Source organism: Mytilus edulis, chromosome 12 (genome assembly GCF_963676685.1).
Source record: "Mytilus edulis chromosome 12, xbMytEdul2.2, whole genome shotgun sequence".
In the NCBI taxonomy this organism is placed as follows: Eukaryota; Metazoa; Mollusca; class Bivalvia; order Mytilida; family Mytilidae; genus Mytilus; species Mytilus edulis.
Window position 1 is genome coordinate 40,065,414 of NC_092355.1, and position 288,358 is coordinate 40,353,771.

Sequence of the window (288,358 nt, forward strand, 5' to 3'; positions counted from 1 at the left end):
TGCGTTAAGGTTATTTATTTGATTTAAATATTGGGGGAAATCCCCTTTAGAAAGGCCCCATATCATGCTCACGGAGAAATATACAACACAATGAAATGTACATCTACCTATTAAAACCCGGCCACACTCGATGGTGAACGAAATCGTTTAAGTATGGACTAAAATATCAACCATAAGCATAAAACATAATGATTTATAGGTTTCAAACAAAACTTATTAACAAATGAAATATGTTTTTCCAATAATTGCAAATTAAACAAGGTTGAGTCGTTCCATGCATCGTTGTATGCATTGGAAACAAGAACAGGTTGAAGAGGTCGTATGAATAATTAAATATTATTTCGGCAAATTCTATTTAAATATTCATGAGGAAAAGTGATATCGGGTCAGTGACTGTATGTGACATAGAAATATACAGTCAACGCATTCTGACTGCTCAAATAAAACGAGTGCAGTATAAAAAAAAAATCTTGCTTCATTAGTCATATTTAAAAAAACTATTTCACTAATTTTGGAAAACTACATGAGTATATGTATAATGTGAATTGTAGCAATGAATAAACTAACCACTGATGTTTTGAATAATAAACCACATGTCCATTAACTAAACAAAACGAATTAATTGCAGGTAAGGACTATTTGCTGTAGACAAAATAATAGTATACCATGACCATGTAGGATTTTATAGTAAGATAAAACGGTTGTGTTTCGTTTTCGAATATACTATAATCCTTTCCTATATTCCTTGATTCATGCAGATTGTTGTCAGTTTGATTCATCCCTTATTCAGCTGTCATAACGAGTTGGTTGATTTTATTGAATATATTTGTCACACATTCTGTTCATACCTATGGTGTAGACGGTGCAATGAAAAGAAGAGTAAGATTTGTCTTGTTCATGTTTTAATGTCGATAGTTCACTCATTCGAAACATACGTACGATGTCAATGCTTCAATGTAACAAGATTGATAGATGTGGTTTGAGTGTCAATGAGACAACTCGTGCAAATCGCAATTAGTAAAAAGTAAACCATTAGAGGTAAATAATGTCAAAACACATGTGATTGGGTCAAAAATGCACCTTTAGACTTTTCTTTACAAACGTCAACAGTTGTGTCAATACCACTAATATGCTTCCAATTGAGGGACACAAAAGTTGTGTGTAAATAAAAAATGTTTCAGTTGTTAACAAGTGACTGAGCTTTGTGTAGAGGACCGTAGAATAAATGTGTAAAAACTATGGAGTTATTAAATATATTCAAAGTATTAAATTTTGAAAGAAATTATTGTGTTAAAAGGGATTTTTTATCACGACGAGCCGCATCACGAAAGGATTTTCTCGTATTCTTATTTACGAAACAATGAATCACAATTCGTACTACAAAAACTTATAACCACATTTGTGTAAATATCTACGCTTTGAAACGAGCCATCTTAAATATTCAAGTTTATGATATGGACTGAGCTACAGTAGAAAACGTAACCTTTAACGTCTATGGAAAAAAATAACTGCGCATATTGCCCCAGTTTTGCTTACTGAACATGCTAAATTCATAGTTTTCGTCCATTTATCTCTTTATTTATAACAAAACATTAAAGACGACGAAAAGTATTCATAGAACATAGAAAATGTGTTTCAAAGACAGAAGTTCCACTTGTTGTAAAATAGTCACATCCTGGAAATGTGTATTCCGTGGTATCATTCGTATTTTATATTGTGCATACTGGTTTATTCATTACAGATTACTAATTCCTATAATGCTGTCAGGGCCCATCGTACCTGGGAAATGTCTTCATATTCAATGTCTAGTGAAGGCGAATATCTAGCGCAAGGAGCGGCAACGTACTTCAACACCAATCGTGGTATATCACACGGAAACTATATGAATGAGTAAGCAATTTATTATGTGTAATTAGGTTAGAATATGGTTATATCTTAATGATCAAAACGTATGAATACAATTGTACGCAGTAAAATTCATGAAATTGCATTTATACTTTTCTTGATATGTGCATGCAATGGCAATGCAATTAATTTGGAGAAAATTAGCAGCAAGGTTATGCCAAAAAATGTAATCAAGCATCATTCAGTATATACTTAAACGCAAATTTAGAATAGCCCTCATTTTATAAAAAACAATACATTAAATAAAGAAGAAGAAGACGCGGATTGAGACAACTGGACACATGAAACCAAATGCCACAGAAGTTAAGAACTATAGAACTATAGGTCACCGTACGGCCGTTATAATATTAGAGAATTTTAAGTTTCAAACGAAACTTACGTACGTTAACGCAAATTACTTAGGCTTACAAGTATACGGACTTATAAGACATAATATAAATTGTGGTTGTCTCCCTTCGCCGGTTTCAGCACTTCAGTCGGATAGTTATTATATTGTTTTAATTCTAAAATAGCATTCATGTATTCAGGCACAGACTATTCGATTTCGGAGGAGGGTCTTCAGAATTAATAATGAAGATATTTCTGGCCCTGATTTTTCACTAACTGAAATTGATTTCACAGTTGGCGAGCACCTTGAGTTAAAAAAAGGTCTACATTTTACCCATTTGACAATTTTCAAAACAAATATTCCACATCAACCCCCCAACCCCAGCCCGAAAATAAAATGATCGATGACTTAAAGACAAATTAAACAAGTTTATGCGTTAAACATGTTAAACATAAGTTCATCTTTATACAATTATAAAATTGAGAAAGGAAATGGGGAATATACCAAAGAGACAACAACCCGACCATAGAAAAAAACAACAGCAGAAGGTCACCAACAGGTCTTCAATGTAGCGAGAAATTCCTGCACCCGGAGGCGTCCTTCAGCTGGCCCCTAAACAAATATATGCTAGTTCAGTGATAATGAACGCCATACTAATTTCCAAATTGTACACAGGAAACTAAAATTAAAAATAATACAAGACTAACAAAGGCCAGAGGCTCCTGACTTGGGACAGGCGCAAAAATGCGGCGGGGTTAAACATGTTTGTGAGATCTCAACCCTCCCCTATACCTCTAGCCAATGTAGAAAAGTAAACTCATAACAATACGCACATTAAAATTCAGTTCAAGAGATGTCCGAGTCTGATGTTAGAAGATGTAACAAAAGAAAATAAACAAAATGACAAAAATACATAAATAACAACAGACTACTAGCAGTTAACTGACATGCCAGCTCCAGACTTCAATTAAACTGACTGAAAGATTATGATTTCATCATATGAACATCAGGCACAATCCTTCCCGTTAGGGGTTTAGTATCATACCATCATAATATATATGAGAAGATCATAACCCGTGGCATGCCAACAACTGGTTTTTGAATAAATGTGTTTAGTTCCGATGCAAAGACCCTATAAGTGAATCAATATTACCGCCAAAATATGCAATCTTTAATGACCTGACAACAGTATAGTAACTATATCCCTTCTTAATAAGTCTATTCAAAGGTTTTGTTAGTTTTTGAGGTGAATACTGACACCTTTGTGCTTTATAAAGAATATTTCCATAAAAAATTGGATGTGAAATAACTATTGGCCTAGATAAGATTTGAAATAAACAGACATTAACGTCGAATTTATGGTAAAACAAATTTTGGAAGAGGATTTACAAAATCAAAAGGCACATTAAAAAAGATGGCCGCAAAACAAAATGATTGGAATAGAGAAAAACTCATGTTGGCAAGCTAGGACAAATGAGACTCAATCGAAATTTTGCCAAATAATTAGAAATACAACCAATTTACCCTTGCACCCCTCCACTAAAGATAAAAGGGTTCTTCCCTTATCAACACATGGACATTTCTTTAGCTGAACGCAGGTAAAAAAAAAAAACTTTTATTCGAGAACCCCTCTCTTTGAAATGTTTTGAACCGCCCCTGTTACTACTCTACCACTTTAGAACCACGGATTGCTATATATTCAAGTTTACTGTAGTCTGGGTTATCATGAAGCAGATAAAATCTGGTAAATACCCGAATTAAACAACATAATTCTCACTATAGAAAACGATAGAAATATATGTCGTATATTTACAAATAGATAAATCTTTCTAAAAGTTATTCTAAATACTTTAAATATTGATTCCTTGCTATTGATGTATTACTCTTGATTTGAAAATACTATCACATGTTTTCCTTTGATTGAAAAAAATTCAAATGCATTTGCCAGAAATCAATACAAAGGGTTATTTCAGAGATTGGTATACTATTTGTGTTTAATTCACAAGTTAAATGGTCAACGAGTGATAACAATGACCCTTTTTTTTAAATGTTACAGTGTGTTACGTCTAAGTACGTCAAAACCCTAAAATACTCTAATAAGCAAAACCCACACTGCATAACATAATGTCTTAAATCGTTATAAAGTATTACCATTTCGTGGGTATTCCAAACTGGACGCCTAAAATTATCTGTCGTTGTCAGTTTATTTTCGATTTATGTGTTTGACTGTCCCTCTGGTATCTTTCGTCCCTCTTCTTAAATAATGTATCGGTGTGACCCAACGGACACTGTGATCGGGCTCGTAACCCGTTATATTTATAAAGATAACTAAACAAACTGGTTAATAAAATCAAATAAGCAAACATATAACTTCTATATTCTAAGTTTAATCTAGTCTCATTTTTTTCGGGTGTCACTGATGAGGCTTGCATACAAAATTATAGGCTAGTTATCTTTCATATATGAAGCATATCATGCATTTTTGGTGCAACAGACTGATTTCTTCCTGGCAGGATTATAAATTTAACATGCGCAACACATTCCGAACAAATTATAAATCAAAGATCGCATGAATTCATCTTCAAATAAGGTTGAATTATTGACTAAAAATCCATGATTACATCATTTGTTGGTTTAGATAGATCATTTGCCAACGACAAATTCTTTTGACTAAGGTTAATTCATTGAAATAAGTCTTTTTTATATATACCTTTCCTAGGTGTTAAGTATATAACATAATTATAATGTTTGATTTTGAAAACAGGTGTTCGAATAGTGTTCTCTGTGCAAATGAAGCAGCTATGAGATATCATGTATACGCAAATGACAAGTAACTGTACGGTATACTGTCTTATATATTTACCAGTAACCATGCTGAACATCCCGTTGCCTGCATGTTTGTGTATGACGACACTAACAATAGGCGCACATCTTTTCAATGAAACAATAGTTATTCTTTAACACATCTTCTTTTTCCTTTTTGTATATTATGCATATTTTATATGTTAGTTTTTGTAATGAAATTTAGTCCTAATGAGTCAGTTTGATGTAAATATTGTCTAAATACTTAAATTGAGGCTATATATACCAGGGAACCGTTCAAACTCACAAGTCGAAAAGGGCAAAAAGACAAACAGACAATACACACAACACAACATAGAAAACTAAGGACTGCGCAACACATACCCTGTTAAAACTGAAGGTGATCGATATCAGTTGCACCACACTGGTAAGCAAATCCTACTCAAAGTGTCGCTCCCCTCCTGTTTTAATGTGGTATATCACATTCGGCATGTTCGGGAAAAGCTGGTAAACGCGGTTCTGTTCAGACAGTTATGATGCAATCATTTCAGTTGCGATCAGTTACCTTTTCAGACAAATCAGTATAATAGGTAAATACCAACCATTGAACAATCTGAAAATAGACCGACACATTTTAATTAAATGCCATTCAGGGATCTCCATGGATGAAAATTGAACCATGGAGGAACTTTCACCATTACAAACCTTGTCTACGCTGTACAGTGTAGCGCGATCGGAAGTATTTTATCCCTCCATACAAGGAATGGTGAAAATGCTAATTCATTGCTTATTTAAATTATATTTATTTGAATTTTCATTATAGAATTAGAAGTATCAATATTTTCATTTATTGCCGTTTTTAACCATTCAAATGCCAAGTCATCATGGCCCCCCCTTAGTCGAGAATGACCAAAAGCTGTCATGAAGGTCCCCATGCAGCTTTCTTTTATTTTTGGTAATTGTTATGGGGGTTAAAAATCATCTAATGTGGAGCTTATTTTTCGTGGACACTGTCAAATTCAGAGCCCATTACCGGTATGGCTGATTTGCAGCAACAACAAAACAATTCGTACGGGTTATGTAAAAGGTTAAAGAGATTTGTAAAGCAAACGTCGACAAATGAAAAGGTTTTTAATGACTATCTGGAAAAATTGATGCTCTGCAACATGCATCTTTCGAGTCTGAATAGAAACCGGAAACGCGGATGTATCAATTTGATTGTAATATACGAAATGAATTCGGAATTTAGATACGATATTTCTTTACAGGAAATATTTAAGTTTTTACTTTTAAACTTTTAAAGTAATTCTAAATTATCGTTCCAGCAGTACTCGATTTATTTACGATGAAATAATATTTACTGTTTTACGTCTTATTTTGTACTTCTTAAAAAAGGGGGATGCTGATTGCGTAAGTCAAAATAAAGCACGTGTTCGACTTGTTAAACTGTTTTCTTTGTAACTGGATAAATTTATTAATTTATTTATTTAATCTAAATGATCATAATCATTTGCTGAAACTTAGTTGATTACTTCGACAAATGGATCGTCTATCCTCAGATAGTATTCTCCTGTTTGGTTTGTTGATCTACCTGTACAAGCTCAGGTACAAGTAATTAGCGATCTTAATCCGGATATCCCTCAGGCGTTAGAACTGTATTGGATTATGACATAAAAAGCCTAAGGGTTATGCAATTACATGCATTTGATTATAATTGATAAAAAAAAATGGCGTCGGGCTACAAAAAACGATGAAGTTTTGAACGATGGCGGAAGACAATTTAACGATGGCGCAAGACAATTTAACGATGGCGCGAGTCATTTGACGATGGCGCAAGACATTTGAACGATGGCGGGGCTCCATCGTTAAACAGGCCATGGAGATCCCTGGCCATTGTCAAAACAGTGCTGGCTGTACCGCAGCGGATACAACTAAATACAAACCAAAAATAAAAAAAAACACCGGGTCTAACAGTTGTGCTCATTGGTGAAAAACAAACACAGCAGAAACAACGGGCCAAACATTTTTGCTCATGGGTGAGCTCGGGTGCTTATTAAAAAAACTTTAGTCAACACAACATTTTTTTGTTTTATATTCGTTATTAAGAGTTCTTTTTCTTGGTCAACGCATTTACCGGTTTTCAATTTCAAAAACAAAACACAGACAAATGGCTAACAACTTCAGATCGTAACAATGAGTCCTTTTTTTAGCAATTGAAAAAGGACAATATGTTGACTAAAACCTAAATATATCGAAATTGCATTACCTATATTTCAATTACACATAATATCAAAGCTGCCACAGATATATCAAGTATGTAGTCATAGAAGTGAGAGCTACGCTAGCTATAAAACAAGATTCAATCCACCATTTTCTGCATAAGAAAATGTCTGTAAAAAGCTTGTACCGAGTCAGGAAGAAGAAATTTATTATCCATTCGTTTGATGTGTTTGGTTTTTTTTTTTTTGAGTTTGTCATTTGCCAGTTTACCTTGAGTTCGGTATTTTTGTTATTTTCTTCGTTTTTAAGTATCAACTTAATTTTCTTTTTCTCTATTTGATTGTTGGTTAAACAAATGAAATAAAATCTGCTAAATGACCGAAATAGTCAGTCCATTACTAATAGGAGTTATTCCCCTTCATCCATGTTTGTAATTTGATAGTCTTGATTATAATTGATTGAGAGTTATTGGACAGTTAAAACGATAAGCAAGTCAATGTTTGCACATAATAGAAACCGTCTGACTTTATGTAGACTTAAGTATGAACTATTATCATTAAATAATACATGTATAATGCTTTTACCCAATAATTTTAAAATTTATATTGATGTACTGAACTTTGAATATAAAGTTGGGATTTTGACCTGTCAAACTTACACTCGTGTTATATTGATTCAGTTTTGTGATAAAAATACGGACTGGTGACCAGGCTCCATGGATCCACTAATTTATGACCACTTTGCATTAAATTGCAAACATTTAGTGTCATTGATAGAACAATAAGATAAAAACTTGGTCAAATAATACACCAAACGGAACAACGCTTTTATATGTGTTTATTATATATTAAGTTGTTAATGCATGTAGATTGTATGTGCAATACCAATTCTGTCAATCAGGCTTAATCAATCTTTCGTAATGATATCAATACCAAAGCCTATTGATAGTGAAGATTTGTATTACGTGAAAACATGTATGTTACACATATATCAACCAGAAATAGTGATAAAGTCCGAAGAACTCATTGTGTACATACACAATAATCGATTGTATCGACAGTTTAAATATAACTATTCTTGTAGTTGCTGCATGTACATGTATGCGTACTTAAGGAAAAACTAAACCCTGAAGTTTGTGTTATAAATTTAAATCATGGCGGTTTCAGTTACAGACCACGCGCCGATGCTTCGCTCCCTAAACTTCTTTCCTTTCTGCATGTTAAAGTTCCGATTATGATAAACTCAGGCATTACAACTTGAATCATTGTACACTAAACTCATATTTGGCGTTACAGTTTGAGGTATTCATTTCCCAATAAAGAATTACAATAACTGTTAGACTCGGAGTCCGAGTGTGAGTACGACTACTAATAATACAAACAGCTAGCGCTGTAGGGGATATCTTAAAATCAGGCGTTCGCTTATATATTTTACCGTGTTAAATGTTTGTGTTTTGATAGGACAAATTTCTAAAATCAATTGTGTTTTTTTACTGAAAAGCAAAAGAAGCTCTTTTTCGTGTAAGCTCATTAACAAATATATTTAGATTTAAAAAGAATTGCACAACATATATTTCTTACATGATCCAGTTATAAGATAATTTTGTGTCCCTTTCCGTCCGTGGCGATTAAATTTTGCGATTTGCAAATTTATTCGTAGTTGTATGGTAAGGAACGATATATGTTTTACATATTTGCAATTGCTTATATTCGCGTTATTATTCTACTCCCGAAAGTCGCGAAAATAAATCGCTCCTGAAAATTAGTTGGTTTACATTTTATATTGGTATCTGTGGAGAGTTTTCTCATTGTTAATCATACCACATTTTCTTTTTTTTTTATATATTTACAGTATGCAGTTCTGTATGTTGCAGCATATATGGCATTTGTATTGACTGAAGCATCGTCTGCAATCATATTGTCATTCGCAAGCCTATTATATTCAGTTTATGTAATTTTGATTCATCTACTTCTCATACAGGAGTTGAACGACGCATGATTATCGTCTAATTAAAAATGTTAAATTATGTCATTAGCAAAACACGACATACACCAGACGTCATATAACAATAAAGCCGGAACATAAAAAATAGGGAAATGTAGAAGGATCAACAGACTCATTATAGAATACCTAATTTCCGTTGAACTTGTTATTGGTGAATTGAAACGTAATAAAACCATTAGAACTCATTGAAACTTCCACTTCGTGGTTAAAGTTTGAGATAGTCATCGTTTGTTAATCGCCAAAAATAATCTTTCAATAGATATTGTAATGATAAGTACAATATTTACAATATTTTTTTTTAGAATTCGCCCCAGTCATTTAATTAAACTGTCTTACTTTGATTCGTACTGTGAATCTGGTCGGAGTAAAACCCTCATTGTAAGTCTCTAATAAAAGAAGTTTCAGATTTCCACTTAATTGTAAATTCTTGTTGTCCTGAATACACATTTAATATTTGCTATTTTTGAGATTGGTAACCAACAAATGATAATCATATAATTGTATTCTTGTTGCACCATTTAACAAATGTTCCGATATGATGCTCGAGATGAATGAAAATAAACACTGCAAGGGTTTTAAAGATATCTTAACACTTTTCTAATTAAGACAAATTAGGCCCAAATGTCATTGATTGACATGACACCGGTACTTTATATGTTCTTTCACTAAATATTCAAAATCTGGTGACTATATTGAACGCATCTATCCCATCGAACTAGAGATAAAGGATACTACAGATACAGTTTAGTCGGCCTCATATCTTACTAACATCTATAAATTGACAATGAGCGTCGGTTGAAAACAAAACTTTACGACAAAAGAGATGATTTCAGCTTTCTAATTGTGAACTTTTCATTTTAAGTAGCAACATTCCAGCAGCACCTGCATACGGGTATATATCTTCCAACTGATACGATATTCTCGTGCTTGCATTTCCTATCATTACTTCATGATATAGGGTTGCTGCTCACAAGGAAGCTATTTAACCAAGAGTTCCAAATGGTGAAGTTGAAAGCATCCCTTCATAAATTTTACGGACGCCATCACGAGTTAGTTGACCATTATGGAAAAACCCCTTCACTTATGATATCGGATAGGTTCCTTACGTCGTAACTACAATCCCTTTCCTTTCATGAATGTGACCTACCAAATTAGACTATTTACCGGATATGTTATCACTTATGCAACACGACGAGTGCAACATGTGGAGCAGTATCTCCTTACCCTTCCTGAGCACCTGAAGATCATTCCTAGTTTTTGGTGGGGTTCGTGTTGCTTATTCTTTAGTTTTCTATATTGTGTCATGTGTACTATTGTTTATCTGTTTGTTGTTTTTTTTTTCATTTTTAGCCATGGCGTTGTCAGTTTATTTTCGATTTATGAGTTTGACTGTCCCTTTGGTATCTTTCGTCCCCTTTTTTATAGTGAGAGTGGTATGATGAATCAGGTTTTATAGCAAAAAAAAAAGCAGTTGTTCTGACTGTGATTCAATTACGGTTCTCTAAACCTGTATTTATGTATTCTGCACAGCCAAAGAGGCCTCCTTCATCATGAGTAATGACGTTGTGCAAAAATAGTCCTTGCATAGTTTCACATACTTAGTTTTCTAATAAGTTCCAATTTAGATGCGTATTCTTAAATCTCGGACGAAACAAACAAGTAGTTTTCGAGGTGGCTATTTTTCATAAAAATACACACTAGTCATTTTTTTCAAGCAACATGCTTCGAAAAACTTGTGGAGGTGTATTTTATCGTTTCACCTACTTATGTAACAAAATCTTGTTGATACAGTAATTGTTGGAAACATGTGATAGTTTATTGATTATAAATTGTATAAATTTAAATTGTAACTAGAAAATAAACTAACTTTTGGAATGTTTAATCAAAGACCAAATGACCATTGAACAAAATGTAATTGTAGTTCTTACTAAATCCAGTCTTACTTTTAAATTCAAATGTAGGGACTTATTTACTTAAAGATGTAAGGTACATGTTCAATGCAAGACTGTTCCCAGCGTCGGCACTGTGGAATGTTTCATAGCATTTAGGACACACTGCTTCTGATAAAGACCCAGAGAATTCTGTCACCAGTGAAATTTCTGAGCATTCCGGACATTTGTATTTAGCTTCTTGTAAACCTATAAGATTTTTCATTATTTTGTCTGCAACTTCGGCCCCATGTTTTTTGAAATACTCAATTTCTCGTCCTGACAGGTCATTCAACGTCCAAAAAACATCAATGAATTTAAAGTCTAAGACAATAGAATTTTGTACTCTGAAGAAACCCATGTCTGCCCAGTTATCACCCCAAGAATTCATAAAGCGTAAGCATTCACTGTTGAAGCTTGTAAGAACAACTGCATGTCCAGTTAATTTTGGCCGAGGGTCTCTTTTGCTTAAATCAATTTCAGCTTTGGTCAGGATACTAGTTGGGTTTCTTTGATAAAACATGCTAAACTGGTTCCATTCGGGATCGGTAAGACAGAATGTTGCAACGACAGGACGTTTGGCAGCGATAGCTTTCATTGCATCTTTTGCATCTACAAGATTGCAATGCAAACGATATTCAGGAACAATTCCTTCAAGAACGTTTAGTGTATTAGCACCATCTTTTCCATGTAGTTCGATAATTTTTTCTCGCAGATCTTTAAAATCTGGGTACCCGCCATCCCGACCAAGAATGCGCTTCATAGACAGGTCAAGGACAACTGCTGATGCATTCGCATAACAGGTTCCACCAACTTGCAGTTGTGCTTTAAATCCGTATGTGCTTTGATTGATATAAGTATCAAGGGAGACAGACACTAACAGATCTGAAAGTGAATCTTGACAGCAAACCACGTTTCTTGCTAAACTGCATGCCTCCTGTATGTGGTCAGGATGGTTGATCTGTAAAAATAACTTCGTTTCGTTATTGCTTATATCAATATCCCATCCTCTTTTGATGAAAATTGTGCGTGGAAGTAACTGTGAAGGTATGGTTGAACTTAATTTGAATAAGAATTTTGCTCCTTCGTCCCATTCTTCTTTTTCAACACTGTATAACTTTCGTGGTTCAACATTAGAATATCCAGAGATAAAACAACCGACAACGATTACATTGAGATTCTTCAATCTTTCAGAAACCATATGAAGATCTCCGGAATCTGTAGGAAGCCCATCAGAAAGGATAAATAAAACCTTTGTATGTTCTGAAAACTCATCTTTTAAAAATATCGGCAATGTTATATTGAGTGCCTCGAACAAAGGTGTTCTACCATAAATGAAAGGACTGATGACTTTCATGATTTCATCGGTTTTCCTCTCAGCTGACATGTGTTCATTTCGGCAATCATGAACAATATCCGATACTGTCATAACTGAAAATACAGAGCCGACATTTTTCATCATTGTTTCATCAAAATATTCGGTAAAATGTCTACTTTGTACCACTTCTTTATATTGTACCTTTGCTTTTTCAAAAACCATTGAAATATTTTTCACTACTTTATCTATGTTAACCAATAATCTACTGGCAATTCTACAATTAAACATTTGAAAACTATTGACCAATGTTCCTATTATGTTTTCACCCCCCATGTCTCTGCATGCTGGTGGTAAACACTTTTGTATAAACACATTTAAGAATTCTTCGTCTGTTTTAAGTTTATCCAAAATGTAGACAGCCAGAGAATAACAGACAACGCTCTGTATCTCATATTTTGGTGCCCATATTCGTGTTGTTTGTGCACCATTCTTTTCAACAAGTGTGTAGAACTCTTCCAATACGTCGTCATAAGACGTTTCGCTGACCATATATTTATGTCTGCGATGAGACCTAGAGTACGGTTCACATTTTACGCGGTCGTGAACAAACATTTCGTTATACTTCCTCTCTACTAGAGGATATTCATGATATTTTTGTCTTCGTTTCATTCCAATGTCTAAAATCTTTTTCCATTGCTTATCCATGTTTACATTCTTTCCCCATTGCTTTTCCATGTATATAGTATTTTCCCGTTCTAATTCTTTGTCAAAATACTTTCCACATTGCATTCCCGTTTCTAGATTAATTTCTCGTAGCATATCTATTTCTGAAATCATTCCCCATTGCATTCCCATGTGAAATATCTTTCCATGTTCCATTTCTACTTCTAAAGTCGTATCACGTGCCATTTCGTTATCTACAGTCTTTTCACGTTCAATTTCTATGCCAAAAGTGTTTTTCCATTGCAGTGTCATGTTAACACACTTTTCCTGCTGGATTTTCTTGTTTAAAATCTCTGTCCATTGCGTTTCCATGTCCGACATTTTTCTCGGTTGCATTTCCATGTTTATAGTATACATGGTATTTTCCCATTCCTTTTTCATGTATTTCAACTTTTCCTCTTCCATTTCAATGTATATTCTCTTTCTGCTTTGCACATGTTGCACATGTTCCATTTTAAAATCTAAAACCTTTTCTAATTGCATTTCCATATATAAAATGATTTCCTCTTTTATTTCCATTGTTATACTCTTCAAACATTTTTCCCATTGCATTTCAATGTTTGGACACTTTTCCAGTTTCATTTTTCTGTAGAAATTCTGTTTTTTTGTCTCAAGACACTGTTCATATCTCTTTGTCAATGCATTGTAGTAACTGTTGTCCCGTTTCATTTCTTCCTCTAAAGTCTTCCCCCATATAAATAGATTCTTTTCCCGTTGCAATTCCATGTATAAACTCATTTCTCGTTGTATTTCCGTGTCTAAACTCTGTAAACTCTTGTCCTCTTTTATTTTTATGTATAAATTCATTTCCCGATCTTTTTCCATGTCTAACTTCTCTTTTCGTTGCATATCTATGTATACATTCTTTTCTCGGTGCATTTTATTGTATCTATGTTGTACTTCCTTAACTGTTGCGATGACGTCAAAAAAGGGTCTTCTTCCATTTGCTCCAACACCAACAGAGAAAATATAATTGTCATTCGAAACGTCATGTTTTATTAAATTGTCAATTACATCAAATATTGAACGCGCCCATTCACCACCTTTCTCGTTTATTTTACCACCTGCATTTATTTGCATTGAACCAGACACATCAAGAAGTACACCAGTTAAGGTTGCCATGCTGATTCGATCTACAAAACGTATAAGATTGGATTGCATGAATATAAACATATTTATGATAAACACATATAAATGTGAAACTACATACAGGCAATTATCAAGACATTCAAACTCAGAGATACATGTATATAGGTAGGAGTATAACGCAAGTTTATTATAAGTTGTATCTCTTAGAAGTTAGTAGCAGATACATATTGAAAATATGCAGCACATGCTTATATTTTGACCTTAAAAATTGGAGGTGCATATGAGCTTTCTAGTCATAAGATATATATTTTTTTTTGAAATTTCATAGTAAAAGTTGTAGAGTTTTGGTCGTAAAAAGAGTTCCTATGGAAAGTTGTATTGTCTATATTTACAGAAATTATATTTTGAAAACGTACAAGAGACTCAGTGTGATTTATAGTATAACATAGGATGAAAATGTCAAAATCAATTTCTAAAAACTACAAGAAGCGCAGATAACATCTGGCATATGTTTAACTATATGATAAGTTTAATTTCATTTAACAAACTGTCTGAAGTTTCAAGGGATTTGAAGCATTATCCCGAGAAAAGGACAGCGCAAAAGATCCATAATATTATTGAAACTCTCGAGCGGAGTTGTTAAATGGTATCACTGCAAGGGAATATTAGGTTATCAAAATGCATTTCTGTGATGTTACAAAAGTGATCTCCTGTTTTTAAACTATTCTACCAAGCGTTCAATACACAACAACAGCAAAATGTTGATGACACCCATATTTTATTTTGAAAATTTGAAAGAACATTTTCTAGAAGTCTATTAAAAAAGTTCAAGAAATATATATTAAAGAATACCCCGGCTACTTTAATTAAAATGTGAACTGTTTTCTATAATTTCTTATTTCGTATCAAATATACTTACTGCAAAATAAATGTTGCTTATCTATCAGGTTTGGCTCGACTAAACTTTAAAAAATCCAGGTGTAAAGGAGAACAATTTCACGCCTTTATAGTTCTTATCTACACACAAATCTCAAAATAACCTTTTAATCTCAACAATTGTAAACTTCCTTGATATCGAAGTGAAAATATGAAAAGAAATAGTTTATTGGCTAATCAAATAGATTTTTTATCAATTTCGATAGGGTAAGAGGGTACTGTATTAACATGTAAACACCACATTGTTGCTTTGGATATCTTATATAGCAATGTTTTATTCGAAAATAATTGCAAATAAATAGATATACAAAGATTGTCAAGGTGGATACGTGTACTCTCAAATTTACTATGAATTATTTAAAATGAGAAACAACATGTATATAAGATCTGACCACTTATATGCCACTTTGAATAAGACAAATAATGCAGTCAAAAAAGAAAGGAAAAACTCAATCTATTATTCATAATTTATTTGTTGCCTAAAAGTTTGCGATATGTATTTTGTATACTAAAATATTTACATTACGACTTCAAATTTATTCAATTCATTGAGGGAAAACTGCCAAATCAGTAGTCTACTTATTTATAATCTATGTTACTTATAGTTTTATTATGGATATATTGTCACAAAAACTAATGGCTTTAGATATTTTGCTTCAACGTTAATAATACAAAAAAGGTTATGTGAAAATACATTTTTGAGTAGAGAAGTTTCTTGTTTTTTTTTTATTTCTATTAGAAAGTTAAGTGTCAAATGGTACTGAGGTAAAAGGTAAGCGTAAACTGTGAAAAATATTGTTAAGCAAAGCAGTGCTGCATTCAAAATGTGGGGGCCTCGGTGGCCAAGTGGTCTCAAAAGTTTCCTCTGTAATCACTTGCCAATCAACACTGAGGTTGTGAATTTGAACCTTACTAGTGTGGGTGTACTCAACGCCTATTTTTATTGACAATAATTGTCAGTTTCCTATCAAAGGTCGTGTGATTTTCTTTGGGTCTCCGACGTCCTTCACCCATACAAACTGGTCGCAACGACACAGCCTTAAAGGGGTGCTATAAAGTTGTGTTAAAATACCGAAAATCAATATATAAACCATTAAGCCCCAGTCCCACTAGACCACGATCGCACCACGCTCACCGCGATCTAAAATAAATGTAGATCGTGGTGAGGTCGCGGTATGAGCGGCATGAAAATGTAAATTTTCGTTGCTTTCACGATGCTACTACGTCCTCTGTACGCTTCTACAAAGATCACACTACGATTATACCACGTTCTCACCGCGCTTATTCTGCGACCTCACTATGCTTATTAAAATCTTTCTACGCTTATCACTACGTCCATACCACGAGTTATCCGATTGCAATACGATCTTACTGCGATTATAACACGTTCGTACCACGTTTATACTACGTTCATAGCGCGATCTTACTACGTTCTCAGCAATAACGTCAACATCGTGTTCCATATCAATACAGTTCAATTCCTTCTATTTCTGATTAAATCGTAGATTTCTCGGAAACAATACTGTCATGCCACCAAAATCTACCAGAACACGTGGGCATGGTGGTAGGAGTTGATGTGGAGGCAGAGGGAGCAAAGTAACGAATCCTGACCAAGCAGAGATGTCGGACCGACCAATCAAACCTAAATTACAACCTATTGCTGGTCCATAAAGCTCAATGACGGTATTGTAGTGAACGATAGCAGAGATGACATAGATGTATCAATATATATAGGAAGATGTGGTATGAGTGCCAATGAGACAACTCTCCATCCAAGATACAATTTATAAAAGTAAACCATTATAGGCCAAGGTACGGCCTTCAACACGGAGCCTTGGCTCACACCAATCAGCACGCTATAAAGGACCCAAAATATTACTAGTGTTAAACCATTTAAACGGGAAAAACAACGGTCCAATCTATACAAAAAACGAGAAGCATGGTTGAGCCGCTAGAGCAAATGGATAATTAAATTCAACAAACAAAATCTAGAGAGCTTTTTTATATATTTTATGTGAAAATTACAATGAGAATGATGGTCGTAGTGTGGACGTAGTCAGGTCGAAAGAAGAGCGTGATGAGGACGGCAAGGGCGTGCTAGACTCATACTATGGTCGTGAACAGCGTGGTATAGTCGTACTGGAAGCGTAATTGGGTCGCAGTGAGAACGTGATGTTCGTAGTGAGGTCGTGATAACGTCGCTGTGCGATCGTAGCGCAGTCTCTCCGAATAGAATCACACTTTCGCTACGCTCTCGCTACGATTGTACAGCGACCTTTGCGATCTTACTACGATCTTAGTGCGCTCTCACTACGTTTCTTTTACGACCTGATTTCGCCACGTCCACGATTGTTTTGAACATGTTCAAAGTTGACAACGCTCTTCACGATCTTGAAGACCTCACAACGACCGTGATACAACCTTACTGCGATCTACACGACCGCACTACGATCATCAAAATTTGCATTTTTTTCACAGATCGTAGTGCGATCGTGGCCTAGTGGGACTGGGGTATTAACAATATGATGTGCAAAATGGCATCTACAATAAAAAAAAATACATTTTCAGTACGCCTCGTAAATTAAAAAATATAAGTAGATAACATAAGAGAATTTGTTCTTTAAATTATGGAGGGAATTTTTGAATCATTATACTAACATACATGTGTTAATTGCATCACAGACATTTAATATGGCCGAAATTTTGCATTTTATCTCATTGTTCATATATGTGCATATCAAATCTTTACATGACATCAATGACATATGTATATATTCATCCTTATTAATTGCTGTAATCACTGTATTTATATTCGTACCTCTTGTGTACATTATTTATTAGTTTGACAAGATAATTAAATATACAAATAAAGAAAAATAAGGATATTTCATTTACTACAAATTGGACCACTATACTTAAGAAATTAGTTGATTGCTTGCAGTGTTAGAAATATATGTTATATTGAGATATTTTCAGAGAAACTGCTTCAATTTTCAAGTTTTCATAAATATAAATATTTTAGATCGACGCAGTGTTAATTTAATAACTTCCAATGGTTCCTATCAAAAGTATTTCTCTGTCTAGTTCCATGCTCTATGCATTTACAGTTTACTTTTGGCATCAATGTACCATATAACTCTTTTCAACTTACTAGAAGCTTTATACCTGTTTCCTTATATTTGTATACTAAATAATACTATTATTTATAATTTTTTTTAAATATTTACTGTAATATAAACATTAAAGAAATGTAGTATGATTGCCAAAAAAGACACATACCCACTAGGGTTCAAATGAAGTAAATGCAAGCAATTCTTTTTTTTTTAAAGTATAATCCAATTTTTAAATAGAGACAAAAGATGTATAATATGGTGTCAATGTCAAATATAGGATAGAAGATAACGCGTTTCTATTGCATCACGTACATTTAAGTCTGACCGATTTATCACATTTTATCTAGTGATTATATCAAATGTAAACATGTCACTATCAAAGACGACTTGTACGTTTTGTATACTTCCTTGATAATATCTAATTTTAATTTACTAGGAACAATGTATTTATTAAATTTTAGTACTTCATTGGAATTTGAATGACGAGATTCATGAAATAAATAGATAAAAATCATGGTCATTTTTATTTATGTGCTCTAAATTAATAGACCTAAACTATTAATGAATAATAGTTAATGGATAAAATGAATTCATGCAGTAATCGATGGACATTCGTGCTTTTTATCTTAAAAGCTTTCATAAAATTTGTAATTTCGGAAATGACACATTGATAGTACAACATGTACAAAGGGCTAAAAGGATTTTACTCCTAATTCAATAATACAAAGTTTGTTTAATCTCGATGTAAGTGTTAACATAATACATATTGTATTTGAATAACCAAATATTATTAGGGACTTCGGTGACCGAGTGGTCTAAGAAGTGACTACTGTAATCACTAGCTAGTCAATACTAAGGTTGTGAGTTCGATCCCGCTCGTGGGGGTGCACTCGACTCAATCTTAGTTGACAAGAACTGTCAGTTTTCCTATCGAATGTTGGTGGTTTTCTCTGGGTACTCCGGCTTTTTTCGCCAAATCTGGCCGACAAAAAATAGCCCCATAGCGCTGCTTAAAAGTGGCGTTAAAACAAACAAAATTAAAAGAAATTAACACTAATTCGTGAATGAACTTACGAATTCACAGCTAATATAAGTCGATAAGATATTCACTGCACAATTACAATTTATTGTGAAAATTATGTTTTCTGTTCGATTTTAAATATCTGATTCAAAGTAATGTTAAAAACAACTTTGTCTTTTTAAATGATTACTATAAAATAAAACTATAAGATATAGTAAAATAGCTATATTCTGTATAATGTCAATTTCATCATACGCCACTTTCTCCAAAATCAGGGGTTCCTTAAGGGATGAAAATAAGTTAGACATTTTTGCTACGATTAAAAAGGCTATCAATGTATCAATTTAACTTGCAGTTTAAAAACAATATAAGGTCAATGTCATATAAATATAATCTTTTTTGTACTCGGCGCAACACTGCGGAAGGGCTCGGTGGAACATCTCTCTTTCCCAGTTTATCAGCCTCATACAAAAACGTTTATATTTTTCTTTCATCGACCTAATAGTGTATATGTATTTTGGAACCAGGTGCTTGAATTCAATTTGAAATGAATCATGTGTCTACAAAGGTTTTTTTTATAGTATTCCTTTGGGTTTTCCTTCGAAAAATTTAGAACATTTTTAGGACCTCGTTAACTTGTATAAAATATTTCTTTTGGTTTTTTTTAGATATCAATTGTCAAAACGCGGTTAAAATGGTGTACGGGGACGTAGCTCTGATTGTATTTTCAAGCACAATTCAAAACAATTGAGAATCTGACCTCTTACGTCGAATAGCGTCCTAGATTCAGTTTTTCTCTTCCTGCTAACAAAACAACTAGTAACATTTGCATCAATATAGTGACTCAATATATCTTTGATATTGTCTTCATCTAAAAGCTCTAAATCGGATAGGATAAACAACATTTTTGACAGTCTTAGTATTCTCGGTCTAGATAAATAACCTTAAAGACTCTTGCAGAATCTATACATATGAGTGATGTCATGAAATAACTATTTTACCATCCGAATAAAATATTTGTCTCTGCCATTCCTCAAAAATTAATTTACAAAAAATATTGTACTTGGAACAGTTGTAAAAGTTTAGGTAAAAAGAGAATAACTAAATATTATCTCGAAATATTTCTCCTCATCGGGAAATAATTGGTGGCCCAGAAGATAATTACGTACCTAATGTACTCATAGCCAGTAAATAATGGTATAGTTTTGTTATGTTTGTACTTCAAGTTGGTCTTTAAGTTAAATGTAGACTAATTTCTAAAACACTTTAACACGTATCAAACATGTGATATCTTATAAAATATTGACAATAGTTGTATTCCTTAGATATCTTAATTTGGGTATAATATTGAAAGGTTGTTTAAATTTTTAAACATTTATTTGCGTTAAGACATTTCTGACTGACACAATTTAGATGCATGATAGATTGTTTGTCTTTTAAGACAAAGATAAATACTTTATTTTTCAATGTCATATTAGATTTAATCTATGTGTTTATGATAACCGATTTTTTTTTTTTAAACGGACTAACTTGAAATTTTATCTCAGTAGAATTGTGTCATTGTTATAGGTTTAATGATCATACGATTAAATTGTTTTAATCAATCATTTACGCAACCGCCTTAGCCTTTTATATATAATAAGTAAATGTTTTCTATACAGCTTGCTTCTACTTAAATATTTAGAAGACATATTTCTCTCAATTTATTTTATGACCAGCCGAATTGAACATTGCTAAGTTATTAATTTCTTGATTTGACTGTAAGGTTTACATGCGTATACTAGGAGACGTAATACATATTACGTAAAGGAGTTTCAGCCTTTTATAGTTTTGTTTTTTCGTGAAAACACTTACTGTTTAAACAACTGTAAAAATAACAAACAGACTCATAGAATGTGTGGAATTACTTTTACTTTATGTCCTTTTGTAAAACTGATACCCTCCGGCTCGTGATAATAATTATCAACCATTATTTATACTATGTGGCGCAGTCTGTCAGTTTTGCAGTCAATTTGGATGTAAACTATATGTGATATTGAAACATGTCAAGGTATGACAATTGTCCTGATAGTAAAATGAGAATTTTGTGGATAACATCACAAAGACAAAAATATTTAATCGGTCCAGAATGAAACGTAAGATTCTAAGTTTAAAAAAAAAACACATCTAAACACACATACAGTACGGACAAAACATTAGAAATTTTAAGGTATTGCCCTGCAATTTGACACATTATCTGCTGTTTCCTTAATAAGGTTTTTTTCAACTTAACTTAGGTAGATAAAAAAGAATTGATATATTTTTTAGGGAAAAGATATTAATACTTGTATTCCTGCTGGTATAACTCCTATCAATGGACAGAAATATCATTAAACATCTGCTGATATAAAACCGTTTAAAAAATGAACTAGTACATAATTGTCAACTTTTATTTAGCAAACACTCAAAAGTACTTGCATAATTATGTGATTTCTGGATAATTGTCAAATATGAAACGGATATTTCAGGACAGTCAACCAACGCATGATGGCGTCCTTAAAATAAAGAAGGAATGGTCTAACTTCACTATTGTAACTCTTGGTATAGCTTCCTTTTGAGAAGAAACCTCTATAAAGAAAATTATGATAGAAAAACAAGCCTTAAAATATCGTTTCAACTAGGAGATATATACTCCGTATGAAGGTTCTGCCGGATTATTGCTACATAGAAATAAAAAGTTCACAATTGGGAAGCTAAAATTATCTTATATTTCGGAGAGTATTTACTTTAAATCGTCCCTTGTTGTTTATTTTTAGATGTAAGTAAAGATATGAGCTACACGTGACGGATCTGTAGATTCCTTCATCTCTAATGAGATAAATACGTTCAATATAGTCCCATATTTTGAATAATTTAGTGAGAGAACACCATCTGTATAGCTTACATCTTCTTTTCCTACGAAGTTTCTGTATAATTAAGTTTCAAATAAGTAACGGGACAGGTCTGCAAAAAGATGAGCACATTTAGTTCAAATGGGAATGAGTTTTTACAGAGTACGAGTTATCACTCTCTGAGCAGAGATACTTGTATCTTCGTTAGTCATTCTTTTTATGTAACAAAACATGACCAACCCTTTCCTTTGTATTTTTCTTTTTAATGGGGAATGCTTGTGTAAAATGTGAAAAAGTTAAATGTGTGTATACTATTGCCACATGAAAGAGCATAAGATTCAATTTACTTTTTTAATATACACGTCTTATTACACCCCCTTTAGAATGTGTAGTTTGGTTACAACTTTGAAGCCCGGCTTTTATTCCTGATCAAGTAGATTTTTTTAATTTTCTCAATTTGATATGGGGTTATCATCAATATCATCAGCAAAACAAGATTTGCAAAGATGTTGAATGGCTGACCTTCTGCAGTAGACCCTTGTATGAGTTTTATTTCATCATTCCTAAATGTTAAACAACATTTAGTGCTTTACCTTATACAAGTTGTAAACTAACCCTTTTACGTTGATATACAATTTTGACTGCAAAACTGTTATTCATGTTTTATTGTTTCATTTGTACGCAAAAATATCAGGTTGATGATTTGCTTGTTTCAAATTTTAATACGTTTAGAGAAAGATACCATTAAACACTTCTTAAATTGATACACCGATATAATTAAATACCTAGAGCAAAATACACCAAAAGGAGCAAAGCTTTTATATCCGATTATTAAACATTTAGTTGTTTCATGCAAATTATTTGTGCAATACCATTACAACATTTTTGCAGGTAAACTTCAATAATCGATCACAGTTACGGTTACAAACCCTTTATGAAACCCTTATCTGTATTACGTCAAATTCAGAGAAAAACCATATATGCAGATAAATGAGATATAAACTAAATTGATAATTATATAGGTTTTCAATATCACACCCAAATCATTCAGCCAGCAACACCGGCATAATCCCAGAAACTCTTTATGTACAGAAATGTTTTGAGTAATTGATTTTATTGAATGTGAAAAATTAAATTCTTGCTGCTATGCACATTAAAGCATTAAAGACAACAAAGAATGTGTGTAATAAATCATATAATTAAGGTTACAATCTAAATAGAATACATTCCTCTCAGCTCGCTTCGCTTACATAAATCTGACAAAACTCTTTTTTACTTACCGTTCTGCTTGTTCTGGTAATATTTTTTTTAATAATGCAATTACATTTCAGCCTTTGACCCGAGGATCCCGAGAGGTTTTTCAAACAAAAGTATAACAACATGGATAGAGCATTGTCAAATCATTGCTAGATAGCTTTAACATAAGAATCAGAATGTGTTGCTTTCCAACTTAACGGACACGTTTAGGTTATGTACTAATTGTCCATTTAGTCTAAAATGAACATGACACAATTGTCACATGTGAGTAAAGTAAGAAACAATCAATCAATCGTATAGATATGATATAGATAAACAACCTCAGGCTCCTTTATTCATGAAGTACTTGACCGATACCTGAATCCCCATTTCCCACTTATTAGTTGTAAAGTAAAATTTAGCAGGAAAGGCATGCTTATTGGTTTATAAGAAATAATAATATAGTAGTAAGATTTAACATGTTTAAGGTTTACAAGAAAGAATAACATGAATAATATAATAGTAAGTTTGGTTTAAATGTTAACAACCTATATAACATGTATAACTTATTTACGAAATTATATCAGTTATTCGACTTAGTTTAACCATATTTTATTGTTCAAAACAGACAAATGGATGAGACACAAGTTTTTCAACTAAGTAACGTCTTATCCAATATATTCATAAATATACACATGAATGAACACTACATAAATCTGACTTTACCCAATTATTATTTTAGCATGAAGATATAAAAATAAATTGCATATAAATTTTAAGAATCGGATCAATGGATATCAATTCGACTTAGTGCGTTCTATCAGTTTTAGGACAACTACATCAATGACATTATAATTTTTAAAAACTACTATTGAGTGTAAACAATTTAAGTTTTATCAAACAATATCAGGACATCATATTTAGACAATATGAAAACACTTCTTATCTTCAAACATTTGTCTTTGCGATCATAATACATGTACACGTTAATTACACTTGCTGGGAAGGAGGGGATACTGTTTTATATTTGTCAGTCCGTCTATCCGTTCGTTTGTCTCTCCTTTTGTCTTTTTATTCCATAAGAGTATGTTGAACGTTTCCAAGGAACAACAAATCAGACCTTCTTGAAATTTATTTGCAGTCTTTAATTGGAACTTGCTTATCAATGTGATGCAATGGCATGAGTACTAATTGTGCGCCGTTACAGGTTGCAATTCTGTAAATATAGACAATTTCCAAAAGGAACTCCTTTTTTTGCAGCTAACACGGTGACACTTTTACTATGAATTTTCGTGAAAAATAATATCCCAGAACGGAAAGTTTATATGCAGTACTATTTTATTTAGTGGTAAAAATATAGGACTGTGCGGCATATTTTCAACAAATATATGCCCTGAACGTCTAAGAGTTTAAACTGATACTAAAATTTTATACAACCCTAACCTTCTTTTTTGAACTTCCTAAGCATTCAAATTTAGGAGCTATCATGTTTTTCCATACTGGTTACATTCCCAAGTGATGAAGAGGCGTGGTTTGAGAAACAGCTGTATTTACGAAGTACAACCTACAGACCAACTTAATTTCGCGCCCATGTGTTCATTGATTTACACGAACCTTTTCAAAAACAAACATTTACATAATGTTTTAAGATTTTACAATTCTACTTGCAATTACTCCAATTCAGTGAAAAGTAAATAACAAAAATAACGACCTCCAAGACAAATTCAACACGGATACTTCCTTATACTCCAATGGCAAAATAAAAAGCTCAAATACATCAAACAAATGGAAAACAAGTTTCATATTCTAGATTTTGTTGTGTGAAAATTGTTGGTGTAATCTGGTTTGATGATAAATGTTTGCAACTTATATATCTCAGTGAATTTAAGATACAGTATAGAAGTATTGTTTTGCCTTGATATGCACATCGATCTAAGATTGCATATTAGAATATATTCAGAATTTCAATTGATAACCGTCATATACACTCTTCTCCGTCCAATGGCGTTTGTATATTGCAATTATGACGTTAATGTCGTGTTTTTTGTTCTACATTGCCATGACGATAACACTAAAGTTTTCCCACAAAAAAATTATTTAAATCAATACTACATAGATATAAAGGGTCATGATTGACTGACGCGAGTTGTCTCTTCTGCAAAGGAAAACATTTTTTTCGTTTCATAATGTTCCATACAAGAAAAGTTATCTTAACTTTAAATAAGTAATTATGTCGTACTTTCGACTGTGAGGTTTTTGAATTAGTAGTTTCACAGAATATGCTATCCATGTCGATTAAGTCTCGTGGTTTTTGCTATTCCCTACTTATGTATTTGTTATCTTCATTTTTTCGATATGAATTAATAGGACCTGAACCTAGTATAACTACTTTTACCTCTTATTAACTAACATCAACATTATTGCCCATCGACATTATATTCAACTACTTTACTAATTTGTTTCATTACAAAGGGTAATGGCATTGAAACTAAATCCTCTGTGTCATGTCAGACCGAACAACAACATTTTAACAAAATAAAAATTAATTTCATAAGACTTTTTGAATTTACATGAGGAGAGATAAACCGACAACGTCCTACTGCCTTGGTACTCTTCCTATTAATGAAAGTTGAGTGATTTTTCATATGATATTGGATCCTTTTGTCAATTAATCGTTTTTCACAATAACATAAATAAAGGCATTAATAGTATACCGCTGTTCAACAGTAATAAATCGATTTAACTGAAACAAATCCGAGGCACAAACATGAACCTTTATGACTCATTATGTTCATTGAAATGTCGTTTGTGTTTTTATTTATATTGAGCCTGTTGTCTCCTTTGAAAAGTTTCTCCAGTTGACATCACATGTGGATAACAATTTGACATATAATACTGTATTGACAATCCTTTTAACCTAAAATATCAAATATTCTTTTGATTAAACATGGTATGGTAATATTGAATGTACATGTTTTAGGCATATCCTTTACGAATAATTCATATGCATCGCATAATGTAATATCCTCATGATGGATAACACAAAAAGGTAATGTTTTCTGTATAACGTGAAATACATATCTAACAACGTTCATATTAATTGATTTTATCACATATCATCAATTTTGGGTTTTTGTATGTTAAGAAAAATCAATTGAACATTGTGTCCGATGGCGAGTTTAATTTTTCTCATGTTTTTTTTTAAACCGCTTTCGTTAACTGCAATAGTTTATATATTATGCGTGCTGTATCGTATTCTGGTAAGTCAATTTATGTTCATAGTTAGGTGTTTTAGATCACCACATTCTGTATTTTCCTATGTCAAAAGCCTGTTTATCATTTTTCGTTGTTTTTATATATTTTTTTTGGATAAATCATGACCTGGGTTGTTTCCTTTAAAATTACAATTATTTCATAGCATGATACTTAAAAGCCTATAACAAGTATATGGCTGCGTTTTTTCTTATTGTTGAAGGTTATATAATGTTCTAAAGATGATTATAAATGATTACATTTACGTCATTTAATCTCTTGATGTCGCATTGTCGATTATACCACTTATCATGTTGTTGGAAGTTTTAATGTACAACACTCTACGAAGCACTTCGTTATACTATTTAACTGATGAAGGTGTTGCAATAATTGTATATAGGAGTAAATGATCAGGTTGAACGGGTATAACTTACCAACGTTAACTTTTCAACTTCTCACAATTTCCACAGTATATGTGTGAATAGTCATCCTGTGCACAAATAGAAGAAAAAAAAGATCACAATGGATTAACAAACAGTTAGTTAAAGTTACAGTTAAAAATGATGTTTACCCATGCAAAGTACCCAATATGTTCATTTACCATGTTTACAGTTTCTGAATAAGGTTCTTACGTTTAAGTTGTAATTGGTTTACCTCTGATTGTCTCTTGGGTTTCATTTTTTAGGCACGTCGTTGTCAGTCTATTTTCTTCCCGCATTCAAAGTCGCCAATATTTTTCGTGTGCAGTGACATTAAGACCTCTCTTAAGTAAGAACTGCGGCCATCGCACAGCGCAAATCTGTTGATAAAACCGTGAGTAAAGAGTAAACAAACGAGCATTAGAATGAAAAATGAAAAGTAATAATTGAAGTTTAGAAAACAAATTTAATACATCAAATCATTCAATAACTGGTATTGCAAAGATGAATTAACCAACCAAATTGCATGAAAAACTCAAAAAATAAACATTGTTGTAGCAATTCACTTAATATATTCCACGATTCTGTGTTTATTGTAGCTATCTTGTCAACTTCGGCTTTAACTCGCAGGTGAATGAAATTTTATTTTTCGATCATTCGTAATCATTTTAAAAATGGTCTACAGAGGACTTATTTCAGTAAATATACATGCATTGGTATGATAATTTCCTTAACATCAAAATAACAAGAAACTTGTTCCATTACACAGTTTAAGCTAGACAACCTCAATATTCAAATTAGATGTTACTTTTGTTATCATATTTGTATTTACATATTCCGTTTTGTTTGTTCTGTATCATGTAATTGAACTCTAATGTATCTAAACATGTACTTATTAGTAAACACCTATGCATCATTTAAAACAAACATCACATATAGAAATTCTAAATACAATGACTGTGTACATTGTATAATAGAAATGCTGATAAAGGAGCATTGCCTTAAACACTTCTGTCAGATTTATTAAAAAGAAAACGGTGTCAATATTTTGAATGAAATACTTTGTACACATTTTGTTGCACATAGCGTTTACAAAAATATGATACCGATGAGAAGGGGGTAATATTTTTACTCAATTAAGGCTTGCAATCTTCGTGAGTACTGTTACACTATTCAAGGTATCCTTGATTGGCAGTATAATTTAGAATGCTTTGGCGAGATTAAAACATATTTAACATTACAAAACATTGTCACATGTAATCGATGATTAACTTTATTGATCATTGCATTTAATGTTTATCTGCCTCAGAACATGAAGAAACAGTCCGGGATGAAGAAATCAAAACGTGACAAACAAAACACTCACTCAGTATAACATATTTTGCAATTTAAAATGTACAAAAGTGCACTCATATACTATTCATTTGCTTCTTCTGTCATGTCCTATACTGCTATTTCAGGATACAATTTGTTTAAAATACTAGAGATGTATAACAAATTAAGTGGAGTTAAGTTCGTGAATTCATTCTTTTCTAAAGGTATAAATGGATAAGTCGAATTACTAGAAACACAGAAACAAAAGTCTCCCTACTTCGGTATATCATGATGATATCAATTTAAAAATATGATGGTAAGGTCATCAGATTATTTCGGTCATGTTTTGAAATTTGTCTAAATCACCTAATTCTTCTTCATACTGTAACTGAATTACAAAACGGCAGATGTAGCAAAGCAAAAAAACAGTCGATAATAAATTCAAAATTGCGCAGTGTGTCTGCTATAATTATAAAAACATGTACCATTTGAATTAAGTAGTAATTCTAGATATGAATTTAAGTATCACTGATCATCAGATTAATCTCGGAAATTTTGTGTTTTTGAGACATAACAAAATTTTTATGAATCAAACTGTGATTTTCAAAACAAAATGATTGAATACGAATGCCACATGTAGAGGAGGATCTGCAAATCCTTCGAAGCATCTGATATAACTCCCTGTTCCGTTTGGTCTTGTTGCTTAGTCTTTACTTAGAAATGTAGTGTTTTGTAAACTGCTGTTTGTCCTTTGATTGTTTATTATGGCATTATCAGTATGATTTTAGATATCTATTTTAAACTTTAAATTCTCTCAAATACACCGATGAATGATGTATTTACATAAATGTTTGTGGCATTATGGTTGCAGACAAAAATATAACGGAGAGTGGAGCTGACATTAAACACTTACATATTTGCAAGTTTTAGATTTGCTTACCAGATGTACATGTATTGTACACAAATCAATCAAGGAGGAATGAATAATAGATTTGTAGCTGCAAAATATATAGCACACTGTTTAGTATATCATTAATTTACCCATAAAACCATAATTATCTTCAATATATTCTTAAGGATTTTTTATTTTTTTCTGGCATCCATTTACATGTTTTTCGCCTCTTTTTAACATAAATTTCTCTTTACAATCTTAACATATATTTCTTTGATGCATGTATTGTTACGATATGGTACCGGTTTTTTTAAAATTAACTGCTATTGTTATTTACACTATAGGATGTTTAACATATTACCACATACATGTATATATGATTAAAATGTATTCTAAAAAGGAAGATACTGTATTTTTTTTTCGTATAAATGAGTTGTTTCGATGTGTACGCACTGTATCTCCGACGTATATTTTCGGAATTTTAAATATGAACATCAACACATTACGTAGTAAAAAATATATGTTCGACACAAAAGAAATGTTTGTCTATCGACTCGCTGTTTACTGAAATAAAACATGATGCATATGGTAACTTGAATATTGTAGTTTGATTAATTTGTGACAAACGTGTGTATTATCTGTATAAGCCAAATACAAATTCAGCATGACCTTTCTAATTTCAATGATACAAACACATGACATAAGGCATAACATGAAATATTGAAATAATCGACATAACCACATTGTATAAATATATACAAGATTGAAAACAAATAATGATGAACTATTATGCAAGCTGTTTTGCTGCTGTCTCATTAACGCTTTATGTGTTAAATACTTTCTGTGCAGGTACAAAATACAATCGGCTATCCTGAAAAAAACTAAATAAAAAGTGTTAGGCAAACATGACAAAACATGATAATACAGTTTCTGTTCTACGTCCAGTTTTGATTTCTTCTAAATAGTTTAAAACCATTCCTTACCAGCAATTTCATCAAGTCAACATTTTCAAAAGCATCACTTTGTTTATCGATGATCAAGTGTAAACATATAAGCAATTCTTTCTTTTTGATTCGTAAAATTATCATACAATTCATACGTTGCACAGAAATGAAACCGATCAATGTGTTGCAATTGATTGTTGTTCTATACTTTCTTATGTTATCTATATAATAATAATAATGATAACATTTTTTTTTAAAGATGGTGACTCAGTTAGCTATAACACTAATCATACCTGAGGCCCTCAAGAAATACAATAAAATACAGATGATACAACAAATCAACACTTTACAAAAAGTCACACAAAAAACGCATATAATAAACATAAATAAGAAACGGTTATGAAATACACAATTAAAAAAAATGTATATAATCATACATTGTGAACTGTAATAATATTGTTTCATACATTAAAATGGAATTCCAAGCGTTGTATTGAAACACAACAGCTCATATAAACATATGCAAAGGCAATTTAGCATATTTACATTAATCGCTGAAATAGGCAAAGCATTATACATGTGCTGCAAAGCATTTGAACATATAAGAAGAGATAGTTAATACTGCACCGAGTAACTAGCATAACATATTATATTAACAATCGTCTCATTTAGGTATTGACCAAACAATTACGCATTGAAATGTTTTAAATATAAATGCAAATATCAGTATATATAAAACACCGCATCTATATATCTATTATTATAAGATGAAATGTCTTCGCTTTTTTTTTAAATAACTAAAACTATACATCTTAGTAGATTATGATAAAATAATTGTGTAAATAGTTATCAAAGATACCAGGTTTATAATATGTTACGCCAGACGCGCGTTTCATCTTCATAAGAGTCGCCAGTGACGCTCAGACCAAAATAGTTAGAAGGACAAACAACTACAAAGTTGGAGAGCATCATAAAAGATATCATATTTCAATTTTGGTACGCCAGACACACTTTTATTAATACTCGTAGTGTTACCAGAATCTCAATAGGTGGACCATATTGAAATTATATTAAATAAATCTAAATATATAAATATCTCATTCTTTTTCATTTTAGTGATTGTTTTCAAGATTAAGGTCTTCACCTATTTATGTAGATATTCTTACCTTTGTGTTCGTAAATCAAAAGAGCATACACCTGTCCTGTTTCGCTATACACAACAGTTGGTGTTTCTTCCAAGGACTTATTTATTTTTGAAATTGTCCTACTGCTAATGTAGAATATGAAATCCCGATTAATAGCAATGTTCCAATTCGAAGCAGATGATATTATTGTTTTGACATCAGACCCATTGTACCATGCAGATTTCAAAACACTATGTCTTTCCGTCCAATATAGGCGCCTATCCGTTACATCTGGAAAATAGCCTGATAATAATCACTCGTGAAAAATGTAGTCAGTGACAATTCTAATTTCCGGCTTTTCAATGGAAAATGTCTGCATAACAGGTCATATTTTTTTGTATTTCTGTTTCTTAAATGTATTTATATGATTACACTTAAAGTAATCCCATTAATGTGTGGATTCGCCACCCATAACCTCAGAAAAAGAATTATATCACCGAAAGTCCACATATTTGCAATATAACGCAACAGAATCATTAAGAAAATTTAAAAATGTCAATAATTATTATAATTTTACGAGCCCAATATAACATAAAAGTACACACTTTACATAAGAGGCAACATTTGAATTTTGTCATTTTGAAAATGAACAGATAGTACAGGAAGTACACATGGCAATTTCATGGCCAATGCTGTAATAACTCAACAAAGAAAAACGTACTTTTCAAATAAAATTAAATGCTTCTTACGGTAATACTTCGGCTATCACAGTAGCTTTTCTTAACTCATATTTAATTTCAAGTTGTTTCATGTTTAAAATATGTGCTTTGTCGAGGCTATCTATATTTATATGTAAATGGTTTTTTTTTCTGTTTTCCGACATTTTGCCTTTTTCATTAGTATTTTTGCAGATGTGGTCCTTCGTTTGTTGAACGAGTCTTTTAAAGTGATTGTTGCCATTCCATGGTTTGCTGTTAACTTGTTGGACTTATTGATAGATGCATTAATGTTCTCTATGAGTTTTATATTGTTGTTGTTAATTTTGCATAAGTTGTATATTGGTACATGTGTGCACTTTGCATACTATGTGATGTTCCATTACCTAGATTGATAATACAAGATAATAGTGTTTGCTTGTATTCAAATTTGAGCTGTTAGTCTTGTTTGAATGCACATATTGTGCATCATTTGAATTTCAATTGCTGTAAATCGACAGTGTAATATCTGCTAAATTACTAACTGCCACACAAGATAATACATTGTCTGGAATCTTGTTTTATAACGAGCTACGACAAACATATCACACGACAGCTTTGATAGAATACTCCTCTGTCAATTTGATTGATTGTTGATTGCTTAACGTCTAATAGCAAATATTTTAAACATATCCAGGACTATCCTCTGTCAATTTAAAACGGTATTAAAATGAATGACTCTAGAAGAAGCTAAGTATTTTACCAACCTGATGTCAAATCAAAATAAATTAAATGATTCATGAATTATGTGTATTCTCATAGAACAAAGACAGCAATGTATTCATTTTTGAACTAGCCACAATATTTTTGAAAGGAGATGTGTAATTTAACTCTAGATATTTTTTACGTAAACGATAACGAAAATTAAAAAAGGATATTCTTCATTGATATATAACAGCATATGGAGACAGATTTTGATGAATCAATTTGAGTATCTTACTTTCATTTAAGAAGATATCAACGTATTACAAATAATAACCATTTGAAAAGTTTTCATTGATGTTTTGACGACTTTCAGTTTCCCACCCGTAAAAATCTTGTATTATTGCGTCATCGTTAAATGACGTCGTTTTATCATCCTATGTGAAATAAATCATTCATAAAAATCATACAACATCCTGAACATGGGAGTACGATAGGAACCGCCCAAACAAAATCGTGATGTAGCATTTCGGCTGATATATGAATATATTCGAATTTAGCCACGGGTATGTTCTCAAAGTACTCGAAAGACATCATATCAGATTCATACAATTTCCATCCCTGAAAGTTGATTTTGAGATAATGCAGTTTATTTTTTAACGATAATTTTGGTGTTCAAACTACAGTGCATACATATTTTTTGACAAGACATAAGTGGAATACACGACATGACATTTATGGCATTGTTATACTTTTAAAATTATGCAAATAAGACAAAAGTAAAAACAAGTTGCTTTCTTTAAAAAAAGAAAAGCAATACATAAACCTAAGACCACTGACTGCCGGGTCACTAAAAGATTGTTGCTGAATTTGTGTTTGCTTTTGAATTGAAATAACTGACTGTGAATAGAAGAAGCCAGATGAAAGTATATATTTACAGCTTCTTTTTGAATAGTTATTTTAAAGCTTGACTATTTTATATTTTACTTGGAAATATACATAATTTTTCCGATTATAACCATTTGGCAAATCATAATTTCTACTAACCGGATGACTTGTGCAAATTGCACAAACCTATCGCAATATAAATTTATGCACTCAGTTTGCTTTGTAAGCTGGAATTCTGGATGCATTTATTTTTATCTATCATACATGTATCTTTATATTTTGTTTCCTACATGATTGCCTTTATATTCTCAACTCGTATTTGAAGCTGTCTGGTAGACGTTGTATGCGGTGAAACCTGTGGCATGCAATTGATTGGGACCCATAAAACATCTCAAATTTTAAGGATTTCCTGATTTTACTTAAATCCATTCAAATATTTTACAGGAAAACTTAGTTTTGCCGAAGAATTTCTTTATTCAGAAGTTTATGAATACCTGAACACACTTTCAAAATAACCAATTTATATAAAAAGGTATGTAGATGTAAAAAGATACCAGAATTAAAATAATGTACACCAGACACGAGTTAAGTCTACAAAAAAAAGCATCAGAGACGCTTGAATGAAAAAAGTTAAAAGGCTAAATACATTACAAAGTTAGGAATCTATTCATTGGGTAGACAATCCTTAGCTTTTAGAAAAGGTCAAAGTTTATAATAGGACAGTGACTCAAAAAAGAAACAAAAGAGAAACAACTCGAAGTCAGAATACCGTGAGTAATGATGACCGTGCTTGAAAATCACATGTAAAGCTCATTCTGCCGTGTCCTGAATTTAGATAACAAAAACGAAAATAAGCTTTCACGAGTGTTATTGCATGCAAGTAGTATTTTAGCGCACGAAATAGTAAATAGAAAGCATCTCACTAATACTCGGGAAAAGAATACGCATTTGCGTCATCACATATCTTAATCTAATAGTTGTCAAACGGCCTACATTAAATATTTTGACTCCGGATTCATTCACATTTTATCCGGAATTTTTGAAAACGCAAACCGATAGTGTGCTTTGAAACGTGATCTATAATGTAAATGAATCAAGACGTATAGGATGTTGGTCAACACAATGAATACAATTTTCAAAACCGTACCATAGTACAAATATGTAGATGCTATAAGGTTAAACTATTAAACAAACAAACAAAAATTGAATTAAAACTTTATAATAAACTAACGTTCCTGTTAGTATTTTTTTTCAAATTCTTTTGAATATATATAATATCAATAAAGACAATATTAATCAAAACCAAAGAGAAAACAAAGACTCACAAAACATTTACATCAACAGTTATAAATAATAATTAAGAAACAACACGAACTCAACTAAAACCGGGAGTGAAATAAGGTGAAGGGTAAGCATTTCCTGCACCGTATACGGCACCCGTCGTGTTATTTCTTTGTTCAGTTCGGTTATTATGGGAGGGTATTATGACTAAGGAAGAATATCATATATGATTTCTGACACACTTTTGTCATAATGGCCAATCAGCTCATGATGGCGACCGGAAATATCTTGAGTGATGACCTTAATTTAATTGATTCATAGCCCTGTCTTAAACACGAACGTCAAGTATTTACGGATGGACATTTTATTTATCGAATGAATCTATTTTTAACTTCTAACATTTTACTTTGTGAATATATAACTATACAAAATATAAGCAAAGACTTCTAAATCCATACTAAAATAGTATAAAATAATCAACATTATGGTTGTTATTAAATTTTGTTGTGATTATTGTAAATTATTTTTACGGTTATTGTGAGCTGCAATGATTTAAAATCATGCTTTATGAATTGAAAACACACAAGTATTTTTATTCACGAACGTTTAAAAATTTAAGTATTTAATAAATTAATCTTACTTTCCGTTTTATGGATATATTACAAAAAATAAATAATAATTACTCATAAATACTAAAATGGTATGAAATAATTAACGTAGAAATATATTGATTATTGTTTATAAACATTTTTTTTGTAGGATGCAAGAATTTATTTAGATTTAAGTTTTATGTTTCCTTTACAAATGAATATTTAAAAATACCAGAGCAGACGATCTTTTCATATAAAATACTTATTTCTTAATTGCAACTCTGAAAATATTCTGATTTCAATCATTGTTAGTTTCTTCAGAAACATAGATACAGTATATATTTTATATATATATTTCTTTGATTCCGATTGAATTAAATAATTTTGATAATATTATCTTTCTGTTTTCCGATCTACTATTAATATTTTAACCAGAATGTTCTCTCCCGTAAGTCTATGATGAAATTCACAGTATCCCGTGGCCGGTTAAATTCAAAAATATTTAGTTTACATGTTATCTAAACAACAGAAAATATCACGTTATAATTGACCCAGATACACACAGTATACAGTGGTCGTTTTAAATTAAATATAATTGCGTCGTCAAGGGCCATCAAGGGACTATATCCAAGACGTAGATAACAACCTGTTAAGACCTGTATAAATGACCGAAAACTTTCGAGACGTTCCGAGAATTTTATTCTGACTTCCGGCCGAGAGATATCGAGTGGCCCATAGACACATCCAAAACTCGCCAATATATAAGAATATATAAAAAAAATATTTGCATTGCAGCTAGCCTGAGGCGTTCATCTTTTCTAAAGTAAAAATAATCTTTTGGTAGAGAATAGAGAAAATATTCCTCAACAGTCTAATTAGTTCCATGATGAATTGTTCATGATATATCGTTTGACAGATGTCTTTGATTTCAAGTATATCAACATGATTAAACAATCACATATTTGAATCGTTTATGATGAAAATAGATATTCGGGAAGGTATGCGATAAAACTGATCTGTATTTGTTTGGACCTTTCAAAATTGGTCTGAACCTATTATTCAGAATCTTCGTATAATTTCTGATTTTGTCAGTGTATATTTATTTATAAGGTCTCGGCACCTTCCGTCAAGATTGTGTTAGAAAAAGGACGAGATGTTGTTAGTAATTCCATGACTCATTAACGTTTTAAAAATCGGAATGTTAGCTGTTGTATAATGTATGCATTTTGAAAAGTATACTCTGAGGAGTTGTCTCTCTTTTTTTATTTTTTATTGATCTGTTTTGGTGTTCAAACTACAGTGCAAACATGCATTTTTTACAACAAATATTTCCAATCACGTTGTATAGCAAGTTTGATAGATAGAATGTCCACAAAAGTCATAACATTAACGGTACCAATTTTCCTGCACCAGATTCGCATTTTACAGATTAACATTCAGGTTATGATTTAGCGTCATGACACAAAAATTCGCCTTTATCATCTACAATAACATTGATGAATCGTATGTCTTTCATGTACCAAGATCGGTAAAACATACTCGTTCTGTCAACTTTGATAAATGGATTGAACCAAATAAATTCTTTTCTAACATGAAATGTATTTAACGGAATGAAAATACCCTTGACACGTTTCCAAGCAGATAACACTTCTATTCAAAAAATGAGGTGCTTTTAGGTTTCAAAAATCAAATTCACATCTGCTCATAAATAAATCTTCTCAATCAAAAAGGGAAAAGAAAGCTTTGAAAACATGTTTCTATTTGGAGTCATGTTCTGATATAAATCTTTTTATTCACAAAATTCGAAAGGATAACAGCCGTACTTCAAAATTTGGGACTTTCAATCCCCCTTCGCTATGAGACTTTTGAATTACTTTCAATTTAAACTTTTAGAGTACTACCATTTCATAAAAAAAATCTATTCATGTCACGTTGTATTTCAATTTCATAAGATTGTAGTACATGTGTTGATGAAATGACACAAATATGCTTTGATATTGCAAGTGATTTAAGAATTACTATGTTACCGATCAAAGAAAGGTTTCTGATTCTCCACATTTTAATTATTGATTCCATTTTTCCTTTGCGTGCATCTAAATTAGAACAAACCGTTTATTCAAAGGCATTAGAATTTAAACCTAAGGTTTTAAAACCATCTGTCCTTTTAATAGGAAGGGAACCTTCTTTGTTCAATTTATTCCTTCCAATCCATGTCGATTCGGTTTTAGAAAAATTGACGTTCAACCCTGAACACTTCTCAAAATCGTTAAAGGAATCTAATGAAATTTGCATCTTTCAAAAAGCAAGTGGTATCACCATCGAACTGTGAAGTTTTAATTTCAGTATTTCAAATTTGTATACCAGATATCTGGTTGTTCTTACGAGTACTTTACTTATTGCCAGCAGTTCAACAGCCATAATAAATTTTTGAAAAAGGAGACAAAGGATTCCTTTGTCAAACACCTCTCTCAATTTTGAATGCAATAGAACAAAATCCATTTTTTTGCGACAAGACTAGATATACTTGAGTAGAATGTAAACACCCATTTCCGGAACTTGCTACCAAAATTAACAAATGAATTTGAACAATTTTTCATATTAGCATATCAAACGCCTTTTCGAAATCGACTAGTATAATGTAAGACCTAGACAATTATTTAAAGTAGTAAACAATATCATATCAACAATGAGTCGTAGATTTTACCCAATGTATCTACCAGCCACATATCCCGTATGGTCCGAAACTATAAGTTTTGGAAGAAATAATTTCATTCTTTTCGCAATAACTTTGGCTAATAATTTGTTATCAAAATTTGACAGAGAAAAAGAGTGTTCTATCTTTATTTCTTTGAATAAGAGTCAGAATACCTCGTATTTTGGTCTATTAAGAGGGTTCCGGTCTCGAAGGAATATTCATAGCTTCCTCAAACATTTTTTTTATATCAATCCAGACAAAATTGTAAAAACTCAGCAGATAGCTTGTCTGTACCAGGGCTTTTATTATTTCTAAATGTTTTAAAACTTTCACGCACTCCGATTCTGAAATATCTGTAATGCATATATCCTGTTTCAGAGCTTAGAAATGAAATCTAAATATCAAAAATTGGAATACGCTGAATATTTATCAGGGTCTTCTTTTGATGAGTACAGATTTTCATAGAAATTTTCTATTCGTTTGGATTATATCTTGTGTCACAAGTAAAACGTCGTTTACAACTTATTTGTTTATACATTTATTTTTATAATGGCGTTTTTCTTATGAAAAGATTTTTTTTTATTTCTGTCATTGCCTTCACAGTGTACGGCGTGTGATCGTATAATAGCCTCATTGTAGGTTGTATTCTATTTGCTCTTTTTATGGTATCTCATTTCAAATTTTTTATTTCTAAATTCTGATCTTTATTATCAAATTCTGATGAAATATTTGTTGTCTATATCCACATAACTCTTGAGAGTTGTCTCATTGGCAATCATACCACATCTTCTTTTTTGTACATCAATACGCAATTGAAGCTGGTTTATTGCCGCTAAAGTGAAGAGAACTGAAACATTTAAAATTTAAGTCTATTCGTTTGTCATAGACTCTAATATTAGTTAAATTTGAGGCAGCGAATTCTATATCTTTTATTCCTTTAACTTGTTTAATCTCTAGATCGAAGGATATATTATACGTATTCAGAAAAGTTTCGATTGTTGATATATACAACATCATCATTATATCTGTGAAACTTAATGACCTAGTTTCTTTGATCTTCTTCCTTATTGCCATTGTTTGATGCTATTAAATAACATAAATGTAAAGAACAGCACACTGTCGAATTCAATTGAAATGCTGACAACCTGCTAAACAATTCTACCTTCTAATTCAAAAAATATGTTGTTAATGAGGAACTCCAGTATACGTATCACTTAATTTACATCTAAGCTCAAGTTGCTTTTTGGTTTCTTTTTAATCAAAACGTGGTGAATTGCCCTAATAATAATTCTTGAAGCATATGGTTCCCTTTTGATGAAATTCAATTTGGCGCAAATATAAAATTGCATCCTGCTATGCTGAGTTTATTTATGAACCGTGATAACATAAAGTCTGATTGAAGTGATAATTGAGTTTACCAGCGACGGTAGTTCAGAATAGTTATCAAACACCCATGCTTTTGCAAGTTAATATGTTTAACATATTACAGAAATAATTTGTAAACATTTCAAATAAAACCGCTTTGGTTCTTACATCGACTCGTCTGAATAAAAAAACTTCGTTTATATCAGCACAAATGATGTTAACAACATCTAGTTATTTTTCATAAGTAAACAAACAAACAATATATATTGTTTAGCACTAAACATTACAGAATTAAATATTGGTTGGATGGTGCTCTTCAATTTCGTTCTTTTGTAGCATGTTAAACTTTTTGATATGAGCATCACTAATTAATTTTATGTAGATGAAACGCACGTTTTGTCTATACAATTTTAATCCTGGAATCAATATGAGCTTATACCCCCCAAAAATGCTTAAATGTCAATGTCAAACTACTTTATATAACTAGTAAACATACCTATTTCTATTCCGTACACATAAGATGTACTGTTAATAATTACTTTATGTTCCTTTCCCTCAACTGTTATTCTGTATATATTCCCGTCACTTTCTTCTTGACCAAAGTATATCCATCTACCAATACATAAACTATGAAACTTTCGATCATTTAAAAGAATTTACGTTCATCAGAAACGCTCACTGTATTTATCTTTATCGGAAATTGTAAAAACACAACATTTGAAAAAACTAAAATACGTAATCTCTTATAAGCATATTTACGAAATTCTTTTAAATATCATGGGTGAAGTATTTCAATGCAGTATTTTCTTACGCTGTTTCCCTTTTTCTTTTCTGGATTTGTTTTTTCTCAATCGATTTATAACTTTTGAACATCGGTATTATACACTTTATTTAGATGTTATCATTATTTTACCAAAAATTGACACAGCAGTTTTTTGTGAAAAAAACGTGTGGTAGTCAATAAAAAGAATTTTCTAATTAGATTTTTACATTTTGGGACCAAAAACCAAAATATAAATACATGGTTAGATTCGACTTATTCAAGTACACCAATAATTTTAAGGATATTTTTTAAATGTACGTTTTAAGCTAAGTCTTTTAAAATGCTTCATACAGGAATTACGTTGAAACTGCGATGCATTGATGTATTTGTTGCATTGGCTTTAAAATTAATCAAGTATAACATGTTCGTTTTCCATTCGTGTTTTCTTTTGAAGAAAAAAAAGAGAATTTTAGCTATTATGTGTAACCATCCAGCCTTCAACAATGAGTGAACCCCATGCTGTATAATCATCTATAAAAGGTTAGTATATATTGAGTTGTCATTTTATTACGAAATACCATGGGTGTAATGCAAGTATTCTTATATAACTATATACCACATGAATATTACAATCAAATTTCTTAAAATATTTTAAAGAACTTAAAGTTACGACACCATTATATATATATGGAAAATTGTGTTATTTACGTTACAAACCTGTTATATATGTCTATTGTCAGGACAGATGGATTCAATTCATTAAAAATATTTATAATCTCGGATCCATCCGAATTACATCTCATTATCTTTCCATTATCAACCTCTGTCCAGTAAAGGTGGGAACTCAATGAGTCAAAGGCTACACCAATGATAAAACTGGTTGATACGACAACAGTTTCAAATATTATAGATTGGTTTCCTGGATATTGAAACCTAAAAAAGATAAAAGACTATAATACTTATTTCATCAGTTTACCTCTTCTTTGCGTCATTCAATGAATGATCATAGTATGTATATTGCTTCATAAATATTGGATGATGTTATCGGAAACATATGGCGGGTTTTTTTTTTAAATGTGTCGGTTTTTTAAAGCCCAGGATTTATTGTTAACAAGTTTATTTTCTTACCCTAGGCATAGATTACCTAAGCCGTATTTGGCACAACTTTTTGGAATTTTGGTTCCTCAAGGTTCTTCAACTGTATAATTGTTTAGCTTTATAACTATTTTGATCTGAGCGTCACTGATGAGTCTTATGCAGAAGTAACGCGCGTCTGGCGTATTAAATTCTAATCCCAGTGCCTTTGATAACTATTAGGATGGATGTGAGTCAAATATTACTCCCGTGTCAATCAAGAGGAAGCACCACAAATGCATCATTTTGTTATCTTGACTGGTATATATGAAACGGATAGTTTTTGTTATGTATTAATTAAATTGCATTCTATCGCAACGTGTTTCCAAACAATAAGAAATTATTGGCTTTCGTGTGTTTTACTTCAACGTACGATATTCGAATCATATGTCGAATAAGGCACAGAACAGAACAATTTCAGGTACAATTATTCAAAGACTTACCAAAAAGGTATCGATCATGTTTGAATATTTTCAGAATGTGATGTGCATATGTATTTCGGATAAATCACACATGCATAGATAAAGTAAACGATGATTTTGTATGATCTGATCGACAAACAGAACATTAGTTAAATTGAGATTTGTAGGATTATCATATTGATTCAAGACTAATCATAATTTATTCAGGTGTGTACGAATTTTAACATTTAATCAACATCCCTTACACGATTTCATTTATCTAGAGAGTTTACCCCAAACATTACAGCCGATTCCATCGCGTGTGTGGGTATAGATAATATATTTGTATAACTTGCTTTCTAGCTGAACAGTGAAGTCATTACTTGGTTAGGTAAACTGCCCTGCTGACATACCAATCTATCTGTCTGCTGGATAGGCTACTTCGACAGGAGGGTAGTATACCTTACCTAATAATGACTTTACGGTTGAGCTTTTAAGTAAGCTAACCAAATATATTACCTTTAACTACACAGTCTATGAATTGGCTGTAAATTAAATGTAATCTTTCATTTTATGACCGAGTGCTTTAAGTATATCATCTACAGTATCAATACCCTGAGGTTGTGTGTTCGAACCCCGCGTATGGCAGGTTCTACTGCAATCTAAATATACTTGGATTTTTTAATTCCATGACAAAGGGTGGTGGATCAGTCTAAGTAGCATCATTCACCAATAAACCACTTAATTTACTATGATATGAATACCACCCTAAAAGAAACACTTTGTAAGATGATTAATAAAATATTAGTACTTTGTGACATAACTTAAACCAAAAACATGTTGTTTAAACTAATCACGTGTTATTATAAAAAAAATGTATACTTAAAGATAGCCTTGGCAATTATTGTCATAGTATGGTCATAAATTCCGAGTTTGTTAGACTATGAACATAGCATGTTACATAAAACATGAAATAAATATGAGCATTTGATTGTACAAGAATTGCATATATAATTTATCCCATGTGACGGATGTGCAGCAAAAAGCTTCGAGAACATGAGAAAGACATAGTAAGAATGCGTAGTTTTAAATGATGATACTGAAAAAGAATAGAGCGAGTACCTATGGTGATGATAGAACACCAAACAATCTTCACAAACACATACATTCTGTGATTTCACAAATAACAAAGTATTAATTTAAACTGGAAATCAACATCAAGTTTAGAAAACCTCCATTTCTTTTTACCGCCTAATTTGATGATGTAGGTTCAATTATTTTTTTAATTTGATGTAACTATCTTTTTTTCTTTTTAGTTGATCTTTTCATATTCAACCTATTTATTATAATTTAAAGACCTATTGCGCATTATAACGTACCTTAAAAAATAAATGGCGAACACTTGATAGTATGACTAAACCTTTTAATCTTATGTAAACATGAAAAATTGGGAATGCATGCATGCATGGACGAGGACAACTAACGTTAACAGGTTAAGTCTAATTGAATAATTGAATAATTGAATAATTGAATAATTTCCAATGTCTATGTAAAGTTAGTTTAGCTCATGCATGCATGGACTCAGTATATTGTGTAAGTCCATGCAAGGACTACGTTAGCGTCAGTTGCCTTCGTCCATGCATGCATGGAATAAGCTTAAATCCCAAGTTTTCATCAAACCATCAAATTAAAAAAAAATCAACTAAAACTATGAAATTAACCAGTAAGAAGTATTCCAGGTTTTCTAAACTTGATGTTGATTTCCAGTTTAATACCTTGTTCAACATGGATGGTTTGGTTTTGATTACCTTGTAAATATTGTGTTTGTTGTTCACATGTTTGTGTGAGTTAGTGTGTGTTTTCGCGTGTTAAAAAAAGTGTCATGATATCATTTCATGTACAAACCTCAATATGTCCTTTTTCTGGTATCTTGGAACATACATATATTTTTCTTTATAATCGTAAGCCAATGATTCCACAGTCGCATTAATGTCAGCAAGTTTCTTTACTGTTCCTGTATGTAAATCTATCTCTTTCAAGGAACTAGACGTTGAGAATAGAAGCGTTTCGTTAATACCTAAAAGGAATATGACCGAGATTAAAACAATATGTTATAACACTTTAAAATACCATGTTTAATACTATTTTCAGTGGGAACAGAACAAATAATTTAATATCAAGTGATTGGCAACCTTGTTCACCGAGAAGTAATACATATGGTGAATATCAATATAGAGCAATCAATGAAAAACATATTGTGTTTTCATAAATGAGCAATCACCATATCAGGTCCTATTTTATTTTCAATAAGTGTAGCTTTCATTAATAATTGTTATACATGTTGGAGGTAAATAAAAAAGAAAATATTTCGGAAAATTTTATAAGCTTGACTGTAATGAATAATTATTTTGTTCATTTCTTGAGACGTGTTTATTTCTTTAAAACTAACTAAACGTACGTATGTCCCATTAAAGCTTCATAATGGACAACAATTCGTTTGCATTTTGTACGTGCATAAATTCTACCTGTTTTAAAATATTTTGCTTTAATATTTCGGTGTTTATCTGTTAAAGTAATAAAGGCATACTAAATTAAACACATGTAGTTCGCGACCCTCGATTTTAAGAATCAGTCACAATTTATTGAAACATGGGACCAGCACAAACAGAAGTGGGAACTTCTTTCAGAGAATAAGACCAGGATGTTGGTCTATCAAACTTTGCAAGGGTCCAGAACAACTCTATACAAGATCAATGAATGCAAACGAAAAATTGTTAACATATAAAAAGGTATTACAGAATGTACTATATCCAATGGTTTGAACAAAATATATTTGTACTTATTGGTAACAGTCATGATAGTAGTAAACCAAAGAAGTAGGTCCAGTAAGAACCCTTTTTGGCCCCAAAATATAGCAGTTTTACAAAATTGTTAAAATGTAAACTTTTAGTTATTTATTGGATAGTAGAATGGTTCTGCTACATAAATATGGACTGTTTTTGACAATACAATGCACATATATTGGGTACAAGCACCATTAAGTCATGCTAAATTACTGAAATCTTTACAATTCCAGCATTTTAGTTAAATTCTAGACGGTTTCCGTGTAAAACGAAAGTGGCCGCATTCGTGTTCATCCAAAATATTGACATGGAAGTTGTATTTGATGATAATACATAACATATATAAAGATTGAGGATGAACACGGATGCGGCCACTTTCGTTTTTGACAAAAACCATCTGAAAAGTGACATTTTTCGCATAATTATTTGGTAGATTTTTCATATTTGAGCTTGAATCGGATTGTTTTTAATGATTAAATAAGTTAAAATCTTTCACATAAATTAATTAAATCCTATGAAATAGACACTTAAGTGTTTAAAAAGTGGTCAAAATCTTTCGTCAGATGAAACTGAAATTTGAGGCCAAAATCGGTCCTTACCGGACCTACTCCTTTATAAAATAATTTTATTTGCAATCCATTATCAAATACTTATTACAGCATAAAAGGCCAAATGATAATGATAGTTACCCATATAATTTCAGAAATGTTCTAACATTACCCATTACAACTTTAATTCACTATTTGTAGAGGAAAACAAGCCACATGTAGAGCAGGATCTGCTTCCCCTTACAGAGCACCTGAGATAACCCCCAATTTGTGGTGGGTTCGTGCTACTTAGTCTTTTGTTATCTATGTTGTGTCATGTGTACTATTATTTGTCTGTTTGTCTTTTAGCCATGGCGTTGTCAGTTTATTTTCAATCTATGAGTTTGACTGTCCCTCTGGTATCTTTCGCCCCTCTTCTATAAAAATCGTCATTCCTCCTCAGAAATAACTTCTTATAATACAATCTGAATTTTTCTACTCGCAATATATACTGCATTTTACTTTCGCACCTTAAAATACCAGATTACAGAAAGAGCTGCCTACATAATACATAATTTTAAATTAAATCCAATATAACTGTAATATATGTAGTTATTTTTAGTACGGGAGAAGCAACTATAAAAAATGGGAGTTTCTCCTCTGTTGTAACTTCCTTAAACATAATATTTATTATTTTGCTAACCTTGTTTATATTTTATTTACTTATCACATCATAAAAGAAGACCATATTATAACAAATAGTTGCCCATATAATTTCAATGTTGTCCTTAAATTGCTCTAATGTATTGATTTATTCATTTACAGTATGAGATAATCAACTTTAGAAATAGAAATTTTCCCTCAATGGTAATATCTTTGAACAGTCTTTATTACTTTACTCAAATTATATATTGCATTTACTATTCAGACCATCAAATATCAGATTATAATAATCATTTGCCCGTTTAATTTTGTTCTTATATTACTCTAATATATAGATTTAATCATTATTGGAATGGGAGTATCAACTTTAAAAAGGTGAATTTCTCATCTGAAAGACCTTTTTATAAAAATATGGGACACCAACTTTTGTTTGTAACATAATGGAATGGGATATTACTTTTCTTTATTTGTGGAACCATGGGAATGCAAGTTTTTTATAGTGCATTTTAGCTTTGCATTGATTTCATACCTTGATAAATATTGACCGGTCCTTTACAGCAACATTTGTTATGGCATGCATTAAGACAACTTTTGAACGCATGTACAAGAAAATTAAGATTAATAATTTTAACATGATGTGAAACAACAGCTATATTGCAATGGAAAGGAGCAAAACCATATTTTATTAAACAGTTTATCAAATGACACAAAAATATTAGACCTACTTGATAAAAAAGTACAAAGCTGTCTTAATATGTTAATCACAAAGCAAAAACAAATTGGTTTTACTGTAAGTATCTTCTTGTTCATGTTGGTTTAATATCTCCAATTTAATAGCCTTAGGTCGATTTAGTCGTTATCATTTGTTAATGTATATCATAGAATAAAATTCAAAACAGTGTGGCTGTGGCCATTGATTGACACATTAAATTCATCCATTGACTGGGACAATAGGTGAACGTTTGTATGTAACGACCACTGCTCACTATGTACTTTTTAAAGACACTTAAACTATGGGGTCACCAAAGGTTCTCAACAACTTAATAAAGTAATTCGAAAAATTAATCAGAAATAACACGATGTTTGATTTATACCAATTATATAAATCAAAACATAAAGGTTATTCCGGATTTTTTCGAATTATTTTATAATTAAAGGCGTTAAGAAACCTTTGGTGACCCCACAGTTTAAATGTCTATCGTATGTACGTCGTTAACAGTGGTCGTTACAAACAAACGTTCACGTAAATTGTCCCAGTCAATGGATGAATTTAATGTGTCAATCAATGGCCACAGCCACACTGTTTTGAATTTCATTCTATGTGTCTCTCGTTGTTTTTATCCTAAAATCAAGCCCTTGGTTTTTTTTCAATTTTTAGTCACTTTTAAATTAAGAGTTTGCTATGTGGTATTGGTTTTGCTCATTGTTACAATCCGGAGGGCAATCTTAAATACATGAAGCTAACATCTTCGTCATTTAGTGACTGAAAGTTGTCTCATTAGCAATCATATCACATCTCATTTTTTTAAATTTTGCTTGATACTTACCACAAAAATTATATCATCAAAGTCATACTTACATAAGATACCGGACAAAGTTGTAACAATGGATAACATCCATATCCAGGTGTTATTTGTCTGCATTTTGTTGTCAAGAGATCGGAAACAATGCGAAGAACGTCAGCCTTTAAATGTATGAGCATTAAATATAAATCGTCATAAATATATTTTTTAAGATACTACATAAGGATGTTTTTCAAAATACATATCCGTAAATTTTTAAGAATTATATATATTTCAACACACTGTTTATATGACATCAAACACAAAAAATTAGTGAGAACTATTAGCAAATTATTTTGTTATCCAATTATTTTGTATCAGATCTTAGAATTCATATCTATTTTAAATTTAAATTTGCGTTTTAAAAGGAGCAGCTTATAATGATTATTATTTACTCAATTTACAAAAACAATATCTAATACTTTGTATATTATATTATTCTTGAAGAATTACTTACAACATTACTTGGTGGTCGATATCGATCCTCGCTCTAGACTACAAACAATAATTCTCGTTATTACTTATCTTTTGAAACACGGTGCGCGGTCAGGTTACAATTGGAGATACAGCATATCTATATATCAACTAAGGAATGAAGACAAAAATTCTCTATGACAAATATTGATATAAATTAATTTTTATGATAAACACACAGGCTTTATATCATATTAAGGAAATATTTTGTGTTTTATTATACACTATCTAAATATGCAGTTTTGATAAGTAAACAAAAACTATTAAGTACGGACAATATAATTTTATAAATTGTTGACTTAACTTCAGCATTTGATTTATGATTAAATCTTTAAGGTTCACATCATATGACGAATGAAAATTGTGTGTGCATTTGATAGAATTATTAGGATTTCAAATGTTTGGCTTTGAGCGTTCCTGATGAAGGTAAATCCAGAAAAGCGCTGCAGACGCAATAAAATATTAAACGTGTTGTTTCCATTTTTTTTTATAGAAGTCTAAATGAAATCTTTCCTTCTTTTGATATCTAAACAAATTATCATGTAAAGGAATGCGAGAAGTAGAGCACCCTTACCGAAAAATAAACCTTGTGGCAAACATTTGCAGCAATCTAGCAGGAAATTTGCCGCCATAATATTAACATGCAAATGAAGGTTGCGGCAAGCTTGCAACCAACATAATTATGCAAATTAGATATGTCGCAAACTTGCCGCAATTTTTTCCTGTAAAGTTGCTGCAAACTTGCAAGGGGACCCACATATATCAATGTCATGTGTGTGGACACATTAAGTTCACCTCTTTGATATTACACAACAAAACTTGATTTTAAAATACAGAACGTTATTCCCTATATATTAACAGTCATTGAAAGAATACTTGCAAACTTATCAGATTTAATAAAATACATACATGCATTTCATTTTCTCAAAAGATATCATACACCGGTATAAAAAATGATTAATCTCAAATGTGCGTTTAACATGTAATTATTGTGTTACAGAATTGAAATTAACTTTATTAAACAGTATACAATTGATTCGTTACAAAACTGTAACGTGTACATATAGGATAAGCGTGTCTATTTATATTTTAGAATGAGTCCGTTACCAGTTTGATACTGGATCTAAAATGTTCTTTTACAAAATATATAACATAAACTTTATTCATAAAGTGACATCAATGAACCAATACATATATATAACTGCTCTTAAAGTCTTTGCGGTCTATAATAAACTATCTATGACTATTCTGATTAAAATATATACACTGGTACAAATTTGTCCTGGGTCAGTAACAAACTTTTCCACCTGATACAACTATGTACTCTATAAGTTATCACACATGTCTATTACGTCACTCGTTTTCTTGGTACAATTATGTACATTAGAAGTTGGTCACACAGACTCACACTTGCCCTATACAGTACAACAATACGGTTCGGCTTTCAAACGTACAAGTCCGTATTTCTAACTGTCGCCAACCTGTTCTTTATTACACTTAGTAATATTATGTATTATATCTGACAATAGCAACGTACCGAAACTTGGTCTTATGTCTCCGTAGACTTATGACAACCGACCATGAGCTAGGAAGCTCTACTGTATATATACCCCGATGGTAGCCGTATCATTCTTGAAGAGGGTGTTCTACCAAAGTGTTTCGTTACTCGTTTGGCCTGACCCAAAGTTTTCCCGCGAAATATCTTACTCTTTTCTGTGTTTATCAAAGTATTATACAAATGTATAAAATAAGGTTTATGCTTATCTGCAACTAATGTAAACAATATAACCTTAGACACAAAATCATCACATAATCCGCCTCGAAAATACATGTCTAAAACTAGCTTTGCAACGAATAGAACATAGAAGTACTATATATACACATTTCAATTCAGTTTAATGTATATAATCTTATCTACAGTATAATCTGCCATCCATGCTGGTTTTTGCCTTGTATGGCGCCCTTCGGAACTACTTCCTTGTGTATCTTCATCAGGCAACGTTGAATCATGAAGAGCAGTGTCTTGAAAATAAGGTGTCTCTACTTGAGCATCTTTATCACTATTATTTTCAGAGTCCAAGAGACTAAAAATGCTATTATCTAATTCTCTCCTTAGTGTCAGTTTCATCTTTTTCTTAAGTCTGTCGACATGTATAACTTTTGGTTTTTCTCTATATTCACATTCAAATTAATATGTAAGGTCACCATATATTTCCAGAAACTAGTCAGTTTTGAAGACATCCCAGGTTTCTTTACTGGGAAATAAACGTATACCTCGTCAACTTCTCTGAAATTTAGGTATGAACATTTCAGGTCGTGATAGTGTTTCTGTCTTCACATTTGCCCTTTCATTTGACCTCTGACAAAACTTCTAACTTCTCGTTAATCTTCCAAGCCTACTTAAGTGCAGGTATGTCTGTCATGGATGTTGTCTGGAGTCTGGGGTTGATACTTCTCTACCTTACATAAGACTATTTGGCATTTGTCCAATCGTCTAGTGTTCTGATGCCCTATATGCCATCAAGACAAAAGGAATGTATGCATGCTAGTTTCTTTGGTTCTGTTCCACAAATGAACTTAACGTTGTTGCAAGAGTCTTATTGTCTTTTTGACACATTCCTCATTTCCATTATCAATTAATATTATTATTAAATCTTTCCACCATACCGTCAGATTTCGGATGATATGCATGCGGTGGTACGTGTTTTTCTAATGTTCAGAATAAGACACATCTCTTGAAACAACAAACTTTCAAATTTCAAATTGCCTGCCTTGATTTGAGTGATTCCAATGAGGAACACCAAATCTTACAATGACTTCGACTATAATCTTAGCCACAGTTTTAGCTTCTATATTCGGCATGGCAAAAAATTCCGTCCACTTTGTATAGTAGTCAGAAACTACTAATATATATAACGTTGAATCTCAAATGAACCAAGTGGCTCTATCCATCAAGATATCTGTCTGTCTGGGTTCTAAAAATATTAAGCAACCACTTTAATGATCCATGATCAGTTGTTACTGTGAAATTTCTGCCGTATAGGTATGGTTTGAAATGTTTAACAAAAAAAACACGGCAAGCTACCCCTTGTGTGCCACATAGTACTTTCGATCCGATTTTGAAAGAGTACGACTTGTGTAAACAACAACATATTCTAACCCTTCATCAGATTTCTGAGTCAGGACAGCTTCGATTGCCAAATTACTTGCATCAGTATCCAAAATATTTTTTTGTTAAAATCTGGATATGTAAGAACTGGTTTGTTGGTTTATTTGATTCATTCTGAAGTCCAAACAAACTCAGTTTCTTTCTCTGTTTTTTGTGTTATGGTTTTCCAATGTGGGCAAAGTTTTGAAATAATTTTCTAAAGTACCTACAAAGACCTTAAAAGGAACGAACTTGAGTTATATTTGTAGTAATGAGCCACTCTTTAACAACCTTAATCGTGTTGGGGTCAGTGAAAATTCCTTTATCAGAGACAATGTGTCCTAAGAAACGAACCTTGGTGTCTTCATTTATTTTACGGTTATGTTGTTTCCATAATTGTATCAATTCTTACTTGTCCTCTTACTTTGAGTATATCTCGTTTTATTATAAGCATAACCTTAATTTGAACCAAAAGTTTTTAATATTGCAACTTCAGTTGTAAGAGTACCTAAACTTTTCACCATTATTTGCATCCATAATGCAACGTCTTTCGTTGTCGAGTCACAATTGGCAATACTTTCTTCCTTTTCGAACTCATTCATAATTTGCTGTAAATAACCTCGTCCATCTCTTACTTTAATTTCGGCTGTATTGACGGTTGTATTCATTCGCGTAGCTACGTTTACGTCAAAACGCCCGGGTGTACACTTGAATTTGGTAGAAAAAATATATTTGCATCTAAATGAAATTAAAAGAATTGGTTCACAGTACATCAGCCTTTCTGAAATGGCTTGTAATTGCAAAAAAGAGTGACAAAAATTAGTATCATATTATACATTTTTTCATTTTTGTCTCGTAAAATCTTTACTCACTTTCCTTTTTCAAGCAATTCATTATGTGCTAAGATTCGATATGTGGTTTACATATTTGTCGAGTCATTGAAATATGTCACGAAAGCGAGACATTTCGATCCTAAATCTCGTCGGCGGTGCCACTATTAGAACTATGTATGTACATTTATGTTCAGTATGTGGTTAAAGTTTTTAAGATATCAATAACTTTGTCAAACCTTCGTAAACTTTTACGCTAGCTGTACAAACACTGTTTATGGTCATAATGACAAAATCCATGTTTTATGGATAAAGGGATTTTTTTTGAATTTACAGTTTATGGTTAGAATTTGTTACCTTTCAATTACTATGTTAAACCTTCGTCGAATTTAATGAAACTTTCTTGATTTTTTTTCATGGTTAATTTCTGAAGCAAAATTATTTTCGTTTATTTTTCGGTTTTATTCTGTGCTTTCTTTACGCAATTTAAATCAGACGATCTGGAATTTGTTAAACGTTTGTTTCGAGCGACATTGATGTGTGTTTTTTAGACGACACGCGCATCTAGCGCAAGGGCGAAGTTCAATCCTTGTATCTATGATGATTTAATTTACATGATAAATTTATAAACCTCCATATTTTTTCATGAAAGTTGTGCAGAAATTAATATTCCAGACCAAGATAAAATATCTAAGAAAATATTTCATTCGTTTAAATCCTGTAATAGACTGATAAATGAATATACTTTTCGCGGGGGAAAATCCCAAGGCCAGAACCAGGGTTCCATTAAGGGCATACGATACAGTTACAGGGGAGGTAATGACGTTGCAAATGTAAAATGTTATTTTCGCGACGTCAAACTAATCCACTACCAGCAGGTTCTTTGGCCTGGACCCGCTTGGGCCTTCAGGCCCCACAGCGAGGTTCGGGCGTACACGTAAAAATGACCTAGCTACACCACTGATTGTACGCCTCTAATTCAACGGCAAGTCTCACTGCATCATTTAAACGATTGTTTATAATATCACACTTTCTCGACAATGAGGACACTCTTGATCCCAGACCCGAACCATTTCTTGTTACAAAAATATCTTTTGGACGAACGCCTTGATCTTTTGGTGTTGACGAAAAAAAAACTATTTCTATATATTGCTCGTTTTTGTCAATTCGTCGATTTTATCATGTCATGTTTGTAATTTAATTTGCGTTTGAACTATGCATACACACTATAATAAATGTCAACACAATGTCATAAATATACAATGTAATAAATGCCAATCAACGTATTACCACGATCATCAATCCTTATGTAAATAATATACGCAACTAAACCGTGGGAAATTTGTCTGCTGCAAATATGCGGCAAACCTTTCAGTTCTATTAGGGTATAGTTCCTTTTATTCGTTTAAATTTTAGATGATAAACGCTTATTCCGGATTTGCTACTGTTTATTGATATTTTGTTTTATCGCATTCTAATTAAGACGAATTAAGACGAATTCTTTTCTTGCGCTGTATTTTTGTTTCGAAAATTTGGCATAGTTTTTACTTTTGTATATAATTATACAGTCTATTCGACTTAAAAGCTGACCCTGTTTGGTCGAACCTTTTCTGTGAAAGAGTTAACTCCCCGTTCTTGTTATGAGATCTCCTTCGCAACCGCAAAAGAAAGCGACTTTATTTATTTTATCTAAATTATTTTTATTTTGAACGAAGCTATCCGGAGTCTCCATTATGCATTTGATATAAGTTATATGCATTACTAAGTGGCAGACTGTTATTGATAGAGGCCTCACATCTTTTAATAAGAGGTCCTTGGTAAAAAAAATTAGGTCAAGGTCAGAGGTCAAGGTCATATTCTAAATTAAGATTTTGGCTTATTTTCACTTCTTTTCCAGAACCTTATAAGATATCGACAACACATTTTCACCAGTGTCTTTGATTTGAGGTTTTTGGTTAATGAACTTCAAATATAAATGTATATATCTTCCTTGGCAACCTCCCATTTTTCGCATTTTTCGAACAAAAATTAATTTGTAGTAACATAACACATTATTTGCGAAAATTATTTACGAAAGCAAGATAAAGGATTGACACTGTCTACCTTGTTTTTTTTCTCTGATTACTTTTTATTTAACCTGTTAATACTCGGCTATTAAACTCGTCGCACGTTTCTACAGAAAATCATGTTTTTCTCTGACAGTTTGTGACGTCTTCACACTAAATCTATTGGATATTGGATCTGTATTGATTGGTAATTTAGTCTTTTTAAAGTTAGATGCATGATTTGTTAATATTATTTGTTATTGTCTTTGAACTAGTTGTCAGTAACTGCAAGAACTCTCAGGTCTGTTCTTGTTTTCTTTTTTGTTGTTGACATGAACAAGTAGGTATACCCGTCAATAATAATGCCGGCCTGTAATTCAGTGGTTGTCGTTTCTTTTCTGTTACAATGTACATATTTTTTTCGTTTATTATTTTGTACATTAATTAGGTGGTTGGTTTTCTCGTTTAAATTGGTTTACATTAAATTTGTTATTTCGTGGCCTTTAATATCTAACGATGCAGTGTGGGATTTTCTTATTGCAGAAGAATGTACTGTGATCTATTGTTGTTAATTTTTATGTCAAAATTTTGGTATTAGGCTGCTTGTTAAAGATATATACATCAAGATCCAGAAAAGGGCAGTGTCCATTGTCAGTATTAGATTTATTTAAAGTAAATTCAACTTGATTATATCATTTTCCTTAGTGTATATACTGAAACCGTCATTGATTAGAGTCTATATATATCTTCTGATATATATGTTGATGTTGTTTCGATGGGTCTTTGTCATCTTCGCTAGCCAAAGGTTACGATCTTGGGAAGTGGATCGTTACTCTTGACTAGCAAAGATGGGTCTTTGTTGATTTTAGTCATAAAATGTTACGCAGTACAATAATACAGTAACAGGTCCACAAAAAGTGGTGCACAGTTAGTCCCCATTAGAATTCCGATAACTTGACAATATACGGAATTTCCTTAGCATTTTTGCTAGTAAAAAGTCAAGTGCAGTTATCGTATCAAAGCGGGTCCATTTGACATAGTTCTTTTGTTTGGTGTTACTAAAAAAAGGACTAAACATATTACTTGGATGGAGAGTTGTCTCATTGGCCCTCATACCACATCTTCCTACATCTATCTATATTCAAATTCTTCTTTTTTTAAACGTCCATTCAACTAAATGTGTGATTTCAATTTTTATTTATGAGACTATTGTCAGTACCAAGTGTACTAGAAAATACTAGTAGACAGTTTATAAATGTAACAATGGCTAGAATACGAAATAAATCTATATTTGTAAGATGTTTTGTCACAACTTCGGAAGCCATTACATAGTCAGAACTTTTATGGTATGTTCTGCTTATAAAGAAAAAGTTAAAAGTGTATGTGTGTTACAGATGTCTTTTTTTTCCGAAAATGTAGTCAGGTTGAATGTTTAAAATTCGTGCTTTTTTAAAACTCAAATAAAAAAAATGTAGGTAGAAAAATAAGGATGTTAGTGGCAGCCTTATCGGCCGGGACAAAAACAATTTCCGTGGCGGGATCTTTTAACATAATGATATGTTTGATACGATAAATGTGAGCTACTATATGGATGTTGTTAGGAGTAAAATGTTTTTTGAAATGTTTAATGATCTTTAATACGAATATCAACCGTAAGTTCATTACTGAATAAAAAAAAAGAATCTAAGATTTTTTTGTATTTTTTTTCTCATTTTATTCATTTTGTGCCGGAAGTTCAGAGTGAGTCGTGGATAATAACACTCGTTCCTATATTAATTCCTGACGGGGCGATATTTATAGGTCCTTTACTGACTGAGGAGTGATTTCAACTCTAGGTCAAGAAAGATGTTAAGGTCGCATGTTAAAACATTAGAACTGGGGACATATGTATTCGGGATCACTGCAACTTCATGACGTATGCATTGGCGGATCCAGGCGGGGGTGGGGGTCCGGGGGTTGGAACCCCCCTTTTTTGGACGATCAATGCATTTGGATGGGGACATGTGGTTGGAACCCCCTCGACCTTTTCTCCAGGTTTTAATGGCTGGATCCGCCCCTGCGTATGTGTATTGCCACTGTTAATAACATCTTAGACACCAGCTTTGCTCGAATTGGATGTTTAAATGAAGATTCAGTGGCAGATCATCCAGAACCCTAACCCGAACCCAGGCCACACAGTCCCCACACCCCTATATCCGCCTATGATATTACTACTAGAAAGTTGCAGGCTGATGTTGATGAAGTAGAAAATTGGGAACATGACTGTTGAGTGGCTTATTTGTTGCATACTTAAAGAAAAAGAAGCACTTCGTCATTATGGTAGATAGGGATACTTGGTTTTAATGTATAATACCTTGTTCTTAGAAGGAAAAGTGTTCATTTTCATTTCATATTTAAATGTAAAACCGAGATATATATAATTATAATGATATGCCATATGTCTCTGGAAAAACTGATGAACAATACGGAACAGATTTTTTTTTTTATATAGATAGATTAAAACTATGGCAAAAATAAACTCCCCTCCCATAAGTTAAACAAGATCGAGATTTGTTTATTACGATCTCCTTGGATAAACTAAAAATAAAAATAAATATTTAAAATTCCCGCGTAATGAAGTTAAATGTTTGGTTCCCTGTTCATTACAGAAAACCAGTTACTTACAAAGAAAAACATCGAGGTATTCCGAAAAGGTGTTTACATGTCGCCAACCAACGAACCCACACTGTTTTGAACAGCAGGCCACCATTATTTTGATAAACGATCCATTGCAACAGTTTAACTACATGTACATGGTTATCTGAATATATGCACTCAAGGAAGATGACAGAGATAAAGATGCATGTGTTTCTACCAGTTTTAATCGTTTTGGTGGCTACAACTTTAAGTGTTCAAGGAGATAACGCGAGTAAGACACATTTTTTCACAGGGATCGTATGACAAGTTATGTCATTTAACGAACGATGTGTGCTTTCTTCCCAAATAGACACATTTGGAAAACAGGTTCCAAGTGTTTCAAATGACTGAACAATTAAGTTCTGTAGTCGAATTGATTCTGGTTACTGAAAAGTTTTACAGTATCTATTTTATATTTGATTACATTGTAGATACAGTTAGAATACCTGTTACCTGTTACCTAGTATTTATCTTCCTCCTCTAGCAGGGGCTTCGCTTCTATAGCGTACTTCTTATTTGCACCCTTATTTGCATACTAACCCTTAGACACGGGGCAGTCATAAAATCAGTATACGTAATTATTATAATTTATAACAGTAACATATATATATATACAGCATCCGGACTAATCCATCACCATGTAAACGAAGTTAACTTTATACAATACACAGTCCAATCGTCCATAGCCGGTTCACTATTTATATCTCCATATCACATAGGCTAAACAATTCTACAAATATAACACCCCTGCCCTCACATTAGCGTTTACTGTTCAAACACTATCCTTGATATCTTAAAATCTTAAAACTTTCCACTGTTCATTTGGTAAGCAATTATTCCATATATAACACGAAAATAAATTACTTAAAATCTAAAATTACTTGATATCTTACAAGCCTTGGATACGAGTTTTCAGTTCAATCACTATCCATCTCTTAATATTGCAGAATAAGAATCACTATATAAATCCTGACACAATCCAGTAAAATGCGGATCAAATGCATTTATGTATATCGAAATGTTTTCTAATATGTATTATACTTTGGTTTTCCTTCATACTGCCTATACTGAGAATAAATTTACTCAGACATTTAAAGTAAACGTTTGTGATATAGTTTGTAACACAGACCTCTGGTTAATGTCTCTATACCGACCTGTTCCTTATAGCAGTTATAGGTAAAATTGTATGATGTACAGTCTATAATTAGATGTAAAATATTCTCTTGGTCATCACATAGTTCTTGTATTAGCAAAGATGGCTTATAACAATCCTCGAGAAAAGATTTAAACTCTTGAATAAAGCGATTTCTTATGCTTGACAGCTTTTCACATTTAAGTATAACGTGAGTCGTATCTTCTGGTTCAATGTTACATAATGGACAGTTTGCTGAGATACAGTTTTTTGAAAATCTAGACCTCTGATACTGAAGAATCATTATTCCAGTGGCAATTTTAACTTTAATAGCGGCCATATGTACGGAGTACAGGTCAGTCCCACTGCTTTTCCAAATATTATGCACAGTTCCTATGTTCATGATGTTTGAATCATCAAAATTAACATATTTTAAGGATGACTTTTCTTTAGCTTCCTTCTTTAAATTTTGTAAAAATTATTATTTATACAGTTATTCACATGTTTATTCCAACTTATTTTTGATGGTGGATTCTCAATGATATCATAAGGCGATGGCAATCCATAAATTACAGTCACATTGTGTAGTTTTGTAAACCAACTTCCAGATTTTTCATCTTTCATAGCCAATTGTCTAAAAGCAATTTCTCTTTCAACGGACTTATCATTTCTAATAATATTTCCAAATGTTTTCAGAATTTTCTGATGAATTTCTCCCTCTATAGGAATACGCCCTAATAATAATAAAGTTGCAGCTGTCAATGTGCGTTTAGGCATTTAAATGCAAAATTTGCTTTAATAATTGTCTAAAGAATAATTCCATCTTTTGTACATGTATATCTGTATTTGAGAGTGATATGACATCTAAACCATATAGAAGTATAGGTATAACATATATTTGTATCAAGTGTACAGAAACTTTTGGATTTACTCCATTCAAACCGTGTAACCCAGCACCCATGAGAGAGTATACAGTTTTTTTTTTGCAGTTAAGTAATACGCTTGTTCACAGCTTCTTTAACCTCAGCATTTTTAGTTATATTTCTATCTATTCCAAGATGAACTGCAGAATCGGAAAATGTTACTGATTTACCATTCAATGTCCAAGACTTTGGAAATTTATCGTTATATACTAAAATAGTAGATTTTTGCTCACTGAGTAGATATCTCAATTTGTTTGCATGATCTGCCTGTACATTTAGCATTGTTTGTAATTCATATGGATCTTTAGAGATTAAAGCAACATCGTCAGCTACTGTTGGGATACCGCAATGAATGGGTCCTATACATGCTCCTAATTGATTTCTTTCAAAAATTTGTAAAAGTGAATTTATGAAAATCTTATAGGCTGTCTGTGACCAGATACCGCCTTGTGGTACACCTTGTTGTTCCTCTTTTGAATTTGAAAGCAACCCTTTCCATTTAATTTTTGATTTAAGATTTTCGTACCACCTTTTAAAAAATAACCAATTGTCCCCCGATAAACCAAACTTGTGCATTTCTCTCATCAGTCCAAGATGCCAAACAATGTCAAAAGCTTTCTTTGCATCCATTATTAAAGCCACATAGAGTGGGAATTTTGTTTTAATTGCTTGGATTATAAGTTCAGTTAAAATTAAAGCAGCAATGGTAGGGATTTCTCCGGAGGTAAATCCTTTTTGTAGTTTATTTTGGTTTTATATAATAATAGTTACAGAGTTTTTATTTTGAGTTACATGAGCTTTCTCAACAACTTTTCCTACTGTACTTGTGATAGTTATTTTCCGATATGAGTTCGGATCAATTTTTGGTTTTCCACTTTTCAAAACAGGACAGGCTATCCCACCTTTCAATAAAGTTTGAATATGTAAATGTTTAAAAATAGCATTTCCAAAGAAGTTATTACAGTTATCATAATAGGTCCACCATATTTCAAATGTTCAGCTGCTATATTTTCTTCATCTTCATACATTTATGATCAACCTCTCAGGAACGAATATTATTTTAAAGAGGGTTACACAGTTAGATGTCAATACTTTGATAAATGAGAATATCCACTTTCATCATGTTCATGACTTTATAAACATGATAAATTTAAAGTCATAAGAAACCTCAAATTAAAAAAAAATAATTCATATGTTTTTTTATAACTCAATGGATGGTTTTCATTCTAAAACTTATGTACATATATTCTTTTTTCTGAGGAAAATTCTTTAATTTGTTCATATTTAGAAGAAGTTTACTTTATTTTAATTGCAATTCCCCGACATATTTTCTGTATGCAAAGTGACCGCAGTGTGACCCATCTCGTAAAAATCCTGTGATCGCAATACGCATGGATGTCCTTATAATAAACTATTATCTGATTGTACATGTTAAACACGTGCTCAATATCCATGTTTTTGTTGATTGTTGACAAACAGGTGACAATCATTAAACTTCGTCTTCAAAACACGAACTTTAATTACCTGCAATATTTTCACAACAACACTGACCGAATGAACAACATTTCTGAAAAAAAAAAGATAAAATCATGCACAGAAGACTAATTTTAAGTTGATGATGTTTGAATGCATTGGTTCAAGAATTGGAATAATATTATTTTTCACCGGTCACGCGTTTCATATGACTTTAAATGACATAGATAAAATAACATATATATACTCAACCCAATTTCACACATTCAGGTAAATAAGTTTGGATCCTTTTTAAAACAGTCTATTGAACTGAGGACAGGGGACTCTTAAAATATTTACTTTTATTGTGTATATTAATGATCTTGTTGTTATTTTTTATTTTCATTTTGTTATGTTGTCATGAATGTGTCACATACTATAAATATGTAGTTTTATGGCAATAAAGATTTGAATTGTAATTGAACTATAATGTTAAATGTTTTATTTGCAGCTGAAATTGTAGAAAACAAAGTTGAAATAAAATTCTACGGACTTCAAGTCAGTGAGGTAAACAAACATATAGTATATCTGATTCCTTAATATTGCCTTATAAATTTTACAGTATTTATATCCTGTTATGAAGATTTTAAATGGAATAGTTTAATGATAAAATGCTTTAATATTTCTTTTCTTCTAGCTATTATACTACAACTGAGAACCAATACAGATTACATCAGTTCTCTAGGCTGCGACAAATGTTACATAACATACATTGGTTCAGATTTCTACGGTATCCCATCATCAGCGCTAGAAAACAGGATCATTATACCGTTAACTTTTTTTGTCCTGCTTATCGTCATCATCATTGCTATAAGCTTAACCCTGTGGGAGTAAGTACACTAGACATAAAATAATAATAGAAAAGTCCTTCTCGGTCTTTTCCAGAAAAATCATCCTTTCAGTAATCAGTTTTTTTTTGTACTTTGAGCTATAATTGTTTAATTTTTACACATTGTGACTTTAATGTTGTCTTATTTGCACTCATACAACATCTTCTTATTTCTATTTAGTCTTGAAATGGACTGAAATATTTTAGATTTAAACTCTTAATAAGCCAAACATACAATAAACTTAAGGTAAGTTATTTCCTCTGAGAAAAGATTATTGAACAGTTATAAAGTTAATTCAGATATAGCATTGTACTAATTATATTTTTTTGTTAAGAAAGGGAGATAATTTAATTTAGAAATATCTATTTGGAATATATGATACAATAATTATGTAGCATCAAAAATTTCAATTGTTGTTACTTATACAGTTTAGACGGATATTTTGTAAAGGTTGATTTTTGCTTATACCCAAAAAGAATATAATTTAAAAGATATCCACTCGTGTACCAAAGATCAGTTTCTGAGGGTCAAGAAAAATACAAAAATAAATGTTTTCAGCCTGAAAATTAATTCTTGAAAAATTAAATATTAATTTCGAACAAAGTATATGTTGAAACATAAAAATAAAAAAGAACTAGGTACAGCAAAGAATTGGTGAATGTTAAGTGTTGATGAAAATTTTGATTCATTATTGGTTGATATATAAATGTATGTCCAGTGTCAAATATTTCAAACATGTCCAGGATGATACAAACAACTTTAAAATGTTAAATTATAATGCCAGTAGTTATAATGGTTAGAAATGGTAAATTATTTTTGGTAGCAAAAGGAGGGAAGAAGAAGCAAGATTCCAAAATATGCATAAGCCAAAACCAAAAGGATCACAATACCCTACTAAACCAGCACCTCCAAAAAGAATAGAACTTCAGATGATTTTAATCCCTTAGGAATTAGGAATTAGTAACAAAAAGCAATTATCAGCTGATTATGGTAATTACATGTTGTTGGCCATCATCATAAAACCAATGCTTGACATTTAAATTTATTGCATGTGAAATGATACTAAACTTTACTTTGATATAAATTCTGACGCAAACTGTTAAATTGACAGTGCATCATTCCAAGTCTGCAACATCAGCGTACCATTATCTGCCACAGCCTCTTCATTCATGTAAAATATCGTTGTCAAAAAATTGACTTTCATTTTTTAAAAAGCTCATTCTCCAAATATGGGATGTTTTCTTGACAATGGTAAAACACGGACCAGAGACAGATATGTAAAATCCATGTTCGTTTACAAAGCACAACCCAAGGTCCAAAGATAAAACTTCCTTCCTTCCCGGTCAAATTCATTTTAGCCGTTTTTGTAGTTGTAGCTGAAGATTGGGTATGTTTGCAATAGGTAACACCGCTTTGCTTGTTGAATATGAATTTAAAAAATGATCACAATTTTTCTCAAATTATACAATCCTCAACTTTATATTTTTGGAGTTTAAAATTGTATTGTTTGCCTAAGATAACATCACCAGGCTTGTATAATATCTAAATGTTTTTGAATTGTTTACCGTAAATTTTTCAATAATTTGGAAGTAGCAGCTGTTTAGTCATTTTAGTTTTTATTTTGTTTTTTTATTGCTGTCTAAATTGGGTTTTTTTTGTATAATTTTTACTTTTATTTTTTCCAAAAATATCTCCCTTTATAATGTTTGCAGTGGTAATGTTTTCTGAAACAAATATATTGTTTTGCTTTGCATTGAAATGACATGAATGATATACTCATGTATTCACCTGTAGAAATAAAAGATTGAAATAGCTATCACTTAACACAATAATATTTTTTCATTCAGTATAATTTTTCTCAGTTGATTTTAAAGCATTCATTAGTAGTCAGACAACAGCACATTATTTGTCTAATTTTTCAACACATGTTTATTTAGATTAAAACTTGAGTCAAATTTAAAAGGACAATCGTTGATTTTTGTTGTCAGTTAAGCTTGAATAGCATTTTCTTTAGACAAATGTTTTGCATCACAAATCCTGAATATTTAAAGATATTGAGTATCATTTTTTCTGTTTCAGGTAAAATGCCTGGAAAAAAATGTAAAATTTGACTGTCTCACTTTTGGAGTTCATATTTTTCACTGTCATTATAAAAAACTGTCTATGTGTATTCAAATTCTACTTTATTTTGTATAAATCTATTAAATGTGGAATCTTTGAAATAATCTTGTATTCTATATGCATGATTTGTAATCTGATTGCTGTGAATAAATTAATTTTGGATGTAACAAGTCTTCTCTAGTTCTGATTGACTGTAAGGTTTTTGTCTTTCATCTCTTAGAGATAATTTTGTCATGTGACTGTGACATCCTCAACGTTTTTTCCATGATTCACTGCTTAAAAATGGATTTGATTTAAATTAAAAATCTAAAAATTATTGTGAAGTTTTTAATAATGCAAATACTGTGTTTGATCATTAGAAATGCACAGATACAACTTGTACAAATCTGTAGTGTTAATTTACGACGTGCGTGTTTACCAATAAGTATTTTTTGTTAAATCTAAGATACTGTTTTGACAACTTTTTTTGTGTACTCGGCATCGTGAAGAAGTAAATTTGGGTCTTGTTTAAATATACAGCATACTGTAATTTAAGTTTTCTAACTTCCGGTTAAAGTTTGTTTCTGTTCTCTCACGAATTTTTGTAATAAAATTTAGAACTTCACATTGCTTTCGAACCAACATGTTTTTCCTGCTTGTATCAGTAATAACAATATTTTTTGTATATTCACAGGTATATGTTCGGGTGCTTGTAAATATACCTGTACCCCTGGCGGTAGGAAATATGGAACTTTAGCAGGATCGGCAGGACGTACTACTACAATCCTTGATGACAATATACTTTGTAACGCAGCCGATCCATACTTACATACATTTAATGTACTGGTTCACGAATTCACTCATTCAGTTCATACCTATGGTGTAGACGCTGCAATGAAAACAAGGGTGATATTTTACTTGTTCATGTTTGAGGGTCGATAGTTCACGAATGCACTCATTCTGAACATACTGAACAACTTTATTTGTTGGTTATAAAAACTCAAAGAACTAATGTTATTGATTTGTTTTGCTGACTGAACATACATCTTGTGATTTGATCGGTTTGGATCCTGTACACTTAAAATCGCGCATGAAAAGATTGGATTACAAAAGTAGTTTCGCAAAATGGTTTATCGAAATTTTGAATCAAAATCAATGAAAAATATGTTAACGGACAATCTGATCCAAGTAGATATGCAAATCTTATGGGAAAACATCGTTGTTCTCATTTGTTATTGATCTTATGTTTGCAGTTGGACATAAGTTCTGTTTGATATATTTGAAATTCGTATTCCATAGTTACGACTTGTATTATTTATTTGACATTCTAATTTATCCATTGCAGATTACTAATTCTTATAATGCTGCCAGGGCACATCGGACTTGGGAAATGTCTTCATATTCAATGTCTAGTGAAGGAGAATATCTAGCCCAAGGGGCGGCAGCATACTTCAACACCAATCGTGGAATATCACACGGAAACTATATGAATGAGTAAGCACTGTGCATTAAGATTATTTAAGTTATAATTATGGTATCTTAATGATAAAAATGTATAAATTCAAGTGTACGCATTGAATTACAAAATGTTATTTTAATTGCAAACCAAAAAGAATTATCGATAGTAATTTTGATGTACGTTTTACATTTCTTATCCAGTTATTGCGTATTTTTGAGAGTAAAAGTTTGTGTTGACACTTAATCATTTATTTTCAGTGACATGATCCGTTAACTTTAAGTATGACGTCTAATATCACTGAACTAGTCAACATTTTTGTTTAGGGACTAGCTAAAGGACGCCCCTAGGTGCAGAATTTTCTCGCTGTATTAAGGACCCATTGGTGGCCCGCGGCTGTTTTCTGCTCTTGGTCGGGTTGTTGTCTCGTTGACACATTTCTCATTTCCATTTTCAATTAGTTCTATAACATGTTCAGACTAATAAACTTAGGATAAATAAGAAGTGTCTAAAATTACAAAAATGAGTATTTCTTCAAAGAAAATAATTTATTCCAATGAAATTAACCTAAAAAAAATGAGTCCCAGTCAAATGAATTTGTCGTTGGCAAATTATCTATCTAACCCAATAACTGATATGACCTTTGATAGAAAATTCATTGTAAGAACATGAAGAATGTCGAAGAAACTTTTACTAGAATGTTGATAAGTGTAAAATTATGTTTGATTTTAAAAATAGGTGTACGAATAGTGTTCTCTGTGCAAACGAAGCGGCCATGAGATATCATCTGTGGGCAAAAGATAAAGAACTGTACAGCATTCTCTCTTATATATTTACCAGTAATCATGCTGAAAAACCCAGCGGCCTGCATGTCTGTGTATGACGACGATAACAAATAGGCTCACATCTTTTCTATTAAACAATAGTTATTCGTTTTACACATCTTGTTTTTCCTCATTACATATTATGCATCTTTTACATGTGATTTTTTGTAAATGAATTTAGTTCTAAGGAGTCAGTTTGATACTACAAGTAACCATGCTAAAAAACAGCCGCCTGCATGTCTGTAAATGACAACACTTACAAATAGACATACATCTTTTAAATACAATAGATACATTTGTATCTTGAATTTCCTAATTGTATATAATGCATCTTTTACAAGTTGGTTTTTGTAAATGAAATTTAGTCCTAAGGAGGCAGTTTGATATTACCAGTAACAATACTTCAAACCTCAGCGACCTGCGTGTCTGCATATGACGACGCTTACAAATAGGCGCACATCTTTTCAATAGAACAATAAACGAGAATGGTTATTCTACAGCTCATCAGCTTTTTCCTCATTGTATAGTATGCATCTCTTTCATGTGAGCTTTTGTAAATGAAATTTAGTCCTAAGGAAACAGTTTGTTATTGTCAGTGGCCATGGTGAAAAACCGATATCATTGTTTTCTTTAGCATGTCTGAGTCAAAAAGGTGAGGCAAAGTATACCAAAATGACATTCAAACTCATCAGTCGAAAAAGAGAAAAGAAAAACAGAAAGACTGCCAAACAATAGTACATAAAACACTACATAGGACACTAAGAACTGTGCAACACGACTTCCGGTGAAAGTTTGGGTGATATTAATTGCACTGGACAGGTTAGCTAATCATACTCAAAATGTCGCAACCCTCATGTTGCTCGTAATAGTACAAACCCAGTTATAACTCGATGTGGTAGGTCACATTCGGCATATTTTGAAAAAAGGGGAATACATTATTCAGACGACTATGATTTAATTCACCCCGGTAAACTCAGTACTGCTGCCAAGTATTTCTTTTGTTGAATCAAATATAAATTATGCACAATATTTTGAAAAGTGCAAAGTTAACAAAGACTAATAGAGGATACCCAATTGTGGAATTTCATATTTAGTCATGTTAAGGGCCTCGGTTGCAAAGGGGTCTAAATAATTCTCAAACTGTTATCACTAGCCAGTTAACATAGAGGTTATGAGTTCGAATCTGGCTTGTGTATGTTGTGCAGGTGCACTCAACTTCAATCTTAATTAACTAGGAATTCAGTTTTTCTATTGATGGCGTTAAAAAGTGGCGTCTGTTGCTGTTCAGATCAAATGATTGTTTCAGACAAAAAAAATGTTTTACAATAATTCAAATATGTAAAACTGCAAATGACCGTGTTAGAATTTTTAGCCGTTGAGGTCAGTTTGATTTTCAGTTTCACCTATTGTTTACGTATGCAAAAGAATTATCCATGTATTATACAAACAAAATAAAAATGGAATTTAATATAAAAAAAATAGATTGCCAATATATACACTTCACACGAGCAAAAATAAACAATGATTTAATTTTAAACTTGAAAAACACATGAAGAGACAAAAAAACAACACAAAATGGCGAAATACAACATTTGGTTTATCTAGTTTAAAAATAATCAGTTGATATTATATTGATCATCAGTTAAGTAACGTGTAGTATTCGTAAACAAGCAATCACTTAGGAGTCGATAGTTTTCAAAATCCTATTAGTTGATAACAAAACTTCCAATTCTGACTCTGTAAATGGAAGAAAAATTTAAGAAAAGTGAACAAGAAACTACGAAAAATTATTCTATAGGGTTTCATGCTTTGTACATGTTGTATGTACAGCAGAACAATATTTCTTAAGCTTTTGAATTAACAAAGACAATTTCATTTACCACTGCATCAATGTTATTCCTTGAACTCCATTCACATAATATAAAAGCTGCAAAAATATATCAAAAATATCGAATACTATTGAATATTCTTTTTCTCTGTATGACAGTTCATCAATGAGATCTTCAAATTTGTCAAATAATCGAAAAAGTCAGTCTATTAATGAAAGAAGTTATTCCCCTTCCTTCACCAAATTTTTAATTTTGGTAATATTGAATGTAATTGTTGGTGATTTATTGAATCAGGCAATATGACTAATAAGACAATATTTCCAAACATAGCCTAGGAACTATTTTTTTTGTATGAGTTACCATTATCAAATAATTCATTGTTTTTATCAAATTTCAAATAGATAGACTGATAATTGAACATCAAGATGATTTTTTTTGGCATGCAAAACATGCAAAATTGCTTATCGTTTTTAATTTTTATTTGTTAGGGAATTAATGCCAGGTTGGTGATCTAGACTCCATGGATCCACTTATTTATGATTACAGAAATGTATTTGTTGCAAACTTCAATACGTTAAGGATGTATTCTTCTGACGTTTCAGTATCGTTGAAATCTCGTTCTGGAGTTGTTTCCAAAACATGAGATACAAGTGGAAATTATCAATGAATTTTAAAAATTTTATAATCAAACTTAACTCTGTGAAAAAGTTGTGTATTTACAATGAGTAATTTTGAGGAATCAATTTTGTAAATTTTATGACCAATCAAGTCAGATTTTTTAGCCAAAATTTTGAGCAAATGGTTTAGGGGTACAAGAACATAAAATGTCGAAATGATTTTACCAGAATGCTGTACATCCCTATCATTTTTTCTTTTCAATTTTTTTAGATATGTATTTTTCCTATCATTTATTACAAAAAAGTTGAAATAATATGCATTTTGTTCTTACTGAAACTGAGGAAAATCCCTAATTAACAAAATTGACAGCATGGTAAATTTGACAAAAAAAAGCATCAAAATATGATAAAACTCTCTTCTATTAACACCTAGATTGGTCCACTTCATCTTTATTGAAAGTATGAAAAAAAGTTTAATTGTGGAACGGTAATTTTTTTCTCGATGATAGCTCCAAAATAGGTAAACATTGATGAAAAATAGGAAAATCATCAAAATTGGGCCGTAGAAAAAAAGAAGTGCACCACCATATGATGTTTTCTTCACGAAAAATCTTTTAACAGTCATATAAACCCAAAAATCAGTTAAAAGAAAAAATGTTTAATTCTAGAAGTTTTTGGCTCCTCAGAGGTGTACATCCTTAAGGTAGCTTCCGATACTTAGGGAGATAACAACGTTTTACTGATGTAAAACTGGTTCCCTGTTATAATTTTAGGATATATCGCCTATATAGCTGGGTCACGGTAACAGTTCCGTTGTCGTCTGTTGATAACGTGTGTGAACAACTTACAAGTTACAGCTGATCGCACGGAAGAGAGGAAGGTTTATCATAAATGATAAATTCATGCGTTCTTTTAAAATGATGAATATGAATAGCTTCAGCCTGAAACTTCACACAGTCTTAAATGATTCTCAACTTTGCATATGATTTAAGTTTTTGTGAGTTGGAGAAATTCGGAGAAATTCGGCGTCCGATCACAGACAAGTCACCTTTCGGTTGACGAAACCTGAAAAAAAGGTCGACGGCTAGCTCTGGCTCACCACCTAGCGCAGAATATGTTCGTTAAGATGTATGACTGTCCCGTGCGGATACTGTCTGCGAACGGAAATACGACCTTGGACGAGGAGGTGGAGGCCGTGGAGCATTTTGTCCATACCATATCGTAGTAGCTGCAGTGCATGTAACCTGCATATCATGCATATGTAACAGCGTAGAAACGAGGGAAAGAAATGAAACTAATGAATTGGTTATCAATTCAAAAGGTGCACATGAAAAGAGATTTAATTTTTCTCTTTAGATTCTCTTTACACATTTTACTGGGTGGAGAAGGTGTATGGTTGCATGTCTTGTATAAATGAACCTGCCCCACACCTCTCTTTTTCTGTCTTCAATTCCCCTCTATTATAGTCTGGGGTTTATGTGGTTTGAGGGGTAACAGAAGTTCTGCCCAATTGTTTTATGAAGCTGGACTTATTTATCATTTTTGCAATGAACAGAAAGACATCTATGCATAAGGGGCTTTTTAGTTTTGCAACCAAAAGGGGAGGATTTTTTTTTAAATAATTATCTGGTAGCAATTTATCATAAACTAAATTAGAATTGAAAAAAGAAAACAAATACAGTCACAATGATTCATTCACAGAAATAATGTTTTACAAACTCAAAGTATTAGTTGTCTTTATTTTATAATCAGAATTTTCATATTAATTCATCTTTTGCATGTGATCATAGACCAAGTGATCTGATACCTTACAGATTTAGTCATTTAAAAACACACCTATAATGATATGTAGAATGTAGGATAATGCATGAAGGCAAAACAGAAAATGAGGAAGGGGCACCCACTCTCACTCCACATTATTAGAAATTTTTATGAGTCTGTGATCTATAAGAAAAAACATGATAAAGGCAAACATGAATTTACACTCATATTAACATATAAATAAGAATTATAAAAACAACTGTATATTCCAAATAGAATTATGAACTCAAGTCTAAATAGTTTATAGTTTATCTGATTAACCAATGCGCAGACTGACATTTCATATCATATTTCTCCGGAATGATACATGCAGGAATTAGTGCCACACATTTAAACAATTTCCTTAATGGATTGAACATGTTGAATGTACATTCTGTGGATTCATCAACCATATATATAGAAAAAGGAGATTGCAACTGGAAAGAAAATATTTGCAGTTGCAAAATAATCTTGTAAATTAATTCAGGAGAAGAAACAGTTTTAAACATGGTAAATATAATGAGTGATTAGAAGGTAATTAAATCTTTAGTTAAATAATTTCAAAGTAATTTTTTTTATAATTTTCAGAAGTACATGTAGATATAAAGTATAATGAGGAGTATAATTATATTCATATTTGCCCTAGCAGTCATAAAAAAATGAGTTACTAGATCTTGGTAATCATTTCAAATTTAGGGTAAATTTTTCAAATTAATTTTGTGGCAAAGCAGTTTTATTATACTTGAAGACGTTCATGTATAGATCATGACAGAATTTATTTCAACAAAAATATTGAACTAGAATTAGTTACATTTCTATTTATTTATTCAATGAAATCTATATTTATGGATAATTTCAACAAATTTAATGAAACCAATTTGGTTTTGAAAGCCTTTGTACATTATTATTACAAATTTCATTGTTAACAGCCTGAGTTTTCAGTTAATTTTAAATGTAATATGTCTTAGCTGTAGTATTTGAACACTGCATGTACTTTCATTTAGACATTTGGTTCTACTTTTTTTCATTAGGTTGGAGCCAGTTTTGTTGCAGAATGGCAAATGTGTGGTACTGGTTGGAACTATGAAAGTAACACAGGTAAATTTAAAGAATTTAGGCTTTAACTTTATTAATAGAAAAGATATTCCCAAATGTCAAGGTCAAAGTGGACATTGTAGATTCTAAACACCCTTGTGAATCTTTAAAAGCAACCGTCTTCTATGGTGAGAGGATGCCATACTTTGCAATGCTCTTGTTATTATATGGAATATGATTTTTTTCCCAGTTTCAATGTGAGTGAATTTATAATTATTTGAAGAAAAAAAATGGCTCGTTTATCATTATTTTTTTTATTTTTTTTTTTGAGCAACCAAAGTTGATAACAAGTAACATAAAAGTCTCACTGATTTTAAATCTTATAATTATATAAATTTACTCTTAATACAATTTTTGTTATATTTCTCATCAATTGTATGGTCATCCTTTTACAGCAGGTTATTAGCAGCAGCTTTACAGAAAATGAAGGATATAAATGGCTGTCAATGGTAAATACATACATCGTAGGATAATTACATGTAGTTAACTTTGAGAGAAAAAAAAACTTGAGGTTTCATTTGAGACTTTTTGATCTAATAATGGTGTTTTGCTGGCATAAACATTTCTTTTATGACAATATATTAAGTAGATTCAACTATAACTTGTATGATCATGTAAAAATGTACACAGATGTCACTGACCTACATTTGCCACTTCACTGACTTTGGTTATGTTAAACATCCAATTTCATATCTATCTCAGCAAGTATAAGGTGTCAGATCATGCAAACTTATATACGTAGATGACTTTCAGAGTCTCAGTAAGTAACTCAGCTTTCAGGCAAAAGAAGGTCACAGTGATCCACATTTTACACTATTGATTTGTACTTTATTTTATTATTTAAAAATACAGTATATTATCAAGACTGCCACTGATTCCTATGTTCCACAATTAAGCTAACTATGTGATGTAGATTACGTATGTTTATCACAAACTTGGTCACATGCTGTATAGTATATAAATTTATACCAAAAAGAACAGTTCAACTGTATTGATTTAAGGTAAATGGTCATGGTCACAGCTATTTAATATATACCTTGAATTTGCATTTGTACTGAACACTATATTGCTTTCTATATTGTCACTTATATTTCATTCCAAATACGAAAATAATACATAAAACGAAACAAAGCTTTTATATCTATTTATTATATATTTATTAAGCGGTTATAACATGTTAATTGTATATACAATACCATAACTGGCAATATCAGTCACAGTTACAAATGCATTGTTGTTAAAAAAATTGAATTTAATGAGACTGTTATACAACATGTACAAGTGAGAAGTTAATATAAAAAAGAAGATGTGGTATGATTGCCAATGAGACAATTCACCACAAGAGACCAAATGACACAGACATTTACAACTAAAATAGGTCACCGTGCGGCCTTCAACAAGGAGCAACGTTCAAAAGGCTTCGAAATGACAATGTAAAACAATTCAAATAAGAAAACTAACGGCCTAATTCATGTACACAAGTTGAACGAAAAACACATATGTAACACATAATCAAACGACAACCACTGAATTACATGCTTCTGATTTGAAACAGGCACATACATACAGAATGTGGCGGGGTTAAACATGTTAGTGGGATCCAAACCCTACCTTAACCTTGGACAGTGGTGTAACAGTTCAACATAAGAACGAACTATACAAATCAGTTGAAAAGGCTGAACACATCAGATGGATAAAAATACAAATACTACAAATACCAATGGGCGTGGCCGGGTACTTGTACATTCAACCAACAAAAAGACACACAGTACATATCAAAGAGTACTCGCTGTAACTGACAGCTAGTTCAAAGCCACTAATAACTAATAAAAAAAGCATGCATCTAAGACTAAATTATCAATCAGTACACATCCAATATCCAATTGATTTAGTGTAAAGACGTCATGAACAGTCAGTGAAAAATATCACCTTGTGCAATACCTAGGTACAGGTATAGACAGATTGTAGATCCATAAAATTTAATGTGTATATGTATCTTACAATAATATTTAGTTTGCTTTTAATCTACCGATAAGAAAATCAGTATCAATACCAATAAAATCAATATTCAATGATCTAATTACCAGACCAGTAGTCAGCACTTTTGTGTTGACTTGAATTATCATTGGCATGTTCATAATTATAAATTAACTGTTAACAAAACTTTGAATATTTGTAATACAAAGGCTTTTCACCTCAGGAAAAGATTATCTTAGCTGTATTTGGCAAAGCAAAACTTTTAGGAATTTTTGGTCCTCAATGCACTTTAAATTCGTACTTTATTTGGTCTTTTTAAGATTTTTTTTTCATTCGAGCGTCACTGATGAGTCTTTTGTTGACGACACGCGCATCTGGCGTTAATATAAAATATCAATCCTGGTATCTATGATGAGTTTAATTACAGTGTTGAATTGGTAACCTTTAAGAATAAGTTTATTTAAAGGATCGATAAGTTTACCCGGATCGCTTTTAACCAAGTTCATGAAGTTTATCTATTTATTTCTACATAAGGACATACCTCTATCAGGTCAAGAATATGATAGTTGATTTCCATCCGTTTGATGTGTTTGAGATTATACAGTGATTATAGGTACTTACAAAGCGGGCGTGATCGATTTTGACCTGACACGGTAAGAAATTCTTTGTTTTGTTTACATAATATCAATGTGAACGATATACTTGTTGTCTTCAGAAATGATTTGGTCGTAGGTTGATGATTAGAGAAGTCACATTAGTTTCCCAAAACAAAAAGGCTTGCAAAAAACTTGTGCAAAAACTTGTCAAATAAGTTGACACTCGTCACATCCGATATGATTCCATATTCATTGCACCACTTTTTCTGATAGAAGGCCATTGTGTGTGCGTAGTAAGTAAAGCTGTTTCAATAATTGGCATTGAAATCTTTCACACATAATGTTATGTTTCGATATTTTATCTTGCAAAGAAGCGTTGTATAGCTGACCACATAAATCATTTGCACGGTGCGCAGTACACAGTACTCTTAAACTTTATTTTCACATTTGTTTTTTACCCAAAATGTTTCACGGAATGAGGTATCACATGTATGTTTATGATAAGTAACTATTACCTCATGTACCTTTGCCATGTATTAGCTTTCATTCAGATAAAACATGTAAATGGCTCGACAACTGTATCGAAATTGAAAGTTGTTGTTGACATTCACAACTATTTGCGCATGTAAAAGATTATTATTCTTATTAGAATATCAAAGTTGTCTTATAAATAGGAAAACATCGATGCGTAAATCATTTTGGATCAGGAATTTCAGATGTTGAGAAATGTTCACTGAATAAAGATAAAACAAAACAAAGATTTTCTTATCGTGTCAGGTAAAAATCGATCACTCCCGGCTTGGTTAGTACCTATATCCGCTGTACCAATGATACACGTGGATTAAGGACATTCCAATTCTAATTTTCCGTAGAGTTCGACATTTTGGTTATTTTTACCGTAATCTGTTTTATGTCAAACAAATTAAAAAAAATGTAAGTTATCTTAAATGGAAATCACTTGAAGGATATGTCGAATTGAATAGTAAAGGGGTTATCAATATCACACCTAAATTAACCAGCATTATTGATATAACACATTTTGTACAGAAACGTTTAAAGTTATCGATTGTATGGGAAGTTGAAATATACAGTGATGCTTCTAATGAATATGCATTTAAATGACAAAGATAACCCTACATTTTGGGAATTCTATTTTACCATGATTGAAATACAGACCGTTTATCAACGCTTACCGACAAATCCAGAGTAATCCGAAAGGTCTTTACAACCAACGGAAGTAGACGAAATCGTTTTCAAATCTTTGTATGCTTAGCCTTATTCCACAGAAGTTTTATATCAATCATATTGCATCGTGGTCTAAATTAATGGACAATTCGAGTTTCTTGTATTAATTTTATTTCTTCTCGTCCTAAATATATATTATAAAAATTACAATTTAGCAAATAATAATAAATGAATCAAACAAAAAGCCTTACTTATATATGTAGTACTTGACCTATCCCCGAAGCCCCTTTTCTATCAACCTAGTTTACTAAGGTTGCGGGAAAACATTCCGAACTATCAAGATACCTAAAAAGTTTTACACCAAAATAACCAATATCTGAAATCCCTCCTAAGTGAGATATTCTCAGAATAGGCAGCTTTGACATGTTTGAATTGTAATCGAACCTAACGACATCCGACATTCGACTTTGGGATGATAAAACAACTCTGAGCAATGTGCACCAATCCAAAATTTGGGGTCCATATAATGTGCTCTGAAGAGTAAGCTGATCCTGTTTCACATCTGGTACTTGTTGCACCCGCTAATAAATGTTTTGAAACTTCTTCAAATATGCTGTTAAATATAATACAAATATGCTGTTAAATATAAATCCAACTTTGCTGTTAAATATAAATACAAATATGCTGTTAAATATCAATACAAATATGATGTTAAATAAAAATACAAATGCATGAAATATACTGTTAAATAAAAATACAAATATGCTGTTAAATATCAATACAAATATGATGTTAAATGAAAATACATATATGCTGTTAAATAAAAATACAGATATGCTGTTAAGTATAAATACAAATATGTAATGATAAGAGTTTGGAAGATGTGCAAACATTATTCTTATTGGGACCAATTGAAAGCATTATCATAGTAAGGACATGACACGTGATCTAGATTCTAGAGTTGTATGTTGAATCTAGTTGTAAAGCCAAAAATGAAGTTACCCAACATTTTTAAATGGCAGGTCAATTGCAACTTTGGTTTGCTAAACCTGATAGTGTATTAATATATTTTGTACGTCTATATGATTTATATTATTATAAGATGTGATGCTGTGCGAAAAGAATCGTAAAATAGTATCACATACCTTTTCAATCAGTCCCCCCATTCAGTTTGAATTTAGCTGCATCTATGCATAATCTCAAACGATATTAGGAAGTAGTTTTCAAGGTTGCACATTTTCATAAAAAAAAACACACTCTAGTCACATTTTATTCTGACAATATATTTCAAGAAAACTAATGATGTATATTTAATCCTTTTGCATTCACCTTACAAAAACGACACGAGAAAACAATTGATTGCGAATTTTGTTTGTTGGTTTGAAACACTAAAATAATTATAAAATTGTTAAAGTGAATTGTAGCAATGAAAAAACTAACCGCTGATGTTTTGAATAAGAGACCAAATGTCCATTGAACTAAACTTAACGGAGTTGTTTTATTTTCCAGTATACACTTAAAATAAAAACTAAATATTGAGGTTAAACCACTTCTGCTCTGAAATATGAAGATTATTGATCCCCATACCTAATATTTGCAAATACAAATGTTTAAGAAAAACTCGAAATTGTTATGCCGATCGTAAGACACATATGTTGTGATCATTAGAAATAACAAATGTTACACTATGTATGACGATCTATATTCTAACCTTTTATTGACAATATTCACCAAGTTGAATTTCCAGGTCTTGATTAAATATTTTACACTACAATCAAAGTTAGAAGATTGCATTTGGGACCTTGAACTGTAGTAGTACACACTGTTTTCTTTTCAATTATATACCTAGTCAGGAGGATATAAAGTCCGGTTTTTAAAATATCTAACATCTACCACTCTCTGACTCTGTACACAAATACCTTCCATTTTGAGAGAATTTGATTAAAAGAAAAAATATGTGGACGTGCACACTTCTAATAAATAAATAAACAACCTACAAAATTTTAAAGCTGCAGCCCAAAAACTATAGGTCGGAGAAAAAATCCATACAAGCCATGTCTTTATGCAGCTAGAACTTAAAACTGAGTAAGTTCAATGCCTATTTTCCGGAATTTTTTAAAGAAAATCAAAATCCTATAGGCCCGTACACCTCTCTAATGTGTAAAAACATCCTACACAATATTAAGGATTAAGCTCTAACCATATATCTTTATCCGGACGGACGGATGGATGGATGGACATTGGTAGATTAATATGCCACTCATTTGCTTAATGATGTAAGGTACATGTTCAATGCAAGAGTGTTGCCAGCTTCGTCACTGCGGAATGTTCTTTTGCATTGAGGACACACTGCTTCTGTTAAAGACCCAGAAAATTCTTTAACTAGTGAAATGTTTAAGCATTTCGGACATTTGTATTTAGCTTTTTGTAAACCTACAAGTTTGTTCATAATTTCGTCTGCAACTTTGGCACCACTTTCTTTAAAAAAGTCAATTTCCTGTTTGGACAGATCATTCAATGTCCAGAAAACATCAATGAATTCAAAATCTAACACTGTAGAGTTTTGTACCTTGAAGAAACCCATATCTGCCCATGTATTACCCCATGAATTCATGAAGCGGAAGCATTCGCTGTTGAAGCTAGTAAGAACAACTGCATGTCCAGTTAATGGTGCCCTAGGATCTCTTTTGCCTAAATCAATTTCAGCTTTTGTAAGGATACTAGTTGGGTTTCTTTCAAAAAACTCGGAAAACTGATCCCATTCGGGATTGGTAAGAAAGAATGTTGCAACGACAGGGCGTTTTGCAGCAATAGCTTTCATTGCATCTTTTGCATTTACAGGCTTGCAATGCAACCGATATTCAGGAGTAATTCCTTCAAGAACCATAAGCATATTAGCACCTTCCTCTTCGTCCTTTATGTCCTCTCCGTCCTTTGTGTTCTCTCCTTCCTTTATGTCCTCTCCGTCCTTCATGTCCTCTCCATCCTTTTTGTCCTCTCCGTCCTTTATGTCCTCTCCGTCCTTTATGTCCTTTCCGTCTTTTTTGTCCTTTGTGTGCAGTTTGATAATTTTTTTTCGCAGTTCGTCAAAATCCGGATAACCACCATCTCGACCAAGGATGCGCTTCATCGATAAATGAAGAACTGCTGCGGAGGCGTTTGCGTAACAAGTGGGACCTTCTTGCTCTTCTGCTTTAAATTGATTTGTGCTCTGATTGATATAGATATCAAGGGAGACAGACACCAACAAATCTGAAAGTGAATCTTGACAACAAACAACATTTCTTGCTAAATTGCATGCCTCATGTATGTGGTCAGGATGGTTGATCTGTAAAAATAACTTCGTTTCGTTATTGCTTATATCAATATCCCATCCTCTTTTGATGAAAATTGTGCGTGGAAGTAACTGTGACGGTATGGTTGAACTTAATTTAAATAAGAATTTTGCTCCGTCGTCCCATTCTTCTTTTTCAACACTGTATAACTTTCGTGGTTCAACATTAGAATATCCAGAGATAAAACAACCGACAACGATAACATTGAGATTCTTCAATCTTTCAGAAACCATATGAAGATCTCCTGAATCTGTAGGAAGCCCATCAGAAAGGATAAATAAAACCTTTGTATGTTCTGAAAACTCATCTTTCAAAAATATTGGCAATGTTATATTGAGTGCCTCGAACAAAGGTGTTCTACCATAAATAAAAGGACTGATGACTTTCATAATTTCATCGGTTTTCCTCTCAGCTGACATGTGTTCATCTCGGCAATCATGAACAATATCCGATGCTGTCATAACTGAAAATACAGAGCCTACATTTTTCATCATTGTTTCATCAAAATATTCGGTAAAATGTCTACTTTGTACCACTTCTTTATATTGTACCTTTGCTTTTTCAAAAACCATTGAAATATTTTTTACTACTTCATCTATGTTAACCAATACTCTACTGGCAATTCTACAATTAAACATTTGAAAACTATTGACCAATTTTCCTATTATGTTCTCACCCCCCTGTCTCTGCATGCTGGTGGTAAACACTTTTGAATAAACACATTTAAGAATTCTTCGTCTGTTTTAAGTTTATCCAAAATGTAGACAGCCAAAGAATAACAGACAACGCTCTGTATCTCATATTTTGGTGCCCATATTCGTGTTGCTTGTGCACCATTCTTTTCAACAAGTGTGTAGAACTCTTCCAATACGTCGTCATAAGACGTTTCGCTGCCCATATATTTACATATGATATGAGACAAAGTGTTCGGTTCAGATTTTATGCCATCGTGCACAAACATTTTGTTATACTTCCTCTCTACTAGAGGATATACATGATATTTTTGTCTTCGTTTCATTCCAATGTCTAAAATCTTTTTCCATTGCATATCCATGTCTGCATTCTTTCCCCATTGCTTTTCCATGTATATAGTATTTTCCAGTTCTAATTCTTTGTCAAAATACTTTCCACATTGCATTCCCGTTTCTCGATTAATTTCCCGTAGCATATCTATGTCTGAAATCATTCCCCATTGCATTCTCATGTGCAATATATTTGCACGTTCCATTTCTACTTCTAAAGTCGTATCACGTGCCATTTCTATATCTACAGTCTTTTCACGTTCAATTTCTATGCCAAAAGTATTTTCCCATTGCAGTTTCATGTTAACACACTTTTCCTGCTGGATTTTCTTGTTTAAAATCTCTGTCCATTGCGGTTCCATGTCTGACAAATCTCTCGGTTGCATTTCCATGTTATTTTCCCATTGCATTTCCATGTTATTGTTCCATTGCATTTCCATGGTATTTTCCCATTGCTTTATCATGTATTTCAACTTTTCCTCTTCCATTTCTATGTATATTCTCTTTTTGCTTTGCACATATTGCATACGTTCCATATTAAAATCTAAAACCTTTTCTAATTGCATTTCCATATATAAAATGTTTTCCTCTTGTTCTTCCATTTTTATACTCTTCAAACATTTTTCCCATTGCATTTCAATGTTTGGACACTTTTCCCGTTTCATTTTCCTGTATAAATTCTGTTTTTTCTCATGGTTCTGTTCAGATTTCTTTACCAATGCAATGTATAAACTGTTGTACCGTTTCATTTCAACGTCTAAAGTCTTCTCCCATATAAATAGATTCTTTTCCCGTTGCAATTCCATGTATAAACTCATTTCTCGTTGTATTTCCGTGTCTAAACTCTTTAAACTCTTGTCCTCTTTTATTTTTATGTATAAATTCATTTCCTGATCTTTTTCCATGTCTAACTTCTCTTTTCGTTGCATATCCATGTATGCATTCTTTTCTCGGTGCATTTTATCGTATCTATGTTGTACTTCCTTAACTGTTTCGATGACGTCGAAGAAAGGTCTTTTTCCGTTTGCTCCAACACCAACAGAGAAAATATAATTGTCATTCGAAACGTCATGTTTTATTAAATTGTCAATTACATCAAATATTGAACGCGCCCATTCACCACCTTTTTCGTTTATTTTACCACCTGCATTTATTTGCATTGAACCAGACACATCAAGGAGAACACCAGTCAAGGTTGCCATGCTGATTTGATCTACAAAACGTATAAGATTGGATTGCATGAATATAAACATATTTATGATAAACACATATAAATGTGAAACTACATACAGGCAAGTATCAAGACATTCAAACTCAGAGATACATGTATATAGGTAGGAGTATAACGCAAGTGTATTATAAGCTGTATCTCTTAGAAGTTAGTAGCAGATAAGTATTGAAAATATGCAGCACATGCCTATATTTTGACCTTAAAAATTAGAGGTGCATATGAGCTTTCTAGTCATAAGATATATATTTTTTTTCGAAATTTCATAGTAAAAGTTGTACAGTTTTGGTCGTAAAAAGAGTTCCTACGGAAAGTTGTATTGTCTATATCTACAGAAATTATATTTTAAAAGCGTACAAGAGTGAGATTTACATAGGATGAAAATGTAAAAATCAATTTCTAAAAACTACAAGAAGCGCAGATAACATCTGGCATATGTTTAACTATATGAGAAGTGAAAAGTCATTTTACAAGCTGCCTGAAGCTTCTAGGGATTTTAAGCACTATCCCGAGAAAAGGACAGCACAAACGATCCATAACTGTATTGAAACATACTCTCGAGCGGAATTGTTGAATGGTATCACTGCAAGGGAATATTAGGTTATCAACATGCATTTCTGTGATGTTACAAAACTGCTATCCTGGTTTTAAACTATTTTACCAAGCGTTCAATACACAACAACAACAACAAAATGTTGATGACACCCATATTTTATTTTGAAAATTTGAAAGAACATTCTCTAGAAGTCTTTTAAAAAAGTTAAAGAAATATATATTGAAGAACATTTAGACACTTAATTAAAATGTGAACTGTTTTCTTTAATTTCTAATTTCGTATCAACAATGATCAAATATACTTACTGCAAAAGAAATGTTGCTTATCTATCAGGTTTGGCTCGACTAAACTTTTTTTTTTTAAATCCAGGTGCATAGGAGAACAATTTCACGCCTTTATAGTCCTAATCTACCCACAAATCTAAAAATAACCTTTTTATCTCAACAATTTTAGTCTTCCTTGATATCAAAGTGAAAATAAATAGTTTAGTGGCTAAACAAATAGTTTTTATCAATTTCGATATGGTAAGAGGGTACTGTAAATAAACTGAACATAGATACCAGGACTAAATTTTATATATACGCCAGAACTTGTTAATATCAAATTGCTGCTTAGGATATTAAAGCGCAGCCCAAAACCCCTATTACTGAAAAACAAAGGGTTCGTTGATGGTAAACGTATGCAGAATGTAAAAATAAATTGTAGAGAATTTGAGAGATATGCTGTTGTGAGGTATTTCAACAATTTACAACGATAACTCATGCTGGAGCCGGAAATCTGATATTGCAATGTTTTATTCGAAAATAATTGCAAATAAATAGATATACAAAGATTGTAAAGGTCGACACGTTTATTTTCAAGATCTGAACACCTATATGCCACTCTGAATCAAACAAATAATGCAGTCAAAAAAGAAAGGAAAAACTCAATTTTATTATTCATTATTCATTTGTTGCATAAAAGATTGCGATATTTATTTTGTATACTAAAATATTTACACTACGACTTCAAATTTCTTCAATTAATTGAGGGAAAACTGCCAAATCGGTAGTATACTTATTTAGAATCAATTTTACTTATACTTTTATTATGGATACATTGTCACAAAAACTAATGGCTTACGATAATTTGCTTCAACGTTAATAATACAAATAAGGTTATGTGAAAATACATTTTTGAGTAGAGAGTATTGGAAAGTTAAGTGTCAAATGGCACTGAGGTAAAAGGTAAACGTAAACTGTGAAAAATATCGTTAAGCAAAGCAGTGTTGCATTCAAAATTTGGGGGCCTCGGTGGCCAAGTGGTCTCAAAAGTTACCTCTGTAATCACTAGCCAGTCAACACTGAGGTTGTAAATTTGAACCCTACTCGTGTGGGTGTACTCGACGCCTATCTTTTTTGATAATAATTGTCAGTTTCCTATCAAAAGTCAGGTGATTTTCTTCGGGCACTCCGACGTCCTTCACCGATACAAACTGGTCGTAATGACACAGCCTTAAAGGGGGGCTTAAAAGTTGTGTTAAAATCAATAATTAAATCATTAACTATATGAAGTGCAAAATGGCGTCTACAATAAAAACAAAACATTTTCAGTACGCATCGTAAATTAAAAAATATAAGTAGATAACATAAGAGAATTTGTTTATTAAATTATTGAGGGAAGTATTGAATCATTATACTATGCAACATGTGTTTATTGCATCACATACATTCAAATTTGGCCGAATTTTTGCATTTTATCTCATTATTCATATATATCCATATCAAATCTTCACATGACATCAATGTCATATGTATATATTCATCCTTATTGATTACTCTGTAATCACCGTATTTATGTTCGTACCTCTTGTGTACATTATTTAATATTTTGACAAGATAATTAAATATACAAATAAAGAAAAATTACGATATTTTCTTTGCTACAAATTAGACCACTATACTTAAAATATTAGTTGGTCACTTGCAGTCTTAGAAATACATGTTATTTTGAGTATTAGGATATTTTCAGAGAAACTGCTTCAATTTTCAAGTTTTCATAAATATAGATATGTTACATCGAAGCAGTATTAATTTAGTAACTTTTCATCGACTCGTATCAAAAGGATTTCTCTGTCTAGTTCCATGCTCTCTGCATGTAAAGTTTGCTTAGGCATCAATGTACTCGACAACGCATATCAACTTACTAAAAGCTTGATACCTGTTTTTCTTATATTTGTATATGTATTACTACTATTATATATATATATTTTTTAAATATTTTCTGTAATATAAACATAAAGGAAATGTGGTATGATGGCCAATGAGATACACATTAACTAGGGTTTAAATGGAACGAATGCAAGCAATTTTTTTTTCCAAACAGTATATTCCTTTTTTAAATACAACAAGGGATGTGTAAAAGGTTCCAATGTCAAATATAGGGTAGCAGATAACCCGTTTCTACTGCATCACGTACATTTTAGTGTGACCGATTTATCAAAGGTTATCTAGTGATTATATCAAATGTAAACATGTCATCAAGGACAACTTGTACGTGTTGTATACTTCCTTGATGCTATCTCATGTTAATTTACTAGGAACAGTGTATTTATTAAATTTTAGTACTTCAGTGGATTTTGAATGACGAGATTCATTAAATAAACAGATCAAAATCATGGTCATTTTTATCAATGTGCTATTAATTATAATCAATACACCTACAAAACTAATGAATAAAAGTAATAAATAGAATGATTTCATGCAGTAATCGATGGACATTCGTGCTCTATATCTTAACAGCAATCATAAATTTGTAATTTTCGAAATGACATTTAGTGATAGTACAACATGTACAATGGGCTAAAAGGATGTTACTCTTAATTCTAATATGACGTGCTTCTTTCGCTTTGTAAACAACACTGTGTGAAAAATCTCGATATATCTATACTTAGCGCAGACTCAGAGATATACATAAAAATGGATGTTACAATATACCTCCCACGTAAATCCACATGTATTTGAACCTACTTTGCAAACGCTTTGCCAATTTTATTGTATTAGAAATTGTAATAAAACAAAAGACAAAAGAACTTTTATTCTTATTTGAATGCATAATAAAAAAAAATATATTGCAACTAGTTTTGTTTATTTCCTAAATATAGTAACACAGCTATATTTTGTGCAACGTCAATTTCATCATGGTACACTTTCTCTACAATTGGGGGTTCATTAAGGGATGAACATAAGCTTGATACTTATGTTACGATTTAAAAGCTATCAATATAATAATTTAAGTTGCAGTATAAAAACAATATTTAGTCAATGTCACAAAAATATAAACTTTTTTGTAACAATCGAAGTTCGTATAATATTGTATTAAAATGGAATTATGAGGTAGGTTTTATTTTGTTTTCCCATTTGATTTCAGCGAGTCAACATGGCAGCTCCTTCGTTACGAAATGTCAATTTTGGATTTGATAGTAGTTTACGAGAAAACATGTAAATTAAAAATCGGAAATATTGGGTTTGAGAATTAAACATATTTTTTCTAGCGGTTATCAACGAAATAATCAATGTAAGCTAAAGATTTATGAGAATATTTGAGCTTTATCTAACCAGGAGTAAAAAAGAACAGCTACACACAGGGCATAGCCACCCTTGCTTCAGTATTTGAATGAACTTATTTGTCCTATTAGAATCGAAATAATTCATGGAAGCCATAGATTTGTTGGAAATTTACACATGGCCTGGGCCGTGATATTCGTTAATTCTATCCCTAACTAACGCTCAGGATAAAATTCGAATATCACGGCCCTGGCTATGTGTAAATATCCAACAAATCTATGGCTTCCATGTATTATTTCTTAATTTAATAATATACAGTTTGTTTAATCACGTTGTAAGTGTACAGATGATACGGATTGTATTTGAATTGCCAAATAATATCAGGGACGTCGGTGGCCGAGTGGTCTAAGTAGTTACTACTGTAATCACTAGCTAGACAACACTGAGGTTGTGAGTTTGATCCCACTCGTGGGTTGCACTCGACTCAATTTTAATTGACAAGAACTGTCAGTTTTCCTATCGGATGTTGGTTTTCTCCGGGTACACCGTCTTTTTTTGTTAAATCTGGCCGACAAAAATTAGCCCAAAAGCGCTGCTTAAAATTGGAGTGCGTTTAAACACACAAAATGCAAAAAAATTAACACTAATTCATGAATGCACTTATGAATTCACAGCTAATATAAGCCGATAATATATTCACTGCACAATTGCAATTCATTGTCAAAATTATGTTTTCTGTTCGATTTTATTTATCAGATTCTAAGTAATGTAAAAAACAACTTTGTCTTTATAAATAATTTTCTAAGCGAGCGTCACTGATTTTGGTTAGACGAAGTGTGCATTATTCCATTTTTATCCTAGTATCTCTGATGAAAGATGAACAACGTGTCATTAATGAAACATAAGGAAATGTGGTATGAATTCTATGGATGTATGCAGGCATACGTCAATCATATGACTTACTTTTTAGGCTCGAGCAACTTTTGTATTGATAATTGATTTTTACTCAATGAAAAGATTTAACTATTAAAACTTCAAAAGTGAGTCAACTTTAATATTCATTTCGCAGAGTTTTGATATAAGATACCAATGAACGTACAGAATTGGTGTGTATATTAAGTCGTGGGTGTCGGCATTAACAGTTATTTTATTTGTTTTACTTTCTAGACATGTGTCAAATCCTCGATGGTTTGTGCTTGCTTGACTTACAATGTAAAAAAAAAATATCAGACATTGGCGATAGTGAGTGAATTATTATTGATTATATTAATAACATAATGACTAAAAGAAACGGGCATGATTGCAAATTAAACATCGATCAAGGTTTTAGCCCATGTTCGTTCTAAATCTGGTAGATTTAATATTTCACCTGGTTAGCACATACATGTATATTACGGATTACAAATTATGTCCTATTCTCTACTGATTTGAATTAGTAGATTCAATGACTGGTGATGCAGGCATAGCGGAAGATGCTTACCTTGAAGATGAAGTCTCCCGCTTTTTGAAATTCCCTATTTTTTTTATTTTTTTTTTAATATTTTTGTATTATAATTAAACTTCTATTGTCTCTAATTTATCAACCGCAACATTATTGCCAAGCGACATTACATTTAAATACGTTGTTTATTTCTTTAATTACAATAGGACATATCATTGAAACTTAATCCATCAGTGTCCTATCAAAGTCTCAGTTCCTTTTCCTTGATTGGCTTGAGAGCTTTAGACCATCTTTGGTTCACAGTCGTGTTTGGAAGAAAAGACAAGATCAAATATATTTGGGTCAGTAACGACAATAGCTTTTCAAAATACAAATTAATTCAATAAGACTATTTGAATTTTCATGTGAAAGATTGGTCTATAACATCCTACTGTCTTCGTACTCAACCTGTTAAAATTTGAATGAATTTCTTTATATAACATTGCATCCTTTTATCAATTAATGTGTTCATCAAATACATAAATAAAAGCAATTATAGTAGTGTATCGCTTTTTAATAGTCATAATTCGATTTAACTTAAACAAATTTGGGTCACAAACATGAACCTTTATATTACACTCATTGTGTTCTTTAAAATGTCGTTTGTGTTTTTATTTATGTTGATCCTGTTGTTTCATTTGAAAGGTTTCTCCAGTTGACATCACATATGGTAAAACAATATGACATCTAATATTGTATTAAAAATCCCTTTAACCTAAAATATTAAATGGTCAATGGATTAAAACTTTTATGATAATATTGCGTATAGATGTTTTTTGTATTTTATTTACGAATTCATATGCATCGCACAGTATAATATCCTCATGCTTGACAACATAAAAAAAGATAATTTTTCGATATAACGTGACATAGGTATTTAACAAAATTCATAATTTATTTTATCACATATCATCAATTTTGGGGTTTTTGTATGATGAGCATAATTGTTTGATCATCGATTCCGATGTGAAGGTAAATTTCTTATGTTGTTTTTTTTAAACAGCTTTCGTTAACTGAGAGGGTGTATTTGTAGTTTGTTATTAGTCTTATTCTGATCAGTCTTATCCTGTCCAGTGTTAGGTGTTTTCATACCACCACATTATGTTCTTTCCCACGTCAGGAGCCAGTAACTGCTTGTCGTTGATTGCTTTCTATCATATATTATGTTTAATCATACCCTAGGTTGTTTCCTTTCAACTTACATTTGTTTGATATCACGACACTTTAAAACATACTGCTATAATGAAGGCTGAGGGGTTTTTTTTCTCTTTTTGTTAAAGGTTATATGAAGTTAAATAGATGCTTACATTTACAATTATAATCCTGGTACCTATTTACGTCAGTTGTTAATAGTTGTCTCATTGTCAAATATACAACTTATTGTGTTGTTAATTGTTTTAATATGCAATACTGTAAGAAGCACTTAGTTATGCTTTTAAACTACTCAATCTATTGCAACAAGTGTATACACGATTAATTGATCAGGTTGAGTGGGCATAACATACCAAAATTAATTTTTCAATGTTTTCAACTTCCACAGTACATAGTAAATAGGCATCCTGTACACAAAATAAAATAGAAATTACAACAGATTTACAAACAGTTAGTTAATGCACTTGTAAACACAAAAGTGTACCAATTCATTCAAAGCATTTCATTTTCATTTACAGTTTCTAAATAAAGTGCAGTTTATAGTTTTTAATTTTTCTTATATTGTGTTTTTTGTACTTCTGTTTGTCTGTTGGATCTGCATGTCCTCAGCAGCATAATTCCCGGTTTCGATAAGTCATTTTACTCAGTCTATAATTACATATGTTGTTTGTCTTTTGATTGTTTTTGTTTTTGTCATGGCATTATCATTATGTTTTCAGATATTCATTTGTATCTTTCAACTCTCTCCTGAAATAAACCAATGAACGTTGTATCTACATACACAATTGTGGCATTAAAGTTGCAGACAAAAAGGTTATGAATAGTGAAACTGACCTTAAACACTCAACTTGCAAGCTTTGCATTTGTTTACCAGTTGTATTGTAGAATTGTAAGTCAATCATGGAGGGATGTTTTTTTATATATTTTTTTGACATCAACATGATCAATTTTCATGTTTTCCGATTCTTTTGAACATCGTTTTCTCTTAATGATCTTAATATATTTTTCTTCGATGCATGTATTGTTACGATATGGTATCCTTTAATTTACTTGGTTTTGTTACTTACAATACAGGGTGTTGAACATTTTACCACATACATGTATATATGATTAGATAGATATAAGAAGATGTGCTATGAGTACCAATGAGACAACTCTCCATCCACGTCACAATTAGTAAAAAATAAACCAATAAAAGTCAAAGTACAGTCTTCAACATGGAGCTTTGCCCTAAAAAACGAGATAATGTATTTTTCATATCTTTTTTGTATAAATGAGATGTTTCGATGTTTACACATAACATCTCAGTCGTATATTTTTTTGGAATCGTTAAAAAAAATGAAAAATATGAACATCTACACATTACGTTATAGAAAAATATATATGTTGGAAATAAAATAAATGTTTGTCTATCGACACGATCTTTAATGCAATAAAACCTGTTGAATATGTGAACTTGAATATTGTAATTTGATTGATTTGATTGATTGATTTGAGAATTATCTGTATAAGCCAAATACAAATTCCAGCATGACGTTTCGGATTTCGATATTGCAAACATATGACATAAGACATAACATATTATATTAAAATACTCGACATATTAACAACTCTTCATGTTGATTTGTTTTCTTCTTAAAAGTCGAAAAGGTTTTGAAAATAATGATGAATTATCATGCAAGTTGTTTGCCCTGCTGTCTCATTAACGTTTTTATGTCTACCCCATACGTGTATATTGCTTTCCTTGCAGATACAAAATACAATCGGCTATCCTGAAAAAAAAACTTAATAAAAGGTATAAGACAAACATGACAAAACATGATAACACACTTTCTGTTCTACGTCCAGATTTTGATTTATTCCAAATAGTTTAAATAAAATCCTTAACAGCAATTTAATCAAGTCAGTATTTTCAAAAACATAATCTTGGTTATCGATGATCAAATGTAACATGTGTAAACATATAAGCAGTTCTTTCTTTTTTGATCGTTTTATCCTTATACCATTTATACGTTACATAGAAATAAATCGATTAATGAGTTGCATTTTATTTTTGTTGTATAATTTCTTGTCATCTTTATAATAATAATAACATGAATGATCATAATGATAATTATAATTCTTTCTTTAAAGAGAGTAATTCACTTAGCTATATCACTAACCTTTTCTGAGGCCCTCATGAAATGCTATGAAATATACATGATATAAAAAAACAAACAATGGTCATACATATATATAGGAAAATTAGGTAGTAAACTGTTATGAAATACATAATTTTCAAAAAAGGTATAATACTATTGACTTCAACATTTAATTGGAAATAAAAGCATTTTATCGAAAACTAACAGCTCATATAAACATATAGAAAGGCAATATAGCACATTAACATTAATCACTGAAGTAAGCAAAGCAGTGTACATGTGCTGTTAAGCATTTGAACATATTTTAGAGATGGTTATTATTTCACCAAGTTACTAGCATAACATGTTATATTGACATCATTCCATTAAAGTATTGATAAACATAAAAAATAAATGTAAATAGAACAACGCATACCTCAATGGGTAATTATAAGATTTAGTTTCTACGTTTGTTTGAATAACTTAACATATGTTAGATATTATAATTCAAGTAGATGTTGATAACACAATTGTGTGAAAACTCATAAAAGATACCATATTTCAAATTTGGTACGCAAGACACACATTTATTGTTACTCTAAGTAGTACCAGAATCACAATAAGTTGATCATATAAAAGTTAGATAACATAAATTTAAAGATGTTTATATTTCATTTGTGTTTTTGTGATTGTTTGAAAGATGTATTTGTTCGCACCCGTTTTATATCAATAACCTGAGTTTCAGTGGTTGTCATTTGTTGATGTGGTTCATAAGTATTTCTCGGTTGTTTTTTTGTTTGTTTGTTTATATATTAGACCATTGGTTTTCGTGTTTGAATGGTTTTACACTAATCAGTTATGGGGCCCTTTATAGATTGCTGTCCATGTCAGCCAAGGCCCATGTTGAAGACCGTACTTTTGCCTTTAACTTTTGTTTCACAAATTGTGACTTGGATGTAGTGTTAACTCATTAACACTCATACCACATCTTCTGATCCATCTTTACGCATTTATGTAGGTATTCTTACCTTTGTGTTCGTAAATCAAAAGAGCAATCACAGATCTTGTATTGCTATAGACAACAGCTGGTGTTTGCCCTAAGGATTTATCTATTTTCTTAATTGTGTAACTGCTGGTGTAGAATATGAAATCCCGATTGACAGCAATGTTCCAGAAAACAGATCGTACTATTGTTTTAACATCAGACCCATTGTACCATGAAGATTTCAAATAATTACTGTTTTCCATCCAATAAAGGCGCTTATGCGTTACATCTGAATAATAGCCTGATAATAATCACTCGTGTAAAATGTAGTCAGTTAAAACTGTCAATTCCGGTTTTTCCATAAAAAAAAATGTCTGTATTACCTGCAATAAGTGTTTGCATTTCTGTTTCTTGAATGTGTTGGTATGATAAACTTAAACTAATCCCATTCAATAGTGTGGACTCGCATTGTATATATTCATTGAATAACATAATACACTTGTCTTTTAAACACACCAGTTCTTACTCCGTTTCTAGAGTTTGCAATTCCTTCAAATATCGGATACACTCTTCTGTTATTTTCACCAATTTATAAGAAGATTCAAGCATCATAGAATTATTGTTTCCGTACGATTGTATGCATTTGAATATTTTTTTTACATAATTCTAATGTTATTTTTTTATATAAAATAGCCATATCATCCCAACAAACAATTTGTGGTGCAATGTAAAGCATTGTGTTTAGTGGTGGATACACTTCGAATAAATTGATAACTATGTTATCAACGACGATAGTTCGGAGCAATTTGCAAACAGCCACGCTTTTAACATGTAACTGTTTTACTTAATTACAAGGTTAATTGTTTTGAAAATTAAATTAAAATAATTTGTTTTACATAAACTCGTTTGAATAACAATGTTGTCATGATTAACATATAGCTATTTCTCATTTTGATTATACAAACAAAAATGATTAATTTTTTAATACTAAAATTACAACCATAAATGTCGGGTCCTCAGTGCCCATCAATTTCGTTTATTTGGCGTTTTTACCTATGAAATTTGGCATCACTTATGAATATTATGTACTGAAATGGTCCATCCAGTGTCATATTCCGGTCCATGTGGTTTTGGTCTTTGGTATGTCTAGAGTATATACCAAAGAAATACTTAAAAATATTCATGTTTAACTAGTCTATATATTGAACATACCTAATCCTATTCCGTACACGTTAGCTGCATTGGTAATTAGTACTCTATGTTCCTTTCCGTTAACTGTCATTCTATGTATTTGGCCGTTATTTTTTTCTTGACCGTAGAATATCAATCTATAAATAGATAACTTATCAAATGAAAGATAACTTTAAAAATAAAAAAATAAACTTTCTAGATATCCCATCACAAAATGAATGGTCAAGACAGAACATATCAATACAAAAATGTAAAGATACGTTAGTAGCTATTTGACTAAAAATTCATCTTAAGCATTGTTAACTTATCATTTAAAAACAACTTTTAAGTATCTTCAGAAAGGTTCTTCCTTTTTTATATATTTAAAACTAATCTAGCAGCATTGACTTTGCTTTACAAAGATTTTGTCAATTTCATGCGAGTTCAATCCTTTCAAACAAAAAATCCAACTCTTTTCGTTAATTGCAAATCGGATGTAAAGAGTATACATCTTTCTATAAATGAAACAAAAAACGAATACAATTACCTTGAAAACAACAAAAGCGAAATAGATGTGCAAGTTTTAAATAAATTTGTATGTTGATTATATATCCAATACACAGAACAATTACCCAACTTTATATCGTGCAAAAAGATAATGGTTAATGTACGAGTGAAAATGGAGGCATTCGTACTATTGACATTAGATAAGTGAAGTATGTTTATTATTGAACCGATATATCTAAAATTAAAAAACAAAACATATCAAATACATATTTTAATCAATTATCGAATCCAAATATATTTGTATAACACGGGACATACTTTTATAAGAACTAACCAGCAGATCTAGACTTCTGAATAAAAAATACAGTTGATTCTTGAAGGTTTATTCGATTGCTTATTGTAGTTATTATAAATAGCATAGTTGCATAAAAAGTGGTATTGGCAAAAGAACAAATAAAACTTTGTAATCCCAAATGTAAACACCTACCCCTATGGTTTGGAATATGCAAATATAGATACATGTAAAAAGTTCTTTGTTTGATTTGACGATAATGAAAGCCGTATGATTTGTAATTAATCTTTTTGCGAAATTGAGTATTGATAAGCTCTATTTCTTTCTAAAACACATTGGCTAAACTTTTTGCCTAAATGTAATTCTTTTTCAAAGCTCTATATCCATATTCTATAAAATGTATTGCGATCCTTGTATGTGGTCACTGTTGTTTAAATTAAAATCTATTTAGACAAATTAAGTCACAATTATGAGTGTCTGCATACGAATACACAACGATTTATGCACCAGAGCTTGTTGAATTTGTATTTGTCTCATATTTTGTCATCAAATTCTTATTTCTATAATTTTAGTGCAATTTCATGGAATTATGTATAAGGCAATTATGGACCTTTATCTAACTTAATTCTATCTCAAATGTACATTTTTACAATGACGTTTTCACTAAGTTAACATTTTATTTAAAATAAAATAGGCATAATGCAAGAATTTTTCTAGAACTAAAACACATGCATTCTGCAATCAGATTTAAAAAAAGATATTGAAAACACAAAGTTACAAATTCCAACGTTACCAACCTATCATCTATGTCTATTGTAATGACAGAAGGGTGTGTTTCATTACGAATATTTGTTAATTCTGATCCATCTGCTTTGCATCTCATTATCTTTCCAGTATCAACCTCAGCCCAGTACAGATGAGCATTCAATGAGTCATATGCTACACCGATGATTTTACTGTTTGATACGACAACAGTAGCAAATGTTACTGATGCATTACTTGGGTATGAAAACCTGCAAAAGACAAACTACTTTAATATATATGTGCACATATAAGTACTACCATGCATGTTAAATAGTCAATTCAATTTTCATCAGTCTACAGCTTCATCATGTCATTTCAATGAAAACTTAATTTTGTATCATTTTGTTGTAAAATAATATTCGCACGGTTCAGTTATCATTTAATTACGACAAATTGGTAAGGTATATATAATTGTTTACACTTGAACAAGGTTACACCAAAAAATTCCAAAATATATCTGCTTTTACTCTTACGTTAAACTCGCTAATCAAATAGAGGAAGCAGAAGCGGGAATACTATGAGTCAAACTAATTACATCAGGCAAAGCTCCTTTGCAAACAACAACGAAAAACCGCGAAAAAATGTAAAGGTTATGCTAAAACTCAGTAAAGACCCGTCTGAAATATATTTAATTGATTAATTAAACAACACTTACCGTTATCCTTATGATATGTTTCGTTAAATAAATTTCTAAATATGCAGCGGAAACCTACCCACAGGAACTTACTTTAATAGATGAAATGTAAATGGCAATAACTGTCATTTCCTATATTTAGATATTTCATTTTAACACGGGAAACTCCAAAAAAAGGATAATTTTTCAGATGGTGATGTTCCTTTTAAACCATCTTACCGTGTTTATATTTCACATCTCGTTCGCTATCCACGTGTTTGGTGTGACGTTTTAGATATTAATAGAACGTAAGCCGATTATTACTGGTAAATTATTAATAGTTATCAAAAGTACCAGGATTATAATTCAGTACGCCAGACGCGCGTTTCGTCTACACAAGACTCATCAGTGACGCTCATGTCAAAATATTTATAAAGCCAAACAAGTACAAAGTTGTTAGGGATTTCGTTGCCAACAATTTCTAAAAACTTATACTATAAATTCTTCCATAGATATAACGATTTAGTTTTCAAGGTTTGTTGTAACACATTCTCGGTTTTATGTAGATGTTGATTACCATGCCCCAAAATTTAGAAAAGATAAAAGAAAACTTATCGATGATTTAGATAAACTTAATCTAAAATGTTACCAATTCAATACTGTAATTAGATGATTAGATCTTTTAATATTGTGTGTATTAGTATTAATTTTTGTATTTTTATTTGTATCCATCTGATGAGTTAAGCCTTTTTCAACTGATCTTTATAGTTCGTTCTCATGTTGTATTGATATACCACTGTCGCAGGTTAGGGACAGATTGGGATCCCGATAATATGTTTAGCTCAACCACATTCTTTAAGTGTGTGCCTATCCCAAGTCAGGCGACTGTTATTCATTGGTTGTCGTTTGTTGCTGTGTTACTAATTTGTTTTTCGTTAATGAGATTGAACATGAATTAGGCCGTTTTTTTCTCGTTTGAATTGAATTACATTTGTGATTTTGGAGTCTTTTATAGCTGACTAAGCGGTTGAAGACCTTATGATGACCAACAACTGTTAATTTCTGTGTTATTTTGTCTCTTGTGGAGATTTGTGTCATTGGTAGTCCAGTCGCTTTGTGCAGATTTTTGACAAAATTGCTCAGATTATGGTTTAAGCATGAAACTTGGCATAGTAGTAGTATATGTCATGAACAACATTTTAAGCTATGGACCCACTCTAAAAGTCTAAATTGGCTGGTGGGATGGCCATTTTTAAAATTGCGGACGTTTGATTTCTATAAATTAATCTACAAAAAGCATGAAAATTATATTAGAGAAGATATTGACACGAAACCTGGTAAATAGAATAACAGTGCTGTCTGCAATTGCCTTGTTGAACAATTTTTTTTTAAAATGTTACCCATATTAAATGGAGGCCATCTTGAAAAATTTTGAAACTTTTAAGTCAAAATAGGTAGAGCTCTAAAGTAATATTTCTATAAAAATAAATATGCATTATATGTACATTGTTGAAAATAAACAAATGTGTTTGTATGAGTTATAAAAACAGGACAAAAAGCGAGACCCTCCTTCTCCGATTTTTTTCTCCTGTTTTGTAGCAGGTACTTACTACCGCTTGTTCAACATAGAATAACAGGAAAATTTTACAAAATACAAAGTACAAATAAAGCAAAAAAATATTTGTCTACCTGTCATTTATTCATTTATAATAGTTGGCTGATTACATGATAATTCGTTTTGTTGATATTGTTCATTTCACTTTCAAAAACCTTGATTGCAGACATAATGAGTTCTATATCATACAAGTAAAGTTAAAAGAAATCAACTGCTCAAATGATCACAATTGACCTTAAAAATATCCCACGATAAATGAAATGTGCATGGTTTTTTTTTAAACCGCACAATAGCTGTCTCTGTCTATCATATTCTATCACACTGTCATCCATATTTACATAAAGTAGTACAACTTAATATTGCCTTTACATATTTGCATTTCCTTGGTAACCGTACGTGTTCACTTTGACTAATTAGATAAGCGCTTGCTGCAGGAAGGTTCCTATATAGTCATATGGTATATTCATCACAGATGACAAGGACTGTCATCTGAGGACTTCGGATATTGATTTTTTGGTAGGCATCTTGAATGATGGCCATTTTGAAAACATGACTTTCCAATATATCATTATTCGCTATTTTTTTTATTAATTCATTATTTGTATTTTTACTTTTTTTTTGCTAATTTATATTGGATATCCGCAAAGTAGTCAGATATGCACACATTTACGAAATAAAGATATCAGTATCAGAATTTGTGTTACTCACTCGTTTGCCTAAGTAGAAATTATATATGTATGATACAATTTATGACCGAAAGGTGTTGTTGGAAAGGATCAAAATTGTAGATTTCGAAAACACTGGAGCAAGATATCAGAAGAACGTAGTTGACGAATAGACTGGAAGAAATGTGTGAAATGACAAGAGAGGGCATGTGAGGGTTTGCAAGGCCAAGCAGATACAAACAGAACAGACATAGACATTTGAGCTGGCAATCACTCCTTTGAGACAAGCATACGGAGATGTTGTTTTTCTTTTCGCTCAATTTGGAACAGTCGAATGAAGGCTACGGAACTGCATAAGCACTCCAGAATCACACGGCAAAATGGTACTAACCCTGTCAAACAAATTTTCAGATCTCAAAATATTTCTTCAGCAAAAGTGAAAACATACATCTAATGTTGAACATAAGTTGCCAATTGAAAGAAAACAATAAGCAATCAGATACTGTAACGTGGTACTGGATCAACAAAAGCAATGACTACAGCATGTACAGTGTATTTTTTCTGTGGTGATGTAAATGAATATCTCTATGATGTATCGACATTTTTATACAGGGCATGACTGTGCACCTGCACTACAACATGTACAAGACAATGTTCTCTTAGCCAAAGTAAGTGCTGGAGAAGTCAAAACACTAGTATCGTGCTTAATGAGTGATAAAACTTGACAATATAGAAAATAGGCAGGATAAAAGATACAGAGAGAAAGCAATGAATCTTTTATCCCTGGCGTTGTGCTTTCCAAAATAATAAAATGCATTGACGGCACACGGTCTGGAAGAGATACCGATATTGTACCAATCTCCAAGCTTGCAGGTCACGCAAAATTGTACAGTAAACGCCTTGGACAAGTTGGAGTTATAATGGAAGGAAGTATTGCTACAACTTATCTAACAAAATTGGAATGTAGCTGCAAGCATACAAGCAAGTTAAATTAGTTCTCTTGATCTTCAACAAAGGTATTCGTGAAGCTCTGAAACAGACCTCATAATAAAAGGGTGAAAATTAAGGAATTGGCATAGCCATAGCAGGCCAAATATATATGCTTGATACTAAGAATAGCTTAACAGGGACACTCAGTAATAGCTGTTAACATGAATCAGTTCAACAGACAGAATTTTCCTTAGTAAGAATGATACAGGATGGCCAAACATCGAGACAGTCCAGCATTATCGTTAATTGGCATAAAACACTTTTCAGCTATAATAGTTAAATTGTGCAACTCGTCGTCGAAAGGATACAACTGCAACTTATCAGCCCTTAGATAGATAGTAACCTGTTTCAATGTTTGTGGAACTGTTTCATTTTGAAAGCCTACATTGAATGTCCCTGTAAACCTTTTTATAGTAGCAGGCTTACTCTTTAAACCATTCTAGTTACTTCGACTATGCTGAGAACTTCACCATCTTGACTATAAGACAAGGCCTGTTTCAGAACTTTTCCAACATATTCGTTGAAAATCGGGAGAAAGACGCACACTTTCATGTGTGCTTGTTTATCATCTATGGCAGCTAGTATTAAATTTTTCAGAAGTTTTGTATTAATTATTCCTTCCATGACAACTCATATTTACTACGAACGTTTACTGTACAATTTACCGATATCAGCAATTTAAAATATTAAAACAGTATCTGTTCCAGACTATGAGCCGTCACTGTTTTCTATCATTTTGTGGCCGCCCTAGCCGCCTTTTTGGTTTTCTGAATTCAGTCCATAGCTATAAAAGATAGTTATGACCTCAACTAACACTCTGCAAAGGTTGATGCTTTTACCACAATCTGAACAATTGTTTCACAAATCGACCTGACTATGGCATTCATACCACATCTTATTTTTATAGATACACAGAACAGCCTAGAGAGCATAAGATCAAGCAGCATAAACCCCAAAAATAACTAGGATCAATTCATATGATGCGGTAAGCAGTTCTACATGTGGCAATCCTTGTTTATCTTGGAAGAACAAATCCGGTAATGAGGCCAATTTATTGATTTCACTATCGATGAAAACATGACGAGACTGTGGTACAATTTTGAAGCATATCCCTGGGGACACAGTTTTTCCTCAGCAATTGATGACCACATTCAACAGTTATCGTGTGTTACAAAATATGCTAAATTTTTGCTGGTGAACAAGAGGCGGATCCAGAAAGTTTTTACCAGATGCACGTTACCACTTCTGGTGTAAGCAAAAATGTTGTCATCATCTACAAACATTTTTCACCGAAAATGAACACGTTTTGAGGCATTTAAATGAAATCGCCATACTTTGTGAGCATATATACAAAAAAAAAGTTATCACATTTTATAATTAAATTTCACTACGTTTCATTGGCAGGTATTGTTGCATAATTATGTAATCTGACAGTGTGGTCAATCAAGTCAAGTTGCTTCGTATATAATCAAAGCATGTAATATGAAACTTAACCGACATTTCAGCATTTGGTTTGTACAAGTCATGCAAATATGTTAGACCATATCAATGATGTGATTGATCAAACTTAAATGACCGAAGAAAGAGTTGGTAAGAAAGTATTATTTTAAATGATGATGTTTAAAGTAGACCGAGCTTCGAAACAATAATGATGGTAGAACAAAATCTTTTAAAAACACGTACAACTGGTTTGTTTATTATCTCTTTTTGAAGACCTTACGTATTATCTGCACCTTCTTGCGTGTTTCTGTTTTTGGGTGTTAAAATAGATTTCATTATATTTGATGTACATACCTTAATATGTCCCCTTTCTCATATCTTGGAACATACAGGTATTTATCTTTATAATCGTAAGCCAACGATTCCACCGTGTAATTAATGTCGGCAAGTTTCTTAACTGTCCCGGTTTGCAAATCTATCTCTTTCAACGAATGTGGCGATGAAAATATCAGCTTTTCGTCAATACCTGTGAACAATATCACAGATATATACACAAAACAATGAAAAACTCATGGAAAAAAAAAACATTTTTAATAATATGAGCCTTGATAACCGACCAGATGAATTAAAGTCATGTGTTTGAAAACGTAACTAGCGAGAAAAAAGAAAAATAGCTCATGCTAAAGCTTGTCTAATTGGCAATTATAATTTCAACAATTTACCACTTATCAACATTTGAAATAAGTAATTGAGAAGGTATGTGTATCTTTAAATCTTTAAAGAGGGGCGCAAAGGGGTGCAAGGAAGAACGCGAAATAAAATTGCCATTTCCCGATAAACGAGCAATTAAAAATGTTTTGCACGTTGATCTTTGTGCCGATTTCACGAAACACGGTGAATAACGAACCATTTTCACGGCTGCACGTGAAATAAAAATGACATAACACGTTGCACGAAAATAACCCTTTACCACCCTCTTAAAGCTTGTTTGCCGGTTATATCATTCCATCGTAACGTATGTTCGTTTCAAGAGATGTATTTATGTCTTTGAACACAATTTCATGTACACATGTCCCTACAAAGCTTAAAAAAGGACAACACATTGGTGCATAATGTACTATATACAAAATCATATATAACTGAAAGGCAGACATTTAATTATGCTTAATGATACCATAGAAAATATTACATGCATTTAATGCGGAGTTCCTACCGTGCCAACTGTTGATCCCGTTTGAGATCAAACAGCGCTTACACACAAAAGGTAATAAAGTCGGATTACTATCCTCAATGATCTGGAATGTCCTATTATTGTCTGAACGCTGTAGTATACGCTCGTAACAGATTCCTACGGATCGGAGAGGTCGGACAAGCACCCCCGATAGTTAGGTGCGCCCCTTTAAAGTTCAGGAAAATCATCCGATTTTATCTAGTCTGATTATAATCGTGATTATGTCGTGACATATTCTGCTGTATCGGAATAAAATTTTAACAATCTTCTGTGTTTTTCTGGACGGTGTCCTGTGGAATGGACATGATCTGGGGAGATTTTTTGCCGATTGAGTTCAGAGTGCACCCTGAATGCGAACCGTCTTTGACTAAACCGTTCCGGAACAATCCCGTTATTTATGCAAAATTCGGCATTATTAACTTCGTCAGAGTCCCGACAATTACAAAACACGATACGACTGAGTTCAGACAAAGACGTTTGCAATGCGGTCCACCAGACTGTGATAGGATTGCGTTCCAACAGTACCTGATCATCCCAAATATGGCGACAGTTTTCTAACGGATATCTTTCGTCAGCGTCTGGTCACTGTCTGGTCACTGTCTGGTCACTGTTTGTTTGATGTCTGTCGGCTTCGGATCATCTTTAGTTCGGATTGAAACGGCTGAATTTGAACGATTCCTGAACAATATCTGATTGTTGTCGTGATTAAATAAATGTTCTCACAAGTTTTGATTTCCAGCCACGATTAACAAAATCTTGATCAGACTTTTAACTTTATTATCTAGAAAGCTCCTAACAAGGACGGCAGTAAATCGTGAATGAGTGACCCCAGCTTAAGATTCTATCGATTGAGTCGGATCGACTACTCTATCTGCACCCAACCTCGACAAAATCTAATTAAAAAAAGTTAAACCAAAAAAACTCAAAAACAAATTGATAAAGGGGAAGTCGATAACAACTGACGAAATCAAATGCTTTAATCATAAAAAAAGAGGAAAATAGATGCAATGTTCCGAGCAATAATAGGTTAACGGATTAATGATATGGAGCTTGCAAAAAAAAAACTTAAAACGCATTTTCCAATGATAGCGAAAACACTGTGGTAACATTATATTATCAAGATACTGCATGCAAATATTTATGGAAAACTGCCAAAAAGTTTTGTTGAAAATTGAAAAAATGAAACTATCTCTTTTTAGATAAGGCTTTTTCATATCAGTCAAAGTTGAAGTAACATTTATCATTATCAAATAATCCGACATGTTCCTCAAAAATACGTTTGATAGTTTTGATATGATTTTGAACAAAACCTGTTACCTTTTAGATATTTCTGAGTTTTTGAGTTTGTTTTTATCGCCTTTTGTTGGGTTTTTCCCTGAAAATAAGTTATATCTTTTGTGTATTAGGTTTAGAATTTTTATGAAAGTTAACAAAATCCTTTGGAAAAGTTCTTTTTTGTTAGTCTTGTGAAAAGTAAAATAATAAAAATACTGAACTCCGAGGAAAACTCAAAACGTAAAGTCCCTAATCAAATGGAAAAATCAAAAGCTCAAACACATAAAACGAATGGATAACAACTGTCATATTCCTGACTTGTTACAGACATTTTCTTATGTAGATATTTATGGATTGAACCTGGTTTTATAGCTAACTAAACATCTCACTTGTATGACAGTCGCATTTAATTCCATTGTATTGACAACGTTGCGTGAACAAAACAAACAGACATAATGGGTGAAAATGTCAAAAATATAGTTACAGCAGTCACCGTTGTGTTATAATCTTAGGCTGTGTTCACACCAAACGCCGTGTACAGTTAACATGTTTACAGTTAGTTTAATGTAATATACACTGGTTTCACATTAAATTTGTACAAATCTAAACACCTTGTTTAATTACCTGTACATAAGATGTGTTCACACTTGAAAATTATATGTCATTTAAATGTTCATTGCGTAGAGCCGAATGCAAAGTTTTCGGACAACTTTGCTAGCAGTAAGGGAACGACCATTTGACTTCCAAAAGGGGGGATAGAAATATTCCGATCCCCAATTGGATAAAGAAAACTCTGGTCATACAGTGGATAAAAAAATATTCTTACTCAAAAGTTTCCCCATAAATTATTGTGTTAAATATTGAAAAAAAAAATGATCACCAACATCGAAAAAAAAACCGGAATAAAACGTTCGCGCGAAATAGAAAGCATAAGCTGCAGCAGCGTTCTTCCAGACGAAAAAAGAATGATATATTAGGGATCACTTCATTTTTATCTTCTCTGTTTGTTTCAAATGCTTTTTCTTCTCCAAGGAGTATTTGGCAAAAAGACAGGGTAGGTAAGCTTTAGGTAACTTTACGGATCTGGGATAATAGGCAAACATCTCATTTACCTCACACTTTTTTTAGTAATGCATTTATGCCTGAATCGTTGTTTAAGTAATGACCAGTGACGAATGTGTCTGTGTACGTCAAGTCGAATGAATTAGGCAGTAACTATTTAATTTTTTTTTTTTGGAGGGGGCGGGGTTTGGTCTATGGATTTTTTGAAGGACAAATTTTGGTGACAAGTCGAAATCAATTTTAGCATTATATATAGTGGCAGCTGAGGTTGAAACAAACAATTTTTTTTTCACGGTCAAAAACATTTGTTTCTCTCCAACAAGTGTTGACTATCGACTATTAGACAAACATGATTTAAGTTTTAGCAATTGGAACGCAATTGTGTTTAGTTTACGTGTGAGTTAAACTCACCCAACACCGCATTTAGGTCAATGTGAACACGGCCTTAAACAGTATGAAAAAAATTTATGTAACAAAGAAGCACAAAAAGGCAGATATCAAATTTAACAACCTTATTCGTTGCCTTTTTATTATACAATGATATTTATCTATGTTAAATTCACCCATAAAGGATTGGACGATTTTAAGTATTAGGACCAAATCCTTATTCTGACATGCACATGGTTAGATTAAGATTAATGTGACGTAGAATCGCGCGGTTGACGTACATCAGATGTTCAACATGTAAAAAGTAAAATCGCATATATACTGAAATTCCGAGGATAATTCAAAACAGAAAGTCCCTATTCAAATGGCAAAATATTATCTAAATGTCACACAGAGGATTTAGAAAAATTTTGCCGTTCAAAGTATGAACATAATATAGTCTATACTTCTTTAAGGCATGTCCTCGATAACGTTTACTACTACCATTTCATAAACATTAGAAAGGATAATGACAATGAATGAGTTTGAGTTGAAAAATGTACCGTGCTTCAAAAGAATAGAAATGCAGAAATATTATCTTTTTTAGAAACATTGGTAAATTTATTTGTTGAATTGTCATATTTGGAATATATCTTCTACCTGCTTTAATATTTTTTGCTTTCCGATTTCGTTGTTTATCAACGCGACATGGCATTAGTCAACACAAACAAATATTATATAAACTAGTCAATTAGATGACACAAACATACCACACCCATTTGATATAAAAATAAAATACACTGCACTCTTATTGTTTATAACCAAGCCAATCAAATAAAACTTTACTCTCATCTTTGTATATGATCTCTCAGTCCAGAGCATTTAATTCAGCATCTGTCATCTGTTACAGCATATTATATTTTGTGTTTTGTTATTATGTTCTCCTTTAATCAAAATGCTTGTGTTTTTTAATTGAATATTTGGTATTTATTTGCTTTTTATAGTTCGCTATGGAGTATGGGTACTGCCCATTGATGTAAGATACACAACAACCTTCGTCATTTGGTGTCCAATACTTTTCCCATTGGCAATCATAGCACATTTCATTTTTTTTTTATTTTGCTTGATACTTACCACAACAATTATATCATCAAAGTCATACTTACATAAGATACCGGACAAAGTTGTAACAATGGATAACATCCATATCCAGGTGTTATTTTTCTGCATTTTGTTGTCAAGAGATCGGAAACAATGCGAAGAACGTCTGCCTTTAAATATATGAGCATTAAATATAAATCGTCATAAATATATTTTTTAAAATACTACATAAGGACTTTTTTCAAAATACATATCCGTAAATTTTTTAGAATTATATATTTCAACACACTGTTTATATGACATCAAACACAAGAAATCAGTGAGAACTATAAGCAAATTATTTTGTTATCCAATTACATAAAATTTGCTTTGAACTTTAAAACACAACGGTTTTATGCACGATAAGTTAACAATAGTTATAACACTAGTTATAAAATGCAAGAAAAATTAGTCTATATCATAACCGATAAGAACTATGGATAAAGATTGCAACGGTATTTCAAATATATATATATGTTGAAAGTGTTATTTTGTAGTAATTATGCATATATCACCCATTTTAATTCATGTCTAGGTCATATGCTACAGGGGACCACTTATCGAATAATAACTTAACACTTACTCACGTGGAAATGTGAGAACAAATCGTTGAGACGCAAACTCTCTCAGGTCCATATTTGAATATGTAATCAATTCTTTGTCGCAGAAAATTTACTGCTTTACCGAACTTTATATGAAACATTAAATGTAGGGTTTATTTTTTTTAATCTCAAATTTTCCGTACACCCTATAATGAATTTTCAATTCCTTAATGGAAAGTTCAGTTGTCAGTGTTTGATGAAAGTTTAAATGATTTACGAGTCAAAACATCCATTATAAACATGGTTCAGATCTATTTCGATACAATTAAATTATACTTAAATCGGCCGAATCTTGTGTTATTTATTTGCGTAGAGTGTCAGGGTAACACATTTCAATTGATCTCTTCCTGTTTTCCTATTGCCAGATGATAATGTTTAGTACGAAAATCACAGATTATTTAATATTATTTGCCAATTGTTTTGTTTATTCCTGTGTATGCTTTTTTATCAACCGTTAAATTAGTTTTCCCCTATGAATATTTAACTCCTGGTATTCAGTGGTATTTTCAAAAGCACTAAATATTCTTATACCAGTGCACGTTTTTTACATATCAGTTTAGAGGAAAGAAATGCAAGACATAAAGTGAAGAAAATTTCAGAGTGAACCCTTTCCTCCTGTCTTTGTTGTTACCAATAACATAATTTCCTAAAATATACTTGTCAAAATGCATATGCGTATTCAAAACCACCAAGACCGCAGAAGAATTGTTTTTATCCCTGCATAAGAGTAATTATCTCACAACAGCACTATAAATATAGGGAAAAATGTATATCTTGTTATGTCTATCATGTTCTGCTTCTGCCGTTTAATGGTCGCCATCATTTCTCATTAATCTGCATGTTACCATGATTATCATTATTTATAGTAATAGGTTATAAATTATATTACTGAGATGTCTTTCAAAAAAACTGAAACATTTGGTTACTTTAACTCCTTTAAAAATTTTAAACTTCTTATTTGACCGATTGATGACTTGTTCTTGGTGTACTTTTGACAAATTGGTGATAGATGAATGGTGACAGATTGATCGTCTATTAGATTTTAATTTAACGCATAATGTTACTGTATTGATTGTTTTAACAGTTCATATTTACACTTTAGTGTTGACAAACCAGTCAATGTGCAGTTCAGAGATTCACCTTAAAAGGATCATTTCTTTGTTGAATTAACTTGTGTATATTTTTGAATGATTAATGTTTGAAAAGAGTTTACATTGTTTCGACTGAAGGGTAATATTATTTTAAATCATACTTCAGATGCTAGTTATGGAATTCCACGTCTATAGTTGTCAAAAGAAATCGATATTCATGGCTATATTGGCGTTCACTTATTCTACTGGGCAGTTTTAAATGTGCTTATTGGATTTTGACATTAGACATGCATAGGAGAAACGAATAATTCATTCCTGATTTGTAAATTGAAACCGTCATTGTTTTCAAATCACGTGATCACGATCAAGCGAAGTTCGCCATTGTTAGTTGTTTCCCGGATGATTACATTAAAATTACATATATAAATAATGTTTGAAGAATAATAAAATAAATTGAACTTTGTTGGAATGCACTGATTGTCTCATTTGTCTATTTGAGCTTAATTCGTAATGACATGGTTCGTTTATGCAATGACGTAATTTAGGTCATACCAAAACCAAAAAAAAATTACAACTGAGATTTCAACATTTTGCAAAAATATGGTACTTCTATTTTATCTTGCACTTAATGGATTCCGAATATTTATTAAAAGCAGTTGTTCATTTGACCTGTTTAACGAAATCAGTTGACAGTTGATGTCTCCTTTTACAGAATTGTTATTTATATTATTGGATGCTCTGTTTTGAGTTAATGTTGGAAATCTGAGATCCTTTCCTGTCAATAATGACAATCAAGGAATAGATTATATTAATTATAATTTGAGGCAACATAAGAAAAGGGCAGAGTAATGTGGAATGAAATTTTACTTGGATTGATCTGATAGTCATATTTGTCAGTAGACTTGAACCATACCTTATAAAATGTACTACAAGCAGAAAAACAAATTGCACCAGCTAATATCAGAATAAACATGTTCAGTTTCAAATATTTTAAGCACTTCAATTGTCTTACTTTATTACACATGAAATTTAATAAGTTTAAGTCAAATTAATACTCAGTATATCACAAAATATGATAATAGTCAACCTATTTCGTTTTCTTATTATTGAATTTCCTTGCAACGTATACAGTTGTTTGAAAACGCGTAATATTGTTTTGTGTTATTTTGGTAAAAAGGATGTTCAGTAGTTGTCGTTTGTTAATGTGGTTCATGAGTGTTTCACGTTTCTTGTTTTTATATAGATTCCAACGTTGGTTTCACCGTTTGAATGACTTTACATATGTCATTTTTGGAGCCCTTTATAGCTTGCTGTTCGATGTGAGCCTAGGCTCCGTGTTGAAGACCGTACTATAATGGTTTACTTTAACAAATTTAACAAATTGGGACTCAGGTGAGAGAGTTGTTTTATTAGCACTTAAACCACATCTTTTAATTTAAATTCGCGTTTGAAAGAAGCAACTTAATGATTTATATTGATTCAATTTACAAAGTAATATCTAATATTTAGTATATATTATTCTTGAAGAATTACTTACAACATTACTTGATGGTCGATATTGATCCTCGCTCTAGACTACAAACAATAATTCTCGTTATTACTAATCTTTTGAAACACGGTGGGTAGTCAGGCTACAATTGAAGATACCGCTAAGTTCATATTCATATGCACATATCAACTAAAGAATGAGGACAATATTTCTTTTCGGTAAATGTTGATATTAATTTATTTTTATGAAGAACACACTGGCTTTATATCATATTAAGGAAATATTTTGTGTTTTATTGTACACTATCTAAATATGCAGTTTTGATAAGCAAACAAATACTATTAAGTACGGACAATATAATTTAGTATTTTTATGATTAAATCAATAGAGTTCTACATCATATGACAAAAATTTGTTGTGCATTTAATAGAAGTTTAAATGACATAAATTATTTCCTTCTTTTGATATCTACACAAATTCTCGTGTAAAGGAACGCGAGAAGTAAAGCTATACCCCTATCGAAAAATAAGCCTTGTGGCAAACATTTGCAGCAATCTAGCAGCAAACTTACCAGAAACATGTTACCATGCAAACGAAGGTTGCGGCAAGCTTGCTGCAAACATAATTATGCAAATTAGATATGTCGCAAACTTGCCGCAATTGTTTCCTGTAAACTTGCTGCAAACTTGCAGGAGACACACATATATCAATGTCATTTGTGTGGACACATTCAGTTCATCTCTTTCATATTACACAACAAAAACTTTGTTTTAAATTACAGAACTTCCTGCCTATATACTAACAGTCATTGAAAGAATACTTGCAAACTTATGAGATTTAATGAAATACATACATGCATTTCATTTTCTCAAAAGATATACATCGGTATAAAAAAGGATAAATCTCAAATGTGCATTTAACATGTAATTATTGTGTTACAGAATTGGAATTAACTTTATTAAACAGTATACATTTAATTCGTTACAAAACTGTAACGTGTACATAGGATAAGCGTGTCTGTTTCTATTTCAGAATGAGTCCGTTACCAGTTTTTTACTGGATCTAAAATGTTCTTTTTACAAAATATATAACATAAACCTTATTGAAAAGTGACATCAGTGAACCAATTTATATATATAAAGTGCTCTTTGCGGTCTATAATAAACTATCTATAACTATTCTGATTAAAATATAAACACTGGTACAAATTTGTCCTGGGTCAGTAACAAACTTTTCCACCTGGTACAACTATGTACTCTATGACCGAGTTCACTTGAAACTCTATAATCGACTACAGAGTTAATAGATTATCACGTGAACGCAAAAGAGTTGATATTCGGAACAACTCTAAGTAACTCTAGGGTTAGGCCCTGACCAAGCCTAAAAAATAAAATTATCTCATTAGTTTGACGTCATTCAAGAGTTTCTTTAGTTTAACCCTGGCTCGGTGAGGGTTGGAACCAGGATACGAGGGGTTAACTCGAGTGGTTCAAGTAAAACGGTTTAATGAAACCCGAGTAAGTAACGTTAACTCGAGAGTTTCAAATGAACTCGGCCTATAAGTTATCACACTTGTCAATACATCACTCGTTTTCTTGGTACAATTATGTACCTTAGAAGTTGGTCACACAGACTCACACTTGCCCTATACAGTACAACAATACGGTTCGTTTTTCAAACGTACAAGTCCGTATTTCTAACTGGCACCAACCTGTTCTTTATTACACTTAGTAATATTATGTAATATATCTGATATGTACGAGACAGCGATCTTGAATAGCAACGTATCGTACCTTGGTCTTATGTCTCCGTAGACTTATGACAATCGACCCTGAGCTAAGAAGCTCTATTGCATATATACCCCGATGGTAGCCGTACCATTCTTGATGAGGGTGTTCTACCAAAGTGTCTCGTTACTCGTTTGGCCTGACCCAAAGTTTTCCCGCTAAATATCTTATTTTTTTCTATGTTTATCAAAGTATTATACAAATGTATAAAATAAGGTTTATGCTTAACTGCAACTAATGTAAACAATCTCACCTTAGACACAAAATCATCACATAATCCGCGCCTCAAAAATACATGTCTAAAACAAGCTTTACAACGAATAGAACATAGAAGTACTATATACACATTTTAATTCAGTTTAATGTATACAATCTTATCTACAGTATAATCTGCCATCCGTGCTAATTTCCGCCTTGTACGGCGCCTTTCGGAACTACTGTCTTGTGTATCTTCATCAGGCAACGTTGACTAGCGAAGAGCAATGTCTTGAAAATAAGGTGTCTCTACTTGAGCATCTTTATTTTCAGAGTCCAAGAGACTAAAAGTGCTATTATCCAGTTCTCTCCTTAGTGTCTGTTTGATATTTTTCTTAAGTCTGTCGACATGTATAACTTTAGGTTTTTCTCTATATTCACAGTCAAAGGACAAGGTACGATAAGCATCAGAGAACGGCCCCCTAATTTCGTTCAAATTAAAAGTGACCTGCCATTAATTATAATACATTATTTTTAAAGTTTAAAACCTATATTTTTGTAAACTTCAATAGATTTTTCAACTTCCGCTGATATTATTCATGCTCTGTTGCTGTAAAGACCTCAAGATTCGCGAAAAGGCCAGAAAAATGGCAGTTTCTAAACCTTTTTCTGCATTTTAAACTGTGAGCGTACCTACGACCCACGATCATATTTATACCAGACATTCCTTGAACATGAATGTTGACGCAGTTCAAATATTTTAGTAGGTCGTACGTACGCTCGTAGTTAAAAATTCAAAAAAGTGACAAAAATCGTCGGTAGTTTTCATTGAATCATCGAAATTTTTAACCGAATTGCGGACCGGAGATGATTTCCGGTATTTACTGGATCCGACGGAAATGTATTCATGGTACGCTATAATAATGGCTAGTTTCTTCAGGACGAAAAATAAACATATTTGAGACAGGAAAACAGGATATTCCTGTATAATTCATCATTCTTGAATTTAAAGTGACATTTTAGCAGACCGTCGAAATTTGACCCAAATTAGACGGAACTGTGACAAACTTCAGAGAAATTCTGGGAACGTAATTGTGAATGAATATAATAACTGGTTCATACTCAAACAGTGCATATACTTATTTTGTTTCATAATTGACGAAATCGTCGCCCTGGAATGTTTTAATCTCCGATGACACTTTTGTGAAAAGTGCTTTCTTTCACGTCCGCATTTCTACCAAGTATGGCATGCAAAGTTAACATTTTAGACAATCATTTAATATAAATAGAGATGGCGATGGCGAAATAAACTACAGAACTGTGAATAATAACATACATTGTAATTTATATGACATAAGAAGACACCATGTGACAATTTTAATTAGTTAATTGTGTAATTATAACAATAATCAAGATTAAACAAAACTATCCAGCACTTTTATGATCTAAATTATGTATCTTGAGTTATGTTTTGGTCATGGTGTTGAATTTATTGGACTTATTATTTGTAATTGTCATCCGCCTTCCCGTTGTTCTATCTTGACGACAACGCGTGCTACTTCGTATTTCTTGTTTGCAAATCATTCTCTACATATCTTTTCATTAAAATTTGCATGCATAAAGTATTTGTCACTGGACGGTCAGGAAACAACATTCAATCAATCATATGTCTTCTTAAATAACAGCACTACATGTAGAATGAATTTAAACATATTCAAAAGAATAAAAATAAGTATTGAATATGAAAGGAATAAAACGCATCATAATTAAAGACATCTTGATTGTAAGACGTGTGTCGAATAAAAAAATGTCAAAAGACCATAAAAGGTTCAATATTCCGATTTTTTTTTTGCGATATACAGCTAATAAAGGTTATTTATTCCTGAATATATTATCCGTAGTTTTTGCAAACAATATAAAGTTTTGTAAACAGTTAATTCATATAATTGACTATTTTAATAATAATTCATGTTTACACAAAATGCTAACTTTTGGACATCGTGTTGCTGCATGGGTTGTTTGTTTCATTATTTTTTATTGTGCTATAGCTAAAAAGGTTACAGTTCACAGGAAGACATATTACCCTAACTTGACACTCCGATTCAACTAGTCTTTGTTCTTACCCCTTAATGCCAATTGATTAACAGAAATCAGCAAATTACCAATTTTTGAGTCTTAGGTTTGACCAGGCCGGTGTCAGAACCCACGATATCAGGCGTTTTAATTCATTTATTATATTTATTTAATTGTACAATGAATTAATAAAAGGGTGCATACTGTAAGAATCCATCTTATATGAATCCACGCTTAAACACACATCCACCCAAAAGAAATAACTTTTGCAACATATATAGAAATAAGAAGATGTGGTATGAGTGCCAATGATACTACTCTCCTTCCAGGACACAACATGTAAAAAGTAAACAATTATAGGTCAAAGTACGACCTTTAACACAGAGCTTTGGCTTACACCGACCAGCAAGCTATCAAGGACACACAAGTGACTAATGTAGCAATTCAAAAAGGAAAACCAACGGTTTAATCTTTATATAAAAAAAAACTAGAAACGAGGAACACGTATGAACCGCAACAACCACCGAACAGGTTCCTTACGTGTTGCAAACAAACACTGAGCATGTGAAAACGTTTAAACAGGCGACAACCTTCACCCTTACCCGAACTTATATACTTTTATTAGTAACTTGCATGTCCAATTATAACTGTAGTTAATTTTGATAAACAAATTACAAAAACACAAAAACAAACGAAACAATACAAAATGCAACTTAATCACATACATGCATTTTACATGATATTTCACAAATCATTTGACACTGACAGGAAAGTGAAATTTTTTTTCGTCATTGCCAGTATCCACATCAAAATTACAAATAACAAAAATGTCCCATAGATATGGGAAGATGTGGTGTGAGTGCCAATGATACAACTCTCCATCCAAATAACAATTTATAAAAGTAAACCATAATAGGTCAATGTATGGCCTTTAACACGGGGCCTTGGCTCACACCGAACAACAAGCTATAAAGGGCCCCAAAATTACTACTGTAATAGGATTAATTTCTTAGGTTAATTAATGCCTCGTTAATAACTTCAAAAATGATTTAACCCCCCCCCCCCTTTTTCCTTGATAAGTCGTTTCTAATTAACTATAGGTTTTGTACCCATGCAGAGGACACATTCCTATTCCAACCCCTACATCATATTAATTCGTAATTGCCTGGATTAGACATTTTATTCCACACAATGATTATGTCTGTGTGTGGTACAAGTCACGTCTCTTTGATTCCATTAACTGTTAAGTATCTTTGAAAGCTGTTCAAACTCATCTCAAATTATTAAATCCTATATATTCTTGTTTTCATGAAAAAAACTTTCACATTGAAAGTCAAACAAAGGTGTTGTAGTGGTCTACAATTTAAAAAAAATGTTTGCTGTTGCTAAGCAAGATGTGGGATTCTATACTCGATATAGAATTCGTCCAAAAAATAATGATAATCTAGATGTTTATATTATAGTGTAACACCGTATTAGGAAGTACATTCCTAAAAAATAACTAAGTTCATACTTCAAAAAATATAAAGAACCTATTATTGCATGGTTGATATGCACTTGTTATGTATCTTAGTTGTTGATCAGCTTGTAGTGACCTACAATTGAACCAAGTGTTCATTTCTAACTAAACATGTTCCCAAACAGACAATCTGCATTGCATTCAATGTAATTTGTTCAATATAATGACTAATTGATTTGTAGTTGGCTTTAATCAAACATGTTTTGCTGTTGCTAAGCAACACTTGTGTTGCTATGCTGAATACGAAATTTGTAAAGAATAAAAAAAGATGTATATGAAAAAATATTGGAATAAAACTCCAAATGGAAAGAAAAATCTTCAAACAACTGCTTAATTCATACTTAAGAGTGGCAAGCACCAATTTTTTAACCGTTGCTAGGCAACATTTCTGTTGCCAAGGTTGTTTTAAACAAATAATAAACAAATTCGAAGGGTATTTTCATTTGTGACTTCAAGTTCTTCTTGGACAAACAATATTTTTTGCAAATATTTAAATTTTTACTGATAAAGCAATTATTATGTGATAATTTTCATTCTTAATAAAAACCGTTGCTAGGCAACCTTCCTTTCACCGGAACACAATAAAATCATTATTTTTTCAAGTGTCTACACTAAGACCATCATTGATATCAATATAAACTTATTTGGAGAGGGGGCCAAAAATAGCCCTTATCATACCTTGTCCTTTATATTTAAGGTCACTATATTTGTTGGGAATTTCGAAAGAACCTTTCCAGAAACTAGTCAGTTTTGAAGACATCCCAATTTCTTTACTGGGAAATAAACGTATACCTCGTCATCTATTTGTAAGAATAAGCAACTCTTTAAATCCTTATTCGTGTTGGGGCCAGTGAAAATTCCTTTATCAGAGACAATATGTCCTAAGAAACGAACTTTGGTGTCTTCATTTATCTTACGATTATGTTGTTTCCATATTCCATAATTGTATCAATTATTATTTGTCCTCTTACTTTGAGTATATTTCGTTTTATTGTAAGCATTACCCTCATTTATACCAATAGTTTTTAATTTTGCAACTTCAGTTGTAAGAGTACCTCAACTTTTCACCATTCTTTGCATCCATAATGCAACGTCTTTCGTTGTCGAGTCACTATTGGCAACACTTTCTTCCTTTTCTAACTCGTCATCATTCATAATTTGGTGTAAATAACCTCGTCCATCTCTTACTTTAATTTCGGCTGTATTGTACGCCTCTAATTCAACGGCAAGTCTAACCGCATCATTTAAATCACTTTTTATTATCACCCTTTCTTAACAATGAGGACACTCTTGATCCCAGACCCGAACCATATCTTGTTACAAAAACATCTTTTGGACGAACACCTTGATCTTTTGGTGTTGATGAAACAAAACTATTTCTATATATTGTTCCTTCTTCTATATCTATTACTCGTTTTGTCAATTCGTCGATTGTATCATAAAAAGTTATGTTTGTAATTTAATTTGCAATTTAACCATGCATACACACTATAATAAATGTCAACACAATGTCATAAATGTACAATGTAATAAATGTCAATCAACGTATTGCCACGATCATTAATTCCTAATGTAAATAATATACGCAACTAAACCGTGGGAAATTTTTCTGCTGCAAATATGTGACAAACCTTTCAGTTCTATTAGGGTATAGTTCCTTTTATTCGTTTAAATTTTAGATAATAAACACTTATTCCGGATTTGCTACTGTTTATTGATATTTTGTTTTATCGCATTCTAATTAAGTTATTATGTCGTTTCACTTTTCCATGGAAAGACCTTTTGGTTTTGTTCTGATTAATTTTATTTTCTTCCGACGAATTCTTTTCTTGCGCTGTATTTTTGTTTCGAAAAATTTGGCATAGTGTTTACTTTTGTATATAATTATACAGTCTATTCGACTTAAAAGCTGACCCTGTTTGATCGAACCTTTTCTGTGAAAGAGTTAACTCCCCGAACACTGTTTTTCTTGTTATGAAATCTCCTTCGCAACCGCAAAAGAAAGCGACTTTATTTATTTTATCTAAATTATTTTTATTTTGAACGAAGCTATCCGGAGTCTCCATTATGCATTTGATATAAGTTATATGCCTTACTAAGTGGCAGACTGTTATTGATAGAGGCCTCATATCTTTTAATAAGAGGTCCTTGGTAAAAAAAAAATAGGTCAAGGTCAGAGGTCAAGGTCATATTCTAAATTAAGATTTTGGCCTATTTTCACTTCTTTTCCAAAACCTTATAAGGTATCGACAACACATTTTCACCAGTGTCTTTGATTTGAGGTTTTTGGTTAATGAACTTCAAATATAAATGTATATATCTTCCTTGGCAACCTCCCATTTTTCGCATTTTTCGAACAAAAATTAATTTGTAGTAACATAACACATTATTTGCGAAAATTATTTACGAAAGCAAGATAAAGGATTGACACTGTCTACCTTGGTTTTTTTTTCTCTGATTACTTTTTATTTAACCTGTTAATACTCGGCTATTAAACTCGTCGCACGTTTCTACAGAAAATCATGTTTTTCTCTGACAGCTTGTGACGTCTTTACACTAAATATATTGGATATTGGATCTGTATTGATTGGTAATTTAGTCTTTTTAAAGTTAGATGCATGATTTGTTAATATTATTTGTTATTGTCTTTGAACTAGTTGTCAGTAACTGCAAGAACTCTCAGGTCTGTTCTTATTTTCTTTTTTGTTGTTGACATGAACAAGTAGGTATACCCGTCAATAATAATGCCGGCCTGTAATTCAGTGGTTGTCGTTTCTTTTCTGTTACAATGTACATATTTTTTTCGTTTATTATTTTGTACATTAATTAGGTGGTTGGTTTTCTCGTTTAAATTGGTTTACATTAAATTTGTTATTTCGTGGCCTTTAATATCTAACGATGCAGTGTGGGATTTTCTTATTGCAGAAGAATGTACTGTGATCTATTGTTGTTAATTTTTATGTCAAAATTTTGGTATTAGGCTGCTTGTTAAAGATATATACATCAAGATCCAGAAAAGGGCAGTGTCCATTGTCAGTATTAGATTTATTTAAAGTAAATTCAACTGGATAATATCATTTTCCTTAGTGTATATACTGAAACCGTCATTGATTAGAGTCTATATATATCTTCTGATATAGAGTCTATACGAATCTACCAACCAGTAAACTTAATAGGTATTGGATCATCAAAATTGACAAAATATATCTTCTGATATATATGTTGATGTTGTTTCGATGGGTCTTTGTCATCTTCGCTAGCCAAAGGTTACGATCTTGGGAAGTGGATCGTTACTCTTGACTAGCAGAGATGGGTCTTTGTTGATTTTAGTCATAAAATGTTACGCAGTACAATAATACAGTAACAGGTCCACAAAAAGTGGTGCACAGTTAGTCCCCATTAGAATTCCGATAACTTGACAATATACGGAATTTCCTTAGCATTTTTGCTAGTAAAAAGTCAAGTGCAGTTATCGTATCAAAGCAGGTCCATTTGACATAGTTCTTTTGTTTGGTGTTACTAAAAAAAAGACTAAACATATTAATTGGATGGAGAGTTGTCTCATTGGCCCTCATACCACATCTTCCTACATCTATCTATATTCAAATTCTTCTTTTTTTAAACTTCCATTCAACTAAATGTGTGATTTCAATTTTTATTTATGAGACTATTGTCAGTACCAAGTGTACTAGAAAATACTAGTAGACAGTTTATAAATGTAACAATGGCTAGAATACGAAATAAATCTATATTTGTAAGATGTTTTGTCACAACTTCGGAAGCCATTACATAGTCAGAACTTTTATGGTATGTTCTGCTTATAAAGAAAAAGTTAAAAGTGTATGTGTGTTACAGATGTCTTTTTTCCGAAAATGTAGTCAGGTGGAATATTTAAAATTCGTGCTTTTTTAAAACTCAAATAAAAAAACTGTAGGTAGAAAAATAAGGATGTTAGTGGCAGCCTTATCGGCCGGGACAAAAACAATTTCCGTGGCGGGATCTTTTAACATAATGATATGTTTGATACGATAAATTTGAGCTACTATATGGTTGTTGTTAGGAGTAAAATGTTTTTTGAAATGTTTAATGATCTTTAATACGAATATCAACCGTAAGTTCATTACTGAATAAAAAAAAAAGAATCTAAGATTTTTTTGTATTTTTTTTTCTCATTTTATTCATTTTGTGCCGGAAGTTCAGAGTGAGTCGTGGATAATAACACTCGTTCCAATATTAATTCCTGACGGGGCGATATTTATAGGTCCTTTACTGACTGAGGAGTGATTTCAACTCCAGGTCACGAAAGATGTTAAGGTCGCATGATAAAACATTAGAACTGGGGACATATGTATTCGGGATCACTGCAACTTCATGACGTATGCATTGGCGGATCCAGGCGGGGGTGGGGGTCCGGGGGTTGGAACCCCCCTTTTTTGGACGATCAATGCATTTGGATGGGGACATGTGGTTGGAACCCCCTCCATCTTTTCTCCAGGTTTAAATGGCTGGATCCGCCCCTGCGTATGTGTATTGCCACTGATAATAAAATCTTAGACACCAGCTTTGCTCGAATTGGATGTTTAAATGAAGATTCAGTGGCAGATCATCCAGAACCCTAACCCGAACCCAGGCCACACAGTCCCCACACCCCTAGATCCGCCTATGATATTACTACTAGAAAGTTGCAGGCTGATGTTGATGAAGTAGAAAATTGGGAACATGACTGTTGAGTGGCTTATTTGTTGTATACTTAAAGAAAAAGAAGCACTTCGTCATTATGGTAGATAGGGATACTTGGTTTTAATGTAAAATACCTTGTTCTTAGAAGGAAAAGTGTTCATTTTCATTTCATATTTAAATGTAAAACCGAGATATATATAATTATAATGATATGCCATATGTCTCTGGAAAAACTGATGAACAATACGGAACAGATTTTTTTTTATATAGATAGATTAAAACTATGGCAAAAATAAACTCCCCTCCCATAAGTTAAACAAGATCGGGATTTGTTTATTACGATCTCCTTGGATAAACTAAAAATAAAAATAAATATTTGAAATTCCCGCGTAATGAAGTTAAATATTTGGTTCCCTGTTCATTACAGAAAACCAGTTACTTACAAAGAAAAACATCGAGGTATTCCGAAAAGGTGTTAACATGTCGCCAACCAACGAACCCACACTGTTTTGAACAGCAGGCCACCATTATTTTGATAAACGATCCATTGCAACAGTTAAACTACATGGTTATCTGAATATATGCACTCAAGGAAGATGACAGAGATAAAGATGCATGTGTTTCTACCAGTTTTAATCGTTTTGGTGGCTACAACTTTAAGTGTTCAAGGAGATAACGCGAGTAAGACACATTTTTTCAAAGGGATCGTATGACAAGTTATGTCATTTAACGAACGATGTGTGCTTTCTACCCAAATAGACACATTTGGAAAACAGGTTCCAAGTGTTTCAAATGACTGAACAATTAAGTTCTGTAGTCGAATTGATTCTGGTTACTGAAAAGTTTTACAGTATCTATTTTATATTTGATTACATTGTAGATACAGTTAGAATACCTGTTACCTGTTACCTAGTATTTATCTTCCTCCTCTAGCAGGGGCTTCGCTTCTATAGCGTACTTCTTATTTGCACCCTTATTTGCATCCTAACCCTTAGACACGGGGCACTCATAAAATCAGTATACGTAATTATTATAATTTATAACAGTAACATATATATATACAGCATGCGGACTAATCCATCACCATGTAAACGAAGTTAACTTTATATAATACACAGTCCAATCGTCCATAGCCGGTTCACTATTTATATCTCCATATCACATAGGCTAAACAATTCTACAAATATAACACCCCTGCCCTCACATTAGCGTTTACTGTTCAAACACTATCCTTGATATCTTAAAATCTTAAAACTTTCCACTGTTCATTTGGTAAGCAATTATTCCATATATAACACGAAAATAAATTACTTAAAATCTAAAATTACTTGATATCTTACAAGCCTTGGATACGAGTTTTCAGTTCAATCACTATCCATCTCTTAATATTGCAGAATAAGAATCACTATATAAATCCTGACACAATCCAGTAAAATGCGGATCAAATGCATTTATGTATATCGAAATGTTTTCTAATATGTATTATACTTTGGTTTTCCTTCATACTGCCTATACTGAGAATAAATTTACTCAGACATTTAAAGTAAACGTTTGTGATATAGTTTGTAACACAGACCTCTGGTTAATGTCTCTATACCGACCTGTTCCTTATAGCAGTTATAGGTAAAATTGTATGATGTACAGTCTATAATTAGATGTAAAATATTCTCTTGGTCATCAAATAGTTCTTGTATTAGCAAAGATGGCTTATAACAACCCTCGAGAAAAGATTTAAACTCTCGAATAAAGCGATTTCTTATGCTTGACAGCTTTTCACATTTAAGTATAACGTGAGTCGTATCTTCTGGTTCAATGTTACATAATGGACAGTTTGCTGAGATACAGTTTTTTGAAAATCTAGACCTCTGATACTGAAGAATCATTATTCCAGTGGCAATTTTAACTTTAATAGCGGCCATATTTACGGAGTACAGGTCAGTCCCACTGCTTTTCCAAATATTATGCACAGTTCCTATGTTCATGATGTTTGAATCATCAAAATTAACATATTTCAAGGATGACTTTTCTTTAGCTTCCTTCTTTAAATTTTGTAAAAATGATTATTTATACAGTTATTCACATGTTTATTCCAACTTATTTTTGATGGTGGATTCTCAATGATATCATAAGGCGATGGCAATCCATAAATTACAGTCACATTGTGTAAATTGTAAACCAACTTCCAGATTTTTCATCTTTCATAGCCAATTGTCTAAAAGCAATTTCTCTTTCAACGGACTTATCATTTCTAATAATATTTCCAAATGTTTTCAGAATTTTCTGATGAATTTCTCCCTCTATAGGAATACGCCCTAATAATAATAAAGTTGCAGCTATTAATGTGCGTTTAGGCATTTAAATGCAAAATTTGCTTTAATAATTGTCTAAAGAATAATTCCATCTTTTGTACATGTATATCTGTATTTGAGAGTAATATGACATCTTAACCATAAAGAAGTATAGGTATAACATATATTTTTATCAAGTGTACAGAAACTTTTGGATTGACTCCATTCAAACCGTGTAATCCAGCACCCATGAGAGAGTATACAGTTTTTCTTGCAGTTAAGTAATACGCTTGTTCACAACTTCTTTAACCTCAGCATTTTAGTTATATTTCTATCTATTCCAAAATGAACTGCAGAATCGGAAAATGTTACTGATTTACCATTCAATGTCCAAGACTTTGGAAATTTATCGTTATATACTAAAATAGTAGATTTTTGCTCACTGGGTAGATATCTCAATTTGTTTGCATGATCTGCCTGTACATTTAGCATTGTTTGTAGTTCATATGGATCTTTAGAGATTAAAGCAACATCGTCAGCTACTGTTGGGATACCGCAATGAATGGGTCCTATACATGCTCCTAATTGATTTCTTTCAAAAATTTGTAAAAGTGAATTTATAAAAATTTTATAGGCTGTCTGTGACCAGATACCGCCTTGTGGTACACCTTGTTGTTCCTCTATTGAATTTGAAAGCAACCCTTTCCATTTAATTTTTGATTTAAGATTTTCGTACCACCTTTTAAAAAATTACCAATTGTCCCCCGTTAAACCAAACTTGTGCATTTCTCTCATCAGGCCAAGATGCCAAACAATGTCAAAAGCTTTCTTTGCATCCATTAAAGCCACATAGAGTGGGAATTTTGTTTTAATTGCTTGGATTATAAGTTCAGTTAAAATTAAAGCAGCAATGGTAGGGATTTCTCCGGAGGTAAATCCTTTTTGTAGTTTATTTTGGTTTTATATAATAATAGTTACAGAGTTTTTATTTTGAGTTACATGAGCTTTCTCAACAACTTTTCCTACTGTACTTGTGATAGTTATTTTCCGATATGAGTTCGGATCAATTTTTGGTTTTCCACTTTTCAAAACAGGACAGGCTACTATCCCACCTTTCAATAAAGTTTGAATATGTAAATGTTTAAAAATAGCATTTCCAAAGAAGTTATTACAGTTATCATAATAGGTCCACCATATTTCAAATGTTCAGCTGCTATATTTTCTTCATCTTCATACATTTATGATCAACCTCTCAGGAACGAATATTATTTTAAAGAGGGTTACACAGTTAGATGTCAATACTTTGATAAATGAGAATATCCACTTTCATCATGTTCATGACTTTATAAACATGATAAATTTAAAGTCATAAAAAACCTCAAATTAAAAAAAAATAATTCATATGTTTTTTTATAACTCAATGGATAGTTTTCATTCTAAAACTTATGTACATATATTCTTTTTTCTGAGGAAAATTCTTTAATTTGTTCATATTTAGAAGAAGTTTACTTTATTTTAATTGCAATTCCCCGACATATTTTCTGTATGCAAAGTGACCTCAGTGTGACCCATCTCGTAAAAATCCTGTGATCGCAATACGCATGGATATCCTTATAATAAACTATTATCTGATTGTACATGTTAAACACGTGCTCAATATCCATGTTTTTGTTGATTGTTGACAAACAGGTGACAATCATTAAACTTCGGCTTCAAAACACGAACTTTAATTACCTGCAATATTTTCACAACAACACTGACCGATTGAACAACATTTCTGCAAACAAAAGATAAAATCATGCACAGAAGACTAATTTTAAGTTTATGATGTTTGAATGCATTGGTTCAAGAATTGGAATAATATTATTTTTCACCGGTCACTCGTTTCATATGACTTTAAATGACATAGATAAAATATCATATATATACTCAACCCAATTTCACACATTCAGGTAAATAAGCTAGGATCCTTTTTAAAACAGTCTATTGAACTGAGGACAGGGGACTCTTAAAATATTTACTTTTATTGTGTATATTAATGATCTTGTTGTTATTTTTTATTTTCATTTTATTATGTTGTCATGAATGTGTCACATACTATAAATATGTAGTTTTATGGCAATAAAGATTTGAATTGTAATTGAACTATAATGTTAAATGTTTTATTTGCAGCTGAAATTGTAGAAAACAAAGTTGAAATAAAATTCTACGGACTTCAAGTCAGTGAGGTAAACAAACATATAGTATATCTGATTCCTTAATATTGCCTTATAAATTTTACAGTATTTATATCCTGTTATGAAGATTTTAAATGGAATAGTTTAATGATAAAATGCTTTAATATTTCTTTTCTTCTAGCTATTATACTACAACTGAGAACCAATACAGATTACATCAGTTCTCTAGGCTGCGACAAATGTTACATAACATACATTAGTTCAGATTTCTACGGTATCCCATCATCAGCGCTAGAAAACAGGATCATTATACCGTTAACTTTTCTTGTCCTGCTCATCGTCATCAGCATTGATATAAGTTTAACACTGTGGGAGTAAGTACACTAGACATAAAATAATAATAGAAAAGTCCTTCTCGGTCTTTTCCAGAAAAATCATCCCTTCAGTAATCAGTTTTATTGTACTTTGAGCTATAATTGTTTAATTTTTACACATTGTGACTTTAATGGAGAGTTGTCTTATTTGCACTCATACAACATCTTCTTATTTCTATTTAGTTTTGAAATGGACTGAAATATTTTAGATTTAAACTCTTAATAAGCCAAACATACAATAAACTTAAGGTAAGTTATTTCCTCTGAGAAAAGATTATTGAACAGTTATAAAGTTAATTCAGATATAGCATTGTACTAATTTTATATTTTTGTTAAGAAAGGGAGATAATTTAATTTAGAAATATCTATTTGGAATATGTGATACAATAATTATGTAGCATCAAAAATTTCAACTGTTGTTACTTATACAGTTTAGACGGATATTTTGTAAAGGTTGATTTGTGCTTATACCCAAAAAGAATATAATTTAAAAGATATCCACTCGTGTACCAAAGATCAGTTTCTGAGGGACAAGAAAAATACAAAAATAAATGTTTTCAGCCTGAAAATTAATTCTTGAAAAATTAAATATTAATTTCGAACAAAGTATATGTTGAAACATAAAAATACAAAGGAACTAGGTACAGCAAAGAATTGGTGAATGTTAAGTGTTGATGAAAACTTTGATTCATTATTGGTTGATATATAAATGTATGTCCAGTGTCAAATATTTCAAACATGTCCAGGATGATATAAAAAAAACTTTGAATTTTAATTTATAATGCCAGTAGTTATAATGGTTAGAAATGGTAAATTATTTTTGGTAGCAAAAGGAGGGAAAAAGAAGCAAGATTCCAAAAGATGCATAAGCCAAAACCAAAAGGATCACAATACCGGTCCGTGTATATCTGCGTCCATTCGTTTTTCGTTTTGAAATATCAAAAACAAAAAACGAAAGTGTTTTCATTTTTCGTTTTTGATTTCATAAAAACCAAAATGAAAAACGAAAGTGTTTTCATTTTTCGTTTTTGATTTCTTAGAAACCGAAACGAAAAACGAAAGTGTTTTCATTTTTCGTTTTTGATTTCTTAAAAATTAAAATGAAAGACAAAAGTGTTTTCGGTTTTTGTTTTTGATTTCACAAACAAAAAACGAAAAACAAAAGTATTTTCATTTTTCATTTTTGATTTCAAAAAAACAAAAAACGAAAAACGAAAGTGTATTTATGTTATCTTGCCAACAGAGTTTAGTTGTCATTCAAAAAATGACAATGTTGTCATTGGTCATTCATTTAAAGGTCGTTAAAGTATACATGCACAGCGGTTGTCAGATCAATACTACTTTAATCGAAGATAATGTCGACGGATGCAAAAGTCTTTATCAATCTAAACAATAAGGGTGCGTGATCTTTATTTTTAAGTTTGGAGAGGTTAATCTAAGATGATAAAATTGTAGCGTTACTAGCCTCTTTTACAAATAAAGCAAACTATATATTGTTGGCGAGGGAAGGGCTCAATGACTCCAGAAGAACTGGAAAAAATGATACAAAATCTTTCACACCCTTTCTTAATCTAATTTAGCGCAAGTTTTAATTTATCTATTTTATTATGTTCTGGTCTCGGAGCAAAATATATATATACAGTGTAAGACTTTTATTATTTACATGTATGAACAAATATCAAAAGACATATGTAGAATGATGAAAAAAATAATGTAATCCACAAAGTCAAGTGTGTGGCTATTGTTAGTTTAAACATATTTATTAATAGTGGATGGAAATGTTCTCACCGGAACGGTGATCGAACCAGGAACTTATGTTTTTGTATAGTCCGATGCACTAACCTATGTTACTTTTGTATAATGAGGATCAATGGTCTAGTTCCTCGTTGAAGACCCTCCAGCTCCTTCCAAGATAAAGAACAGGCATAAAAGCCCCATAATTTGTATTTTTTCTATATATTGTGTGCGATTTTGTCCCGTGTACATTTACTCCACATCTCTTTATTTTATATTTCGGACCTGGACACGGGTCAATGCTAGTTTAGACCTCCAACGTTAAAGGTCATATGTTTTTTTATAAATTATTTGATGCCGTGGGATTGGGATTTTTAGCTTTAATGTAAACCATGTCAGGTTTTTAACTTGTATTTACAGCAAAGATAGCCAGTTTTGTGTTCTGTAATATACTGTAACAGTTTAATTTTACTTGTCCGGTCGCATCGGAACTTCTCAAAACATCTTCCGAACAATATCTGGACGTCGGTTTCGTGGGCATGTACAATTGCTAAACCACACATGAACGGTCTTTAGTCTTCTTAGATCTATTCCAACTTGAAGTCTTTTTGAGTCTACGACAAGCAGAATATGAGATTTTATATAACATTAAATATTGAAGCTATATAGTCATGAAGATCGATTACTTGATTGATGTTCCGTTAACGTAGCCGCAGAACAAAAACGCGAGAGCTACTTTTGAATATTTCTACAATTTTAAGTAGTTTTCCACTCACAAACACAATAATATTTTCAACATTTATTAAAATATTTTTTTTTTACACTTTTCAACTTTTATTTTGTTTTAAAATATCAATTTGACTTGAATTTGGGATCCCGCTTACATGTTTAACCCCGCCACATTCAAAATGTATGTGCCTGTCAAGTCAGGAGCCTATAATTCAGTAGTTGTCGTTTGTTTATGTGTTACATTTTTGTTTTTCGTTCAATTTTTGTGCATAAATAAGTTAGTTTTCTTGTTTGAAATGTTTTACGTTTTCATTTCGGGGCCTTTTATATCTGACTATGCGGTATGGGCTTTGCTCATTGTTGAAGGCCGTACGATGACCTATAGTTGATAATTTCTGTGTTATGTTGGTCTCTTGTGGAGAGTTATCTCATTGACAATCATACCACATCTTCATTTTTATATTTATATGAGTATATTAGATAAACATGTATATACCAAGCTAAGTCAGTTTATATCTTGGTTTTCGTCTGACTATACAAAAGGCGAGGAGAGCTACTTGATAGATTAGGTTGACTGACAAGCTGTCTATATAAAGTAATGGGACAATGCATGGCATGAAGACATCACCAAATAACCGTATGCAATACTTAAAAAGACATCCAGAGCTTACCATATAGTCATCAACTTCCCACCAACAGGCCGTGAGCTTTGGTTGGCTCTTAACTCAAATCCAAGAGCACGTACAGCAAAATGTCAAAATATTCTATTCAAACTGGGTGACCTGGGAGAAAAACATTGAAATTTTCCAAAGAAACACACACACCCCTCAACTTTTAATAAGGAGATTTGGTATTAATGCAAATGAGTCAACTACCCAACAAAGTTCAAATGTAGTGGATATAAGCAATTATATATAATATATATATATATAATCTTCAACAATGAGAAAAAACATACGGTATTGTCGGCTACAATAGTCCATGAATTGAAAAATATGAAACAGTTCAATTGAGAAAATCAACAAACGAAAACCATTGAACTACATGCTCCTGAGTTGGAGCAGGCAAATGCAATATATTGTGGCGTTTAACATGCTTGTAAACAGACGGGACAGTTTTGTTACAGCACAGCATAAGAACAAACTATACAAATCAGTGGAAAAGGGCTTAACGTAAGAGATCGATACAAAACAGAAGGAAAAAAAAGGTCTAACAAAAACATATACCGAATGTGGCAGGGTATGTTTACCTCGTTTTCAAACAATCAAAGTACTGAAGTACTGAACATCGAATGACTGCAAGTTCTTTTGGACAAGCACTTGTCTCAGAAAAAAAGTCACATCTCTATACTTGAAAGTGAAGTTAATGTACAGATATAGTTTTCTTTGAAACTCATTACACATATTCTATATCATATGATCTTTTTAATTTCAATGCCAAATATATAGAGTTCTGACCCTCAATTCCACGGTCCACTAGACATGGAAAATGATAGTGCGAGTGGGGCATTTATGTGGTATGGACACATTCTTATTCAAATCCTTTATTAAAGAAGTCAGTTTTACTACAGATAACACTACATTTGTAAATTAGACGAACTAATCTAATCAAAATGTATACCTCTGATTTCGTAATACTTATGTGTATGAGAAAATTAATATATATATTAATGTTAATAAGATTGTTGAACGAACGCGTTCAATTTTAGGATTTTATTCTTGTCAATTTTTCCGACCGAGCAGAGCGAGTCGAAAACAATTAAATAGACGTCTTTCAAGCCAAAGTTAATATGTTTGCTATACACACATATGATTTTATGAAACTTGGTTATCAATTGTTAATAAAAAATACAGTCCTAGATAATAAAGAATCATGAAATATTTGGTCTAGTAATAAAAATATCACACAAAAAACAGTAGTTGTCGTTTGTTGATGTCGTTCTCGCTTCTCGTTTTTTAGCTCACCTGGCCAAGTGTCAAGTGAGCTTTTCTTATATCTTGGCGTCCGTCGTCCGTCGTCGTAACTTTTACAAAAATCTTCTCCTCTGAAACTACTAAGCCAAATTCAACCAAACTTAGCCACCATCATCATTGGGATATCTAGTATAACAAATGTGTCCGGTGACCTTGCCAACTAACCAAGATGGTCGCCATGGATTAAAATAGAACATAGGAGTAAAATGAAGATTTTGGCTTATATCTCAGAAATCAAAGCATTAAGAGCAAATCTGACATTAGTAAAATTGTTTATTAGGTCATTATATATCTGCCCTGAAATTTTCAGATGAATCAGACGACCTGTTGTTATGTTGCTGCCCCTGAATTGGTAATGTTAAGAAAATTTTGCAGCTTTTGGTTATTTTCTTGAATATTATTATAGATAGAGATAAACTGTAAACATCAATAATGTACAGCAAAGTAAGACCTACAAATAAGTCAACATGACGAAAATGGTCAATTGACCCCTTAAGGAGTAATTGCCCTTTATAGTCAATTTTTAACAATTTTCATAAATTTGTACATTTTTCATAAATTTGTACATTTTTCATAAATTTGTACATTTTTACAAAATATTTTCCACTGAAACTACTAGGCTAAGTTCATTATAGATAGAGATAATTGTAGGCATCAACAATGTTTTGTAGAGTAAGATCTACGAACACATCAACATCACCAAAAACACATAGACCAAGGTGAGCGACACAGGCTCTTCAGAGCCTCTAGTTATATATAGAGTTTAGACCTTTGGTTTTCCCGTTTTCAAGAATGGTTTTACACTAGTCATTTTGGAGGATCCTTATAACTTGCTATTCGGTGTGAGCCAAGGATTCGTGTTGAAGAGGGTACTTTAACCTATAATAGTTTCCTTCTACACACTGTGACTTGGATGGAGAGTTGTCTCATTGGCACTCATACCATGCACATCTTCTTATATCTATATATTCTTTCGATATTTTTTATTGGGGTCTGGAGCTGGCATGTCAGTTACTGCTAGTAGTTCTTTGTTAATTTATGAATCATATTCGTTTTGTGTAGTTTCTTTTGTTTACTATTTTGTCATCGGACTCGGATTTCTTTTAAACTGAGTTTCTCTGTGCATATTGTTGTGTGTTTGTTTATTCTACATGAGATAGATATAATTGTGTTACGAATTTGCAGTTTAAGAAGGTTATAATATTTCTACAGTTATATATTTTCCGATATCTCTATGAGTTTCCCATTTAATCTTATTATCGTTGAAAACTGTATCTAAAATCATCCCTTTATCCTTGGTTGCTATCAGACGCTTTACCTGTACAGTTGTTGCTAGGGTGCTCTCTTCGAGGTCCGCGTTCGAAGTATAAATAGTGGGTAGCTATTCAGTTCAAATTGTCATTTGTACCGAAGACAGCAGACAGTAAACACCGGAAAGGAAGTAGTTTATAGCAGGCAGAAGGTTTAGTTTAAGTAAAGTGAAGTGCTATTCGGACAGAATAGAGAATGGGCTGAGACTTGGTTCGGTACAGATTGTCCAAACAGGGCTGGTGCTAAGGTTTTGCGTCTCACATCTCTCACTATTGCAGTGAGTGTTTGCTGACATACCATGCCTTAGTGCTACCCTGTTGTTCCGACAGTTATAGACATGTTTATTAAATAAAGTTTTATACCTTTTAGGTTTCAGCCTAGTTTGATACATTTAGGTTCAGTCGCGTTTTATACATTTAGGTTTCAGCCCGTTTGATACATTTCGGTTTCAGACCAGTTCCAAACATTTAGGTTTCAGACTAGTTTCAAACATTTAGGTCTCAGACTAGTTCCAAACATTTAGGTTTCAGACCAGTTCCAAACATTTAGGTTTCAGACCAGTTCCAAACATTTAGGTTTCAGACCAGTTCCAAACATTTAGGTCTCAGACCAGTTCCAAACCTTTAGGTTTCAGACAATAGTTCCAAACCGTCAGACCAGTTTCATACATTTATGTTTCAGACCAGTTTCATACATTTATGTTTCAAACCAGTTCCATACATTTAGGTTTCAGACTATAGTTTCAAACAGTTGGTTTCAAACAGTATTGGACTGAAAGGGTTTTAAACAGTTTTAATTCAACAAGTTCGGTTTAGGTTGATAGGTGTTGAAATTCGTTTTATGTAGTAAAGTATTTGTTTCATATTTGATAGTGATAGTGTAAACTGTTTATTGACTTTAGAACTTTTGAATTGCTTTTCAAATCCCAGGAAACTGGTACGAACCCGAGGATAAAAATATCTAAACGTCCCCGCCCGGTTACACGTTACAATTGTATAGCGGGAGGGTTGAGATCTAACAAAGCATGTGTAGCCCCGCCGTATTTTTGCGCCTGTCCCAAGACAGTAGACTCTGATCTTTGTTAGTTTTTTTATGTTTTTTTTTGTCTAAGTTAAGTGTGACGTCCATTTTCACATTACTAGTATATATTTTTATTTAGAGACCAGCTGAAGCTTGTGTTGGAGACTCATTGGTGGCCTTCGGCTTTGCTCTTTGGTAAGGCTGACTGTTATTTCTTTGACACATTTTTTATTTCCATTCTCAATTTTATTGATTGATCAATTGATTGATTGATTGATTGATTGATTGATTGATTGATTCATTCATTCATTCATTCATTGATCATTTTACTACAAGCAAAAGTCATGATCATTTGAGAATCCTTTATTTGTATTGTAGTGTTAATTTCACCAATGAAACTCGACATTAATGTTTGTCTTAATATTAAATTTCTTTGTAAACTCTAAAATTACCGTCTGATTATAATAAGACACGCAAGAATAAAAAAAAAATATTTGGCCTTCAATGTCTCAACCTTTTTTAATGTGAGTAACTTCATTGTTCACTTAGATTTCGATTTTGATATTGTTTTTTCAAGTTTCCATAATAGATTTCCGGTAATTGTTCTGCATAAAACCCTATGGGAAAGCACATTAACTAAATTTTCCAAACGTTTATTGGAACCTAATGATTTGGCAAGGTGTTGCAACCTGTAATGTAAAAAAGTTACAGCCGATTGCACTGAGTGTGTAGGCAAAGGTAGCATATCCTTGGTTAGCTTGCTTGTATTATTAGGTTAGGTAAACTATCCTCCTTTAGGGGTAGACTAGTTCGACAAATAACCAATCAATCTGTCTGTAGGACTAGGCTCCTTCTACAGGAGGATGGTATACCTTACCTAGTTACTTCATAGTTTAGTTCAGCTAACAAGCGATCCAAAGATATTACCTTTGTCTACACACTCAATGTAATCGGCTGTAATGAAAATGCGGAGTTTGTGAGACCAGACTCAAGCAACCAGTCGGTAGCAGTCAGTTTTCAAATATATAAAAACAAATATTGCATAAGACTCAAACGTACTTAAAATGTTTTTATTAATATATAACCACTATATCATCAGTTTTTAAAATATAATTAAGCAGTCAAAGACACTTTTCAATGAATTTCAAAATTTCATTTCTGGTTTATTTAAGAATTGAATGCTTTTTTTTTTGTTACTTCATTGAGGTGTAAAGCGATGACCGAAATACATTTTGTATGAAAAGCGGAAGTGATTCATTCTGAAAATGTACGCACGGTCAACGCTTTTACAACCCTATGAAGTTACAAAAAGAAGCATTCAATATTTATAATTACATGTTTTAGCTAGGATCATGAAAACACGATTTTTATAAAGTTTTTATTAAATTCACCTTTGCACTTTATTGTGGGACCTCGTGTCATCATGAATAATGATTTTGGTTGTGTAATATGTAACATGAGATGTGCAGTTAGCCAATAAGAATAACGAATTATAATGAAACATACATCTTATGTTATTATTTGTTACATAAAGGCAAAATCAATCGTTTTCGATATATTACGCAGCGTACTGCCCGCTTTACATTTTAAATAGTCAACACTTGGAGTGTTTATAGAATCGTAAATAATTATGATTTTTTTTTAATGGTGGCAAAATTTCACTATTGGGTGAAATAGCTTTCCTTATTATCGGCATCCTGTCAAATAGTTCATGAAAAGTAATAATAATTCTGCATTAAAAGAAAATAAAGTTGCACTCGTGCTTTAACTTTTTTTTGCCACACAAAACTGTTTTTACAAAACATTCTACCTCTGAACTAGTGGATTTCGCTTAAATATGACTGGACAAAAGGTTTATTTTTTGTATTCAAAGTATAGTGGGCAAGTAAATTATTTATTAGCTTAATAAAAAAAGATTGATCCGTGCTATAAATTAACTTGTAATTGTGATCAAGTAGGCCCTAGATCTCTAGCTTACGTTCTCACCTAGAGCAGATAAAAGTATTGCCGCAGAATTTTTTTATTAACTATCTGGTAAGGGTTTTTGTAGGGTATACGACCTCAACTTTAGACCTACTTTAGAAAAAAAACTAAGCAGAACAACACCCTGGATTTTTCTACTGTAGACCCCAGCTACCCAGCTTCCCTTTGCACCTAGTGAGGACAATTTTTATTACATTTTCGGTAAGGATGATGCTCGGTGTTCGACCCCAACTTTGGACCTATCTTTGAAAAAAAATAAGCTAAACAGCAACCTTGATTTTTGTCGAGCCTTCGACTTTAGTCGAAAAAGCAAGACATAGCGATCCTACATTCCGTCGGCGTCGGCGTCGTCGTCGGCGTCCACAAATATTCACTCTGTGGTTAAAGTTTTTGAAATTTTAATAACTTTCTTAAACTATCCTTGAATTGTACGAAACTTGGACAGAAGCATGGTTATGTTCATAAGATAGTATCCAGAAGTAAATTTTGTAAAAATAAAATTCCATTTTTTCCGTATTTTACTTATAAATGGACTTAGTTTTTTCTGCCAGGAAACATTACATTCACTCTGTGGTTAAAGTTTTTGAAATTTTAATAACTTTCTTAAACTATCCTGGAAATGTACAAAACTTGGCCAGAAGCTTGTTTATGATCAGGAAATAGTATCCAGAAGTAAATTTTGTAAAAATAAAATTCCATTTTTTCCGTATTTTACTTATAAATGGACTTAGTTTTTTTCTGCCAGGAAACATAACATTCACTCTGTGGTTAAAGTTTTTAAAATTTTAATAACTTTCTTAAACTATCCTGGAATTGTGAGAAACTTGGCCAGAAGCTTGTTTATGATCAGGAGATAGTATCCAGAAGTAAATTTTGTAAAAATAAAATTCCATTTTTCCCGTATTTTACTTATAAATGGACTTAGTTTTTCTTCCAGTTAACATTACACACAGTCTGCAGTTAAAGTATTTAAAATATTTTTAAGATTCTTAAACTAGCCTGGATTTTTACCAAACTTGGACAGAAGCTTCTCACAATCAAAAGATAGTATCGAGAGGAATAATTTTATTGATTTTTTTCATCATTTTTGATGAGTGGGTGATTAACAGCAAAAGTAGGCGAGACACTTGGTTCCGCGGAACCCTTACAATTTTTTTTCTCCAGCAGACATCAGCTACCAAGCTCCCCTTTACACATTGTTCGGACAGAGTATTTCCGTAGACATTTGATTATTAACTTTTTATGTAATGATGGGGTAGGGTGGGTAACTGCGGTCCACTTGAAAAAATTTTTACAGGAACTCCAATGTGGTGTGGTCTATGCAGAACAATTACCGGAAATCTATGGTAGTTTGCAAAATAATAGTCTTTTTTATAATGTGATATGTAAAATGTTGGTAAATAATGAAAGCATGCTTCTGAATTAATAGACATAGAAATAAAGAGAAACCATATGATAACCAATAGCAATCTCCCAGAGACAAACTAACGTTCATTAAGGCAACTAGTATGATGGTCTGGATTCGGGGTTCTTAATTTCTGTATTCTTTGATATTTTATGCCATATTTCTCTATTCTTTGTACTTTATGACAAGTATTCTCTTATCATTACATGTTAACACCATTATTCTAGCTATTTTATTCATTTCTTGGTCCATTGTCTCTTTTATTTATATTTTTGTCCACTATTCTCAATTCCATAATCCCCCATCAACGGCCTCTAGTTAATGTCACCTTATAGTCTTCACAAATAAGCAAAATTAATACCTTATAGGCTCCTATAAAGGACAAACCAATTTAATATCCCAGTTTGAATTGTGAAATAGCGGAAATTTTGAAAAATACATTATCGTCCTCATAGTTCGTAAAATACTGGCAGATAGATCTTGGTCATCAATTCTAATAATCTTGGATCGACCTTTCTAAACTTAAAAGTAATACCGTATTGTTCCGATTGCTAAAGACTTTTGCATCCGTCGACATTATCTTCGATTAAAGTAGTATTGAGTTAGTTGTTAATTTCTATATGTCATTTGGTCTCTGGTGTAGAGTTAATTTATTGGCAATTATACCACATCTTGTTATTTCTATATATAAAGAGAAACCATATGATAACCAATAGCAATCTCCCAGAGACAAACTAACGTTCATTAAGGCAACTAGTATGATGGTCTGGATACGGGGTTCTTAATTTCTGTATTCTTTGATATTTTATGCCATATTTCTCTATTCTTTGTACTTTATGACAAGTATTCTCTTATCATTACATGTTAACACCATTATTCTAGCTATTTTATTCATTTCTTGGTCCATTGTCTCTTTTATTTATATTTTTGTCCACTATTCTCAATTCCATAATCCCCCATCAACGGCCTCTAGTTAATGTCACCTTATAGTCTTCACAAATAAGCAAAATTAATACCTTATAGGCTCCTATAAAGGACAAACCAATTTAATATCCCAGTTTGAATTGTGAAATAGCGGAAATTTTGAAAAATACATTATCGTCCTTATAGTTCGTAAAATACTGGCAGATAGATCTTGGTCATCAATTCTAATAATCTTGGATCGACCTTTCTAAACTTAAAAGTAATACCGTATTGTTCCGATTGCTAAAGACTTTTGCATCCGTCGACATTATCTTCGATTAAAGTAGTATTGAGTTAGTTGTTAATTTCTATATGTCATTTGGTCTCTGGTGTAGAGTTAATTTATTGGCAATTATACCACATCTTGTTATTTCTATATCAAATTTGATAGCATATACATCTATTTTCAAGGTAAGGTCATTAAAGGCGTCTGCTTACGGCTGGTCAATGAACAATCATCAGACCCATTACATGGATTTATATTAATTCAATTAGACAATTCCATTTACGAAGTTTTTAAAATACGAGTTAATCATTTTATACAAAATATATTAAATCGTATACCACTTTCAATTGATAAAACGAAGTTGTAACAATGGGACAACATAAAACATGAGACAAAAAGTTTATTACGCATCTGAAATGTTCAGCCGGAAATTTTTTAAATATAGATCAATGTTACAAAAATCAACTCAACCGTTACATTTAAAACTCAAATTTAGATTTGGAGTTTAAAAATAACCAACATTGTCATTATTTTACAAGGAATCTACAATGAAAAAGAGATGTTTAAAAATGTAAGTATATTTTTCTTTTGAAATTTCAAATAGTTTATTAAGATTAAGCAACGTAAATAATGAAGCTGAATTAAACAAATCATGATAAGACCTATCAAAATGTACAAGCACTTATTGCTTTGTATGTTCATTAATGTTTTTCTTGTTAAAACATATGCAGTATGCTTTTGGTTAAATTTAGTTCGTAAAACGTGTTTATTTAGATATTTTAGTAATAGGTTAAGGGGTTTGAGATGTGTTTCACAGTTCAAACATGTATTAACAAGTTATAAAATAAACTAACATATATATTCCTTTTTCAATGTACAAAAATCAAACGTGTTTAAGATAAAATTAAAAAGCTTCAATATTTACTTCAAGAAAGATAAAATATTTGACTACTGGGCAACTATTTTGAAAATTTGCGATTAAGAGTCTGCGAAAGGGTCAATTTCCACTAATTTTGTACCAAAAACCTTTGATATTGTTAGCTCCTAACGTTTTTATGTCTTGTACCCCCCTGGTACATGTATTCATGCTGATGAAAGCAATTCCAAAACAAGGCTTTGGATGCACGTTATCTAAAATTTCATTCACATTTCATTGATTGTCCACAAATCTCTCCTGATTTACTCAAAATAGCTGTTACTTGCATTTTCCAACTTTTGTGAGAACAAAACCTATAGTTTTTTGTCGATCTACACTAAAAATTACAATGATCCAAACTTACTTAGGAATTTCTTTCATTTCTTAATTACCACTCTTAAAAATAGTCTTATTATGAATTGCCATTTAATCATATAGGCATACAAATACAATGTGACTCCTTTTATACAACATGAAAATATAACGTTATTATTTTTAAGCCTTGACTGAAATGTAATTTTACTTTATCGATTTAATTACTCAATCTGCACAATCAACTATCTTATTTTAACAAATATCAAATGATCTTAAAGTCATATGATACTTACTATAACAAAAGTTGAAGTTGTTGTTTATACTTAAATGGCTAAGTTTTACTATAGAACACGTGAACATGAACTTTAACAAATAAAAGTTAAATCATTAGTTTCTAAAAAAAAATCAGAAATCAACTGCTTCTGCATTATTGTCTTCCCGTTCCTTAATTCTCCGATAGCTTTTCCGTATTCAGTGACCCAAAAGGCATACGATACAGTTACAGGGGATGTTATTACTTCGGTGTAACGTAAAATGTTATTTTTCGCCACTTCAAACTGTGACATATCGGTACAAGATGTATTTGCAACTGATTTTAATCATTAGCGTGAAAACGACTACTTTTATTGACCCCCTTTTAAAAATGACATTTAGCTTGATAATGTATGAAGATTTTTTGTACCATGTTTTAGGAACAAATAACCGATGATTTCATTTAAATTACATAAATATTCAGCAAAAAATGTCTTTTTTTCTTTACAAATCAAACAAATTGGATAAAAATTAACTATTTCCGAATTATATTTACATCAATTTAGAGCATACGTTTGTATATAAGATATTCCAAATGTTTTTACCAACATCCGTCTTTGTTTATCATTTGAAAAAAAAAAGTAAGATATGTCTGTCTAAACGATAGAAAAGTAAAATAACAAAAATACCTAACTCTAAGATAAATTCAAAACGGAAAGTCCTTTATCAAATCGCAAAATCAAAAGCTCAAACACATCGCACGAATGGAAAACAACTTAATGTCTAGGAATCAAAATATTGAGGAAAGATCTGATTTATATATTTGTTTATAAAAAAATTGTAGTGACTAGATGAAAAACAACTTGTATGCAATTTTTTGTTAAAAGTTCACCGTATGATCTATACTGTATAGTATGCCCTTAACCACAAATCTTTTCGATAGAACTTTGGCAACCGCACTGCTCGAATTCGAGGAATGTACGGTTAAAAGTTAAACTTGGGTGGTTCTACTGCAAACATAAAAAATTAAGTGTTATTTATATTGTTTAAAATTTTCTTTTGCTTTTTTTGGTATACTTTATATTCTCTATATTATCATTGCTTTCCATATTTGAACACGTGATAAATTCACTCTGAGAGAAAACATGTAAATGTAGTTTTGTTAGTGTAGATGTTGTCCCCAATAATTTGTTCCCTTGCGCTCCAAAAACAAGTTTGTGGAGATTCATTGTTTATATTTTTTTTTATTATTCACAAATTCCTAAAATGACCTAGCACGAAATCGTTTCTTGATATTCCCTTCATTTACTAATTTATCAGATGGACAACCTTAAACTAGAATTAAGACAAACGTGATGATGATTTAACCTTTCCTTGGGCACATATAGTGACCAATACATAACCAGCTAAAATATTCACGAAAAAAAAAAGTAAACTTAGTGGTCAATTAATGCATGATAAGTTTGTATATGACAGGAATTGACAACATTACACTTGCGTTGACATATATTGAAATAAATTAATAAATTGTGACACTTACAAAATTTTAATCACTTACTTAAGAAATTCGCATGTGATGAAATAATAATGCGTTATATTTCCATTTAATAAGTGCAAACGCCGGTTAAAACTATTTTTTTCACAAGCGCTTTAAACGACTGATTCTTATATACGTATGATTTATCTCTTCTTTTAAAAATTATATCCCTCAGTTCTATAAAACTTTTAGTGAATTCATATATCAGACTGGTGAATTCATTCATACAATTTTGCAAATAAGGCTTTGTTTAAACACTTCTAGTCTTATATTAAAAAAAATATGCTAGGTATATAGTAAGAGATAATATTATAGTGTCAAGAGGATCGCCGCCGAGAAAACTACACAATATATTACTAGTATCAGCTTCAACAAAAACTAAAAATATATGGTTAATTTATAGTTATATGTATACAGCCTCAACAAGACCAAGGTAAATCCAATATTGTATACAGTATCTTTATAATGTTGTGTTATACGTAACATGCGTTACCGTTAAAATCTACCAATTAATTAATACTAATGATAGAAATATATTTTCCCAACATTAATACAGCATTTTTATAAAATTGTTTCGTTTTTGCATTTGTTGTGAATCGATTTTTCCACTGGAAGTATCCGAGAATTGAAATTGCACCCATGCTGACTACACATTCTTAGAAGCGACAAGTCCCCATGCTTCTACATAGAAAACTAACGACTGAGAAACCAGACCCTTTATAAAAAAAACCAGATGTGAAGACAACACTTTAATTTAGTTTTATGTGGCATTTTTATGTATGAGTCTTTAGTTTACGTTGTAATGAATTAGCCTATTTCTTTTTTTTTCTTTTAAAATTCAGTTGAACTTGGATTAGAAAAATTAAAAAAAACAGGAATGAAGATGTATTTTTTTTTATAATTCTAGAAGATTTTAATTAATTGTACATTTTCAAAAAATAGTATAAGGTTGATCATATGTGAATGTGGTTTTTTTCTTCATTTTTCTTAGTTTCAAAATGTTCAAGCGTATTATAAATTAAATTACATTGATTCAGATATTCAATATATATATCATGTATATAAGGACTGAAATATTTTTGACATCTAGTCACTTTTTAACTATTTGAAATACTAAAATGTTTGAATTATAGAAATTTCATTTATATTTAAAAGTCATGAATATATAAATTCTTTCTACGTCAAGTTAGGAAAATTGAAATCTAACAAAACATTCAAAAACAAAACTGTTGAAAATTCTTTTATCTAGATGTAACCTTCAGATTTGTGTTTAAGTACATTCTGTACATAATTATCCTTGATTGTATAAAATACCTGACAACTGTATTAAACCTGTTTATAAGAATTGAAAACTGTCATTTATTATTAAAATGACGAAGAAGCAACACAATGGAAAACATGTATAATGAAATCAATAAATCATATTTATAAACAACATATATGGTTATAATGACAAAACCTTATTGACCCATCCCATCAAAGATGGGGTTACATTCGCCCATCAGAGATGGTGTTACATTAGAATATAAACACTGACATATTGTTTAACCAAATACAACATGAATACACAATACCCATTATTAAACAAAAAAATATTTCAATTTAAATTGGTTCAAACATAACAGAAAATCCGAATTAGCTATCCAGGGAGGGATGGTGGGTATAATTTTTAGTTCCAAAATTTTCCTGCCACTTCTAACTGCAACTGAAGCGCCTTCTGAGATCATATAACATGATCAGGGGAAGGAATAACTTGGTATTTGCGTTTCTACCAAATAAGAACAAAGAGTTATGCCGCTTTCCATAGTACCGCCTAGTTTGCCAAAAAATCATTTTTAATAAAAATTAGCATTTTTGTCAACACAGGCTTGCTCTGTTTGATGGGATGAAAGAATGACAAACAAACAAATATTTAAGAATTGAAAACTGTCATTTATTATTAAAATGACGAAGAAGCAACACAATGGAAAACATGTATAATGAAATCAATAAATCATATTTATAAACAACATATATGGTTATAATGACAAAACCTTATTGACCCATCCCATCAAAGATGGGGTTACATTCGCCACAATATTGTTACCCAAAGCCTTCCTTGTAACAATATCCCCCATCCAAGCCAGTGATAAAAAATTCTAAAAACAAAAAAAAAAACAAAAAAAAAGACAAAGTCCTAACTACCAAAAATAGGAAAAACAAAAAATATCAAAAGAGAAATCACACATTTGAATAAAGCTACTTCTATCTAAGAGTATTCATTATATACACTAAAACGATAACTATCCCATGATTATAATGTATTAACAGATTCTAAAACAAAACAAAAATGATAATAGTTGCCGGAGGCCCCTGTCCCCATGGCAACCAAAGCCAGATTTATACATATATTTACATTGAAAATTCTAATTTTATTTTATCTTATTTATTTTTATTATTATTGATTTCGTATATCTATTTTTTTTTATTTTATTTTATTTTGTTTTTATTTTGATCCAGTTAAAAATCTATTTTATCTGTGATAAACATTTTTGACTGCTCAATTTAACTTCTTGAAAGATAACATCATTACCCGCATAGTTTATAACAGTGCGTAAAGTTAAGCAATATCTTTACGAGATTCCTTAAATTTTATGACAACAGGTCGACCAGAGTTCACCCCATCGTCAGCTGCAATGACAGAAGGGGATGATTCATTACTGTTAGTTTTATAATTTCTCTGAGAAATTAGAAAATATGGCATAAAATTGCATGACCATGATTGCAAACCTAAATACTTCATTTTATTATGTGTTAAATTATCCTTGAAAAATAATGGTAGCAAATGATTGTATTTCTGATAAATATCTCAACTTAATTATACAAAGAAAAAAAAAAAAAAAACAAAAAAAAACAAATCCAAAAAGTAATAAAAAAGCAAAAACAAAAAGGAAAATACAAAAACAAAAATAAAACAATAACCATATACACTATACAAAATATTACCGTAAGTCTGTTAAAAGGGATTGAAAATAAAGAGGCCCATGTCCCCATTATATTTCGTAATCACAGTTACCAACATAAATACAATTAAAAATGAGTATCAAATATACTGTCAACAAAGTTATTACACTCTTATACACTCTTATACTTGTAATGAAAATACACTTCTAGATCTAAACATGATTATCCGTTTATGGCACAGTGGCAAGAACAAGGAACCCTTAAACGTATTTCAAGAAAAGAACAGCCTTGTGTCGTATCAGAGGTCCATATCCCCATGATACAACATCAAAAACACATAAAACAGATTCAGATGTTAAGGACTGGTATCCGAATATATTTTTGTACGCATCTGAATGCCATCTTCCCATTAACTGAATGTTATCACTTGAAATGCCCATCATAGCTGCTGAACTCGCAGCCCCAATCCTAAAACTATGTCCTTTATACACGGCGGTGTCACATCCAGCCCATTGTAACGAAAGTTGTAACTGGCGTGTAAAATACTGCCTAGGAATAGGTTTACCATCCATAAAACAAAATAAAGGACCATTTTGAATCCCCCTCATCTTGCAATATTCCCATACCGCATGCACTGGACATAAATCTACATTTTTTACATTACAGTTAATTTGAAATTTATGACAAGATTTTCCAGTGTGGTGTTTGAAATGACTCATATCTAACAAAACCGCAAAAGGATGCTCTCCAGTTAGTAAAAAGTTTACAGACGTGAAACTAATAATATTCTTGGGACTTGACGATGTGCTGGTTATTTCCCCAACTCTCAAAAAAGCATGGAAAGCCATTAAATACATTGCTTTCAACAAAATTTGCAAAAACTTAGAAAAACCTAAATGCGTTAGTGATTCTACCAACCTTTTTAATATGGCTGGTGTTATAGGTAAACGAGTATCCGCCCTTGCCTTTTTCTTTCGAAAACCTTCCAAACATTTTTTAATAACAAAGCTTTTTGATAAATCAGGAAACCCTGCCATTTTCTGTACGTAATTCAACATAGAAACATATGATGAAACAGTATTGAAGGATAACTGTCTGTGCATACAGTATGCTATAAATAACACCAGGTATTCCAACGAAATAGGCAATACTGAACTTGCTGGAAACTATAGAGCTAAGAAATCTTTATAATAGTTGATTGACCTATTATAATTTTGAAATGAATTCTTAGTTAAAGAACCTTCTAGAATTTCTGTAGCAATCATTCTTAAAGATCCTTCATAAGGTGTGAAACATCTGTTGGTGTTTGATCCATCTCTGGTGCCAAACGTTTGAAATCTGATACCTGAAAACGAGAGAGTTTGTCTGCTAAAATGTTTTTTAAGCCAGGAATGTGCTTTGCTTCAAAAAAAATATTGTATTTAAGAGCCTGCACAACTAATCTTCGAACTAAGGCCATTAATTGAACGTCTTTAGCTGTCTGTTTGTTGATACAATGGACAACAGCTATATTGTCACAATGAAATTGGACATGTTTATTTCTCAAAATCTGAGACCATAACTCAACAGCAAGTACGATTGGATAAAATTCCCTGATAGAAATATGTAATTTCAGCCAAGAATCTGTCCAGCCATGATAGAACCAATGTGTTCCCAGGAAACCCCCAAAACCTAAATTACTAGCATCTGTATACATGTGTAAAGACTGAGAGGTTTCAAACTTGTGCTGTACAATCAAACCTTTACCATTAAAATGATCAACGAATAAAGCCCACGCTTTTAAATCTGACTTTGCTTCTTTATTTAAACGTATCTTAAAATGCGGGCGCCTGATGCCTTTAGATAAATTTATTAAACGCCTCAAAAACGATCTTCCTGGAGGGACAACATAACAAGCAAAGTTAAGTAACCCAATTAACGACTGAAGTTCTAAAAGGGTTACCTTTTTCTTATTACTGAAAAAGCCAAGAAGATTTCGTACTTTTTCGAGCTTGTCTAATGGGAGCCTAATTTCCATTTTCTCTGAATCTAGTTCTAGGCCAAGGAAAATTAATTTTGTTGTTGGAAGCACAGTCTTCTCAGATTTAATCGGAAGACCTATTTCCGCTGCAAAGTCTAAAAACTTTTGAATGTTAAATTGTCCAATTTCTATTGGAGGGGGGGATATAAATAAAAAGTCATCTAACAGGTGAACACAGCTGTGAATGGCAAGTTTTGTCTCAGCAATCCAATGTATAGCTGAACTAAATCGCTCAAATAAATTGCACGAATAGCTTAAACCCATAGCTAAATTTTTGTCAAAATGTAACCCCTCCTCTAAAGCAAAACCCAACAAATGGTAACAGGAAAAATGCATTGGCACCAAGCGGTAAGCTTGGACTACGTCGATTTTAGACATGACACAGTTTTTTCCGTATTTAAGCATCAACTGGCAAGCATCATCCACCGATTGATACTGTACAGCTGAATTCTCCTTAGAAATTCCGTCATTAACCGAGGACCCCAAAGGGTGAGACAAATCATGTATAACTCTAAATTCCCCTGGTTTCGATTTAGGGACCAGACCTAAAGGAGAGATTCTAAAGTTTTCAAAAGGAGGTTCCTTAAAAGGCCCAGCCACCCGACCGGCCTTAATCTCTTCTGTAATTTTTTTCTTTAAAACTAAACAATTTTCCAGAGTTGACTTCAAATTTTTACTGAATTGGTTCTTTTCAGCGCCTTCAAAAGGAATTTTAAACCCAGTTTTGAACCCCTCTAATAAAAATTCAACTTTACTTGTGTCATACCCTTTAAGGTACTTGCCCAATTGGTCAATGTGAATAGGTGTAGATATTTGAAAATCACCTGGTTTTAGGTTTCTGTTTACTGGACTGTTTTTCTGAATCAGGGCCCCCCCCCTTCTATTGGTGGAGTTAAAATCGGCGTTCTCGTGTTTTGATTGTTGGCAATCCCTCCTGCTGTGGTCTCCACCGCAATTTTGGCAGGAGTGCTCGTATCTACAAATTCTTGCCGTGCAGCCTGATTCATTGTTGAAAGCATAACAAAACCTTTTCTGTTTAAGGGCTGGAGCCGTGAGGCTTTGTGTAAGAAAGGGCTGTTTCATGGCATTAGTTTTCCCAATAAGCCCCATAGCTAACGCCTCATTGAATAATTCCCCATTTACACCATCCCATGGTAAGTGTAAAGGGTCTACTTCCCTCCACTGCCTATAAGCTTGATCATAAAAAAATGCAGCCTCAATTCCAGCTTTTTCTGCCAAATTTGCAATGATAGCCGCATATTTCATCAGCTTCGGGGATTCAGTAGGGTATTTTTCAAAATAAATTGCCCCATAAATGCGAAAAGCTTCATGCCACTGTGCCATTGACTCAATTTTTGCCTTACTACTACTATTTTTAACAAATGTTAAACAATCATCTTTCTCTACTGGAACATACTTAACAACTCTGGATTTGGATTTCAATAAATCCTCCAGATTAATGTATTTGTTAGACCAAATATCAGCTTTCAGTTTTGGGTCCACACCCAAAGCCAGTGGGCGTGATAAACCCTGGCCTTCTAACTCGTTTGAACATGTACCTGTGTTTGGAGTGCCCTGTAGAAGATGGTTCACCACCTGTTGACTCGGAGATCCTTCAGTTGGCATGAACCACTGTTGACCGCTTCTGCTAGTAACATTTGAGCAGGACGGATGACTGCTCTCAGATGATTGTTTATCAATAATATTTGTTGAGTGGGACTGGGATGGTGTCGTCATCTCTATTGTATTACATGTAGTGGTATCTTGCCTTGGTGGACAAACGGAATTAACACCTTGGTGTGTTGGTATCAAAGTTGGATCAGGTGAGTTTACATCCCTGCCTTGAATAACGCCAGTGCTTTTGAGTATTGTAACTACTGTTTGGGTGATAATTGGAGTTGCGACTGTCAATATTCTCAGAATTTGGTCATCATTACACGTGTTTGGATCAATTGGATTGGATTGAGCAGGTGGATTATCAGCTGACAACTGGCCGGAATTAATATTTGGATTTGAAGAGCTTGGTACAGAATTATCTATAGATACACCCAGTCCCAAATCTGAACTGCCTAGGTTTTCAATTACTTCTCCAAGCCTCTGTGTGCTTTTCCGTTTACGATTACTTCTTTTTGGTTCTTTGGGTGGCATTTCTGATAAAACGGTTGCTGGAAAAAGAACACAAGATATATTAAATGCATGATATAGAACTACCATATCAAAATAAGAGCCATAAGAACATTTTGAACATATTTATACTATCTGCACTTTTCTTTTATACCATATATACTCTATACCCTTAAATTCATTCAAATGTCGTGTGTACTGATTCTAAATATTATATTTAATTAACCACAACAGAATTGACATAAGTACCCTAAGCACTGCCCATCAAAAGCACCATTTGTACTAGAGCGTCACAAATTCATCTAAATGCTACATGTATTTGCACTCAAAAACTAGATACAATAAGTACTCAAACACAACAAATCTATCTATATGCCATATGGGCATGCTCCTCAACGCACCATATGGGTACTAGAGCCTCATAGAATTCATCTAAATGTTATAGGCACCCGTCATGCATACAAATATGTACTCAAGCACAATAAAACTATATAAATGCCATATGGGCATTGCTCATCAAAGCACCATATCATGCATATGTACTAGAGCCTCATAGATTCAGATGCGCTTGTGTTAAGTACATAAATGTATCCAAGTACACTATTTATCTCAGTGGCTCGTCAAAAGAGCCTTATAAATTCATGTAGATGCCATAACACCTGTTTAAAGTACACAATGTATCCAAATACAAAATTTATGAAAAAATAAAATAAAAAATTAATCACATTCTATACATATAAAGCACCATTTGTACGAGATTCATCTAAATGCTATATGCACTCAAAACTAGATACAATAAGTACTCAAACACAACAAATCTATCTATATGCCATATGGGCATGCTCCTTAACGCACCATATGGGTACTAGAGCCTCATAGAATTCATCTAAATGTTATAGGCACCCGTCATGCATACATATATGTACTCAAGCACAATAAAACTATATAAATGCCATATGGGCATTGCTCATCAAAGCACCATATCATGCATATGTACTAGAGCCTCATAGATTCAGATGCGCTTGTGTTAAGTACATAAATGTATCCAAGTACACTATTTATCTCAATGGCTCATCAAAAGAGCCTTATAAATTCATGTAGGTGCCATAACACCTGTTTAAAGTACACAATGTATCCAAATACAAAATTTAGGGGAAAAAAAAATAAAAAATTAATGATATTCTACATATGTGTCATATGCACTATTAACTAATAAATATGTGAATTCTAGTTACAATGATTCTTGGTGAAAAAGTCTTCATGTATAATGTTACACTTATAAAAAAACGCAAGAAGAAGATTTAAGCTCTGTAAATATACGCAGTTCTGTTGCCAGTATTTAATTGCCCACCTAATTTGCTATGATAAGGATTGTTAAATAAATTTCTCTTAGTTGTTTTCATGAACTCTATCAGACTGTCTGAATTCCGTTAAAATTAATGTAAATATGCAGCTGTGTTTTAATTTGTTAGGGATAAGGTTGTTAAATAATTTTATCTTAATTGTTTTTATGAACCTTAGCAGACTGTCTGGATGACCGTTAAAATTGATGGATGATGCAGCTGTGTTGTTACTATCATGACTTTAATTACAAGCCGTATAGTTTATGAGTTTGTTTATTTATCTTATGCTCCAATGTGTGGTCCCGATTCGATACAACCACGCGAGAAAGTATCCAAGGCATATAACGTGTTCTGTTATCATAAAAACTGTTATATTGATATGACACTCCGGTTAAAACCGTAATTTTAATATAATTATTATTGAAACAAATCATCCTGGTATAAATATACCATAGTTGCATAACTATTTTTGGCACATAATACCCAAATACACCTCCAGTTTTGAAAGAAATTGAACATTAAATCGCATTGTTCTGTACAAGCATGTTTATGGGGAATTTCCCTTGAACTTAATATAGCTTTTAACAAATAAATAAATAAATAAAAACCTGTCCAATACTTAACTTCTATTAACTTCCTTTATTTCATAGCTTGAATAATTGACCCTCTCATATTTCGAAAATATTTTGGCATGCCAACATCATAGTTAAAGTGAACACCATCAACATAGTTATTGCGATCCGAATGTTTCACCCCTGTTATTTTCCAGTAACGACAATGTGGTTGGTCCTTTATTTGTGCTTTCAAAAATCTGTTAGTCTTAATAACTAAATCATTATACACATTTGATGCAATGACTCGTGTCGATTCTCTTGGTAGAAGTTGGCATATTGTAACTGACTTAATCTCAAATCGGGTTATCAATGTTTGGGATAATTAAATCAGCCGTAACCCCAATTCCTCTGTCGTATCTTCAGAGGCTCCTAATATATCCAAATCGTTACCACCAATGTGAACAATTACATGTTCGGGACGATTTTTCTCTATGAAAGACAAAATAGTTTGCACATGATCTGAATTTGAAACTTTTCCGCCGCCGATGCCAAGACATTTTACCTCACAGTTCATCAAGTTGAAATTATGTAATGCAGGTCTATTATAAATAAAAGTTCCCAATCTACGAACGTGTGAACTACCAACTACGACAATTTTCATCGTAAAATTATACAGCCTCTCTTATTAAACTATAATTTTATTTTCTGGCGCTTCAGCTGACCAAAATCACTCACTGGATCTAATACAATATTCTCTGGATACTTTTTCTTGTACTTATAAAGGAACCGTTCCGTGAAAAGTAATACAAGAAAAATCTTTCAATAAAACTAGACTACAATGTTCTTTAAACTCTAGAAATCTCAAGCAGGTAGATGCAAATTACGGACCTATAAATTACAATGTCAAATAACATATTAAAGTTACCTAATTATCTACAGAATATAATCCTTTTTCTTCTCAAGTCACAATATAATCGTATTATTTAAAACACAAATTACGCAGGATGTAATATAATTTTTAGTTCCAAAATTTTCCTGCCACTTCTAACTGCAACTGAAGCGCCTTCTGAGATCATATAACATGATCAGGGGAAGGAATAACTTGGTATTTGCGTTTCTACCAAATAAGAACAAAGAGTTATGCCGCTTTCCATAGTACCGCCTAGTTTGCCAAAAAATCATTTTTAATAAAAATTAGCATTTATCACATTTTATCCTAATCACAACATATGATTTGCTCATGTACGTAAATGGCCAGCATGTCAAACATGCAAAACAATTAACATCATACTTCAGAACTATGTCCAAGTGTGTAACGTAAACCATATATCTACGACACATAGGAACAAGAATGAAAACAACTATTGCAACCTTCAATTATGAGACCATATGCCATACAATTTCCAGTGAAAATAAATTCAAAAAGAGAAGTGATTCATCTTTGGTTATGTTAAAACAAAAAATGACAGATATTTATATAAAAGAAGGCAACTTCTGGTTTCCTGACTTTGAACAAGCACATACAGAATGAATTATAAAGTTTCTTGTTATATTGTGCTTACGAATGACGGATATTTTGAGTTAACGCTATTATATTGTACTGTTACACCAAATCTATGGTCAGTGGTAAATTGAGTTTGACATCTGCAAATGTGTTTTGTATCTCTCATGTGCGACAGTAATCTAGTGGTTGTCGTTGGTTGTATGGGTTTTATTAAGAAAATGTAGACATTTTAAATGTCACGAGTCAAAAGTGTTTTTCTTGATATTTCTGAAGTGGTTGAAAAAGCTAAAAATAAACTTTTGTAAGAAGTCGGAGATGTTTGCAAAGTTTCAAGAGCGTCTAAAATTGTCCACTACTGTATTGAGGAAACCAGATTGAGAGATGACAAAGTAAAGAACCTAATGAAAATGGTTGAACCGCTTATTTATGACAGTACGCTTATGTATTAGTCATTCAATATAGCTCTTAAATGTATGCTGTGATACACATGTCACTATAATAAATAATTACTTCCTTACTTACTTATTTACTTACTAAGGTATTCAAAAGGCAGACGTACTCGAAATACACGAAACTGTTGTTATACTATCTGATGGAGAGCCTTCTTATAAGGAAATACAGCTTATATTTGGAGGAGCTTTTCAGATGCTTATGTAACTATTGTGAGCTGTTTTTAACGATATGAGGACGCATATTGGCGTAGGAACTCAGGTGCACACTTTTTATTATGCCTTAGCTCACAAAAAGCAATCAACTACCCCATACATTATTTGTGAGGCGCGACTGAAATATTGATATCGTAAACAACTGTACAAAATTATACATGCAAGTCAACGATCCCGAAAACAAAGACGATGATTGCGATTTAGCTAGAAATATAGTATGCTGCCAGGAAACGTTATCCATATCAACCAATGTAAAAAGAAAGTTTCGGTTTGCCTTGCATAGTTTTTCAATAATGCATTTATTCATAATAACACAAATAAACATTTGAAAGCAGCAAACCTTGTCTCACAATTTCTTTTACGGAGTTAAACAAGACAGATTGTGGATCCCTCACATATTGAAAATTATATATATTCTGAAATGATGTTTAAACGTTTTAATTATTTATGTTTTAAGTTACAGATAATGCATACATGTATGTTTAGATTTTTCGTTTTGCATATCGCACCTGAAAATGTCAGGATTCTTTAAACAGAAGACTGGCCGTAGTGAGGTTTTGTTTCTCTGGGCAAACATGACACCTGATGTACTTTGATAGTAATATTAATTCAGAAAGCAGAATGAAAATGTCCGCAATGTCTGCGCGTTTAATTAGTTACAGACTGTAAAGGGACGTTACACAAGTCAATTTGTCCGAAATGCAGAGAAAAATTCAAGTGTTATGAATCTGGAAACATTCTTGCAATGACTATATACCTATCATCCATGGCAACAAACACACGAGACTGTGAAACTATCATTTATAGAAAGACTCCAAACTGAGTTTGAAAATGGACTATGCGTGAATTATTTCATTTGACTATTTCGAGCAATTTGTAGCTTTTTAGGAATTAGAAGAGCCTGTCTTACTATGGTCGTATTACTTTGAAAACTCTTCTAAACAAAATCGTTGAGTACCTCAAGACTTCGTCATTATTAAGTAATGTTTTTGTAGTTTTGCGGGTTTTTTTTTCACCACAAGGACACGCACATGAATCGAATCAATCGTAGAAGATCTGACAAATTACCATCCAAAGTTATTTAATGATGCGTTTCTGCCTACACCATTATTATTTAATTGCATACCTAGTTTGTTTAGGTTATCTAAACCACGTGTTTGAGAAAGAGATGGATAGAACAAAGGGAATATTTCAAACTCCTCAATCGGAGATAAGCTGACTACACATTCTTAGAAGCGACAAGTCCCCATGCTTCTACATAGAAAACTAACGACTGAGAAACCAGACCCTTTATAAAAAAAAACAGATGTGAAGACAACACTTTAATTTAGTTTTATGTGGCATTTTTATGTATGAATCTTTAGTTTACGTTGTAATGAGGTTAGCCTATTTCTTTTTTTCTTCTTTCAAAATTCAGTTGAACTTGGATTAGAAAACACTCTTTGACATATTCCCTATATCCATTCTCAAATTCATTTTCGCATTCGGACTATTTAATGTCTATTTTTTGGGATATGTCTAATGAGATTATGGGACAAAGTCGAATATCAACTATATTTGTTATAGAATTAAAGCAAGGATCTTATGTTTGTTGTCGGCTTTTTCCTTTTTTTATCAATGTCATACTGTAAATAAGGACCGAGTATCGGATGATGTTACGTCACTTACTTCAATTAATAATCGACAGGTGAAGATAGTTAATTCTCGGTCATAGACGATGTTAAGGTTTCTTATTATAATATTGGAACTGAGACCATAAATATATTTGAAGTTATTGCAATTTCATGACGAAGGTGTATTGTCACTGATGTAAGCATATTGCCACCTTTCGCTTTGATTAAACACTTTGGGACTTTCCGGTTTGAATTTTTCTCGCAGTTCAGTATTTTTGTGATTTTAATGTATTGAACTTCTTTTTTAAAATGCGATAGCAAACATTATTTTAATTTTCAAATTTATTTCATACGTTACAAAACAAAAACAAATACATGAATAACAGTCATCTGTAAAATATGTATCAATGGTACCAGGGTTATAATTTAATACGTTTTTAAGACGCGCGTTTAGTCTACATAAGATAAATCAGTGACGCTTAGATCAAAATAGTTACTAAGTCATACAAGTACAAAGTTGAAGAGCATTGATGACGAAAATTCAAAAAAAGTTGTGCCAAATAAGGCTATGGTTATCTATTCATGGGATAAGAAACTTCTGTGTTTTTCAAAAAAATCAAAGTTTAGTAACAGAAAATGAGATTGATAAGCCCTGGAGTGCCATGCAAAAAAAAAATTTCAACTTGTGCGCACAAGTTACCAACTTGCGCGCACAAGTTACTAACTTGCGCGCACAAGTTACTATCTTGTGCGCACAAGTTACACAACTTGTGCGCACGAGTTACACAACTTGTGCGCACGAGTTACACAACTTGTGCGCACAAGTTGCACGTATTCTTATAGACATGCGCTGTTTGGCTACAGAGACTACTTTATGGAACGCCGTAGCTGCCGAATACAAACATATGTTTATATACATGAATACACATACTTTTCAATGTCTGCACATGTTTTTTTCTATTTATACACATACTTTGCATATATATGAACATAGTTTACTTTATATGCACTTATTATATATATATATATATGCACATACTTTTCCTACATATGCACATACTTTTCTATATATGCACATTTTTTATATATCTATTTGCACATATTTAACCTCATATGCATATACTTTTTTCTTATTCTACATATGAATGTACAAATGTAGTTCTGCATGTGAATACTTTTCTCAGTATATATGAACATAGTTTTTCAACGTGAGAATTACAATTCATATTAATGTTATCTGGGTTTTTTTCAAACTGAACTAAGCCTAAGGGTTCCAATATCATAAAAGGAATGTTTATTAAGAATTTCATAATGTTGTATGTTGTTCAATTAAGCAACTGTTGGAATCATTTTTATATGAATTCAATATTATTTTGGTATGTATGATGGTATGGCGCTGTTGTCTTCATGTATAGTCACTTGGTTTTTATGTCAAAACGTTGAAGGAGTCGATTTGTTTTTATCGGACCGCAGATGAATTGTCACGTTGTAATTGGTTAAACGCCGTCACGTGGTGACCCCCTATGAGACCGTATGGGGTTAGTAAGTTTCATATGGGGTTCATGACGCGTTAATTGCGACGTCATCTATTAATGTTGTTGTGTTTCATTGTTTATTTTTCAACAAAACGCCGTAGAAAAAGTCCAGCGTCCGATAAATTCGTTATACGGTTAACTACTGACCCCTACAAATCCATAGAGGGTGAATACAATTCATGGATTTTACTAACCCTCTATGGATCCGTAGGGGGTCAGTAGCGAACCATATAACCTATAGTATTAAATTTTAACACATGGATTATTACCACTAACGGGTCAAAAGTTGAAAAATGCATTCTTATTTATAAAACTTAATTTAAATTGCCATTTTCCTTACCAAGTTTAATGTGTTTTCAAAGTATTCAGTATAGTCTAAGATCTCAAAATGTGAATTGTTTTCTATTATTATGTTGTTATAGAAAGGACCAAAGACGGGGAATTTTTTTTATGCCCTGCCGATAGGCGTATGGGGCATTATACATGTATTACCCTTAATCGTCCGTTTTACCGTCTGTCTTTCCATCTTTCCATTTTATTTTGCAGCACTCTAATTCAACTTTGCCTCTACTTAATTTGATAAAGCTAATACACAAAGGTAAAAAAACTATAAAACGCAAAAGTCACCTGCTGTACCACAGTTCTGCTCCTTTATAACTAGGAAAATTTCATTTCTTTTTTGTTTGTTTTTGCACTCTCACCTTAATCCCCAAATGCTGAAAATGTAGACGCAAAACAAGAAATGCAGAGTAAATCAGACAAATCATAATTTAGAACTGCAGCACGTCATATCATATTTGATATTCACACCTTTTTCAAAGCTTTTCAATACGTTTACTATACATTTTATTTTTACGGCGTCGGCGTTGGCTTCGCAATGTATTAGTTTGTGATTAGGTCTAGTTTATGTTGAACCACAAGTGGTGGTTCAATGATGTGTTTTATGCAGTTGTATAATTATTAGAACATCTCATTTCCATAGATAATATTTGGCCCTGTCCCCTTAGTAATTGTCTATTGACTTTGAAAATTTATTGGCATTTGCAAGTCATATTTTTATTTTGATTTCAACATTTGCATTGTCAAAATTACAAAAAGTCGTTACATAACCATTTCAGTTTATTTTTTTTAATATTTTAAGGAAGTTATATATATACAGGTCCCTCGTGGGAAAATCGTTGACTACTATTCAGACGTTTTATATATATATAATATAATTATTTTCTGTGACTGTATCTTACATTAATTTGTAGGATCCTTTACTATAGATAATTTAGCTGATCTGTAACAATAACATCTTCATGCCTTATATATCATGTACTGTAGTACGCCGCTAGATTAAAACTGACGTGGACAGTCACATGGCCAGCGAAAGCTCTATTATTGTAGAGCCCAGGTGGTCGTGTGGTCTAGCGGGACGGCTGCAGTGCAGGCGATTTGGTGTCACGATATCACAGTAGCATGGGTTCGAATCCCGACGAGGGAAAACCCAAATTTACAGATCTACCATTGTTGGGTTGATGTTTACACGAGTTGTATATATATATATATATTTGACCTACTGCATTATTACATACAACATATGACAGACGGAAATTTCGAAACATAAGGCTATTACAAACAAAGTATGAAGCATCCAGGTATTCTATCTTAATACCGAATACAAAGCTCTATAGAAATAGTTTTCGCCATCGCTGGACAGTAATACCTTTGTCTCACTCTATGAAATTTTACATTCACTGTTTATAGATTATTCCCACACCGACAAAGTGCATTCGGCTTTTACTAATGTTTTTGCTAATAAAACATAAAACCTGTTTAAAAAAAAAGTTTGAAATCACGAATGCCCCCGCTTAAAATTTTCAATTTTCCAAGTTATAAAGGGGCATAATTGTCCAAAAAAGTACTGCCCAAAATTCTAACTCGGCCTAACTTTGTGTGATTATTAACATTATGTGTGAATTTCAATAATTTTTGATAAGGCAAATTAACGACAGAGTGCGGAAACCAAACTAAATAAAATTGAGAATGGAAATGGGGAATGTGTCAAAGAGACAACAACCCGATCGTAGAAAAAAACTACAGCAGAAGGTCACCAACAGGTCTTCAATGTAGCGAGAAATTCCGTTCTTCAGCTGGCCACTAAACAAATATATTCTAGTTCAGTGATAAAGAACGCCATACTAATTTCCAAATTGTACAAAAGAAACTAAAATTAAAATAATACAAGACTAACAAAGGCCAGAGGCTCCTGACTTGGGACAGGCGCAAAAATGCGGCGGGGTTAAACATGTCTGTGAGATCTCAACCCTCCCCCTATACCTCTAGCCAATGTAGAAAAGTAAATGCATAACAATACGCACATTAAAATTCAGTTCAAGAGAAGTCCGCGTCTGATGTCAGAAGATAAAACCAAAGAAAATAAACAAAATGACAATAATACATAAATAACAACAGACTACTAGCAGTTAATTGACATGCCAGCTCCAGGCTTCAATAAAACTGACAGAAAGATTATGATTTCATCAGATGAACATCAGGCACAATCCTTCCCGTTAGGGGTTTAGTCTCATACCATCAAGACATATATGAGAAGAACATAACCCGTGTCATGCCAACAACTTGTTTTTGAATAAATGTGTTTAGTTCCGACGCAAAGACCCTATAAGTGAATCAATATTAATGCCAAAATATGCAATCTTTAATGACCTGACAACAGTATCGTAGCTATATCCCTTCTTAATAAGTCTATTCAAAAGTTTTGTTAGTTTCTGAGGTGAATATTGACACCTTTGTGCTTTATAAAGAATATTTCCATAAAAAATTGGATGTGAAATACCTAAACGTATAAGAAGTCTGCATGTTGAGCTATATTTACGAATGATGTCCTTATACCGATGATAAAATTTAGTTAATGTTTTGACTAGTTTGTGATATCGAAAACCCTGGTGTAATAATTTTTAAGTAATACATAAATTTCTCTCGTTAAAATCTAAAACATTGTTACATACACGAGCGAATCGTACAAGTTGAGATATATAAACACCGTAAGATGGTGACCATCTAAAAATGGATAATTAACGATAGGAAATGAAAAATCATCTCTTTTAGGCCACACCAATTTGATTCCTTGTTCGACGGACCCGCCCGCACCTATTTTTTTCAAAACGGAATTTTTTTATTTTTTTTATATTCCCGCTTCCCGCATCCGGAAATGTAATCATGTCTATTTCCCGCACTGTTTTTTTTTTGTAAATATCATAAAAAGATATCAACATTGGTTTCTTTCCCCCTTACTTACATTCCCTATCAAAAATGTTCGTTGGTAGAATAAAGTACAAAGAACTTCTGAAGGATTTGCCTTCAACTGCAATTATATTGTATGCTGTCAAAACAAAACTATCTATAGCCGCTGCATGTTTATGCACCTGTCCTGGTTGATTCAGGGGCCTGTCGTTCAGCAGTTATCGTTTGTTGATGTTGTTCATTGGTATAAATTTTTTTTCCCGTTTGGATAAATAAATTAGATCGTTGGTTTTCCTGTTCGAATTGTGTACGCTAATAATTTTGGGATCCTTTATAGCTTACTGTTTGGTCTGTATCAAAGCCCTGTGTAAAAGGCCGTACTTTGACCTGTGTTTGTTATTGTCAGGTTGAGAACAACCCTCATCAGACAAGGGGTCATTTTACTGATGACTGATGTAGAAAAGAAAATAGAAATACCAAGGATTTGTATAGTTCTTCTATACAAAACCTTTGAAAACTTAGAATTTTGTACTCAAAAAGAGGAGAGTTACATCATATTTTAAACAACTTTTTCTAAAAAAGAGGGGTCCACTTATTTTGAATAATATTAAACTGTTAAAGTAAATGTGTTAATTTAACATGGTTAAAGTCCAGGAATATTACAAAATTCTGACATGTTTTGACCATTTAATACTAAATAGATATATAGTTCTTTGAGAAAATATGAGCCCTTTTGTACAAACAAATATATTATAACTTATATTGATCCCTCATAAAACATGTAAATGGGATATTTATAACATTAAGGGGTTGCCCCCAAACTGATTATGACTTGGATGGAGAATTGTCTCATTGTCAGTCACACATACATAGACCAGATTTAATTATTTCTTGGTGAACAGGGAAAAAATACTTCAGAAATTAAAAAATGTCAAAGTACAAGTTATAAATCAAGTTTTATTATTGTCAAAACCTACTATTTTATGTTTACAAAAAAAAAATATAGTCGCTCGCCTTTACTTTTCAAGCTTCGCCTCAAAAATTTTCAAATTAAATATTTTTTTATTAAAATTTTCAAATCGCTCGCTCGCCCCAAATTTTGGAGTCCAAAAATCCGTAGAACAAGAAATTAAATTGGTGTGGCCTTATCATAAATTGTAGTATTTAGCTTTCCGTTAGTGATACAGATATTAAGATCGAGGAAAGGGCAGTGGTCATTGTTAGTATTAGCTTTATTTAAAGTAAGTTCAACAGGCTAAACTTCTTTAATATACATACTGAAGTCGTCATTATTGAGAGCCAAAATATCATCCAAAAATCTAAAAGTGTTATTAAATTTATGTATCAGATGTTGTTTCGATGGGTTTTTGCTTATTTTTGTCATAAATTGTAACTCATAGCAATACAAAAACAGGTCCGCAATAAGTGGTGCACAGTAAGTCCCCATTGGAATTCCGATATCCTGACGATATACGGAATCCCCAAATCGAACAAAAATGTTATCTAGTAAAAATTCAAGGGCATATATAGTATCAAAGCATGTCCAATTGACATAGTTTTTTTGTTTATTGCTACTAAAAACTGACCTAAAAGAGTTTGAACATATATATTCACATTCTGACTTTTTAAATGCCCATTTAATTAGGTGTGTGATTTTTTTCTTAATGAGAATGTGAGGCAATGTGGTATACAGGGTAGAAAAATCAAAACTTTGAACAGATTCAAAATCACCAATATAAGCATGCAATTTATCAACTACTTCCAACGAGTTCTTGACACTCCAAAAGTAATTAATTCCACTATTTTCGAAAGCCTTATTTGAATAATTTATTATCAGGTTTTTAATTGTACCAAGTGTGCTGGTAAGAAGAATAGACAATTTAGTTGTGTAACAATGGCTTGAAGACGAAACAAATCTATATTTGTAAGGTGTTTTGTGTAGCTTCGGAAGCCAATACATAGTTGGAACGTTCATTGTATTTGGCTCTGCTTGTAAAGCGGTAGCTAAAATGCATTAATATAACTTGTGACCCGTTATCACTGAATTGTTGGGACAAAAACCACTGAATTCAACACGCCATAATCCTTGTGTTAAAATGTAATACAAACGACTCATACAAAATACAAAGTTATGGCATTAAAACAAGTGACTATAGATGAAGACAACAGCGCCATACCATCATACATGCCAAAATAGTATTGCATTCATATGAAAATGATTTCAAAAGTTGCTTAATTGAACAACATACATCATTAAGAAATTCTTAATTCACATTCTTTTTATGATACTGGAACCCTTAGGCTTAGTTCAGTTTGAAAAAACAACAGAAAAGCATAATATGAATTGTAATTCTCACGTTGAAAAACTATGTCCATATATACTGAGTAAAGTATTCACATGCAGAACTACATTTGTACATTCCTATGTAGAATAAGTCTGTGCATATATAGAAAAAAAGTATATGCATATGAGGTTAACTATGTTCAAATAGATGTATAGAAAAGTATGTGCATATAAGGTAAACGATGTGCATATGTAGGAAAAGTATGTGCATATATATATATGCATATAAAGTAAACTATGTTCATATATATGCAAAGTATGTGTATACATAGATAAAACATGTGCAGACATTGAAAAGTATGTGCATTCATGTATATAAACGTTTGTATTCGGCAGCTACGGCGTTCCATAAATAGTCTCTCTAGCAAAACAGCGCATGTCTATAAGAATACGTGCAACTTGTGCGCACAAGTTGTACAACTCGTGCGCACAAGTTGTACAACTCATGCGCACAAGTTTATAACTCGTGTGCACAAGTTGTGTAACTTGTGCGCACAAGATAGTAACTTGTGCGCACAAGTTGAAATTTTTTTTTTGCATGGCACTCCAGGGCTTCCGTAGATAAGTAATTGGATCGGATAGTATAAAAAAAACTTTTTTTTCAAGGGTATTTCAGTCGTATAAACGGAAGAAAGTATTATGTCTGCCTTCAACCGTTATTACGAATGGCAACTTCTATATAGTATAGATTATCTTTTTTATTCTCTACGAAATTGAAATTAAATTCTATACATGTTAACAATTTCGAGGTATTAAAGGCGTTTGTGTAATGCAAGTAAATAGAATATTACTAGACACCCATTACAAGGATTTAAATTTATTCGACGTCTGTGTAATGCAAGTAAATAGAATATTACTAGACACCCATTACAAGGATTTAAATTTATTCGATTAGGACTTTCCATTTAGTAGTTCTAAAAATATGTTTTGATCATCATATATAAATTATTTAAATCGTATGTAATCTTGCATTTAACGAGGAATCTACAATGCAAGAGCGAATGTCAGGACTGTAAGTAAAAAAAATTTAACGAATCAAATTTGAATTATGCCTTTGATTCAATTAAGTTAGTAAAAATTGTCATACTTTCTGTTCTTGTGTGATTCTTTAATATTTGGTAATCCAATAATACACAAGGAAGTTTACTCTTTTTGTCTTTGTGAAAGGGTTATAATTTGTTTCCACAGCTCACACAAAGCACATTGCTTCTATATATATACTAGGTTGTAACAAGTTACATGTAACATATTTAAACAAGTTATAAAATGAATTAATACATATCTTTATTTCTTATTTTCTGAAGTTTATGATCAGTGGTTGTTGTTTGTTCATGACTGTCATATTTGTGTATCGTAACTATTTTAATATAACTATTGCATTTAGTTTTTTCCATTACATTGTTCCATTAAATTTTGGTGTTCCATTACATATGTTTCATGCTGGTATGATTTATAGCCGACTATATGGGCATGTGTTACCTTTCCACGTCAGTTTTAATCTAGCGGCGTACTACAGTACAGTACATGATATATAAGGCATGAAGATGTTATTGTTACAGATCAGCTAAATTATCTATAGTAAAGGATCCTATAAATTAATGTAAGATACAGTCACAGAAAATAATTATATTCATAAGTACGTCTGAGTTAGTGACAACCCTACAACAGATGTATCCATCGGATCGATATCAATGATGGTGATACATGGCTGTGTACATAATGTATATACAACTCGTCTAAACATCAACCCAACAATGTTAGATCTGTAAATTTGCTTTCGCAAATTTTTGGTTCTTCCCTCGCCGGGATTCAAACCCATGCTACTGTGATATCGTGACACCAAATCGCCTGCACTGCAGCCGTCCCGCTAGACATATATATATATATACAACTCGTCTAAACATCAACCCAACAATGTTAGATCTGTAAATTTGCTTTCGCAAATTTTTGGTTCTTCCCTCGCCGGGATTTGAACCCATGCTACTGTGATATCGTGACACCAAATCGCCTGCACTGCAGCCGTCCCGCTAGACCACACGACCAACTGGGCTCTCATTAAAAGAGCTTTCGCTGGCCATGTGTTACCTTTCCACGTCAGTTTTAATCTAGCGGCGTACTACAGTACATGATATATAAGGCATGAAGATGTTATTGTTACAGATCAGCTAAATTATCTATAGTAAAGGATCCTACAAATTAATGTAAGATACAGTCACAGAAAATAATTATATTCATAAGTACGTCTGAGTCAGTGCCAACCCTACAACAGATGTACCCATCAATGATGGGGATACATGGCTGTGTACATAATGTATATACAACTCGTCTAAACATCAACCCAACAATGTTAGATCTGTAAATTTGCTTTACAGATCTAACATTGTTGGATTGATGTTTAGACGAGTTGTATATACATTATGTACACAGCCATGTATCACCAGCATTGCTGGTGATCCGATGGATACATCTGTTGTAGAGTTGTCACTGACTCAGACGTACTTATATATATATATATATTTATTTATATAGATTAGTGTTGTCAAATTGTACAGTTTTGCCTAACCGGTTTTCCTCGGGTAATCGTTCGACCGATTAACCGATTAACCGGTCACCGTAGTTATTAAAGTTGATGTTTGAAGGCCTTATCTATAGTACCCTACACATGTACGTTTTTGTGATACGATGAATTGAAGTTGGCATCATAAGGCTTGTCTGTGATGATTCCTTCCGAAGTTTGACTTTTAATAATCCAATATCACGGTGGGTATGGTTGTTCTGTGAGAGAACGTACTGTGCTGGTGATTTGGTCCTGACGGGTGCTGGTGATCAATGAAAAAATGTAAACAAAGACGAAAATAATGATTTTTGACGTTTTCACTCATAAAAAATGGAAGAAAACAGTTGAGATTTTTCAATTTTGTTTCTTATGGGTTCATATGTTAACCATTTAAAAGTTGACCCTCTAAACTGTTTCAGTAAGCGTAACACAGAAATGCTCATTTTCAGAAAATCTCGATTTGAAAAAATAAAACAAAAATGCTCATAGAGTCCGCTTTCTATACCGCAATCCAAGCGACAAAACTATTTTGTGAAAAAAACATTGCCATTTATTTTCAATTTATGCATGTCCTGATACTGTGCTGGTGGGTCCTGTCATTGTGCTGGTGGGTCCTTATACGGTGCTGGTGATTTTTGATAAGAAGTTGGTCATATTTGAAACAAATGTTACAAAATCAATAAAATTGGGCAGATAATTGTTGTCAATAGGATCTATGACTCCTATTTTAGCTCTTGCGCATCCATTTGGCTGTTTAATATGTGTTTTGAAATGATCGTAACTTGTATTAAATAATTACATAAAAGAGCAACAGCTTTCGTCCAATATCAGATAACAATATATAGTATCTAAAATAAGAATAGTCTTATTAAGATATTTTAAATGCCCCTCACAATGATGCTTCAACAATGATCAAAGCCCATGCCGCATAGACATGTTTGTTAGCGCTCCGTATACCCATCCCAACTTCCACCCAACCAACCCTCCTCATTTCCTCCTTTATTGTTACAGTGGTGTACCAACACAACAATTTATTACATAAAATAATACACAAAGACACACATTATTGAATAACGAATGCTTGCAGGTACTGAAAGCTAGTTCAAAGCCGCATTTTCAACTAATAGATAAACCATGTTCTCATATACAAAAATCCCAATCGTGTAGATTAAAAAAGTATATAAACTTAAGTTCACATTCTTATGTTTGATGAAGCAGAACATTAAAAGTGTGCAGCGAATCTTGTTCTCACAACAGTTATTGTCATAATTATGTTTACATAAGAATCATAAAGGAATTAAGAAGGTACCAAGAAATATTTTACAGTTCAATTTAATGATCATGAATGGAAGGAAATGGTTTGGAAGTTTACATAGGATAAAAAGAAATTGATAGTATTTTTTGGCGAAAGACTTAAAGGCTTCTTTGCATTATATAGTACAGCTCTTTTATAAAACTTTGATTGACTTGTTTGCTATGTTTGCTTGGATGTTTTCAAACAATAGGTAGGCGGAGTTTCAATACATACTGGGATTTGATTGGACAAATACAAACTGACAGGAATTGAATTTAATTTTTATTTTCCAAACAAATTGTAGTATTATATAGTAAACAGACTACTTACCTGTCGTTTACAAACATCAAAACAATCATAGCAAGCAATTTAATCAATGGTTTGCTTTGCATATATTTATAGAAGAGCTGTAAATTCTAAAATAAAATAGAAATTTTGTTGTCGTAGATGGTTAAATCCTCAACAAAACCTCAATAACTTTGTTGGAACGAATAAAGGTTTTAAATCAAATTTTCGTGGACATTTTAGCTTCCATCCTGACGAGGCATGTTAGATGTTCGTATGCTGTTGCACCTGACGCACGGAAACTTTCACATTTCCATCTTCTTTTCTGAAATATTTTACCCAGCTCATACTTGACAAGACTGTTATCCTAGTAAAGGTGTAAACAATGAATTAAACACAAGTTAAAAATTCCACAATACTATATAATTCATTTTATGTGTCAATTTGTTCGAAAAAAGTCGATAAGAAGAGAGTTTTTTAATGTCATGATTATCTGCCGCTCTCTAGATCTATGCTAAGCATTTATTTTAGATGACATGAACTCCTCACCCTGGTGACCCTGCTGCCTTTCATAACTTTATCCGTATACATATATTAATAGATAAACAAAAGGTTGTAACTGGTATTTTTGTGCAAGGTAGATAGACATTTTGATTTTTTTTTACTCGGTAAGTTTTGCCCTAATTGCTTGAACATTTGCAATATTTAAACCCAATTTCAATGAGTGTGTAGACAAAGGGGATATCTTTGGTTATCTTGCTTGCTGAACAGAAAAGTCATTGTTAGGTTGTGTAAACTACCCTACTTTAAGTGTAGACTAGTCCGACAAATGACACATCTTTATGTCTGTAGGACCAGGCTAATTCGAAAGGAGGGTAATATACCTTACCGAACAATGACTTCACGGTTTAGCTAACAATCAAGCTAACCAAAGATATAACCTTTGCCTACATACTCAATGGAATCGGCTGTAACTAAAAACTCGAATACATTTTAACAGACAGTGGTCATGTTTGTTGATGAATATTGTTTTTCCTAGATTCAGACTTGAAAAATCATTTCGTTACATTTGGTCAAGTAAATTGTAATACGGACGCCAAGACAATAAATGAACCTCACACGACCCCTCGACACAGTTGAGCTTATATATGATCTTATAGCGATTCGGGTTGAAAATCAGTTGAAATTAATCCAGTAGTTTGTGTGTGTAGATTTGTATTGTTTTAAACGGTATGAATTTTTAAAGTTAAATCTAGGTGTTTAATCTAAGAATTTCTTTTTTAAACTTATATACTTGTTTTATACTCAATTGGTAGTATGAAGTTACGAGATATTTGAATTTTTGAAATTGAAGGCACAATTAACAAAGCAAACGTTAGTTTTAAATACTTTTAAATAGATTGTTAAGGATAATGTGCCCTTGTCATGCTTGTGTTGATCCCATGCTAAACATAACAAAAATTTCTGTATAAAGGTCTGTGAATTTTCTACAAAAATAGTGATTTTATTTTCGCCAAATTCTCTTTTTCTACTAAATACAATAATGAACTAAAAATAATAATGCTTTGCAAGAGGTTTCCCCTTGATTCATGTATATGTTCAAAATTATATCTCTATTATTCATTGTCTGTGCTGTTTTGATACTATTGCAGTTTGCACATTTTCGTAATTGACAGGCCACAGGAGGGGGTGATAAACCATACACGAAAATATAAAATATTGATTTAAATACTTAATTTGCATCTCTGAACCCCCACCCCCGGCTTGTTTTTTAGGAGGGTGTCTAAAAATGGTCGATTACAGCTAGACAGTCGAGTACGCATTTTACTTTCCAGGCGTGTTTACGTTGATTGTTAAAGTCCTGAAAACGGATAGATGGAAACAAAAATGTTTGATATATCTGGCTTTTGATTCAGTTTTATTAAATATAAATTAAGTCTACATTTTAATATAATAATACTAAGAATTCACAATATAAAAAATGCAGAAAAAAATGGAGATGTGAAATATCTTGATAAGGAGTCATTACTACAAAGATGGTGTGTTTGACACACAAGTAGTGATATTACCAATATTAAAATAAAAGTGTATTTTAGTTTGGTATTTTTTCCATTTACTCATTTTCAATCATAATTAAGGCACAGTTGATTTTTATTCATAAAAATATTTAAATATAGAAAAGTAGGACACATTGTTCACTTCCTCCCCTGTAATTTTTTATCAAAAGTATTTATTTATTTTGGAATTTTGAAATGAAAAAGCTGAGAAATCTTAGTTTTGTTAATGTTCTCTATGTTATCTCGTCTTCATTCTCTGACATATTCTAGTCTGCCCTTTCATAAAATAGTGATTTTTTTAAGTGTTTAAAAAATACCTGATAACCGTTTCGACAAAAAAAATATGTTGAAAAAATCTTACAGATTCAGCAAGTGATTCTTAACAGCTGTAAGATACATTTTCTTTTAAAATACAACTTTTAAATCTTACGGGAAACTATTCCAAGCTTAACACTTTCACTGTAACCTCGCTCTAACTTATCCACCATCCCCCCAATAAAAACAAACAAACAAACCCGCAATACTATTGTCATTCTTATAGTCAGCACTCAATTGTTCACAAACAAATGTGTTTTAAGCTGCTAAAGACGTATGATTCAAACGCTCAGAAAGTCCTTTCTTCTATATTTTGCTCTCCATTTTTATACAAAACCTTTTACAGTTTTATTTTATGGGTTATTGTTGAAGGTCGTACAATGACGTATGGTTGTTAACACATACTTCCTTTGGTTTCTTATTGAAGTTTGTCTATTGACAACAAACATACCACATCATCTACTTTATATAAGTATTCTATAAATTACAACGTATTTTGGTGATCTTGCAAAATGATCGTAATCCCGAAAATCGTATACATATTTTCTTATCTTAAAAGGGGGCAAGAAGGGTTCCATTAACAGGCCAATAAATAAAATTACAGTTAATTTTAAGAAGAATAAAAAATAGGGGTATTTTTTCTCTCATAATAACAGTAAACAGATTCATAACAATGTCAATTTCAAGAAAGCAGACAACAGTTAATTAGTCAATAACAGTACAGCATCAATGATCTTGAATATTTGCCACTTTTAACTTAAATATAAAGGCACAGAACCAGGACATAGGAGCACAGAACCAGGACCGTTTTTCTTATCACCAGCACATCGTCAGGACAATTCCGTTTAACGAACTTGCACGACTTTTGCAATATTATATTGTTGTAATATACTTTGCATGGTACTTATGACGCATCAGAGAAAAATTAAGCAACAAAACAGTCGTTTTATTGCCGTTCTGATACAATGTAAACAAACCCACCAGCACAGAATCAGGACCCACCAGCACCCGTCAGGACCAATCACCAGCACAGTACGTTCTCTCGCAGGACAACCATACCCACCGTGAATATATCGTATCAACTACGGCGTGTGTTTACTTCAAATTAAGAAAAATAAAAAATCTTTCTTGATCTCGTCGAATTGAAAACGTATGAAACAGACGAATACTTCTTTTTTTCTTGATGTCTTTTGAAAATAATATTGAGTATTTCAATTTCAAACGATTAAGTCTGTTACTCTTAACATTAAATTATGCATCAATTACATTCACGTTGATTTGTACATTTTTGAGTAGGCATTTCATTTAAAGTATGACAAAGCCTTGCACAATGGAGGTTGCACGTTCAGATGTAGGTCTACGCATTATACGATCAAAAATAAAACAATGAAGTTAATCGTAACATTTAATCGGATTGCTTATTTAAAATTACTTTTAAAAAAAAACATGTATGCTAATTATATTTACTTAAGATCTTGCCCCGAGCTGATTAATATGATGTTTTTAGGATAAACATTATCAATCAATATACTTGATACCTGACACTTGATCGATTAAATCAATTACCATGAAGATGATTTTTGAAATAGCATATTTAATTATTTCAATACTCATTTCTATCAAATCTATTAGAATTGAAAAAAGCCCGGTTAACCGGTCAGTGATTTTGTTATTCGGTCCTTCAGGTGGTTAACCGGTTATCCGGTTAATCGTTGACAACACTGATTTCGGTATCCCTTTTTCATGCGCGTCGTTATAACGCTGTCCGATGGCATCAGAAGTTTACTGTTTTTGCATGAAGCAATATATACGAAATAGTTTCGGTATAGAATGAAATGCAAGTCAATTGTCAAGTTTTCATCTGAATAATAATATATTTACCTTACAAACAAAACAAAATTTTATACGATCTCAAGAAACTAACTGAAATGATTTTCTGATGATGAATGCTTTCCGGTTGCCTAGACTCCCCTGACCAGTACTTGATAACGACCATTATCCAATAACCCGCTACAGAAATGTTTTTTTTTATGAAAATAAAACACTTTTGAATTGAAATGATGGTTGTATATATACCTTAAAAGGGGATTTACAGGAAATGCACATTTCGCATGAAACTAATAGCAGACCATACATCCACAGGGGTGAATCGAAGTTGAAAAGGTCGCTCTTGGAATCAAGTTTAGTTTTTTTATGTAAATATTTATTAGTTAGAAAAACCATGGATCAACTATAAAATCATTCAGAGTTCAAAAGTTGTGGTTCCTACAGTAATAATCAATCCAGAGCATTTGTACCATTGTTTTTTGTACTTAGAGACCTTTAGATTTTCTATTTGCATCCGCCATTTTTATGTAAACGATACGTTCTGGTGTAAATTCCGGTTTGTGCGTAACATATGTCACTGATGAGCCGTGGTTCTAGACTGTTTGTGTAAAGTCTGAGGAATAATGAACTATTAAAATTTTTTACTACACAACTTGATAAATTTTAAAATCCCTGAATTTCTGTGAAAAATTACCATGTCAGTAAAATATAAATGCCAAGTATGAATTGATGTTCATTTTGTCCATTAGACACCATAGTTCTTATTTTATTTAAGTTTTAATAACATTATCGAGAACTAGTCAATATAAAACAGAAGATGTGGTATGATTGCCAATGAGACAACTGTCCACAAGAGACCAAAATGACTCAAACATTAACAAGTATAGGTCACCGTGAGGCATTCAACAACGAGCAAAACTCATACCACATAGTCAGCTATACAAGGCCCCGGTATGACAATGTAAAACAATTGTAAAGAGAAAACTAACGGCCTTATTTATATAAAAAAAAAATATGCAACACATAAACAAACGACAATCACTGAATTACAGGCTCCTGACTTGGCACAGCCCATACACACATAATGTGGTGTGGTTAAACATGTTAGTGGGATCCCAACCCTCCCCTAACCTGGGACAGTGGTATAACAGTACACATAAGAAAGAAGTTGTATTCGAATTTGGCATACTTTTAGCATTTGGAACAAACATGCCCCAAGGTGAGTTCATTAAAAAATTTAAAAAAAACAATCAGGTTCTTTTGCTTCAAATACGATCAATTTTGATAAAACCAAAGGTCCTTTGGAAAGTTACATTGCCTGTAAAAACCACATTCCATTCTATTCATGGAATCTGCATCTGTAGGCCAACATACAAAATTACCCTAAATTTTAATAAAGAAACCTGTTCAACACGGGAAATCTTTCTTTTATTGTACCCAAAACTATTCGAAAGACTTTGTCATTGATTACGACTATTATACTAGCTGTTATGTTATATTTGAAATTATATTTATGCAAGCTTTATAGCTTATTATAACTATCAAATTGAATGTGAGTTTATTGTGTGTTGCAAGAATAAAGAAAATATAAAGACCCATTACAAGGATTTAAATTTATTCGATAAGGACTTTCCATTTACGAAGATTTAAATATATAAAAATGATCAGTAGATATAAAATCAATTAAATCGTGTATTACATCACACACACACTTAGTATTGCAAATGGAGATGTTTGATGAAAGGTTCTGACGTAGCATTGTAAAAACGATTATTGCACATGACTACCTACCAAACATTTTGGTTATGGTATTCATAATTTGTTTTCACGGCTAACAGAAATCATATAACAACTAAAGAATGTATCATGTTTTATGCATATATTAGCAAGTCATCAATGAAAATTTTAAATGTTTTCTTTGTTCATTGCAAGAAATAGAAAAACAAATGAGTGATAGAAAATGCATATTTTAAAGGTTTTTATGTCGTTTAAGACACCGACAGATGAACAACTGAACATCGGGGTTAAACATGTTAAACCCCGCAACATTTTGTATGTACACATATCCTAAGCCAGGAACCTGACGTTCAGTGATTGTCGTTGGTTCTTGTCTGTCAAATTTGTATTTTTATTTTGTTGTGTTATAAATCAACTCGTTTGTTTTCTAAATAGAATTATTTCATGTTTCCATGTGGGGGCTTCTTATAGCTGACTATACGTTATGGGTACTCCAATTTATTGAAGACCATTCGGTTGCCTACTAATGCTTACATCCCCTTCATTTAAACTGTGGTGGATAGCTGTTTCTTTGGCAATCAAAAAAATACCACATCTTTGTTTAAATAATTTATTGTTAAATAATGTTATATTATTGACTAAAATGTTTTGTCTATCAACTCGAAAATATAACTTCGTCATGTCACTGTGAGGTTAACAATGATTTTGACGATTCATTCCTGAAAAAAAATAAATTATACGGAATGCCCGTACTAAATGCTGTCTATACAAAATAGTCTAAAAAAGTGTGATGCACTCTTTAAAATACCATTTACATTGGTTGTTATTCAATTGGCCCCACATTGTTATGTTATTTCTTTCATAGACAGAGAAATATTACTGTCATTTCTCAATTATTCTGTTTTCATGCGTTAAAAATAGAACAAAAAACATTTCTTTTCTTTTTGTCAAGAATTACGACTCTAGATTTGGCTGGTTTTTTTTGTCCTTTCGAAATGGAACTTATGCAATTATTATCAAGGTGAGGGTATGTACGCAGTGCAAGTAAATATCAGGACTCATAACAAGGATTTAAATATATTCGATGAGGCCTTTCCATTGACATAGTTCTAAAAATATGTATTAATCTTTATATACAACATACATTGAATAATATACGACTTTTGAAACAGATAGCATACAAATGATAAATATTAAAACAAGTATATTACGAATCATGTTCAGTCAATTATTTCCAAACATAGATCAATCTTACAAAATGTCAACTTTAACATATTAAATGAAATTTTTGATTTAGAACTCAAAACAAGATATTTTCATTATTTTATTAGGAATTTACAATACGAAACTTGTTATATAATAATAACTCAGTTATCATTAAACAGACGTATTATATTATAAGGACGTATTGGAAAAAATTGTTCCATTGGATATTAGAAAAGAATAGATTTTTTTATTGGTATTCACTTAATATGTACAAAGAAGCCTGAATAAGTAGATTTTTTTTTATTATTATTGGTCATTAAGCTAACAAATAAGTTCACAGTTTACACTTCTATATTTGGATGTAAAACTTTACCTGCAACGTATATGTATAACAAAATTAAAAAACCCTAATAAATATATATATATCTAAATATACAATCTCCCTTTTGAATTGTAAAAAACAATCAAATTGTGTCAGGGGCAGAGGCTGTCAGATTCAACGATTTGACTCAAGTTCTCATAATATTTCTTTATGTCACTTTAATTCATGATTGAACAAAACAAAATATATCATTAAGCAACTTCAATGTTAGCTTCAAAACCAAACATTCGACTACTCAGCATTCATCTCAATTTTCGATGAAAGGAATCTGACAAGATATTTATACACCACTGGTAAATGCGGTATTCATCGTGTTGTGTTAAGATTTGAGCATTCCTGATGACAAGTAAATCTCGAAAAGCGCTTTGATCGCAAAATATTAAAAAAATAATGTATTCAATGTTAAAAAAACGCAGAACAAATGTAGCTGTTACATTTTTCTATTAAAAAGTTTGTACAAATCTACACGACACAATGTTAAGGTCAACAAACGGTCTTTTGTTCGAGTGATGTCACCTTAAGTGAGAATTTCTTATACCAATAAAGATTACTTGGGAACGTATGTCTATTACTTAATTACAACATGTTTTGACAGAACTAGATTAATCAAAGTCTCGCTGGTTTTTGACGAGATTTGTTGGGCTTTTTATTGACGTAAAACCTTTTATTTATTTTTTAAATGCCAAATCTCGACGAAAATTATCGGTGTAAGGAGGTTTTATTTTATCTTACATTGATTTTAGACTGAGTTTGACTGTTGATTGTTCTAATTTTTCTGTTTTCTTTTCCAGGAACACATATGCTCACGGAAATGAAACTGTTTCTTTCCAAAATTTGATTTGGATATTCACTCATCAAATAGTCATTAATCATCATTGATATGGTCATAACTATAAAATAACGCTTTGAAAAATTAAGATGTTCCCCTCCATCATAGGAATTATTTAACCCAGGAAAAGATTACCAATGTTTTACTTGGCAAAATCTTTCGGAGTTTTCAGTGTTTTTATTTATCATTGAATTAATTGGTCTTTTCAACGTATTGGATTGGAGCTTCACTGATAAGACTTTTGCAGATTGTATGATGTTTATTGTTTTAAATTAAATAAAGGTCAGACAGTCACAGTCTTACACACTGTATAGTAATCAAACTGCGTAAAGAGGGGACTGTATATCTGTGCAATGTTTAGCGTTGCTACCGGATAGAAATTAAAGGAAGATAGGGTTGAACATAATTCCCGGGAAAAGAAACAATGTTTTGACATTTTTCAGGATATTCTCCTACAAAAGCACATTGCTGACATAATCATTTGTATGTATTGATCCATTCTCCAAAACAGACGTGAAACCATTCTCTAGCAGACAGTGTTATTTATCGATGTCTTATTGACGTAACTGTTTGCATTTGATAAATGAATATCACATATATATATAATTTATTGCATATGAATTCTGAATACCCGTTGTTCATGCAATAGTTTAAACGGTCTTACTACGAATGAAAACTAATAGATTAGCATTAAAAAATAAAAAATAAAAACCTACTGAGGATTTTGACTGATTTTTTAACAAAAGATTCAATACATGCATTTAATTTTTATTATATAAAAGCATACAAATTTACGATGATTCTTTTGCATACCACAAAAGGAATGTTATAAATCTTAACCTGAACTACTTTCAATGACATATGAATTTTTTACCCGATCTGTGCACTGGACCTCCTTTCTGTTTGACCATATAACATGTCATCTTCATCCATGCAATAAATTCACTTTTTTAAATATCTTTCGGCATTTAAGTTATATATAACATTGCAAATATTTTTTCCGTTTAGAATTGTCCTCCGAGTTCAGTGTTTTGTGTTTTCAATATATTTATGGAAGAACTAATCGAAGAATTCAAATACAGAAAAATATTCAACGAGTGACTAAACAACACATTTATTCACGAATGCGCGCGGCGCATGAGTAAATTAAAAATGTTGTTCGGTCACGAGTTGAATAATTTCGATATTTGAATACTTTAATTAGTTTTTCTTTTTATTACATTGGCAAATGGCTTTTTTTTAAAAGAAATTAATGTAAAACATGTAAGGAACTATATCTTGTTTCTACGCATTCACAATTTGTTTTGATCCGCCGTTACCGACGTCTTTACAAAGCCTATTGTTGTATGACGTCTGACAGTGAAATAACCACGTTTATTTCACATGTGTTTTTATTTGACTGGAAAATCAATGTCATTCATTGCAATTAATGTAATAAAAAAAAATACCATGAAGATAGTAATCAATTGTTGGAAATTATCGGTTATCTCAGTTTCATTGCATTAGTCGATGTAATGAAAAAACTGAATGAAGCGCCTCACCTCATGTTTTTGTGTAAGCTAAAATGTAAGTTTATTACAAAAGAACTTACGAAATGAAAGTATTATGACTTCAATTTTTATCATAATGCTATAGGCAAACATTGATAAGTTGGTTAATTAATGCTACATGCTGAGACAATTAACAAGTGTTAACCAAATTGACAATGGAATTAGCTGTCTTATTATTGATGTGTGTTTAAGAAATAATTCATGGAAGCCGTAGATTGTTGGAAATTTACACATGACCTGGGCCGTGATATTCGAATTTTATCCTGAGTGTAAGCTTATAAGGAATAAGACTGCATAACAATAAAAATGTTCAGTCTGAAATTAATGCAAATCAAAAGGGATCGTACATCAATAGATATAAACAACTCACCAACATTTGATAAAAATTTGTGAAAGTGTTCAAGAGTGATTGTCCGAAAACTGGAAAATTCCCCCTCTTTTAGGTATAACAATTCATAACATGGAAACGAAAAATGTGAAATTCATAAAAATCGAAGGGGAGCTGACGTCATTAGATAAAAACAATTCAACAAAGTTCCATGTGTAAATTTTCAACAATCTATGGCTTCCATGAATTATTTCGATTCTAATGGAACAAATACTATCATAGAAAAACTGAATCGAGAGTGGGTATGCTGTGTGTGTGGTTGTTATTTTTTACTCCTCGTTGGATAACGCTCAAATATTCGACCGCTAGTAATTCTTTGAATTCTCCAACCCAACATTTGCCATTTTCAATTAACTGTTTTTCTCGTAAGCTACCGGCAAATCCAAAGTTGACATTTCGTAACTAAGGAGCCGCCATGTTGACTTGTTAAAATCATTCAACTACGACAGTGGCATACTATTTTGATAATATTAAGTCTTCAAATTGTAACAATAACTATAGAAGAATTAAGTTGACTTTAAAAAATTGGAGAGATAGTTCTCTTAGGCATGTAATCTTTAAGACGCTGGGGAAATAATTTTCGAAAAGCAGGCAACGAATTCCACGAAAATATATCATTTATATTCGAATTTCTTTTATCATCATTGAATTGTAAAATGTAAAAGACCATTCTACTCTTTTGCAGGCAAATACATTATGCCAACACTTACTGGAATAGTATGTGATCTTTCTGGATCAATGCGTAAAAATGCAGGTGAACAAATCAATGAGGTACGAGGGGCATGGGCTCGTTCCATATTCAATGTCATTGATGATTTAATCAGACACGACGTTTCGCAAGATGATAGTGTTTTTGCGGTTGGAATAGGAGCAAGTTGTAAAGATTCAACATTTGATGTTCTTACTACTATTGAGCAATTTCAAAATTGCGCAAATACAGCAGAAGGTCTTAATAAATCTCAAATAGTGCAGAACATTTTTGATATACTGCAGACCGAAGGCGCTCGTAATATTCGGAAGTGGGCAACATCAACCATTGTTGAGCGATCAGTATCATACGATTTGGCGTCCCTATTTCTCAACATGTTGGGTTCAGATAGGGAGTTTCTTTACTTTTTTGTCCATGAATGCTTACCGTCATCATGTCGAGACTGGGATAATAACGGGGGAGATGACGGTGGGATAAGCGGACTCTTCCAGAGTTTATATAGTTCCGCCGTCACATCTTTTCGTCAGGCTACAGAAAGAGATATCGAAGATGTTGTTCAAAAGGCTAAGGCTAAACTTTTGAAAAATGTTGGGGCCGTTTGTACTGTTCAAAATGCGTCTAAAATTGTTCGCGGCTGTGTTGGGCAAACATCGCTGACAGATGAAAGAGTAACAGATTTAATGAAAATGGTCGAACCGTTTATATATGGCGGCACACCAATGTATAGATCATTAGATGAGGCTTTTGAATTGTTGACAAAGAATGAGTATATGAATCACAAAAAAATGTTGTTTATCCTATCAGATGGAGAGCCTACAGATCATGGCAATTTTGCTGAGATATCGGCATGTCTTTTGAATGCAAAGGTAACTATTATAAGCTGTTTTATCAATAGGACAACTGTTATTGAATCTAGAAGGCTATATAGTGAAGCGAACATGTTTTGGAGCCAAGGAGCTCGATTTTTGTATGATGTAAGCTCTTACATTCGATCAGACCATTTACCACGTACAATCTTTGTAAAGCATGGCTGGAAAATTGATATCTCAAATAATCAAACGAAATTATTTATGCAAGTCAACGATCCCGAAAACATACATGATGCCTGTGAATTAGCAAAAAATGTAGTTTGTTCACAAGATTCGTTGTCTGATCTGCTCGCGTCGGTATCGCTTGACATGTATATCTACCAAAATAACATTGATTTAAAAGCTCCAATACAATACAAGGACACTTGCTATGCAAATGCTTCAGCTACAATTATTCACTTAGCAACAAAACGTATCCTGGGAAGAGAAGGTGGTTATCCAGACTTTGAGAACCTACGCCAAGCTATTATTGATAAATATGGGTATGAGGGGTATATAACATTAGAAGCACTCAGAGATTTCTGTCCGCAATACCGTCTTCAATGCAATGATAATATTGGAATTGGAAAAGCTTTACAAGCTATTTCAGAAAAACGTCCGGTAGTAGCAACATTTCAATTAACTAACCTTGAATGGTCTCACTTTTGCGATTTTTATACCAATAAACCAAAAGGAATACTTGATAAAACCGTTATAAACATTGCAAAACGAGTACCTGGTTTTTGCGTTAATACGGGACATGCAGTAGTATTTACGGGATATGACAGTGATTGCCTTCGCTTCATGAATTTCAAGGGGTCTGGATGGGGTGATAACGGATTTTTCCGAGTTCAAAACGCCGACGTGCTTGGCATGACGTTTATAGACGTGTTCTGGACATCAAGTGATCTCACATCAAATGAAAAGGCGTATTTCAAACAATATGGAGGTAAAGTTGCAGACGATTTAATGAACAAGTTTGTAGGTCTACAGACAGCCACATACACATGTCCATTATGCCATTGCATTTCGTTAGTGACGGAATATGAAGGGACTTTACATGAGGTGTTTTGTCCTAAATGCATGCGGAAATTCGTATGTAACGAGTCTGGAAATATTCTCGCAATGAACATATACCTTACAACACTTGCCTCAAAGTCTTGACTTTATGCATTCAAATGATATCTCAATACATTGTATTTTTCATCACCAATGTTCGACTTATTTATCAAATATTTAACAAGTTAAACTAATTATATGTATTTCTTCACGGCCGACATTCGGCTAACCGATAGATTGGTCGGTTAATCTATATTGAGTATGCGGCTATATCGGCGGTGGGTCTGTTCTAAAAACAAGATGTGGTATGATTGCCAATAAGACAACTATCCATAAAAACCAAAATGACACATAGGTCATCGTACGGCCTTCAACAATGAGCAAAGTCCATACCGCATAGTCAGCTATGAAAGGCCCCGATAAGACAATGTAAAACAATTCAAACGAAAAAACTAACGGCCGTATGTATGTAAAAAAATGAACGAAAAACAAATATGTAACACATAAACAAACGACAACCACTGAGTTACATGCTCCTGACTTGGGACAGGCACATACATAAATAATGTGGCGGGGTTAAACATGTAAGCGGGATCCCAATCCTCCCCCTAACCTGGATCAGTGGTATAACAATACAACATTAGAACGAACTATACAAATCAGTTGAAAAAGACTGTTAATAGGGTTGGCTAAAGTCTGTTAATCAGGTGTTATCGAGAAAATCATTGAAAATTCGGCATGTTTCATTGTATAACTTTTTAAATATATGTTTATCATAAAAAATATTCATGTCTAACAAAACAATTCAATGTACTGAATCCAGTGGTGTTGTTATTATTTTTCTAGCCTCGATGTACGATCTATAAAATGAAAAGGCGTTTTACTCATCAATAAATTTATACACATTTTACACACACAAAATGTACACAAAATGCCACGTTAGTTGAATTTACTTGCATGCAATATTTTGAACATCGAAAAAAGACACGCATTGTGTTTTTTAACCAAATTGATATCTATGTGTGAAAAATCTACACAAAAATCTGTATTTTAGTGACATAAATCAATTTTTATTTAAAACCTGGTCTGTTAATAGGTCGGATGTATAAAACCCGGTCTGTTAATTGGTCTGTTAAGAGTTATGAATGGCAATACAAATATAACTTTATTGCTATATGGGGTGTAATCGGATCAAATGGGTAAGCTTAAGACGAGTGGCTAAAATATACGGAAACAACACATGAGCAATGAAACATTATATACAGTGGCGGATCCAGGGGGAGGGGGTGTTTCAGGGGGTTGGAACCCCCTTTTTGGCCGATCAATGGATTTGAATGGGAATATATAGTTGGACCCCCCCCCCCCCCCCCCATTTGTCCTTGGTTGGGACCCTCTTTTTAAAATGACTGTACCGCCCCTGATTTATACGGAAACACTGACATGAACAATGAACAATTTAGGCAATGCATATTGAAAATTGATAAAAAAAAGTGTTATATTATAGTATTATCAAATATTTGTTACGAGTACATTGAACTGAAGTGTAATGTGCGTATTGTTATGCGTTTACTTTTTTACATTGGCTAGAGGGGTAAATTCAGTAAAAAATATCCCATTGACTTTAATGCTAATCTATGTGTGGAAATAAATTTATACCTGATTTATCTTTAGAAATTAAAAACTTTCATATATCATTCATGAAAGTACAAATCAAGCCCTATCTTTTGCAACAATAAAAACATAGGGTCATGCGGCATTTTTTGGCATTCACATGGCCTTGTTTACAAATAATGTAGATTCCTATACTGACCCCAATTACTTTTCAACCATGTAGGGAAAAAAAATAGTACATTCAGCATTTATTTTTTATTTGTTTCTTCAACTCTAGTTTTGATCCATCTACCAAAAATTATTTATTACAAACAACATCTACCAATCAGAAGAGCACATGACTTCACTTTTAGACAGAAAGCTCTCCCCCAATTGGGCGGTCCCTGATGACGTATATTTATTTACTGAATCTACCCCTATAGATATAGGGGGAGGGTTGAGATCTCAAAAACATGTTTTACCCCACCGCAATTTTGCGTCTGCCCCAAGTCAGGAACCTCTGGCCTTTGTTAGTCTTCTGTGATTTTTTAATTTTAGTTTCTTGTGTATAATTCGGAGTTAAGAATGATATCCATTATCACTGTACTAGTATACATATTTTAAAAGGAGCCAGCTGAAGGACGCATCTGGGTGTGTGAGTTTCTCACTACATTGAAGACTCATTGGTGGCCTCCGGCTCTTGTCTGTGCTATGGTCGGGTTGTTGTCGCTTTGACACATTCTCAATTTCCTTTCTCCATTTTATAACATATCTTTTTCATATTTACTCTGGTATCATCCCTCGGCCCATATCGGCCCTCGGCTAAAGCCTCGTGGCCGATATAGGAGTTTCGGGATGACACTAGGAGCACTATAGAAAAGGGCATGTTATGAGCTATACATATTCATTTCATCCAAGAATGGTCGCTTACATCATGTAGATTCTGTTTTATTGTCATGAATGACACCAATTTGTCATCTACGTTGGTAACCAGTATATAAATCAAGAATAAACGTCGTAATGTAACTAAACATCAGTAAGTAAAATACATTGGGATGCTAAAAAATAAAGAATAATGAGTGAGATCAATACAATGCAGAGAAAAATATCATAACAATTTAAAGAATATAGACATAAACAACACCTCCCAATCCGGACCCTCATGATAACACGAGAATCTGGATGGAGACATAGAATATAGAATTATAGATAAGGACAGTAGAGAGTGATGCATTGCTAAAAAGATAGAAAAAATAATAATTGTTCAAGAATAAAGACATGAAACACCCATGGGGGTGGAAACAGTAACGGATTGCTATGTACTCATATTGGTAATAAATGCTAAAAGTTAACATGCGGACAACTGCAGTTTCCCTCTGCACTTATGTAGGAAGGAACTAAACGGAATAAAATGAATAAAAGCTTAATATAACCAAATGTAACTACATTTGATCCTTTCTATTTACTTCTTTATAATGATGTGAAAACAACAGATGATTAAGTAATAGAAGAAAAGAACCAATTTGATGATGCTGACGACCTAGATTTGAACGTCCAGTGACAAATATCATGTCATATGCGAACGACAAAAACGCTATAGGTATCCTGTGTTGTATTAGAAAGACACTTTCGGACGGATTTGAGAACGTGCTACTTTAAACAGACACAAAGATTAAGGCTGATTGAAAACGTTAATAATAAATCTATGCATATGTCAGCAAGCAATTCATATCACGCTAAATTGAAGTGACACACCCTTAGATAAAATGCAAAGAAAGTCAAAATAAAAATGCACTTACTAGAAGGACACTGTTGCAGCGTATTGTTGGTTTTTTTTTACTCAAGAGCATCTCATTCTTAACTTTTTCAATGGGAAAATATAAAGGTAGCAAAACTATTGTCGTGGCTAAATAACTCTTAACTGACACAATTCCAATTGCCCAACACATTAACAGACTTTATTCCTATGATTTTCACTAAAACGTGGTATTTCTCACGTTATATTACAATTATGAAATATTTACCTTTGTCAATTTATATTTTAGAACCAAAGAACGATTTCTGTCCTTTAAATTATATCTAAAATTGTTTGTTTCACCTTTTATTACAAAAAATTCTTATATGCGTATAGGCATAAATACTACATACATGCGCGACGCCTTTTGGTTTTACTGAAAACTGCGCAAACTATGAAATGTTTTTACGAGTGGAAAATGTTCTATGATGTATATCATTTTGTCAGACATTTTCGTTCTTGTAAAATATAAAAAAAACTGAATATTTAATAGAATTTAACATTTAAATTGTGCGTTTTACTCTTAACAGACTTTTGTTAAACCGATTAACAGACCCACCGCCGATATAGCCGCATACTCAATATAGATTAACCGACCTATCTCTCGGTTAGCCGAGTGTCGGCCGTGTTCTTGTTGTATGATTTTAACCAAATTAACAGTAGTGCATCAGATGGCTTCACATGCAGTCTGGTTAAGAAAACCATAGCGCAATTGAAATGACATTCAAAACAAATGAATGATGGGCTATTTTAGCTGTGATTCTAGATACTACTCTCATTCTTAAGTCTCCATCCAGGTCAGTACTATGACATATGATCCACGCGTACAAATGCGTGGCAGAATTAGAATATCATTTGGGGTACTTGCGATCACCCCAGTTTATGGCATTTTTGTTGCTAAGTCTTTATTTTATATTTTGTGGTGTTAGTGTATTGTATTGTCTTTTTTTAGCCATTGTTTTGTCATATATATTTTTGTGACTTAAGGTGAGAGGTACGTAAATGAACGCCTCTAGCAGAAAATGGGAAAATCGACGTTTGTTGCTATGGGAGATACTCGATCCCGTACACCAGAAACAATATTTTTAAGATGTCGGAATAATGGTCAATTTGGTGGAAGAGTATTGAATGCATGTCATCAAAATGTATCAAAAAATGAAGAATGTAAAATCAAATATCATGTAACATTCAATTAGTGCTTCCCTCCAATGAAAATGAAAGAAACTTGGCATGTCGCGATGGCCGGCGACTCCGAGTGGTTGAGTTGGGTTTACTAGTTGATCAACTTAAAGCTTGCAAGAACTTCTATTCACCATAATGTTTCCACAAAACTGTGTAATGAAAAAAGAATTGGTCTTGGAAGTATTTTGTTTATACTTTAGGGTAACTGGTCATACACTAGCTTACTATACGCTGGTATAATTCGGCACAGATCAGAGACTTTAGTTAACTTGCAAATCGGGAATGATATGGCACCAGAAAACGTAGTCCAAATAATTATGACGTCTGGCAAGGCTATTTTTTTTTTCTGGCACGCCTTCCACGCCTTTCTCACGAAATCTAAGACTGATACATTTATCTGAACGTCGTACAATGTGTGTTCAAAGTCCATGTTGAACAATTAATAAAAACACATAGCTGAGTGGGTAATAGAGCAGATTGGTACCCCGAAAAAAATTGGCATCCGCGGCGAAGCCGAATAACAATAATAGAGAAGAATAAGTTGGATTTTATATACAACGGTTGGAAAAAAGTAAGGATGATCAGTGGCGGATCCAGGGGGTGGTCCCACGGCGCACTGGACCACCCCCATGACGAACCTCAAATTTTTTAAAGTGTCTATTTTTTCAATAACTAGCTAATTAACAAATTAACACTTAAGATTAATCCTTTCATCGTACTAATTGGTTACGGATTACCTGGATACCTAGAGGTGTCACAATGATAGACGGATCAATGCGCATGAGCCCCCTCTTTTCCCCCAACATCAACGGCTTATCATATTTTAATGAATAAATAAAGACAAATAGCATACAAGTACAAGGCACTGATATACATATTTGAATGTTCAAGGTTAATTTAGTTTCCAAGTTTGAGGATGTAAGATGCTGCATCACCATATATACTGAATATAGTCTGTTGTTTTATTGTGTAGGGTTTCCTTTAAAGTGGTGACTCTTTCTTCTATTTTTCTATACTTCTTTGCTTTTCCTCTCATCTTGCAACCTGCTGCACACTGTCATGACTTTTTTTGCCTAGTAAGCTGCTTACTCTTTTTTTAACACATTGATAATTTAAAATATATTTGGATGTGTTGTTTTGTCTGTCTTTTTTTATATTGTTATACCAGCCCTCTAAATGCTTATTTGTCCTGGGTCCTTCTGTGTGGTGGTGGTTCCAGTTTGGTTGTAGGTTTCTGCCCTCTCTTCATATCACAATTATAGTTAACTTGGTGCAGTTATTAATTTAGTCTGTGGTGCTTTTTCCAAGGTGTGTATTTGGTAAACGTGATTGCAGTTTTGTCTGGTAGAGGGCTGATCTCCTGCTTTCGAATGAAGGCAGTTTTTGTGCAGTCTCATTAGTCTGTGCATCTCATGATCAACTAAACATTGGTAATTTGTTCAAATCTTGAAGAAGTCAAGTGTTTGAATACCATGGATTTTGCTTTATATATATATAATTAGCACAGTTTTGGAGATTTTTTAATATTTTTTTTATTAAAGTTTCTGTTAAGTTATTAAACAAGTCTGTGGGAAAATGTGTTTTTTATCTTTCTTTCTATTAAACTTTTTTTTGTGTTGGATAATGTAAAGGATAATTAAATTATTTTGATTTTTCTAACTGCATGAATTACAAAAAACTTTTATTAAACATCAACAAACAATATTTCAAGAGAAGCAACTTTGAACCAAATTTTTTTTTATTGTAGATTTTTCTTGATTTCACCAAGGATTTGTATAGTATACTAACTATACAAATCCTTGTTTTCACAACTTTTGAATCATAAAAATGGTCACTTTTATAAAAAAAAAAACATGAAAGAGAAACAAATCCCTAATTACATGTTGTTCAAATTGCTATAAAAACACAAAGGTTTAATTTGTTTATTTAATATTTTTATCTAAATTCACATTTCGCCTTAGTTCAATTCCCATCTGGCCTTAGTATATTTTTTACCTTTTTTACCTGGAATTCACAGCTAAGGCGAAATGGGAACACACCACATCAACAGCAATTCAAGCACTGAAGTTGGTACCGGCATTTGCACAAAGCGCAACATTTGATGAAATTAAACATTTTGTAGACTTTTACCATACTGATTTGCCGAGTCCATCTACAATGCCTTCGGTATTGCGTTTGTGGCAAAAAACTTGCGAGTCAATGCTTTCAAAACCAGAAACTGTAGCCGGTGCTCTGAAAGAATGTTGCAAAACCGACTTTCCAATTATTTCTGTTACTAGTATCTTAAAAATCATAGCTACCATGGGGGTGACGAGTTGCGAATGTGAGCGATCAAACAGTGAGTTATCACTTCTAAAAACTACCTAACTATGGGACAATCGCGTTTAAACGGACATGCGTTGATGCATGTGCATCACAGTTTGGAACTAAACACAAAACAAATTATAGATAACTTTGCAAGGAAACTCCACGAAGCATGATGTTGAATGACCTGATAAACGACTCTTAAGTTTGTAAAATTAGTAAATTTTGAACAATTTTACGTTAAACTATTTTTACCGATTCGGAACATTTTAGCTAAACCTTTTTTACAGCTTGCCTTATTCAGATGACAGTTGTATGTTGCGCTATTTTCGATTGCAAAATATTGTAAAGAGTCTTAAAAAAATCAGTTTTACATGTCTTTAAATTCCTTTACCTAGGAATATGTGCATCGCATGGTGTTGTAAAAATTCATGATCTTCCATAATGTCGAAGGTATTTTTTAACCTTTTTCATACCATTCAATATTCATTTCGGACCACCCCCAATTTTTTTTCTGGATCCGCCACTGATGATATGCAACAGACTTTGAAAAATATTCTTTTTGTCTTTTACCTATAATTTACATTTATCCCACATCTCCTTGCGTGTCATAATAAACACACTTCTTAAGTTTGCAAATTGCCAGTGCTATTTTGATCGAAGTATGTGTTCATGTTTGTGTTGTGTTCTTGTGCCATTGAAACACAATTTGATATATTTTATATGCATGACCCCCTGCAACTATCGGGCGAATGAAAGTGTACTGTTGTGTTTTCTCTCTGCACCTGCTGTAGCGGAGGGGTCACAAAGTTTAACACTTGTTCGTCTGTCCGTCCAAAATTGGTTTCTGTTCTCTAACTTTAGTTTGCCTCAACCAAATGTTAGAAATAGAAGACTTATACACCATGCTGATTAACGAAAAAAAAAACCAACACAGATGTAGTTTAAATTTTGGTGGCGTCACTTTTACCGTTTAGAGTTATGCCCAATAACAAATTGAAAATTGCTACATATTTTGTTTCCGTTCTCTAAGTTTAGTTTGCATCAACCAAAATGTAATGCAACGTATAGGCAATTCTTATTACAATAAAAACAAGATAAAGTACAAATTTGGGTAGCGTCACTTTTACATTTTTTAGTTATGTCACTTCATAGCGTTATATGCAAGCAGGAGTACCATCTGTGTCCCATGGAAACATCTCCCCATTTATTTACTATTGTTTGTCTTTTCGCCGTTTTTCGTTTTTTTTCCCCAATGGCATTGTCAGTATGTTTTCGGCTTATTGGTTTCAATTTCCTGTTGCGCGGTATATTTCGCCTCCATTATTGTTAAGCAGCAAATTGTGGTAGAAAATGTGAACATTGAATGTATATCGTCATTCGGAGAATCTATATATATTTTAATGACAGATCTTTTATCGTTTCTGTTCAATATGTTTATAAACATATGTATTTTTTTTTAAAGATGTCCTGTAAAATTGTGTTAAATAATTTCAGAAATACGTTATAATACTTAGGATCTCGAATAATCATTGAAATAAACAATAATAGGTAATTGATCCTTTTTTCAGACAGGATAATATATAGCATTTCAATAGTCAAACAAATTATAATGAAGCAGTCGTTGTCTTTACAATTCTGCTGAATATATAGCTTTGACGTTGCGTAATCCTTTCGGCAACAGCGTGGGTTTTCTATCTTTTCCCGTCAGCAACACCCTCTCAACGATTGATATATTAAAAGGGAGTTCGGTAACCCCATGCAAATAATATATCATAATAAAGGAAAAAACTACCTTAAAACATTTGATTTTTACAGAAAAATCGTTGGATAGGTTTTAACTGCAGATTAACTAAATAAAAGCTTGAAATTTCCTATTTTTGGTTTACATTTGACGTTATGTACTTTATATTGTTTCCTAACCATTTTCAGATGTCTGGAACTCGGAAATTAGATCGGTGACCAACTTCATTTTTTCGATTTGTCATTTTCTTTTAATAAGTTCTACGTGCATACAATTTCTTTTAAAAATCACAGGACAAGTCATTTACGTACCTGTTACCTTAAGCCCCTTTTGTGTCTATAGTCTCTTTCTCCAAAAATGTCTTCAACTAGAATAATGGGTTTTTTTTTATATCACCTTAATATTAGTCAGTATAATATAAGACCTATATCGGGACTCCGGGATCGGATGTTTTTACGATCGGGAATTCGGGATTGACCCGTTCAGGGAGCGGGAATTATTTTGGGATGTCGGGATTTCAATTTGTTTTCAATTTGGGACCTCGGAAAATCGTGTTTTAAGCCCGGGATTTCGGAATCATGACCTCTACCCCCTTTCCACAATTCTTGTTGAAGTTGGACAACTGGCTATGCATAATGTATGTGTACAGTCATGGTTAAGGATTAACACTAAAATGACATTCACAACAATTAGGAATAGACTTGTTTTCCTATGATTGATTATACCTAGAAATCTCAGTCAAAGAAACATGTATATGTACTATGTATGTTCTATGACATACGGCCCAAATACATTTGTGTTTTTATTAATATTATGATTGTGTTTCTCCCAAACGCTAGTTTATATATATGTGCATTCATATTGTATAGTGTATCTAAAGGAAATCAAACAAATTGTAATCGGGTGTATTTTAAAAGTGTTAGATGTGCTGCAGATCTGCTTACAATTCCAGAGCAACTGAGGTCACGCTCGGATTTTGGTTAGGTTTGCTCAGTATAACATCGACATGAACGCTTACAATGCTTAAATGATCAATTCAGAAGCCTGGCAGTTGGTATATACGCCTTTTCTGTGAATGTGTCGTTTTGAAAGGATTGCACATACTGACTAGTTTGAATTAATAACAAAGTTTTAAATAAGTTGGAATGTCTTCCCTCTAGTTTTAATATGAATCGAGATTCGGGTTTCGGTAAAATACTACGCATACAGAGGAGGTTTTTGTGCATATTACACATGTCACACTTATACGTTTAATTGATCGTTGATACGGTGCTTTTTGTCCGCAATTTGCTTTAGATCCGCTTTTGCTTTTTGTCCGATAATTTTGCTTTTTGTCCGACACTTTTGCTTTTTGTCCGTTGCTTTTTGTCCGTTTTGCTTTTTCTTCGATAATTTTGCTTTTTGTCCGACATTTTTGATTTTTGTCCGTAGCGTTTTGTCCGTTTTGCCTTTTTAGCTCACCTGGACCAGAGGGTTAAGGGAGCTTTTGTCATCACTTGGTATCCGTCGTCGTCGATAACTTTCAGAAAATCGGAAACTAATGGCAAAATTAAACCAAATATGGCGATAATTGTCAAAGATTCACGACCTTGTCCAAACGTACCCAACGTTACTATTGTTGACGTAACGTTATTGTAACGTAAACTTGTATGGGATCTGAATTATAGAATTGAAAGCAACACAACGTCTTTTTATTGCCTACAAAAGCGAAGTACTAACCCTAGCATCATAGCATCTTACATATTGGTACCGTGACCGATGGATAAGCTGAAAGCAGTGAGAGGAGGCCACAGAAGCGCCGTAACCAGACAGATTCACAAAACTGACGAGAAAATCAACGAAGGAGAGATCACCCGACGGGACATTCATAGTGCCATTGAAAACCTTGAACGGAAACATGAACTTTTGCAGAAACTAGACGCTGAAATATTGGATTCCTTGGATGCAGAAAGTGTGGAACAGGAAATTTTGGATGCAGACGAATTTAATCAGCATATAGACATTAATATTCGCCGCTACAAAGAATGTGATTTGGAGTTGAGATCAAGTACACCCCAGGACTCGGTGAGTCAATTTACCTCAAGTATCGTACAAAATACTAGTACAACGCATTCATCTTCAAATAATTTCAATCATAATACAAATCAGCACATGCAAACATCGGCAAGTGCAAACTCACAAGGAGAATATGAGATCAACAGAGATCCGCCATTAAATGAAACTTATAAGTTCTATCACAAACTTCCAAAACTAGATTTGCCGACTTTTTCGGGAGATTTACTTCTATGGCAAACTTTCTGGGAATCGTACGAAACTACTGTCCATACAAACCCATCATTGACAAACGTACAACGTTTCACATACTTGAAGGCCCAGCTTCACGGAGAAGCGGAAAGTTGCATATCGGGATTGTCACTTACACACGCAAACTATGAGCAAGCAATTTCATTACTACAAGCGCGATATGGTCAACAAGGAATCATTATTGATGCACATATGCAAAAACTAGTCGATTTGCCAAACCCCACAATGTCATTAAACAGTCTCAGAACATTCTATGACAAAGTTGAAACTAGTATTAGAGGCCTAGAATCGCTAGGACAGTGTCAAACAAATTTTGGAACAGTACTTACACCCATCATCTTTAGAAAACTACCACCGGAATTGAGAACTACATTGACAAGAGAGCATGATACAAGTACATGGACCATAGACTTACTACGGAAGGCTATAGGTAAGGAGCTGCGCGCTCAACAAGCTGGCCACGCTATGAACACAGATAATTTAACCCCTACCGCATCGTTTGTAACAAACGCTACAATGAAAGGAAATTATAGACAAGTCAATAGAGTACACACAAACTCCAGGAACAACACTGAATCGAATAAACCCAAGCCATGCATATTTTGCAACAAATCCCATTCAGCTGTTGATTGCTCAGAGATTAAAGATAATGCCAGTCGTTACGAAATAGTCAAGAAAAAACAACTTTGTTTCAACTGTTTCGGTAAACATAAGATATTAGAATGTAGATCACGATATAAATGTCGTAAATGTGACAAGAGACATCACACTGCTCTATGTAATCAGGAAACTCAAGCACCTGTACCTCCCGCTGATGCCGCCGCCGTCAATACAGTAAATGTTAATGGAGAAGAAAGTAACCCTATGTCAACGTTTTACACGTCAACACCACAAGCACAGGCACATACCGAGATACTTCTTAAGACAGCAGTAGCACCTGTATGGTTCGAGGATCGGAGCGTGATGTCTAACATTTTACTAGATGAAGGGTCTCAGAAATCATTTATTTCAGAAGATTTAGCAGCACAATTACAACTTAAACCTTGTGGAAATTCTACAATTAGTTTATCAACTTTTGGAAACGCCAACCAGAACGTGAGACACATGGATAAGGCTCAGATTACTTTAGAAATTGAAACTGGTGGATTTATTCCTATGGATGTACTGATAGTACCGCGCATTGCCGCACCCCTCAGTAATGTTACAAATGTCATCGCTTCAAAACTGCCATATCTCAAAGGATTACGATTAGCTAACCCAGTCACAGAGGATAGGAAATTTGAACTTTCTCTTTTAATTGGAGCAGACTACTATTGGAGTATTGTGCAGGATCACGTGATCAGAGGAGATGGGCCAACGGCCGTAAAATCCCGTTTGGGATACTTGTTGTCAGGACCGATGCATACTTTTACAGGAGAACAATCATCAACAGGAATGTTTAATGTACTGATTCAACATCAGCAAGAGGAAAGCAGCCTGGAAAAGTTTTGGGATTTAGAATCTATTGGTGTCAAAGCAGACGAATTAGAAACAACCACCATGAAAGACTTCAATGATGAATACGAAACAAAATGCATAACTTACCAAGATAATCGCTATACCGCAAAACTGCCATGGAGAAATGATTTCAATGAGTTACCTACGAACTATAATGTCACTTTACGCAGAACTTGTAATATGATCGATAGACTCAAAAAGGATACCAACATGCTGAAAATGTATGGCGACATAATTAAGGACCAAAAACGCCGAGGGTTCATTGAGCGGGTAACAGAAAATGGAAACCAGTCAAACAGAATTCACTACATTCCTCACCATGCAGTAAAAAAGGACTCATCTACGACTCCTATACGTATAGTCTATGATTGTAGTTGTCATGAATCACCTCACAAGGCTAGTTTAAACGATTGTCTCATGTCAGTTCCGCCGATGTTAAACGATTTGACGGGAATTTTAGCTAGATTCAGATTACACAAGCACGCAGTGACTACCGACATAGAGAAAGCGTTTTTGAATGTCGAACTGGATAAAGAAGATAGGGACGTCACAAGATTTTTTTGGTTGAGTGATCCATCTGACCCAGACAGTCCACTGATAACTTACCGTTTTAGAGTCGTTCTATTTGGAACTACATGCTCACCTTACATCTTGAATGCCACCCTTATGAAGCACTTCAAACTCAATTCTTGTAAAACAGCCGAGATACTGAAAAACGACCTGTATGTTGACAATGTTTTGTCAAGCTTCTGGGATGAGAAAGAAATGCTGAAATTCTACAGAGAATCACGAGATTTATTGGCAAGAGGAGGATTCAATCTGAGATCATGGACGTCAAATAGCACAGAATTACTACGCTTAGCCCAATCTGAAAAATGCATAGAAAGAGATACGAACATCAAAATTCTTGGTCTCCGTTGGAATGTGAACAACGATCAAATCTCGTTTCGAAACAACATAAATACAACAACGGAAAGGATAATAACAAAACGTGAGATCTTAAAACAATCTTCAAACATTTATGATCCGCTAGGTCTGCTTAGCCCCGTCACCGTCAGAACAAAGATGTTAATGCAATTGTTGTGGAAAGAAAAGTTTGCATGGGACTGCCCTTTACCAAAAGAAATCGAATCAACATGGAGTGATTTGACCAAAGATCTACAATTTGCAATGAACATTGAGATTCCTAGATGTTATTTTGAGTGTTCAGGAATAACGGACATTGAAACAGCAGAATTACATATTTTCACCGATTCAAGTCAACTAGCTTATGGAACCTGTGCGTATCTTGTCACAGAAAAGGAGTCTGCATTAGTAATGGCAAAGAATCGAGTTGCCCCATTGAAAAGTGTCACTTTACCTAATCTTGAACTGATGGCTGCCCTTTTAGGGGCTCGACTTGCGAAACATCTTATTCAAAATCTACATATTGGAAACTTACAAATCAACTTCTGGTGTGACAGTCAGATCGTTTTGAAATGGCTTCAATCAACAAAACCACTCAAAAAGTTTGTCGCAAACAGAGTCAAGGAAATTAAGGAGTCAAATGAAAATCAAAAATGGCGTTATTGTCCGACGGATGCAAATCCTGCAGATTTATTAACTAGAGGCATAACAAGAACGAAATTCATAAACAACAGATTATGGTTTCATGGACCCGAGTGGATAACAGACAAAACACAATGGCCAACATGGAGCGGAAACGAAATTGTTGAAAACGAGAATATAATGGAGATTCCCACTAATGAAACCTCAGAAAAACAGCACGTCTTACTCACATCTCAGAAACGGCAAGAATTTGGCATACATAAGATTATGGATATCGAACGTTATAGCAGTTTGAAGACATTAATACGTGTTACAGCCTATGTGATGAGATTTATACAAAACTGTAAGTTAGCACGGAGTGATAGAACATTGTCGGAATTAACCGTTAATGAAATACAGCATGCTACATTGACATGGATACAAACGGTTCAGAAATCAGAATATCATGAAGTGTTTAATTATTTCAACAAATCTGTGACAGTTAAGCCGTCTATTGTAAGACAATTGAACTTGTACTTTGATGAAGAAAATGCACTTCGTTGCCGCGGGAGAATTCAACATGCACCTTTGGAGGAATCAGCTAAACATCCATACTTGTTACCTCCGTTACATAGACTCACTTCACTCATTATTATGGATGCTCTATCAATCATTTACATGAAGGCGTCAACTCTACCGTAACACACTTGCGACAAGTATACTGGATACCTCGAATTCGTCAACGAGTCAAAGTTATTCTTAGAAAATGCGTTAACTGTCGGAAAGTAACAGGGCATGCTTACCAACAACCTGATCCACCGCCACTGCCCAAAGAGAGGTTACACGAGGATATACCGTTTACTGTTACAGGCGTAGACTTTGCTGGTCCTATTTATGTGCGAAATACAGATGATACAAAATCAAAGGTATACTTATGTTTGTTTACATGTGCGTCGACGAGAGCTGTTCATTTAGAACTTGTGAATAACTTATCAGAACCTACATTTATGTTAGCCTTCAGAAGATTCGCAAGCAGGAGATCCTTACCGAAGTTACTAATATCTGACAATGCACTAACTTTTGAAGCTGCCAGTCGAGAAATCAAACATCTTACAAACTCAAATTCAGTGCGCGAAAGTCTAAGCTCTACAGGAACAAATTGGAAATTTATTACAAAGAAAGCTCCGTGGTTTGGTGGTTTCTATGAACGGTTGATTGGGTTAACGAAAATGTGTTTAAAGAAAGTATTAGGAAGTAACTGTGTCGATTTAGAGACTTTACAAACTGTGTTAACAGAGATCGAAGCAACTCTCAATGATAGACCTCTAACGTATGTTTCATCCGATCTTACGGATCCAGAACCACTGACACCATCACATCTTTTGTATGGTCGAAAAATTACGCGACTTCCGTATCCAGCTAGTGAAAACAATGGACATTTTGAACCAATTAACTTTAACAAACGTGTTCAATTACAAAGAGACATTCTAAACCACTTTCAACAGCGATGGAAATATGAGTATTTGACCTCATTACGGGAACATCACAGAAGTGTACGAAATAACAAACAATCGATAGCTATTGGTGATATTGTTCAAATACATGACGAAACTTTAAGAAATTCATGGAAACTCGCCGTTGTCGAAGAACTCGTAAAAGGAGAGGATAATCTTATCAGAACTGTAAAACTTCGCACTAAAAACGGAACCACCAACCGCCCAATCACGAAATTATACCCAATCGAAGTGAACTGTAATGAATCTGAACCGGAGGATGTTACACGACCCAAGATGTTCCGTCAGGCGAAGTCAGATGCCGTACAAAAGATTCACGAGTGGACAAAATAACTTTTCAAATTATGATCGAAATAGACTGTTCATTCAAAGTGATTAATTAAGAGATTCAAATTCAAATTGATTTAGTGAATGGACTTTGAAGTTATTCAGTGATTAATTCTTTCTTTTATGATACATAGACTTTAAAGTTAAGTGATGAATTATGATTTATGTCTTCAATTTAATCAAATTTTCATTTCATTTCTATTTATATTTCACTTTCGGCGCCCGGAGTGTCAAAGATTCACGACCTTGTCCAAACGTACCCAACGTTACTATTGTTGACGTAACGTTATTGTAACGTAAACTTGTATGGGATCTGAATTATAGAATTGAAAGCAACACAACGTCTTTTTATTGCCTACAAAAGCGAAGTACTAACCCTAGCATCATAGCATCTTACATAATAATCATCCTTAGGATATGTAGTTTAAAAAAAAATTCCGATGACCCCGCCCAAAACATCAAGATGGCCACCATGTCTAAAACTAGAACATTGTGGTAAAATGAAGATTTTAGCTTATATCTCTGAAACTAAAGCATTTAGTTCTGGGATAAAAATATTCATTAAGTCCCAATCTATATGCCCGAGATTTTTCAGTTACATTAGTCAACGCGTTTTGGGATTGCTGCCCCTGATATTTTCATTTTAAGGTGAATTAACATTTTTTAGTTTTAATTTTGTATGAAGTTTTATTTTAAAGTTGTTATAACGAGTAAGCTTACTTGTTATAACGACTTAACTAACTAGTTTAAATCACTTGACTAACTCGTTAACTTAAAAACTACTACACAATTTTTATGTGATGTTTGATAACAATATAATGATTAAATGTGTTGCTATTAGATAATAAATAAAATTGAGAATGGAAATGGGGAATGGGTCAAAGCGACAACAACCCGACCATAGAGCAGACAACAGCCGAAGGCCACCAATGGGTCTTCAATGTAGCGAGAAACTCCGGCACCCGGAGGCGTCCTTCAGCTGGCCCCTAAACAAATATGCATACTAGTTCAGTAATAATGGACGTCATACTAAACACTGAATTATACGAAAGAAACTAAAATTAAAAAGCATACCAGACTAACAAAGGTCAGGGCTCCTGACTTGGGACAGGCACTAAATTGCGGCGGGGTTAAACATGTTTTTTTTTATATCTCAATCCTACCCCTATACCTCTAGCCAATGTAGAAAACAAACGCACAACAATACGCACAGTAAAACTCAGTTTAAGATGTCCGAGTCCGATGTCAAAATATGAAAGAAAAGAATATAAACAAAATGACAATTATACATAAATAACAACAGACTACTAGAAGTTAACTGACATGCCAGCTCCAGACCTCAATTAAACAGATTGAAAGATTATGTCTTCATCACATAAATATCAGGCACAATCCCTCCTGTTAGGGGTTTAGTATTATGTTTAGTATTCTACCATCATGAAACATATGAGAAGAACATGCCAACAACTGGTTTTAGAATAAATGTGTTTAAATTCGATGCAAAGACCCTATACGTGAATCAATATTAAAGCCAAAATATGCAATATCTAATGACCTGACAACAGTATCGTAACTATATCCCTTCTTAATAAGTCTGTTTAAAGGTTTTGTTAGCTTTTGAGATGAATACTGACATTTTTGTGCTTTGTAAAAAATATTACCATAAAAGATTGGATGTGAAATAATTGAACGTATAAGATATCTGCATGTTGAGTTATATTTACGAATTATTTCCTTGTACCGGTGATAAATTTAGTAAATGTTTTGACTAGTTTGTGATATCGAAAACCCTGGTTTAATAATTTTTCAGTAATACATAAATTCTCTCGCTAAAATCTAATACGTTGTTACATACATGAGCGAATCGTGCAAGTTGAGATATATAAACACCATAAGATGGTGACAAGGGAACGTAGCCATCTAAAAATGAATAATCAACGATAGGAAATGAAAATTCATCTCTTTTATCATACATTTTTGTATTAAGCTTCCCGTTAATGATATAGATATCACGATCGAGAAAAGGACATTGGTCATTGTTAGTATAAGCTATATTTAAAGTAAGTTCAACAGGATAAATTTCTTTAATATACATACTGAAGTCGTCATTATTGAGAGCCAATATATCATCCAAAAATCTAAAAGTATTGTAAAATTTTTGTATCAAATGTTGTTTCGATGGGTATTTGCTGATTTTAGTCATAGTTAGTAACTCATAACAATACAAAAACAGGTCCGCAATAAGTGGTGCACAGTAAGTTCCCATTGGAATTCCAATAACTTGACGATATAGGGAATCTCCAAAGCGAACAAAACTGTTATCAAGTAAAAATTCAAGCGCAAATATAGTATCAAAGCATGTCCAATTGACATAGTTCATTTGTTTGTTGCTACTAAAAAATGACCGAAAAGAGTTTGAACATATGTATTGGCATTCTGATTTTTTAAATGCCCAATTATTTAGGGATGTGAATTTTTTTCTTAATATGAATATGAAGCAAAGTGGTATATAGAGTAGATAAATCATAACTTTGAACAGATTCAAAATCACCAATATATGCATGTAATGTATCAAGTACTTCCAACGAGTTTTTGAAACTCCAAAAGTAATTAATTCCACTATTTTCAAAGGCCTTATTTGAACAATTTATTATCAGGTTTTTTTATTGTACCAAGTGTATCTGTAAGTAGAATAGACAAATTAGAAATGCAACAATGGCTTGAAGATGAAATAAATCTATACTTGTAATGTGTTTTGTGTAGCTTTGGAAGCCAGTACATAGTTGGGACTTTCATTGTATTTGGTTGTGCTTGTAAAGATGTAGCTAAAAGTTTGTGTTTGTTACAGATGTCGTTTTATGAAAATGAAGTCAGTTGGAATGTTGGTGAATTCGTGATTTCCTTTTGCAGAACCTCAATGTAAAATTTACGTCAAACAATAATGATATTATTAGCGTCTATATCAGCCGGGACAAAAGCAAATTCCTTGGCTAGTTTTTAGTTTAAGCATGGATTTCTGGCGAAAACATTATAACGGCCGAATTTAATGTTTTGTCTTGTTTAATATAGAAGAAATTTTCATGATAAAAACTGAAAGTCATGCGGAAAAACACACACACGCATAAAGACGTTTATTCAGGACAATAACTTATATCCAAAAATAACAGCAGAAATATATATGAACTACCACCAATGAAGGATATAAAATACTTTAGGTAATACTTAATGCTTTACGTAATGTGCTGTTTATCTTTTTGTTTTGTCGTATATATAAAAAAAGATGTGGTATGATTGCCAAGACTTAAAATTGCACAAAAATAATGGATTGATACTTTAACGGAAACATCTCTTGAAAAGCTATTCGTTGATGGCTAAATGCTATTTATTTCTGAAATTTAAATTTTGTTTCGCTGTTCTGAGTATTCTAGATGTTACATGCAGCTAAGATTGGTGAAACAATTACAAAAAAATACTGGTCTGTATAAAATGTACGCAGAAGTAAACGAAAGACAGCCGCTGGAATGCACTCCTGGTCTCAGATAAGTACATTTAAGAAATGACAGCTAACATGAAAAAAGTGCCAATAAAAGAGTGAGTCCAACACTTGCTTTTTTCAAAAACAAAATCTATATTCAAAATGATAATCTATAAAAAAAAAAATGAATATGAAAATTTACAATTAAAACAATAGATCGATATCAAACAAAAGTGTTTCATTGTCATTTTTCGGCTAGAATTGGTATATGAAACATCCAATGTCGAATTATCATCATTGAGTCCTAACAAAGAATGTTTCTGTCATGTTGTGCAACGAAATCTCTACAGCACATGGTTCATGTAGTAGCAACCACTAGATGATTAATAGGATCCCGCGAAAAGTCTGACTTTGGTCCACGAAGGTCTGTGTAACCATCGCTGACGGCTTTTGGTACACATAAGATATTTTATTTTATTGGTTAACAGATATTTTTTTAATACGCCGGACAGCCATTAAAACATCCCCAAGGAAAGGTTGTCATGCTCTTTGTTAATTTCCATGAAACTGATATAGCCCCAAAGGTTTTACATGAACACCAATGTATACTCGTGTCAATTTGAAAGCCACGCGGAATCAATGTCGGATATGTTTAAGACAAATGCATCGATCCTGCTGGGCGTTTGTTGCTTTATATCTCCCTTTACATGGCCTATCATTAAAAGGTCCCTTTTGGGGATTTGGGGACTATTTGGTATCCTGTAGAGGGTAAATAATTATACAGTCTACAAGCAATTGCATCCTTGGAAAAGCCTCCTTAAATTACATCCCAAATTGTTAGTCATTAGTTGTTAAAAAGACCTGGCATATAGTCTGTTGTTTATTGAATTGTTTTCAATAAGGGCGTGACATTCATGACATATTAAGCTAAACTTAACATCTCGAAAGTAAATGCAAGAAAAAAGTCATACTTGAGTTAGAAAACGTTCGAACTCGAATTATGTCCGTTCAAATAACCCTTGTCCCTCACATATGTTACAAAAATCTATCAAGCAAAAATTATTCGACATTAGTCTTAACAGTCATGTTTGACCAACTATTCATAGTTCTAATAATAGTTAACTTGATGCTCTAAATAGCCTTTGTGATCACCTGGGTCTATGTGCATATTCAACAAAGGACACTCTCCAACATTGTACACAAGAATATAATTCATGACAAAATCTGTTTTGTTGATCTTGTACTGTTTTGATTCCTTCTATCTTATTTAATTTTGCTCAAAACACAAAAGAGGATAAACAAAAATCTAAGTGCAATTACTTCTATAAAGATTCACAGTCTACATTTTTGTGATTTAAAGTGTATCTTAATCTATTATAATTTTCTATGATATATGACATAATTTAAAAAAAGATAGATGAAAATCTTCTTGAAGGTGGTATGGAAGTTTAGATTTAAAATGCTAGAATTTGCCAAAACGTAGTACAAAAATGTATATATGAACTGTGTAATGTTCAAAAATTTAATAACTATGATAGGTCACCGAGCATTTTTCGCAAGTTACAGGTTGTGACAAAATGACACAATTTGTATGACGGCGCTGAAGTACATATAAAAAAAGAAGATGTGGTATGATTGCCAATGAGACAACTATCCACAGAAGACCAAAATGGCACAGACAGTAACAACTATAGGTCACCGTACGGCCTTCAACAATGAGCAAAGCCAATACCGCATAGTCAGCTATAAAAGGCCCCGATAAGACAATGTAAAATAATTCAAACGAGAAAACTAACGGCCTTATTTATGTAAACAAAATGAACGAAAAACAAATTTGTTACACATAAACAAACGACAACCACTGAATATACAGGCTCCTGACTTGGGACAGGCGCATACATAAATAATGTGGCGGGGTTAACCATGTTAACGTCCATTATTCATTATTCATTTTCCATCATTCAAAATTCAATAAAGAATAATGAAATAGTTCATTAATCACTTTACGTTCAGTATTCAAGTTGAAAAGTGAATAATGAAATAGAATAATATTTTTTGACTGTGACACTATATACCGTATTACAGAATTCGTAATTTTGATTTTACAAATATTCAAATTAATATCAGACAAAAAAATCGAAACACTCTTTGAAATTTTTAAACTTGTTTATTTATCTAGTTTCGGATGAATAACTAGAGGGATTCCCTAACTTTTTTTTAAAAGAAGCTTCTAGGTTTAATGTATGGACGACCTGAATACCATAAATATAAAAAAAAACTCAAATACTTTACGTTGTCTTTTATTAATTTCACTGGACCTTTGCTATTCCTCATCCCTTGATTATAGATATGACATGCTAATTGTACAGCAATGACCATTAGGTGGGTTACGGAGGACCAAAATGCCAAAATACGCGTGAAAATTAAGAAATAGCCATTTTTTAATAATGAATCGGATACTTTGAATAAAAGAATGGCTGCTGCGGCCCTTCAACCCCTATTTATACTTATACCTTATACCTCATTCGAAAGCTTAGTAATAGAGGAGCAAAAGGCATGTAGTCAGTGTGTTCCTCGTCGCCTTTTAGAGGAGAAAAGAATGACCTAATATCGAAGTGCATGTGACTATTAAAAGACATAGCTTGTTTTGAGTAATGGAATGGACTGCTGCGACCTTTCAGCCTCTAATTAAAGAAACCTTAATACATCATTTGAAACCTTGATAGAGTAACAAAACTGTTTTAACAACGTGTATTTTGGCACCTGTAATGGTCATTGTGGGACATACTGTTTATAACCATTGTATTCCTCTGTGTATAGCTATAGGCTATATACCTTTTGTTTCTCTGTTGGAACGCTTTTGAATGACGTATAAGGTAGCAATACACAGTAAGGAGTTTGGTTTCGTATTTGGCCCCGGTGGATATGAAAGTTATAGGGCAATAAAATTCATTTTTAGACAGCTGAGTACTAATTTAGCCTTCAAATACGGTAAATAAGAACATAGAGATTATTTTTTTACATGTTTTATGGCCTAATTACTGTTTGACTCTCAGTATTTTCATATCTAGACTGGCCGTAGGTCCGGGAATTTATGTAGATAAATGTTTACAAACGCTTTTTTTTCCACACGAAGTATTTTACAAAAAAAAATACGCATATTTTGGTATTTTCGTCCTCCGTAGCCCCTCTAATGGTTAATGCGGAACATACTGTTTGTAACCGTTTTATTCCTCTTTGTATAGCTATAGGCTGTATACATGTTTACCTCTTGTTTCTCTGTTGGTTTGCGTTTGAATGACGTATAAGGTAGCAATACGTTAAGCTTTCGAATGAGTCATAAGGTATAATCTGTTATTAGGGGCTAAAGGGTCGCAGCAGTCCATTCCATTATTCAAAATATCCATTTCATTTTTCAAAATTGGCTATTTCTTAACTAGTTAGTTTCACGCGTATTTTGGCATTTAAATCTCCGTAACCCCTCTAATGGTCATTGTGGCACAATCGACATGTTATAGCTATAATCAGAGGATTAAGAATAGCAAAGATCTAGTGAAAATGAAAAAGACAAGGTTTAGTATTTTAATTTTTATATATGTTTTGATATTCAGGTCGTCCATACATTAAACCAAGGAATTTCTGTTAAAAATAGTCAGGAAAACCCACTAGTTTATCCTCCGAAACAAAATAAATAAATTAAAAAGATCCGGCATTATTTCACATAGTGTTTTGATTTATTTTTTACAAAATTGTATATTAATTAGAAAATTAGTTAGATCATACGAAAATGACGAATTATGAAATACGGGATATAGTGTCACAGTCAAATAATATAATTTTATTTCATTATTCACTTTTCAGTTTGAATACTGAAATTTAAACTATTTCATTTTTCATTATTCAACATTTAACGTGGAATAGTGAATAATGAACTATTTCATTATTCATTATTGAATTTTGAATAATGGAAAATGAATAATGGACGTACTTAAGTTCAGCGCGGTATTTTTATGGATTATACGGAAAAACAGCATTAAGTGATCAGAATCTAATCTAAGTTATAGAATTGAAAACAAATACAGAGAAGATAGCTTTAAGAAAATGCTTTGAGAATATTAATAGATACAAAAGGATCACCGTGCGTTTTTTTCTGCTAAAATTTAAGACGGTAAAAGTTCATGTAGATTCTTTAAAAAAAACAAGAATGTGTCCTTAGTACACGGATGCCCCACTCGCACTATCGTTTTACATATTCACTGGACCCTGAAATTGGGGTCAATACTTTAATTTGACATTTAAATTAGAAAGATCATATTATAGATAACATGTGTACTAAGTTTCAAATTGATTGGACTTCAACTTCATCAAAAAGTACCTCGACCAAAAACTTTAACCTGAGGCGTGACGAACGAACGGACGAACGGATGAACGGATGCACAGACCAGAAAACATAATGCCCCTCTACTTTCGTAGATAGGGCATAAAAAAGCACTATGTCCCCTAAAAATGCCAATTTAAAAACATTAAAAATCAAACAAATAAAATCTACGTTTGTAAAAATATTGATATTTATCAGTCGAATTTTGTTACGATGATTAAAAATTAGACCTTAGATTTTCTTGTTATTTACAATCCAAGATATAAGGTAAAAAAAAATAGCCCCCCCCCCCCCCCCTCAACAAAACAAAATTGGTCAAAATCATCATCAATGGACCTTATCTGTATTAAGGAGTCGATTTACGACTTCGATCATGTTGTCTCATTTTTAGAACTGATCTTGCTGATCACCATTAAGTTTTTCTGTATGAATTATAATTTTCAAGATGGTAGGCAAAACAATTTGTCATTTTAGGGCAATTAATCCTATATTAAAATGGGAAATGAGTCCATAGAACACAGATAATGCCCCCGCTCGCATATTACTTTAGAAAGGAACATATCTTGATAACGACAAAAGTGACACTACAAACATTTGTACTTGATCTAACTTCTGTTGTAATTGTGTATAAGTTTCAAAAAAATGAGCTAGTTTTCTCGTTTGAATTGTTTTACATTGTCATATCGAGGCCTTTTATAGCTGACTATGCGGTATGGGCTTTGCTCATTGTTGAAGGCCGTACGGTGACCTCTTGTTGTTAATTCCTGTGTCATTCAGTCTCATGTGGAGAGTTGTCTCATTGGCAATCATACCACATCTTCTATTTTATATTAGGTTATGAAACACAAACGATAAAGTCAGTATTTTCTCCATTTAGATAGGGGCATAAGAGGAAAATTGAGGCCATAAAAATTCATACTTGACCTGTGTTTTGTGGTATACTCATTGCGTAAAAGCTTCATGCCATTTTTTTAAAGGCAAACTGCAGTTTAAGAACGGATATAAAATGTTCAGCAATTTTCCATTTCCAAATTCTAGAGCAGTAAAAGTGACGCCATCAAAATTCAAACTTGATCTGGAATGTGTGGTGATAAGCATTGCGTTTAAGTTCCATAACATTGGTTTGGGGCGAACTATAGTTAAAGAATGGAAACCAATTTCGGACGTCATCTGACAGTTTTGCCAATTGGTAGAGCTCAATATCCTGCTGTTGCCAGATTTTCTCCCTTTTTAATGTTTTTCAAAATAATAAACAAAACTTTAATTTTACCCCGTATGTTCTATTTCAGTCATGTTGGCCATTTTGGTTGGTAGGTGAGGTAATCAGTTATATTTCTTTTTAAATAAGATACCCTAATGATGATTTTTCGAAGTTCAAAATAAAACCTGCAAAACTATACACGTTTTTATATCGGACATAAAGCAAAATCAACGGACAAAAAGCAAAACGGACCAAAAGCAACGGACAAAAAGCAAAAGTGTCGGACAAAAAGCAAAATTATCGGACAAAAAGCAAAACGGACAAAAAGCAACGGACAAAAAGCAAAAGTGTCGGACAAAAAACAAAAGCGGACAAAAAGCAAATTGCGGACAAAAAGCATCGTATTAATCGTTACGTCCTCAACTCAAAAATGGCAATTATTTCACAAATATTCATGTCGAGAAAATAGAGAATTAACAAAAAATCATCAGCTAATTCCTTTTTAAGAAGAGCAATACATCATGTTGAAATTCAGAACATGTGTCATATTAGCAGAGCAAACTACATATTAGCTTACATGATGATGTTCTATTTTTTTTTAAATCATTTTGTGACACATATCTTTTTGAATGAGTTTTTCATTTATTGGCCCCAGGTTTTTTTTAATGCATCATTTGATTTCAAGAAAATTGCAGAACGATTTTAAATCAATTAGTCGTACATAAATGGTTAACTAGATAACATTCTTTTACTTGCTTAATACAAAAAAAAATATGATAAAAGAGATGAATTAAACACAGTTATTCTAAAACCATTGTTTGCATAACACGGGTTATGTTCTTATATTTTATGATGGTTTAATACTACACCCCTAACAGGAGGGATTGACTGTGCTTGATATTCATATGATGAAGACATAATCTTTAATCAGTTTAATTGAGGTCTGGAGCTGGCATGTCAGTAACTTCTAGTAGTCTGTTGTTATTAATATACTATTTTCATTTTGTTTATTTTCTTATTTTCCTATTCTGACATCGGACTCGGACTTCTCTCAAACTGAGTTTTACTTGTGAGTACTGTTGTGCGCTTGTTTTTCTGCATTGGCTTAATGTATACGGGGAGGGTTGCGTTGATATATAAAAAAAACATGTTTAACCCCAGCGCATTTTGGCGCCTGTCCCAAGTTTGGAGGCTCTGGTCTTTGTAGTTCTTGTGAGATTTTTAATTTTAGTATTTGTGTATAATTCGTAGTTTAGTTAGACATCCATTTTCAATGAAATAGAATACATTGTGTTTAGGGGCCAGCTGAATGACGCCTTCGGGTGCAGGAGTTTCTCGCTGCTCTGGTTCTTCTATGGTCAGGGAGATGTCTCTTTGTCACATTTCCCATTTCCATTCTCAATGTTAGTTGTATTTTGTCCTAACCAATGCAAGTGGACATACAGCATGTATAGTGTTGACATCCTATATGGTCAAACCTTGGTTAACCATGTCATTATTTGGCAGTGGCTGTCATGTAAATGTATAAAATCATTCAAATTAGATTACAAAGCTATTAGTTTATTGTAAAAGAGCTTCCGAAACCATATCGGATTTTTTCTATACAGTCCAATTAATTCCAAAAAATGTTTACACTTGGAACACATGGAAAGTTGTATGACCATATAGTCAAGTTCAACGTATCTCCTTTTTTCATTGTATTTTCTGTTTCAGTTTATAGGTCTGTTTGTACGGTGTCTGTTTTTGTTAAATTCTATTGGGTTTCTTTTTCAAATACATTTCCTTTCTATTATGTAGTGACATTTTATTGTGACTATGTAAAACGAAATGGTCTTCTAAGTGGAATGTCATTGATAGTTCTTTAATTTCCCGTTACATTTTATTTCATACATAATCATGCGTTCCTATATTTTGTATTTCTATTTTCAAAACAAGTGTCATTGAAGGGCGTACGGTGACCTATAGTTGTTAATGTCTGTGTCATTTTGGTCTTTTGTGGATAGTTGTCTCATTGGCATCATACCACACCTTCTTTTTTTATATTAATCGGGAACGGCATGCATCAAGAATAAATTTATTGAATGCAAAAAAGAGAACAAAAAATAAAACAAAAAATAAAACACAAACCTGCATAGAGATAATGCTGTTATGCATAAGAGCATTTACAAAGTTTTATTACTCATTCAACGTTTTAATACCAGACTGACGAAAATTGTTTCTATAATTCGTTCTCATATTTATTAAACATTACGAATTACTCTATCTTGTAGTCAATTTCATGGATGCCGACAACATCACGAACAATAAGTCGTCACATAACGTCATTCGATATCGGATAACCTTATACCCTCGACACACTATAATTCTTCTTTGTCGTTCACTCAGTAACAATACTATGGGCTGGTTGTGAAGATGTTGTATCTGTACAAATATAACTAAATGTACATGGTCTTACCTTTTCATTGTTAAATTGAAATTGATGCATTGAATAAAACCTGGAAAGTTTTTTTAATTTTTTTACGTAACAATGACAACGGACATAGCGAGAACTCGAAATGGTCACATTATTAACGTAGTCAAGGGGACAGAAAGAGTAAAGCAGTCGTTGTATACCTACTGCGCACCAATAACCAGTAACGAAGTGATATCCGTTGGTATATCTCTTATCATTCAGACAATAGTTATATCAAACTGACTCCTTAGGACAAAATTTAATTCATGAAAACTAACTTGTAAATGATGCATAATATACAATGAGTATAAACCAGTATGTGTTGAAAGGATAACTTTTGTCATTTATTGTTTAATAAAAAGATGTGCGCCTCTTTGTGAGCGTCGTCGTATACAGATACATGTATGCAGGCCGCTGTTTTTTTCTGCATGGTTACTGGTTAATATATAAGAGAGAATGCTGCAAAGTTATTTATCCTTTGCGTAAAGATGATATCTAATGGCCGCTTCGATTGTTCAAAGAACACTATTCGTAAACCTGTTTTTAAAGATTAAACATAAGTATAGACTTATCATAATTCCAGAAAAAAGTTTCTTCGACATTCGTACAATTTATTTTCTATCAAAGTTAATAATTCAAATATCAGTTATTGGTTTAGGTAGACCATTTGCCAACGACAGATTCATCTGACTATGGTTCATTTCTGTTGGGTCAAATTTCATTGGAATAAGTTCTTTTCTTTGCCTAAATGCTCATGCATATAACAAACCGACGATGAGCAGAAAACAGCCGACGGCCGTCAATAGGTCTTTAAAGCAGCAGGAAAATCCTGCACCCCGGGGGGTTCTTCAGCGAAAGATAAACGAAAATTGATGACTAGTTCAGTGACATTGGACGTCATACTAAAAGTTACCTGATCACTTTTTACTACAGAATGTGTATGTTTAAGTGTAAACCACACACTTTTACTCTAAGAATAATCCCGGTGGGTAAAGTTGTCCCAAGAGAAAACATTCTGTGCTGGTGATTCGGTCCTGACTGGTGCTGGTGAACATTGAAAATATGTAAACAAAGACGAAAATGATGATTTTTGACGTATTCTTTCAATAAAAATGGTAGCAAACAGTTGCGATTTTTCAATTTCGTTTCTTATGGGTTGATATGCAAACCATTGAAAAATTACCTGTTTCAGTAAGCGTAACACAAAAGCGCTCATTTTCAGAAAATCTAGAACTTGAAAAATAAAATCAAAATGCTCATGGAGACCGCTTTTTATACTTAAATAAAAAAAAAATTGTTTTGTAAAAAACCAGTACCATTTAATGAAATTTTGCATTTTCTAGATTAATTTAAGTCCTGATACTGTGCTGGTGGGTCCTGTCATTGTGCTGGTGGGTTCCGATACGGTGCTTGTGATTTGGGGTAAAACTTGTGTCATATTTGAAACAAATGTTACAAAATCACTAAAATTTGGCTGATAATTGTATATAATCGGACTCCTTAGGAATAAATTCATTTACAGAAAATCACATGTAAAAGATGCATAATATATATTGAGGAAAAACAAGATCTGTTGAACGAATAACTATTGTTTAATAGAAAATATTTGCTCCTATTTGTCAGCGTCTTCATACACAGACATGGAGGCCGCTGGGTTTTTCAGCATGATTACTGGTAAATATATAAGAGAGAATGCTGTACAGTTCTTTATCCTTTGCCCACAGATGATATCTCATAGCCGCTTCGTTTGCACAGAGAACACTATTTGTACACCTATTTTCAAAATCAAACATAATTATACACTTATCAACATTCTAGTATAAGTGTCTTCGACATTCTTACAACTAAGTAAATATCAGTTATTGGTTTAGATAGATAATTTGCAACGACGAATTCATTTAACTTGAACTCATTTCTTTTAGGTCAAATTTCATTGGAATAAGATATTTTCTTTGCTAAAATACTCGTTCTTTTAATCTTACACACTTTGTATTTATACTAAGTTTATTAATCTGAACATGTAATAAAACTAATTGAGAATGGAAATGAGACAAATACCCGATCAAGAGCAGAAAACAGTCGAGGGCCACTTATGGGTCCTCAATACAGTGAAAATAGTCCTGCACCTATGGTCGTGAGTCAGCTAGCCCCTAAACAAAAATGTTGACTAGTTCAGTTATATTGGACGTCATACTAAAAGTTAACGGATAATGTTACAGAAGATCAATGATTAAGGTCAACACACACTTTTACTCTCAGAATAACGCAATAACTAGATAAGAAATGTAAAACGTACACCAAAATTACTATGGATAATTCTTTTTGGTTTAAAGTTAAAATACAAATTTGTAATTCAACAAGTTCAATGTCAGCGTGTAGAACGCCACATGCGGGGTGTCTGCTATGTTTGACATGGGGTGGCAATTTTGAAGCGACAAAAAATTAACAAGGTAAGTTCAAGCATCAAAATTTCTTATTTTAAGAACTCTCAGTACCATATAATGTATTGCACGGAAGGAACCGCAACGGAATGTATTTGCTGAAAGCAGAAGCAGTCGTTTTCAGTGCTCAGTTTTCTCAAACACTTCGCCCTACTTTTCCGTGTTGCAGATTTTGAGGCTTTACATGCAAGTTTCGGTATAAAAAACAACTTTACACAACTGCCCTTCGTTTTATTTGTATAGAATTGTATCCCTCTCATGGACTTCTACCAATTACCAGTTTCTTAGTACAAATTAATTAGTTTTAAAACAATTATTCATCAAAATATAGAGTGTCGCTCGGGGTGTCAGATTTTGCATGTCAAGGGGTAGAGGCTTGTCATAAAAAATATAGATTTGCATGTAAATTAGTCTTTATATGATACAATTTAATTCAAACACAACTTCTATATGATGACAAAATAAGGATACTTTATTTTGCCTGTTTTAGTCTATAAAAATGTGCTTTTGATTTCATTCATAGTACAAAATGGCTCAAAATATTTAGTTTTAAAGCTGCTAGATGATTTCTTTTCCTGTTCAGTCTACCATGGTCAGACAAAAGTCAAGGCTATGACTCAATAAACCCAAACCTGGTGGAATATCACAATATAATCCTCAATATAATTTCTGCCCGAAACCTCCACCAGCCAAACTGCATCATACTTCATCACCAGGTTCATCTAAAAAGCAATCGTGCACGCCGCAAAAAATCATCAATCAAAAAAGAATTAGAAAAATCTCTCCAAAGAAACACTCACCGCCATCTTTTTCATCAAATGGCAACAAAACTTTAAGTAATCATGAGGACAATGATGCTACAATTGTAAATGATTTCAAAACAGCGATTAAAATTTTGAAAAAAGTTCATTTGGCTGCTGAATTTCTATCATTTATCCAAATGGTAAAAGAAAATACATTTCCTCTAGTAGACAATATTTCGATTATTATTTTTTCCGGGAAACAGTCAGATTCGTGTTGAATAGAATATTATCAATCAGATTGGTCTGTTTAAAGCATTTAACTAATTGTATTCCTATGCAATTTAATTTAAATCATTAATGATTTGATAATAAATCGGGTACATCCTTCTTCATTCTTACGTGTAATTATCATATTCTTACGTGCATTTGTCAATATTTTTGTTATTTAAAGGTATAATATTAAACTTATAACATTCACTTCTATTCATATACAATTAGTTGTCTTCTTTGAGGCTCTATTTTCTATGTTTATCAATTAAAATGCACATTACTAAAAAGACTGAAATATGGACCAAATGACATACCTTACTTAAGTTGGTAATTTGTCATCAAAACAGTGAAGGTGTGTTTGAATTAAAAATTATCAGACAGAGACCGACTAGTCTTCTTTTTTAATGACAAGCCTCTACCCCTTGACATGCAAAATCTGACACCCCGAGCGACACTTTATATTTTGATGAATAATAGTTTTAAAACCAATTAATTTTAACTCAGAAACTGGTATTTGGTAGAAGTCCATGAGAAGAATACAATTCTATATAAATAATACGGAGGGTAGTTATGTAAATATGTTTTTTATACCGAAATTTGCATATAAAACCTCAAAATCTGCAACACGGAAAACTAGGGCGAGGTGTTTGAGAAAACTGAGCACTGAAAACGACTGCTTCTGCTTTCAGGAAATACATAACGTTGCAGTTCCTTCCGTGCAATACATTATATGGTACTGAGAGTTCTTAAAATAAGAAATTTTGATGCTTGAACTTACCTTGTTAATTTTTTGTCGCTTCAAAATTGCCACCCCATGTCAAGCATAGCCGACACCCTGGATGTGGCGTTCTACACGGTCACTGTATACACTTGAATTAATTCGATTTTATCATTAAGATAAACCATAATTTTAACTAACCAAATGAATGTTAATGCATTAAATGTGCTTACCCGTTCATATAGTTTCCGTGTGATATACCACGATTGGTGTTGAAGTATGCTGCCGCCCCTTGTGCTAAATATTCTCCTTCACTAGACATAGAGTATGAAGACATTTCCCAAGTATGATGTGCCATGGCAGCATTGTAAGAATTAGTAATCTGCAATGCACAAAACAGTATGTCAAAAATAATTTTAAAAATAAACCCATAATAGATACCAAGATTGCACTTTTTACTTGCTCCACACGTGCGTTTCGTCTACAAAAGACTCATCAGTGACGCTAAAAAATAAGAGTTAACAAAGCATTGAGGATTAACATATTGTTAATGTTTTGCAAATTATAGCTATGGTAATATATTCCTGAGATAGAAAAGCATAAGTATTTGAAAATTTCAAAGTTTTGTTAACAGCTGAATTATAATTATGATCATATCAATGATGATTCATGTAAAAACCACGAATACAAATTTTAAATAAATAAGACCGTACACTATATAAAACAGAAACGTATGTCCAACTGACAATATTTAGATCAATAAAAAAATGAGAACAGCGATGTCTTATTCTTACATGATTTGCATCTCTACAAATACTTGAATCGGATTTTCCGTTAGAATATTTTTCATTGATATAAATTCTGATAAACTATATTGCCGAAATTTCTTTTGTAACCTGATCTATTCTTGTGCGATTCCCAGCGTATGGGATCTTGACAGACCAAATCAAAAGTTTTATCCAAAGTCAGGGAAAAATAAAATTATAACATTTTCTCTTTGAGTTTTTATAACCGACAAATAAGCTTCTAAGAAAATTGAATTAATCAACCATATATTCCGTAACACGGAGCCCTGCTAGGGACATGCATAGAAAAAAAAATATATATTGTGCGCACAACTTAAATATATTGTGCGCACAAAATAATATAGTGTGCGCACAAAATAATATATTGTGCGCACACAATAATATACTGTGCGCACAATTTAAATATATTGTGCGCGCAACTTAAATATAGTGTGCGCACAACTTAAATATATTGTGCGCACAACTTAAATATATCGTGCGCACGAAATCCTTTGACCTTACACATGGTACGGGTCTTCAATGTCTCCTTTTTAAAGTGACAGAATGGAGAAATGCATAAGGTTTCTTTTGAAATGGGGCTATAATACATGGAAATATTCATCACTGCATTTGTATCAACTCCTGACTGGAATACTAAAGAAGTTACGTTTATTTCGTCTGACACTTGGTTTACCAACAAATGCGTTGGAAGCCTCCACTTTATATCAGCGTTTATTGGAACGGTTTGAAAAAAAGCGAGGAAACTATCGAACTTATGTAGACTTTGATACTATGGTTTTACCTGTTTTCTTGTAACAAATATAAGAACAGTACTTTTTGCACTGATGCATTATACTTTATGTCTAATAATCTCAATATTTTGTTTATGTTGATTGACTCTGAGTCTCAAGACTGACATGTAACTCAATTCACGACTTTGATTGTGTTACCCTGTTTGACGATAGAGATGCTTGTTATGTTCATCCGTCCGTCTCTGTTTATTGTAAATGTTTTGGTTATAGTTTATGATGACGTTTTAGTGTCACCAACTTCAATGAAGTATGTGGTTTCTTAAAAGGTATCATTGTAAAAGCGTAGAGTAAGTCAAATCCACTGAAAACTGAATACACGTACACATTGTTTTGTTGTTTGGTTTGTTTTTTTTTTTTGTTTTTTTTTAAAGATGACTATGTTTGGTCATGATTAAGTACGGTTCTCACCCAAGATGTACTGTTCGTTATTGAAATATGACGGTGTGTTCAGTCTAAGAAATTCACCATGAAGTTGTGATCAAATAAAGATAAAACTGGGTACATACAAAGCAGAAGAATCAATATGAGTGCCAATGAGACAGCTCTCCACCCAAGTAAAACTCATAATGTATTAAAAGACTTTAAGTTAACAATCATTGGTTATATTACGGTCCTTATCACGGAGCGTTGACTCACACCAAACAGCAAACTATACGGCCCATTAAATTCTCCCTCGCCATGCTCGTCCGAATTTAAAACATTTCTTTACCATGTTTACTAAATCCTTGGTATAATAAATAAAACAAAACTCTAGATATAGGTTTAGTTGCTCGCAGTAACTTCGTTTTTCTTTTCTAGTAAGCAATGTTTAATAACATTATAAACCAACATATTATAAATACAAACACATTTGTCCAATACATTTAAATGGACTATGATTAAACAATTCATAATCATATATATGTACACATTCTTATGACACAATAAACTGCAAAAACTGACGTAGTTACTGTGAGCGAGCACTTTCGATAAATGACACCCGCAAATTTTCTTTATATAATATAACGGGACCCCACTTTTTAAACCGCCAAAAGTATTTCACGAGCATATTTTACCCATCTATATTTATAACCAAAACAAGAATTTGTTATACAACTACTCTCACTAACCATCCTTGAACTTATAAGTAGTATCACAGGGGAAAAACCCCAAGTCTCAACGAAAAGAAATTTAAAAATGACTATAGAAACGATAAACAGATATGAACCACACCAATAAACGACAATCACTGAATAACATGCTCCCGACATAGAACAGTATGCTTATTATGATTTAAATTTTTAAGCGTTGTATACAAATGTTTCAGGTCAAGTTATAGTTTCATTCTGATTAATAGAAGAGGACAAGAGGTCACTTATGGGCGTTTTTCAATAAAAACGTTATTTCTTGTCCTAGCCACTTTTAAAAACATGTGTTAGATCTTTGCAAGTAATTTTTTGTGCAGTCAGTACATTAAATTAGATTTAACATTTTAAAGCAAAGAAACAGTTTATTTTTAGAGGGATTGATAAGATATTGATTCCTGAATAGTCCAAAACAACCAAAATGGCATGTCCCTAGACCGCCTGTTCAACATTCATACTAAAAAATATCGTAAAAAGTGTAGAAATAAATATTATTTTTACTTAATATAAGTTCTTTAATAATTCAAAAGTATGTTTAGAGCCAACATATTTTAATAAACAGCTTTTAACATGGGATTTTAAATTTCAGAAGGTGTGTCCCCAACAAAATGTCCACTACGAAACGAAGTCATTAAAATTTGCTAATAAACAGTTTTATAAAATCAGTGTAATTTTTGTTTGCAAAAGATATAAACATTAGGGTCTTACAAAAGAAGTGATGCTTTTATAACGGCAATTAAAATTAAAAACCAATTGTTCAGAGAACAATTGTAGGTCTTTCCACAAGTAAAGATCTATTTTGATATTGAAATATGAAAAAATCAGTTGAAAATGTTAGTTCCTATGGCTTTATGATGTATTTATATGAATTTAAAGCAAAGGTCAAAATCTAGAACGTCATATTAACCTATGACCTTGACCTCAATTTCAATTTCACAAACCAAGGACCTTAAATCAAAAGACCCTAGGTCTTTAATATGTTTGGTTTATTAGTAATATCACTTTACGCGTGATTCTAAATGTAAGATTGGCAAAAACTCCCATTTATTGTCTGCGCACCCTATCAACCAAAATATACAAGTAAGGACATGTCGGAACTAACAATTTATGAAAAATTATTTGTCGATATGTCATAACATATTTGAAAATAAATGAAAATAAGCCAAAATCAAAAATTTAGAATATGACCTTGACCTTTGACCTTGACCTCATTTTTATCATTTTGGACCAATGACCTCAAATCTAAAGACCCTATGTCTTTATCACTTATGGTTTACCATTTAGAAATGCATATCGCTTAATTAAATGGAAAAGGGGGAATAACTCTCATATGGAGTCTCCGTAAAGCTTCGGTCCAAATGAATATCCTAATCCTGAAAATGTAACGAGCAATTTGGTAAAATAAATTTGTCGTAATCTTTAACGGTTGCGAAGGAGTAGTGGCCACAAGAAAAACAGTGTTTGGGGAGATAACTCTTACAACGTAAAGTATTTTGTTACGCAGTTGTAAATTTTTAAAGCGTATAAACTATACGATACCATATTCCAAATATCTAAGCGACATCTTTTGAAACATCAATAATACGCAAGAAAAAAAATTAGGCGGAAGAAAAAAAAAAAAATAATAATTATAATAATAATCAGAACAAATTCAATAGGTCTTTCCACGGAAAAGTGGAAAGACCTAATGATGGTAAGAAAAATTGAGCACATTAAATGCACCAAAGTGATACCGTATTTTGGTAAATGTCCACTACGAAACGGGTCAAATCTCTTCAGTATCTGGTTTTAAAATTATGAAAAAAATATCAGTGTACAGCTTAATACATGTTTTGATGAATACAGTCAATCTTTATAATATTGCAATATAGGGATTGTGGGGGAAAATAAAACATGCTAATACGTCCCCTACGAAACGGTCCCCTACGAAACAAGTATGGGAGAAAAACGTTTCGTAGTGGACACTACAACTACCATGCAGTCTTTTTTTAATCTTTTTCAATTATATTCGTGCAAAACAAATAACAAGGGTTAGTTCCATGTAACTTGTATTATGTTTTTATTAACATATAATAGGGTTGATGTCAACTACGAAACTTTTTGTCCACTACGAAACGGTTTTGTCCACTACGAAACGCATCAAAATGTCCACTACGTAACATGAGTTGTACCTTCATATGTGAAGTACTGTCTACTCTTCATCGATAAAAATGGTTTTCCAATTCAGAAAAAAATGAGATTTTTCTAGTTTTCAAAGTAAACAAACTGGAATGTCTATAGAAAACATTTAAAATTGCAAAAAATATGTGTGTTAAGAAGAAGTTTCGTAGGAGACACAAGTCCCCTACGAAACAGTATACAAATTATGAAAATTATACCATTTTAAAGAATATTTAAGATTGCAATTTTTGTTTACAAACAGGTCTATAATAGAGGTATTCAAAATAACTCTTGAAATTAAATTTTAGACAAGTTGATTTTCCACTTATTTTAGGTCTGAAAAGTACGCTTTTATTGAAAAACGCCCTTATAGTATCTATTTTTGTAGTATCGATTTCATTATAAAATTTTACAGTATGTTGTTCGTACTCATTATGAAATTGAAATGTTACGAAACAATTTAGGAATAGTCAATGAAATTCCTCAGTGAAATATTTTGAAAACAATCGAAACAATTATGATTCATTTTTTCCAAATATGGTCCGTTTTGGGGTATCATTTATTCAAAACCTTGTGGCCAGATTGATCGCGATCGATCGAAAGAGACAACTAAAGTATAATATACATATACACCATAGCTCATACAAAGACGGGTTATATTCTTCTCATATATATTTATGATGGTATGATACTAAACCCCTAATGGGAAGGATTGTGCTTGATATTCATATGATTAAAACATAATCTTTCAATCAGTTTAATTGAGGTGTGGCGCTGGCATATCAGTAACTGCTAGTAGTCCTTGTTTTTTAATGTATCATTGTCATTTTGTTAAGTTTCATTTGTTACCTATTCTGACAACGGACACGGGATTCTTTACTGTCAGTATTGCTGTGTTTGTGGGTTTTTTTTTATTTTGCATTGGCTAGAGGTATAAAAGGAGAGTTGAGATCTCACAAAACATGTTTAACTCCGCTGCATTTTTGTGCCTGCCTAAGGTCAGGAGCCTCTGGCCTTTGTTGGTCTTGTAGGATTTTTAATTTTAGTTTCTTGTATGTACTTTGGATAGATAAAGGAAGAGGTGGTATGAGTGCAAATGAGACAACTCTCCATCTATAAGTCACAATTTATAAAAGTAAACCATTATAGGTCAAGGTACGGTCTTCAACACATAGCTTAGGCTCACAGCGAACAGAAAGCTATAAATGGTCCCCAAAATTACTAGTTTAAAACCTTTCAAACGGGAAAAGCAACGGTCTAATCTATATTAAAAAACGAAAAACGAGAAACAACTGTTAAGTTTAGTATGACGTCCATTATCACTGAACTAGTCCATATTTTTGTTTATAGGCCAACTGAAGCACGCATTTGGGTGCGGGATTTTTTCTTGCTGTATTGAAGTACCAAGCGTATCTGAGAAACACACCTTATATGATTTGCGCGCCTTATAATTATTTTGTACATTAAATAAAGTTTAACTATACCTTTATCATCGTATCTGAAAAACAGACCAATTCTAAGATATTTAACAGGTCGGGACCACTACCTTATATGGAAATGCATAAATTAGCATACTTATGTTCTCGCACATGTAACTGTTTATTTACATGTGACGCAATTTATTTTTACCTAGGTTATTGACCAATCCTCTAAATGAGTCACAATGCATGATGGACTACTACGTGTTTACAATCAACCAAGAACACGTGTTATTTACTGAAATACAAAACATTTTTTTCGTGCAATGCGGGATTCCCAATTTCGCTTAGTTTTTCATTTTGTGTATCCTCATTTATAGTTCGTGATATAAAGTATTACTTCCATGCTCAGATTAACGAAGAATTGTTTCTATGCGAAGAAAACAGGGTTTGAATTACCCGATATATAGCCATTAACATGTTTGATGATGGCACAGAGATTTCATGTATTCGTCTACCAGACAGCAACGAAACAACAGCGAAAAACACAATTACCCATGAGACAAACTTTCTAGTGTAAGAATAAGCCGTCGATAACAGTCAGTGCTAATATTCACGAGTACAGCAATTTTCGTATAGATCAGTAAAGGCAAATGTGTGATCCTTGAATTTTGTGTTCGTAAAAAAGGCGAAGAAATATTTACATACATGGCAGTGTTAACAAAATCTATAAGTATTTATCTTTGTCACATTTCATTATATGGCACTTCCAAACTGTTCCCTTTGTTTTCAAGGTAGTGAAGTCAGCAACTGTAGTTTCAGTTTGTTCGTTTTTTTACCGGCTCGTACTTTTGCCAAACTGAATAAATCATTACAGCTAATTTCTTATACCTGCAAAGTAAGCTTTGAAAATAAGATTGACATCTTTAAACAATATATATATAAAGGCATAGTTTAACTTGTATATTTTAAATTTTGTACAATATACAAACAAAGCAAGCAAGCTACCCAAAGTTTTGCTCTACGTGCATCAGGAAATAAGCCGTAATAATGTTATCCATATGTATTTGCGACAAGGTGGAAAATTTTATATGTTTTGTGAAAATTGCAGCGTTCGACCTATAATAAAAAAAAAAAGAAGATGTGGTATGATTGCCAATGAGACAGCTGTCTACAAGAGACCAAAATGACACAGAAATAAACATTTATAGATCACCGTACGGCCTTCAACAATGAGCAAAGCCCATACCGCAAAGTCAGCTATAAAAATGCCCCGATATGAAAATGTAAAACAATTCAAACGAGAAAACTAACGGCCTTAATTATATATAAAAAAATGAACGAAAAACTAATATGTAACACATAAACAAACGACAACCACTGAAATACAGGCTCCTATACAAAATATTTTTTATGGAATAGATTTCTTCTCCTTTGATATGTTTAATTGGGCCGGGTTTTTTTTGTTGTTGTTTGGATTGTTTTACACAAGTAATTTTAGGGTCATTAATAGCTTACTTTTTAGCATTGAACCTATGACTGCTTACTTTACTAAATTATGTCTTTGTTGGAAAGATGTCTCATTTGTCACTCATTCCTCATCTTCTTATTTCTATATACAAAGCACGTTTTAGAAGAAAAAAAATAATGGGTAATATGGCACCCACTTTAATCCAGATACTTATATTATTGGAGATATTTTACATTATATAAATAACACATAGCTGAGAGGGTGATAGAGCAGATTGGTACCCCGAGAAAACATTGTCAACCGCGGCGAAGCCAAGGTTGACAATGCCTTTTCGAGGGGTTCCAATCTGCTCTATCACCCTCTCAGCTATGTGTTATTTAATTTATTATACAGAATGTTTTGTTATTACTGTCGATTTTTTTAAATTCAAAGTAATAAACTGTGACATATTGTACATAACCATCCGTATTTAATAAAGCGCACATTTGATCAAACGTCTCCGTGAAGGGTAATAGAGTATTTGCCATAGGACGTATTTAATAAAGCGCACACTTGATCAAGCGTCTCTGTGAAGGGTGATAGAGTATTTGTAGGGTGATAGCGTATTTGCCACAGGATAGAGTCGTATTTAATAAAGCGCACACCTGATCAAGCGTCTCTGTGAAGGGTGATAGAGTATTTGTCATAGGATAGAGTCGTATTTAATAAAGCGCACACTTGACCAAGCGTCTCCATGAAGGGTAATAGAGTAAATTGACACCCTCGTATTAGCCAATCAAAATCTGGCATTTTGACATGAAGTATAATAAATGTCAACAGGACAGCAGCCGAACGATAAAAAACCTTTGAGGTATATTTTGTGATAAAATTAGCAACAAACGGATATTATCGATGGATGAAACAATAAAAAAAATGAATTGAACTATATACCATACCGCTCCAGGAGGGCGGGGGTTCGCGGGGATGGATCCCCTTTTTTGGACGATCAGTGCATTTGAATGGGGACATGTAGTTGGAACCCCTCCCCTTTTGTCCAGAGTTAGGCCCCCCTTTTTAAAATGGATGGATCCGCCCCTGCCGCTTTCATAACACTTAATTTAGCATACTGAATATTATGATGTTCTTACTTTGAGTTCAGTTCCTGATAAAAAAAAATACACATTCAGTACAGAAAGAAGTGTTTTAATGAAAGTTTTCGTGTTTTTCTAGGCAGAAATGATTTTGGAATGACATTAAACCGGTTTAAAAGAGCTCAAATTATTTTCTTACTGGACAGTGGTCACTTCATTGGATATTTCACTGTTTCATGTCGTGAAATGAATGCAGGTTCAATTCATAACAATGCACAAAACCGGTTCAACTACTTTTGCAAGGCGAAAAAGAAAGTCGAATCGTTAAGCCAGTAAACAATATTTTTTTAATCTGAGCATGCAAATTGAGGATTACATTATATATTTTACATAAAATATATTTGCAGAATAAAAACATTGGTAATGAGAGTCCCAGACAATATACTAGTTGACTGTTTTTCCACTAATTCCACGTGTTTCAAGTAGTAGTTTACTCGTAGTAGCCCACAATGCATTGTAGTTAATTGAGTCGATTGGTCGGTTTTCAAGGATATATTAGCCTTGTGTTTTGGAAATTACTATGCAAATATATTCTGACGTCAGAAAATCTAGAGTTCTCGACCTGTTTAACATTAACCAATAAACCATGAAAACAAAGTCAAGGTCAGATGATACCGACTTGCCAAATATATAATACATAACAATCATTCCATAAGAAAATGATAATTTATTCCTTATAGTATCTGAAAAAAATACCAAATAAGAAATCAAATAACATGGACCAATGAACCATGAATATAAAATCAAGGTCAGATTAATATAATTGCAAGATAGACAATTTCACCATTCAAACATTCCATACCCCAAATATATATCTGTAACTAAATGCTTATAGTATCCGAGAAATACACCAAAACACAAACATTTTACTTTGCCGGACCACTTTACCCTAAAAATGGAGTATGTCAAAATCATATGACACCTGTGAAGTGAACATTTAGCCATCAAATCGTTCAATACAACCGAATATAGAAGAACTATTGAATTTGGTATCTGAGATTTTGTCTAAACCACGAACACTTTACACGTAAAATGAGGTCATGGTCAAGTGAAAACTGTTTTTCGAATTTTGAGAGCACACCATATTATTTTAGTGCACACAGTATATTATATTGTGCGCACAATATATCTAAGTTGTGCGTACAATATATTTAAGTTGTGCGCACAACATATTTATGTTGTGCGCACAATATAATATTTTGTGGGCTCAATATATTATTTTGTGCGCACAATATATTTAAGTTGTGCGCACAATATAATTTTTTTCTTTGCATGTCCCTAGCGGGGCTCCGTAGTACGACATAACTGTTGTTTCTTTTTTGTAGCAAAAAAATAATAATTATAATATAGCAAAGCTTAAAAATGTATCAAATTAAAATTAAATTAAATCCCGCGATCTATCAAAATTGTTCAAAAATATTTTTTCATTAAAAATGCGAATGTTTAGTGTAAGTCGTGTTCTTCTACAGATTATTGATGTGTTAACTAGGTCACTCACTCACACACTAAATAGTTATCAAATGTACCATGATTATAATTTAAGAAGCAAGACACACTTGTCGTATAATACATGTAAGACTCATCAGTAACTCTCTGGTCAATATAGTTATTAAGCCAAACGCATACTAGGTTGAAGAGCTTTGGGGACTAAAAAATCCAAAAAATGTGCCAAATATGGTAACGGTAATCTTTTAATTGGATTAGAAAATCATTAGTTCTTTCGAACTGTTATTCAGTTTACGGTCTACTCATCTCTAGACATTGTCCATAATGTTGATGGGAATTCGTTATCTCTAGATTTGTCCATGATGTTGATGGGAATTCGTTATCTCTAGATTTGTCCATGATGTTGATGGGTATTTGTTATCTCTGGACATTGTCCATGATGTTGATGGGTATTAGTTATCTCTAGACGTTCTCCATGATGTTGATGGGTATTTGTTATCTCTAGACATTGTCCATGTAGTTGATGGGAATTAGTTATCTCTAGACATTGTTCATGATGTTGATAGGTATTTGTTATCTCTAGACGTTGTCCATGATGTTGATGGGTATTTGTTATCTCTAGACATTGTCTATGTAGTTGATGGGTATTTGTTATCTCTAGACAATGTCCATCGAGTTAATGGGTATTGGGTATCTCTAGACATTGTCCATGATGTTGATGGGAATTCGTTATCTCTAGACATTGTCCATGATGTTGATGGGTATCTGTTATCTCTCGACTTTGTCCATGGAGTTGATGGGAATTAGTTATATCTAGACTTTTTCCATGATGTTGATGGGAATTCGTTGTCTCTAGACATTGTTCATGATGTTTATGGGAATTTGTTATCTCTAGACATTGTTCATGATGTTGATGGGTATTTGTTATCTCTAGACATTGTCCATGTAGTTGATGGGTATTTGTTATCTCTAGACAATGTCCATCGAGTTAATGGGTATTGGGTATCTCTAGACATTGTCCATGATGTTGATAGGTATTTGTTATCTCTAGACGTTGTCCATGATGTTGATGGGTATTGGTTATCTCTAGACATTGTCCATGATGTTGATGGGTATTTGTTATCTCTAGACGTTGTCCATGATGTTGATAGGTATTTGTTATCTCTAGACGTTGTCCATGATGTTGATTGGATGTTGGCATATCTAAACATTAACCATATTGTTGATTGGATGTTGGCATATCTAAACATTAACCATGGTGTCTAGAGATGACAACATCCAATCAACAATATGGTTAATGTTTAGATATGCCAACATCCAATCAACAATATGGTTAATGTTTAGATCTGCCAACATCCAATCAACACCATGGAATGACAACATCCAAACAACGCCATGGTTAATATCTAGAGATGACAACTTCTAATCAAAACCATGGTTAATGTCTAGAGATAACAACATCCAATCAACACCATGGTTAATGTCTAAAGATGACAACTTCCAATCAACACCATGGTTAATTTCTAGAGATGACAACTTCCAATCAACACCATGGTTAATGTCTAGAGATGACAACTTCCAATCAACACCATGGTTAATGTCTAGAGATGACAACATCCAATCAACACCATGGTTAATGTCTAGAGATGACAACATCCAATCAACACCATGGTTAATGTCTAGAGATAACAACATCCAATCAACACCATGGTTAATGTCTAGAGATGACAACATTCAATCAACAGCATGGTTAATGTCTAGAGATGACAACATCCAATCAAAACCATGGTTAATGTCTAGAGATAACAACATCCAATCAACACCATGGTTAATGTCTAGAGATGACAACTTCCAATCAACACCATGGTTAATGTCTAGAGATGACAACAGCCAATCAAAACCATGGTTAAGGTCTAGAGATAACAACATCCAATCAACACTATGGTTAATGTCTAGAGATGACAACATCCAATCAACACCAATGTTAAAATGTCTAGAGATGACAACATCCAATCAAAACCATGGTTAATGTCTAGAGATGACAACATCCAATCAACACCATGGTTAATGTCTAGAGATGACAACTTCCAATCAACACCATGGTTAATGTCTAGAGATGACAACATCGAATCAAAACCATGGTTAATGTCTAGAGATGACAACTAATCAACAACTCCCATCAACACCGTGAACAAATACTCATCAACGAATTCCAATCAACATCATGAGTAGTCATCCAGGTCTCTTCAGCGCACTTTCCCCCCATAGACGTAACGTTAAAGCCGGCATCTTTGATGGTGGAGGGAAATTTTCGATATGGGTCAAAGGGTTATTTTGTTAACTAGTAACACAATTGAGAAATTTGTGTGTGTTCTTAATAATGATTAATTTTGATTACTTATAAAATGAACCATTCCATTTGATATAATTGTTTAGGTCAGATATTTTGAAATTTATTTTCTTATTTCTCCATTCACCCACAAAATTTAATTCAAACTATTGCGTATCATATTTTCATTAAAAACATCTAACCCAAATGATTTTCAGTTTATTTTTTATTTGTGTAAACATATTACTACTTAATTTTGACTTATGAATTATCTGGTCAACCCCTATGGGACATACATGTAAACGTGTAAATAACGATATCGATTTACGGATTATATCATTACTGTGCTTTGGTAAACATAATTTGTGCATTTTTTCAGCACTTTTGAGTCTTATATATCTCATCTATAACATGTGACCCTATTGATTTTCGTATATTTTATTCATCAAAATCATTGATCTTTTATTGGGTAAATAATTATATAATTATCTCTATATATATCTTTTTCTCACAAACCAAATTACAAAGGTATAGCGATAGTTATACACATTTCAATACAATTACATAAATAAATAATGTACGAAAGTAGACAGAGGCATTCACAATTGTTCACCCAAAAAAGTTCAATTTGTTATAAATCTCCTTAATAAGTTTACATAGTTCGTACAGTTCTGTTAATTTTTTTTATAATTCATTAAGTCATAAAACTGCAATTAATTTTGTTTGGTCTATTTCTACAGTAAAATGCAATACATTGTTTTCTACATTTATCAAAAGCTAAACATTTAAAAATGTAATGCTATTCATCTTATGGCATCTGAATTACACAATACACATTTTTTGTTTTCTCTTTCGATGTTTTGCCATCTTCCAGTTTCTATTGGAAATTTCATGTTCAAAGTTCGAAATTTAAGAAATAAGGATATCTGCCTGTTATCCAAAATATTTAAATATTTCTCAAACTCCAAAGTATCTTTAAATAACCGATAATTTAATGCTTTTTGGTGATTCCCATTTCTATGGAGAAAATTTCCATAAGTCACAAAAAATCTAAGTGGAAATAAACATTTTTAACAATGGCAGTAAAAATGTTTGTTCCTTTCCTGGTCTTAAAAATGTTAAAAACACTTTTGAACACTCTTTGTTATATCATGAAAGGCAGTTGTTATTTAGTTCTCAAAGCAGTCTCATCATTTAGTTTTCAATGCAGCCTTCTTTTGTGGATAGTTGTCTCATTGGCAATCATACCACATCTTCTTTTTTATATCATCAGTACCTGCATCATCAACATCATTGTATTTCAAACTTATATATCAGTGATATTGTTTGCCTTAAATTAATGGAGAATAAAGGCTTTTTCCCTGGAGAAAAATTCCAATCTGAAAATAATGGCTTGAAACTATTCCCCACAAATAAACTTTTTCCCAAACAGTGCAGTTTCAGTAGAAGTTGTGCATGAATTCAAACTGAAAAACAATCATTTATACTTTTTTCATACTAAAATTACTATATAAGAGAGGGACGACAGATACCAAAGGGACAGTAAAACTCATAAATCTAAAACAAACTGACAACGCCATGGCTCAAAATGAAAAAGACAAAAGACAAACAATATTACACATCACACAACATATAAACTAAAGAATAAACAACACGAACCCCACCAAAAACTAGGGGTGATCTCAGGTGCCCCGGAAGGGTAAGCATATCTTGCTCCACATGTGGCACCCGTCATGTTGCTTATGTGATAACAAATTCCGGTAAATAGTCTGATTCTGTAGGTCACATTCATCAAATGGAAGGGGATTGTAGTTACGACGTAAAGAACATATCCGGTATCTTTTTTGAAACGGTTATTCCATAACGGTCAACCAACTCGTGATGGCGTCCGTAAAATTTACGAAGGGATGATTTCAACTTCACCATTTGGAACTCTTGGTTTAATAGCTTCCTTGTGAGCATCAAACCTCTATCAAGAAAATCATGATAGGAAATGCAAGCACGGGAATATCGTATCAATTGGGAGATATATACCCCGTATACAGGTGCTGCTGGAATGTTGCTACTTAAAAATGGAGTTCACAATTGGAAAGCTGAAATCATCTCTTTTGTCGTAAAGTTTTGTTTTCAATCGACACTCATTGTCAATTTCTAGATGTAAGTCAAGATATGAAGCTAACTTAATTGTATCTGTAATATCCTTTATATCTAGTTCAATGGGATAGATGCGTTCCACATAGTCAGCACATTTTGAATTATTTAGTGAAAGAACATCATCTATATAGCGGAAAGTAGAGTTAAAGGATATTGCTAACTTCTTATCTTTCTTCCTAAGAAGTTCCTGCACGAAGTCAGCCTCATAGTAATAAAGAAATAAATCGGCTAGTAGAGGGGATCAGATGTTCCCATTGGAATGCCGACAATCTGTTGAAAAACACGTCCTCCGAACGTAACAAATATGTTGTCAATCAAGAAATCAAGCATCTTGATAATATCAGTTTCAGAGAATTTTTTGTTAGAATATATATATATTAGCGGCAATAAGTAAAATTAGGCATTAAGCTTAAATCCTAGGCAATAAGCTAACGCTTCAGGCAGTAAGCTTATTGCCTGAAATCTGATGATGATTATTCATTCTATTGCCGAACATAATTTTAGGCAATAAATAAACTCTGGAATTTATGCATATTGGGTGATTTATTCTTGATATATAGTCGTTTATAAATATACATTCATTTGACAGTTCTTCAAATTTAGTTAGTTTATTTAGTAATTTTAGCAGTTGAAAAACAGAATTAACTCATACTTTTTCATGTTTGTGTGGTTTTACTAAGTATCAAAAAGACTTAAAAAAGTAATTGTATCCAATTGAAAAAGGGGGGAGATTCTATAGAATAATTATAATTATATTTATTTGAAAATTTGTACACTTCATTAGTCGAGCTAGTTTAACTGGTCAAAAGTAGACCAAATTAAGACATGACTTTTTTTATCACACCGTTTTCCATTTTTTTTTTATTGGATAAGTAGAAAGTATTTGTTAATAGTTCCGAAATTTGGGATAACAAAATGATTTTTTAACACAAATTTCTATCAAGTTTATATTTAGAATGACACTGGACCCTGTACTTTGCATCGTTAAAATCGGTGAAATTCGTTTTTTTTTTCTTCTGCTCATTTTCAAACGTATGTTATTTGCAGTAATAAAATAAAATAGTTGAAGTATTCAGTATTTATATGAAAGATGCACGAGATTTTCATATGAACTTTTAAGTATGAAACCGTGCATGGCGCTTCGAATTCAGGTCCCTCAAAGCATAAAATGATTTTACCGATTATATATTTAACTTTAACTATTTACAATTATTTAGTTCAATTCTAGTAATATAAAACGTAGTTATATTTTTTTTTACTTATATTTTGTTTCAAAGAGATTGGATCTACAATTATAATATAAAAAATATGTATTACCTTTCATTTAAAACTGCATTTCAATATACAAATAACATATTTTATTAGTGAATTTATTTCTGGTCTCTTGTGGAGATTTGTCATATTGGTTATCATGCCACATCTTCCGCGATTCATACAAAATGTACTTCGGTCAACGCTTTTACACCCCAATAAATTTACAAAATAGAGCATTCAATTCTTAAAAACAATCCTCAGATAGCTTCGATGTGCAGCATGCTGAGAAATGTCGTAAGTCGATCCTAACTAGATCATATTTTCTGTCCTAAGGATATCTTATAGGACTAATCTTAGGACAGTTTCCATAAACAGGCTACAATTATCATAATGTTATTATGTAACAAATGTATTTTAATTTAAAAATGAATAAATGTTTTTTATTTACTCGCATTTACATGTTAGGCATTAAGCTTAATGCCTGCACACATTTTTCAGGATTTAAGCTTAAATCCTAGGATTTAAGACTAATGCCTAACATCATTTAGGCAATAGACCTACTGCCTAGGCGTTAGCTTATTGCCTAGGATTTAAGCTTAATGCCTAATTTCACTTATTGACGCTAACATATATATGCGCAGATTTGATGATCTATTTGTGCATCATCACCGACAAAACAGGGACTTATTTCAAAGCAGGGTTTGACTCTTGAAATGGCGTCTGTAAAATGAAGTTTCAGTCAAATTCATGGACGGGTATATTCAAAAATTCCCAATTAAATGAAAATTACGCATATTTTCCCAATAATATCACTGTATATATACATTTGAAAAATACTAGTTTTCAAAGAATATGTTACAACCTACAAGTACAAATGACGTATCCACAAAGGATTATGTTACAATACAAAAAAAAAATAGGTACCCACCTGATATAACCTATATCCATTAGAGAATCTGGTAGCAGTAAATGGGAGAAAGTCTTCTGGTCTAAGATACGTTGATATCCCAACGAGTCCATAATCCCACTGAAGATGCAGATACATGTATCAGTTGCTCCTCTATAAGATATTCCACCCCAAAGCGAAAAAAGCTAACAAAATGATCGAAGTTCTGACATAAAAATCAATTTTAGGATTTTTAGCATGCAGATATAACTCAATGAACAGCTCTTAAATCCATGTTTGTTATACTTCTTTCAACCTAGTATTATAATATAAAAAAGAAGATATGCATGATATGATTGTAAACGGGACAATTGTTTACACGAGACTAAAATGACACAGAAATAACAACAACAAAATGTAGAACTGAAGTCACCGTACGGTCTTCAACGATGAGCATCGGGAGCCGTGGTGTAATGGTTGGTGCATCTGACTGCTAACACAAAGGTTTCTGGTTCGATTCCCGTTCGGGATGAAAATTTAAGGAACTAAATTTTCGGCTCTCCCTTGACACGATTTGCAAGTATGGTCTTGAGGAAACGATGATAGTCCGTCGGAAGGGGACGATAACGGCTGACCCGTGTTAAGAGAGAGTCATATTTCTTGCACGTAAAAAACACCCATGTAGATTTCGAAAAAGAGAAGGCTAATGCCGCTACAAGGCGGCACTCGCACCCGCAAAGTTGAAAGGGATTAATATAAGTTGCAAAACTTGTTTTCCAATCCACTATAAATAAATATGCGATATGAAAAATGACATGTTATGATCTTTTTATCATATGCTTCAACAGTAAAGAAAAATAACAGATTCATATATTGATCCTTTTACGTGGTTCCCGAAAAAAAGTTGAAAGAGTTAAAAGTGCACGGACGTCGGACCCAAAATTTGATACATTCAATATGAAATCTTTCTATCATATTCCTCAACAGAGAAATTAAAAAAACTCATATTTTTATATGGACGAATCGACAAAAAAATAATTCAACAATATACATAATGAACATTGAATTGAAAAGTCAACTTTTTTTAAAGTAACTTTCTAAATCATGATTCAGAAAAACTATAAAAAATGCATTTTGTTATTTTTTTTTTTTTACTTTAATTTAATTTAATTATTTTACACAATATACATTCCAGTATTCAAATAATTGTTTTGTACACTACTTTGTAATGTTTTTCACTGAAAACATAGCATTGAGGTGTATTTTCCGGAATTTGCCGAGTATCACCGGAACGCCATGTGATAACGTTACGGAAAGGCATGTGATATAACAATCAAAGCATGTGATAAACTTTTCTTATCATATACTAAGACTAAATAACATATAAATTTTACCGTATGATAATAGCTTTAAATTGACGTAGATTTCATATTTTTCGAATTGTGCTTAGCGGGCTGATATGAAAAGTTTATCACATGCTTCGATTGTTATCACATGCCTTTCCGTAACGTTATCACATGGCATTCCGGTGTTACTCGGCAAATTCCGTAAAATTCACTTCAATGCTACGCTTTCAGTGAAAAACATTACAAAGTAGTGTATAAAACAAAAAAACAAAATGAAAATAATTAAATAAATGCATTTTTATTTTTTTCTGAAACATAATTTAGAAAGTTTCTTTAAAAACAATACTTATCCAAACAATGTTCATAATTATGTATATTGTTGAATTATTTTTTTTGTCGATTCATATATATTAAACTGTTGTTTTGATTTTCTCTCTGTTGAGGCATATGATAGAAAAATTTCATATTGAATGTATGATATTTTGGGTCCGACGTCCGTGAACGTTTAACTCTTTAAACTTCGGGAAACACGTGAAAGGATAAATACCTTAGTCTGCTGCTATTTTTCTTTACTGTTGAAGCATATGATAAAAAGATCATAACATGTCATTTTTCATATCGTATGTATTATCAGCCCTCGGTCGATATCAGCCCTCGAGCCATGCGGCTCTTGGGCTGATATTAAACCTAGGGCTGATAATACATGCGATATGAAAAATGCCATGTAATAATCTGATAATATCAGCCCGCTAAGCACCAATTCGAAAAATATAGAAAATACTTCAACTTAATGCTATTATCATACGGTAAAAATCATATGTTATTTAGTCTAAGTATATGATAATATAGGAAATTTGTCTTTTCATTTCAATTTTGGACCACAGTGTTTTAAGTCAAGGTATATTAAATAATCTAGATGTATTCTACAAGCAAATGTATTGTACAATGCCATGCTTTTTGCATGCAGATAGTTTTAGATGAATTCTAATTGATATTAATTCTTTCTGTTTCTGTGGTACTAAAAATTGGAATGCTTTGCCAGATTATCAGTGTAAAAGGTTTTGTGTGAAGTCAAAAATAAAATTTAAGTATGAAATGAATAAAAAAAAAAACACGGGCCGTGAGTAAACTCAGATTTGATTTTCCGTATATTAGATTGCTTTTTTTCAGAATATATCATATATTATATATGGGTATATATGTCTCTACTTTGGTTAAGGCATTAGTGGTACCTATTAGTAACAACCATTGCTATATCTTAAGTTTGTTTTATGTATTTGTATATATTGGCTTTACCTGAATAATTATTATCATTTTTCCTGAATATGACATTTAATTTTTAAGCGAAATATATCGTAGTATCCTTTGGCGGATCTAGTTCCTGGGAGGGTTCTGGTAGTTGGGACCCCCTTTCTTGGACGATCCATCAATTGAATGGGGACATATAGTTGGAACCCCCCTTTGTCTTGGGTTGGGACCCCCTTTTTTTTGGACGATCAATCAATTGAATGGGGACATAAAGTTGGAACCCCCCTTTGTCTTGGGTTGGGACCCCTTTTTTTAAATGGCTGGATCCGCCCCTGGGGCAATTAAAAATCATTTAACCTGAGCTATAAAAAAGAAGATATGGTATGATTGCCAATTAAACAACTATCCACAAAAGATCTAAATGACACAAACATTAACAACTATACTGAGGTCACCGTACGGCCTTCAACAATGAACAAAATCAAAGTTCATACCGCATAGTCAGCTATAAAAGGCCCCAATAAGACAATGTAAAACAATTCAAACGAAAAAACTTACGGCCTTAAAAAAATGAACGAAAAACAAATATGTAACACTTAAACAAACGACAACCACTGAATTACAGGCTCCTGACTGGGGACAGGCACATACATAAATAATGTGGCGGGGTTAAACATGTTAGCGGGATCCTGCAACCCTCCCCTAACCTGGCACAGTGGTATAACAGTACAACATAAAAACGAACTATAAAAATCAGTTGAAAAAGGCTTAACTCATCAGATAGACTACTACAATGTACAGTCTCAAATTGATCCAATGATTTATCAATATATACGAATTTGTTTTATAACGATTCTATGATAGGCCTCGTTTGGAAGATTTTTTTTTATTAAGAATTGTGACGAGTTTATCATAGTCCGAGCAGACCCCTGTCACGATCATATATGTCTTTGGCCGAGTAAAAATTTTGAAACTTTTTTTTTCATTGTGATCACTCAGAGTTTAAGAACCACCATCTCGGTCCGTGTAACACTTAAATATCAATTCAAAGTTTTGAAAAGTTTTGAAATTTTAGATTTTTGGAATTTTAATCAAAGTTTTAAAATATCAAAATTTCAAATTGTGTTAAAGTTTTGAAAATTTGAAATTTTAACCAAATTATTAAAATATCAAAATTCTAGATATCGTTTATAAATTTGATATTTTAAAAACTTGATCAAACTTTTAAAATACTAAACCTAATGTGCAATTTTGATTATTTCGCTTTTTGAAAGTTTAATTTTTTAAATGTTTGCTTAAAATATCAAAAATATAAAGGGGCGACAAGAGGGGTATCTGTAATCACTGATGAAAACACGGCTCTGATAAGAACTATTCTTAGTTATAAATAAATAGCATAAAATATATCAAATCATTCTTAATAACAAAATAAATAATGAAAAGAAGTCGGTGTTTTTTTTATGAAACATATTAGACATCACATGGGATAACAGTATCCTGAAATTTTAAGGTTGTGCATCTATCCAAAAAAATATAATTAAACCTATTTATACCGGAATCAACTACGTTGATTGAAATCTATTATATAAGGTTAGCGTTTGAGATAAATAATTCAAAGCTTTTTTGTGTTCCCAGTGCCCAACATTTAGAAGTATATCAGTGAAAAATGACCAACTCGCAGTAAACCATATAGTATTATTCGCATTTTTGACGTTCCTGGTGAAGGTAGATCCAGAAAAGCGCTTCGGTGGGCTGGCATACAACTTAAAACGTTTTCCTTTCTTGTTTGTCGATTGCATGATGATAATATAATGCCTTTAATGATGTATTTCAGTTCCAAGAAATGATACGGAAGGAATACTTAAATATAGCGTCGCAATAAAAGTTGTGCTAGGCGTATTTCAACTGGCCCCTAGACAAAAAAAGTGTACTGGTTCAGCGATTATAGACGTAGTACTAAACTCCGAAACATAACAATGAACTAAAATCAAAATCATACAAGACTTAGAAGGACAGAGGCTCCTGGATTGGGACAGGCGCACACATGCAGCGGGGTTAAACATGTTTCGTGAGATCACAGCCCTCCTCTATACCTCTAGCCAATAAAGAATGAAAAACACACAGTAATACGAACAGTAAAACGCACTTCAATAGTCCTATGTCAGAATAGGAAACAAACTAAGAAACTAATTAACATGCATGACAATGATAATAAAATAACATAGGACTACTATACATAAGGCTAGCAGTTACTGTCATACGCCAGCTCCAGACCTCAATTAAACTAATTGAAGGGTTTTATATGTCCTCATTATGCGCACTCTCTCCCTGTTGCATTTATTGCTAATTTGTTCCGGAATATTCATGAAATATTTGTCACTGGCAACAACAAAAAATCGATAATTTAAAATAGGTTGTTTGCATACAAATTACGAAGAAACGTAAGATTCAACTTTCGAGGACAAAGTTGCCCTTATAGATGGATTTAAATATGTTTTAACTTCACTTTGGTCAAACACCTGTTTAATTGTTTCGTTCTTTTTTTGCTTGAATTTCAAATTTCAGTTTCAGCATTCCGTTCTTTACTTCAAATTCAGCATTTATCATTGTACTGGTTTTTCGAGAGCGACATTGGTGTACGGCCAAAAATGGAAAAAATCCATCATGCAACTGACAGTGTTGCTTCTCTTTGCACGCCCCATTCTGACTGGGTGTACATGTGAACTTTTAGTTTGCTAAAAGTCGATTGTCGTACGATAACTTCAAAATACCAAAATATGCAAATACGGGACAGTAATATCCTTTAATACAAAACATTTTATTCCTTTTGTTTACTATAATAAAACAGTGGTTGATTTAGAACCTATAATGGAGCTACGTGTATGATAACCAGTCCAAACGTTGTCTTTAATGTAGCAACCATGTAACTTTAAAAGTGGGGTGATGTTGTTTTGTCGAAGAGCTAACAATTTTATTAAGTTTTTCATCGCCATTAATCAACTTGTCTGGTTCAAAATTTAACACTTAAAGGCATGGATAATTTTTCTTTTGTCCTCTTCTGGCACAGAATATTATATCATCAAATTAGGGATCAGAATATTTTAATGTACCATTATCGAAGCCCCTAGTGGTAGTATCAAGTAAAAAACAGGGACTATCTAAATATTGGTTCCCCGGAAGATAACCATTTATCACTGATAAAAACTTTTGAACACAATTTTCAACTTTCAAAATGCCGACACCTACAACTGGATAGATGGTTGCTTAATGTAGTACAGCGGGAACTATTACATAAACATGAATGCAAGTTGGGTGCTTAATGTAGAACAGCGGTAATTATTACATAAATATGAATGCTCGTGAAAATAATGTTTATGGTTTACGTTTATATATGATATGAAAGGTTTTAACTTTTACAAAACCAGAGCTATACGTTGGATTTAAAAGTTCACTTTATTTGGCCTTTTCAATTTTATTTGACTTTATTTGCCTTTTTAACTTAATTTGGTTCGAGTGTCAATGATAAGTCTTTTGAAAACGAAACGCGCGTCTGGCGCAAACACCGGCAAAATTTACATTCCGGTATCCATCTATGATGAGTTTTTGTAGATACCTTGTAACAGTATCTTGGCTCCAATTTTGCTGATATTGGATCCAATTACCCTCTTATTAATTTCAGCGTAAAAAAAGATTATATTAAAAACCTTCCACACTGTGGATTAGCACAACCTTAAACAATGCAGTCAGTATCATGAAGCGCTTTTCTTGATCGACCTTCTTACGGAACGCTGAATATTTAGGGCAAACAACTTACAAAGAACAGATAAAAACGTTTAAGATGATCTTTCATTCTGTACATGAAATGATATATTCTTTAGCCAACATGATTGCAGGAGGTAAGAAGTCGTAAAGCAAAACAGAAAAAAAAATGAAATCAAAAGAGATAATACATCGTGTATTGGGCCTTTTTGTGGCTTAGAGTTTAGTAGAAAATGTATATACATGCTCAACATAACCATACTATTTGACCTACTGCGAGTTGTTCAGTTTTTACTGTTACTCTTGTTTCTCCTAAAATATGGGTGCTTTAAGAACCAGCAGGTAAAATGGTCAATATCAGAGCCGTACGTCTGGTTTTTAAATGAATTATCTTCTTTTAAGAAATATTAATTTTGTCATCCAATTTTTCACCGCTTTCAACTGTCCTTTTTATTTCATACATACACTTTTAAGTATCAGTATGTTTTTAATTCATATTGTTTCGTTTCGTTCCGCTTTTATTTCGTTTCGCTTTTTACAGGTATCCCTCTTATTGCCCCTTTTCTATTTTGATATTTTAAGAAAACATTTAAAAAATCAAACTTTCAAAAAGTGAAATAATCAAAATTGCGCGTTAGGTTTAGTATTTTAAAAGTTTGGTCAAATTTCTAAACTATCAAATTTATAAACGATATTTAGAATTTTGATATTTTAATAATTTGGTTAAAATTTCAAAATTTCAAAACTTTAACACAATTTGAAATTTTGATATTTTAAAACTTTGATCAAAATTCCAAAAATCTAAAATTTCAAAACTTTTTAAAACTTTGAATTGATAAGTGTTACACGGACCCATCTCCTATTTAAACTCAGATTTCCACAAGAAATATAATATAAAAAACTTGTTAAAATAAATAAATATTTTATAATTTCCCGCGTAATGAAGTTAAATGTTTGGTTCCCTGTTTATTACAAGAAACCAGTTACGTACAAAGAAAAACATCGAGGTATTCCGAAAAGGTGTTTACATGTCGCCAACCAACGAACCCACACTGTTTTGAACAGCAGGCCACCATTATTTCGATAAACGATCCATTGCAACAGTTAAACTTCATGGTTATCTGATTATTTACACCGAAGAAGATGAAAGAGACAAAGATGCGTGTGTTTCTACCAGTGTTTATCCTTTTGGTGGCTACAACTTTAAGTGTTCAAGCAGATAACGCCAGTAAGACACATTTTTCACAGGGGATCTTATGACTTAAGTTATGTCATTTAACGAACGATGTTTAACACATTCGGAAAACAGGTTCCCAGTGTTTCATATGACTGAACATATCATTTTATAATTAACTTCTGTAGTCGAATTGTTTGGTTACTGAAAAGTTTACAGTATCTATTTTATATTTGATTATTTTGTAGATATAGTTTATAGTTAGAATATTATACATTTATGGGTGGGTTCACAAAATTGTATCTCTTCAAAAACAACACCAGAAACGATTAGATCCTAAAAAACTGTGCTAAAGAGATTATATAAGCTGAGGGTTTATATTATAATTATTGAAACATCCATTATAATACATGTATTTCTAGAATCATGTCTTTCACCAGAAATTATTGTCAATTTCATGCATCTTTATAACATCATTTACAAGAAAAGAAGATACATGTATATTGAAGAAGACACGCCTGTTACCCCTGCTCCATGAAATTATTGCATCATGGGTAAATTATCACGTGATTCGTTTAACACTATCACATAATGTGTTACGTACGGCCCCTATGCCATGAAATCATTGGATCCGTAATGGGTTCATGACGTCACATCTACATTTCTGTTAATGTTGTGTTTCTTTGTTTATTTTTCTACAAAGTGCTGCAAAAAAAATCCTCATGCCATAACACCATTATATGGTCCACTACTGACCCCCTACAAACCTTAATTAATAGACAGTGAATAAAACCCAAAGGATAATCGTCTTTCAATCACCACATGACAAAAATGTATGTGTAGAAATTTCCAGCAAATGTTGAGCAAACGGGTGAAAAAGTTTTATTTTATACTGCACAAAATATATATAAATTTGGGAAATTAAAATCTATAAGGTTGATCACCTTCCCTCAGTCGTACAGCAATCACCATTATGTACTTATGGAACATAAATTATTTCTATACTACCCTACAGAATGACGATTATGAAAGTGCTGGAAACTTTTAATAGAGCAGGAATACAGATGCGCCTTCTATCTGCTAAATGACGTCATAAAGCCATGCAAAATTGACGATCTTTTCCGGTGAAAGACATGATTCCAGAAATGACCTATAGCTGCATAATGTATGAATAAAAAAAAATCTTTTTCTAACAGGAGTATCACAGTTAGATGTCATTATTATAATATTAAAATTTAAATGTTTTATTTGTAGCTGAAATTGCAGAAAACAAAGTTGAAATAAAATTCTACAGACTTCAAGTCAGTGAGGTAAAAAAACTTATTTTATATCACATATATTGGCTTATATAAATTTAACAGTCATGACAGTTTATTTATATCTTCTTCTTTTTCTTCTTCAGGAAGTCCACCCTATCTGCAGGGTCACCGCATTTAAAAATTTTGTTTATTTTTAAAATTGCGTTATTTAAAATCTTATCTACTAGTTAAAATTTAAAATAATAGTAACAGAGTTAGAATAGGATATAACTAAAAATTAGTTAAAAACAGGAACTTGTATGTACACTATACATCTTAAAATTTTAAAATGGATAAAAATAATATCTTATCAGTTGTTTAATTTTCTCTTAACAAAGGAAATTGAAAGGAACTACTAATCCGCACTAGTAATGGGTTAAATTTTATGGCCTAGCATATGGTTTCATAATTAAATTATATATATGTATTTAAAATCTAAAATGGTAAAGGATACGAATAAAAAGAAACTTGTAAAAATTAGTTTTATGTAAAACAGTAAAATTTGTCAATACAATTTGGATCTACAAGATTATTTACAGGGGTAATTAACATTCATATTCTCTAGTTATGGTTTAACTATGTAGTACTCAGCTATATAACCTAGTATTTAATTAAGTATATAGAGATAGTAGTTTAATACTTCTTATATGTTACATTCCCACGACTGACAGCCACTTATATCCTGTTCTAAAGATATAAAGCGTAATTGTTTTATACCAAAAATTCTGTACAGGTTGGAGCAGACAATTTTTTAAGATTTTTTGGGTTGTTTTTTGTAATTTGAAAATTTCCCCCTTTTATAAAGAATTCAATCAGCAGAGATAAATGCAGCAATTTTTTTTCAAATTTTCAGTTACAATTTAATAAGCCAAAGTTATCTGTAGCCTACATTTTTGTACATCATTGAACATGTATTAATTTTCTAATGTACATTGATCCTTAAACTATTAATTGATAACACTCTGAGCTCTGTTGATTTACTGTTGCTTCAAAATATGCAATTGTTTCTTCTCCTTTATATTGTTGAATGGTAGACCATTTACATATATATTCATTATAAAATAAGAAAATGTGATATGATTGTCAATGAGACAAAAACTAACTCTTCACAAGGGATTAAATGACACAGAAATTAACAACAATAGGTGACCTGTAGTACAGCCTTCAACAATGAGCAAAGCCCATACTGCATATAGTCAGCTATAGAAGGCCCTTACATAACAAATGTAAAATAATTCAAAGAGAAAACTAACCTCCTAATATATTTACAAAAATTAACAAAAAACAATGTAACACAGCAACAAACAACAACTGGTAAATAACAGATGTCTCCTGACTGGGGAGAGGCACAAATTACAAAATGAATGTGGTCGGGTTAAACATGTTAACAAATACTAACCCTCCCTAACATGGGACAGTGGTCTAGCACTAAGCTAACAGTGGTAAATGAGTGAAATCAAACACATATGATATAATACAATTGTATTATATGTCTGATATTTTGTTTATTTTAACAGTGGGATAGTGGCCTGATGGAATCAAAGTTCCATGCATTGTTAGCATCTGAAACTAATACATACTGTGCAAGTAACCTAGCCGCTTGTGGTCTCATTGGACTCCAATCAGAGTAAGCTTATTTATCTATTCTGTGTGAATTCTAAAGAATGTCAATAAGGGAGATAACATGTGTATTTTGTAAGAGATATTTATATCATGGGAGATAACTCTTTTTTTTACTGGTGGACTCATTTTATCATGCAGTGATGATAATTTAGTAGACTCATTTGTACTGCTCTTTAGCATTTAAATTTAATCTTTATATTATTTTACATATGCAATTCAGAGCTCCAGATAAGAATTCACAAATTGGGTTTTTAACCCACCATTTTCAAATATAATTGGGTGAAAAAGTTTTTTAATTGCATGATCAATTCCAATTCACCCCTCATGTTAATATCAAATTGGGTTTTTCACCACGAAGCTCCTTAATGTATTGGGTTTCTCATCAACACAATATTGAATATTTAGGCAATAGCAACCCCAGATTTTTTCCATCTTAAATATGTTTCTTTCTTTGTTTAGCTGTTTTATTTGGTTTAGGGTTAGGGTTATTTGATAGCTGTTTTATTTGGTTTATTCACTGAGGAGCAATTGTAGGATTAATTTGTGTTCCGTTTCAAACCTTCTGCCAATTTTGTATTTTCTCATATAAACTAATAAAACGGATAGTTGTATTCACAGGCACTCGTCTTTATATACCTTTATTTAATAAATTCTACATGTGTGTGTATTCATTAATTAACAGTAAAATGAAAAAAAATAGTATATAAACTCTAATTATACTTGAACCGTTTTGTTTTATTCCAATTTTCATAAATCTGGGTTTAGTTGTCTTTTATTAGAACTTTTGGTTTCTGATGCTTTATCATGTCATAATTGATTAGGCCTTTCACTTTTTCCATCTGATTTCATTTTTGAGGAAACCCTGCCTGTTTTTATTAGCAATGTTCTCGTTAAGGTACGCACACACGCCCGTGTGTTCGATGGACACTTCCTAAAAACACTGGCTGAGTCTTGTTATCGTCATAACTTTTCCTCAGCTTTTCAAAAGAAGCAGAAAACATGCTTCTATTCAATATTTTTACCGGACATTCACTTTCGTTTTAATTCAATCTATGTTATGATAAATCCCGAGCAATGCGAAAAAAATATGACTACATGACACACGCTAATTGGATAAATGCCGAGAAGATCGAAATGTTTTCAAAAACATGTGTACCCTTTGAGCAACGGAAAACTCTAACAGGTACCCATTTTAGCTACTTGATGCAGGGATCTATTTTTAGAACGAAAGGGAATTTCCAATTATAAATATTATAAAAATAGTTTACGCGACGACTGTAAACAGATAAGGGTAAATAACGCAAATAGTAGCCAATAAAAGAGTTGAGAACTCATGGTTTTGGCATATTATTGGGTTTTCCTTTGAATTAATTGGGTTATTGAACCCTGCAATGGGCAATTGCATTGGGTTTTTATTATTTGTATTGCGTGATCACGCAAATACGCAGCTTATCTGGAGCTCTGTGCAATTTATTCCAATGAATTTAATGACTTTTATACTTACTTACGTTAATTTTAACACTGCATACATAAAAAAAACTATTTACAAAATTAAGCATTTATGGTCCATAATCATGAATTAATTGTAAAAACATTTTTGATAAGCACTCTGTACATACACCGTACATATGACAAATCAATTTTAGAAAATAACATATTTCTTTGTTTTATCTGCAGTTGAAAATTGAAGATATCATTTCAATTTCCAACATCCTCAATATGTTTGTTACAGGTTATTTATTAAGTTAGTTTAAATTCTGTCATTTAGGTTTACATGCATTATTTGCCTGCCTGGTTTATAGTTGTACGAGTCACTTTACCATCAGATACTGACAAATAAACACTAAAGCCTTTAATTAATAACACAAAATAATCAATAAATACAACCAAAAAATTGCAATAGCTGATGAGTGTTCTCAAAAAGTTTCATGATGTACACATCAATTGATCTTTCAGATTCAAAGACAGCCATATTGGAAAGGTAGATAACTCTCCATTAAATGATGACAAAGACATGTTATATGAATTTTACATCATGTATCCAGAGAATTCAAATAAGAGTTCACCTAGTGTACTAACATATGTTTTGTCTGAATCTGTGGTCAAGAGTAAGTACTGTACCAAATGAATTTTAGCACAAAATATTAGTGTATTTAAACCAATTTTATGAAAAAGTAAATGACAATAATAATCTTTTACTGGAAATATAAAAAAGAAGATGTGGTATGATTGTAAATGAGACAACTCTCCACAAGAGACCAAATGACACAGACATTAACATGTTATTTTTCTTAAACACACGTGATTGAAAAGTTTTCGTAATGGTAGAAGAGTGGAAAAATTCTGAAAACGATTTCAAGTGCTGTTGAAATTATAAATTTATGAGTATAGAACCTTTATCAAGGTACAACAGCATATTAATTTGATAACCCTAGACAACATTTTGTTCCTCATTTTTATTGTACATGTGATACAGGAAATTTTACCAGCATGAGTTACAGAAAAAAATCAGTGTTTATAGTTAAAATTAACTAGTCTTATTTTATTTTACATTATACTGGCTAAGAAAAAAACTATCTGTGGCAGAGTTTAATATAGTGGCTAGGACTAAGGTTACATTTTAAAATCATCAAGTGGTTGTTGTGTGCCGATCCAAAAATATAGAATCTTGATTAAAACAAACATACTGTAGATTCATTATTTTGTTGGATATTAATTTTTCGTTGGTATCAGTTAACCCCGAAATAAAATGTTCAGCGAATGACAAACTTTCTCTAGGCTTATATGCAGGTTAAATTAATACCACAATCAATCAAGTTTTCTTTAATCCAGGAAAATTGGTAGTATAGCCACGAAAATAAATGAATCCACAGTACACAATGTAATTATATTTAAAAAAATGTCAAATACTTTTGATAAAAAAGTTATTATTTGTTTTCTTCTAGCTATTATACTACAACTGAGAACTAATACAGATTACATCAGTTCTCTAGGCTGTGACAAATGTTATATAACATACATTGGTTCAGATTTCTATGGTATCCCGCCATCAGCACTAGAAAACAAGATTATTATACCCTTAGCTTTTCTTGTACTGCTCATCGTCATCGTCATTGCTATTAGTTTAACCCTGTGGGAGTAAGTATGAAAAAAAATAATAACTCTACGGGTAAGATAACGACCATGTATCTTTTCTAGAAAAATCATCCATTCAGTAATCAGTTTTACCTTACTTTGCATTCAGTAATCAGTTTTACCTTACTTTGACTTATAATCATTTAGTTTTTACAAAATTGAGACTTAGATGGAGAGCTGTCTCATTGGCATGTACGTGCAATCGTACCTGATCATCATCTTAATTATTTCTATAATTAAGTCTAGAAATTAATAAGCCCAACATACAACAAACTTTAGGTAAGTTATTTCCTCTGAGAAAAAAAATATTGAACTGATATAAAGGCACTGTATTGATTTTATCTTTAAGTTAAGAAAGGGAGATAACTCAATTTAGAAATGTCTATTTAAAAATTTGGAATATATGATCAGAAACTTCTAATCCTTTGATACTTATACAGTTTAGCCAGAAATTTTGTAAGGGTTGAGTTTTGCTTATACATTTGCACTCAAAAAGAATATAATTTAAAAGATGTCCACCCACGTGCCAAAGATCAGAATCTGAGGGTCAAGAAAAATACAAAAATAAATGTTTTCAGCCTGAAAATTAATTCTTAATTCAATTTTGAAGAAAATTATTTTTGAAACATAAAAATGAAAAGGAACTAGGTACAGCAAAGCAGTGGTTCATTTGGAAATTAATTGATGTGTGGCTGATAAATGTCCAGTGGCAAATGTCCAGGATGATTAAAAAAACTTTAAAATGGTAAATTATAATGCCAGTAGTTATGATAGATAGAAATGGTATATTATTTTTTGTAGCAAGAGGAGGGAAAAAGAAGCAAGATTCCAAAAGATGCACAAGCCAAAACCAAAAGGATCACAATACCCTACTAAACCAGCACCGACAAAAACAACAGAACTTCCAGATGAAAAAGTGTAAGTATTTTAGGGTCAAATCTATAATTAAAATTAATGTGAAAGGGTAGGAAAGGACATCAAGAATCCCCTAAAACAAACCTGCCTTTTGATAAGAATATTCAGTTATAAAAACCCAAAACAAGGCTTCCAAAAAAAATTGAGCCAGATGGACATTTTATGTCTTCCCCTGATCTTAATATCTTAAGACTTAATAACAAAAAGCAATTATCAGCTGATTAGGATAATAAGGTGGCCATCATCATAAAACCAATGATTGGCATTTAAATTTTATTATAATGATATTAAAGTCTACTTTGATATAAATTCTGACGCAAACTGGTTAAATTGACAGTGCATCAAAGTGTGCAACATCCATCAGCGTACTTATATCTGCCATAGGCTGTTTTAATTTTTTTTAAATATCGTCAAAAAATGTACCTTCGTTTTTAAAAAAGCACATATTCCTAATACCGGATGTTGACTTGATTAACTTTAGAAAACAGACCAGCTAAATCTGTGTTTTTTTACAAAGCACAACCCCAGGTCTAAAAATAGAACTTCCTTCCTACTCTTTCACATTCATTTTAGCCATTTTTGTAGTTGAAGATTTAGCATGTTTGTAATAGGTAACAACGCCTTGCTTGTTGAATATGAAAATAAATTGATCACAATTTTTTCTAAAAATATACAATCCTCAACTTTATATGTATGTAGTTTAGGATTGTTTTTGTTTGCTCTGATAACATCACCAGTCTTGTATAATATCTTAATGTTTTTGAATTGTTAACCCTAATTTTTTTAATATTTTGGAAGTAGCAGCTGTTAAGTCATTTTATTTTTTATTTTGTTTTTGGATTGCTGTCAAATTCAGTGTTTTGTATAATTTTTTCATTTATTTTTTCCAAAATTATCTCCCTGTACTAATGTTTGCAGTGTTTATGTTTTCTGAAACAAATATATTGTTTTGCTTTGCATTAAAATTATATACCCATGCTTTCACCTGTAGAAATGAAAGATTGAAATATCTATTACTTATCACATAATATTAGTTCAATCAATACATTTTTTTCTCAGTTGATTTGAAAGCCATCATAAGTAGTCAAGTTAACACCGCATTATTTGTCAAAATTTTCAACACATGTCTATTTAGATTAAAACTTGAGTCAAACTTAAAAGGAAAGCTCTTTGATTTTTATTTTCAATTTATTAAAAAAACATTTCTGTAGAAAAATATTCTGCAGCATCTTGAATATTTGAAAACATTAAGTGTTATCTTTCTATTGCAGGTAAAATGCCCGGAAAAAAATGTAAAATTTGACTGTCTCACTTTTTGAAGTTTATATTCTTCACCGTCATTATAAATATACTGTCTATGTGTATTCAAATTCTTCTTTATTTTGTATAAATCCATTAAATGTGGAATCTTTGAAATGAATTTATATTCTATACATGCATGATTTGTAATCTGATTGCTGTGAATAAATTAATTTTGGATAAAACAAGTCTTCTGATCGGCTGTAAATTTTTTGTCTTTTGTCTGTTCATAGAGATAATTTTGTCATGTGACTGTGACGTCATCAATGTTTTTATTTCCATGATTTTATTCCTAAAAATGGAATTTAGAATTAAATTATATAAGGAATGACTGTTATTATTTTTCCTTCACACTTTTAAATAACCCCTTTATTTCTTCTTCTTAATATATTTTTATATTCATCATATTGTGAGGTATTTAGTATAAATTTAAATAATGTGACTGAATGAATTTCCTAAATATGCAGTTATCAATCTATTGAATTAAGTCCATTCTTCAAAATTGCACATAAATTTATTTGTAAAGTTATAGTAGCTATTTTTGTCTTTTTACATTATTTCTAAAAGAATTATACTATTTTAGAACAAATCACATTAGAGATCTGTATATGATTAATATGTAAATATTTAGTAACCTTAGGATGTGTATTTGAAAATAATGTTGTTTTCCTTTGGTGATAAATCTATGGAGCATACTGTAAATTCGGAAATTTTTGCATTTGTTATTGAGATTGTTGAAAAAACGGACACAAACATAAGATTAATTATTTGGAAAATCACGCGCTTACCACAGCGCTATGCAAAAATCCTGGGGAGAACACTGTAATATTGCAGTTTTAGGAAGTGATGGAAACTCTTTCAAAGTTAAATGCCAGTCTGTTTTTTTTCAATTTTCACCTTATTTGGCAATTTCTTTAATATTTGATAAAAACCTTCCAAAAAATTCTGAACTAACAGTATGCAAAACATGAATTTGAGCTAACAGTCCTTATATATATAACATTTCATGTATGCAAATTTTTTTAACATGATGTTCCTCACTGTCACAAAATACCTAAATTGTGTCAGTCCTTATGCAAAATCTTAGTGGTCAAAACATTCTGATGATCACTTTTCCAGAATTCTAATAATATTTGAAACAGAAATGGGATTTTATATGGCTGAATTTGTATTAGAAAGAATAATTCATACTGTTTTATTCTTGATGACAAAACTGAAATTTGTGCACATACAGGGAGATAACTCTTTTTTTAAAAGAATTTCTAATTTACCTTGTTATTGAACTTTCACATGGTGAGACCGTAATGAATAATTATGAAAACACACATTTGATAATTTGTTTATTGATCTGAAGTGATAATTCTAAAGTTTAAAATATCAATATCAATGTTAAATTCACATGAAAATTACATTGTAAAGCTTGAGACCAACACTTTGTGAAACAAAAATCATTAAGGAGGATCAAAAGAAAATTGCCTTCATTTTTGGGTCTGGATCATGCTCATTTTAAACAGGGATATAAATCTTAGATTTTATTTGAATTTGAGTATACATAATACACATATTGCTAAAGGACATCAGATCATTTATGTCAATATTTTTCTATGCTTAATATTTTATGGAAAGAAAATGACAGCCAAAAGAACCTAGAAAATCTGTCTTCAATATTGCTTTTTCCTTGTTCACCACAATTTCTTCAGTGTGTCGTTTTGTGTTGCACATTCATTAATTATAAATATCACACTTTTTCTTGAAACAGGCCAGAGAAAAAACCCAGGTAAGATATGCTTTTAGTCTGTAGAATGTTGTAGTCATTTATTAATAAAAAAAAAATTGAGATTTTTAACATGTAGTATGAGGTTATTTTCTTTATGTACTGGAGAACCATTAGGTTAAGATATAACTACCAGATACACATTCTATGTGAGTAATAAAAGTCATTGTGTGGATATGTAACTAAACACACCTTAATTACAATTCAATTCGCCTCATCACAATCTAAAGGACTATGGGTAATCTCATTGTTCGTACACCAAAATGAAAATAACATTACGTCATTGGTTAAATTTCCATTATTTAGTAAGTTTAAACTAATCACAACATTTTGGTTTTTGCTTTTGAAAATGTTACCTAGAATTCTGATTCTGAAACAGGGTATTTATAATCATCAATACCCAGAGGACAAATATTGCTTTCCAAAAATTTGTATTGTATATTTTTTATTTTATATGTTGCTCAAAAACCCTTCCAATAACTCTTAACGGTCCAGCTGATCTGTTGCAATGACAATTTGCAAGTATCTGTCATTATCTTAACATTCTCTCTTTTTGCAGTGGCAGGCGTATTTTAAAACCTTTGTCATTTTAGCATTGTTTAGTGCCACTTTGCAATAATGGTCATCTTATTTGATGCCATGAACAGTTAGTTCTCCTAGATGTGCATAAATTTAAAATATTTGCCATTGGATTTCAAACAAACAATCAAACAATTTAGAAATTAGTTACTCTCAGTGATACCTTAGTTTGTTTGTCTAGTTTGAATTCATTCCATTTTTATTTAGTGTTTGCTTACTTTTTTTGGTCAAATTTGGATTATCAAAAGTTTTATGTATAAATGTATATATTAATAGACTAGGCCTGAAATCCAATATCCAAGTGTAAGTTACTTTGTTGTTGCTGTGACACATGTATACACATTCCGATTAATGTATGGTTTGTGGTTTAAGGAATATTGACTGTTGATAAATATATTGTTATCTATTCCATTTTTTATGGGTGGAGGAAAAATTGTAATTCTTTGAATATATGATTTCTTAAATAGCCAAACTCAGCATTCAAGCCTATAGACATGATAGAGATTAGTATTGAATTTAACATTTAAATTCGTAGTTGACTTTTACCAGTACTAAATCCATAAAATTGGTATCCCACAAATTATAGTAAATCAATAGTACCTGTAGAACAGAGTGACTTAACTCAAAAGTATTTGTTTCTGTTTGTTGTTTCAAAATATCTACCAAAAATTTACTCTGTGGAATGGAACAGAAATGATTTAATGTATTAATTCATGACACAAAATTTCTCACACACTTAAAACAAGAATGTGTCCATACTACACGGATGCCCCACTTGCACTATCATTTTCTATGTTTAGTGGGCCGTGCAATTCGGGTAAAAACTCTAATTTGGAATTCAAATTAGAATGATCATATCATAGCTAGGGAACATGTATACTAAGTTCCAAGTTGATTGGACTTCAACTTCATCAAAAACTACATGTACCTTGACCACAACCTTTAACTTGAAATTTGCACTATTATTTTCTATGTTCAGTGAACCTTGAAATTCGGGTAAAAACTCTAATTTGGCATTAAAATTAGAAAGATCATATCATAGGGCACATGTGTACTAAGTTTCAAGTTAATTGGAGTTCAATTTCATCAAAAACTACCTTGACCAAACATTTTAATCTGAAACGGGACAGAATGACAGAAGAACACTTAGCTCTGAGTCATTATTTAGCCATGAAATACTTTATATGATAGAAATTTGCTGTAGGTCAAACTATTACAATGTATATGGCATCAAAATAACAACAAGGAAGTCAGATATAAGAAAATTATATCAAAAGAGCAAAATTACCTTCATTGAGGAGGAAATGCCTTGAAACAAAAAAATTCATAGAGAAGAACAAAACCTGAAGAAAAAAAATCCTGAACATGCAAGATATTATTAGTTTGTCCATGAAAAATGAACAAGTTAGACTTGATGTGATATGTTATATAATATATTGTTTCTGTGTAGTGCACATGGTGTAGTTCTGAAACCTCACAGGTAGGTGTTGGACTGATTATCTTTCCTTGAATTGCTTGGTTCTATATCACGATTATCTCCCTTTATAATTGATAAGTTTGTGTCATGATGCATGCTGTAGATTATACTAGAGTAGAAATTTTACCTTATGGTCACAGAGCAATTATGATAGTTCTATATATAGGCAGAGTATACAATTTCTTTAGTGAGCACTAAAATTTTCACCTTTTTGTCCGATGTTGTACAAGACCAATTGCAAACTAAGGATATGTTTTACAGTGACTTAAAAAGTGTGTTAAGGATGTACTTAGATGAGGGTTCTTGAAATTAAAAAAAATCAAGAATTTAAAATTGATACTTTAAGTTAGAAGAGTATTAGTTAAGGAACAAAATAAGCTAAAAATATTGATAGGTCATGGAGCTCCTTTTCGAGATATTTGATTTTTAAAATATGGCGGGGAAAAAGCTGACTCAGACTTTTACCTTATATTTGCATTGGTATGATTTGGGTCTCATCAAAAGAAAAAAAATCAAGAATCTGCTAAAAAATTATCAAATGACCATTTATGAGCTATTAATTAAGTCTTATATGAAAAGATAAAGGGATGTTATTGGGCAAAATATTTTACTTTGTGTCGTATGGGTAAAAACCCAAGGAATCCAGTGACCCACAAACCAACCAAGATGGCCGCCATGGCAAAAAATAGAACATAGGGGTAAAATGTAGATTTTGGCTTATAGTTATAATTCTGAAACCAAAGTATTTAAAGCAAATCTAACAAGGGAGTTGACTTGTTTATCTAGTAAATATCTATCTGTCCTGAAATTTTCAGATGAATTGGGCAACTGGTTGTTGGGTTGCTGCCCCCCAATTGGTAATTTTTAAAGAAATTTAGCCGTTTTTGGTTATTATCTTGAATACTATTATAGATAGAGATAAACTGTAAACAGCATTAATGTTCAGCAAATTAAGATCTACAAATAAGTCAACATGACTAAAATGGTCAGTTGACCCATTAAGGAGTTATTGCCCTTTTTAGTCAATTTTTAACAATGTTCATTAATTTGGTAAATTTTGGTAAGTTTTTACAAAATGTTTTCCTCTGTAACTAAAAGGCCAATATTTGTGCAAGTTCATTACAGATAGAGAAAATTGTAGTTAGCAAGAATGATCAGTAACGTATGATCTACAAACACATCACCATCACCAAAACACAATTTTGTCATGAATCCATCTGTTTCCTTTGTTTAACATGCACATAGACCAAGGTGAGCGACACAGGCTCTTAAGAAGAGCCTCTAGTTTGGAAATATTTTTGTACCATATGATAAAGTAACAGCTACTAATGTTTCTGTTTATTTTTTCTGAAAATCCTATACCCGCAAGCCTCCTTAAGTCATAAGGTAAAGGATATGATGTTCTTGAAGAACCAAAAGATGGCAGACAATATTGAATTTAAAAAGGGAAAAATATTTCTTATATTAGTTTCAGTGAAAATGGTTTAAACACTGATAGACATATGCATGAAGCTTGGCAAATACAAAATCGGCTGCTATCAAACATTTTTCTAGATTAGTTTTCATAGAAATCAGAACTTTTTTTCTACGATGCAACTATAGGCTTATGAAAGACTTTATAGAAATTAGAAATTGTATTTTACAATGCTACTCAGCTTATTGAAGACTCTATAGAAATCAGAATAAATCTTAATCTATAACGCTACTAGGCCTATGCATGACATTTTTTTTTATTGCAAACATGAAAAATAGTTTATTACTCAATGTATTCTTAATAATTGTACCATTTAAAGAAATTTGAGAGCATTGAGAGGTTTAATCGTCTTTTATTACCTGGTTGAGTAACTGAAAGTATTATACTGTGGTGGTATATCAATGTGAAAAATTGAATGGCAGATGCAAATCAGATATGAAGAAAATGATAAAAAAAAATTAAACATTCATATTTTTTAGCGCTTATTTCTTTTTTAATATTCTCATATGAAGCCCTTTATTTGGACCTAAATTAAAATATTCTTGGCAAATCCTTTAATTTATGATGAATCCTATTAATGGCATTTCAGTGTGCTCTCCAGGGAATTATCAAAAATATTTATTATACTACTCATAACTTAATTATCTCCCCTTTAGAAAATCAGTTGAACTGGATCCTTTTGTTTTAACATATGTACTGCAAAATCATCACTTCCAAATAATTTCTGCAAAGAATTTGCAATTTTAATGACATTATATTTTTAATTTGTTTTTTATGCATATGAAATTTTTATTTTCACAGGAAGGAAAAGATGTATGAAGGATCTGGAACAACTCCAAAGAAAGTATTTGATAGATCAGGTGGTGCCAGTAATGATAGTGGTCTAGATGTGGATACTCTGGACAGTAGGACCAACAGCAAACCATATTCCCTCCAACCACTGGCACAGGGAGACCAGGAAACAGAGAGAAAGAAAAGGAAGAAGGAAAAGAAGAAGCGTTCAAGAAAATCAAAAGTAGATGGGGCAGAGAATCAAGGATATGTGGCTGAAGATGAAGGATTTGAGAAAGTAGAAATGAAAACAGAGTTGTAAAAAATCATGAGGCAATTAATTAATTTTAATGAATAAGAATTTATGTTATTATGTTAGATTTTTTTATGATCTTTTAAGAATATTTAAGGGCTATTGTAACTGTTTAGCAGAAAGTTCAAATTTCCAATTATTTTCCCTAATCATTTTGTGATATTAAAGCTTTCATGGGTAGTGGCTAATTTAGTAAGTTCTTCAATGATATTCATATCAAAATTGGAATTCGTTAGTCTATCATTGAGTGTAGTAAATGAAATTATAATGACTTAGTTTGTTTGATTTTAATTCAGTTATAAACAGAGAGAGACAACTCTTTCATAAAACTATGATCACTGAAAAAATTGAAGTGACTATTTTGATACATTCCTGTTTTTAAGGCAACATGTTTTTTTTTAAATTAACCAAACTGCTGCCAGGCCGTACTTATGTAGAGAATACAAGCCAAATAATCTCATTGATTGGTATGTACAAGAAAATGTAAGACCTTTTTATTTCTTGTACAGTCTTATTTATGTTTCATTGTTAAACCTGTTGAGATTGGCCAGTGGGATATTAAATTTGTGAACAATAATTTGAACAAAGGTTTGAGAGAATTTTGTTATGTTGATATAGTGTTTTCATATTTTGTATGAACTGCTTGTTTTGAATGAAATTGTTATTTATTGTGTATGACTGAACTGTGATAGATTATACACTCATGTCTTATTAACTTAATGTCTTTCAGTTCTAGAAAGAATGAAAAAGTGTAAAATGTAATTTATTGTAAAATGATTTTTTTTTTAAACGACATTTAGAAGCATTGATTTCAATTTATTTGAATCAAATGTAATTTGAAATTGAACTTGACCACCATTTTTCAGTTATAAAGTCTATACATTTTTATAAATGATAGTATTTTGATAATTTTGTACATATTCAAATTTTAGTCAATAAAATATTTCTGATTAGGGTACTATATATTTCACAGCTCAAAGCAAAATTTATTTTAATTTTTTTTTTATATTTACACATCCTTACAGCTTACAAATACTAGTCCCTTATTTCATAAAAAAATATGACATAATGATAAGATGTTTATTATCATAAAATTTAAATAGAGCAACAGAAACAATGTTTCATAATCAAAAATATTATAAAAAAAGCCAAAAGATATAGATATGAATAATTATGTTTATTTGTAGAAAAAATGATGATATTCTGTTTCATTACTAGAGGGCTAGACCTTTATGGGGACTCTGGGATCAGGTGTTTATAAGCTAGGGATATTGATATTGATCCTTTAAGGATCCAGGAATAATTTTTTTGAATTTTGGGATGTCGGTATTTAAATTTCTTTAAATTCGGGACCTCATGCAGGATTTCATGTTTTTAAGCCTGGGATTTCGGGATCAGGACCCCACCCACTCTTATTAGTCAATTTTGATAAAAATTTACATTTATTATTTGCAATCAAATTAAGATAATAGAATAAACTAATATTTCCTTAAAGTAAAATGTCATGCATTTCTTGCAATCTTTTTTTTGACCTTTTTATGTCATTTGGTTGAAAAAATTTAAAGTTTTATCTTTTTTCATTGTTTGTTTATTTTCTTGAAATGGGATCATTGTTGGGTTTAATCTTCATGAAATTTAGAATATACAATAAGTAAGGTTTAAAATATTTCTAGATTGCAGAAATATAGAAACCAGCGAAACAACAGTCAGTTATAATTTACTGTAAATAATAAATGATTTATAATTTATTATAACTAGGGTTCTTTGCACAGCATAATATAGAATATTGCAATAAATAATAAGACTTTTTTTTTTAAAAGAATAAATGTTAATATATATATATATATATAAATGTATGTTAATTTTTGTTGCAATGAACTTCAAATATTTAATGTTTTATCTATACATAAACATGTTTTATGTTTTACTACTTTTATATGTTTACATGTAGATCACAGAAGTCTCAGAAATATATTTTTTACCAACGATATTTTACCTCACATTCCATCCACATATTTTTACATATTTTAATTTGTTATTTATATTATGCAGATGAAAAGTTAGTATGATAAGTCCCATTTTTGACTCACTTTGAAAAAAAAAAATCTTCACAAAAATACATTATATATCATGTAAAATGGGTATAATATAATTATACTGACCAATCATGTACAATATAATAATGTCAACATAGATGGTCTGAAAATTATAGCTGTAATTGGAATCTTCTACATGTATTACATTTTGTTTGAGCACTTACATATAAGGTTTGTCAAAATCATATATTTTTTTTCAAATGCATTCTATACAAACCTTCATACTGAGTAAAACTGATGAATGTATCAACTTTATAGTGTACAATGGAGACATTATTATTTGTTGGATACCAATTTTTCGTAGATTTGGTTGGTACAGAACCACCAAATTCTAGTTATCTAGTATTTTAACAGAATTTTTGTACTATACTTCTTTGTAGCTAGTATAGTACCCTGTACACATTTTACATACTCGTTAAGTTTAACTGTCCCTTTTATAGTATTTGTTGTAATTTTTTTATAATTATCCTGTTATGAATTTCTGGTAAAAGATGTTAATTCTGTACCCTCATGCAAGCCATATAACTTTGTTTTCACTGTTAAGACCTATAAATTTGTTATCATACATTTAACGTTAAATCTGCAGATTTATTAGTAAAACAAATTATTTGCCAGCATCCAATACATTAATGTTAGTGATAAACAAATGTAAGATGTTTTTAAAATTAATAAGAGGATTATATTTAAAATAATAATTATTGTATTTTGAAATATGTTTTTTTAAAGGGCATTCTCGGTCAATTCTAGGTATAAAACATATTAAAAATGAAAGCAATTTTAATGTACATGTATAAATAATTGTTTTGAAAAAAAGGTTGAAATTTTTATAAATGTAAATTAAGTAATAAAGTTATATAATTTTAATACTTATGTTTTAGATTTATCCTTAGTTAGTATTGGCAAATGGAGTTTTTTTGTCTAGCATGTAACATAGGGATGGTGATCCGGCAGCTGGCAATGAGTGTGTTAGCTTAAACTTGTTAAAAGCTTATTATTTCAGGGGTGCAACTGGATCCTTTATACTTAGTATATAGATGCCTCATGATATGAAGTTTCTGTCTGTCATATGTCTTTGACCTCTTTTCATGGTTCAATAATACTATGAGCAATATGTCTACTATATTTGGTGTATGGCAGGTATCATTACCTTGTTCATGGTTCAGTGGTTAAAGTTAAGTTTTGTGGTTTTGTCTGTTTTTCTAATATCTATGCAATAGGTCTACTATATTTGGTGTATTGGATGATATTAAGGTGTACATGTCTATCTGCCAGGTGTCATTTGACCTTGACATCATTTTCATGTTTCAGCAGTTAATTTTCATTTTTTATACGACCACGAAAAAGTTTTGCGTCATATAATTGGTATAGTGTAGTTTTTCTTCAATCTTAAATTGCATAGTATTGGGCCAAAGCACAGTATTGTGCAATAGCAAGCAATCTTCAATTGCACATTTTTACGCAATAGCAAGAAATCTTCAATTGCATAGTATTGCACAAAAGAAAGAAATATTCACTTGCATAGTATTGTGCAATAGCAAGAAATATCCAATTACGCAATAGCAAGAAATATTCAGCTTAAAATTAATACAAATATTATAACCCATTTAATATTATTGAGACCTCTTACCACAAATATTTTGTATCAAAAACCTATTTTATGTCAAATGTTTTATCACAATCCAAATTCAGACAGTATCAAGTTTGAATATTGTGTCCAAACTTGCACCAACTGTTTATGGTTCGTATCAGGCTGTGCTCGTCAAAGCATTTTATTGTGTTTTAGTCTGTTGTTCTAATACTGATACTGTATACAATAGGTAAACTATATTTGGTGTTTGAAAATATTTTACAATGTACATGTCAGACTGGCATATTTTATTTGACCTAGACCTCATTTTTACTGTGCATTGGTAAACGTTAAGTTTTCCTGGTCAAGTTTGTTTCTTCAATGTCCAATTATAGGTCAACTATATTCAAAGCATTTTTAGTGTATTTAATGATTGTAAGTTGTACATGTATTTCCTCTAAGATGTATGTGACCTTATTATGTTTTAATTGGAATATATTGGGTGTGGATGCTCATGACAGGCCTTTGTAACATTTGCAGTATATTACTGGCATAATCTATTTGTCAAATATAGCATGCTTGCAGGTTCTTGAATGCCATTTCGTATATTAAACTCCAATCAAGCAGAAATGTACTTTGTGTGATTCTCTTCTTATTTTTAGCTTTTCCTGCTATCTGAAATAATGGTAGAACATATTCTATCGAATATTTTGGTTAATGAAGTAGTTGATAAAGTTGAAGTCAAATCAACTTGAAACTTAGTAAACATGTTCCCCATGATATGATCTTTCTTATTTTTATGCCAAATTAGAGTTTTTACCATAATTTCACGGTCCATTCAACATAGACAATTATAGTGCTAGTGGGTCATCCGTGTACTGGGGATACATTCATGTTGTCTATTGACGTAAGCCTCCTTTGATTTTTGATTTTTTTTAGAATTCAAGTTCCCAAGTCCAGGGATTTTATTCATAAAAAAGGAAAGGGGTTCAGTTTTCGGACAATCACTCATAAATTCTTTGAGCAGTTTTCAAGAAACTATCAAATTGGTGACTAGTTTATATTTATTTAGTTAAGATTCCTTTAGTTTTTTTTATGACCCATTTATGGGCTTTATGTGTTATATGTGTCTGTTCGTTCGTCCGTTCTTTCGACCATTCGTCCGTCCGTTCATCCGTCCAGATTCAGGTTAACTTTTTTGGTCGAGGTAGTTTTTAATGAAGTTGAAGTTAAATCAACTGGAAACCTAGTAAACATGTTCCATATGATATGATCTTTCTAATTTTAATGCCAAATTTTATCCAATTTTCACGGTCCATTGAACATAGAAAATGATTATGCGGATGGGTCATCCGTGTACTTGGAACACATTCTTGTTTAATAAGTATTCGGACATTGTATAGTACATGTGAATTTGATGTTTGGCGAATTGCCATCGTATTAAGATATAAAATATATTCATATAGAATTTATTTTTGGAATTCAAAATATTAATTCTTGTTTTACGAAAAATCTCAAACGAAACAGTTCAAAAGCTATATGAGCAAACAGGGCTTAACATACAAGCCAAGTATCTTTTTCTGTATATAGTAGCTTGTTTATGATCATAAGAAAGTATCCGGAAGAAAAGTTTGTAAAAACACAATTCATGTTTTTCCGTATTTTACTTATAAATCTGCCAGAAAACTTTACATTCACTGGGTTATGTTCTTCTCATATATTTTATGATAGTAAGATACTAAACCCCTAACGGGATGGATTGTGCCTGATATTCATATGATGAAGACATAATCTTTCAATCAGTTTAATTGAGGTCTGGAGCTGGCATGTCAGTTAACTGCTAGTAGTCTGTTGTTATTTATGTATTATTGTCATTTTATTTATTTTCTTTTGTTTCATCTTCTGACATCGGACTTGGACTTCTCTTGAACTGTATTTTAATGTGCGTATTGTTATGCGTTTACTTTTCTACATTTGCTAGAGGTATAGAGGGAGGGTTGAGATCTCATAAACATGTTTAACCCCGACGCAATTTTGCGCCTGTCCCTAGTCAGGAGTCTCTGGTCTTGTTAGTCTTGTATGATTTTTTATTTTAGTTTCTTGTGTATAATTCGGAGTTTAGTATGACATCCATTATCACTGTACTAGTATAAAATTGGGAATGGAAATGGGGAATGTGTCAAAGAGACAACAACCCGACCAAAGAAAAAACAACAGCAGAGGGTCACCAACAGGTCTTCAATGTAGCGAGAAATTTCCGCACCCGGAGGCGTCCTTCAGCTGGCCCCTAAACAAATATATACTAGTCCAGTGATAATGAACGCCATACTAATTTCCAAATTGTACACAAGAAACTAAAATTAAAATAATACAAGACTAACAAAGGCAAGAGGCTCCTGACTTGGGACAGGCGCAAAAATGCGGCGGGGTTAAACATGCTTGCGAGATCTCAACCCCCCCCCCCCCCCCTATACCTCTAACCAATGTAGAAAAGTAAACGCATAACAATACGCACATTAAAATTCAGTTCAAGAGAAGTCCGAGTCTGATGTCAGAAGATGTAACCAAAGAAAATAAACAAAATGACAATAATACATAAATAACAACAGACTACTAGCAGTTAACTGACATGCCAGCTCCAGACTTCAATTAAACTGACTGAAAGATTATGATTTCATCATATGAACATCAGGCACAATCCTTCCCGTTAGGGGTTTAGTATCATACCATAATAACATATATGAGAAGAACATAACCCGTGTCATGCCAACAACTGTTTTTAGAATAAATGTGTTTAGTTTCGATGCAAAGACCTTATCAGTGACTCAATATTAACGCCAAAATATGCAATTTTTAATGACTTGACAACAGTATCGTAATTATATCCCTTCTTAATAAGTCAATTCATAGGTTTTGTAAGTTTCTGAGGTGAATACTGACACCTTTGTGCTTGATAAAGAATATTTCCATAAAAAATTGGATGTGAAATACCTGAACGTATTAGAAGTCTGCATGTTGAGCTATATTTACGAATGATGTCTTTATACCGATGATAAAATTTAGTAAATGTTTTGACTAGTTTGTGATATCGAAAATCCTGGTGTAATAATTTTTCAGTAATACATAAATTTCTCTCGTTAAAATCTAAAACATTGTTACATACACGAGCGAATCGTACAAGTTGAGATATATAAACACCGTAAGATGGTGACAAGGGAACGTCACCATCTAAAAACGGATAATTAACGGTAGGAAATGAAAAATCATCCCTTTTATCATAAATTTTAGTATTCAGCTTTACATTAGTGATATAGATATCAAGATCGAGAAAAGGGCAGTGGTCATTGTTAGTATTAGCTTTATTTAAAGTAAGTTCAACAGGATATATTTCATTTATATACATACTGAAGTCGTCATTATTGAGAGCCAAAATATCATCCAAATATCTAAAAGTATTATTAAATTTGTTTATCAGATGTTGTTTCGATGGGTCTTTGCTTATTTTTGTCATAAATTGTAACTCATAACAATACAAAAACAGGTCCGCAATAAGTGGTGCACAGTTAGTCCCCATTGGAATTCCGATAATCTGGCGATATACGGAATCCCCAAATACATATTTTAAGGGGGCCAGCTGAAGGACGTTTCTCGCTACATTGAAGACCCATTGGTGGCCTTCGGCTGTTGTCTGCTCTATGGTCGGCTTGTTGTCGCTTTGACACATCCCCTATTTCCTTTCTCAATTTTACTCTGTCGTTAAAGTTTTTGAAATTTAAATAACTTTCTTAAACTATTATGGATTTTAACCAAATTTGACAGAAACTTATTTATGATCAAAAGCTAGTATCTAGAAGAAACCTTTATTGAAATTTCGTTTTGTTTTTTCTTTATTTTACTTATAAGTTGACTAAGTGTCCCTTCCAGTTAACATAACATACAGTCTGCTGTAAAAGTTTTTAAAGCATTTATTAGATTCATAAACTATACTGGATCATTACCAAATTTGAACAGAAGCTTCTTTCTAACAATCAAAAGATAGTATCTAGAGGCACATCTTTTAAACAAAATTTCCTCATTTTTGTCGAGCCGAAGACTTACAGCAAAAGTAGGCGAGACACTGGGTTCCACAGCACCCTTACAATTAATTTTTATACATGTTTACCTTATTATGTCTGTTTATTTTGTTCACACATCGTTGTCTAAATAATGGAATTTAATGGGAGTGTCATAAAAGTGACGAGTTTAACTTGTTTTAAAACCAGATTTAATTCTCCATTTTCTATATAAGAAAATACCTGTACCAAGTCAGGAATATGACACAGCTGTTATCCATTCGTTCGATTTGCCATTTGATTAGGGCTTTTTTTGGTGAATATTTCGCGGAGTTCAGTATTTTTGAGATTTGACTTTTTATGAAATATAATTAAATAAAATCACAGTATTTTGTTATAGTGGTTTTGAGAATCAACAAAAAATATTTAGTTTTTAAGAAGTGTGAAATATGAATTGTCTATTCAAATAGTCAAATATAATTTGAACTGGTGACCTTAACCGAATTTAACTAAGTTTGATGAAATTAACATAAAATATCACATAATCAGGCATTAGGAAGTATAAAATTGCTCTTTTCTACAATTAATGAATGGTGTATATTTCGTAGACAGAACGTGTATTCACCAATAAAGAGTACAGGATAGATGTATGTAAAATTTTACAATCTCTGTTTTAAAAAATCGTTTAAAAGTCATAGTGATTCATTGTTCATCGCAAAACTTAATTTATTTAACGTTTTGTAATTCATATTGAGTACAAAACAAAACATATTCAATAGATAATTCCTAATTAATCAAGCTGAACTCTTACGGCGTTTTGTCAACAACAAATAAATTATGTATGTATGAGAAAGGTGGTATCGCCTTTTATACCTTTTCTTTTGTAATTTTATTGGGATTACTTATCAAATACAAAAGTTTTGATAAACTTATTGTGTAAATTGAATGACTGATCATGTAGCATAACATACATTTGTATTGTTTTAAATCGCACTGGTATTAAATTTCTAGATAGAAAAATTCAACATATTGAATATTTTCTAAAACATGTGTTATGAAGGTGGTTTAAAAAGGCAACATTAATTAACAGATGTTCAATTTGTAAATAGATTAGGAAGAGACAAATGAAGGCAACATGCAAAAAATGGGTGAATCACAAAAGCGTCAAATGTACTCAAATGGTTCTCCAAGTAAATCAATACTCCGTCAAAGTTTCACAATCTGGAAAAGGACACATTTGATAAAATTTAAATTCAAAAGAATTTTCTGGTGCTTGAGATAAAAGACCGCGGAAAATGTAGCTAGAGAGTAGGGATGCCGATACATCGAATCGGTCAGCAAATTTGTAAAGGTGACCGAATAAAATATTTAGCATCCTTTTTTGATGTTTTTTTGTTCTTTTTCAAAACTTGGTTAGTTCAGTTTCTGTGTAAGGATCATATTTCTGGTAACAACTTCCGTTTACTATGAACATACAAGAGCGTATTGTATTGAGTGATTAATGACGGAGCAATATATGGGTATTTTACTGTTGAAGAGTACGGTGACCTTTATGTGAGTATATGCAACAACGTTGTCGTGTGTACATACTGAACAAAGTTATAGTTGTAAGACTATTTGTACAGTTAAAGTTGGGAGTATTTTTTGCATAACTTAAATCCAAGTCTCGTTTTTTTTTCGCTTTTTTGTCTTATTAATCCTATTTTGTAAATGGGCACTATATTTGAAATACACACACCAATTGCAGTCATTATAAAACGAAACGAAATGTTATGCAATGATATGTGTTGATATAATACAAAAAATAATATGTCAAAACTGATTAACGTTTCTTCGTCTCAACAAAATGTTTTAGATTCAAGCAGGTGATGCTAGGATGGTTAATCAAAATGTGACATTTTTTCGTTCAGTTATTTGATATTTTTAAAACGACTTATAAACAGTAATAAATATATTGAATAAGTTTGAAGCTCAACGGTAATTGATAACATTCACCTATTACCTTGGTAAATAGTCGACAGAAAAAAAAGTATTCATTTATGCTTATGGGCTCCCTAAAAATATAAAAGACAAGTGTTGTGCTATTTTCCAGGGCACTTAAAAAGAAAACGATTTTGTAAAATTATTTATTTGTTTTTCAAACCTTTGGCGCTTCACACCATAAACTGTGCACTTGTATTGCTCATTCCTTCATTGTTGTATGTGATAAATGTAAAATTCTTAAAAATTCCTAGTATGAACTGAAACTATCAGCTAGAGGTTACCCAATTTTTGTTGAAAGGTGATAGTTTCTACCAATATCCACCAAAAAAGTATTTACATTGATTAAGGTTAAACTACATGTTTGCACTTAAAAACTATTTTATACTTATGTAATATAATCTTGTTTAAAAAATATTATCTGATTCTTGTAGACAAACACATTTTCGTGTTCATTCATTTACATTGACTTCAATGTATTGAGTTAAGGTATATGCATGTCACATCACCATTACCATCATTAATACTTCTTTTCATAATAAGTTAATACAAAATGATGCAGAGTAGTAAAAACAATATGGTTTCCATTTAGCATTGAATATTTTTTTTGTTTTATAGAAATTAAGATATCATGGATTTGAGCTCTCTCCCATTAATAAGTGCAAAGATAGCTGCAAAAGTTGGATTGAACATTTTTGCTCCTGGATCTGGTTCTTCGGTAGATTTTATAGAAGCTGTAGTGGCAATATGTAACGGAGAGTATGTTAGTGCAGGGATAAGTGCTGCCACAGGTTTATTCGATATTTTCAATTTAGGGTTATGGAGCGCGTATAAGTATGTTGCAAAGGAAGCTGGAAAAACTGACGCAAAAAGTGCCGCTAAAATAGCAGCAAAAGAGGCAAAACTGAAAATATTTGAGGATGCAGTTCAAAAAATGGCCAGGGGACTTCCAAAAAATGCAGCAACAAGTGTTTATCAAATTGCAAGCAAACAAGCCACGAAAGAAATCGGTATGAAGTTTGGTAAGGAATAAGGAAAAGGAAGGATAGAAAAAGCAGTTGAACAAGCAGCAAATGAAGTTACAAAAAGAACATTTGAAGATATTCTAACAAAAGGAACTCTAATAGGAATCGTAGAGGAAGTTGCAAAAGATGCAATTAAAGCCGCGATTTATACGAACGTGGTTATTGACTCAATAGAAGAAATACTTAAGAAAGCTCAAACAGAATCAGTAAAGAGTGTGACTACTTCTGCAGCTAAGACTGCTGCAAAGGAATATTTGCAAGTGGCAAATCAAAATGTGCTTAAGATATGTAGAGCCAAGTCCGTTGTCATTGGCATTGTGGCAAAAATGTACAGTTCCTAAGATGACTGTAAAAGACAAGTTTGAAAAATAGATCTCCTTTCACACATACTTGATCACAAGCTGATGTTAGATAAAGTTTAAGACACTAGATTTATTGAGACGATGAGCGACAACCACAAATTTAACTTATACAACAGAGACATTAAAGAAAAAAATTGTTATTATTACAAAATATATATTGTCCTGCTTCTGCATATTAATGAAAAAGACTGTATAAAAAATTTATGACTTATAATTATATAACATGTATAAGAAGATGGTGTATGAGTGCAAATGAGACTACTCTCAACCCAATTCACAATTTTAAAAGTTAGAGGTCAAATTAAAATACGGTTGACTTGACTGTTAATAAGATAAGCAAAGTCAACATTGTGTTATATTGTTTACATGATCGGTAGGGTAATTATGTACTATTCGATGGATTTAAAATAGTCTTAAAAGTGAATTTTGATCTTGAAATTATTTGAAAATCTGATAGATGTTTTTCTTTAATTTGTTGAGTCTTTAAATCCAAGCAAAGATTTATCTACTACGATAAGTTAGAACTGTTCAGAGAATTCGCTGGATGTTATATCAGTGACTTGTCCGAAAACTTAGCATGACGTAATTGTGAACAACTTGATAACAAATACAAAACATACTTGATATATTATTATTGATTGCAAGATACAAAATGTAATGTCTGAACAGTACTGCAAGTACCGTTACGTAGTGAATAAGTCTGAGTTTTAGTATTTTAGGAAATCGGTGTCTGTGACCAATTTATAGTTTCTTTTATTTACTTTTTTTTCCAGACTCAAATCTATTTTGATTTCTTAAAATTGAGAATGGAAATGGGGAATGTGTCAAAGAGACAACAACCCAACCAAATAAAAAAAAAACAACAGCAGAGGGTCACCAACAGGTCTTCAATGTAGCGAGAAATTCCCGGACCCGGAGGCGTCCTTCAGCTGGCCCCTAAACAAATATATACTAGTCCAGTGATAATGAACGCCATACTAATTTCCAAATTGTACACAAGAAACTAAAATTAAAATAATACAAGACTAACAAAGTTATCATTGATATGTTCATAATTATAAATTAACTGTTAACAAAACTTTGAATTTAAAAAAAAAAATTGTTTTTGTTTTATATTTGTATTTGCGTTTTTTTTTTTTGGTTTCAACCACCTGCATTTCCTTCATCTAATGCAAACAAAGAACAAAACAAAATTATGTTATTCTTGTCAATACATTTAGGTAATATGTTTATTTTTATGGTTATGAGTCTGATTATCAAAAAGACTGTGTAAATATCTGTTTTAAAATGTTGCTTCATATTTTGTTTCAAATTCACGTTTCTATCATTTATAAAGTTTAAAACATATTTTGTACATTGTTTGTTACTTTAACACACTTTCATATACATTTGTAGTATATGACATCGTTTAAAACTGCAGTATATTAAAAGTAGCAACCTAGGAGATGTATTTTTTAAATTGTATTACAGGTTTCATAAGCTAGTTTTTTTTATATATATAAAATGTATCATACAAAAGGAAATGTTCGCCTCTTGCAAAAATGATATTTGAAATGATCAATTTGACAATTTTGACATAGAAAGGCTATGACACAAAGGTACAGCAATTACGATTTGGATATATCAAATAAAGGCAACAGTAGTATACCGCTGTTTAATAGTCATAAATAGATTAAGTAGCACTCCACAGGTAGGTATTTATATATAGTTTCACATTTTGGCCCCTGTAGCTAGTGTGCTAAAATTCATTTTATTATAGCTGAATATATAATTAGCCTTCAAAGGAGTTTGATAGGAACATGAAGACTATGTAAAAAGACTCATCATAGACACCAGGATTAAACGTTTATAACTACGCCAGACGCGCGTTTCGTCTCAAAAAGACTCATCAGTGACGCTCGAATAAAAAAAATGTTTTAAGGGCCAAATAAAGTACGAATATGAAGAGCATTGAGGACCAAAAATCCCTAAAAGTTTTGCCAATTACAGCTAAGGTAATCTATTCCTGGTGTCGAAAATCCCTAGTTTTTTTTCAAAAATTCAAAGTTTTGTTAACAGTTAATTTATAATTATGAACATATCAATGATAACTCAAGTCAACACAGAAGTGCAGACTACTAGGCTTGTGATACCCTCGGGGAAATAAATCTCCACCAGCAGTGGCATCGACCCAGTGATTGCAAATAAACTCATCATAGATACCAGGATTAAAATTTTATAACTACGTCAGACGCGCGTTTCGTTTTAAAAAGACTCATCAGTGACGCTCGAATCAAAAAATGTTTAATGGGCCAAATAAAGTACGAAGTTGAAGGGCATTGAGGAACAAGAAGTCCTAAAAGTTTTGCCAAATACAGCTAAGGTAATCTATTCCTGGTGTCGAAATTCCTTAGTTTTTTTTCTAAAATTCAAAGTTTTGTCAACAGTTCATTTATAATTATGAACATATCAATGATAATTCAAGTCAACATAGAAGTTCTGACTACTGGGCTTTTGATACTCTCGGGGAAATAAATCTCCACTAGCAGTGGCATCGACCCAGTGGTTGCAAATAAACTCATCATAGACACCAGGATTAAAATTTTATTACTACCCCAGACGCGCGTTTCGTCTCAAATAGACTTTTCAATGACGCTCAAGTCAAAAAATGTTTAATGGGCCAAATAAAGTACCAAGTTGAAAAGCATTGAGGACCAAAAATTCCTAAAAGTTTTGCCAAATACAGCTAAGGTATTCCTGGTGTCGAAAATCCTTAGTTTTTCAAAAATTCAAAGTTTTGATAACAGTTAATTTATAATTATGAACATATTAATGATAACTCAAGTCAACACAGAAGTATGTATTATGAGCTGTTTTCTGTATGACAGTCCGTATTTCCATATCCGTAAATAAATGCATCATTTTGCCATGGATACACAAAATAGGAATTATATTTCACTATTTCATTTTTTAAAATGAAATCTATGGAAGATACTGATTACATCCACATGCGCATGTATGACACAAACAGTTAGATTAATGCATTAGAAAGCCAGAAAAATAAGATGATTAAACATTTTGTGGTTCAATTTCAATTTTATTTTCTAACTGTGGAAAATCAGGGACACAAACCAAAACATTGACAATAAGAGGGAAAATATTGCAGTAGAAATACTGGGCTGCAACAATAACAAATAAAGGCAACAGTAGTATACCGCTGTTTGAAATTCATAAATCTGTTGAGATAAAAAAAGAAAAAAAACAAAAAAAAAAATCCGGGCTTCAAACTAAAACTGAGGGAAACACAAATACAAGAGGAGAACTATGACACAACAGAAACACAGCATTAAAATGTAACACACACAGAAACGAACTATGATATAACAATGGCCATTTTAAGAAAATAAATAGTTGGTTGAAACTGGTTTTGTGGCATGCCAAACCTCTTGCTTTTATAGCATTGTTAAATATAACATTAAACTGACAACATTACATGACAGGAATACAATACAAATAAATGGGAGAACATATAGGACAGAGAAACGCACGAATATTAGCTAACAAAAGGTACCAGGTCTAAAAAGGTTCGAAAGCCAAAACAAGTACAAAGCCGAAGAGCACTGAGGAACAAAAGCACCAAAAAGTTGTGCCCAATACGGCGAGGGTTTTCTGCGTTGGATAACAACATTCTTATTATTTAGAATGATTCATATACGCATACTTTTTTAAACAGTCAATTTTTATAAAATGACTATATAATAGATCTACATGATCAAATCGAAGTGGCGACTAACTACTGAATAAAAAGGGATAGATAACATAAAATAACCTATACCAGCACATACAAATTCACAGCCGAGTTATGTTTCCAAAAAAATAAGATAGAATTAGAATATAATTCAAGATTAGATTTGTAATACTGATATAACATTTATTAATAACAATAAAAATTACAATACTAATTGATATCAATTGCTGGTAGTAATTAGATGATTAATTGTATTCGAAATGTATCTAGCTATGTCGGTGTTTTCTTCTGAATCAAACTGTAAATCAAATATACCGTATAAATTTCGTTCACCCAAATTAAAATCTAATAAAGAACTGTGTGACTAACATGACTAATTATCTTTACTATAACACACGACTACAACAGAACAAAAATTTACAACTACAAACGTTAAGACTTTTGACAAAATCCGATGAGAATAACAAATATAACACCAAAACTAAATACACGAATTTGGGATATAAAAGTACCGTGACACGTCTTATAGCATTGCGAATTCACACTCAAACGATACAATAAGAGGAAAAATAATACATTATAAACACTGATCTGCAACAAAAACAAACGCCAACTTACATAGAAACGACTATTTGATAGCAACTGCTATATTCCTAATTTAAAATCATTAATGTATTAATGTAACATATACAAACTAATAGTTTTTATTGTAATCAACATTATTTTTCTTCAGCATTTCACTTTTTAACCTTCAATAGGTAAACAGGCTATATTATTTGATTTATTACACTTGCCTTGAGCGTCACTGATGAGTCTTATGTAGACGAAACGCGCATCTGGCGTAATTACAAAATCTAATCCTGCTAATCCTGGTATCTATGATGAGTTTATTTTCATCTATAGACAGGTGTTTTGGGATAAATTCAGCAATGAACTGTCCAGATTTGGTTATTGATCCGGTAAAAATTTGTAAACATTATACATGTACATGTATTCGCAAAATTATTAATGAGACACATCCGTTGATTTTCTAGTGAAGCCGAGTTCAAAAACATTAAAAAAATTGTCATATTTAGAAATTGTTGACATAAAAAAGTAAAACTGTAACGACAGCAGTTGTAAAATCAGCATATGTCGCTATTCTATATAATGATTTGTTTTGGTGACATTGATGCATGTGATAAGTGATTAGAAATCAGTAATAATTATAACAGAAATCATCCTGACTTAAAATACACATCTTTAATAACTAAGACTGTCCTTAGCAAAATGAAAAGTTAGCTCCGCCCGATCATGATCAGTTGAAAAAACATTGGTTATACAAATTACGGATCCAGATAGTATATTTCCATACGCAAGTATCAACTATGATTGTAGAATATAAAAAAAACATAACAGTTGATGAAAATAAATATATTTTTTGGTTTTATTTTGAAAATACAAAATCATCAATTTGTAGGTATAGGCCAATTTCATAAGCAAGAATTTGTTTTTTAATGTAGAATGACATAATAAAATTTCAAGCATGTTTTATTACAACAACAATATGTAATATCGATAATTTGACGTAATTTACTTTAGCTATCAATGAAATGCATCATCACTATAAATGTTAAAATTTCTAAAGTGGGATAATCGGAGATGCGATGCATTATAATAGTTGATTTAGATGATAATAACTCCAAACAGCGTAATGCAAGGTGTATAATGAAAACGTGTCGTTCATTGCTACTTGAATATGTAATCATAACCAATTGAATAAACAAACACCTGTTCTGAATACTGTTGATAAAACTATATATCTTGCATAATAGCAATTTTGATAGTATAATGCAAATGCAAAGATGGAAAAAAACATTGAAATGGTAACTGCGAAACATTCATAGCCAATGAACAAGGACTGAAGTGACAGGGCAAATAACCTTAGTGGTAATGAGAAATTCCTTGTTAAATACAGTTGCATACACAATACTGAGCTAAATACCATTTAATGATCAAACGTGATTTATACATAAACCTTACAAACTTTAACAAGCTAACACAATAAAACAAATTAATGTCAATAGAGCATGACTGAGAGAGCCATGTCAAAAGTCTCTGTTGTGATAGAAGGTACAAATGTTTATACAACTGTATACGAAAGGTCATTGACCTGGCACATATAGTTCCATTTAAACTACTAGTAACCTAATAATAAACTCAAACGTGTACTCAACCGATACTTCAACCTACGCCAGCCACGGATGCCTTTGTCACGCTTTTTATGGACTCGTCGTCGCGAGGCAATTACTTTTATATATATTTGTTTCGTCATTTGAGAGACAGTGAACCATAAACAAGGTTCACTTATGAGACATAATATCCCAAAATATCAACTTTATCATAAAACACCGAAATAGTCACAAATCGGTTCGTAAATTCCCTATTTTCATTCTCAATTTGACTATATCAAATACCTTCATGCTAAATAAGTCAGTTCTCACTTATTAAAGTACATAATAGTCTCCAAAGTAAGCCCATTTTGTCAATTATGATCATTTTGTGCAATTTTCATACATCATAGCTGTAGGAAAATCTTAGCCGCCACCTACGATCCAAAATGTTTTAAAACCATATGATTCAAATTTCAACATAGAATTCATCAATATAAAAACTTTTTGAATTGATAATTGCGGCCAAGGTTGATATGTCAAAAACCATTAAATTATGAAAAATTTTCCACAAAACTTATCTTAAAACACAAATGATGTTTCATTAAGAGGCCATAGCTTCATAAATTTTAAAGAAAGGTGCCAATAAAATATATGTTTGTCTCAATTGTACATTGTTGTATTATCACAAGTATTAATATGTGAAATATGTAATTGCTTGGCCCGATTTAAATTTAGGGCCAATTTCAACCCTTCTCCAAAGTTTAAGTGACTGTTTTATTGCTACATATTTGTATATAATGTATGCATGGTTGAATTGAAATCTTTATACAAATTATTAGCTCAGAGACATTAAGAGCGTGAAATATCATTCAAGTCAAATGAGCGCGCTTTTCTTTTCCACAGATAGCCAATGATGATCTCGTTGTGTTTTGTAGAGCACTTCAGATCTATTCTTAAACTGTAAATGAAATAGGGGTACAGCATTAATCACTATAAATTAAAAAAAATATGTAGACAAACATTGGCACAATAACACATGACGGGATGTATAATTACAGAGCCACGTCATATATAAAAAAGAAACACATTAACATGATAATGGCGTGTAATATGCAACGATCGCTTATGTATATGACGCAACATCATATTGATAATTCTCTATTTTGGTCCACTTGTATAACGTTTCCTTTATCCCGTCTCCCTTTTTCAAAATTCTTGATCTGAATCTGGAAACCAAATTTTATTATATTATGTTGTTCATTGTTACTTACTTTTCACGTTTCCGCTATTGATTTATTCAGCTAAATTGATTCGATAATCCCCTTAATTGTTTATCATTCTAATATGACGTGCTTCTTTGCCTTTGTGAACAAACCCATGCTATTAATCCAATTAAATTTGTTTGCACATGCGTATATTGACTACTGTAGAAAAATGAATTTTATCAAATTGGCATGGATAACATTATTTTGCCTTTTCAACTTTTCGATTCGAGCGTCACTGATGAGTCTTTTGTAGACGAAACGCGCGTCTGGTGCACATGTTGTTACTAATTCATTTATTCATTTATTATGACTGTACTGTGTTGCATTCCAAAATTGGCATATTTTACCCAGAAACAACAACCGTTCATGCTGGCTGTTCAAAACTCATCCCTCTTAAAAATCACATTGCCAGCCGTTTGCTTTTTTACAAAAAAGGGAGGTTCACAAAAAACACTTTAAACTTATACTTATCGGATATAGAAATAACCTTGATTTTCCTAGTCAGAATCGAAATAATTGACGCAAGCTATACTTTATTGTAGTTTTAACATGGGTAGGCATTATATTCGTGTTATTGTAGCCCTCACTATCGCTCGGGCAAAAATAATCACGAATTTAAAGCCTACCCATGTTAAAACTACAAGAAAGTATAGCTTGCCTCAATTATTCCTTGAATAGAATTGATTGAATACTGTAAATTAATTTACTTCAAAGAATGGTCTGGAAATGCCATTTACTATGAACTTCATAAAAAATTATAAAACGAGTACTGGGTGCAACACTTTTTCACAAGTATCAAATAAACACAATTACACATATAACATTAGAGCAATGAATATAAAGCATGTCTTAAAAAGCAAAAAGGCATAATATAAGCTAACTGCTATAAGTAGAATATTTAAACTACTACCCCATATGAGCTGTTATAGAGCTCTGCTTAGTAAATAATCACATGAAAATATTACTGTTTAAAAAATACATTAAGCAATATAATATAACTAAAAAAAATTGAAGCTTCCCAAACATAAAGCATGAACTAATTCAGCTCAGAATTGAACAAAACGCACTATTAAAGCTAAGAAGAAGCAAAGCAAGCTACCAGCCAATAAAAGTATTGGTGTGGGTGGGAGGGTTATAAAAATTGCTTTGAACATTGCCATCCAAAAAAATAAGGCCTGGACGCAGCCATGCTACATTTAACAATTAAACAACAACTCAAAGCTGGAATGGACCCGACTCGATCTCCGTAAAAACGAATTTACCCAAAAATTCTATTTTACTATGAACTTCATATAAAACGAGTACTGGTTGCAACAATTTATTACAAGTATCAAATAAACACAATTACACATATAATATTAGAGCAATGAATATAAATCATGTCTTAAAAAGCAAAAATGCATAATATAAGCTAACTTCTATAAGTAGAATATGAAAAATACTACCCAGGATCCAAAGGGAAAGATAGAAAAAAAAATATATATATATAAAATAAAAATACATGTAATAAGAATCAAAGTATAACATTTGTCAAAAATCTTCCTTCTTACAAGATCATTTGTAATATTAACACATTATAAAGGTAAAGCTACCCCAAATTTCTGCAAAGCTTCAGATTTGCTAGATAGGCCCTGTTCAATGTATCTCAAATAAGCATTGCTTTTCCACATACCAATATCTTGTATGCATTCCCCTGGCAAACCTGCCTGGAAGGCAAAGGTAGCTGCCACCCTTCGAAATGAATGTCCTGTTAACTTATCACCACAACCTACATTGGCAAGAATGTCATTTACAAATGATATAAAGTTCACATAGGATAATGATTTAATTACACTTTCACACAATAAAGGTGTCTGACCATTAGACCCTAATATTTGATGGAGGCTGAGTAGGCGGTATAATGCAGAGGCTGGACAGAGAGGATGACCTGTAATCTGTGGTATCACAACATTTAGCTGTTTCTCACGGAACTGAATAGTTTTTGTTTTATGAAAAGTTATAATAAATCCATCATCAATACTCCCAATCTGCTCAATCCGTAGTATAGAATTATGCTTATCCTTGAATAGAAAATTGCCGGGTCTGAGTAAACAAAAGAAACCAATTAGGCATGCCACGTAGACGGACAGGTCATAAGCCTACACAAGTTCAGTTCTTTCTTTATCATAAGTAGCATATTTGGAGTAACAGCTGTGGCTCCAACCTGTGCATCACCTATATCCCGTTTAACACCAAGCAATAAATGCTTAGTATGCCAGTTATCGGTTATGGAATCCTTGAGACCATTAGCTTTATGCAGGTGCTTAACTACTGCTAGATAATTTTGGATTGTACAAAAACGAAAGTTCTTGTAATGAGCCAAATATGCTATATATAGAGAACAAGAATGTGTCCTCAGTACACGAATGCCCCACTCGCACTATCATTTTCCATGTTCAGTGGACCGTGAAATTGGGGTAAAAACTCTAATTTGGCATTAAAATTAGAAAGATCATATCATAGGGAACATGTGTACTAAGTTTGAAGTCGATTGGACTTCAACTTCATCAAAAACTACCTTGACCAAAAACTTTAACCTGGAGCGGGACAGACGGACGAACGGACGGACGGACGGACGAACGGACGAACGGACGCACAGACCAGAAAACATAATGCCCCTCTACTATCGTAGGTGGGGCATAAAAATCATCAGTCCAGACTGGCACTGGTTGAAAAGACATAGTCTCACAAAAAGAGAGATAGCATTTTAACTGGAATCTGTACAGTCGCTTTGTGCTCTCTGCCTAACCCCTGGATCTGTACTCAGTCGCAATCCTTACGAGGGTGTCTTCCACACATCCACCTGTACATAACAAATTTAAATGACATATGATTTAGCAATTCATGCACTGATAAAATACCTTGTATATGAATGGCAAAAAAGGAAAAATTATACACAGCTTGCATATAAAACAAAAATCTTATGTAAACCATCAGAACTGGATTCCTACTTGTCATTTTATTTATCACACTTTTTGCTGTGACATTGTCAGTATAAGTAAAAACTATCTTGTTTTCCAAAAATGATGCCCATTTAAAAATTGCAATAACAATAATGATTGTTTCTTTAAATTTATGTGCAGAGGGGCCACATCCGGCATATCAAGTGTCCAGTTTATGTAGAAAAAAACACCTAAAAAAAGTGCCTCCCCCACCTTCAGAGCAAGCGTTGCACTGAAGGGATGAAATTGGCTTATTGTCTAAATTACAGGTCCTTCCATTTAAAGCCACCAATCTAGGTCTGCAGGAAGATCAGAGTTCAGTAAAGTTTTGTCGGAATGGTTCTTGAGTGTATTCTTCAGATCAATAATCCTACGCATGAAAGAGCGACTCCCCTGTATGACTTGAGACGCCCAGTTTAAACTACCAATAAGCGACTCAAGTTGTCTTTTTGTAGCTCGACGTTTATTTTGAAACGTTTGCAATAAACCATGAAAATCTGCTAATTTTCTATATGGCAAAGAAAGTGTCATTTCACCTGTGTCAATCAAAACTCCTAAAAATATCAATTTTTGTGCAGGTCCATCAATCTTACTGTAGTTTATATAATAATGACGTTGTTTATTTATCATTTGTGCTTGAATCAACTTATTTAGTTTAATACCTTTTAATTGTTACGAAACAAACAATTATAAGTAAGAGTTAAATCGGTTAAAACAACACATTTTGTAATATATTCATGATTTTTAATTAAAATGTAGGATGTCTCATAACTAAAATACAATGAAGTCAGCGTCATGACAGTTTTCAAATAAGATCAAAGTTTGCTTCAAACACACAACTGGAATCCGTTTCTTTTGCAACTATACTCAGTTCAGTATTTCCGAATACTATTTCAACATCACACTTGTGTTCGATAGATGAGTTAGTTATTTTTACACTTACGCTGCCCAATTTGGTACATCCATCTTCCAGAACGTACATTGGACAACTGTTTTCAGAAACAAATATCCTAAACGTAATATGGTTATGGTTAATATTCGAGATATAATTCTTTTTCACGACTGTTCCGGCTAGGACGTGTGCATCTTTCTCCATTATTACATCAAATAGGTCCTGGCATCTTTCTTCGCCATTTATTATTGTTTTATATTTTTCATCATGTAAATCTGCATCAAAAAGGTGACTAACTCCAATACCATAAGTAAACCTGCTTATTCGAGAGGCAATGAAACTTGGCTTATGTCCGAACAAAACTGCACCTTGCAGGACAGCCAATCCACATTCTTTGGGAACGACCACTCTGCATGTATTAAATGTTTTCTTAATGGCCTCTTGAATGAGCGAGCATTCAGAAAAACCCCCTACAAGGAGAACTTGGTCGACAGATCGCGCTTTTTCTTGTTCAAGTACATCTTTGACCAGTTGTATTAAACTTTGTATGGTTTTTTCAAAGACAGATTTGAATAAATCAGCTTCTATTCTCATTTTGTCTCTTCGCATTATAATGGACTGTGCATAGGGAGACGATGATAAGGAACTAAGTAAATCTTTCTTTAGATGTTTTCTGCACAGCGAATCAATGGTAGTATAAGGTATAGCCATGTTTATTTTTCCAGATTTAGAAGATGTTACTGTTCTTTTTACTGTTTCAAATTCTCTAAGAAGATCTAGATAAGCTGCAGGTTCTTCTTGTTTCATCGAATTTATAAGGGGAGCACCAAATATTTTTACAAGCATCTGTATGAAGGCTGTATCAACGGATGTTCCACCACAGTCACCACCGGAGGCTCGGCATATTTCTTTCAAATTGTCGCCAACAAGTTTTTCGTGAATAGTTATGTCTGCTGTCCCACCTGGATAAAATAAATATAAAAAAAAACAATAGCCCAACAAACCTCTTCAAGACGCTTGTATTAGATAAAAAGATACTTTTTTTCGTATAAATGTCAGGTTGATGCCAAACCATTACTACATTCGCTTACTGAATTTAAAAAAGAGAATGGAAATGGGGAATGTGACAACAACACAACCGATGAGCAAACAAAAGCCGACGGCAACCAATGGGTCTTCAATGCAGCGAAAAACTTCCGCACCTGGATGTGTGCTTTAGCTGGCTTATAAGCAAAAATGTATAAATTCAGTGATTACAAACGTCATACAAAACTCCGAAATATACACAAGAAACAGTCGATGAATAAAATCAATTTACAAAAATAGTTTCAATCGAGTAAAAAATCATACTTTAAGATGTAATAGTGCATTGTGGCATACACCATTGTAAGAATAGGCTCTTGTTAATAAGCCTAGATTGCTATTCTGGAAAATTTATCCTTTCCCTACATATATAATTAATATTAGATAAATAATCTAGGTTCTGATACCTTATAATTTCTTTCGACTATAGGATTTAGATAATATTCCGTATAAAAGCAGAAATTCTCGTGGAGGATTTTAAATCGTTTATTTCGTGGAAAGAATATATCCAAGAAATTAAAAAACCCACGAAAATTTAAGCAACATATACCATAAAACAACACTTCGATTTACTGGAAACCACGAAATTAAATCCCCATGAAATTTTAAATAAAGACAAAACAACGAAAATTTAACCCCACGAAAATTAATGTTTCTATAGTAATATAAAAATTATGTGCTTAATTTTCGTTGTGATGGATATGGTCTAACTACGAAACTCTACATAGAAAATAAAAGTCTGAGCATCACGAGAACAACACAAACGGTTACTGGTCTCAATTTCTAAAGATTATACCAAAAGATTTAAAATACTAGTAGCAGATTGGATTATTTGTTTATCTAGTTCAACGAAGTATGTGCATTCAACAAGCGAAATTGTAATATTCTCGGATAGGTTCAGAGATAAGTTGGTTATTTCGAGTAAATTAGAAGTTCTGCCTTATCATTTTTTAACATAAGAGACTTAAATATACTTGAAACTGCATCGATCCCTCTTTTTCTTTAACTATAACCCACTTCACCTCGCCCAACAAAAACGAATATACATAAATAAATGATTGCGAGTGGTTCATTAGTTCTTTTTAACAATGTATAATATAAAACGAAATCTTTTACTTCTCTGTTGTGACTAGATATTTTGCGAAATTAACGCCAACCTTCCTTCAAAGTAGCAGCTACATTATAAGTATAAATGTAATAATGTTTGTTTTGTTAATGGTTGATGCAAGATAATCACAATCTGTACAAACCGGCATTGTCATTACTTTCATATTTAACATTTCCCTTTTTTATCTTAAAATGATACACGCAACGAACTCTTGCGATTTAAGTATATTTCAGATATAAACTACATTCATATGCTTTGTCAATAAATGTGACATCTGTATGTACAAAAATACAGACAGTACTATCATTCGTATATCTTGTTCCTTTTTCCATATTACACATTTAAATATTAAAACGAATATCGCAACATACCTCCTATGTCTACAACCATGTATTTTGTTCCCACGTTTGACATTGTGAATCCAGACTCGATACCACTTAATTTTTCTGTAGGTAAATATTGGCAATAGATTGATGCAGCTTCAGGTTCCAAAGATATCAAAAGACAATTCTTCGGGATGCCAGCCTGTGAATTTTATCAACGAATTATCCTTTCTTAAAGATACTCAATTTAAAATTGAATATCTTTTAAAAATGGTTTAAAATTATTTTAGTTACTGAGTATTCTTAGATCTGCACTTTGTTGATTTTGTTTTGTTTGGTTTGTGTTTCGTTTTTATCTAATGATTCAATCCTTTTCGAGTAAATTATTACGTATGTTCATAGTGTACTTTTTCAGCACTGTCCAAGACTATGGAGGTTGATCACTGCTTTCAAACATGCTACAAACAGTATGCATGTGCCTGTGACAAATCAGGTGCCATATTTGTTTTCGTTGATTGATTCACATTTTGTCATGCCATAACATGATATAGTTTACTTTACAGTATATTGGATGTGTTAGTTATTGAAGGCTATTTGTGATCAACCGCTGCTGACGTCCACTTCATTTTGTTTGGTTTGATAGTGAATGTGGTGGTCTCAAAAGCAATAACACAACATGATATTCATGATCTCTAAATATTTATATAGTTCCAAATTCAGACTAGTGTGCAACTTTCCCCTAATATTTGAATGGGATTAAAACTGCATCGTATGACTGTCGAATGTATACCAAAAATTAAATACTTTAAGGAATAAAAGGTGCAACTTGTGAAAAACGTTTTCTTACCATCTCTGCACTTTTCCTCATGAATTGCTTGGCATTGTCTGTCCATATTGCTGGAACTGTAAGAACCCAACGTATTTCAGACGGTTTAACCCCCGTACCTTGAGTCTCCAGTGCCGCTATCAAATGATTTTTCAATGCTTCGATTGACAAGGCGAACACATCTATGGCCTTGACCGCTTTACCAGTTATATCTTCGAGCATCATGTCTTCTTTCACGTTCTAAGAATAGGAAAATAAGATCTTCAAGTTGAAAAAATACATTAAAGAAGATAAAGGGAACATGCATTTCATTCACACGATAACACTTGGAGTCGAGGTTTCATTCGGTTTCTTTTTTTAAAAAGCTGTATCTCTGAAATCTAAAGAAAATAGGGAATAAAATAAGATGTGTATGTTACCCTGTTGAATGGTCTCCCCACATGGCAACAGGAATTATTACCAAGATGGAGGCGAATAATCTCTACAACATAGGTTTGAAAATTCCGAATTGGGGAAGTAATTTGTTTAATCTAATTTTAAATCTTCTTATACCTAATTCGAGAAAAAGAAGTACAATTGTACATGTGATGTATTGATGAAAAATATCATCCTACTTGAAATTGTGAGTTAAGATAAGTTAAAAAATAATACAAGTAAGTCAATATAAATTTGAATATTATTCAATTAATATGGGGACGAAGTCCCCTATTACAGTTGAAAATTCAATAAAAAAAAAAAAAAAAAAAAAGGGAAAATTTCCCGAATTTTTCATTGTACTAATGAAAATCGTTCAATTTTTTTTGTCGCGTTTTTTAATTTCCGGATCTGCGCAGAACACATAACTTTATTTCCTGCTTCCGGTCTTGTTGTCGTGAGACTTTGATTAGTCTAGTAAAATATAGGAACTCAAGGAACACAATACCAATATTTCATTTTTAATCATTCTTTGTCTTTGGTATGAATAAACGTTAAGCCTACCTGATGCATTGCGTTTCTTTGTTTACATTGAACATGACGTCATAACTTAAATAACGTCACAAGTAAAATCCCTAACAACAGAACCAAAATCGGAAACGTTACGGTATTTCCGTATCTTTTTTTTAACAAATATTTAAATTACAAAAAAAATATAATTTAAACAAACTTCGTCCCTATTCACAGGTAATGCCTGCCTCATATTAAATTGAAGGTAATTTTAAATAATGTTTCATGTTTTACAGACAGTAAGGTAAGATCTAGTGACAGTAATTGGGCTATGACACAAATGTAAGTAAACTTGTGCATCCAAATTTGATTTGTTGAACTATTAATGAAAACCGAAATAAATAATGCGTTTACCTCCCTCTTTTTAAATATGACTTCCGTTTTAATGATGTATAAGTATAGTATATCGAAGACTCCGTTCATACGGTTTACATAATTTAAAGTTATTTTCTATGAAAAGAGATACCGCAAAACGTCATCAGGTTGTAGGTCACAAAAGGTCAATTTTGGACGATTTTTAAAACTAACTGAGTAACAAATTGGTTCCTACACAAAAACAGCCTTGACCTTAACACTTTCTTTCCGAAGTAGACATATTGTAGATTTAAAAAAAATGGACGTGTTATGTGTTTGTGTGTACTTAGCTTGAAAACAAGTTCCAAATACAGCTTAAAACGATGTAAATTATATGGATAATATGATTAAATTCCATTTTATCAATGACGAATCACACAAAATTAAATTCCCTAGCAATAATCTGGGAATTAATGCAAAACTAAATATAATTTCGTTAGGGAAACAATTGTACGTAATATTTCTTTTCAAAATGTGTAAAATTGGAATATGAAATTTACAGAAATTAAAGTGATAAGAAAAATCATTATCAGCTGATAAACCTTCTTCAATTTCAATATAACATGGCTCAATTTAAATTATTAATAAATTTTGTATGAGTACACCACATTGCTGTTGACAAAAATTTCAGTACGGTGTTACAAAATACCATCTTTTTAAAACTGCATCCTTATTGTTGTATTCTATTTCTACTTGAAAGAAATGGCTTTAATTTCGTATCGTATAAATTTACTCATTTAACAATTGGAACTCGAGGTGGTGGCAAGGGATCATAGATGCCTCTAGGTTTTTACCTTGTTATTATGTAGACTCATCTTGAATCTGTGAAAATAGTAGTAATCTTCATGTTCTTCTTCCATCACTAAATCTGCGTATTTATTTTCGGCTTCGTAACCAAAAGAATCAAACTGTTTGTCTGGATTTAACAGGATACATGTAGGTGTTTTGAGCGACAGCAATTGTCTCCCACCAGCATTCCAAGCTTGGTTAGCGTAAATTTTTAGAGGATCCGTCTTGAATGCATCTTTCGTGGAAAATGCATATCCAGAGTAAGTTGTTCCAAAGTCGATAGCTGCTACTAACAGATGATCTTGACGTTGTGCCATTCTTAAACGCGATCCTGTCGATAAAAAATAATGCAGTTATTTTGCACTTTAAGCGTTAATTAAATAAAGTTATGAATCTTGAAATTAAAATCAATTGATTTGAAACTGACCGTTTTATGATTAAGATTTAAATAAACTCATCATAGATACGAGGATTACATTTTGTATAAATTTACGCCAGACGCTAGACGCGCGTTTCGTCTACAAACATGACAAAAAGCTCATCAGTGACGCTCAAATCCAAAAAAGTTAAAAAGGCCAAATAAAAGTACGAGGTTGAAGAGCATTGAGGAAAAAAAAAACATATTGCAACACTGAATCCTATGATTGCAACACTGAATCTTATGTGCATAATATACACAAGTTATTGCCGGTATAAGTCGAAAACAAACTGACAACGCCATGGCTAAAAAAGAAAAAGATCACCCAAGATTTTGATAGGGTTCTTGATAATCAATCTTTCATGTGCTAATAATTGTCTGTTGGTCATTTACTTTTTAGTAGTTGCGTTGTTAGTTTATTTTCAACTTATGAGTTAGTATGTCCCTTCGTATGTGTGGATCTTTCGCCTCCCTGTTGGTTAGGGCTTGCCTTAAGTAGTGAACTCAATGTCTGCAAAAATCTAAGTTTGTTTGACTTGCTGTTATTATTATTGCTCATAACTCTGCTAAATGAATTCATTCATAGTCGGTATGAAGACACATTTGATTTTGCCATTCAAGCACCACAGTTAAGTCTTATGAACATGACACACTATTATACCAATTTAAAAGCCTAGTATATTTCATGGGTTTTTCAAAATCTGTCATGTCTTTTACTGCTTAAACAAAGTAATCATTACATTACGTTTATGTTTCATTATAATACATTATATTGATTGGCTAACATTAATCTAGCTCGCGTCATTTTGAAATTCACCTTCAGTTCAAAATGAAATGCAACATTCATGATGACACGAGGTTTCACATTATAGTGCACAGGTAAACGATTGAAAAACTTGATAGAAATTGTGTTTCTGTGATCCTAGCAAAAAATTAAACTTTTGAGTCATAGTTTAAACACAGAGTGATATTTATGCGTAAAGAGAACTGATATGCAATTGTAAAGTAAATAAAAGTAACCAACATTTTGTAGTAAACAGGTTGGGGGGGGGGGGGGGGGGGGGGTACGTTTGATTTGTCTATTTATAAAAGAAATCAAGGATGCATATCGTGAAACATCTTCATGAGTTAGAACATTTTCCGCCATATCCATATTCACTCAGCATGTCCCCCCAAATTACGTGCGAAACAGTTTCCGGTTAACTAAGTTATGTATTAACTTTTATGGGTAACAATTTCAATGCCGTTACAATAGGGTATCAGTATCACACCGACAGTGAAAGTATGTATATTTATCTACTATTTTATAGCCCCTTAAGTGCCAAAGATGACATTAAAAATATTTGTGCGCGCGACTTTAAATATTGTGCGCATAACTTTAAAAGTTGAGCGCACAACTTTTAAACTCGTGCGCACAACTATAAATCTTGTGTGCACAACTTTTAATCTTGTGCGCAAAACTTTTTAAAACTTGTGCACACCACATTTTTTTAACTTGTGCGCACAACTTTTTTAATCTTGTGCGCACAATTTTTAAACTTGTGCGCACAACTTTAAATCTTATGCACACAACTTTTTTAATCTTGTGCGCACAACTTTTCATCTTGTGCACACAACTTTTTTGATCATGTGCGCACAACTTTTAGTCTTATGCGTAAATCTTTTAATCTTGTGCGCTCAACTTTTGTAAACTGTACACATAACTGCCAGTCTTATATATATCTATACTTTTTTTTACATTTACCAGTTAATCCAAAAGGAATGGACCTGATATTTATGTTTATACTGCACTCGTTCTATTTGAGCAGTCAAAATGCGTTGACTGTATATTTCTATGTCATATACAGTCACTGACCCGATATCACTTTTCCTCATGAATATTTAAATAGAAGTTGCCAAAATAATAATTAATTATTCATACGACCTCTTCAACCTGTTTATGTTTCCAATGCATACAACGATGCGTGGAACGACTTAACCTTGTTTATTTTGAATTTATTGGAAAAACATATTTCATTGGTTATTTTTTTTGTTTGCAACCTATAATCATTATGTTTTATGCTTATGGTTGATATTTTAATCCATACTCAAACAATTTCGTTCACCATCGAGTGTGGGTATCAACAGGTAAATGTACATTTCATTGTGTTGTATATTTTTCCGCGAGCATGATATGAGTCCTTTTTAAAGGAGATTTCCCGCAGTATTTAAATCAAATAAAAAACCTTAACGCATTAGACAACAATTGAAAATGTTTTTTTAGATTGCAGTATAAAGACAATAATAGTGCATTGACCTGACATATCAACGATATAAGGATTCGGCCCGAAACGGGGAAATAGCTCGGCACAGCCTCGCATTTCCCCGTTTCTAAGCCTCATCCTTATATCGTTGACATGTCAAGTCAATGCACTATTGTTGTCTATATATTATTTTGGGAATAAATCATAAGGATATACATATACTGCATTTTTTGTCATTTTAGCTTATTCTAATATTCAAGCTGATAATTCAATGCCTAGTAATATTCCGGACCAGTATCTATGAGTGAAAAGATTAGAATATTCCTTAATGTACAAAAGCTTTAAAAAAATTCTTTAGAACCAACATTATTGATAAAGCAGTCAAATCTTGAATGACTAAAATTAAGAATGGAAATGGGGAATATGTCAAAGAGACAACAATCCGACTCAAGAGCAGACAACAGCCGAAGGCCACCAATGGGTCTCAAATGCAGCGAGAAAATCCCGCACCCGGAGGTGGTCCTCAGCAGGCCCCTGAATAAAATTGTGTACTTGTTCAGTTAAAATGGACGCTACACTAAACTCCAAAACATAATTTATAAACTAAAATTAAAAAAACATACAAGACTAACAAAGGTCAGAGGCAATGACATGGCAGTTATATTTTGCATTAAGCTTCACTGACAGTGTAATTTCTTTTACTTTTTCCTTTGATGTTGTAAAATATTAATTTGTTGAAACTGATTTAATCAAAATTTTATTTGTTTATAATGATCAACAGCCTTCAACCTCGACCTGAAATATTAATGACATCAAGTACTTATCAATTATGGACTTCTGACGAGGTCAATTTGTTGTTATATGGACCTGTTGGAAGTTATGTGGCATGCCAAACCTCACTCTTTTATGGCCAAGTGAAATATAACATTAAAATGACAACACAACATTACAGGACTACAATATGAATAAATAGGAGAACACAATTCACAAAGAAACACACGAATATTAGCTAACAATTGCAACAAGTTAAAAATTTTAATACGCCAGAAGTGCATTTTGTCCACACAAGACTTACTAGTGACGCCCAGATACAAAAGTTTGAAAGCCGAAACAAGTACAAAGTTGAACAGCATCGAGGACCAAAAGTTCAAAAAAGTTGTGCCGAAAACAGCCAGGGTTTTCTGTTAGGTATCAGAACATCCCTATTATTTAGAATAATTTATACTTTTGCAAACAGTAAATTTTATAAAATGACTATACAAAAGATATACATGATAAAACTGAAGTATGAACTAATTTCAGGAAACAACCGAATACATTACATAACCCGACAAAATGCAACACAAAAATTAGACACATCCGAATAAGTTAAAACTTCAACACAAAGTGACGTCATAAAATTGTAATAATGACAAAAAATAACGTCACATTTGAATTTGTAAAACAGATAATCAAAAAATGATAAATGACGTCACATTTGAATGAATAAGATTGAATTAGGATTGATTTTAGATTATATTTGCACTAAATACTGATATTACATTTAATAACAATGCACATTTCAATACTTATTAATAGCAAACTAAGGTAGCAATTAACTATATTATATAGCTATGTGCGGTTTGTTTTGAATCTAACTTCACACGTAAAACATGGTACAGATTACGTTGAACAAAATCAAAACTAATAAATGAAGGCGGTGGTTAATTTTCTTTACCATAACACATGAATATAATAGAAAAGACGTCAACACATTTGACGAAATCCGATGGGAATTACAAATATAACATTAAACATTTAAACTAAGACTGAAAACGAAATAAATATGAAAGTTTTGCGACTGATACAATTGTTATATCGGCTTGTACAAATGTATACATTACCACAAAATTATTTTCATTTATTTGTGTAAATTATTGTATATGGCGGCTTTTTGTTCAAGGTTATTGTTGTTTTTTTTATATTGTTTAACATCTCACCGCGTTATTCTACTGTTGCCTTTATTTATTCACCCCTTATTTAATTGATTTTATATTTACATTGTATACATCATAGATCAAATTTATTAGTTCAGTGTATGTCTACTAGTGTTAATATGTCTTTTTATTGAGCTCAGCCATTTCAATTGATATTTTAAAGTGTGTCTTTCTATGTTGTGATGTTACACTATTTTTTCAGATAAGGATGAAGGTTGGTACCTTAAAACGTGTAAACCTGCTGTATTTTTTGAACCTGTCCTAAGTTAGGAATCAGATGTTCAGTATATTTGGCCCTTGTAGATGTGGTTCATAAGTGTCATAGTCTGTTGGTTTTCCCGTTTGAATGGTTTTACAAAATTGACACGTCATTTTTGGGGCTCTTTATAGCTTGCTGTTCGGTGTGAGCTAAAGCTCCGTGTTGAAGACCGTACTTTGACCTATAATGGTTTACTTTTATAAATTGTGACTTGAATGGAGAGTTGTCTCATTGGTACTTATACCGCATCTTTTTTTATCTATTGTTAAGAACTGAAATTTAGAAATCAATGCGTGCATTTATTTTTGTGATTCCTTGATAACTATTCAACATTTCCGGTTGTTATATGAAATAGTTACTGATAAAATCAAAATACGAGTTTCTATCAATGCGAAGAACGTCTTGTTGCATAATTCGCATTAATAAAATCGTCGCAATGATTTTCAAATGTGCAGCACTTTATCAGTATTTGCGTCCTGAACTTCGAGCATTTATCGTTAATATTTGGTTTGCTTGTCCTTCGGTACTGTCAATAGATGTTAGAGTTCTTTTGGAGGAATTGAATCCCAGTACATTCCGGTTAATTTCTACTGTTTATGTGTGTGTGTTCGGGCGTTTTTTGTTTTTGTTTTTTTTTTTTACATGAAACCCTTGAACAAACTATTTTCACTCTTCCGCAAATAATTTGCGTCTGTCCCAAGTCAGAAATTTGTGGTCATTGACATGTGATTGTCTCTTTAAATGTAGTTGTTGCTCGACATTTTTGCAGATAAATTGTTGTGTATGCCAATTTATCCACTTGTATATTTTGCTGGAGATATTTTAAGGCTCGTCATATGGTAATTGGCTTCCAACTTTATTGGAGAGCAAGTGTGAACTCCAGATGTCTAGTTTCTTAGGGGATGTATGTTGTCCTTTTGACATTACTGCATATTCCTTCTCCTTCATTTTTATTTTCAGATAAAAATGAAATAGACACCATGTGTTTACATGTTAAAATATTTCTGGAAGAACAAGAAGGAGTTAATGAGCCATTTTTTTCGACTTCAGGGGGGTCGGGAAAATAAACTGTTTGACAAATGGGGAAGTCGGACTTGTGGACTGTCTGAATATAGCTACACACCCTTCTTAGCTCACAAAACTAACCAGCACATTTACAATAAAAAAAAAGAAGATGTGGTTTGATTGTCAATGAGACAACTCTCTACAAGAGACCAAATGACACAGAAATTAACAATATAGGTCACCGTACGGCCTTCAACAATGAGCAAAGCCCATACCGCATAGTCAGCTATTAAAGGACCACAAAATTGATCCTTATCGACCAAACTACTTTACACAGATGTAGATTTATCGCGTCTCTGTTTAGGGATGGTCAGGTGGTGATTGTCGGTGAATGGTTAAAATTGTAAAAAATGTTTGTGGTCAAGGAAGAAAAAATATGTTAGGCCACTCAAAATTGATTCATCTATAATTTTATTTTTAAATTTGTGCACTCAATCATTTTGGAAACTAGTAAGTTAAAAGTTTAATGCAATCCATCCACTGAAAAATTTGATTTAAGTATTATTTCATACAATAACATTATTTGCCGAAAATACCTTATTTGTGCTATAAAATAATTTTGCCCCCTAAAACAATTTTTTTAATGCTCCCAAATATATGTGTGCTGAATTTTAAAATATAGTTTAATAAGCATTTTTCCTGCTTAATTTTAAAAATCCAAAAATCGTATTAAATTTAAAGTTTCTTTTCTTTATATCTCTGGATTGTAGTATTGAATAAAAATATCACTGTTTGTCATATACTTACATTATTGTTTGTTTAAAGGGTTGTGTAATTATTCTGTACAAGAAAAACTGATTTATGAAAATAAAGCATTATATTTCAACTTGAGTTCTGAATGTTACAATCAACATAGAAACTTTTTCACTTGAACATAACATGTAGTGGGTCAAATCAACAAAAAGGTTATAACAAAATACTGAGATATAATAGCTGACTATGCGGTATGGGCTTTGCTCATTGTTGAAGGCAACGGTGAACCTATAGTTGTTAATTTCTGTGTCTAACCAAATCTTCTTTTTTATATTGGTTCAAACATTGTGAAAAATGGAATATTAAAAGTAAAGAATTACAATTGTCAAAAGGAAGCTATTAAGAGTTATCACTATTTTGCAACAATCGTAGACAAATACAGTACTTTTCACGATGCACCTCTGTTTGTGATATTGCTGTATTCAACTCATTAGTCTGTTGTTCGTCAAACAAGGGTGTTTCTTCTTCATACTCTGGAAAAAGATCAATATTTATTTGATATGCTGCCAAGGCTTCAACTAGTGTAACTTCTAGAGAGTTAGCACCAAACAAATTAGACATAGAACATAAGGAGGAATGCAAATTGTCTAAAACACCACTAATCCAAACCTCTTCTGGACTGCGATTTCCTTCCGTTCTGACTTTATGTTTGTTATGAGCTTTCATGAATTTTTTCAGATTACAATTTATAATCGGTATAAACACAAACTTTAAAGCAATGAGATGCACAGTTGACCTTATATCAATAAGGCCTTCATCCTCCATGTCATAAAAAAGTTTTTAAAAAATCCACTTCTTGTTCATATATGTCTTTCCAAAAACGTTCAATTCTCTGGTTATGAACAGAACAGCCGGCAATGATGTTATCTGGTTTATCTTTATTGACCACATTCATAAATAGTCCAACCATCAAATTTTCACCACCCATATCGGATCGAACCATATTAGGGACTCCAAAACGCAAACATGCTGGTACAAACTGTTCTAAAACGGTTGAGGCCCTATTGTCTGTACTTGCCATCAAATATGTTATGAGTCTAGAATATCCATCAATTCCTCCGTGTGTTGCTATTCCCCATCTAAAAAAGACAAAAATCAATTAATTTTCAATTAAAGAATATAGCAGCTTTTCATATCTATAAATAATATCTTTAATAAACCAAAAACATTTCCATGTTGAGTAAAACAGGACACCAGGGCATCCTGTCCCCATGTACAGTTGACTCTGTAACTGTGACCTATGACCTTTAAAAGCAATAGCGTTTTATATCTTATTAAGTACAAAGTCTAATATGTACCAAGTTCGGTCAAAACCTATTGAAAGATGTTGATTATAGTGATAACAAGGGTGATAAAGTTAATAAAAAATCACACTGTAACCTTGACCTATGATATTCAAAAAACAATAGGGTTCTAGATATTTATACAGACTATGTACCGAGTATGATAAAGTGATGAACTATGGATGATGTTGCGATTAGTGTGTTAACAAGGGTGCTTAAGGAATTACCAGTCCAATTCTGACCAAAAAATACGTATTGGTATCCACATAATTCTTGGATTGATTGCTAACCTGTTTAACTTCATATGTTCATCAATATGCCAAAGATGATTAGGTGTAGGCACTGAGTATGTGCGACGTTTTGCAGTTTTTCCACAGCGTTTCTCACATGATGCAGGGTCAATACGACGCAGAGAGCTGCGAACTCTTCTACGCTGTACTTTAATGTTGTCTGCTTCTAGGTAACCTGCCATCATCTACAAAAAATATCAAATAAAAAGTAATTATTCTGTGGAAAGCTCTCAAGAACTTATGTTTGTATGTTTATACCATGCCGAATCAAAATAAAGTTTTCTATGTCAAATTATGTTACAGTAATCTAAATAAGAGTGCACATAGACAACCATGAAAAGTGTTAAGCATTATGAGCGTATTGAATAAAACTGAGTCAACTCACTAAGGACACACCCATCCCCTATTTAAAGGACACTACATTCAAGCTTGATACAGCTCTGAATTTGTATTGTGATTGAATGTTTGGACATAGCATTCTAAGGTTTCTCACATTGAATTGATCTGTCACTTCTATTAATGACCTTAAATAAAAAAAAATACAGATCAATTTACATTCAAAATAAATGAGCAGACTATCTCTCTTAGTTTGATAACAAACAAAAAAATAACTCTACTCAATTAGCTTGCTTTATACAATCAGAGTAGAAAAATGCATTAGAGTTATAATATATTTGAAAAAAAAACATCAAATCAACATTATATTAAGTACAGTTCAATTATCTCCCTTGAAAAATTTCAGACCAGAAGGCAGAAATATGCTCCTTCATGCAAATCCTTATGTAGTGTACTTTAACTTTGTAAAATTTTATTAATATCAATCCAACCGTTCAGGAGGAGATGTGCTTAGGTGGACTGATGGATCAAAAAATTAGGTGAAAAACACAATATATATGGCAAGTGTTATATAAACAAGGTTGCTACAGATTATCTGCATCTATATCCCAACACACACAGCCTCTGATTTTACAATTTGTTAAACATTCCAAGGGATAACTCTTGACCAAATCCAAGTTTATAAGGTCATTCACTGTCTATGTATTCAGTTAATAATGCTTCTGAATATTGATTTAGATGTAAGGAAAGAAATAAACGCAGACAGAAGCTCAGCATGTCTTTATCCCTGTTAAGCCTTGTGGAAGTGAATTATATTGAAGAAGACGATTGATGAATGAATAATCATTGTGCGTCTTGAATTACTATCTTAATGACAAAGGCCTATATAAATTTTGGAAAATTTTATTAATAGTTTGTGATATTTTGATAATTTTAACCCACTTACCACTGATCCTGTGTTTGGATGATTGGAGTGAATACTTTCTATCTTTTCATCCAGTTGTTGATCAGATATGTCTGTGTATTTCCCTCTTTGAGATATTCCTTTTTCCTTCAGTCTCTTGTACACTAAAACTGTTGAACAACCAAAATGCTGTGCCATTTTCCTTGCAGTGAAACATTTTCAACTGCTCCAATGGAATATCAAATTGTGGTCTTCCACGCTCACCTAAAAAGTATATGTATTTCTTATTCAGAATCTTCTAAGACATTTTGTTGCAAATTTTTACATTTCAGTCTATATAATTTATCATACATGTACATGTTTAAGTCGTAATAATTGCATGATGATGTAAAAAAAATGTATCTACTTTAAGATCATTTTCTCCCTTTGTAAGAAATTTTTCATTTTTCATTTTTTTCATTACATGTATATATATTGTGTAACATGAGGATGTACCAAAGCAAATCTAAAACAATTACTTCCACATAAATCAAAGACGTCTGTCAAAAAGCTTTTCTATGAACATGTACAATGAGTGGCTTAAATTAAAACTACCAACAAACAAAAAAAGGCTGCACTTCAGATCTAAAATTAAATAGCTGTTTCTAGAGAGCATGATACACCCATATTGGGCATATAGAAATTGTTGCTTAAATAAATATGGAAAAGAACCACTTTGGCATTAAACATTGTCATAAATTCAAATTGTAAAAGTCCTAAAACTCCAGAGCAACAAATGAATAAAAAAAAAATCAAAAGGAAGCTTTCTATTATCAATCCCAGTAATAATGATAAGTTTCAAGAAAATCAATCTAGGCATACTAGAGTAAGTGTACAAAATGTGAAAAATTGCCTTTATTCAAAAAGCCCTATAAATCCGAAACCTAAAATCTGAAATTAAAAAAAAATCACAAGGGAGCTTACATAAATAAATATATACAATTTACCAAAGTTTTATGGAAATTGGTGATAGCGTTTTAGAGTTATTGTCTGAAGTGTTGACAACAGACAGGCAGAAAACGGTATACCATAATACAAAAAATATGTCCCGGTATATAAAAATGATTACATGTTACAACTCAACATGATATAGCTCTAGACCAATTATCAAATCATATCTCATAGAACCCCAGAAAAATGTTTGGGGTACCCAAATCGCCAAGATAGTGAATAGACTTCAACAAGTGGTCAATGCACAATTCACCTTTTCAGAAACTAAAGGCCTATGGGTAAAGTGATTCTTCTGAAAAGTTTGGTGTACGAACAATGGATTTATGGCCAATGACATTACTTTATATTGTTCCTAAACCAATCAAAATTGTTTGGTACACACGTTTCACCCACAATGCATTAGATTCTGAAATGGTGAATTTCATCCTCTTTCAAAGAAAATTAACTTTTATCTCATCCCCACAAAAAAATTCCTATCAGCATTGACAATAACATAAAAAGGGGTGGGTGATCTGGGTACACTAGGTAATTTGGATACCCCGACACGGGGTTGGGGGCGGTTACTTCCTATATTTTGAGTGGTATGAGTGTGTCCCTTTGGCATGCACTGCTGTTAGAACAGGGTCCCTTTTTCATGTCCTGCTGTTAGAACAGGGTCGCTTTTTTACCATAATGGTCTAGAACAGGACTAGAACTTATGCAGTCTAAATAGTCTAAAACAGGGTATAAAGTTTGTGAGTGTGTCGTGAACAGGTTATGTTTTTCAATATTTTCTGGTTAGAACAGGGTATCATTTGGCAAGTGCTATCGGCACAAAATGATGGTCAAAAGCACCCACCCCCACCCCCGGACCCCTACGTACGGTAGTAACAGGAAAATATAGAGAGAAAAAAGATTGTTAGTTACTGTACAACGTATATAATATACAACATTAGAAAATTAATATACCAGTTCTTATCAGTGGTGCCTGAAATTTGACAGCCTCCTTTTTCTCTGCAATTTTTACATCTAACTGGCGATGAAGTGCATCTAGACTGGCTTCGATTTCCCGAGCTCTGTTTGCCTCCAATTGATAAACCCCTTTTAACACAGCTAATATGTCTCTGGTGCGTTTAATTTCCAGGACAACCAATTCTGGACGAAGATCGTCATTCTTAATACACCTGTCTGCCTTCTGGATAACATCGTGAATATTGAATAGTAACCGATTCTTCTCTGTATCATCTGCCATTTTGGAAAGTGCAATCACATGATCTATTTACTGCCGTGTAGTACCGGTAGGAGCGTTCATTGTTTTAATTATTCATATATATGTCATTTTAAATAAGATATCTTATAAACTAATGAGGGCCTCACTAATAGAGAGATCTTATAAACTTTTAGAGATATCTTATTAACTTATAGAGATATCTAAGACTTATTTAATTGGTTATAAAGATATCGTATTTAATATATAAGATATCTCTATTAGTTTATAAGATATCTCTATTAGTTTATAAGATATCTCTATTAATTAATAAGATATCTTATAAAGTATGTATTTAAAAGATATCTTTATAAAGAAGTAAGATATCTTATATACTTTATAAGATATATTATTAATTAATAGAGATATCTTATTAACTTATAGAGATATCTTATAAACTAATAGAGATATCTTATAAAAATTAAAGATATCTTAATACTTAATACTTAATAAGATATCTTGTTAAATAAATAAGATATCTTCAAATTTGAATAAATATAAAAACGACGTGCCATGTGTGCCTGTAATCATGCAATAACTCATCGGTGTGCGTTGGTTGTCATTAAACCATTTCCTTCAGTTATATCACACCAATGAAATAACACAAACAATTATTCATTATTCTTTGACACATTCCCCATTTCCATTCTCAATTTTAATTCATTAGAAATAACACATTATGATAAAATAATCAGCCTCAAAATGCCCTTGTTATCATGTTATCATGCAATCAGAAACCCTAACATAGTCCTGTATCATTATAGACATACAGCGAAGATTCCGTCTTGAATTTGCATTGCGGTGAGACCGTTGAAAGCACCACTGTGACTTTGAGATGAAGAACAGCAATACAACTGCTGTTCTGTTGCTTTGAGCTTTGTCAAGTGTATGTAGAAATTTTGTGTCATGAATTTATACATCATATTCATTGTTTCTGATTACCCAAACAATTATTGACGACAGACCTACACATTAATACTATAATAAATCAAATATTTTCATTAGTATAGACATTTGGGAAATATGTGTGCAAGATATAAAAATTGTGCGCACAAGATTAAAAATTGTGCGCACAAGATTTAAAGTTGTGCGCACAAGTTTGAAAGTTGTGCGCACAAGTTTAAAAGTTGTGCGCACAAGATTTAAAGTTGTGCGCACTTGATCTAAAGTCGCGCGCACAAATATTCTAAATTTTATCTTTGGCACTTAAGGGGCTCCGTATTTATCTGACTCGTTTTTTTAAATCTTATACATATATGAATGCGTGCTATATTCAATTACAATGTCAGGTATGAAATACAATGGATACTGTCTATTAAATTTTCTACTGAATTGAATACCTTACGTCTGAACGGGTATGAATAATAAACCTTTAAATATTTTAACCATTGTTTTAAGTTTTCATCACAATTGGTGAATATCATGGGTATATATACATGATTAATTTTCATAAATATATGTAAAAAAACACCCTTTTAGACAGTTATTGTTTTTCTGTGTTAAATATATGTCATATTACATTTCTAACCTACGCAGTGAAGATGAAGGAAAAAAGGCGACACGTATAAACATTTTTTTTCTATATCATTGTGTTGAATTCGGTAAATATAGTTAACAAAGGAAAATAATAGGGTTTGTGTTTTTATAATAAATGTACACATGACACAGAAGAAAAATGTTGCTTCAATCTACATAGACCACGTAATCAAGACTTAGAACCAATGTTACTAACATGACTAATGTAACACAAAAAAATGAGGCAACTTACGCACTTCAACAATGAATATAATAAACTGTTAATTGTCTTTCTTGGTCTTGTTTTCGTCTAATGAAATCGATATTGTTCGAAATCGCCTTATTAAGCTTCGTTGTGAGTATTTTCGATATTGCAGCTTTCCTTATTAATAATTATTTAGTATCACATATTTACATAATGGTGCTGTCTTGTTTCAGTTTAATGTGTTATATGCTTAACAGAAACCACATTCAGGTGAAAAATGATATTCAAAACAAATCTAACATACCCAAATGCCAAAATAACTTTTGGTGCGTAAAGCAACACCTTGATATTGTGACACTGCGATCAAGGAAGTTAAATAAACGTCACTAGATTTATCGACTATGATTGGATAATAATAATAATAATAATAATAATAATAATAATAATAATAATAATAATAATAATAATAATAATAATAATAATAATAATAATAATAATAATAATAATAATAATAATAATAATAATAATAATAATAATAATAATAATAATAATAATAATAATAATAATAATAATAATATCTTTATTTAAAGAGAGTAACTCATTTGGATTAAACCAATTTTCAATAAGGCTCTCTATAATGTTAACAATATGAATAAAAAATAATTAATCTACTATTACACACATGTAAACAATAGACGTATATAAAGTAATATAACAACAACAACAAAAACATCTATGGTATACATTGTGGCTTAACTTATAAATTGAACACTTTTAAAAATAAAATGACTTGTATGAGTTTTTGAATGCAGATATTTTTCTTGATTTTTTAATTTCACTGGACAGTGAATTCCACACTTTTGGACCACTAAAAGAAAAACTTGATTTGTATAATTCTGTATTTGATTTAGGGACAATAAAATTATCCGATGATGAAAGTCGAGTATTGTACGAATGTTTACTACTTGTAGGCACAATAAGATTGGATAAATATTTTGGTTTGACTTATATACCTTTTGTCTTTTCCAATTACAGAAATAGTGCTATCATCAGCAAAAAGATCAAGATTATGATTAGGATTTCACAAAGGCAAATCATTAATAAATATTAAGAATAATATAGGACCTAAAACGGACCCTTGAGGTACACCTGCTTTTAATGTAGATACATCTGAAAAAGTATTTGAAATTGATACGACTTGATGTCTATCAGCTAAATGGTTTGCACGAAAGCCTGATTGCATGACATACAATAGATTATATTTGTTTAGAAAATTCATCAAATGAGTTTTTACGTGTCGCTCAAGGATATTAGATAGTAATGGTAAAATTGCAATAGGTCTGTAGTTAAAAACATCATTTTTTTAACCTTTATTTTTAAAAACTGGTAGAACTTTAGCCAGTTTGAATAACGATGGGTATACTGATTTTCTGATGCTTAAATTAAAAATGTGGCATAATAGAACTGAAATTAGGTGTGATGACATTTTTAAAAACTTTGCACTGATATTATCAAGACCTGTTGCTTTTTTCTCATCAAGTGTGATTAATTGATGGAGAACAAATTCATTAGTTATTTGTGGTATGGTAAAAAAGACATTTTCGGGTACACGACATGAAATATAATTATCAAGTTTTCCAGAGGGTTGAATGGTTCAACATTAGGGTGTGGCGTCCGCATCCCGGTTTAAGGATAGACTTGTCCAACACAAAAGTGTGGCGTCCGCGTCACACTTTCAGGTTCGACTAGTCAAACACTAAGGCATGGCGTCCGCGTCCAGGTTCAAGGTTCGACATGCATGTTCATGCATGTATAATCATATTTAAATGACTTTCGTCAAAATAAAGTTATGATGTGGACCCTTAACATTAGACATACAAAGTACGACAGCCGTATTGCTTAAGCAAAAATGTTCATCAATAAAATCGAAACACAAACAAGTAAAGCAATAAACTAGATTATAAGCACATGCAAAGCAGACGAAATAAATAAAGCAACACTAGTTTTAAAAGTTGCATGAAAACCATAAAAAAATCAAAAGCTTTCAGATATACAGGAGCCACATCTGCATGAATTGCCCTTCCAGCTGTTGATCATACTTTTAAACTGATTCAGTTTCGACTGCGCTCGGATAGCGTCAGGCAGCTCAGTCCAGATGTATCTCAATCATACCTTAATGAATGAAGTGCAAAATGTGTTGTTCTCACCTGTGGTTCTACAACAGTTTGCTTTTTAAACATTTTTTGGACAATTCAATCCTTACTTCACTGTGTTACTTTAGCGGGCAAAGGAAGCGGTGTATGGAAACTCGCGAGGTTGGTGTACATATTATTCCTTTTCAGAATTACTACAGACTAATGGTTCAGGGTTAGGTTTAAAGGGTTAGCTTTTAACTAAGAAGAATTATGATCCGTTTTCGATGGTGTACCATCCACTTTCAAGGGCTCGCGTCCCGTTTCCAGGTTTTGAGGGTTGAATGATTCAACACTAAGGTGTGGCGTCCGCATCCCGCTTTAAGGATAGACTTGTCCAACACAAAAGTGTTGCGTCTGCGTCACACTTAGAGGTTCGACTGGTCAAACACTAAGGTATGGCGTCCGCGTCCAAGTTTAAGGTTCGACTTATCAAACACTAGGGTGTGACGTCCGCGTCCCGTTTTAAGGCTTGTATGGTCCGACACTATGATATGACGTCGGTTTCCAGTTTCCAATGTTTTAGGGATCGAACAGGGCATCTATCACTACTCAAACACGCTTCAACTCTGATCCAGGGAAGTTGTGGTTCAAAGTTGACAAGGTTTTGCTGGCTTCTTTTTAATATACACAAATTATAGTATCTGAGTCTAAATGATTATGACGTTTTTAAACTGACGGCTATTCTAGTTCATTTGCTGTCCCAATAAGAAGATTATTTTGTTTTGGGGTTTGCTGTCTCATATATGTTACTCTATTTGTTCGTATGCGGACATCTATCATTTATACAAACAGCAATATATGTCATTAGTTTAACAGTATGTATTGTTGAAAAATTAAAACAATAGAATAATAATATTTTGTATTGCAGTCAGAGTCAGATATAAGATTCGGATTTTTTTTTATAAATCCGTCTGCCGAAAAAAACACAATTATATAACAAACATTATGTATGCCACCAGTATATATATATACATGTATCACGTATATAGTTTAAGGTAGCACATAATGAAACATTTCTTTTTTCTTTTCTTGAGAGACGGTCAACGTCAAACCATTCATTATGTAATATCATTCAATTGTTATCATGTAGTTTGCTGTTATCATGTAGTTTGCTGTTATCATGTAGTTTGCTGTTATCATGTAGTTAATACTGATGCATAGGTGACTTCGTTACCTTCCCCATCCTTGTAACTTCCCTTATTAAAATAAAACGTGCAACTCAACTGTGGTTGTTATTACATGGTGTCAGATGATTTGACGTATTACACGCCGGAATTTAAGTAACAATTCAATTAACTATGTCAGCAGTAACGTCCGGAAGATATTTAAAAGAATATTATTGCTCAATTTGTGTACAACAGGTGACATTGAACAGTAACAAATATGGCAACCGGGTTTCAGTTCGAACACACATCATTAAATTTGGGTGCACCAGACGTGTACCAAGAATTTCAAAGATTCAAACAACATGTTGAGTTTACATTCAAGGGTCCCCTAGTTAAGGCAGAGCCTGCTGACCGTGCAGGTTGGTTAGGACTATGGATTGGACAACAAGGACATGAAGTCTACAAAACTTTTGTGTGGCAAGAAAATGAGCAAGACAACACCGACATAATTCTAGGAAAACTGGAAACATACAATCGCCCTAGGACAAATAAACGTGTAGCCAGATTTAAAGCATGTCAAAGGAAACAAACTGAAGGTGAGAACTTTGATAATTTTGTTAAAAACCTCA

General features: G+C 32.2%; 8 protein-coding genes and 1 long non-coding RNA gene across 10 annotated transcripts; 3 read left to right on the forward strand and 6 right to left on the reverse strand.

Annotated features, from left to right (window-relative positions):
- Positions 1-11,117: 11,117 nt before the first annotated feature.
- LOC139498450 (uncharacterized) lies at positions 11,118-15,328 on the reverse strand. The gene is made up of 2 exons (XM_071286834.1): positions 15,237-15,328; positions 11,118-14,361 (listed from the first exon to the last, which is right to left on the reverse strand). The coding sequence occupies exon 2, from the start codon at positions 14,348-14,350 to the stop codon at positions 11,225-11,227; it is 3,126 nt and encodes a 1,041-aa protein (XP_071142935.1). The 5' UTR covers positions 14,351-14,361; positions 15,237-15,328; the 3' UTR covers positions 11,118-11,224.
- Positions 15,329-31,195: 15,867 nt separating this feature from the next.
- On the reverse strand, positions 31,196-41,344 carry LOC139499639 (uncharacterized). Its single transcript, XR_011658235.1, has 3 exons — positions 41,135-41,344; positions 40,151-40,266; positions 31,196-31,729 (listed from the first exon to the last, which is right to left on the reverse strand). It is a non-coding gene; the product is annotated as an uncharacterized lncRNA (long non-coding RNA).
- Positions 41,345-63,867: 22,523 nt separating this feature from the next.
- LOC139498455 (uncharacterized) lies at positions 63,868-65,564 on the forward strand. The gene is made up of 3 exons (XM_071286838.1): positions 63,868-64,123; positions 64,563-64,711; positions 65,412-65,564. The coding sequence occupies exons 1-3, from the start codon at positions 64,112-64,114 to the stop codon at positions 65,554-65,556; spliced, it is 306 nt and encodes a 101-aa protein (XP_071142939.1). The 5' UTR covers positions 63,868-64,111; the 3' UTR covers positions 65,557-65,564.
- Positions 65,565-78,595: 13,031 nt separating this feature from the next.
- LOC139497617 (meiosis-specific nuclear structural protein 1-like) lies at positions 78,596-80,155 on the reverse strand. Its single transcript, XM_071285849.1, has one exon. The coding sequence runs from the start codon at positions 80,153-80,155 to the stop codon at positions 78,596-78,598; it is 1,560 nt and encodes a 519-aa protein (XP_071141950.1).
- Positions 80,156-89,819: 9,664 nt separating this feature from the next.
- On the reverse strand, positions 89,820-103,315 carry LOC139499634 (low-density lipoprotein receptor-related protein 8-like). The gene is made up of 5 exons (XM_071288383.1): positions 103,216-103,315; positions 98,470-98,641; positions 92,786-93,001; positions 91,232-91,347; positions 89,820-90,308 (listed from the first exon to the last, which is right to left on the reverse strand). The coding sequence occupies exons 1-5, from the start codon at positions 103,277-103,279 to the stop codon at positions 90,037-90,039; spliced, it is 840 nt and encodes a 279-aa protein (XP_071144484.1). The 5' UTR covers positions 103,280-103,315; the 3' UTR covers positions 89,820-90,036.
- A 13,800-nt stretch (positions 103,316-117,115) lies between these two features.
- On the forward strand, positions 117,116-243,509 carry LOC139498457 (uncharacterized). Of its 2 annotated transcripts, none has more exons than XM_071286844.1 (7): positions 117,116-117,306; positions 229,975-230,030; positions 231,536-231,645; positions 233,598-233,749; positions 234,587-234,779; positions 235,578-235,694; positions 243,096-243,509. In XM_071286844.1, the coding sequence occupies exons 1-7, from the start codon at positions 117,207-117,209 to the stop codon at positions 243,385-243,387; spliced, it is 1,020 nt and encodes a 339-aa protein (XP_071142945.1). In that variant the 5' UTR covers positions 117,116-117,206; the 3' UTR covers positions 243,388-243,509. The 2 variants fall into 2 exon arrangements, with proteins under 2 accessions (XP_071142945.1, XP_071142946.1); XM_071286845.1 differs by lacking the exon at positions 117,116-117,306 and adding an exon at positions 228,569-228,774.
- On the reverse strand, positions 137,738-143,570 carry LOC139498451 (uncharacterized). Its single transcript, XM_071286835.1, has one exon. It carries the CDS (start codon positions 143,003-143,005, stop codon positions 140,039-140,041), a length of 2,967 nt encoding a protein of 988 aa, XP_071142936.1. The 5' UTR covers positions 143,006-143,570; the 3' UTR covers positions 137,738-140,038.
- Positions 156,639-173,474, forward strand: LOC139498452 (uncharacterized). The gene is made up of 2 exons (XM_071286836.1): positions 156,639-156,731; positions 170,832-173,474. Exon 2 carries the CDS (start codon positions 170,843-170,845, stop codon positions 172,865-172,867), a length of 2,025 nt encoding a protein of 674 aa, XP_071142937.1. The 5' UTR covers positions 156,639-156,731; positions 170,832-170,842; the 3' UTR covers positions 172,868-173,474.
- A 21,799-nt stretch (positions 243,510-265,308) lies between the features above and the next one.
- LOC139499636 (heat shock 70 kDa protein 12A-like) lies at positions 265,309-271,271 on the reverse strand. The gene is made up of 4 exons (XM_071288384.1): positions 270,951-271,271; positions 268,840-269,058; positions 268,041-268,194; positions 265,309-266,440 (listed from the first exon to the last, which is right to left on the reverse strand). The coding sequence occupies exons 1-4, from the start codon at positions 271,260-271,262 to the stop codon at positions 265,392-265,394; spliced, it is 1,734 nt and encodes a 577-aa protein (XP_071144485.1). The 5' UTR covers positions 271,263-271,271; the 3' UTR covers positions 265,309-265,391.
- Between the last annotated feature and the right edge of the window lie 17,087 nt (positions 271,272-288,358).

Bases quoted from the DNA above. Each gene is read 5' to 3' on its own strand.
- LOC139498457 (XM_071286844.1), top strand. From the start codon at position 117,207: ATGCACTCAAGGAAGATGACAGAGATAAAGATGCATGTGTTTCTACCA. The intron at 230,031-231,535 runs GTAAAAAAACTT...TTATTTTAACAG, and splicing joins ACAGACTTCAAGTCAGTGAG to TGGGATAGTGGCCTGATGGA. The intron at 235,695-243,095 runs GTAAGTATTTTA...TTATTTTCACAG, and splicing joins GAACTTCCAGATGAAAAAGT to GAAGGAAAAGATGTATGAAG.
- LOC139498450 (XM_071286834.1), bottom strand. From the start codon at position 14,350: ATGGCAACCTTAACTGGTGTACTTCTTGATGTGTCTGGTTCAATGCAA.
- LOC139499636 (XM_071288384.1), bottom strand. From the start codon at position 271,262: ATGGCACAACGTCAAGATCATCTGTTAGTAGCAGCTATCGACTTTGGA. The intron at 269,059-270,950 runs GTAAAAACCTAG...TCCTATTCTTAG, and splicing joins TGAGTCTACATAATAACAAG to AACGTGAAAGAAGACATGAT. The intron at 266,441-268,040 runs GTATGTTGCGAT...TATTTTATCCAG, and splicing joins CATGGTTGTAGACATAGGAG to GTGGGACAGCAGACATAACT.
- LOC139498451 (XM_071286835.1), bottom strand. From the start codon at position 143,005: ATGGTAGTTCTATATCATGCATTTAATATATCTTGTGTTCTTTTTCCA.
- LOC139498455 (XM_071286838.1), top strand. The intron at 64,712-65,411 runs GTAAGCACTGTG...TTTTAAAAATAG, and splicing joins CACGGAAACTATATGAATGA to GTGTACGAATAGTGTTCTCT.
- LOC139498452 (XM_071286836.1), top strand. From the start codon at position 170,843: ATGCCAACACTTACTGGAATAGTATGTGATCTTTCTGGATCAATGCGT.
- LOC139497617 (XM_071285849.1), bottom strand. From the start codon at position 80,155: ATGGCAACCTTGACTGGTGTTCTCCTTGATGTGTCTGGTTCAATGCAA.
- LOC139499634 (XM_071288383.1), bottom strand. From the start codon at position 103,279: ATGCAGAAAAATAACACCTGGATATGGATGTTATCCATTGTTACAACT. The intron at 93,002-98,469 runs GTATGTACATCA...TGTCTTTTGCAG, and splicing joins GAGAAAGGGGACATATTAAG to GTTTTCATACCCAAGTAATG. The intron at 91,348-92,785 runs GTTGGTAACGTT...ATCTATTTATAG, and splicing joins ACAATAGACATAGATGATAG to ATTGATATTCTACGGTCAAG.